Here is a 243,793-nt window from a genome sequence, read left to right as displayed (position 1 = left end):
TTTCTTCCTAGTTTTCACTGGTTAATTTGTAAGTAATGTAGCTTTTTTTGTTATTCTCTAACTAACCTGATTTGTTGTTAAATTTTAGATATTGTATATATATATAATATATTTACATTATATACAGGGTGTTTCCTAGCTACGTGTAAAAAATTTAAAGGCGTAACCCTTGACTGATTTTGAGACAAAAATGTCTAATAAACATATGTCCGCAAATGCCTTGTTTCCAAGATACAGGGTGTTGACTGAAATACGTTGAAAAAGGTTTTAAAGGTTTCTAAAGGTTTGGTGGTATTTACTAACTTGTTTATTATTAGTTTTTTTGCTACTTCCACTACTATAAACAAGATAGTCAGTGTTATTTTGGTGTTTTACTCTCTAAAGTGAAAGAATTTAGTTCTGTGTCCCAAAAATCTGTTTATACCTCAGTTTTGAAAATTTTTCAAATGCCTAATTACACTAATCAAGAAATGGCCAATATGGTTTTTGTTTACGGCCTTGCTGATGGTAAGTGTTTGGCAGCGAGGCGCATTTACATGGAAAGGTTTCCAAACCACCAAGCTTCCAACCACTAAACCTTAATGATGAGTAATTATTATGAGTAATGGTGGACATTTTCAGCAATTCTTATAATTAATCATTAAAGCATTTCCCCAAAAAATTGTCTTTTCTAAAATTCAAACACCCAAATTGAGTCATTTTGGAAATAAAATCTCTTTTTCTTGTCACATTTCAACACCCTGTATCTTGGAAACAAGGCATTTGCGGACATGTGTTTATTAGACATTTTTGATTCAAAATTAGTCGAGGATTACGTCTTTAAATTTTTTACATGTAGTTAGGAAACACCCTGTATATGTCGGAGATTTATTAGTTCTTAAGTTTAGAAATGTAAAATTCGAGTTAGCAATAAGGTTAAGGAGCAAGTTGACAGATCACTATTAGCGACGCAATTAAAGGCCATGTGTGGAATTTTGGTCCGTGGGAAAGCCAGGACGAGCAGGTACCATTCCCTTGAGCCGAGAGGACCACGGGAAATGGGAAAAGTGACGAAACCAGTAAATAGAAAGAAGAGCAAAATAGCGGTTGGGTAGTAGTGAATTCGTTAGCTTTACCTTATTATTATTTAATATAATAAAATATCAAAATTATTAATCATGGAGAAAATTCCTAACGTTACTCCGATATACAGGGTGTCCCACAAGTGTTTCATTATATTTCAGTGGGTAATAGTACATTGAAAAATAATATGACTCCCTATATAACCCATATTCCAATAATGCTTCATTAAGAAGATACAGGGTGTTAAACTTAAAACACACCTGGAATATTTCAACGTATCAGAGTATCAATGAACAAGCGAGCTCAATTATGTATTGAACAAAATGGCCACCAATTTGAACAATTTCTATAATGTTATAGCAAATTAATAATATTTAAAACAAACTTAATATTATTAAAACCATTTAGAGAATATCGTGCATATAGACGGTATTCAATTTTTTACTGGCAAACGATACGTCGGACGAAAAAGAGTCAAGTGAGCATTTCTCTTCTAAATGAAATTAAACTTCTAAAAATAATTTTTATTTTGATAAAAAGCAGTGGTGCACCATGTTTTTCTTTAAAAATGTGCTGAGAGGTGTCCGTACGCACGTCACTGGTGAAACGAAAAATAGCCCTTTTGCATAAATAAATGCGTCTACATTAACTCTCAAAACATGCCAAATTTCACTTACATATCTCAAACGGTTTTGAATATATCAATAAAAGTTAGATTTTTTAAGTAAAGTTTAACACCCTGTATATATATAAATATATAATTATATATTAAATATAAATATATATATACAAATACATTAAATTATATTATAATATAATATATTTGTATAATGCGATAAAATACTGGAAGAAGTTTACAAGTCTTAAAATTCTGCAATTTTTTGCTTCGCTCCTATATCCGGGCTTTCATATTAGATGGAGACTTATCTGTTGCCTTACTCAAATTTATAGTTTTTTAGGTAAAAAAATTGCTTGAATATGTTAGAAAAAATATTTTCAGAACTACCGTTTTTTATATTGATGCAAAGTTCTCGCAAATTAAAATTATTATTACCAAATTGTATTCCTGGAAATATTATATATGAAAAAAAATAGTCGCTATTGATTTTTCCTTATAAAACTACAATAGTTTTCGAGGTTTTACAGTACGTTATTAGAAGTGGAACATAATTGATGTTATCAAGTATTTGAAAACTTTGCCATATTTCGAGCCCCATATTAGTCAGCACCAAGTCCAAGAAAAATGAGACAATTAGGTACCTGAGTCGCTGCTTTTCAGGAGATAAGATATAGTTTTAATTACTAAATTTTATGAAACTCATATGACGATTTCTGAAAAGCCGATGTTTTTTTTTAAATAAGTGACTTCTTGAGTACTACTGACGGTTTGTAAAGTACAAATGGCTGATTCTGAAATCCCAATAATATCTTGTAAAATTCAAATAATTATTCTGGAATTCAAGGTTTTTGACCTTTTTTAAAATAAGTTTAGGTGATATTACTTAAATTCAAGTGATTGGATTTAAAGTTTAATTATATTAATTAACGACACCTGTATATGATTTAGTTCAATTTTAGTCAGTCGACGGCGAAATGCCATCTGAGCTTCTTTTTTAAATTTCTTCGTTTTTTAAATATGTCATCCTGATTAATAACTTTCCCAATTTTCAGCGTAGAATGATTTAGGAAACAGGACACTGGAGTCCAATTTTTTATTCATCTAGTTCATGAAAGTATCGTGTTGTTGCCGAGAAATGATTATTCTCTTGAGCAAATAATTATTTATATAATTATTTAAAAAAATGGTTTTCGGTAACGAGTGGTATTCTCTGAGAAAAACGGAATAAAGTCTCTGAATATTGCATGAATTGCACAAAATAATGTTGTGTAATGTGTTTCATCTAATGTTTTTCTTTATTTTTATTTCGATGTACGATAGAGAAGTCAAAAGAAAAAAAATAGGAATTTGAACTTATTCAAGTTGTGTCCTCAATCTGTAGAACTGAAACAGAAATTAATCTTGTTATTAGTCTGTTTGGTAAACTTAGTTATCGACTGAACTCATTGATATTATTAGTTTTATTTGGTAAGTTAGTTATAACTTTAACTTAGAAGGTACATACTTCAGTTACATAAATAGTTACTTAATGAGTCTTGTATTGATAAATAAAAGAAACTATTGTGCCATTGATATTTGAAATCCAATTTAAAGAAGTCATTTCTAAAAACCTGTATATAAGCTTTATTAAATCTTAGTATCTTTCTTCTAGTATTGATGGTAGGGTCGTTTTTTGATATACTATTTGTATTTTTTTGATATACTCTTTGATTTTGTTTAAATGAGGACCATATTAAAGTTCAAACCTAGGGAGCAACCCATCGCATGGTTCTGAATGAAAACCATAATACTGAAAGCAAAGGTTTCATATGATGCATTCGTTATTCAAATCTGCTGTCATTATTGCTTCTGATAAAGCATAATTTAATTGCAAAATAATATGATATGGGAAGATAGTCCCAGAAGTACCTGATCCAATATTTGAAGAAAAAAATTTCAAACATTTTACATTATTTATCAACGCAGTGTCCTTTGAGATTGCCACATTTTTCCCAGCGATGTTTTATGGCTTCTATACCCTGTTTATAGTAAGAAGCTTCGAATGATTAACCTTCGGACTTCTACTTCGGACACCACCTCTTTATTATTCGCAAATCGTTTTCAAGTTTGGAAATAGAAAATAATCTGAGGGGGCTAAATCTCCCGAATAGGATGATGAGGAAAAAGTTCGAAATGAAATTGATTGATTTTATGTATCGCGATGACAGAAGTCTAGACTGGTGCGTTGTCCTGATGAAACAAGACTTTCGTTTCCGCAAAATGCCGTAGCCTTTTCCTAATTTCTTCGCTCAAACGTTGCAATAAATGTATATAACATTCTCTGTTCACTATTTTCCTTTAGAGAGATAGTGAATAAAAATTATTCCACGTGCATCTCAAAAAATTTATGCCAGCACCGCGTGGGATCGACCAATCCGGAGTTCGTCTTAGCTGGTGGTACGACCGCGTCTAAAATCTGCCGCCCAACATTGTACAGTTGTTAACGAAGATCCAGATTCCTCCCGAGTAGAACCTAACTTTGCTTTAATGTTACATGGACTGTCACTTTTCAACATAAATCGACGTAGCACCCTGAAACTTTATACATAAGCTTTTTAAGGTTGTGTTTTTGTAACATACAGTAATTTTCAACAAAAAACCGTCGTATTTATATCAGGTCGGGTACTTCTCGGAATATCCTCGTATGTGAAGTAAGTGATAAAATTATGAAATGTAAATTTACAAGCAAAATAAATCTTCTATTCAATTACGGTTTACAATATCGCTAATTCTTTAAGAAATTTTAAATGACCACACTCACCCGAACTCTCAGATTAACTTTCAGTTGCGTTTGTGGTTTTGCAGATATGGAAAGTAAAAAAGACACAAAACCGTAACAGAAGCAGTATACAATATATTTTCCTATTTACACAACATGTATATATTATCTCGCCTAGGGGCTCGACATGGAGTCGGACAAGACGTCGGAGGGGGTGCCGTCGCTGGAGTTTATTGAAAATGTCCGGTTCGGCGCCCGTCGTTGCCTCAGAACCGAAGCGTCGAAGTCTGGATGCCTCCGGGCGTGTTTGCTGGAATTAAAACAAACTCTTTCAGGAAAGTTCCGATTTGGAACAGATGTGCATTTTAAGGAAATTTGCAGAAAATTTGAACAATCTATGGACTAAACTCGCAAAAAACTTGAAGTTACATAATGTAATGCAAGCCCAAAAGTCTTATTTGAAATTTATTCCGAAACATTTCTTCACCATATGGAGCGTATATCATATAATATAAAAGGAGCAAAATCGATGTTCTTCAAGTTAAAAGTCTGAAAGGCATAAGTGTGGGTCGCACATAAAATAGGTGCACTCGCTTTGATCTCGTATAGCTCGCCTTTGGAGGGTGAATTGGGGCACATACGTTTATTGAATTACCAGGGCCGTAATCGGGGAAGTGCTTGCTTTGAAGCGATTAGAACCTCAAGTGTTGTAACAGTGTACGAAGTTAAGTATCCGTTTTGGATGATGAGTCTGAAATTTGCTTAACAAATATCTGGTGTTACCAGGCGTTTCTCGAGATTCACACTGCTATTGTATAAAGTAGTAATGGAAAGATAAAGTCATTTTTGGTTCATGAAAAGTGATAGGAAAGCTCAGAAGGTATTTGAATATTTTTATACGGAAAATAAGGATATTCCTGTATAATTAGTTATGTGTTTTTGGCTTATTTGTGCAAAGCTCTCCAGAGGGGACACGCATTTGCCCACAGTATTGTTCTCCGAAATGTTAATTAATATTATATGATTTTATTATATATTATATGTATATGTATCATATAATTTTAATGATCAAAACTACAAAATTATAGCTGTACAAAGTGTGTGACTTCATTCTCATCATTTATTATTTAGATTTTTCACTGCTCTTATGTTGTGTGCCTGTACCACTGCCTTTTTCCTGTCTTTATTTTTTATTCTTTTATACGATAACTTCACCAGGTAAATGTTGATTTTTTTTGTTAACCTCTTTGATTCAATAATCTATATAATTTCCGCCAACTTAAGATTTATAATTTTCTCGTTTTCACTTTTTCTACTTCATTTTTTTAACCTTACTTTCTCATTCTCATCTTCAACTCACTTAAATATTTTTGTTCAGTATTTTTTTGATGTAGGCTCATTTGTATGACTTTTACGATCATGTTTATATTGCTTATATAATGCACTTGTAGCTGCCTTTTTTCACTTTTTAATCAATGCTATTCTTTTTCTTGATTTTGTTTTTCTCTCAAATTAGTCTCCAAATATACTTTAAGCTTTTTTAATTTCTTTGAATAGTAATAATTTCCTGTCTGTCATTAGTGAAATCGCATTCTCAATACTCCAAAATTTTTAGATTTAGTTAAATCATTCTAACTTTGAGAGTTTCTTGATATTAATTTTTCATCTCATTTTCATGCTGCATTATTACCTAATATGTCTTAATTTAGTCGTTTACCTAATTTTACCATTCTTTCTTTTTTCTTTTTTTAGCTTCTTGTTTTTCAGTTCTGCTTCTTGAAATCTTCTTGTTGTCTCATCATTCTTTCAAAGTCAATTTTAGTAATATTTTTTATTCAGTTTTTCGATTCAATTGAATAATCATCATTACTATTTTATTCGCATAATTTTTTTTTGGAATCTATTATCTAATATTTTCCATTTGCTTCTATTTCGATTCGATACAAATTTCATTCATAGAAGCTTTGTTTTTTTATTAATTTAAACTTCACATTCCTCACACTGTTATGCTTTTTATGTTATATTTGATCTTGTTCTCTATGTTTCTTTTAATTTTAATTTTATAATTATTTTCAAGTTCTACCGTATTTGCACATTTTGTTTCCTTTGAAAACAACATCATTTTCATAGTTCAATAATGCATATAGTTTTCTTCAGGTTTATCACTTTCTTAGAATACGTTGTGAGCCTTATTTCGACCAGTTTTTTTTTAAATTTTTTAATTAAAATTTCATTACGCTAGTCCTGTACTTTTATACTTTTTAAAATTTATTAAACTAGACTATCGTCAGTCCAAAATTGACCTTTTTTCTATTTTTTCTTTGCTTGTACGATTATTATCTGGTTGTCTCAATTATTTTCCTTTTATTTATTCTTCTCTAGATTTTTACCTTGCAATGAGATATGTTTTATTTTTTCCTATTATGTTTTTAAGATTTTTCTTTCATGTTCAATTTTATTATTTAAGCAAGTTTATTAAGTAAAAGATTGGTATTATATTTTTAATCATAGACGACGATATAAAGGTGATTTTATTGTACCTTGTCATATATTATATAAGCTTTAGGGGAAGTACGGATGGAAGGATTCAGGAAAATTGATTAAGGCGAATAAGAGTTTTGATTGCAATGTTAAGTAATATTAAAAGCCACAAGCATGTAATGTGATTTAAAGCTTCATAGCAAATATTTTGTGAATTAGTCGAAATAGGCAAAAATGCCGCTACTGCAAGATGGATTTACATATTATAGTGCTAAGTCTGGATAAGTGATTTGAAACATACTTAGGTACTGGTATTACAAAGAATACTGTAGAGGCAGGACTTCCAAAAAATTGAAGCCACAGAATTTCAAAGTAGAAATATTTCTTCAGAGTTCTCTAGGTTTTGGATATTAAACAATATATTGTTATTAACATATACCTATTAAACTATTTTTAGCAAAAGTTACCAGTTATTATTGATGTAATTGAGCCAAACCATCAAGGACTTGTGGCTTCATCGCTCGAAGTCAATTTCCATAATTGGTGTGCACACCGTAATGATTCCAAGATCCAAACTCTGTTTAACACCATAATTGTCACATTTCATATTAGTTTAACTGACTGTAGCCTTAGAACAATTCCATAGAATAATAAAGTTATTGTTGCCTCCTCCCTGAGCCGTGTATGAATTCCACTTTGTTAGTTGAATAATCCGCGCAAAGCAATCAATTGGATCAGCATTTGGATTGTAATATTAGATTTTCCACTTTAACGGTCTAGGTACCACGTGTAAGTCGAGATATTTATAATGAGTGCCGATTAAATCATTCCTGGATATTAAAATGTAAATAGAGGAAGAGCGAAAGTATTTTTAGGGATTTTCCGTTAAATAACGGTAAAAAGTAGAGAAGTTTTGGTATGTTTACAGCACAAAACGGATATATAATGAAAGGCTACTCACGTCAAATGGTCACTCCTCATAAACTTTTTATTACAAACGGGACACGCGAAGTTTTTCTCCCCTGTATGCGTACGCGTGTGTCTGGCCAGCTCATCGGAACGGGCAAACTTTTTTCCGCATCCCTTCCATTCGCAAGGAAATGGCTTTTCTCCTGAAAAAAAGGGAAATATTGAATTTAACTAAATGTAGATATGTTGAGCAGAAAAGTTTTAAATTCAAATTGTCGTGCCTTATTTTTTCTTCGAGCCTGCAGGCACACCCGATTTATCTTCTAGTAACTTATTGGAGAAAATTTACATTTTGATCTCGTCCATCTAATCTGAACAAATCTGTTCAAAGAGAACGGTGTTAGAAATTATTCGTATCAGATATTCAGTGCAGATGTAGATATTTGTAATTTATTCTTAGAAGATCTAGTATTATCAGGACTCTTGAACATTTCTCTCTATCCAAGGTATGAAGCAAACCTATTTAAACAATGAAGAATTCTTAGAACTCTTGCCTTAAAAAACTCCATTTCTTCTCTAAACCGTTTAGACACCGAATGGACATTATCGAATTTTCCAAAATTCTTCGAAATTTCGGACATTTACCTCTCGAGTTTGTCTTATTCGGAGCTTCAGAGTTTCAGAGAGATTGCAAATTCCTTGAAAATTTCGTAGGATAACAGTCCTAAAATAGAAAAATAAACGTGCTTCTTACTGTGTGTTTTCAAAATTTTTGGCTGACATGGTACCAACTAAAAAAATAGGAAGGGTGAAGAAATAGTAAAACCATAAATTCTCACACAATACTCGTATCTTCCAATAAAAGGGCACATTGGTATATCAGCTTGTATGGAAACATTCAGCTGTTAAAATTAAATAGAATAAAGTTATACATAACATAATTTATAATGTAATATTTCAAATACCAATGATAAATGTTTGTTTATGCAGGGGTTTTCAACGAAAAGTAGCCACCCTCAGTATCTTTCAAAACTATCTTATATTTGAAAATTACCTAGATATGTAAATAAAGATGGCGAACGAGACATCTTTTTATATAAAATCCGAATTTCTTTGATCGACTCGTTAGCCGTCAAAGCCATCCCCTCTAAATTTTCAAATGACACCATACCATGTGTCGCACATTGTTGCAAAGGTCATTTCATAAGGAATGAATTCTACTAATCATTTTGTGTATTTGCTTGGAAGTGAGACATAAAAAACTTAAAAACTAGTTGTGTTTATTTTGGTTAAACTGCCGATAGTAGTAACAACACTTTTCTTTCATCTTATGTTTTTCCTTCATTCAGTTCACTTTTACTTCATTTTTAATTAAAAGCGTCAACATGTTTTACACGGCTGCTAAAACAATCGAGATTGCACGTTTTTATTTAAAAAATAATGATTGAGCACAATTCAACTCGATATATCGTAGTCGTCAATATGTTTTAAAGATTATGCAAAAATTCACGGAAATTGGATCAGTAGCAAACAAAAAATTTCAACCAGGAATACAAATTATTAATGCACCTGTTGAAATTGCTATTTTGGGATACGTTGCAATTGATAACAATCAGTCTTTCAATTAACTTTCCAACGCATCAGAGGTTTCAACAAGCAGTATATGGAAAATTTTAAAAAAGCACGAATTTCACCTATAGAAGATAATACTTGTTCAAGAACTAAACGAAGACGATAATGATCGAAAACTAGAATTTTGCGAAATTATGTCTAATAATCTATGGAATAACGTAAACTTGTTGTACAATAGTTGTTTCAGCGATGAGTGTATGTTTTTTTTTTTTTTGAACGGAGAAGTCAACAGGCATAATTATAGATATTGGTCAGACGAGAATCCGCATTTGCTTAGGGACACCCATACTGAATATCCACAGAATCTTAATGTTTGAGCAGGTAGTCTAGAAGATTTCATCGTTGACCCGTTTTTTATTGACGGTAATTTAAATGGTGTTACTTACCTTGACCTTCTTGACACCGCTGTTGATCGGCATATAACAGAAATACATGGAAAATTACCAAAATTTGCTTGGAAATGAACTAATTTTCTAGAGAGATGTTGCACCTTCTCAGCATGCGGTTCCCATTCGAGAATTTTTGAATAATTGGTTTCCTGGACGATAGATTGGAAAACATGGTCTCATCGAATAGCCAGTTAGATCACCCGACCTGTCTGCGTTCAGTTATTTTTTATGGGGGCATTTGATATCCAAAGTGTATGCCACACAGACAGCCAACATTGAAGATCGTAGACAGAGAATAAAAGAAGAATATCGATAATTTACACAGCAAGTTTTCGAAAATATTCGTGCTCTCTTTGAAAGTCGTCTGTATTATTGTATGGAAGTTAACAGAAGTAACTTTCAACACTTACTTTAACGGTAATGGCTATTATTCAGTAGGTTAATCAAAATAAACACAAATAGTTTTGAATTTTTTATGCCTCAATTTCATGCGAATACACAAAATGAATAGTAGAATTCATTCCTTATGAAATGACCTTTGCAACAATGTACCACACATGATATGGTATCATTTGAAAATTTAGAGGGAGTGGCTTTGACGGCTAACGGGTCGATCACAGAAATTCGGATTTTACGTAAAAAGATGTCCGCTTTGCAATCTTTGTTGCCATTTCTTGGCAATTTTCAACCAAAAAATTGTTTTGAAAGATACTGTGAGAGGCTAATTTTCGTTGAAAAAACCTTTACATATATAATTTTGCCTATACCCATTATTTGATCTCATGGTCAGACTGATGTAGGGTGCGAGTTTTCAAATTATTATTAACATTCAAACAAATTATATTAACGTCCTAACTTTCATTATGTTGTGTTTTATTGATGATTTTAAAATGGCTTTTATGTGGAGGTTTTATAACTGTAAAAGCTGTATTTCTTAGGATCTAACAATATCTCTTAAAGATAATAAAATCAGTCGTATTTTCTGCTAGTATTAATTTTGGTCCCTATTCAAACCCTAAAACTTCAATATAGCCACTGGAAAGGCTTGCTCCCTGTGCCTTATTTGCAACACAAATAAATCGCACTTTTTCATTCTCCAAAGAAAAGAGGAGAAAATCGACCCTTCGCATTTCCTATGCACACAAATACAAAAAGCGAGACGATCTGCAAAAACAACACGTCTCATCCAGTAAACATGTAAAGATTTTTTGCGGAAAACATTGTTTGCCTTAACAAAACATCTCAGTGGACACTTGGCCACTAATTGCTGCACTAGCAATAAATTTATTTTAAGTAATTGGCATTGACAGGTACCTATAAAATTTCATTATATACAAACTTATCCATTTGTGTCAATTTTTAGTATAATTTGAGCCGATGAGTTTTAATAGAACTTTTTGTAGGAATTTTTTGAATCTAAGTTATTGATTCTAAATACTAAACACTTGGAGAACATAAGAAAACTAAATTCTCAATTCACTGTTCCGAGTGTCTCCTCTTCGAAATATGCAAAATCACATTTCTATGTCTTCTTGAAATAGTTAATAACAATTTAGCCGGAGGTGGGGAAACATTTTCTAAAACTGGGGTATTTCGCTTTGGGGTAAAAGACATTTTAGACAGTTCATCAACTTTTAACTTTGCATAGGATAAAAAGAATCCCCTCGTCCTGTTGCCTGGCAGTTTTGTTGGAAGATCGGTTTTAAATTTTGAGTGTTAAGTACTTTTAGTTGTTTAAAGATATACCTCTCGGGGTCCTAAGTTTAAGTGGTTAAGAAGAATCCTTTCGAAGGATTTTGTACACAAACAAGTTCAGAAATGTTACAGAACCATTCATGCCACCGTTTTATTATCTTATTATTAAACCTTAAATGAAAAGAAATAACAAAAATTTGCTCGAGTCTTGTAACATGCTAGTCGTGGGTCGAATTCATTTTATTATAAGTTATTTGCGTGCTGGCAAAAGTAACCTTATAAAAAGGGTCTAGGGAGGGTTTGAATTTCCCAAAACACTTTTATATTATTTTAGGCAAAGGGTCGATTTTCATACAAATGTTTCGACCCATATACGTTACTGGTTTTTTCACAATCGGGGGTGATTTTTGCTCAATCTGATTGAGGTCAACTTTCACTCTTGACTTATTTCAAGAACAATCAAAAGTTTTCATTCCGATAAATCCAACTCGCTCAATTGCAAGTAGTACAAGTTGATTCGGTACAGTTATAAATTTTAGTCTATTAATTAAATTACCCGGGACTTGTTACAGGGGTAAAACTTAGCGGGAGTTAGGCAAATTTCTCCCAGATTTCGGCCATTAAGTGACTTTAAGTGGACTCTTAGCACCGTGGAATAGTGCCTTTGTTACACAAGGCTTCGCAAGGCTTTTACGATTGCCAACTACAATAAGATTATTATAATTTCATGCGCATGGAGAACACTTATGACTTGAATGGGTGCATTAGTCTACTGGTAATACTTGAGGTGGCTCAATAAACATTTTATTTACGAAATAATTGAGAAAGTTTTTTGATATTTTGAAAATCTATTCTATAAGGTGCTTCTTTAAGTTTTCATTATTCACAGTTGAGGCTCACTAAGAATTTCTGCTTCGGCTGATAAATAGGGAATATACTGGGCTGAACGACAGTTCGAAATCAAATTAATATTACATCAACAAAAGACCTAAAAAAATTCTGAAATAAGTGAACTGAATTTGAATTGTATGCATTTTTTGGAAATAAAATAAAATATTTTAGTTCGCTGTAACTCTACTCACTTTTTTTTATTAATGAAAACATATATCGTTCCGTGGAAAAGCTCAGAAAAATGGACTCATACCATACTCGTTTCTTTCTTTTAATTGTGAAGTTATTATATAAAAAATAGAAGAAAACTCTTTTAAAGACAAAAAATGACGGGCACCTTTTTAGTTTTAGCTACAGCTTATTTAATGTAGCAAACGCTGAAAATGTACTACACCCTCTACTTGGCATGCATTTAGACGATGGTAAATCCCAATAAAAATTAATACCGATTTGCTTATATTTTAAAAATGAATAAAAAAATATATCTTTTATCGAAGCTATAATTTTGTGGCCAAAATAAACTTGACACAAAAAATGCAGCAATTTTTTTCGCTTTTTGAAATACATCTTGATATGGTGAATGCCACTTTGATTATTTAATTAGTTTATCCATTTAAAACAAAAACTTATTCAGAATTAAATACAGCATATCGATGTTAATATTTATTAAAGTTTACCATTGCCTGGGAGTATGGCAATTAGAGTATGGAGGAATTTTTTAGCACCTGCTGCGCTAAATAACCTGTAAATCGGACTAAGAAGGTATTCGTAATTTTTTTGTTTTAAAAGAGCTGTTTTCCTTTCCTAACAACCACATAACCATAAGAAAGAACGGCGTGGAACGATTCAATTTTTTTCACAAGCTTTTAAAAGATCCAACTCACGAGATATGTTTTCTTTATTAAAAAAATGTGGGTAGAGTTGGAGCCAAGAGGTTGAAAGGAAATTTAAGATTTTATTGCCAAAAAATGTATACACCTCAAAATCAATTCACGTGTTTCAGTGTTTTTTTAAGTTCCTCGTTGATAAAACATTAATTTTGTTCTGGACTTTCACTCAACCCTGTATTGATGCTCCTAGCGTAAAAACACGAAATATTGGATAACTCGCATATTGAATGGAGGATCTACGTCAGCAGCAAGAAGAAAGGAAAAAGAAAAAATAAAGTAGTAAAATAGCTACTTATGGTAATTTGTAAGGACCTGAGGAATTAATCACTGTTGATTTTTTTTGTGGATGTTAAAAAAAAAGATATATATTGTTTTTTTAGTTATTGAATTAATTTTTTTTAGTACTGACGGATGGGTCATCATGGATCCAAAAGAACTATTTACATCGTAATACATGAAAAAAGAGGCTTTCCATTCCGGTCTGATTACTAAGATGGCTATTACAGCACTTGTAATCGATAAAAGTATAATTGTACTGGTAATATAAATCCAGCAATTCGGCTTATCTGAAGATGAAAAAAATAGTTGTAAGAATTTCCCAAGACTATTAAATTTTTACGGAAATGTCGTCAGTTCTTGTGTGGATATATATGTGAAGTCGCTTTTTCATAAAATTCAAAATTAAATATGTTTGGGGTGTAACAATCGAAAAAACACTAAAATTCACTAATCACGTTTGAAATATGAGAACGTAAATAACTAAATGAACAAGATATTTTTGATATATACAGGTAAACAAAAATATATAAATACATATACATATAATAGTATACACGTATCAGTAGTTTAGGTTAATTCTGATTGCATATAGAATGGCATCAAGCGCGGCGGTGCTAGCGTTGGCCAAGGTACCACCGGTTAGCATGCGTATTGAGGAGTGAGGAATGGTGTGGGAGCACAGGAAATAGTTTAGGCGTGAAGTGAGAGAGAGAAAGAGAAAGAGAGAGAGAGAGAGAAAGAGAAAGAGAAAGAGAAAGAGAGAGAGATAGAGAGTGGGAGAGGTATAATGGGTGGATCAAGATGTTCGTTCACAGTGTAAGGCAGTGGTTCGAGTACAAGTGGACGAGGTTGGGGTACGTGTTGACGCAGGTATTTACAGGGCAGGGCATGTTCGGTAAATACCTGCGAAAACTTATAGTGGAAGGCACTGACCACTGCTGGTTCTGCGGGGAGGAGGCACTGGTGATGGACACTCTGGAGCACAATGTGTGGGAGTATTCGGAATGGGAAGACATTTGTGCGGAGACCAAGGGGGGAGAACTCAACCTGAATCGAAGGACGATCGGAAGTGAATTGATGGTGTGTATTGTGAAATGGAAGGTATTCGAGGACATGGTAGAGAGAGTGATAGAAGGAAAGATAATGAGAGAGAATGAAAATTGCAAGGAGGGTAGCCAGGTCGGCGTGTTGAACATTCGACGTGGGCGAAGATAACCACTTCTCCCCTAAAGTAATGTCTTGCGATGGTACCAGGAGGGATTAGGTGTGAAGAGGGGAGGTTGTTGGTAGGTGAGCGCTGCCATCAGGGACAATTCCGGTAGCGGGACAAACAGGTTAGGTACCTACGAGGGTTTTCCTCCACTACAAAAATAAAAGTTAGTTTAGGTTAGTTTATGTATACCAGGTCAAGTGGAAACAGAATTGTGCAAGTGGGAAAAGATCATATAAGATTTAAATGTCTCCGAGGAAGACAGACAACGAAATGGGTGGAGTAAGTTCGGCTGATATCTCCACTTCGATATTTAGACTAGCATCGATTTCGCTGTTTTCGTAGTGATTAATTTTTTTTTTTGTACCAGAACTAAGTTATACTAGTAAAAGTTCTGAAACGGCGAGAGATCTGGGTAAGAGCGAGAACTGAACTGACTCTGCCTACGTCGGCCGGTAGTCTTGGAACCCACTTCATTCGTCTTTGTCAGAGGCATATTAAACCTTATGCGATCTTTCTCCTACTTCCATAATCTATGTTTTCGCTTGAACTGCTGATATCGGTATAGACTATTTTGTGGAAGTTCAAATATTGATTTTTTTCTTATTCTGACAGTTTATCTTCTAGAAAAAATGAAAATGCGAAATAGATATTCCGCATAACTTTAGAAATTAGAATAATTTCCAACAACAGACATCAGATACAATATCTGTAAATTCAGAATATGTTGAAAGCAAATTTAGATTTCATGAAATGAATGATAATAGTTCGTGCAAATAATTTGCAAGATTTTTACTTTAACATTATAGACCGTAAATTTTTGCAAAAACTGTTAGTAGTAAAGATTGTTAGCAGTTCTTGCGTTTTATATGATATACTTTACTTACTTATACCGTTGTCCAAGAATTTCTTTGCTCTAAAAAAAATCTTCTGGCACAGCCTAGAAAATAAACAAAAACGTACTAATATATAATCTGAAAATTATAGAGATTACACTTAGATTGAAAATTGTCAGCAACAACAAATCAGGTACGCATGCATGAGCTTGACATATCTATATGAGTGTATAAAAGGTACTTTTCACACGTTAATCAAAGAATGATAATACTGTTTCTTTACAAGAGAATTTCAAAGGATTTAACAACTGATGCAACTTTTAAAAAGTCAAGTTGAATGAGTCACAAAAAATATATTTCTCTTTGAAATTAAACCCAGCGCAAAACATGCTAAAATCATCTAACTGCAATGTAGAATTTTCGGCAGCTTGTACAATGTACTATTTTTGCACAACGTTTCAACATTGAGAAATTTTCAAATATTCTATGGTCACCTTATATTCTACGCCAGAGTTTATATCCCTATTTGGCAGCAACCTAAACCAAGAACTAAGACCGATTTATTCACGGATGTAGTTGGGTCTAATGGCCATCGTTTAGCAAAACTGGGACATAACGGCTTACATTGGAGTAACGAAACTGAATCGGACAAAGTAATTTAATTCAGGCTCGTTATTTATGTCTCAATATCGCAGGTTTTGTGTCCAATTTAGCGCCGGTGACAACTGCTTTGCCAGAGCCGAGTTTGCACATTTAGAATTTACGGATCGTTGCGGCACATAAACGCTATTTTGATGAGTTACTATTATGGGCCCCATTTTAGATTACGACGAGCGACGCCGCTGTTTACGCCAAAGTACGTTTTATTGATGAGATACATTGTATGGCGCCATTTGATTTTTCTTATCGTTCTCCGTTACGATGTCTAAATGGCTGTATGAAAGCGGAGGAAAACTCTCTTTGATGCACATTGTTATCTCTGGAATTACTGGAAGTTTGCACTTCTCGCCTCTCAAAGGCTAAGTAGGGGAAATAAAAAAAGCTCTCAGCTCTACACGATTATACATATCGTCTTAAGGCTACGAAGAATTATTATCCCAGCGTATCGTATAACGTAGGTAGCGGCTTCATTGAGGGTCTTATGGTCTCTAGTAATTTAAAATTTTACGTTTTTTTTTCTTTAAGGATCTACTAAGAATTCATTACATGCACACCTTCGTGTGGTGCCGACCGACTTTCAAAATCTTATGGCGTTTCGACATTCGATTGCGATATTTGCCTCTACAACAATAATTTCTAAGAATTTAATTAATTTAACTTTCAAGTCAAGATTTTACGGCCCTAAAAGCTAAATTGAAAAATGTCCACATATCTTTGAGAGCTAAAAATTATGCGCCTCATTTACATGAGTTGTAAAAAAATAATGACAACACATTATGTTACGTTAAAATCGTAGGAAAACTAATTAGCTCTTTACTCAAATGCGACATTGGGTAATTAGGAGCAGCCACCATATTTAATTTCCATTACTCTGCGCATATTTATTAAGAGATATTACAGTATCTGTAGCGTTAAAAGGGAAACGCCATCTATTATGGGGAATAGGATATTATTGCCAGAAAATTTGAATTAAAATTGTAATTTTTACGCTCGGGAATTCTACTAGCGAATTAAATTGAATTGTTCATTGAAAACGCGCATAAATCAACAATGTTTCCAATTGTCTTTTGCGGTCTCTGAAATGAAAGATTTAATGGGAGCGATTTAACTTACTACAACAATGCACTATATTCCTCAATGTAATTCAATTTTCTAATACCAAATAAGCGCAATTTATTTTATGAAAGAAAACCGCAATAACATACCTAATGCATAAAATTAATACTGCGTGACATAGAAAAGAGAACACCCTGTAAAAATGATTTTATTTAAACAATTCTTGGTATGCATGTTTGTATATGGGAACAAAAAACGATTAAATGTTTTGCCGTATTTATCAATATATTTACGAGTTATCAGGAATTTTAGGTTTTTTTACTATACAAATTGCAATAAAATATCAACAATATGACGGCAAAATATCATTTATTGGTGTGTACTGTGCTTGAAAGTGCTTTTAGATTAACCAAATATGCCTAGACGCAGAACGCCGCAAAATTTTCATCAATTGAGCGAGTTTGAGAGAGGTCGAATAGTGGGTCTGCGAGAGGCTGGTTGGTCATTTAGGGAAGTCGCCATTAGATTAAACCGTAGTGTAAATATTAAAGAGATATGTTGTCAGACGTAGTCCCAAGAAGGGCAACAGCTAGAAAAAGAGAGATGATTCCGAAGAACTATACAAGGTAAAGATCGTTCCCTTCGAATTATGGCCCTAAGAGATAGGTTCGTCTCGTTGAGGACGCTGATGAATCAGTGGTCGGCTGACTATGGAAGGTCCATTGGGATTCGAACCATTTATCGTTGGATAAGAAGTCTTGGTATGATTTCCTACCGTCCTCATCTTGCGTTACTGCTCACCTTAAATCATTATCAAAATCGACTGCACTAGTACATAGAACGAATATATTGGAATCTGTAATGAGATAGTATCATGTTTAACGACAAATCCATATTTTATTTAAGTATACATGATGGTCGGTCAAGAGTAAGAAGAAAACGGGGGTGAAAAACGGATCCTCACTTTACAATATAGATATGTCCATTTCTCCTGTTGAGTCTCATCCTGTTGAGGTAATGATTTTGGGTTCTACTGCAGATGGTAGTAGATCACCTTTACTTTTCATTAGAGGCAGCATGACATCCAAGAAGTCTTGGAACCTTACTTCGTGCCTTATCCAGAAACTCTTGTTAATCCAGTTTTCTAACAAGACAATGCACGATCACAGGTGGGTAGAGTGACTACGGACTTCTTTTTACCAAATGCATTCAATTTCCTACCTAGGTCACCTTGATCTCCAGACCTCTTCCTCATTAAACATGTATAGAATATTGTAGGTAGGAGGTTGCATAATTTACCGCACCCCATACAAAGCCTAGCGGCGCTATGTCATGCTGTCCAGTTATTCTGGAATGAGATCTCCCAAGAGGACATCAATCGCCTCATTAGGTTCGTGCCTAGACGTTCACAGGAATGTATAAGTCACTGCGACAAATTATAAATTTTTTTTGGTTTTTAACAATTGAGTTTGTTCGATTTTTTATTTGTTTTAGCGTAAGAAACGTGCATACCAAAAGTTATTTAAATTAAGTCATTTTTACGGAGTGTTCTCTTTTCTATGTCACGTAGTATATTTGATTTTTTTTAATACAAAATAACTTAATCTATGCATACAGATATCACCAGTTCAATTCAGATCGTAGGAATCGTGCAAGTGGGAAAAGGACCGTATAAGTTTTAACATGTCTCCGACAAAGACCAACAACTAACCGGGCGAAGTCAGTCGGGCCGGCGTCTCCACTTCGATACTTAGATTAATATCGATATCGCTGCCTTTGCGGCGATGGACATTTTAAAAAATATCAGAGCAAACACTGTAATGTAAATAAATAAAAAAACAAACGAAAATATAATAACTCTGGTCATTGAAATCGAAATTTCTTACATGTTTTATCTGCACTGGTCAACTTATATATTTTCCGATATCGTTTTAAACGACAAACGAATCGTTCGAATAAATTCTGAAACCATGAGGGATCTGGCAACTGAATTTGAATTGACTTCGTCCACTTCAACCGCTAGCCTCTGGATGCACTTCGTTGGGCTTTGTCGGCGACATGGAAAACTGATGCGGTCCTCCTTCCACTTGCACAATTCCTAAGTTTCGACTGGATCTGGTGATTCCTGTATATGAGTTGCAGAGGACAGAAACAAAGACCGATTCGGAACTCAACAATTGCATTTCTCATTTAGGTACTTAAATTAAAATGTATATCTACATGTATATTCTTGTTGCCAACCACAGAGAGATTTATAACCGTAATTGTAAGATGTAGCTTTTTAAATGTTAAAATTTTGCAAATATATAGTTTATTAGCAAAACGTTTTTATTTTGAACCTAATATCTACCGTAAAATTCTCCACCGCAACTAAATAAGTCTGTATAGAATGTTCTAGTCTAGTCTGAACTAGTAAGGAGTCGAATCATCTAGTACTACTATTAACTACATAAAATGTAGAAATTAGAATACTCTAAAATAACCAACTCGGCTGGACTAATAAATAATTAACACCCCGAAATACAAGTAGACAGGGTGTTCTGGTAATTCCACTTGTAACAATTTAATCGTAGGCAATAAGATTGGTTTACTATTTAAAATATATTCGAAAAATGTTTGGTTTAGGCAATACAGTAGGACATTAAATCACCACAACAGGTGGGTACATAAGCCAGACTTAAATGTTCGTCATAAAAGGATTTTATTTTTCTCTCGAAAATGGTGCGTTGCACAGAAAAATTCAAAAAGACCTTTTAATTCTTTCTTATACCCAACCAACTCAAACTAATAGTTTACCTATGGCTAAAATGCAGCAGGAGGAACATCAATTTGTCCCAACTGATGCAGTGCACCCTGGCAATGAAAATGTCTGGCTTTTGGCTGAAACAACTTTATAAACGAGAACACGTAGTCCCGAATTAAAACATTTTCCCGGACATGGCAAATTGGACAGGCGACTTTATTAAAGCGCGAACTTTCCATATCGTAACTGGGACATAACTCCCTCTGACAGGGTTTATTGCTTATCCATAAATCTGGCATCCAAGCACCCTGTCTGAAAGCTCGGCGATATTACGATCTGGACCTATAGTAGTGTCACCCGGAGGTTACGACCAATCAAATATACGATATCGGGGTAATATATTGTCATTCTTTTTTTACAACCCATGTAAATGAGACGCATAATTTTTAGCTCTCAAAGACATGTAGATATTTTCAAATTTGGCTTTTAACGCTCTAAAATCTTGACGTAAAAGTTGAATTTATTAAATATCGAGAAGTTATTGGTGCAAAGGAAAATATCGTAACCGGACATCGAAATTTCAAAAGTGTGATTGAAATTTTTACTTGGGGGAGTTCTTTTTTGGACGATTGTAATGTTAAGGCAAAATCCGAGATGTCAATAAGCTTTGCCTAAATTGGAATCTACCTTAGCATTATACAATTATTCTCAACCACGCGTCGAAAAAGATTAGGATGAGTATCGTTTACCTCTAATTAGTACGATTGATTTATTTCGGAGAAGAGCCTTTTAGAGCTAATTATTATTACCTATCCTTTCAGTTAAGGAATCCGAAGATTGGGAAAATATAACAGATAGCATACTATGGACAAATGTACAGTGCAACTTTTTCACTTAGTACAAATTCCGTATGTAAGACATCGGGCTCTTCTTTTAAGTATATTCTACTACAGCAAAAGTTTCATTATTACACACTAAGAATTGATTTGAGTTAAGTGACTGGTCATTGATTATTATACTTAATTTACCCTATTGCACTTAGAACTTTATTATCTGTGCTCGTAATTATTCTAACTACTATTTGTTAATGTTTAGTTACTTTTTTCTTTTCAAAGTTAACCCCCTGGTTCACCATCGGTAACAAATGCTATTTACGCTTATTGAACGAGAGACCACAAGTCGGATTCTATTACGTAAAAAATAATATATATACTTTCTTTTTCTCATTGGCAAGAAGTTTAATATACAAGGCGTTTAAAAAAAAGCGGTAATATTTACAGGGGTGACTCTGAGGTTATTTTATGCAAAAAGTACGTTCATACATAGGTCCGGAAATGTATTGTTTCCAAGATACAGGGTGTTAGATTTTTTAATAACGGTTTTTGAAAAAAAAATCAAATATATTTTGATAGTGTCTGAAAACAATCAGACTTTCTCGGGAATACCAAATGTCGGCAATAAACTATAACGAAGGGGTATTGTTAGGGACTCTAAGTTATTGGTTTTTTGTTTTCTATTTATTTTTTATTGTTGTTAATGTTAGGTTTATTGTATACTGTCATTTACTCCCTTAAGTTACGCCTATGTACTGCGATACTTTTCGGAGAATACCATCTGGGTGCCAGACCACATGGCCCATCAGGCCAAAGCTAAGGATACGCTTTGGTTGGGGAATGTGCTACTAGTCGAAGAATCTTTCTCTATAGGGACTATTGCTTTGATGGTCAATTTGTTGGACCCGCAATATTCCCAGAAAAGCGATTAGTATAGATATTCCCCAGATGGCCACGAGTTATGGGATTCGTTGTAGCCATAGCTTATAATGGTTCTTGGTGGTGGTGCGCCCCTGGTTGGAATTCTTCGGGGTTAGTACTTAAGGGATAATCGGAGCAATTTTCTCTCTCTTTTTTTTTCTGCTCTTCCTGTGGTCTCGTCGGGTGAAAGCTACGTCGGTGACGGGATGTGATCCGCATCATATCGTGTACCCGCCCAATAAGCATTCTCCCTATTCTTCGTTACTTAGACCAAGATTCTTACATTCTTTTGAGATAAGTGCATAGTTAATACAGTCCATTTTTACATAAAACAAATTGTCTTTGTCGTGTTTCATTTATCGAAGGAACACCCTTAACATTTTGGTCCTTCGAGCCGGATTCGGGCTTGTGGAAAATCATTCGGTCGGTGTTTGTGTCGCGATAGAAGTTGTTCGCGTGCAAAACCGAGAAGTTGCTCTGTAGGCGTGATAGAAGTTGCTTCACGTGCCAGAACAACAAACAAAATCGCTGTTCGTCTGGGGCTAAGTAAGAAGAAATCTTGGTGATTCCGGATCATCGTGGAAGCCAGGGAGCTTTGTTTGGGAAGTGGGTAAGTCCTTGTCCTATTGCCTTTGAACCGTATTGCTTTCGTTTGTGCTATTTGCTGGTGATTAGATCATTCGTATCGTAAAGTTGGCGTTTTGTAACCGCATATTCTATATAGACTTGGCGTGGTTACAAATTGTGTGCCGTACTGCTTAACCTTTACCTTTGCGCACACGGTGACTTGTAGCCGCATATTACAAAGCTTGGCGTGGCTACAAATTGCGTGCCGTTGTTGTGAGCTCCTGCATTAGAGCAGATCGTACCTGGTAGACGCGTGTATCGAGATTTTGTGATCATGGCATCTGCTGGGGAGCTAAAAGGGTTAAACGTGGCTAGGAGAACGTGCAAAGCCCAACTCACTATGTTCAGCAAATTTCTCGAAAGGTTAGATGTAAGTAGCGGTCTAGGTGCCGAAAAAATAGGGCAGATAATTGAGAGACTCGACAAATTGGAAGGTACTTTCGAGAGGTTTGGAACTATCCAAAGTGAGTTGGAGCTGCATGCTGACGATTACGACGACGAATTAGCTGAGCGGGACGACTTTGAGAATAGATACTTTGAACTTAAGGCCAAAGGAAAGGGTTTACTGCAAAAATTCAGTAGGGTTGATGCGTCCACTGCAGGCGGCACCTCGCAGGGGGCGGAATCTCCCAGCCCTTTAGATAATATCAAATTGCCGGTTATCTCATTGCCAACTTTCTCTGGCGATTTCAAAGATTGGCTTGGGTTCAGAGATCTATACCTTAGTCTAATACATAACAACGATAGGCTGAGTCGCATTCAAAAGTTTCATTACTTGCGGGCGTCGCTGCGTGACGCAGCGTCTCGGGTTTTGGGAACTCTTGAATTATCAGAGGGCAACTATGATATCGCCTGGACAACCTTGAGTGAGCGATATGATAATAAGCGGGTGCTCGTGCACATCCATTTGAAAACTCTAGTTGAAGTGGAATCGATGCATAGAGAATCGGCTCCTAAATTGAGGAGTTTAATTGACAGCGTGAGTAAGAGCTTAATTGCGCTGACCGCTCTGGGTCAAAAACCCGAAAATTGGGGTGTTCTGGTAGCCTACCTCATAAGCACAAAGCTGGACCCCGTGACGGAAAGGCAATGGGAGGAGGCGAAGAGCACCCACAAAGAGGTCCCCTCATGGGACTCTTTGAGAGAGTTTTTGAGCGCCAGGGCGGACATGCTCGAAGCTATCGATCGTCAGAGGGGCAATAATAGTAAACCAGAACGAAATGTAGGACTCAAACCTAATAAGACGAGCGCCAAAACCTTCGTTGGGAGCGATATTTCTTGTGGAGTGTGTAAAGCCAAACACTCATTAGTTAAGTGCCCAAGTTTTTTGGCTATGTCCCCCAACGAACGATTCGGCAAGGTCAAGCAACTCAAGGTGTGTTTCAATTGCTTGAAGCCGGGTCACTCTGTAAAGGATTGTCGCTTGAGAAATTGCAGCAAGTGCCCGGCTAAACACCACACCTTGTTGCACTTTGAACCCGTCAGGGTGCAAGACGATGCCCCCAAACCAGTGGAGAGTTTGGAGCATCAGGTTTCGTTGTCTTCACTTAGTTCGGATAATCATGTCTTCCTATCCACCGTTCTAGTTGACGTTGTCAGTGCCGAGGGTAAGCGCTTAAAGGTGCGCGCACTTTTAGATTCGGGAAGTCAGTCAAACTTCATTACCTCTTCATTATGCAAGAGGCTGAAGACAAAATTGGGCGATTTCGAAGTAATAGTCGGGGGATTGGGATCTAAGGCGTCAGAGGTGAAACACTGTTGCCACATCGAGGTGTGTGCGCGACACAGTGGCTATAAGTCTTCCTTAAAGTGTTTAGTTTTGCCCAGGATCACCGGCTTCATTCCTGGTGCTCCTGTGAATATTAGTCGGCTAAATATTCCATCCAACATCACGTTGGCAGATCCGGAATTTAGCAAACCTGGCCCTATAGATCTTCTGATTGGCAGCGAATTGTTTTATGGGTTGTTGTGTGTCGGTCAAATTAGTCTTGGACCGCACAATCCCATCTTGCAGAAAACCAGATTCGGATGGATTGTCTCCGGATCAATGGCGAATCCCGGTAGCATCAACTCCATTTGCAATTTGAGTACAAATTCGCGGCCAAGTGGCTCAAACATTGAGTTTGATTTGAAAAAATTTTGGGAGGTCGAAGATAATTTCTCTGAGACCAAGGCCTGGTCGGCTGAGGAGCTCGAATGTGAGGAGCATTTTCAAAGAACGCATAGGCGTTCGGTCGACGGCCGTTTCATGGTTGCCATCCCTTTTAAGCATCCCGTCGCTGACTTGGGGAATTCAAAGACGAAAGCTCTCCATAGGTTCCTTTCGCTAGAACGTAAGCTCAGCCGGGATTCAGCTTTGAGGGAAGAATATTGCAGTTTCATGCGGGAATATTCGAGTCTTGGGCACATGACTAGGGTGCTTGATGAGGATGATCGTGTCTCCTACTATATGCCTCATCACCCTGTTATTAAAACAGAAAGTTGCACCACTAAATTGAGGGTCGTATTTGATTGTAGTATGCCATCTTCAACAGGGAAATCCCTGAACGATTTGCAAATGGTCGGTCCCGTGATCCAATCGGACTTATTTGATATTTTGATTCGTTTTCGCGAGTTCCGATTTGTGGTTTCGGCGGATATCGCCAAGATGTATAGGCAAGTATTTGTGGAGCCTAAACAACGGTCTTTGCAACGGATATTTTGGAGGGAATCGCCCTCAGATCCTATCGAGGTTTTTGAATTGAACACCGTCACATACGGGCAAGCTAGTGCCAGCTTTTTAGCCGTAAGGTGTCTACATCAAGTAGCACAGGAGAGTGAACTTGATGTAGCCTCGGTGATAAAATCGTCATTCTATGTTGACGACTTCCTTCACTCAATAAATTCGGTTGAGGAAGGAATTAGAACGTGTCATAGAGTTTCCGCTGCATTGGCAGGGGGTGGTTTCAAATTGCGGAAATGGCTTTCCAACGAACCCGCTATATTGCGTGCGGTGAGTCAAGGAAACGAGGATTTTCAGGTGCTAGATTTTCACGGGGACGAAAGGGCTAAGATTTTGGGTTTAACCTGGCATTGTTCGTCAGACGTTTTGTCGTACAAAATTCAGGCCTTTGACACGAACGTGAAAGTGGCAAAGCGCACCATCTTGTCAGGTATATCGCAAGTCTTCGACCCCTTGGGTCTTCTATGTCCGGCTGTAATCATCGCAAAAATCCTGATTCAAAGGCTTTGGCAAGAAGGGTTGTCGTGGGATGAGTCAGTCCCTGCCCATTTGCATACAGCCTGGACAAAATTCCGAAGTGAGTTGCCGAATCTCAATGGAACTCACATTGATCGCCACATTGCATGCTTGGATGCTTTGTGCCATGAGTTGCACGGTTTTTCTGACGCTAGTGAGGACGCTTATGGTGGAGCCGTCTACGTCAGATCGATCGATCGAAACGGCGATATAACCGTGAGGTTATTATGCGCCAAAAGCAGGGTGAGTCCTTTGAAATCCCTGACTATCCCTCGTTTGGAGCTATGCGGTGCATTGGTCATGGCCAAACTTATAAGCAAGGTAAGGGCGGCCTCTAGATTGCAATTTGTTAGGCAGGTGTGCTGGTCAGACTCAACCATCGTCTTGAGTTGGCTAAAAATGTCTCCCAGCAACCTAAAGGTCTTCGTAAGCGCGCGGATAGCACAAATCCAAACGCTTACAATGGATTGTGAGTGGCGTCACGTCCCCACTAGGGAAAACCCGGCCGACTTGGTATCGAGGGGGGTCTTTCCCAGTGAACTCATGGAATCTAGTCTTTGGTGGTATGGCCCTTCCTTTCTTCAGTCCAGGGAAAGTCATTGGCCTAGTGTGTCTGAAGGACCTAAGGAGGTGCCCGAGGTCCGCGTTCCAAAGAGAGTTGTTGTTTTTGTCGCCATAGGGGACTACTTCTTCGAGCGCTACTCTGACTTCAATCGATTGAGTCGCATCGTAGCATACGTCCTTCGATTCGTTGGCAATTGTCGATTAAGGTTATCGAAAGGGGTCATCGTCAGCACCCCATTATCTAGTTCGGAATTAAATGAGGCAATCAAAATGTTGGTCAAGACTGCGCAAAGAAGTAGCTTTCCAGTCGAGCTCGATCGCCTCAGCAGGGGTGTCGCCTTGCACCCTAAGGATAAGTTGTTAAGTTTGAGTCCCTTTCTAGATGGTGAGGGCATAATGAGGGTAGGGGGAAGGTTGCGAAACTCGGCTTATCAATTCAATAAGAAACATCCTATGCTTTTGTCTCCAAAACATCGTTTGACGCGGATGTTGTGCGAACATGAGCATAGGAGATTGATGCATGCCGGCCCTCAGCTATTGCTCGCATCCCTAAGAGAAAAATACTGGGTTGTCGCGGCGCGCAATTTGATTAGGGCCGTTGTAAGGAATTGCGTTACCTGCTCGCGATTCAACCCTCAGTATTTGGCGCCTCTTATGGGTGACCTCCCGCCAAGTCGCTTAACTGGTGGGAGCGTATTTGCATTTGTGGGAGTGGACTACATGGGTCCACTCAATATACGGGACAAAAGGGGTCGCGGCTCAAGGTTGTCTAAGTGCTATGTAAGCGTATTTATATGCTTTGCGACGAAGGCTTTACACTTGGAATTGGTGTCCGATCTAAGCAGCGAGTCGTTCCTGCTTGCTTTTCGTCGGTTTGTTGCTCGGCGTGGTCGACCTAGCCACGTTTACTCGGATAACGGCACGAATTTCGTCGGCGCCAATCGAGAATTGGCAGAACTCGGCCATTTCTTGATTAAAGAATCGAGTAAACTGGCCAATTCATATGCCCAGGAGGGGGTGCAATGGCACTTTATACCCCCCCAATCGCCTCATTTTGGAGGTCTTTGGGAGGCGGGTGTCAAGTCGGTAAAGCACCACCTAAAACGAGTAGCGGGAAATGCCAACTTGACCTTCGAACATCTCATTACGCTACTAGCACAAATTGAGTCAATACTTAATTCCCGTCCTTTATCTCCCTTGTCACAAGATCCCAATGATTTAACTCCCTTGTCACCCGCTCACTTCCTGATTGGAAGAAGTCTCACGGAGTTGCCCGACCCAGACCTACAGCATATTCCTGCAAATCGGTTGTCGGTATTCCAAAGGATCCAACAAATCAAGCAGCACTTTTGGACGCGTTGGAGCAAGGAATATGTCAGCGAACTGCAGCAGAGGGTCAAGTGGAAGGCACGTCAGCAGGACGTCCAGGAAGGGGTACTTGTGCTTGTCAAGGAGGACAACCTTCCTCCCTCCAAATGGCGCATGGGACGAGTAGTTGCAGTACACCCTGGCCAGGATGGAGTGAATCGTGTGGCTACTTTGAGAACTTCTAGTGGTTTGGTGAAGCGCTCTTTTAGCAAGATATGTCCCCTGCCGACGAACACTGTCATTGAAGACGCTGCAAGCGCTTCAAGGCCGGGGGCATGTTAGGGACTCTAAGTTATTGGTTTTTTGTTTTCTATTTATTTTTTATTGTTGTTAATGTTAGGTTTATTGTATACTGTCATTTACTCCCTTAAGTTACGCCTATGTACTGCGATACTTTTCGGAGAATACCATCTGGGTGCCAGACCACATGGCCCATCAGGCCAAAGCTAAGGATACGCTTTGGTTGGGGAATGTGCTACTAGTCGAAGAATCTTTCTCTATAGGGACTATTGCTTTGATGGTCAATTTGTTGGACCCGCAATATTCCCAGAAAAGCGATTAGTATAGATATTCCCCAGATGGCCACGAGTTATGGGATTCGTTGTAGCCATAGCTTATAATGGTTCTTGGTGGTGGTGCGCCCCTGGTTGGAATTCTTCGGGGTTAGTACTTAAGGGATAATCGGAGCAATTTTCTCTCTCTTTTTTTTTCTGCTCTTCCTGTGGTCTCGTCGGGTGAAAGCTACGTCGGTGACGGGATGTGATCCGCATCATATCGTGTACCCGCCCAATAAGCATTCTCCCTATTCTTCGTTACTTAGACCAAGATTCTTACATTCTTTTGAGATAAGTGCATAGTTAATACAGTCCATTTTTACATAAAACAAATTGTCTTTGTCGTGTTTCATTTATCGAAGGAACACCCTTAACAGGTATCATAACCTTGGAAAATTTTCTCATAATTGTGTCCCTTGAAGTAGTTTATTGCCAATAGAAAAGGGATTTGCACCGTAAGGATTTTCCAAGAATCCTACTGCAGTACATCTGTAATGTTGGTTGCAATTAGCCATAGTCGTAGAAAAGGTTGTAAACCCTGGTGATTTAAAAAAAACCCAACTAGCGGCAAACAAAGGACCAATCCCTGGTACCGCGGAGGACGTCCAATTCCAGTAATTCAATAAAGGGTCGTTTCCGTGGGACCAGGGAAGGGTGGTGGGAACTGACTGTCGAGGCTTCCACCCACTTTTTAGTTCAGTTCACACTAGACTTCATGACAGATTAAAAAGTCGAAAAATATCAAATCTTGCCCTTGAAATCATCAGGCACCAATCACTTGTCAACACCTTTAAGCTAAGAACTTTGTTAATATACAAATTCAAAAAGTCAATCAAGCAATTCAGTTCAACTCAGTTTCTTTCGGTCTGACAAAAACGAGAGTGGTCCTTCGAAAACAAAAGGTTTAGAACCAGTCACGGAAGCAGAACCCACTAACAACTATATTGTCCAGGGGAATTACATAATTCCCCCCGAGACAGATAGACTTTTTCAAATTTGGCAGCATTTTTTGTGGAAATAAGAGGCTGATTTGGCTTTAGCTAGATTAAAATTATTAAGTCCAGTTGCGTGTGAGGAGTACGCCTTAACCAAATTTATAGACAAAAAAAAATGTAGCCTAGTGACTTTAATTAAACCTGGATATTTTTTTAAGATGAAGCAACTAAAAATACAACTTTTTCGTCTATTAAATTTTCGTCGTGTCTTACTTTATTCACGAGATAAAAAATTAAAATCAATTTAATTCCTGTCCTTTTATCATACAAAAATATTTTCAAAAAATTCAAGGGTTTAACGTCTTATTCCCTAAGAATATTTTATGCTTTGATTATTTTTTAGAAGTTTTAAAAAGTCGATGAAAAGATATTTGAATTGTTTTTCAAAAACATTTATTTAAAACAGAAATTTAACACTTTTTATCTTGGAAACAATACATTTAGGGATCTGTATTTATAAGAACTTTTTTCATGACATGATCTGAGCAATCACCTTCTTAAATATTGTTATCTCTTTAAAACACCCTGTATATGGTACATCTCCCGGAAGGAGCTGCCAAGCGAAGAAAATCTTTTATTTCTCATTTTAGGGAAAAAAATGTATTCTTCGTGAAAGTTTTTACTTGTTACGAAACGGTTGAATTAATCGCACCGTTTAAATTTTTTTTTTCTTTACAGAGAAATATCGAAAAATGGGGTCGTTTAGTCGAAAATTTTTATAAGTTTGTAAAATTAATTTTTGTTCTTGTAGTAATCCTAAATGAAACTTAAATTAAATGACAATAGAGTCGCAAGATAGTCGAATTTACCTGGTACAATGTACTATGTTACGGTAAAGTGACGAAGTAAAATGTTTGGATTTGTACTTGTCGATACGTTAAATTATGGATAACCACTACTTTCATCGAGACATTGTATTCTCTGCTGAAACCTCCTCCTCCTCCACGAGTGGTACTGTTTCTTCTTAGCATGTAAGGTATTGGAGTCACCATAATCCCTATTTCCAAATAGCTCGTAATCGTTAAATTAGGCTACAGTGAACGAATGGTGTGCAACCTCTTATAATACTACAATTGTACCATTTTTTTTTGTGTATAAAGTTTTTCTTTATAGTTTTCTATTTTTGTTGAATTATTGTAATAAAAGCTTAATAATTAAAAAGTTTATTACGGTTATCAGGAAAGCGAGAATTAATTTTTGGGACTTTGAAAAATTTTAAATTAATTGGATTTATTTTTCGATATTTTTCTGTGACGAAAAGCAAAACTGAAACGGTGAGAACTGATTAGACAATTTTGGAACAAATAAAAACATTCATAAATAATGCATTTAAGTCGTAAAATGAAAAACAGAAACTTTCTCCTCTTGGAAACTCCGCCCGGGAACATACTGTATAAGTAATATTCCTTGTGTATTAATTTTTGTTTTGTGAGGTTCTCTTTGTTAGTTTTGGACAATCATGAATTTACTTTTTATTCGTATGAGTCCAGCTGATATACCTATTATGGATGGTACCAAAAGCTTCGTAATAGCTATATTTTGATTTAATTTTATTACAGACCTGTCCAACTAAGGTGTCCAGTTCTGAATCCACGGGATTTTTTTGTGAACTTGCTGGCAAAGCAAAGCTTTTAAACCAATACCTTCAAAGTTGAGCTGAAAGAACGAATGAAGCAGTAATGCAGGTTAATTTTCTCTGAAGTAATTTCAGAGGTCTAAAACAAGTTTCAGGTACATTTAGGGCATTTCCCAATAATAAATGAACTAAATTTAAGCATGTATCACAAAATGACTAAAACTGAAAAGATTTTAGAAATAGCATAACTGTTGTTAGTTATCTTGCAATATGCAGTAGCGCAAAGTGTTAAACTTGACATTTACCTAGAACTTGATTATCACTCTAAAAATAATGAATAAAAACAGGAGTTGTCGTTAAAAACATTATGTATGATGTGATGTCTCAAATTTGAAACAATCAGTATAAATTTTTATTGTATAATAAATAGAGCAATCTAAAATACTAACCGGCGTGTCGGAATATTTTTCGTATAAACCATCCATTGTAATATTTACTGCATTTGTTTCAATTTATAAACTCACACTGTATATAAATATTTCTATATATTTTCTACACGAAAAAGAAGTATACAAAGTGCTTTAAGTTTTGAAACACCAACTGTAACAATATTGTTTACTTAATTTCTTATATAGAGTATTGTATTATATAATAATATATAAGTACATATGTTATTAGTTAGCTACAGGGTGTTTAAATTTCAATATTTTTTCTGATTTTAGTTCAATTAATTTACACGAAGGCAGACGAAAATTAAAGTATGAATACCGAAGTGCCCAAAAGCGATAGTAAAATCAAACTATTTAAATTATGTATCAGAGCATACTTATCCATTTGAGAATCCTGCTTTTAAATTTAGATGATTTCAGAATATTTTTTAAAGTTGCAGATATGAAAAATTGTAAAATAAGAAATTCTCTTTTACTTCTAAACACAAACAGTGGCGGGAAAGATAAAAGGTGAGACAGAGGCGAAAGGTGACTTCTAACCCATTACACAGAAACGAGTCTCTATTTTAATAAATGCATAAGGATATTTTACATCTAGTTCTAGTATGGCCTTCATAATCTTTAGAATGCAACGAAAATCTAGTGACTTATAAGGAAAGTGAATGGTGTCAATGAAAAAGACGAATTTTAAGCAGTTTGCTGCTGGAAAATTAAAAATCTCATTAATTTCGAAGATCGTTTTACTTGCATGTACATAAAAACTTTAGACCCAGCAGTAGAGTTCTGTTAATTACTAGATCAAATCTAATATTAAAGAAAACTCAAATATATCGATTAATACCTAGGAGAAAAATGAAATTTTTATGATTTATAATCCGCAGTGGGTCGCCGGACACGTGAAAAAACTTTTGTAAAAGATGAAAAAAATATTAATTTAAATTTACATTTTTGGGGAGCTCATCTTTGTTTGGTTAAATTAATAGTTTGTAATAACTTTTCTGTTTTGCGAAATCAACTATTTGTGATAAATTTTAAAAAAATTGAATTTTCTGTAAACTTAAGGTGCTTTTAAAAGGCAAATACGAGCAAGTATTAGTGAAGAATACAAAAAAGTGAGAAAAGTAGTTTACAGTTAGCATGCATGTTATAACTTGAAGTTTCGAAATCCAACTGTGCTATTCTTTAGCCATATTCATTAATAATAAAATACTTTTATTTCGAAATGAACACGAAGAAAATATGAATGATTAAGTTGGCTGAGAAATTTTTACCCAATTTGCCTCATAAAAGACACTCCACCATACAAAATAACACTTTTTGTGCAATTTTTTGAAAATTCACCGCACATAATTAATAATTCAAAACTGAAATTATGTTAGAAATCAATCCTTTCCCACGCAGAACTGAACCCAAAAAAAAATGTAAATTCAAAATAAATAGTTTTTTTTTTTTTAAAGATTTCACTTAGTTGAGGTTATACCGTATAAATCTATATAAACTATATAAATCATCTCAATTGGTTGGTGAAATTATAACAAAGGCTAGAGTTGAGGATAAAACTCATATTCGTCACTAAAACCGAATTTAGGAAAGAACTTTTCACCCCAAGTCCTTTTTCTTCTCCTAATCTGAATTATTAATCAAGTAATGAGGAAAATTTTAATACAAGATTTCAATCAATCATAAACATCAAGGGCCATCGTCGTCTTAACAATCCTTATTTATCAGAGAGTTTATTTACTTCCACGGAGTTACCTTCTATTTATTCATCAGATTCTATCTACTCTACGCTCTTTAAGTGTGATTTACGATATGGTCTAGGATCTCAGGAATCGACGGATCATCGTCATTGTTTAAAAGTTTAATAAGTTTATTTTTTAAACAAGGAACTGTTGTTGGGTGTTTTGTACGACTTCTTATAAGAATAGGCACTTTTACTTCATAAACTTGTTTCATGACTTCATCAAGAAAGGTATGAAATTTCAATTAAAAGATAAAGCCATCACGCTTAGAAGCCTTTTTTTGTATTTTAACATGCCGTCTGTTAAAAACCCAAATGGAAATATAACAATGAAATAATGGATTCCAAATGTAGCAATATTTAAATCCATACGTCAATATGTGCCAACGTCCCTTATAACTTAATCAAGCTCTGTTGGACGTGAATATTCAATTACAAGTAATTAGTGGACAGCGCTTGTGCACTGAATAATTTCAACCCAAATATCTCGGTTAGTGTTGAAAATTACCATAATCGATGGCACTCGTTGCTGATCAAATCTGATTGGATCCACTGACTCAAAAGTACTAATTCGGTCCCCTACTCGCAAAGAGCAAAGATATTTCAACAGTCTGAGCAAATTTAAAAGCATTCAGCAGAAATCCGGCAAGAAAGCAGGCATGAATGGAGAATTTTGGTCCCTTTTTATCCTTCATTACGACACAATTTAACACTAACAGTTCAGGGAAATGGAAGCTCGAACTAACACTGGTTTTCAGATTGTGGTAATTTCAATTTGGATTATGCAGCAGATGCGACAGCGTTCCCCCCTTGAGACTATGGCTAGCGGTTCCTGTTAAAGTAGGAATCGATCTTTAGTGGAGATTATGGTCTGTTTCCTTTCTTCGTCAATAAATAAATCAGCATAAATTTGCCTCGAGCAATGTCGGGTTTATTACAGAAATTGAAATAGTTGGCTTCGCCACTGGCGACCATGGATATGCTCATTTCGCTGTTTGAACAAATGGCACTAATGCAGTCTGGAAATTCAGGCTTTCTATCAAAAATTTCGAAGTGCGCCACATAAAACTTTTCCCATTTAAATAAAAAAGTTCTCAAAAAGTAATGTAAAAGTTACATGCCATCGCTAAGATTGTTTTAATGGCTCCTTGAGCGTCTTCAGTATGGAGTGTTTGAAGCTTTATTTTTCAAGCCATAGTGGCCATGATCACCATCCATCATCTGATGCCTTAATTATACTGAAACATTCTTTTTTTCTTGGAAATTAGAAAAGTTTAATCCAGTAGAACCTTGTTTTTGTCGGCACGAAAGAAACTCTTTTATCAACATCTGCACGCCGATGACGCCGAAAACGAGCAAAAAGTGTCCCTCCCTGCAGATGAAATGAATTGAGAAATATCTTTGGGGGCACAAAAGGAACGCAGGACTGCAAACTTATTGATCGGTGACGTGTCACTCAAGTTGTCGTCCCCGGGTAAGATAAATCTGTCGATTTGTTTGATGAATTATGGCTGGTTAGCTGAGCGGGTTATCAATTTCGACATTATGGGTCCCGATGACTTAAACACATGAAATAAGTAGGATAACTGAATTGCTCAAGCACAGATCGATACAGTAAAATTTTTCGCTTTTTTTTAAAGCCTCTAGATTGGGAGTATCTTCGCAGAAATTCACAATCTAAAGATATTTCGAAAGGTCCTTTCTACAACGCTTCAACTCAACAATTGGATAAACCGTTTGGTACCTAGAGTAATTTCAGAATTATCCTTTTAATGACATTAAATTGTTGTTTTATATCTCGCGACATGTTCGGTGGTTCCCGTTTTTATCGGTCTACAAAAAATTGCAAACTTTTTTTTAATTCGCAGTTTCTTATGCTTTGCCTTGCATCGCTGAAATACTGTGAACATGTCCCTATCCCTAGCCGAAAAAATTAAAAAATGGTTATTTCCCTTGGTGCGAATTGCTGACTTCAATAATGCGAAAAAAATAGTACCTACGGTACTAATTTTCTATAAAATAAATTCATCACAGGACATTTAAAATTTCTAAAATTCCTGTTCGATTGGATAAAATCTAAACGGTTAGCAGCACAGGAAGAACTAAATTTCAGTATGAAAAGATTATTCATTTTATTTTATTAGATACCACCCATCTTAATGATATCCGACAAAATTCTCAATAAAATAAACTCTCCAGGTAATGTCTAAAATTGAGAAAGTAGAAACTTGAACAGCCATGGAGATGCAAATAAAGAAAATACATATAGAAGGTGTCCCTTAATGTCATGTTAATATTTCAGGGTGTGATTCTTGTGGTAATTTTATGAAGAAAACTTCACATGAACATATGTCCACAACAGTCCAAATTTTTAGATACGTGTTGTTGAAGTTTTTCTTTTCAAGTTCTTATTTTTAAATTTCTCAGAAAGCACCTTAGATATTGCTTTAAATTTTAATTCATGTTAATGGGACATAAAGCCTCATATTTTAATGAGAGAAGTAAATTTATTACCCAATCAGTAGCGTCCCTACATATATACATTTCATCCGATATAATTTATGAAAAAAAGTGTTACGCCACTAATATTTTTGCGGGAATATTTTTCTTGATTACGTTGGTTAATTCTACTTGAAAATGTCTCTTATAATAATTTATAAAATATGTAATATTTAATATATAATAATAATAACTTTCAATAAACTCTTAAAATATACAAACTATTTAAGACGGCTTTTTTTATTTGAATCAAGAACTTGTGGTCTAACCAAAAAAGCACAAGAGACCTTTTCAATGTAGAAACCCCTCTAATGAGAAAAAATATTCCCGCGAAAGAATGTTAGTGAAGTACCATGTTTCTCGTAAATAATATCGGAAAGTAAGTAGGCAGAGACACCACTGGTTACCACAAACCAAAATTAGGAGTAATATCTAAAATATGTTCTGAGAAATTTAACGCTAACGACTTGAAGAGAAAATTTTCAACACTCCGAAGCTACAAATTTAAGCCATTTGCCGACATACAGGGTGCTCCTTCAACAGCCCCTTGGAATCCTTTGAGGTTATTTGTGATTTTATAAAAATCAATTATGGAAATGTATGTGGGAATAATGAAGATAACTTTTAAAATTAGCGACAACCCTACAGGGTGTCCTAAAAAAGCGGGGTATCATAAAGTGTACATTTTTTAATTTATCTACATTTTTTCATGTGATAAAATCTTCTCTTGATCTTGCGTAGTTCCTAGGCTTTCTTGCCCTGCCATGCAGTGATACAAAACCATAACGTTTTAATAGAAATATTAGGCATATGCAGGCCGTCACAAAAAAAAATGAAAATTACTGTTAGCTTAAACTGAATTTTTTTTCGTCTTATGTCATATAAAAACACACTATCCTATTTGAAAAAGTCTATAAAATTAAAGTTGCTTTTGTGGATAGCTTATATGTATTTTTGGCTAAATGAGTATTCGTGGCTGTTAAGATAATCTTACATGAGACTCCATTCTAAAATGATCAAAATCTGACTTACGATAACTATGGTATTAATTTTTTTTTGAGGTGCTGCAAATGTCTAAAATTTGTTTTAAAACATTAAGTTACTACATTTCAGAATTAAATAAGATCTAGGAACTAATACAAGATCGAGAGAAGATTCTATCATGTAAAAAAATGCAGGCGATCCCATTTGAAAAAATGACACTCTATGACACTCCACTTTCTTAGGATACGTTCTAGGGTTGTCACTAATTTTAAAATTTACCTTCATTAGTCCCCATAAGTAATTTTTTCATGAAATTGCAAATAAACTCATAGGAGTGTGAGGGGTTGTTAACGTTTGTTGCTACATTCTCTCTGTATATCCTTTATATTCATATGAACTTTTCTTCACAAAATGACCTGAAAAATCACATGTTGAGATATTACTACGACATTAAGGAACACCCTGTACAGTTTAGAATTGTGTTCTTCAAAGTGATCAGTGTGTTCTAACCAGAATGTTCACAGAAAAAAAGCAGATTTAGCGATATTGTAAGGTATTCCGAATCAGTTTAGAAATTCTTAGAATGGGGTTTGAAACTCCTGTTGGACAATACAAATTTTTCAATTGCATGCGACTTTGACGGGTATTTTTTGGGAACATAAACCAGAACTTTCACAATAATCACAAAGAAACCAGATTGCGTTATAATTTTTGTAGGAAAAGTACTGTAGTTGAAAAACGAATTTTATAAGCTCATCGATATCCCTAAATTTTAAATTTGTTACGGACTAGGAGTAGATTTGAGAGTATTTATTTCACGCAATTTTTCCAAATATCCATCAGATTCATCTCTAATTGTGACGGTTCATAGAGATTACCTTTCAATTTAGAGAACCGTAAAATCAGCGTCTTGGGCTTCGCCATTTCGTAGTTGGAATTCTAAAATTTTATTGAAGCTTCGAATAGACTCCTTGTCCTTCAGTTCCTGAATTTTCAGGAAGAATTAATATATTGCGTTCTAATTTTGTGCAATGTAAAAATGCAGGAAATATACTGCAACATATAGAAAAGAGAACACTCCGTAAAAATGGTTTTATTTAAATAATTTTTAATATGCACGTTTGTATATGACAACATAAAAAACGATTAAATTTTCAGGCATATATCAATGTATTTATTTAAGAGTTATCAGGACTTTTAAGTTTTTTTTTACTATAAAAATTGCAATAAAATATTAAAAATATGGCGGCAAAATATCATTAACTGGCATGTAGTGTGCTTAAAAAGTACTTTTAGATTAATCAAATATGTATAGATGCAAAATGCAGTGAAGTTTTCATCAATTAAGCGAGTTTGAGAGAGGTTTACGAAAGACTGGTCGGTCATTTAGGGACATTGCCACTGGATTGAACAGTAGTGCAAATACCATAGTGAAATGTTGTCAGACATAGTGCCAAAGAGAGCAAACAGGTAGAAGAAGAGGTACCAAAAAATTACAGAATGTCAAGATCACCACTTTCAAATTCGAAAACGTCGGCGGATCAATGGTTTCGTGAGTATGGAAGGCCTATTGGGATTCGAACCATTTATCATTGGATAAGAAGTTTTGGACTGATTTCCTACCGTCCCAATCTTGTATTACCCCTCATGTTAAATTATCGTCAAAAACGACTGCAATTCTGCAGAAAACGGATATATTGGAATCTGGAATGGGATAATATCGCGTTTTGTGACGAATCCAGATTCTGTTTGGGTGTGTATGATGGTCAGACAAGGTAAAAACAAGACGGAGTAAAAGACGGGTCCCTCAGTTTACGATACAGAGGCATATTCTTCAGACTATTCGGTTAATGGTTTGGAGTGCTATTGCATATGGTAGCAGGTCACTTTTACATTCCATTAGAGGGAGTATGACAGCCCAATTACACATCCAAGAAGTCTTGGAGCTTCATCCTGCGCATTACCTGGAAATACTTGTTAATTCAGCTTTTTACCAAGACAAAGTGACTATGAACTTGTTTCAACAAAGTATAGTCAATTTGCTACCTTGGCCACCGCAATCTTCAGACCTCTCACCCATTGAACATTTATGGGATATTTTAGGTGGAAGGTTATATAATTTAGCTACCCCATCCCCTACAAACCTTAGCGGTTCTATGTTATGTTATCCAGTTAGTATGGTATTAGATGCCCCAAAATTACATCAATCACCTCATTAAATTCATACATAGACGTGTACAAGAATGTATAAGATACCGTGGAAGACCGAAAATTTTTTTTTGGTTTTTGTCAATTAAAGTTGTTGATTTTTTTAATTAAGACACATACATACTAAAAATTATTTAAATAAAACCATTTTTACGGGGTGTTCTCTATTTTATGTCATGCAATATATATTGGTTACTTTTAAATGCAATTCTTAGGTTTTTGTTTTTTTGAAAAAAAAAATTTTACTTTTGATTTTATAGAAATCACACATTGAGCGATAATTTAAGCGTCTAGGGTATAAATTAGGTTTATTCCATTGTTCTGTCTTTTGACCCCAGCAATCTTTCTTCGCAACCAGGCAGTCACATTTGGTGCAACTGCGATCTGGCCAGCCTCATTTGAACTGTAATAATTTTTCTCATAATATAAGATCTGCATATTTTCGTTTTTAGATTACAAAGAGAACGTTAGTTTGAGCTATATTGTCTCCAATGTATTCAATTTTTCCCGCAAGATCTTCGATATCCAAACTTACACTCCCTAAACGCAATCTATCGCTATATCTATTTGCAATCAAAGGGTGCGTATTAGAGCGGAATAGATTATGTTGTGACCACAATTTCCCTTTGCAGGCAGTTTGAATAGCTGCCTAATAACTTTCGAATTTCGGCATAAAGCGGAATTTTGGTCGTCGCTGCATCCGCTCGAATTTCAAATTATCAAAATGTTGAATACAGTTGTTCCGTTAAATACTTGCGGGGATACTTCATCCAATTAGAGCGGAAAACATTCTCATAGGTCACAGTTTGATCTGGAAAATTAATTATTAAAGAGCCAATATTAGCTCAGAACATTTGCTCTATAAAATTGCTTAATTGAAGCCAGTAATTTGTGCCAGGGTGAGGAGCGGGAGACCTTGCTAAATGAGTAAGGACCGATTTCATTATTAATTAATCACGTCTAGCTTTTGTTGTTTAATTAAAGTCTCGGTTTTAATAAGAATTCGAGGAAATATTGACTAAAGTTAATTGGGTGTACATAGGGTGACAGCAGAGACTGGAAACCGTCAAGAAAAAAGTTCTAAAGAAATTAGATTCTCTGAAGGAGTAAAAGCCAGGAGGGAATTTGAAACTCTGTGAGCAATAGAATATTTACTCTGGTGGTAAGTTAAGCAGTTTTTCTTCTGCAATATCAATTTGACGGTGAACCTGTGGAGAGAAAAAAATGCAATAATATTGAAAAAAAAAAACAGCTTATTCACAAATTTTCATCGTCCGTCTTTTTTTTATCTCCCGAAATAGACCTTGCAGAGTGCTGCATACTCCCTCAGTCCCTGTTCAATCGTTTCATTTCAAACGATTCGAACGAGAGTATAACCTAATAAACAAGCTCTTCGGGTAATGAAAACATAATTCAAAAAGGTAAGATATGGCGACGGATAAATCTCGAGACTCATTTACATAAGCTCGAAACAGTACTTAACACCTGACCGTCCACCATAAATCATCCGATAAGCGAAGCTGCGTGCTCAAGAACCGCCCGTTGTAAACTTCATCCTATTAATTAAATTACAACAAGCCGCAGTCATTAAGGTGAAAGTTCTTCGTAGAAACTGTTCCTGAGAAATCTCTATTAATAAATTTGCACCACAGTCTTTGACACGTGGACTTGGTCGAGGCAATTAGGGAAGGAGTTCCAAGAGAGGCGCTTACTGTTATTGGGAATTTCAGTGGTAATGGAATGAGTTGTTTAATGAACCAGAACAATTATTATTATAATTATCGAGGAGAAAGGGGAGGAAATAGGTTCGTTTGATGTTTTTTGTTAATGGAGCGGGGTGATATGAAATTGGAGAGAAAGTAAGGGCCGAGAAAGGAATGATGATCGTCCGATAGATCTATGTGAATCACTTGCTTTATGGAGTGTTAAATTGTAGAACATCTAATATTGAATCGTATATTCGCTGGTCAACATTAACAGCTACAATTTTTTCGATTTTATATCAGGTTTTGGTGTCTATGAAGGAAAGTATTTCTTTGAAACCTTGGTACCGTCTTAAATTCGGAAAACCAATTTGACTACCAAATACTGAATGTGACATCATTATTGATGTTCAAATTCCGACCAGAATTTTAGTTTCCTCCCTTGCCACACTAAATTATTAAACAATTAAGAAATAGACGTAGGAAAAATTTCCAGATTTTGAGATTTAATGAATCAACATTCGAGAAAAAAATACGGTACAAATCGTGAGTGCCAAATATAAAATGGTTGAGTTGCGGCATCAAATCTTGATTCATGACCTCAAGGCAAAATGAAAGAAATAGGTAATCGCCATTTGTATATGTATTTCACCATCTACATTGCAAATGGGCGAATTAATCCTCTGAACCTGGACGTCTTTGATCAATCGCCGCTTTGTACAGATTGACAATAACGGAGAAGAAAATATTTTAGACTCAAAAATAGACTTTTATTTTAAAAAATATTGAGGCATTCCATTCAATTTAGCCATTTGGTGATAATCACCTCGCTTGCCATTAATATTTTCCTTGGACCTAAATGCCTCCTACAATATATTAACCCAATTGCTAACACGTGACACTCTAGAGCTGTTTCGTTTAAAGACAATAAATACAATAAACCGTTCAACGGGAGATTAGAGCCAGATGTTACTTTGGTAGAACATTCTATGAGGTTATGCTAAGTCTTATTTGATTTTCAGTTTCCAGCGTGTCTGTTGTCTCTTTTATGTTTTATTAAGTTTAACAAGGAATTTCAGTTTGGAGCTACTTAAATCTTTAACGATTATCAAGAAGGTGAATTTTGCAATCTCCTAAATACAAACTCTACCACTTTACAAAATTAATGTCGAATGTGTTGATTTCTATTAAAGCTCTGAATAAAAGGGGCTGGTCACCTATAAATGGCAATAAATCCACTTTAAATATAAATCAAATGGAAAAATTTGCATTTGCCATATGAAGAAACTTCAAAAAGATTCTTTTGGAAATTTTAGGTATTTTTAAAGCATTACTACCGTTATAAAGCAAAGTTGAAACTGCTAATTTCTGTGAAAGTTCCGACCAGCTGTTTCCATGAAAGTTCTAAATAAAACTCTTTAGAAGTTTCGCACAAATTTAAAAACTTGTATCTATGAACTGGATGGCTACCGAATGTTCAACGTAGGTTCTTGTAAATACAAATGGTACATTCCCTACAATCCCACGGCATTGAAACTCAATCATTGTTTCTATTTAAGTCTTAAAAAAAAAAAAATTCGTCGGGTTTAAATGCCCAGAAATCCGCTGTAAGTCAGAGATAAATTAAAAAGTTCGTATATATGGAAGAACCTAAAAAGATAATTCGGGACATGAAGAACTTTAAAATTATCCCTATAACTTTCTAAAAAAAAGCTTTAGCTGTTTAATGTTTTTTAGAGATCTGACCTCAAACCGTTCATCATCACAAATTTGCACAAAAAGCATTACGTGTCTAAACACAATTTAAAAATATGTATCTCCAAAATAGAACGACCTAAAGTACCTTGTGTGAAGCTTTTAAAACTTAAATATATTTCCTAAACTCCTCCTCTATTTGTAACATATAAGGTGTTTCTGAACGTAGTGCCCTAAACGTAACCAAGTATTTTAGGTTCTAACTATGACGAGAACTTCATATGCACATATACCTAAAGACCCTTGCTTTTTGATGTACATAGTGTGAAATGTTGGTTCGACATAAGGTAATGAAATTATATAAGTTTTTATAATTTTTTGTGATTTTTAATATAGGCGGGTAATATAAGAGGTCACCTTAAAAAGTACCTAAACTTTTTTGTACTTACCTTTATTGACGATTTTATAGGAAAAATATCAAATTTATCAAAGGTACTCTTGCTTAAAATAGAAATCTCCAAGAATGTTCGAGAAAACTAAGATTTAACAAATTGGTGGATACTATGTTATATTAAATAAACATTAAATTAAAACCTTTTTTATTCATTTTCTTTCACAATCATTGTATTCAAACACTGTTTCGTTGACAATGAAAAACCAGCAGACTAATGCTAAATGCGATCATACAGGGAAAAGTAAAAAATATTTTTTCTTTCATTTCCATGTCAGCTAGGTTTTAAATTTGATTTTTATTTAGTAAACCATAGTATCCACCAAACTTGTTAATAAATTTCCATTTTCTCGAAAATCACTAGAAACTTTGACTTTCAGCTGTGCCTTTTTTTATGTATAAATTTACAAGTTTAAAATTTTCCCTATAAAATCGCCAATCACGTTAAGTACAAAAAAGTTTAGGTACTTTTTAGGCACTAACCATGTATTATCTACTTCTGGATATATATGGCAATTTCCTTATAGTGACCCAAAAAGAGCACAGAAAGTTATGATGAAGTACAAAATTTCATTAAATAATCTTGAAACGTTTCGAAAATATTAATAAAAAAGAAATTTCAAGAACTAACGTTTCACATCTTGCATATAGAAACCAAAGCGTTTTTCAACATATGTATGTTATACAGGGTGTCCCAGATTAAAGTGCATATATTTTAACTATGGTTTCTACTAATGAAATTAACAAACACGTATTTTTTCTTTTTGTCTAAAAGTTGGTCGTTTAAGTTCTAAAAATCCTTGAATGTGGGGCCCCATTTGGATAAAATAATTTGTGTTGGAAGAGTCCTTCAAAGGATTTTCGTTAAATTTGGTGTACAAATATTTTTCAATCGCAGCAATTGACAAATAAAAAAATGAAATATACAGCTTTGCCATAGCATAGATATAAGTGCTAGACTATGAATATAGAGGTCCGTATTTATTTAACCGTTAAATATTTCGATTAAGTGATTACACTACTTGATTATACCTTTCATTGAGAAACTTTTTTGTCTCTTGGAGATTTTTCACAGAAGGCGTCGCTTTCTCATAGTAGTTATTTTAAGACAATTCTTATCTTCCTCGGATTAGACCGTGCCTGCTTAAAGTTATTTATTGAATTATTTGAAATAAAGTAACAAAGAAGAATGAAAGTGCACACTAAAAATTGTTCAAAGTGACTACGAGTTCCTGGACTTTTTTTTAAATGATAAGGTCTTGATGTAACACTATTTGAATACTACTTTTTGGGATCATTAAGTCATGCTCGGCATTTTTTAAACTACCAATTTTATTATCCTTAAAGTAATTGATCATTTCTTGCTCATCATCTACCCCATGATGCTTAATATTATGATTTTCTCATCGTTGAGGAGCGAAACTACCAAATTCCCTCAACCTGATATGAACATTTGTAAGCGTTCTTGCATTTGGAGGTCGTCGATTAGGAAATCGCTGATGGTAGAGAACTCTAACTCTATGAGCATTTTGTTTGCACTCACCATAAATCAAGTGAATATCAACATATTCGGGATCGCTAAATGGAAGAGCCATTATAAAACAAATAAAAATTAATTTTTATGTTATTGTATAATTAAATATAGCAATAATAGCATTAACGAGCAATGCCTACAGGTAGTTGACCACAATATGCCAGAAAATGACAATCAGAATGATTTTTTGACGGGGAAAGTGATGTGGCTATTCGAGCCATGGTCTACTTAATATCAACAAATGCCTGCAATAAAAGGGCGTAAAATTTGGAATCGCTACTACGAGAAAACGACGCATTCTTCGAAAAATCTCCAAGAGACAAAAAAGTTTCTAAATGAAAGGCACAATCGAGTAATGTAATCACTTGATCGAAATATTGAACGGTTAAATAAATATGGGCCCTTATATTTATAGTCCGGCCCTTATATCTATGTTATGGCGAAGCAGTATATTTTATTTTTTTATTTGTGAACTGCTGCGATCGAAAAATGTTTGCACACCAAATTTCATGACAATCCGTCGAAGGGCTCTTTCAACATAAATTAGTTTATCCAAATGGGGCCCCATATTCAAAGAGCCCTAGAACTCAAACGAAAAGCTTTTGGATAAAAAGAAAAAATACGTGTTTGTTAATTTCATTAGTAGAAACCGTGGTTAAAATATTTTGGACTTTGATATGGGACACCCTGTATAATGATCCGAAGGGGACTAGTCCAGTCATAGCTATTAAGCTCTTTTAGATTTCCTTGGAATTTCATGAGATTAGTGTCTTTGTGGCAGTACTTCCTTTTCCATATATGTAATACAGATTTTTTAAGAATTGAAATATTTATTTTAAGTATGCTTTACATGTGAGATGTGTCGCTTCATTCAATTAACACTCAGCCCTTGAAACGTCGATATAAAAAGGGTTATAAAAGAAATACACGCGGGCTATATTTATGTCATTTTCTATACTGCTTCTTTCCTTTACGAGGAGGTAAAATAAATTATATGCCCCGTTTGACTCTAGGGACCAAATAAACTTTTACTACTCTAAACCACTGTATTTTATACTTTCAATGCTCAGAAACGCGCCGACAAATATCGCTTTCGATCTGATACATAGCCAATAGCGATTTTGAGGGTATAAAACAAAAATCTGAACAATTCTCCAATGTTAAATTTAATAACGGGAAACCCAATGCATGTAATAAAAAGCTCGCGCGAATAATGTCCGAATGTTGTTGGATTTTAATTAAAAATTCCATTTTACAACAAATTTTTCATGTGGCGAATATCAAAATCATGCACGCCAGCTTTTTCCCGAGCCCATTAATGCAAAAGCGCTATGCAGTGTTCATGAAATAATGAACAAAATTTGCAACTGAAATTATTTTGCATACAATTTAATTTGTTTGACCAGGAAGCCGTATGTAGTTTTACTACATGCCAAATGGATTTGACCTTTCAGTTCAACCGCAAAGCCGAAAAATCAATTTCAACACACCCATATATCTGTTTTAAGCACCATAAAAATATAAATGTTTGATAAAAATTATCAGGTACGAACTAACCATCCAAACAAAACCAGCGAAACCTCGGGGAAATAAGTTTACCGCTTTTATATTTTCGTGCAATTTGCAGCTCGTTGTGTCATAAAAAGCTTTGCCTTAGGTAAAAATGTCCTTTAAAAAGGCTTTTTCGTTTTTATCTTGGCTAATCATGATTATTTTTTCATTCCCTCAGCACCAGGTTTTTGTAGAGCATTTGCAAGCCGAAACGCGTATACTCTTTTATGATTGTTCTTTTATCGAATTGACTCCCGCAGGGAAGTATTGTAATGAAATTATGGTTGCGTCGAGGTTTAGCAATATCCTTAAAGCTTTTCATCAGCTCGTTTGACTGAACATACTATCGCACACAAAGAAAGGTGGTGTTAATTGATGGATCAATATAGATGTAGCTGAGAAAATCACTTTTCGAGGAGTCTTCGGTCTTGACTTCAAGATGACGTCGTTATGATTTGACAATAACAAGTCTGATACCCTTAGCGATTCGGCTGCTACCAAACTGTTCTATAGTAATTAGTACGAGAAGCTATGTTGCAGGGAATAAAAGAATTTCAAGAAATGTCGAGTCTATTCTATTGAAATAATAATTTCCTCACTGTAGATGCTGCCTAAAATGTAAGTATTATTGCTTTGTAATAATTTAAATAATTGGATACAACGCGAGCTTTTTTACCTTAAGGCCTTTTAGACAATGTGTTGCACAGTTAACGACTTTACCGATGATTTCCGTCGTTTCCGACTTGGAAAATTTGTCATAAACTGAAACTAAAAATTCGGCACGCGCAGTGGCGTGCCCCTATTACTGAGGGTTGGTCTTGTTTCTACGGGTGCTCCCAAATACTTAATTTTAGCCCCTCCCGATAAAAGCCCTAAAAGTCAAGTTCCTTACACAATTATTATTTCCACTCCGTCTATTTTTCCTTGTTGATACTTGCTCGTACCTGCTTTTACGTTTGTCGTTTTATTAATTAGTGCATATAAGATATTTATAAATCAGAGATTTTACGAAACTATTAGAGGGCTAAGAACTTTTCATCGTAAAAACTTTATTTTACAGATAAATGCGACAAGAAAAATTCAATTCTATGATTCTTTACGTCCACATAGAACACAGCAGGGGAGTAAAGCATTCAGTGCAAGCCTAAATTCAATTGGACTCACCCCAGTAAAAATGTCATTTTTTTAATGGTCTTGGATAAAGCGAAACATCTCACAACTGCCACCGGATACAGTGGTGGTATACTTATATCTCTTAGGGTCAGTAAAAATAATTACTTCGACATTCGTGCGAGATATACAGGGTAATGCATCGGTATTTGATGACAAAGCCAAGAGATTTTTCGACTGTTTCGTTTTTGGGATATATACAGACGAACTAGAGCTACATTTTAAAATTATTTTTAAAGTATACAGAGTGTCTCGAATACATGTAATTGATCGAAATTGCATTTTTCTCAATGGAACCCCCTGTATATTACATATTTTTTTATTTCAACCATTAAAATAAAATTAAGTCTGAATAAGGTTTATGGTATGTAACTCTAGCTGTTTTTAAAATAATTTAGTTTTTATCAAAATGCTAGATAATTTTCAACATGCAATGTCTCATCTCATATTTAAGTTTTTCAAACAAAAATATTAATAGGAAGCCAATAATGGACCAAATTTTTGTACTGTAGTTTTCAAAAAGCCAGCAAATTGTACAGGGTGTTCTAAAAGTTGCTCCAAATTCGTACAACTTTTATGTGAAACGGATTGTGAACGTAGACTTGACATTTGCTATTGAGTACTCGAACCATTCAGAGAGAACTTTCATTTTTTCGATTTTGTTTTATTTACAAACGAAGCAACTTTTTATAATAATGATTTGATAAATTGTCATAATTTTCATTAATATGACACGGAAAACAGACATTTATTCAGAACAGTTGATCAGTCAGAATAGGTAGATTTGGAGGAAATGTCTTTGGAGGAATTCTTAACATCGATGTAACTGATTCATATTTTTCGATGGACACTTGAATGAAAAAAAAATTCTAGCATTTCTGAAAAGGGATTTCCGATCTCTTTTTGAGAATATTCTATTACATGTGAGATCTCAAATGTGGTTTCAACTCGATGGCTCGATGGTCTCGGCTAATTTTCAGCACTTGGCCAGAAGATAGCTGGACAGAAAATTTCCGAGCAACTAGATAAGCAGGAATGGTCAATGTAATTGGCCAGCTAGATCACCTGACCTTATCCCTATGGATTATTTTTTATGGGAACATGTAAAAAATGAAGTTTATAACATTCCTCCTGCTACGGCTAACAATATGAGGATAAGAATTAGAGATGCTTTTACCTCCATTACGCCGCAGATGCTAGAAAATATCATAAGACCTTTTGAAAAGTGAATCAGAATATGCACAGAAGAAAATAATCACCATGTAAAACACCTGATATAAAATTTTAATCATAATTAGTTTTGTAGCTTTTGTTAATATTGGCAAAATTATAATATACAAATCTATGCAAATAAACAATTAAATTTCATGGGCATTTTGGCAATTACATATGGCATAATGTAGAGACAGAGGTATTTAGATATTTTTATAAAAAGAATAGTTTTGGGAAAATGAGTAGAGCTAGGTAGAGGGAACACTAATGATATTTAGTAAAAGAGTAAATTTGGCACTGCTTTTAGAACAACCTGTATAATTTGCTAATTTTTTGAAAATTGTGGTACAAAATTTTGACCATTGCTGGCTGCCTATTAAAATATTATTTCAAAACCTTAAATATTGTACCAGAGATTGGATGTTGAAGGTTATCTTGCATTTCGATAAAAACTGAATTATTTCAAAAACCGCTAGAGTTAGATACCACACACCTTAATCAAAATTAATTTAATTTTAATGATTGAATGCAAAGATCATATAAAACACAGGGATTCCCCTTAAAACAAATGCAAACTTTGTTAATTACATGTGTTCGGGACGCTACATACTTTGAAAACAAATTTAAAATGTAGCCCTAATTTATCCGTATATACTCAAAAAAAAAACTGCTACAAAATCTCTTCGCTTTGTCATGAAATTCCGAGGTATTACTTGTGGTCCAACCTGTATGACAAACCATGAATTTCCCACGTTCAGAAACGCGTGGAAATGCGACTTATCCATACGAACGTGGAAATGATGCCTAGATTATTCTCGAGAGAGTCTCTAGATTTTTAGAGCTGAAGTAGGAATGCATTTAGTTCAAATTGGTTTAAATTAAAAACTCAACCTTCCTATTTGATATATTTAATTTAAGTAAAAAAAATTGGTTAGAAAACAGTTCTCCTACACATTTCATACCTATATTAATACACTACTGGGAATTTTTTTTACTTAGTTTAGCACACATTTTTATGCTTTGTTAAGAGCACATTGCCGAAATGTTTATTAAAGAAAATCAGAAATCTGCTTATAAAATTTACGTATTTGAACCCTAACTTGCTACACCGCCCAGGAACCATTTTTATACAGTCAGGACTTCAAGTCCTCTCCCTCTTTGAACTTTTTATTTTAAATGTTATACAAATATATAAAATACTAAAGGTGTAAAGTGTTTGATTAGATATATTTTCTGGGGTGTATTTGTACAGACCGATGCAAAATTTAGGAATTTTAAGAAAACAAGAAATTCTTCATTTTCAAGCCGCTGTGATATCTAAACTATTTGATGTGAAATTTATGTTTGCTTAAAACTACATAATTGATTTTGAATTTACAACAACACAAATCCTATCAATTAAGCCACAATTTTTCACAATTAATATGCATAAAAAGAGCCTCTGTATAATTCAGTGGCACGAACTAATGTAATTCTATCACTATCTAGAAAACGGTAAGATCTTGTATTTCTATATTTTCGTAGATTTTTTTTGGGTCACCTTATGGGGGATGTCTTATCGACATTAATAAATTTTGTGTGGTATCCCGTGGAAAAACATAAGATAATCTTTCAGACTATCAAAGACATATGACCATTATATCATTCTCCAAAAGTTGATAAACGTTTAAACTTGGATGCGGATCTTCAGTATCCTTAAGTTTTTTTCTTTTTGTGTACATACATCATTGGAAAGTTATAAGAGTTTGGGATTCAGCAAATTTCAGAAATAATTTCATTAACGTGTACTTTTTTGATACTCGATTTTCACGTAAATGACAAATAATTTTGAACTGGGAATGTCGATGAACAAGTGAAAATTTATACCACGTAATTAGTACACAGTGTGACACAATAATAGTAAATAAATTATAATTTAAAAGATAAAGAACACTAATTGAATACGTTGATAATGTTACATCTAGGATGTTACGCAAAAAATATTCCCTGTCGATCATAAGCATCAATTTAAGCATTGAACTTATTACTGAGGCTTTTTCCTCGCTTAGTACATTAATATTTCGAATAGGTCGAGAAGTTTTCACTTTTGTTTCAAGTGGTTCCCTGGTGGCATTGTAATTTCGCACCGAAGCAGTTATCCAAGAGCAATTCTGTTTGTGAGATTTTTTATATTTAATATAAAAATTGTTTTCTAATGAAAATCTTTGAACATGGACTTTCGCAAAACGTACAGTATTACAATCGTAAAAAGTTGTACAGGGCTTCAAATAAAAAAGAAATGGCGATAATTATTGTTGCAATTGTGTAAGGTTGTGCTGTGAAAACCTTCTTCAAAAGTGTCTTTAGCGATACTGGAGAATAATATTATGTCTTCGATAAAACTTTTTCGATGCAACCATGAAAATGATCTATTTGCTGAAAACAGGAATTACCCGGAGTAGAAAATTTTATAGTTAATATTGAAAGTGAAAGACTATATGAAAAGAAACTACTAACGTATGCCATTATACAGGGTGTCCCAAATAAAGTGAGTTCCATGGGGATTATGGAAGCGGTAAGAGATACAAGGTGACTCAAATTGGAAAAGAGAAGCGCATTTTCGTGCCCATTCAGAAAATGTCCTAAATTCAAAAATATGCACAGGGGTTGTCAAAATATGAGCAAAAAACTAAAAAACTGCGATTTTCAAAAATCACAAATTATGAGTACTCTGTTTGAGTAAATTGTACCAAATGTGGCAGTTCTTTATTATCAACAACTGCCAATTGAATGGCGCTTTCAGAATTTTTCCAGGCCTTCTAGATTTCGAGAAATTATATTCAACTTTGTTATTTCTTATGGCCGCCATATTGGATTTTGGTGCCATGGAATAGACAATAAAAAAAAGTTTTTTAACCATGTATCACAAAGGTGCCCTTGGACCTGTCAAAGTAAGAAAAATAAATAAAAACATTTTTCACCTTAGTAGGCTTAGAAACAAGTACTTTAATGTTGCTATGGATACTTTCGTTACATGCAACGAATGTCAACAAAAAGTCTTCACTATCGTTGTACTTGAGGTCAATTTTATTAAAATTTATTTTTCTTTAGGACCCCATATGCAGTTGATCTAGGTATACCAATATTATATTCTATTTGACGTAGTGAGATGCGAGGGTTTTCAACAAAACTTCCAACAACACTTCTAACAACATAATTTTCAACATCTTCATTAATACTGCGTGTTCTGGTTTTCTTTTCAAATGATCCATACTTAAGTAGTTTCACTCTAAGCCTATTAAATATTGTGTGCCCAGGTTGACGTCTCTCTGGATACCTCTGGAGATACATATTTTGAGCTCTACTTACATTTCTTCCACTTAAAATGTAGCAGTCATTAATCTCCAGCTTTTCTGGACTTGAAAACCGTTCCACAATTTTATTATTTGAAAATTTCTTCTGAATGAAAGCGTAAAACTGATAAAAATGAAATAGAAAAAATAAAAATTGACCTCAAATACAACAATAGTGAAGACTTTTTGTTGACATTCGTTGCATGTAACGAAAGTATCCATAGCAACATTAAAGTACTTGTTTCTAAGCCTACTAAGGTGAAAAATGTTTTTATTTATTTTTCTTACTTTGACAGGTCCAAGGGCACCTTTGTGATACATGGTTAAAAAACTTTTTTTTATTGTCTATTCCATGGCACCAAAATCCAATATGGCGGCCATAAGAAATAACAAAGTTGAATATAATTTCTCGAAATCTAGAAGGCCTGGAAAAATTCTGAAAACGCCATGCAATTGGTAGTTGTCGATAATAAAAAACTGCCAAATTTGGTACAATTTACTCAGAGTACTCATAATTTGTGATTTTCTAAAATCGCAGTTTTCTGTTTTTTGCTCATATTTTGACAACCCCTGTGCATATTTTAAAATTTAGAACATTTTCTGAATGGGCACGAAAATGCGCTTCTTTTTTCCAATTTGAGTCACCTTGTATCTCTTACCGCTTCAATAATCCCCATGGAACTCACTTTATTTGGGACACCCTGTATAACAGAATATTTTGCTTTGTGAGATACAGATGTCACTCCATAACAATAGATTTTTTTTTAATTTGGACGATACATGTAAAAATTTGTCAAAATTTTTAATAAGGCACTGGCAATATCATCACCACTCCTTACTGACAAACGTTCACCCCATATTGCACAATAAGTCTGCTGCGTTTTTGAAAGTTGCACTCTTTAATTATACACAGAAATACTTAGACTTGAAATGGAAATTGCTGATTTCAGTTCTAGGACAACTTAAAACATTTTAAGGTCAAAATTCTAAACGTATTTATCATTATCTTCTCTGTCGCGATTCTTATCTTCACACGCATATAATTTTTTTCCCTGTGCTTTTAATGTTTATCCTGTAAGAATTGATTAATTTGATAATTTTGTCGTAAAATTTCTAATTCCCCGCATAACTCACAACCCTCTTTTTGTCTCAAATTGATCGATATATTAAAATATTTACAAAATACATTGACTTCCAATAAAAGGTTCTCGTACGTTTTTTTTTTTATCAAATTCGATGCTTTATAACTTTTATACCAATTATTTGAACTAAATTTGTTTCCAAAACTTTAGAGTCTAACCCGTTGGCTTTTAATGGAAATGGTAGAAACGGATTTTGATTCTTTCTTTATGAAAGTTATTGAAATAATTCAGATTCATGTTTTTTATGATTTTTTTATATCACTCTGTGCATGAATACAGTACTTGTGTTGAAAATCTTTAAACGTTGTAAAAATGTGCCCTTTTTAGCAAATATTTTATTTTTCAATTCATCGTTTTACCTTTAAACTCGTCGAAATTACAGTATTTTTGCCGGAATCTGGCATTTAGAAAAGAGTTCAATACAAATGAATGTATTGTGAATACAAAAGGCACTAGTTTAACATGTTTACTGAAAAATTGTGTTTTGAACAAGGCAAAATCACCAAATTAAATAAACCCAGTAGCGGATATTGCCACCTCTAGCAAATCTTAGAGATTCTAATTTTCTTGGCATACCGGAAATTAAATTTAGTAGGACTTGTCTGTTATGATATTCGATTTTTCAACTAATGTATCACGCATTCCTTCAGAGTTGCTGGAGGCCTACCGCGGGAACGCACCCCGTGCTCTAATCCATCCCAGATATGTTCAATTGAGTTCGTTTCTGGACTGTGTGCAGGCCATTGCAATATGTTGACACCAGCAGTTCCTATGAAGTTCCAAACGATTCCTGTCACATGTTATCTAGCATTATTATGTATTAGGAAAAAAATTAGAACAAACTAACTCAGCATACAGATGCACATACTTCTCTAAGATATCGTCAATGTACATTTGCTCCGTCTTTGATTGCCTAAGAAAGAAAACATTAAGCGGTGTGTGTCTTGTTATTGAATATCCAATCTAGACCATGATTGAACCTCCTTTAAAATGCTGGCGCTCTATAAACAACTCTTGATTGAATCTTTCACCCAAACTTCGCCATACTTGCTTTCATCCATCTACCATATTGAGGCAAAACCTTAATTCATCCATCAATAAGACACGGGACAATTTTTGAATTTTCCATTGTCCATAAGTTACAACGAATTTTCTTTGCGCTATACAGCGCTTCGAAGATAATTTAGGATCTTTTGCAGGTCTTGCTTTAAGATTTATTCCTTGCAGTAGTCTACAAACAGTTAATTTGCTAACTGTAGCATCTCGAATTTGTAGGTTTTCTTGCGCCTCCACTGCAGTACTAAATCGATAATGTAAAATCTGTAGCCTCACAAAGCGATGGTCTCTGGGGCTTGTTTTTTGGCGGTAGTTAGAGCGTACCCTTTCAGCTGCGGTTTCAGTTTTTTAGCGGTTTTCAGGAGCTCTATGCTCTGTGGTAACAGGAATTCTTGCTGCACAATGTCAAACGTCAAGTATGGATGCAATTGTTTTTTCATAGTATGTTTCAATTGAGCACTGCATCAATAGGAGTGGACTCTTTGTTAAATGCAGGCTTCCAGTAAAAATGCTGAAATTTCGACAATTTTAAAGATAAAACAATGAATTGAAAAACAAAATTGTTGCTAAAAAAGATATTTTCTACCAACATTTAAAGATTTTTAACACTTGTACAGAGTGGTTTAAAAAAATTGTAAAGAACGTGAATCTAAATTTTTCCATAAACTTTCATGAAGAAAGAAAAAAATGATTTTTTTTCTTTGCATTAATAGCCAACGGGGGAGGCTATAAAGCGTTGAAAAAACGATCGAATTCGGAGGCCTGGTATAAAAGTTATAAAGCTTCCAATTTGACAAAAAATCGGGTGAGTCACTTTTTTGGGAACTAAACATAATTTATACATTTTCACGTTTACCAAAAAATGTTAAAAGTTTTTTGAACGTATTGTAGTGGAGTAATGTGACTCAACACAAGGAAATGAGTTGATATATACTTTTACATAAACAACGTCAATTTCAGAAATAAATATTTTTCAATGCTTTCCTTGTAGTGAATCTATGGGAACATTGGAAATAACTTGTTTCTTAATATGAGCTTTAAAAACTGTTTTTCCGCTGTTAAATAAGTTTTCATTATAAAATTGTTTGTAGATTTATAACTTATAATTACTGATTTTGAAAATATAACTATACGCCCCATTTTTAGGCCAAGTTTCCTCTGATATCCTGCGTTTCCTCACTAATAATTTTTCGGATGTGGAAATTTTGTAAATCTTTTTTTCACTTTCTGTCAGACTGTAAAAAAGTTTAAAAACCGTCTTGCGCTCTTTCTCACAAACAAATTTTTTGCATTCGTATTTAAACTGGGAACAATCTTTCAACGTTCCAACTTTTCCGGCGGATACAATTTTCTTTCTTATTGATAAATATTCAATTCCGTAGTCATGCGCACGATTACGGATGACAGACTTCGAGTTGTGCGGGTTGCGTTTTCCTTTTCGGGACGGTTTAATTTCATTTTCAATTTCTTCTTCAATCATTTTGACAGGTCTTTCTGTATTATCTCTGTAATTCTATTATGTATTTGTGACGTATCAGGAATGTTCAAAATAGGATGGATTATACCGTTTTCTGCCAAACAGATTTGCAAGAGAAATCTCATCTTTAACATCATTCTCAGAATGTAAATAAGATATTAAAGACGTTATTTTTCGTTCTTTTTGTTATTAATTAATTAAAGACCTTATTTTTTATTCTTCGAGTTTTTTCAAAAACTAGAACTGAATCTCGTAATCTTGATTGATGCGTTATTGACGTGAATTCTAATTAAAAGTCAGTCGCTTGACAGCAACCGATTAGATTTTGTTTGCCGTGACGCATTTGCGGCATACAATGGGGCGTCTTGATTGATAATTCTTAATTTTTCAAAAATTATCAAAAAATCTGTAGTTTTTAACACATGCGACTTTGTAATTAATAGTTTTTGACTATATTTACGATAATTATGAAGACATGCCATTTAAGCACAAATAAAACTCTCGTGTTAATTCCCTAAAAGCAATTATAATTTACTTTTTAATTGTGACACTTACGATTATATAATTCAAAATTAAAGTTTGTTTGGAAGACATTTTGCCGCATATCAGAATATTTGCATTCTAAAACAACTCTTGACGGTGTTTTATCTTCTGGTCTACTGGTTGTTAGAGTTTGTGACCGTCCGATGTAATATCTAACATGCCGCAAGTGATGGATGATAGGTGATGGCTAGATCTCGTATTAGAATAATTGGGAAATTATTTCCGGTTTTTACTGTTTAATAACTAACTAGCCGCGAGAAAATAAAATCTGAATTGTTTCTTTCGTCGATTTAGGAATTTTCCACGTTTAAGAAATCCTCGAATTTCCAATATCGCCCATATCAAAATCCTGTTCACCGGACCTCTAAAGATGTTTTATGTACCCCATCGCACCATCCGTTGCACATACAATATAAAAGTTTAGTATAACAACCCCACTCGGCTGTGGAAAAATAAGAAACGGAGCGTCATAAATAAAGTAGTAACATATCGTATTTCATCCACCCACTTTAACCTCTAACGGGCATTTTTCCATTTGTCAACTAAATGCGAAGGAAAGAGGAACTGCGGCAGAAGTAATACGTGGAGTTTTCCGGGAGACAAAAGTTTTCAATTCGAGACGATTTTTCTACTTCCCATACCGAGTTGAATTTTAAGTTTTAAGTAAACCTGACTTTGGATCTTCCAAAAATTATTGTTTTCGACTTCAACTCCAAAGTTTAGTTAACACTAGATAAAACGGGTGGGGTTAAGGTTTTCAGGGTATCAGAACATCAATAAATCTCTTTGATAAAATATGACTGATGATCTAGAACCTCAATGGACGAGACTTGTTAGCCCAGCTGACCGGAGTGTAAGTTGCCGGTTTGCTGACTCCTCTGAAACAATTTCTTAAGGTATTGAGGTAACACCGGCTTCTAATGGCCAAACTTAAGGCAATCTCCTGTTGAATCAATCAACGTCAACCAGAGGAAAACTTCGGGACATTCGGGACCTGCTTAATTGCCATGTGTTGCCGGGTTTCCACATAATTTCGCTCTACAAGCATTTGGCCACAAGCAGCTCAAAATTTGTCTTAATTTTAGGCCACAATGAAAACTTTTTATTCTTAAGTCGAATTGAAAGATTACGGTGCCTAAAAAGTACACCACTTTATAAACCGACACATTTCTCTTATGTTCTTAAACTTGTTTCCATTTGCACAGTTGCGAAGTTTTAATGAGAAAGCCCAAACAGAAATGTATTTTCCTAAGGCCAACCAAACAAAAAGTAACTTTTTAATTTATTACGGAGAGGAAAATTAGTAGTCTTATGTTTTCGCAACTATTCAGGGAAAGTTTTAATGGCAATGGTTAATTCAAATTAAGGAGATAAAAGTATGGAAAATGGATAGATCTTCAACTTAGCAAAGCGTTAAAAAAATTCTATTAGGTAAATTGACTTGAAATCATTGGTTTCATTTACTAATTTCTTCATTTAGTAACGGCTCAATCATGAATCATACAAGTGTGATACAAATTTTCGAACATTATTTCTACTTTTTAATTGTCCTAAAATATTAAATCCGATGAGAGATCAAGGCAGTACATTTATCAAAAAAGGGTTGACGGAATAATTTGCCACGGAAAGTGAAAGTTTGCAGAGGAACATTTTTCGAATGCTGATGGAGGAATTTTGTAATGCCTCTGCCAGGGACTTTCCATAAAAACCGGTTAATTAGGGAAAAATTCAGACTCGCAGAATTAATTTAAACATGTTGAAAGAGATTTTGCTTTGAGTACCGCGGACGATATAAAAGGATTTAAAATTGTATTTCCCTTTTTTGAATTTTTTCCATGACAGCCGCCATCCAAGGGGAGATGCATATTTATGACTTGTGCGCTCATCTCCAGCCCTAGTACATATTTAAACAAAGGTACGAAGGGTCCAACATTAATTGGGGAAAAATTGCTGTTGGTGATGTTTAAGCATCGTGTTGTTTCATGTTAATCCGGTTATTTTTAGTAGGACGTTGTAATTAATGTAAACTTCCATTAATCTCTGGAATTAGAGGAGTAATTCGTCTTTCCACTTCTTCCAAACTTCTCATAAAAATAACATTTCTGCTTGCACATTTGCAAGTTTCAGTATCAAATATCCCTTTGTATTCCTCTATCCTATCTATAAGTACCAATTTCGGTCATATATTGAAGACAAACAGTGACTTTAGATGCGTATGTAACAGATGTCCAGGTCATTACTTCGAAGTCTTGTTAATATCATGCTCTATATTATAGCTTTTCAAATTTTACAGTTGGTTTTACCCAGTTTTCTTGTAATTTCAGAAATATTTTGTATGCCCAGCTAAAAAACCTTTGATAAGTATTCATGAAAAGCAGATTGGTCATTTTTTTATTGCATCGGAATTCGGGGGACACGATTATATATTGAAGATATAATCGATGATATGGTTAGGCACGGTGTTGCTTTCCAAACGGACCACTCCAAAATATTTTTTGATTGGGAGAAAAATTGCAAGAAAATAATTAAAAAACGTCTATCGAGATATCTAGTGGAAAGTTTAATTTTACATTAGAGACAATCGTTTCGGTTACCCTCTCCCACCCAAGTATCCTCATTTTGATATTTCAAGTGGCACCCCCCATCGAGTGGCACATCATTGCAAGGGAAATTCAATTTGTTATATAACTGCACCAAAAAAACTGAAATTGGTTAAAGCAGTCGGGAGTTAGAGGGAAAAATGTGCATTAATGTAAATGGCTTATTGAGAATCTCATTATCTAGACTGAACATCGAAAGTCTTACTTTATGGAAAAGAAGTTACAAAACAGATAAAAAATGTCGGCTTTATCACTGATTTTGTATCCTACTAGAATACCTACAAACGCTAATTATGCCTCTTGTAAAACACAATGTTGAAAACTTTGACTTAGGAAAATTCCACACAGACAGAGTCGGAAGATACATGCATGTATATTTAAACATAGACTTCGCCCATCTCTATACATAGAAAACATATAATAACAACTATCATCGGCAATAGAAAACTTCTCCCTTTAGATAATGAATGTCTTTTATCAACATTCCTTGCTCCATTTTATACTGCGATTTCTCAAGCGTAAAAGAGAATTGTATGGGCACTAGAGACACACTGATACACAAAAAAAGCTGACGCACTTACCAGACATTTTCAGAGGGCTTTCAGCACTTTGACAAACCCTTACTTCGATGAACACAATGCGAATTTCGTAAGCGACTATTATTACAACTATTTTGCCAACCCATTTGATCACACATTCAATGTATCATAATTTTCCATAAAATACGATGAAGCATTAGATCATATCAAAAACGTGGCACCGGGAAAAGATAAAATAACAGACCAGCGACATTACTCCCAGTGTTATATAAAGCTTTTGGACACATAATAAGAAATAAACATCAAGAAATAATCCAAAAACATGTACCAATGTATAAACTTGGCTTTAAATCAAAATTCTCTATTATTGCTTTGCCAACAACCTACAAACAACACATTTAAACAGAAAAAGATTGAAAAACCTTCATTTTTATATATTATTTATGGACGTTAATACTTGAAATAGTTTTTATTAGTCGAATTCGGCGACACGGAAATCTACTAGCAACGTCCATCAATTTTTTATAAAAAATGACCAAGCAAACAATTTTCTTTTTAATCTTCAAATAAGCTCAATTATTCACTATCGTGGAAATTTAGAAGGTTGCATTATCTTAACCGCAGATGAAAGATTGTTTTTAATTTCGGTGTGTAGCTTTTTTGAAATCAATTTCATAATGTTCCTCATTTTCAAATTAAAATTTAAGGAATCAAATGTATGGAGAAAACATTCAAGTTGCTTAAGTATTTCCAGCACAGTGGCGTGGCATCAACGTCATACATACACAAACATGAAGGGTTTTCACTTCAATTTAAAAGTTTTGAAATGCTGTTGATTGCGATCCTGATTTATTATATGCAGACTTGTTGCAGTCAAATTATTTAGATAAACTTTTAAAACTTTAGATTTGAAGAAAAGGATTCACCACGTTCCTAATATCCATAGACAAATTTGTAACTTAAAAATTTATATACAGGGTGTTTCCGAACTACGTGTAAAAAATTTAAAGGCGTAATCCTCGACTGATTTTGAGTCAAAAATGTCTAATAAACATATGTCCGCAATTGCCTTGATTACAAGATACAGGGTGTTGACTGAAAGACGTTGAAAGAGGTTTTTAAAGGTTTGGTGGTTGGGAGCTTGGTGGTTTGGAAACCTTTCCATGTAAATGCGCCTCGCTGCCAAACACTTACCATCAGCAAGGCCATAAACAAAAACCATATTGGCCATTCCTTGATTAGTGTAATTAGGCATTTGAAAAATTTTCAAAACTGAGGTATAATCTGATTTTTGGGACACAGAACTAAATTCTTTCACTTTAGAGAGTAAAACATCAAAATAACACTGACTATCTTGTTTATAGTAGTGGAAGTAGCAAAAAAAACTAACAATAAACAAGTTAGTAAATACCACCAAACCTTTAGAAATCTTTAAAACCTTTTTCAACGTGCTTCAGTCAACACCCTGTATCTTGGAAACAAGGCATTTGCGGACATATGTTTATTAGACATTTTTGACTCAAAATTAGTCGAGGATTACGCCTTTAAATTTTTTACACGTAGTTAGAAAACACCTTGTATATCACAAAATTTAAAGTAAGGGTTGGCACTTCAGTCCTGAAACGCCATTATTTAAGTTCGTTATTATTTTATAAGCAAGTTTGTAAAAAAAACTCAGAATGCCCAATTACTTGCAGCATTTGCAATGGAGTGTCTTACCTATTTTAATAGGATAAACTTTGTTAAAATATTATTAGGTTTGAAAGAGAGCATTTGATTCTGTAGTTTCTTTACATTTCCATTAACTACGATGCCAACTTTTGTTAAACAAAGGTAAAAATGTCTTGATTTATAAAGAGCAGTGAACTCTTCAGTTTTTTAGAACATATATAGAAGGCGAATTTGAAATACGTCACTAGGACAAAGTTTTCAAAACGTTGAGAAGCGACAAATCTGTTGTTTCAGATGATACTGCATTTACTACAGCCATGAGTTTTTATATATCGATTTCCAAAAATTTATCTGAATTTAGAAAAGATCCCAGAAATTGCCCAATTACGTACAACACGTTGATGAACCTTAAATATATTAAGAGTTGTAAAACTGTAAAAACAGTTTACAAAATGTAGTTTTCTTTAGTATGTCTTCCTTCAATTCCCGCTCATTATAATCTTGATTTTAATGCGTAAATTTGGAAATATACTCATTTTCATATGAAATGCATCATAATAGAGTATAAAATAATCAGAGTCTCAGTACAAAAAAAAAGAAACACCACTGGTTTTTTTATGATCGAATTTCTAGATTTTTTATTCAATATACATATATATATATATATATATATATATATATATATATATATATATATATATATATATATATATATATATGCTAAATTAACGATGTCATGAGGCCAATATTAGCAGCCTTCAAATACATATTACCAAATGTCATTTTCCAACCGGATAATGCAAAGCCGCATGCTACTGCAAATATTACTCGAAGATACCTGGAACAAGCACAATTGGAAATGCTGCCTTAGCCTGCATGGTCACCGGACCTATCACCTATTGAACATATTTGGGACATGATGAGTTACCATTTTTAAAATTTACTCTAAACAGTTTGGATAAACGACACTACCTAGAGGTAGCATGGAATTAAATACCCGCGAGCTCCGTACATAAATGCAAGCATGGCGGGAAGAGTACATGCTTGCATTGTTGTACGAAGCGATGTCACTGGTTACTACCTTTTTAATTACTAAATGTTTTTTTACTGAAACTCTGATAATTTTCTACTCTGTTATGAAGCTTTATTTTATAAAAAATGCAAGACTTAATTATTATTATTACCGAGTGGCGCATTTCGTATGAAAGTGAGTGTATGTACGTGAACTCTTGGGTTTTTGATGAACCACAAATTTTTGCTCTCTTACAGCTGAGGTGCCATTTAACATCTGGACTTATAAAGCGAATTGGAGTCCAAGCAGACACATCTCATTCGCTCTGACGTCAACGTTTCTTTTGCGTCAAACCAATCAGAATATTAAAACTCTGTGACGTGCTAACTCAACTTTCCACTAAACAACATTGTTTCACTAGGATTAAAATGAATATTCTGCAATAAGATCTTGAAATTTGTTTATGTTGAATACAAAATGACCATGTTTTGTCTTAATTCTTCCCAAAAAATTATCACCTCAAAAAGTCTTTAGAAGACTCTTCGAAACTTCTCCATTAAAGGCGTCATATTCAGGTTTAATTAAAACAGAATATTGACGTCGAGCATTAAGTAAATATAGTACGAAAGTTGCGGTAAGCAGATTAAAACTTAGACGAAAATTCTATGAAAAGTTTTAATTACCTTAACAAGAGATTATAAAAGCTGCTTCGTTCGAGTGCGCTTGTTCCCCTAAAGTACACAAAGCCCGAAATTAAGTTTAAATTTTTCAGCTGATTAAGGAAGTGCTTAATAAGGCTTTTTGCACAGTGTATGATGCAGAATACTTTACCTTTTGTTGTTACTTTTATCTAAGTAAACTCCCCGTCAGATTTCCTTTATACCTCCTTGTATAAATTGTGAGGTTTCGGAAAGGTCTTTCACGCATCCAATCCATCAAATTCGGAATGGATAAGGATATAGATCTCTAGGTTGGCAAATAGACTTATCAGCCCCCATACAATTTATTATAACAAATGATCTTCTGGAATATATGAATCGAAGGAAGGATATTATTTATGAGATGCAAGATAAATATTAGAACCAAAAATACTGAAGATTCAGCTCGGTTGTTATTTTTATGACGATAACATAAATAACGACTAACTCTCTGTTTTATGTATATTGTATACTTCCAACAATTAATTGTTTGTGCAAGGTACATATGGAGTGCGGTTTGGGAATGTGTAAAAGTTTTAACTCTGGAAAAGGGCACAATGCAGATTTATCTTAATTAAAAGCCATCATTCTAAGTAGAAGTTTTAATCTTCTTACCTCAAATTTAGCCGGCATTTGTATATTTACTTAAGGCAAACTCGGTTGCGGTCTGGATTATCTTGCATTTCCCAAAAGCACAGGCGAAACTCGTCTAGGAAATTTGGTGTTTTCTCGCCGCAAAGTTATTTTCGTTTCTCTGCCGTTATTCAGCGGAAAATTGCTTCTTGTTTAGTGGGGATATACAAACATTTTGATAAGTTCCCATGCGATACAATATTTCGCAACTAAATAATACGTCAATACATTTTAATGCATCCACCCTGGATTTTCAGTTTAATAACGTATTTCCGTGTCAAACCAAATGTTAATTCAACATTCCTATGAACAAAGTTTTATGGAGAGTAGAAATTGGAGTTTACTCAATTAGGAATTCCGTTTACATCAAAGTAATAACTTTTAACGTAAAGCGATTAACTAACGTGAGGGAACACACGAACGATTTGCCTTTAAGCCATAGTAACTTGACGCATATTTATCTAATTAGAGGAAATACACGCAAGGTGAAGAATACAATGTTGTTATTATACAGGGTGATTTTTTTAAAGTGCTATGGAAGGGTTCTCTCGAGAACCGTTTAATGAATTTAAAATGAAATTTTAGGATCTTAATTTGCTACAAGAGGGACCCATTTTGACGTCTTAATTAAAATTTTGTAGCAGACAGATTTCTAAAGGGTTGTGGTGACGTATATGGTGAAAGAAATGATATAATTTCTACCAAAAAAAGTGGCTATGAGTGTCTCCTGATGATCATGGGAAGGCAATGGTAAGGTTTCATTAGTTAGGTTTAACTTTTCTTAGAGCTTCGTATTTTCTGAAGATAATGGTTTAACCTCTAAGCACTAACACAGTGAATTAGCAACTTGTATACTCACACACCATCTCAGAGACAGGATATAAAAATAAACGTACTCTATTGATAAAAATTAGGTTTTCCAAAAATACAAAAAAATTAGACAAAAACGAATTGCAACTCTAGTTTGGCATGATCGTTTCCTATACCTAAAGTCTCACTCCTTTACGATTAGTATAGTCTTGTCATCCTCCATTTGACCCTGTGAGTCGTATACTTCAGTGAAGAAAATATTCTCGAAAACTATGCATTTTCAAAAAGCGTTTTACCTATATCTAATATATATAAAATTACCTACCAAGCTGCCATCTGCTAACACGCCTTGTGATGCCGTGTGCGACAAAGTGTGTTAGTACTCACAAGTTCAAAGCTTATTTAAAACATTAGTTCTAGAAACATTATTCTCACCAATCCATTATCCAGGACGAAATACGTACACCTTACCAATAATTGTATCTGCAGCTATCACTACTCGCTGCAGACAATCCAATGTAATGTTTAGTGCAGGGGAAACTTAAGGGTTTACTAACATAGAAAAAGGGACTATAGAGAAGAAGATAGTTTCGAATTGTAAAATCCATTTTCTAATGGAGGATTTCATAACATTTAATGATTCAAAAAGAATGGTTGTAGGAATTTAAACAAAAAGGGTTATATTCTCATGGTAGGGGCTAATAATAAATAAAAATAGCGTTGTCAGGAATCTATTAAAATAAAAATGTTTTTTAAAAATCCGAAGCATACATGTAAAATCTATCGAAGTGGTTTTAAATAATGACCATTGACGACACTAATACAGAAATTTTGATTCTCTACTTGGAGTGATGTAACAGTGATAGTACGAAATATCAAGTGATGTTAGTTTTTGTCAATTTTGAAAAAAAAAAATCTCGAAATCTATATTTTCAATTAGGCTATTTTTTCATTTTCTGATTTCTCAAGGATGGGCTTTCCATCTGGCGAAGTATTGTCTAAGGTTTACGGGACGCCCTGTATACAGGGTGTTTGTTTTACCGATACACATCCAAAAGAGGATGGTAGGTAAAACGATTGTGAACGTATTTGACCATATATACCATTATACAAAGTGTCACGCATTTCCAGTTATCGCTATTTTTCCGAATTTTACCAAATTCCCTGTTTATTCCGTGTAAGTTACAATTAAAATTTAATAAATTATTTGTTGTGACTCTGTGTTCACATAAACTTGAATATGTATTTTATCGATATGCATATGAAAAAAGAAAATTGTGATGCTTTAAAATTCCAAAAATGAATTTTTCCAATATCAAATTTTGACTTTGTAAGTAAATAAAGAGAAAGATGCAAATGGAAGAGTCGTTCAAATATCTTTAAAAACTTCTTTGACCATTGCTTTTTCGAATGATTTATTGAAAGACGCAGTCTTAATGCTCCATGAGGTATTTAATTTAAAAAAAAATCTGAAAAAATGCATAGGGCAATTTAACAACTTGAATAAAAACTTAATAAGTAATTATTATTTATGTAAATTATACTATTACTTATAACTAATTATTATTCTCAAAATTGGAACCACCGTTTCTGATACAACATTGACAACTTCGTTTTACTTTTGTGGTGGTTACTGCTAGCCTCATCTCAGCCTTCATTAATTTTGCTGCCCTATTAATTCTTTGAATGAGATGGTCTCGATCATGAATTTCCTCATTGTATACCAGTTCTTTCATTCGTCCCCAGATATGATAGTCAACTGGGGTGAGATCTGTAGATTTGGCAGGCCATAATATCGGTCCATTTTGTTCTGTCCATCTTTCAGGAAATTGATTATTTAAAAACTCTTTTATTGTTCTCTGATTATAAGCCGGATATCCATCGTTTTGAAATATGATTTTCAATGGTCAAAGAAGGTTTTATTGATATTTCAACGACTCTTCCATTTGCATAGTTCTCTTTATTTACTTACAAAGTCAAGGTTTGATATTAGAGAAATTTATTTTTGGAATTTTAAAGCATCACAATTTTCTTTTTTTCATATGCAGATATTACTACATGTTTGATATCGATAAAATACATATTCAAGTTTATGCGAACACAGCTAGAGTCACAACAAATGTTTTATTAAATTTTAATTGTAACTTACACGGAAGTAAGCTGCGAATTTGGTAAAATTCGGAAAAATGGCGATATCTGGAAACGCGTGACACTTTGTATAATGGTATATATGGTCAAATACGTTCATAATCATCTTACCTACCATCCTCTTTCGCATGTGTATCGGTAAACCAAACACGCTGTATATCTCATGATATGAAAATAGACCTATAAAATAAAAACGATAATAGACAAAACAAAGAATGTAGGGGCTTGACGTCGAAGTCGAAGAAGAAAATAATCGATTCGAGCTCTTGTTGAATATTAAACGAGACTTGCAATTCCAAATATTGAACTAAGGTGTTAAAAATTTATTTTTTATTCCTAGAATTCATATTTTTACCCCACGGATTGACGGCACTAAAAAAAAATTTTCGACTCCGAGATTACATTCCCCAATCACTTCTAGGCCTTGATTATCAAATCATTGTAGACAGGAACGCACTGCATTTCCACACCCCTTAATATTGCGTCATATTTTTGTGTTTATCCAGATCTTAATGAGTATTTATATCCATTTTTGCCTTTCAACGTACCTCTAAACTAATTCTCCCATGCACTTTTAGGCTTCTGGCTGCTGGAAATTCTTTGTCGATAACTTCGACCACCATGGTTAGGAACCAATACGTTTTAAAACACAGTTTAATGCTGAGTAAATTAGAAAGCAATGATCTAAATCAGCAGTTCCCAAATGAGGGGCACGTTTCCAGGACAGAAAGTGGGCGCCTTTATGTAATTAAGAGGCGCAATAGATAGAAAAAACTCTATTTAAACGTCATCTTAACACATAAAAGACTTGTTCTCAGGCTCTAAGGACTAATGGCTACCATGAGTTTGTTTTAAATCGCATAACCTCTATAAATTTGAAGTTATATTAGAAATGATCACTCTGAGTTCATTTTCTACTTGAAATTTATTTCGGCATTTAAATTTCAAGGCAGCAAGTGCAGAAAATCAAGTTTCACAAAGATAAGACGTTGGAAAATGCAATAGAATCCTAAACACTTTAGCTTTTTTAAAGAAGTAGGCACTCGGAAGTTCAGTCTAGAAATTAGGTAAAAATTTATTAACACGATTTGATTCTTGTGAGGTGCTTCTTCAAATATCTATCAGTTGTTCTTCTTCTTGTAGTGATAACCCGATAGATGTATTGTCGAATGGATTTAAACTTCAGCTTTTGTTGTATAACTTGACATCATGTTGTGGAAAAAAGTATCGCCTGAAATTCGCGCTCAGGTTTTCTAAATGGCCTCCCAGAGTTCTCAGTATCACTGCTTTGAGATTCTCTTCCAATGTGGAATCCTGCATAAATCCACACTACATGGAAAACATTCCACATCAGTTTTCTTTTAATTTGTTATTCCATAATAGCATTTGCTTACAAAAAAAAGTTCATCTTTTGACCCATATCAAATATACATACTGGCGAGCATAAAATTCGGGTCACTTTAGTATTTTCGAAATTTTTGCCTTCCTAACTTCCAAAAAAATAAAAAAGGATAGCCTTTATCGATTCTGAGGTTCTTTAACCTTGTTAAGGGTAATTTGAAAAAAAAACACCATCCTGTACCCAAATAACCGATGTATTGTACAGGTGTCCATTACCCAAGCACTGTAACATTTTGATATTGAAGGTATTTTATCAATCTTTTTTTTTCATAATAGAACCATGCAGAACCGTAAACATTTTCCCAATGATCCGAAATTTCATGAAGCAGTGCCGGTATGCCAGCGAAAAATATCACTTCTCTTTCAATACATTTATATTTGAAAATTTCGAAGTGACCCGAATTTTATGCTCGCCAGTGTATATACGTCCTTTCTCTGAAATCGAAAACTCGGTTTATTAAGTTTTTCAAAATTATTGACTAAATAAGAAATTATGGGCAGAAAGACCAAATGGTCGATAGCCTGTTCCTTTGGGAATAAAAATGAGTGATGTATATATAAGAAATTATGCTGAATAGTTGTAACCGGCCTCGTTTGAAAATGTCGCCATCTCTCTTCTTAGTTTCAAAGACACGCTTGACCATCTTACTGCGTGGCAACCATCTGGATGAGGAATAAATTAACAAAGATTTATGCTCAGCTTCCATATCTTCACATAGAACACAGAACATCCTCGATTTCAGTGGTCTTCAATAACTACTGTCAAAACCATATTTAGTCCAGAACTTTTACACATAGGAACGATTTATATGGTAATGTTTCCCGATGAATCACGCACTTCGTCCAGATAATTTCTGACGATTCATTTTTTACCACTACTTGTGAACTGTTGCATTAATTATATATGGCCTGGGCCCCATCGGTCTAAATTGCTACACAATTTTTCCAATGCAAATTCTCCTTGGCAATGACATCATTTATAGTCTTGAATAATTCGGTGGCAGTAGTTCTTTCTTTTATTAGTTTGCAAAAGAATAAACCTTTACATATTTTCCAACCTTGACAGAATCTGATATCAAAAATCAAATGGGGAATCATTACTGAAGTCAGTTGCTTGGTCAAGTAGCATGGATAGTATGGAAATTTCACATCTCTTTGTGAACAATCTAAAATTCCCCTCAAAAAAATTGCACAGTTTGTTGACATATTCTTTGTACAGCGTTTCTAGATGTCTTTTCAATTTATTAGGTTTCATACTATGTGCAGACAATAGTTTTAAACGAATAACGCATTTAGATTTTTCTTCGCCACTTTCTTTAAGCCTAATATGCTTGTTCATATCTTCGTGTTTTTGGTTTTAGATCTGAGATGATCTCTACTTGGATCTGTCGATGTACAAGATTCTTCATGCTGAAGTTTTGGTCTAAAAAATTTATCTGTACATACCATCTACGTATAACTGACAATAATGCTTTTCGTTGGAACATCAGACTTAAAAATTTCTTGTATAACGAAATTATGCACGTTGAAATAACTAATAACAACCGCAAATGCACTACTTTATAGTAGCGTCGCTTCAATTTAGAAATTTTGGAAAGTTTTGATACCTCACGCGAACTTTCCGAGAACATCTCCGGCGCCTTAGACTAGGCATTGTTGCCTAATGTAATTTAAATTCCCACGGAATAGGGGGCACGAAATTGCTTAAATTAAAACAATGAGGCGCTAAGAACAAAAGTTTGAGAACCGCTGATATAAATGATACCACCACATAAATATAACTCGTATCTCTTTAAAACAATATAACGTCGACGAATCTAAATTGCAGATTATGGCATAAAACAGCTATGCAGATTTTAGAAAGAACTGAACTCCGCGCAGAAAGAACTAGAAAAGATCTCCATAACGTTCTTATATAACGTTTCCCTCCAAATTACTCTGTTAATAGTGCAAAGAAATACATTGAGACCGGAAAATACAAGGAACTGCGAGTCTTGATTCAGGCCACACCTTAAACAATAACAAGATCGCAATTTCGAAATGGGGTAACAAAAAAATACAAAGGAGAGGATTCAACACCACATATGGAAAAGTGAAGAACTTTGTATATCAGAGAACACCATTTGGCGTCCTTAAGTAAATTATCTTTTTCTGTACGATTTAGATTATGTTAAAGTCCTATATGTCCTGTGGTCAGGCATTTTGGCTTATCTATCAAGCCATTGAATCAAATAAAATTATTTGGATAATACTTTTCTCCTTTGCTTTGAAGGACTTTAGGTTCCACATAATATTATTCTAAACGATTCGAACTGAAGTATGGGAAAAGCTAAAAGCTTTTCAAAGCATATAAAAAGTATACACATGCAAAAGAAAAGCTCTCATGATACAAAATCCTTCTTTTTTGCAAAAGCAAAATTCCTTAGGAAAAATATCGTCATTTATGGAACAATATGATTTTTGGCCAAAGGCTCGAAAGAACTGTTACTGAGATAAATGAAATTTCTGAATCAGTATGCATAGAGATTATTGGAAACAAATAACCATAAAGGAAAACTAGAAGTCCGTAACTCCCTTGCAGAGGTATTTCGTAAGAAATCGATAAAAGTATGTAAAGCCTTGATAATGCAGAAGCACCAGGGAAAGAAAAAGTAAATTTCAACGAGTTTTCAGCATTGTTTGCAATGAAAACAACTAATGCCCAGGAAGGCAGCCAAATAATACCCATTTAACCTAGTTAAAGAGCTCCAGCGAATTTAAGTGAGCCTAACTTTTAATTTGCTTACCTCTAATTTGGTTGGCTTTTGTATATTTACTTACGAAACTTTGGCCCTTCTGGAATTATTTGAGTGGATCGGCTCAACAAAGTGAAGGAACTTTATACTTTTTTAAGTTTATTTCATTTATCTTCACGTATAAAAAGTGATTATACCAAAAGGCCTGAAATAACAAGAAGCAAAAACGAGAGGGTAGAAGCTAATGGGCCCTTTATTGTCTGGAATATAAATACGAAAATCGATTCAGCCATTAAGCAAAGGAACGATTTAGACCTTTTGAAGGCAACAACGTTTGTCGATTGGCGCAAACATAACTAAGACGACATTAATCATCAAAGAATTCTCGGGGGAAAATGCTTCAGAACAATAAAGGCTTATAAATCATACATCGCAGGCTCTTGAATAATCCGCCACAAAGCTTTGTTTGATAAATATCTGGTACACTTTACTGCCTTCAACTTGCCCGTTTCAACATTAGCAGAATTAAGAAAATTTAGATCGGCGTTAAACCTACCTAAAATCCGAAAAGTGATTTTATGATTAATTATATGTTTGTTTTAAATTTATATAAAACACTCTACTTTACTCCAACATATTGCATGCATTCTTAAAAAGTGGCTTCTCCCTTTATCGTTGCCATTTGAATCCTTAAAATTACCCCGTTTTGTGTGCTCTCCCTCCGAATGTTTTATGAATTCAGGGCGTTGGCACGTGTTTCACTACCCGAGTGAGAAATATCATCGGGTATATGCCGAAACACATTTATATTTAAAAGAATCAGCTGCCACTGATGTTTTGCATATGCGGCTTTTGGCATTGTTTGTTCTTTTACAGGTGTTCATAATGTATTCAAAATCCGGATTCAGCGTGTTTTGTATTACAATTTTTAAGCACGAAATGAGGTTAAAGCGAAGTTATAAGATCATTACGCCTTAACGTTGAGAAATATATAACTTCACAGTATTCGTATAGGGCAGGGGTGACGCCATGAAGCGCTGAGCGACCCCGTTCGTTCCCCAAGGCATCACTTTCATTCCTTATGTGCCGCTACCCCTCTGCAAAAAATGGTCCCTCCTCTTTATGAAAGAGAGTATTCTATTGTATTCAAGAGTTGGAAGTTTCTCATGGACGAGAAGGGCCGTGCTGAAACTCTGTGTCTGGCTAACTGGGACACTGCTAGGAAGTGGCAAAGCGGGCTGTCTTCTATTTCAAGGAGATACATATATCTCTTCAGCGTACAATGAACTGCAACGACTTCCACTAGGTCCTCCATGTATCACCGACTCCCACTTAGTAATCAGGATCCGTTGGATCTATCTAATTCAGGCAAAGATATCTTTAGCTTGTCCACGCGGCACTGATGGTATGTAGCTTGCCTTCCTTCTGAATATGTGTTTAGTGAGTGGAAACCGGGGTATTTTCTCGTCCAGGTATTGATTTTATTCCGATACCTTTAATTATTCTTCCTGCTGCGAGAGTGGGAGATGAAATATTTTCCTCAAACATGGTTAAAGTGTCCTAAAGACTGAGAAACCTGTAGAGTCACTCCATAGAAATCGCGAGACATTGAGTTTGCCCGAAAAAGACGAGATATCTTTGAATTGTTTACACATCCCTAACTAATACACTTTGATTTCGTCATTTACCATGCCTGCTTTTGCTAACCCCCAGATATCGTTGGGGTCCGTTGAAAAATGATGGTTACTGCGTCTGGTCAAGTCATCGACCTTTTTAATGCCCCTGTGACTTGATACCCAATCTAAGGTGATTCTTCTTGAGTCAGATTCCGAAGAGAGCCTTTGAAAGCCTGGAGGACCAATCAATTTGCCTTGCTTTTGATAGCAACATGTAGAATCTCTTGACTGTAGAAGTAGTATGTCGATATTCTCCATGTTTTGTCCGACTTCATCTGGTGTTGCCACCTCAAGTTTAATGGAAACTTTCCTCTTCAAAATCATTGTATAGTCTTCTATGGAGAAGAGTTCGCTCATCTCCTTGCCACTCGTATATATGCAGGCTTTTGATCGATATACGACGATGGCCCCAGAAGTACCTGACCAAACACTTAAAAAAATGACAAAATATTACATTATTTCATGGCATAATCTCTGTAAAAAGACTGTGGTAATTTTTTGGAATTAATTGAATGCTCTTCATACTTTTCGGTAAGAACTTATTATGTTTTAGACTAGCTTACAAATTCACAAACGCGGACACAGCTTCTATGTTGCGAGATAAGATAAAAGAAAAAGAGCCAGTGTGTTTTGCCAACCTTTAATATTAAAATCCCTTGATGATAACCTTGAACGTAACCTAGTTGGAGTGCCATTAATCGCGTCTAAATTGCCCTCAGCCTTAAACCGTGGGGAAAATCCTTTTTTTGAAGATGCCGCCAATCGGCATTGATACTGTAAATTTTGAACTGACGCAGCGTATTCCCGGGGATTCCCACTCTGAGAAAGCATTGGGCCACCAAAGAGTATTGCAGGGAATTCTAATGTACACGAGAATGCTGGCGATGAGCGTAACATAAAGATACGTCGCACCCTTCACCCTTTTGTAACATACACTTAAAACGGACTATCTATAGATTACATTAAATACAAAACATGCCGTCCGCTTTGAAAGACTATGACTTTTAACCAACTAAAAGTAAACTAATACAAACCATTCATCTATGAGCAACGGACATATGTATTTAAGAAAAACATAGCTTTAAGAGTCCAGATTGAGTTTTTATAAGTGTTACATGCGTCACTTTATCTTTTTCCACTCAACACTTCTACGACTTTCCCCATTTTCCATTTCGTAGGGTCTGCATTGTCATCTTTCACTAACACTAATGCACCAATGATCAAACTGCCGTAGTTCTGTTTCCATTTAGTTCGTTGTTGAAGCTCCACAACATACTCCTTGCTCCATCTGGTCTAAAGGTACTCCTTCAACTGTTGTAAGTGCTAATACAGGGACAATCGATTGCTGGGTAAACTCCTTAGATCTCCATTCAGCAAGCAGTTTAACTGACAACCGATAAGTAAATGTTCAGGTGTTAGCAGAGTGAGATCCTCAGGATCAGAGGTTAAAGGTGAAAGAGACCGTGAATTCATTATTGCCTCTGTCTCGGACAGCAATGTATAAAAATGCTCGAAAGTTAATGAGGTATTACTAACGATTAGTTTTAAATGAGCCTTCATACTCTTAACGCCTGCCTCCCAAAGGCCACCAAGGTGAAGTTATGGAGGTGGTATAAAATGCCATTTTATCTCTATACATATTTTTGAAGTTAATTCCGTTTTATTTTGTTTAATGAACTGACCTAACTCTATTAAATTTGAATATGCCGACACGAAATTGCTGCCATTATCTGAATAGATGACGGAAGATTTACCTCATCGCGCAGTAAATCTGCGTAATTATAATATAAAGGCTTCTCTATTGCGATCAGTTGCTAACTCTAAATGAACTGCCTTTGTTAAAACCCAGACAAAAAGGCAAATATAAGATTTGGAAATTTTTATACCACGCCCAGCCTGACTTTTTAACAAAAAAAGACCTACAAAATCAACGCCTACAACATCAAAGGAGTGGTTAGGTGTTAACCGTTGTTTCGGTTGCTCATAATAAGTTTTAGCATTGTGGAATTATGTTTAAAACATTTTAAACATTTATACATAATTTATTTGGATAAAGACCAACCTGCCAATGGCCAATATATCTCTCGTATTGAGGTCAATAAATATTAGAGTCCACAGTGATACAATTTTAAATGCTCGCGGACAAAAATTAGTTTAGTGAGATGGTGATGTCCAGGCAGGATCAAAGGATGTTTTTTTTTTCCAAGCTCAATTTTGCATTTGTCAATTTTCCACCAAGCTTTAAGAGCCCAAAATCATCAATAAAGGGCTTTAATCTAAGACAATTTAATGAAGGCTTTATTTTTTAGTCTTTATTTGTGCAAATTCTTCAGAAAAACATTCTTCTTGCACATGCCTAAGCAGTATTTTAATAGACTGATCAATTTCACTTTTCTTTAACGGACCATAATTGCTCTCATTTGGCCGTTTGTGATTACCAATTGTGTGTAAATCTGTGCAATAAGGCGACTATTCTTTTTAATTTTACCAATTCAAAAAACCTTTCCATGACATAGTTATTTTCCTTTAGGAGAAAATTAGTTGCGCAATAAGTTCTATTTTTACATAAATCAAATAAATTATCCCTTCGACCAGGGTGTTTTGGCAATTCGTTTTCAGGCAAAGTTAAAAATTGCGGTTCATGCCACCACGTGTTTAAGTTGTTAATATCAGAACACTTTACTCCACGACATAAATAATGGGCTGTGTTAAATCCACTTGGAATATGCCTCTAAGCATTATGCCTAGTAATTTCTTGAATTCCGGAAACTCTGTTACTCACAAAATGTTTTAATTTATTTGAAGCAGTCTTTACCCATTCTAAAACAATTGTTGAATATATTCAAAAATATGTTCTTTCTAAATTTAACTTTAGCGCACGAGAAACATTTCTTGCAAGTCTAACAGCTGTCAAGGTTCCAGAGAGTGCTAACGGTGGCAGTCACCGTTTATAGGGGTGCAACCTTTGCCTTGAATGTCAAAAGATATACGCTTATTTCACCATTTTCACTTAAAGATTTTAAATAAACACAGGTCCAATAGGGCTTTTTGGAATTGTCGAAAAACAACGCACTTTAATAGATCTTGCCCATTAACAAATTACGTGATGTAGAATCCTAAGTTCACTCAAAAACTTCAACTTTGATGTAAAGGCAGATCAACCCACAGGAACATCGTGAAGCACTAGATCATTTTATGATAATTTTTATAACCAAAGACCTTGAAGAAGAATCTTACCAACATTTATGCATGGGCTTGTAAGTCCCAAAGGATAAAAAATTTTAGAACTTTCGGATAATATTGACGGTTTTGTAATTTTCTTGCCATGAATTGTGTCATTTATCTTATACATTAATTTATCATTAATAGAGCTCCAAATCAGACTAAGTGTTTTTTATATCATTTTCTCCGAATTTAACAATTTTGGTATGTTTATTGTTAAAGCAGTCTATAAACGCGTGCTGTCGATAATAAAACATCATTTATGTCACAATTAGTCGAATTATTGATTACTTCTTTTACATTTACAATTGAGGAAGATGAACTTTCTATGCCGGCATGAGACTCATAGTTTTCATCGTAAGGTTCTCGTAAATTAAGTTTATCAACATGTAATAGGACATTATGCTTCTTGTGATTTTTTACATACTAAAATGACCAGACTTTAAATAATTTGAACATAATTTTTAGAGAAATAATTTTCTCACCCCGTATTTCTACAAGAACTTCTTAAAGAGAATTATATGACTGAATATAATGTGCATCCTTGCAAAACACACACGTTTACAAGTTTACATCAATCATTTTTACACTTCGTGTATTATCATCTATCGCAATTAATCCTCTGAAATTCCCCATTTGTTTTCACATACGAGTTTGTTCCAAATTATCGATAAGCTCTGCCTTGGAAGTTAAGAATATTTTTAAATCTTTTCAAGAAGGATTTAATTGTATCTTTGATTTAAATGATTCCGAATCCCTAGCGATGATCTTATCCAATTTTATGCCTATCAAATATACAATTGGTACCTTCCAAGATGTCGTGGACAACCCTATCGGACTTAATGCACACATATTCTTTGTTACATCATTTGAAATCGCACACATACCGTTGGCGGACCCTTTAATCAAAGCTTCTATATTGTAAATGCTTTTGATATGATTACATATTAATAATTTATCATTATTGTAGTGGTTTCCCGATAATTTCCATGCAATATGAGAATTATTAGAAGAGTACTCTATAGTTGATATTAACTGGATTGCCTCATTACATACCGAGACTCTCAAATAATGAAAGCGCTATATGATATAATGATGATTAATTTTTGTGGATAAGAGACTCAAAGATATCCCCGAATTCAAGCCAATTTTGCAAAGGTTCGTCAAATGTGGGCAAATTTACCAGGTCTACCAGTATGAAATGAGCGCTACTTTGTGAAAATAAAACACCAATTTTAACAAAGAAAGAAAAAAAAATTATACAAAATATTGACCATTACTTTCTACACATTTTGACCACCTTTCTGGAAATTTATGGATACCACGCCAATAGAAATGTGTCTCTTTGGTATCAAACCAATTAGACACCCAATTTTCCACTTCTTCGTAGGAATCGAAGTGCTGCTCAGCCAATGCGTGTTCTATCGATGAAAACAAATGGTAGTCCGAAGGAGCCAAGTCTGGTGAATACGGCGGATGGGGTAGCAACTCCCAGCTAAGTGGTTTGATGGTATCCTGAACCGTTGTGTGCAGGTGCGTTGTCATGGAGCAAAATTACCTTCCCGTGTCTTCTGGCCCATTCTGATCGTTTTTCGATCAATTCATTGTTTAAATTAATCAATTGTTGTCGGTAGCGAACAGTATTAACGGTTTCACCAGGTTTTAAAAGCTCGTGGTGCACCACACCTTTCTGATGCCACCAAACACACAGCATTGCTTTCTTGCCGAATCGATCAGGTTTTGCAGTCGATGTTGATGGTTATCCCGAATCAACCCATAATTTTTTCCGTTTAGGATTTTGAAAATAAATCCATTTTTCATCTCCTGTAACAATTCGATGCAAAACTGATTGACTTTCGTGCCTTTGAAGCAAAATTTCACAGGTGTTTTTTCGATTCTCCATCTGTCTTTCATTCAATTCACGCGGCACCCATTTTCCACACTTTTGGATCTTTCCCACAGCTTTTAAACGATCAGAAATTCTTTGTTGTGCAACATTTAACATTTATGCCATTTGCTTTTGACTTAAAGTGTCATCTTCATCGAATATTGATTGCAGTTCGGCGTCTTCAAACTTTTTTGATCGTGTGCCACGTTCTTCATTTGGCACATCAAAATCGTTATTTCTGACTCGTTGAAGCCATCTTTTGCATGTTGCTTCTGATAAAGCATAATCACCATATGCCTCGACAAGCATTCGATGCGACTCTGCAGCACTTTTCTTCAAATGAAAGCAAAAAATTAATGCTTTCCGCAAATCATCATTTTGTGGTACAAAATTCGACATTTTTGGCACGATGAAATAATATATTGTTATTTGTTCAAGGACTTGATTTGTACTAAATATGTTTGTCAGTCTGCATATCATCCTAGCAAACAAAAAAAAGGTTTGTTTACAACAAATGCCCTATATCGAGACATTTATATCCTGACGCTTACTTCATACCGGTATACCTGGTATATCTGGAAATTTTACAGACTGTGTAGGATTAATAATAACGGAATTCTGATAGCCCTCCACAGATCTTTTACTGCTATCATTATTATTACTTTGGTTGTTATTCAAGTATCTTTTTGCTAAAGAGATCTCGGCGTAACAATTTACAATTTACAACAAAACAATGTTATCTTGGATTTCGACAAATTTTTGTAACAAATTTACCTCGATATTAATAACATAAGTTTTTAATTCTAAAATTGATCGATGATATGTACTAGTGTTATCTTTAAAATTGTCCTCAATATATTATATAAAATCAGTTAAGCTCGCCTTAACAGAACCTCTTTTTCTTTTACGTGTGTTGATTTTTAGCAATATTCCAAAACTTTTTTAAAATGACGTTGTGCTACAAACAATATCTATCAAAGCGCAATGAGGCAAGGACGAAGTACTCAAATAGAAAAAAAACCAAATATTTGGATACAAATAAAAGCAGGGAGAGAGTTACTCACTCGACAACTTTAGACTTGTGCTCTCACTTAAACTTGAGTGCTAGATAAGTCGGTGCTAAACCAAACAACTGGAACTTGTGTGCTTCTATTTGCAACACCCGTACTTTTGATTCTGGCCGCTGTGGCTCACTACACGTGCACACTATTTCAAACTTCCTCTTTAATTACTCAAACTGGTAACCAAATCCCTAAAATCCAGCCCGAAGGTCCGTGTAGAAAACTACAACTGTGGTATTAAGTGCTCTTTTTACTTTTAGGTTCGAATTTATTATATATTAGACTAGCTTACAAGTTCACAAACGCTGACACAGCTTCTGTGTTCCTAAATAAAAAAAAGAAAAAGGCCAGTATATGTTCTGCCAACCTTAAATACTAAATTCCCTTGATGATAACCATGGGCGTACCCTGGCTGGAGTACCATTAACCGCATCTAAATTGCCCTCAGCCTTAGACCGTGGAAAAAATCCTTTTTTCAGAGATCCCGAAAACCGGAATTGGTACTCTAAATTTTGAACTGACGCAACATATTGCTGGGGATTCCCATACCGACAAAGCATTGCGCTGATGGTTCTAATGTCGTCATAGAGTATTGCAGGGAATCCTAATATACACGATAAGGCTGGTCATGAGCGTGTCATAATGATACGTCACATCCTTGACCTTCTTGTAAAATACAATTAAACAAACTATCTATAGATTAAATTAAATACAAAACAGTCTCCTATGAGATTGACACACGTTTCCCAGCGATGTTGTATGGTTTCTATGTCCTGTTAATAGTAAGAAATTTCGAATGTTTAAAAATAGGCATCAACCTCAAATACCACTTCTTCGCTATTGGAAAATCTCTTTGCACCGAGCCATTTTTTCAAGTTTTGAAATAGAAAATAATCAGATAGGGCTAAATCTGGAATAGGGTGAGTGAGGAATAAGTTCGACGTCAAATTGATTGATTTTGGCTATCGCAAGACTGAAATGTGTGACTAAGACATTTCGAATAAAAGTATTGATTGATGTATCGATGACAAATTTATTCCATATTCACAAAATTTCTTAAAACGTTCACTAAAAATTACTACAAAATAAACACAAATCAACGTGGCACCCTCAAACTTTAGGCCTAAGCTTCTTAAGGTTAGGTCTTTGTAATACAGGCGAGTTCGGAACAAAATTTCGCCATCTATGTCTGATCAGGTACTTCTGGGACTATCCTCGTATCAGTCATTCATCATCTATCAGTATGCCCATTCTGATTTTGGTCCCGTGGTAACTGAACAAATTCCATCGTAAGTTCCTTACTTATTGCAGTGTTCTCCCCAAGTGACTGTGCAGGATTAAAATGTTTAATCAAACAAGTCAAGTTTCCTGTTAGTTCGTTCGAGTAGATTATTGGACACTACGGGCAACTCATAGCTTCCTTCTCGAACCAGAATGAACCATCCAGCAACCCCAGCGAGGTGTTGAGCGCTGCTCTTAGTGTTGTTTTAAATCCATCGGTGATGGCCAAGGGTCTACTTGGCCAAAGGTCTACTGGGCTATCACCACTACATTTCAATCCTCCACAGTTACCTGGAGAGAACGGTCCAATAAGTAAGTGAGCAACTTACGATGGAATATAAATACCATTCTCTTCAAATTTGCCTTTGCATTACAGATCTTATCCATTATTGGCTACTAAACGAGGGATCCATGGATCCCTTCGATTTGATTACCGCAGTGAGAAATCAGTGTAGGACATGAGATTAAGGAACATCTATTTCCCACTGCCATTTACCTTTAGACATGGCGAATTAACGATCATATTGAAAGTTCAAAAGGGTCCAAATTTACTCAAATTGTTTTCATTTTTTATTTGAAGTTCCTGAATTTATTTCAAGAATTTTCTTAAAATAAATGCATACTACGTAATATATGTAGTGTACTACTTCTTAAATGCTAGAAGTATTTATTCAAAATATCCAATGTGTGCGGGGAAAACTTATGTGATATCTTCTTGAAGTCTCCTGTGGTTTTCAAGTCTAGAGTGGTGTATGGCGGGTCTAAAAGTCCACATAGATCAGTCATCATCATTAATGATAGTCATAGGGCCGGAACTAAGAGAACCCTAGCCTCTCCTTGAAATTCACTTATTATTTCCCTAACTGAAAAATACCAAAAGCTTTAACTAAACGTTCTTCCCTTTTTATGACTCCATTTCTATGTTTCCCTTTATATGGACTTTTCAATAAATGAAATAGGGATGACTATAACCATGAAGAGAAAATTTCAATCAACTGGAAAGATATTGATTTTTTTTTTTTAGCACTTTGCTCGAACATCAATGAAACTCGACAGCGACGAAGGTTACGAATTCGAATAAACCATTCAAGGGCATATCTTTAAGTACCTGCTTCATAAGGGGAAATTTGAATTTGAAAGCGGAATTTAAACGTGCGAAACAGACTTAACGTCGCCTTCCAGCATTGAGAAATTTCCCGTACTTCGGCAAGTTGAGTGCGCCATTAACTACGAAACATCGCTTAGCGCCTGCAATTCTAATAATCCAACTTTAAAGCGTTTGTCGCTTAAGTTGGCTCGATTTTAACACTCCCACAAGTTAAAGAGGTGTGGGAATTAAATATTTCATTTCGGGAAGTTTCCCAGAGTGAAATTATATGTTCCATTGAAACGCCTTCACTGGTCTCGTTAAAGTCGAGCTCGGCTTTCTCCCTTGGAAATGTCAATATCGAGGTCATAAAAACAACTAAGTAAAATTAAATTTGACCCGAGCCTAATTTATTGACTTTGAGTTTCATCGCTTTGATCGTAATGAGCAATTCGGCTTCTTTCGGGCGCACCTAGTAACGGCCACTCAATCAATTCTTCTTCGACGAAAAGGCTCAGGTCGATTTAAAAGCTTTCGCTAATTAAGCAAAGGATACAGAAAAGAAACAGTATTATCGCAAAATCGGACAACTTTCCTCATTGCCATAAATTCATACACGTTTTGTATTCCTGCACACTTAAAGGCAATAAATCTCCCGGTATGCTTTGTGATACTTTTACATAAGTTCGCTTATCTCGAAGTAAACTTTATCTCCTACCTATTGTAGTGCTCTAAAAGTTTCATCTCGTGTTACGAACATTTCTAATCCATTGTCCCTATCTTAGCGTTCGCCTGGAAGAATGGCTCAACATTCATTTGCTAGATTAAAGTAGTTCTTTGAAGAAGTCACAACAGCGGACGGATTCTGTTTATTTGGGGTGTATAGAGTTACACATGTACAACTCCGATAACAATGCAAGAAAACGTTAGAGGCATAGGGGTTTTTATTAAAAAACACAAATAAAATTTCTGGTAAAATCGAGTTCAGTATTTGGATAGTAGTCAGACCTCAAATGTGAATTTTCCAACTCTATTCAGTAATATGACGTAGAGAACTTAAGATATTTTTTGAAAAAATAAAGTATGCACAGGGGATAAAGATACCAGTATGTCTATGAAACAGTATTCGATATATCAATTAGAGAGCAGGGAAAACTAGAAATACTAGAGCGATACAGAGTACGTCAAAATAAAAAAAAAACTCTAACGAACCAACTAAAGGAAAATTATCTACAGCTGCTGAACTGCTCAACTGCTTTGTTGCAAAATGAGTTTTCTGTGGCAGTGGTGGTGGATGTAATAGCTACTTGTGTAACCAGTTGGGAAAAGTATTATTTTGTACAACGAGCAGATATCTCGTAAAATGATGCGAGTTGCACAAGGAAAAGATTTTTCAACTATTTGTAAACATTTTTACTTACAAGTTGAATGATTTTACATAGAATAAATAGAATAATTCACTATAAAAATATGTTCTTTACGTTTCACTATTTCCCAACGTGTTTCATATAAGAACACTTAAATATTTTAGTTTGACGAGAGTATAACATGATTATACAGCTTGAAAATAAGTTCTTTTCCTTTTCAGAACTAGTTACGTAAAACAAAATATTTCGCAACAAACGATGCATTTGTTCATCACCGGTTGCATAAAGTGACACTTTTCGTAACTGGTTGCAAAAAAAATTGTCTTAAATATGCACTTTATAAATGTGAGATGTATGAGTACTATGAGCTTTTTGGTGAAAAATTCTACTTTTCTAAAGCTTGCTCCAGTTGTTACTCAATGATAGATTTTCAGAGGGCTCTATGTCTTGCCAAATCAGGTTGATCACTTCTAGACATTTATAGAAGGCATTATACTAAAATTATGTAAAAAGAGATCGATATAGAGTATTTTTGCTTGGAGCAAAAATGTTTTGAACATTTTTGAAAATTACTTTCTTTCTTGTTGTTTATCTGAAAAGTTTATAGGAGACAGATGTAGATCTAAAATTTCACCAAATCACATTTCGCGCGTACAATCTTTTTCATAAGAATTAGCATTTTTGTGTCGTATCCTTTTTTTTATTTGGTTCTTCTAGTTCAAGTGAAACCAAGTCCCATTACGCCATTTTTTTTAATGGAGACACCGACCTCTAACTGTTTATGGAATAAGTGGGACGAACATTTCTCAAAAGCATATTCGTCTAGAAGATTTTCTCTCTCGTTAGAAATAGTTTTAAATAGATTTTTTAATTTTCGACCACGTAATGTTTTATAGTCGCTCATTTTGAATCAGAGTATTGTACTCCTCTGGTTATTATCAAACCAAACTGTTAAGTTTTGAATTAATTATTTATACAAGGAATAAGATTGAAATGTCTGGTTTTTTTTTTAAATTTAAATACGTATTTAGAAATCCTATAAACTTTTAAATATGCTCCATACATCACTAATTAATGTCAATTCATGATATAAATTTTAAATTCTTTAGAGTGGAAAAAAACCTATGGCATGTGAAAACCAATTCTCTAATCGCATCGATTACATAAAGTTAGAAAATAAATATAATATTTCACGTTTTTAAATGAGTATGTATTCAATATGTAATATATATCTGTAGGATCCGTTCGTCAGATCGTTGCGATATTTTGTATATAGAAATTAATAGAAATAATTGTTGCTGTCTGACCAAATCGAGCTGCAAACAGGACATAAATTGTAAAGTAGCTATAATTTGGGCTAGGTTAGAGGAATGACGGGCAATAAAGAGCGAGGTACTCTGATGGTACGCCCATGTGTATGATCACTGAGTTGATGTGGTCGCAGCATTACTGGAATTTTTCCAGTAATTATTCTTGGTTGAGTGCCGCATGAAGTAAAAGAAAGTCGAGTCTCTCATTGTTAGAACCAAGAAAGAGGGTCGAAAAACAATCGATTCGGTTCTGGCAAAGGTTGGTTTATGATGTCCAGAAGTAGCTGGCCACATGGCGGATCGGTAATTGGTCTTTGGTCAGGGTACGCCGCTGTTTTATTACCCCAGAAATTGGCACTTAAGGTATTCTAGAAACTGGGATCACTCTCTTTTTGGGATCCGAGGTGACGAAGCTGCGAAGTGTCGGGAGTGTCGTCAAGGAGCACGAGTATCCTCTTAGTTAAGTTATTAAGTAAGCTCCTAATTGTAACCATTCAGAAATAAAACCCTAGACAATAGAAGGAAAAGGCCTACATATCTATGATTATTGTCATATCAAACTAAAAATTTGTAGTTATTTACGTAGACGCCAATTTATGTAAATATGGAACATGGCTAAATACATTGGTATAGAGCATCCTTCCTCAGAGTAAAAATATTATTAATACGCTCTAAATGTTGCAACATAATTGCTTTACCACATTTGATTTTAAATAAGGACTTACGAGACGACCAATCAATAACCAATCGACCTGATGGGTTCATTAATTATTACACAGGTCGTAGTTATACTTGGCAAAATCATGCTTGTATGGAATCTTTTTTCTTGAAAAGCAGAATTCGCCCATGTTGCAGTTACTGCAATTCACATTTCAGTTAGCAAACCGTTGGTTAATCTCAAATTGCACGGATATTGTATAATTCCTTATAAAACAAGTAGAGCTGAAAGCAAGGCCAAAAACACACGTGTATAAAATATCAATTTTCAATACCTTTTATATTTTTGAAATAACTATTATCTGAGGTTGTCCATTTTAAAGCAGTTCATTGATACACGATAAATCAAGGATATAATTTTTAGTCATTTGTAGAAAAAATCCAGCTACAATTTGTCGAAACGCATTCGGATAAAGCTGAAGAGGAATTTCCAGCGTATAGTATGCCCTTGGAATTAATCGGGAAAATTTAGTTAAAAATATTCACAAAATTAAAATGATATTACAATACACGTGCAGGGCGTGAAAAGTTCATATTTTTATTATTCACGCACAAAAAGCATGGAATTTCTTTATGATTTTGATATGATTGACATTTAATTAAAAACGTAACGTTAGCGTTGAAACATTATTTACTTCTCGAGTTCATGAAAGTTAAATGAACCGTTTTAAAACCTTGAGTTATACCCTCGTTATCGACCCTTAAATACTGCGGTCCCTGAATCCCATTCAAGAGAAAAGTTTAACTCCTACTTTAAGCACTAAACGATGTCAACAAGTCCTGGCATCGACGCTCCTTCCCCAGACTTTCTCCAACTCCGGATTTTGCATAACAAATACTTGTATGAGATACACTTTTTCTAGCCCAAATACTATTTAGTTTACTAAATGACTTTCAATAGTTCTTCTGACATCTGCGAACGTCTAAACACGGCATCTATTACATAGATAGCATTATGATTTATGATGTTCTATTGTTCTAGCTTGGGCCTTTCATGAATTTCAAAGTGATTAATGATGGCCAAGACTCGTCTTTTCCTTGAATCGACAGGCTGTGTCCTGAATTGGATAAAGTTTGAGTTCCAGTTTCAATGATGGTCCGGCATTTCCATCATTTTCTTCAAGAAATTTTAATTATTGTTAATCAGAAAAAGTATAGTTTCGGGAGATTAAAATTGCGATAATTTCGCTGTATGTATCACGCGGATCAGAGAATATTCTCGTATAAAATTTAGTTCGAAACTCTCGTTCTAGGCCCTCATAATTTCAAGGAGGAACGTATGAAACTGCGATGCTTGAAAACGGGAGAGGATGAAGCCGAGCTTTGATTATTTTAATTGGATGGCCTCTTTCCGTTCTTCTATGTTCATTAATTTGATTGTAAACTTGGTTTCAAAGCCTTTATAGAAGTTTCATGCTACTGTTTAATATTTAAAACCCAAGATAATTCTTCTGAATCTAACGATTTCTGCTGCGGCCCCTTTATTATGAATAGATCCAACTTGTTTTGGACATTGCGCATTTCGATGCGCTAAGAGAACTTTTGCCGGAACATAATATTATACAGTAATTTATTATTTGTGGGCAAAACTTATCCAGGCTGTTAGAGTCACAGGTTATTGCTTGATGGCAGACCCTTTATAAGATTTATTGACGGTCATGAATATTTTCCAAACTTCGCCACTTTCCTTTAGGCTATTACATTTTTTATTCAAGTAACGTAACCTTTGAGAAATATTGTTGGTAGTTTACGTGAAAAACGACCTGTCAATATTTAATCAGTTTCCCTCATTTCCATAATATATTGTTAATAAACCCATGTCGGACCCTTTCAATGAACATTGATTATTTTTCCATTCAAGCCTTTCTGCTTTTGTATATTTTACCTGCAAATTCAAGAAATTTCTCCATACCGAATTTCGATAGGAACTCTCTCGTTTTTTGAAATTCAGTTAATGTTACGATCGTACTTGTTAAACTCAATTTTCATGCAACTAACTCTTTTTTCCTCTCTTACTATTATCAAGGGATTGGTGTTCGTTTTGTTTGGCTGGGTACCGTAACTTGGTATTTTTCAGAAAATACACACAACCATATACACTGACTTTCAAAAAAACCGCAACACCAAGAAGAACGCTTCGTATGTATTTGAAATTTTGGTATGATTTTAGACTTGCAAAGAAAAAAATGATAAAAATTTCAAGTTCGATTTTAATGCGATATGAAGTTTTTCTTTACTTTTTTATCTGTGACGATCGTTCTTTCTGCAAATTTTTTTACAGGCGGATAGCGATAAAGGTATTATTGTTAGTACCATATTCAATGTGTGGTAGTGCAAAATGCAGTTTATCGGCAGTTAACTCCTTTTGAAAGGGGAAGAATTGTTGGTATGCATGAGGCAGGTTTACCTTTCCGCGAAATTGCACGTAGATTGGATCGAAACGCATCAACAGTGCTAAGAGCGTGGAGAGATTGGTCTAACGAAGGGTCAGTAAATCGTCATCGTGGTAGTGGCCGTCCAAGAATGACGAACCACCGCGAAGACCGGCAACTTCGTCGTTCAGCGACAGGCGCCCCTTTTGAAACAATTCCATCTCTTGGTGCTAACTGGGTAGTCACCCTAAATCGAAGGGTCTCCCTTGGTACAATGTATCGCAGAATTCGAAGTTTTGGACTAAATTCATATCGTCCTATGCGTCGGCTTCCATTATCACGAAACCACAGGGTGGCCCGACTGGAGTGGTGTCGTCTGAGAGTGCAATGGGTGGATGAGTGGAGAAGAATCGTGTTCAGTGATGAGAACCGATTTTGTTTATGGCGATCTGATGGACGGTTACGTGTTAGAAGGCGCAGAGGAGAGCGATTAAATTTGGACATTTTGGAATGGCGTCATTCTGGTTTAACACCAGGTGTCATGGTTTGGTGTGCCATCCAGTATGGTAGTCGGTCTCCTCTTGTTTTCATTTATGATAGATTAAACGCTCAGAGGTACATTAATAGTGTCTTAGAACCGATTCTTGTACCATACATGCACTACCATCCTGGAAGCACATTACAACAGTATAATGCTCGACCACATGTAGTCAACGATACTTTTAGGTATTTGAAAGCTGAAAATTTTGATACTTTGCCTTGGCCAGCTCGGTCTCCAGATTTGTCCCCAATAGAGCATGTATGGGATATAATGGGTCGGAGACTTCAACGTTTAGCTCCCCCTCTAGAGACCATAGATGAACTCCGCAAGCAAGTACAGATTGCCTGGGATACAATACCACAGGAAAATATTGACAATTTAATTTTAAGCATGCCACGTCGCTTACAGGAATGTATTAATTTAAGAGGAGATACCACCCATTATTAAATTATTATTAAATTTTTTCACTTATTCACCATAATTTTCTTTTGATATTTTGATCGTTTTTATCTGTTACTCGACCCAACGTAATGGCAGAATTTCAGACGTGTACGATGTATTCTTCTTGGTGTTCGGGTTTTTTTTAAAGTCAGTGTATATATATGAAATCACCCAGTGGTTTAGAGAAAGGTTTTTTTACTCATTTCTTTTTGCATTCAAATGAAGAAAAAACTTATTTTTATTGCTAAGCAACGTTTGGTTCGACAACATAATAATGAAAGTATGTTGGTAGTGTTGATTTGATTCATTTAGAAGTCACGTCTCAGATTGTCTCATTTGTTTTCTTTGTTTTAAATTGCCTTAAAAAGCCTTGTTGTGGAATTATCAAATGTAAACAAAATTAAGAACAATTGCACCAGTGGAACAGAGTATGCCTCAAAGAATTATTGGCCGCACTGTTAATGTTTCGCAAGGGATGATTTTAAAAGCCTATTCAAGGTCCTTAAAATTGGGAAGGCTGCAAAACAGGCCAAGAAGAAGTGGCCAAGACGTTACTACAGATCAACAAAACCGATTTTTAACTCAAATAGCTAGACGAAATCCGATGGTAACAAATCCAAAGCTTCGAAAGCAACTTCTACAAAAGACAGGGGCGCACGTATCCACGGAAACAATTAGAAAATGACTTCGGGGTAGAGAATTATTTAGTCAAAGGTCTTTGACTTGACAAGACAACATAGACGCTACAGATTAAATTGGTGTTTACAGCACCAAAACTGGACATTGGACAAATGACAGAACGTCCGGTTTTCGCAAGAAACTTGGATTTGTTTCAAATCTGACGACCGGCGGTTACATGTTTTAAGAAGCTGTGGAAGGCAGGCCAAGGTTGAAGCTGCCTGGTCTGTCCTGAATTATAAAAGGAGAACAGTAATGTTTTAGGGCGGCGTAACGACAGGGGAAAAATGCCTTTAATTCCCCTTCGACCCATTTTAACTGAAAAGATGTACGTAGATTTGATGGCCAAATGAATAATAATAACTTGGAGAGGTGCTGTTAGAGATTTTTTTAAATTTATACACGACATGCCCCATTGCATTCTAGCAGTCGCGAAAACTACCTTGAAAACGGAAGGTTTCAGAGTTTTAACTTGGCATGCTTGTTCTCCGGGTCTGATTTCTTCTTTAAGAAGATATTGGCAATCTTGTAGAAAGCATGTCCCGTTGAATTCGTTCTTGTAATCAAGCTAAGAGTGGAAATACAGATTACTAAAACACCCCAGAAGTCCATAACTTCATTTATAATTTAAATTTCTTATAAATCTTGCTTTTACAAAATGAAAGACTTGAGTCAATTTCTGCTATTATATACAAAATTGGTTTTCTTTCTTTGAATTCTTGCAATACAAATCTTTTTTTAACCTGAATTTTTAATTTCCACCAAATTTCACAAAAAAATAACTTCTTTGGAAAATATTGGGGTGTTCCATACGAGTTTGGTTGTACGTATTTCCATGAAATGATAGAAACTTATTTATACGTTTATCTATCCCCGATGTCACTTCAAAGCCTCAATTTTTCTGGTAAAAGTGCTCCATCTGCTCATAATCAAAACACTCTCGGGCAAATCGGTCGTTTCCCAAATCAAATACATTCCCAGGCCTACGCTTTCAATACATGTGCCGCGAACACGAGCGATTTATTTAGGGAAAAATGTGGCACAAAGAGGGCTGATTTTGTGGAATTATTAATACGGAAAGAGAATTTCATTCAGATAGCATATAGGACAAAAACTTACACTCGGTATTTTACTTCAGATCCAAAATCTGAGTGGAATATGCTGCTCTTCAAATTAGATTACAAATTCTTGTTAAGCGTACGGATTGAACTACATAGAAATTTATCAATAGAACATCGAAATATGGATCCACTTATTTACCAAAAAAAGAAACAAGGCAAAAAGTGAGTATGAAAGCAGAATTATTATGCAAGTCGATATTATATAGATCTAGATTCAGAAATTCAATTCTCAGTTGTGCATAATACTATGTATTTCTTTGAAGTTCTGCAGTAACACGAGAATATAGTTTCCGCTTCAATAGTATCGTTTAGTAATACAAAAGAATATTATATGCCTAAATGTCGGCAGTAAATCGAAAAGAATTAATGGTGTAACATTCTACACTAAGAAACATTTTTAGCATTATATGGGCAGCATTTGATTGGAAGGGCAACTTTTGAAAATTTTTCGTGTTAAAGACTGATGCCAAAACTGGTAAATGTAAGATTTTTCGAACCGCTGCTTTTACAGGATAAGTAAGAGACTAAATTTCTACACTATCAGAGTGGTATAACCTCATGAACTTCAGCAAAGAAATATGTTTTTTGAAATGTTAAAATAGTTCTCAGTTTGCGCGAAAACAACCTACGAATTTAATTTAATATATTTGAAAAAATATAAAGAGATGTGCTTCAGCATGAGAGAAATTAGGGATGTACTATAGGATTTCCAGAAGCACCAAAAAAGCTGCTGCAATTCTTGAATAAATTAAAATTTTTGAAACTAAAACTAAATCATTAAAAATCGAACGACAATAAACATTGCTTTATTTATACACTGAAAATCCACTATTGAAATCTTCTTTTATAAAAAGCGTTTTATTTTAATATGATAAAAATCAAAAACGTTCTACAAGAGTGAAAACTCATTTGAAGTCGAATAGATACTAGTGAACGGGGCAAGTTTTTATGGTATTTTTGCTTTCTCACCCCAGGCACAAGGGGGGCACAGTTGGTTGACAGTGCCGAGGGGACTGTATTTCTTTTGGTTAGCTTTTTAATTTTGTGCGAAGGACCACACACTTGTATTTGTCTCACTAGATTTTCAATGTTACTTTACAAGTGACAAAAGTCATCACAATTGTAAAATGTGAGAAAACTAGAAAAACACAAGCGATCACTGAATGTTAATAACTTTTCACGATTGGGAGTTTTTACTTCAACAGGGCAACTAATATGTGAATTGAGCGCAGTAAAGGGATCCTACTAAGACTGTAGGAGTTAAAAAGAGAATAGGGGAGATGTTGAAGAGACGTTGCGTTTTGTGTGATAGATTCTATGAGACTGTTTTGTAATCTCAATTTTTCCCACCGAATGTGAACCTCAAGTTGTCCATTTATATTTTTACCACCTCATAGTCATACCAATTAATGTGAATTATAGTGCCGAGGACTAGGAATTGCTTATCAATACGGTGCCATGAAGGTGTGAGAAAAATGATGGGTGAAAAGAGTTATGAGCATGGAAAGAGTGTGGAATGTGTATGCAGTTGTGTAATGTAAACACTGCCCTTAAGGGTGATTAATGAGGTTTACGTTGGCAATATAAAAGAAATTTATTAGTGGGTGAAGATGTTGGGTAGTTTTCCAACAACTAGCAATACATTTTGGTAACTTTCTAGTAATTTCTTACGGACTGTAAAAACAACATACAACAATGAATTATACTGTCTAAAAATAAAAAATTTAAATATAAAATTTATGTTTTGATATAATATAAATCAGGTACCTGCCACAGTGAGGAGAAATCTGTTGAATTAAATAATAGTTTCGTGCGGCCAACAAACCTACCACACCATGTTTTCGTTTTACTCCCTGAAACCCAGAAATTAAAATTCTACATTTCTGTACAAATTACAAATCAAGTCCTGTCTGAACATCTGCGGTAGGATATACTCACAGATATTTTTATAATCGATTTCAAAAATTAATCAAACTTCATAGAAAAAGAAATTCCAGTTAATCGTGCGTTGTAAATGATGGAGACATTTTTTTGAACGTACTGCTTTTTAAAGATTTTTGAGATCGTATTTATTGTAAACCCGTCTTCAGAAGACGCTAGAAACCCTCAAAACTTATTGAAAAATTGGGAATGTATGAGAAATATTTTCCACGCTTTCCAAAATCTCTTCAATACAAATCTGTCTAGTTCTGACTTTGAAGGGGTTTCTAAATAATTTTCTATGTAATTTCAGTTATTTCGATTTTATATTTTGGAATATGGAAATTCCTTTTTGTATTAAGTTTCCAACGAAAATTGACTTACAAACGTAAGAATAAATCTCCTTTACTCGCCAAAGATTTCTGCTTTGGAACAGATTTTTGGGATAATATTTGGACGACGATGAAAATTCCAAATGTAGTCCCTAAGAATCCTCAAGGTTTTTTCAAAACTTTCTTTCATCTTCAAACGTAGTTTTTGTTGAAATTTTTAAAATATTTATCCGAGAATTTTAATGCTTGTAATCCGTGAGAGGTTATTTGAGTTTTTGCTTTGGAAGGATCTTTTGGGATCAAATTTGGAGAAATATAAGAACATAAAAAAAGAGACGTCGAAAAATTCTTTAAAGATTTTCCCAAAATATATACTTTTATAAACTTTCTGAGGTATTTTAGAGGAAATTTCAGGGATTGAACAATGTCAGAAGGTGTGGGGGGAGGTTTAATTTGGAAGAAATATTTTATATAAAGATAAGAGCTAACTAAAAAGGGAACCTAAAAATCCCCAATGTGGTGAAACGTTAAGCAAATATACGGGGTTGTCCACTAAGCGTGCGTAGGACGATTGCGGCCTTATTTATAGTTTTTGACGAAAATTCTTTTTACAATTATATGTACGATCTCATAAGGTATGTTATAAAAATATTTTCATTTATACAGGGTCTGTCAAAAAAACAACAGAAAATGCTGTTTTTTTTAATGAAACACCCTATATACTATTGCTTTTTTGGAACCTACGTTCAATTTTAATACAAGTTTATTAACACGTTGGCAACATTATAATTAAAAGGTTTCAAGATATGCGCAATTGAATGTTAAAAGTGACAGTTACATATGCAAATGGAACGGTAATTAGGAACTATATTTTGTCACAATACAATAGAAGGTCTGTATTTTAGTATTGTATCAAACTTCGCTTAATACTTTCTACAGGGTGTCCACAAAAATAGAGCCAACTTGAACATCAAAGAATGGTCAAAATTTAAAAATTTCAATTGGAACTCTACCATTATTTTTATATATTATAAAACTAAACTGAAGAAGAACTATTGACACTGAATTGCTTCTACTAAAGTTGCATGGTTTTTGTGTAATTTTATTTTACAAGTTTATGCATGCGCAGTACATCCTTAATTTTAATTTATAACGTGAATATGATGGGCGTATTTGTTGAAACAGAAAAGTACAGATAATAATATGTTTTTTTGGTAGTAAGAAAGTAACTGAATTTCAATGAATGCCGGATTAGCCATTGTTTCTTGTGGTCATATCAGTGTTATTATTTATTTGCGTATCCTGTGACATTCAACGATATTTTGTTCATATTCTCTTTTTTTTTAAATTAGTTTTTCTATATTAAAAATGAATTATACAACTCAAGAATTAACCAATATGATTTATATCGTTGGAGAATGCTCTAAGAATTTTCTTCTGGCATCCAGAGTGCATGGCGAGAAGTTTCCTGATAGGAGTCATCCAGATGCATTATCATTTCAAGGATTGATGGACAGATTTGACAGGACTGGATCAGTTAAGTATGAAAAACGTAATGGAATAAAACCAGTAGTAAACGAAGAAAATGAATTTAACGTTCTTGCGACTGTTGTGGAATATCACCATAGAAGTACAGTAGATATAAGTACTGTGTTGGAGAAACTCAAACATAAAGATCGCTCTCACGCAATGCCCCAACACCTGAGCAATAAATTTGGTAAAGAGAGAAAGCAGAACCCAAAACTCGACATGCCATTAGGTGCCAAACCATGGGTACCGCGTTAATCACCTTTCATCTGATTTACTTCTACCCTGATTTATGAAGTGCAAATCGTACAATAGATTAAGGGCTGCAGTAAATTAGGACGGAATGTCGCAACAAACTTGCAAGTGGACATGAACCAGAGGATGTTAGCGATAAGGCAAAGGTGTGAAAGCATCAAGGTGGTGATTTTCCCACGAAATTGTGGGAAACCAAACTCAGAAACCTGCATTTTTTGGGAAGGAGCACCACCCCTCTTGGAACAAGAGACAAAACCGTTTCTCACTTCGTCACGTTAACAGCAACTTCTCTCCTCTTTGAAAATTTCATAAGTTAGACCTCAGAAATTTACAAACTTCTCACGCTCTCGTCGCAATAGAACTCTATATACGGGCATTGGTGTTAATCACCACGCATCTCTGTAATTCAACTAATTTGTGATTAAATTTAGTGTAATTCGTGTAATAGAGTTTCTATAGCCTCTCGAACCTTTGGAAGCCCATTATTTTATGATGATAGCTAGTCTGGTCCTTCAACTCAATTACGAAACCCTGCCAGCGCATTTGGATTCCTCTGAGGGTTTCTAGTGAGGCAGTCAGTACTGTTGGGCAGGAACTCAGGAAGCCCCTGGTCTATACATAGTTTGTCAAGAATAAGTCAAACTTCTGGGAAGCGAAATTTGAAAAAGCATGAGGGAAATCCGTCTCATTTTCAATTGAATCAAGCACTTACAAGACTAGATTTTGAAAATAGAATAAATTTCTGCAAATGGGGCTTTGCTCAAATTCAAAAAGATGTACAATTCTTCAATTTGATTTTGTTTACCGACAAAGTGACATTTCATAATAATAATGGTTATGTAAACAACATAATTCACATTTCTATGCTGATACGAATCCAAAGTTTGTGACAACTATTGATCAGCAATATAAATGGAGTGTAAACGTCTGGCGTGGAATAATCGGAGAGCGGATAATAGGACCCAATTTTTTTTATGGACACCTCAATGGAAAATTTTTTCAAAATTTTTTAAATGAAGATCTTGATAATTTGCTTGAAGATATACCAATTAATTTATTAAGAATGTGGTTCCAATTAAATGGAGCTCCTGTTCATTTAAGCATTGAAGTCCGAGCTACTTAAAATCATAAATCTCCAGGCCGTTGGATTGGAAAACGGATACCCGTTTCGTGGTCTCCCCGTTCACCAGATTTGACGACACTTGATTCTTTTTATGGAGATACATTAAAAATCTGGTCTACAGTACATTTCCAACTTCAGTAGCAAACATAAAAGAAAGAAAAGAGTAGCATTTAATTCAGTTAATAAGTTAACGCTACAAAATGGAAATAGATCCTTAACAGATAAAATGAAGACGTGTCTGCAACAAAATTGTAGACAGTTTGAACATATTATACATTAATTATATGCTAATAAATAGCGACCAACGTAAGAAAACATTTTTTTATACACAGTTAAGTAAAAAAAGTTATTTTTCAAAATAAAGCATTTATTGCGCCTTATTTATTTTTTTATGATTTTTCTGGCTTATGTCACATACTGGTAGCAATGGAGATTAGTTGGTACTATCTCTATACGTCTGTTTCCATAAATATGTCAATCATAATCACATTATAAATTAGAGTTAGGGATGTATCGCTCATGCATAAACTTGTAAAACAAAATTACACGAAAAGTATGCAACTTTAGTATAGGTAATTCCATGTGAATATAAATTCTTTTTCGATATAGTTTTATAATACATAAAAATAATAGTAGGGTTAAAATTGAAATTTTTTGACTATTTTTTAATGTTCAAGTTTCCGTATTTTTGTGAACACCCTGTAGAAAGTGTTAGGCGAAGCTTGATATCACGCTAAAATATAGACCTTCTATTCTAATTTGACAAAAAATAGTCCCTTAATACCTTTTTTTTTGTTAACAATTTGCAATTTAGCAAACATCTGTAACTGTCACTTTCAACATTTAAATGCACATGTTTGCAAAACTACTAATTCTAAGATTACCAAAGTGTTACTAAAACTGTATAAAATTCAACTTAGAATCCAAAAACACAATAGTATATAGTGTGTTCCATTAAGAAAAAAACAACATTTTTTGTTGTTTTTTTTTATAGACCCTGTATAAATGAAAATATTTTTATAATATACCTTACGAGGTGGTAGATATAACTAAAAAAATAATTTTCGACAAAAGCTATGAACACAGCCGTAATCGGCCGATGCACTCTTAGTCAACAACCCTGTATATATTGTTTGAAAGTTTTTTTGACTTATTCATGAAATTTTCGGGATTGTATTAATAGTAATTAAAATCCGTGATTTTTAATTTTAAATCTGGACAAACCTAATTACTCCCAAGATAACGTTTCATGAACCATGCATTTTCCTTGAAAAGCATAAAAATATACTGGATCAATGCTTGGAAAAGAATATTTTGAAACATATGTATATTCGTATTAGCGACTAAACCAATGATAGCAGGATAATCGTCCTATAATAAAAAATTGCTACAAGCGAATTTTCCCTGGAGTAAAGCAAAGAGAGGGAAATTGACCAACTTTAAACTATTCTAACACCTTTGCAAAAACGAAAATTGGGCACTAGATAACCCTATGTAATTAAGCCAACCAATTTTTTGCGCGCAACTGCCGACCACAGATCTCTAATCCAGTACATATCGAACTTTTTTCCAGGGCCGAATTTAAATTGAACGTAATTTTTCAAAATCGTTTACACGAAAAGCAAGAATAGAGTGCGAATTTCGAGCCATTTCTTTTTCATCGTGTTCCTGATTGAAAGCGTATCGATTATGTTTCCCTTTTAGGGGCGGGTTGAGTTTACCGTTTACGAAAAATGGTTGACAATATTTTAGGTTCTTGTCGAGTTTTCAAGAATGTTGTCGCGAATTGATTTAAAATTGAGGAGATTGGATTTGCGAGGGGCGAGTTGCAGCTTTAGTTTATTTCAAAGAAATCAACTTTTACAGGAATTGTTGATTAGATCACGTCCCAGTTTTACACCTTAGCCGATAGACATTTCGGGATATTATCGATTAGGTATTGGTTGATAGTCTAAGGATTTCTAGCAAAGCCGCACTCTCCAGCAACATCCGTATCATTATCTAATATCCGTAACGTGAGATCTGCGATATGGCAAATTTAAGCCAGTTAGTCGTTACTAAAGTTCAAAGATGTTGCAGCCAAATGCTCCTTTTGTAGGCACCGCAAAGTGGCTTGAATTCCGGTACGAAGCTATTGTGTTCTAAACCCACAGGAGTCCAAAGCGAGGGGGAAGAAAATTACTTAAAGTGTATTTTGATTAAACGTAATTTCTGATGCGACGAAGAGTTTAGCGAAACAATATTTCCCTCCATAAATTGTTTAGAATAAATTAATGCGAAGAGGATAAATCATGATAAAAGACTCCAAAAAAGAAAAAGTCCAGGATAAGATATTATTTTGATTTCAAACTCGTGCAATGAAAATCGCAAAACAACCAAGTTTGACGAGAACGTGGTGTGAAACATTTTGAATGAAAATGAGAATTACCGACCTCGGTGAGCATAGAAAGAGACGAACGTAAAGGGACTAATCTAAACGAACTAGACTAGCCAAAAGTCACACTAGTTCACACTATACAGGGTGTTTCCTAACTAGGTGTAAAAAATTTAAAGGCGTAATCCTCGACTGATTTTGAGTCAAAAATGTCTAATAAACATATGTCCGCAAATGCCTTGTTTCCAAGATACAGGGTGTTGACTGAAAGACGTTGAAAAAGGTTTTAAAGGTTTCTATAGGTTTGGTGGTATTTACTAACTTGTTTATTGTTAGTTTTTTTTGCTACTTCCACTACTATAAACAAGATAGTCAGAGTTATTTTGGTGTTTTACTCTCTAAAGTGAAAGAATTTAGTTCTGTGTCCCAAAAATCTGTTTATACCTCAGTTTTGAAAATTTTTCAAGTGCCTAATTACACTAATCAAGAAATGGCCAATATGGTTTTTGTTTACGGCCTTGCTGATGGTAAGTGTTTGGCAGCGAGGCGCATTTACATGGAAAGGTTTCCAAACCACCAAGCTCCCAACCACTAAACCTTAATGATGAGTAATTATTATTAGTAATGATGGTCATTTTCAGCAATTCTTATAGTTAATCATTAAAGCATTCCCCCAAAAAGTTGTCTTTTCTAAAATTCAAACACCCAAATTGAGTCATTTTGGAAATAAAATCTCTTTTTCTTGTCACATTTCAACACCCTGTATCTTGGAAACAAGGCATTTGCGGACATATGTTTATTAGACATTTTTGACTCAAAATCAGTCGAGAATTATGCCTTTAAATTTTTTACACGTTGTTAGGAAACACCCTGTATACCATACTTCAGTACTTGTGGTAACCTGTTGATCTATATGTCCGGAGAAGAGAAAATTCTCAAAAGAATTTTGAAGCTTTGAAAACAGCCCTGCAATTTCGACCACTCTTAACATATGCTAGAACTCGGAAAAGAACATAGCAGTAATTAAAAAGTGAAAAAGTGAGGAGTTAAAAGCATGAAAACCAATTCGATTAGAAACTTAAACTGCACATAGAGGTCGAAGGACTAAATTTAGGTGTTATATGACAAAGAAGAATACATTCAATTGTGAAAGTGTTAGTGTGCGAAAAGAGAGAATCCGAATCATTAATGGCAGCTATACACCTAACACAATATAATACAACATAAAGAATATATATAAATATGGGATTCGTAAGAATCTACAACACTTAGTTTTCATATTAATTGCAAGATTGCGAATTCTGTAGATCATCAGAATCTCGTAGGAACAGCGATGTGCCTGTTCTTCACGATCTAACGAATATTCATCCTCCATTACTGTATAATTTTGTATTCTCAAGATTTTCCACTGCAGTTTCATAGTTGTCACGTCCATGAAATTTGTGTACATTTTTCGCCCATGCCTCAGGTTCATTATGATCACAATACTAAAACAATTTTTAGAGTATCGGAATGAGGCTCCTTCGGTAGTAAAGACAGGAAGGCACCACACTAGATTTGTGGTAAACTGACCACAGTCGGCATTTAAGTTTTTGTGTTAAACGTATGAATTTTTATCACAATATACGTGGAAATCTGGAAGTTACTTTCCATACTGAAAAATAACTTCTAGATTCTACAAGAGACAGTAGAGACTTTGATTAGGTTAAATTGTTTTTATTTTTTCAGTACTGGACGGTGATCATGGTCTTTGAGTATGTATGTGTAACATGAATTTTCTGTGATCCTAAAAATGTATCTATGATGATATTAGAGAGAGTCTAGATATGAGATTGTATTTGAATTATTTAATTTTGAAGTTATGAGTTTCGGCAAAGCGTCATATGAGAACTAGTATAATCTTTAAATTTCTATCTACATAAGCAAGTTTTTTTATTATTATTTTTTTATATTCAGATAGCCTAATTAAATATTTAAATATTTAACAATATATCCTCACTTTTTAAAGAGTTCAATCAATTATACGAGATATCTTAAGTCGATTTTATAAGTATTTCAAAAAGGCTTTCGAAATTCGTTGCTTAAGTTTATATTATAGGGAATATAAAGAATTTCAAACCCCACGTAAGCTGAGATATGATGGCCATTCTTTCTCTTTAATTACAACAAGTGACAGAAAATAAATTAATATTGTATCAACACTTATGACATTATAAATAATCCGTTTCAAGGAATGTCTACTGGAATTGAACCACTTTTCATTCCCCAATTTATCTTCTCAATATAAAACTTTGCTTTATTATAATATTATCTGTTCGAGTTGAAACTTTAAATGCAGAAACATAGAAAGTCGCTCATACCCAATATCATTTCAATTTAAATCACTTATAAAGTTTATGAATATATTTTTTGATGTGGCGCTATTAACTCGGTTTTATAGTCACCTGGAAAAATAAATGATACAGAGTGTTAATTAAGTACATGTACTTATTTCAAGGAATCAATCTAACCGATTTTATCATAAAAAGTTTCTACGAATGTAGGTCCGCAACGTCTTTGTTTTAGAACTAGAGGGTTTTGACATTTCATTTTTAATTTGTATTTTTTTTTGGACAGAGATGTAATAATTGGACAAAATTTGGTATACGGTTTTTTTATTATGTAAAATCCATATACAGGGTGGGCCACGCGTAACACCTCGGAATTTCATGACAAAGCCAAGAGATTTTTTAACTGTTTCTTTTTTGAGGTGTATACAGACTAACTAGAGCTACATTTTAAAATTATTTTAAAAGTATACAGAGTGTCCCAAACACATGTAATTGATCAAAGTTTCATTTTTTAAAATAAGATCCCCTCTATATTATAAAATTTTTGAACTCAACCATTAAAATAAAATTAAGTTGTATTAAGGTTTATGGTATCTAACTTTAGCAGTTTTTGAAATAATTCAGTTTTTGTCAAGATGCAAGATAATTTTCAACACCCAATCTCTCATCCCATATTTAAGTTTTTAAAACAAAATTTTAATAGGAAGCCATCAAGGGACCAAATTTTGTACTGTAAGTTTCAAAAAGTCGACGAATTGTACAGGGTGTTCTAAAATAGCGCCAAACTCGTTCAACTTTTAACTGGTAATAACTTTTTTAATTTAAATGGGACACTCGGTATGTTGTGTTACTGTTAGATGCCAAATTTAGTTATCTATCGAATATCATGAGGGTTCCTTATATCTAGCTTTACTCATTTTCGCAAAAAACATACATTTTTATAAAAATATCTAAATCCCCAATTTTAACATTATGCCATATGAAATTGCTAAGATATCCGTGCAATTTTGACATTAAGTTACATTGCCATCTTGTTTAAGTCTGTCATATTTAGTTAAAAGTGATTTGTTTATTTGAAGTGTTAAAAAAATTTAATTCGAAAGATGTTTTCCTATTCGATACCAGAACGAATAGACATGATTATGGTAATAGGAGAATGCGAGCAAAATTGCCTTTTCGCATCAAGAGTTTAGACCCAAAAGTATCCGGATCGAAGACATCCAAATAGACCGGTATTTGGTATTTTTACCTCTATTACGCCACAAATACTGGAAAATGTCAGAAAATCTTTTGAAGAAAGAATAAAAATATGCATAGAAGAAAATGGTCATCATGTAGAACACTTGATATAATTTTTTTTAATTCTACTTAGTTTTCTGCTTTTTATTAATATTATTAAAATTGTAATATACAAATATACGCAAGTAAATAATGAAATTGCATGGATATCTTAGCAATTTCATATGGCATAATGTTAAAATTGGGGATTTAGATATCTTTATAAAAATGTATGTTTTTTGTGAAAATGAGTAGAGCTAGGCATAGGGAACCCTAATGATATTCGATAGATAACTAAATTTGGCATCTAACAGTAACACAACATACCGAGTGTCCCATTTAAATTAAAAAAGTTATTACCAGTTAAAAGTTGAAGGAGTTTGGCGCTATTTTTAGAACACCCTGTACAATTCGGCGACTTTTTGAAACTTACAGTACAAAATTTGGTCCCTTGATGGCTTCCTATCAAAATTTTGTTTTAACAACTTAAATATGGGATGAGAGATTGGTTGTTGAAAATTATCTTGCATCTTGACAAAAACTGAATTATTTCAAAAACTGCTAGAGTTAGATACCATATACCTTAATACAACTTAATTTTATTTTAATGGTAGAGTTCAAAAATTATATAATATACAGGGGATCCCATTCAAAAAAATTCAACTTTGATCAATTACATGTGCTTGGGACACTCTGTATACTTTTAAAATAATTTTAAAATGTAGCTCTAGTTAGTCTGTAACCACATCAAAAAAGAAACAGTTAAAAAATCTCTTGGCTTTGTCATGGAATTCCGAGGCGTTACTCGTGGCCCACCCTGTATTGTCTTAAGACTTTTATTATTGAGTGAAAACGCTACATACAGGGTTCCCTTACATTTTAATTGCCCCTAACTTTTTTGCGTTACATTGCATACCACCATGGTATTAATACGCTTATTGTACATTTACGGCTATTGAAAAAAGGCACTCTTGGAAAATATTTGTAGAAGCAACCGTTTTGGAGATAAGATAAACGGATTAGCAATTAACATGACTTGAGCAAAATTGATTTAACAACAATTATCAAAATTAATTTAATATTATATTAAATGTTGAAAATTTCCACCTCCGACTTCTATATCTTTATTATGAATTATTTTTTATTAATTTACAATCTAGTCTGATTATTACATTTCTGTCCGAAAACATAAAAAAAACAACGTAAAATTAAAATTATGACACCTCTAGTGCTTAACCGAAGACGTTACGGAATTGTTATAGGAACTTTTTATGATGAAATCAGTTAAGGATTTGCCCCTTGAAATAAGTACATGTACTTAATTAACACCCTGTATAAGCGATGCCAAATAACTTAAAAATGTCGTTTTTAGGATGAAATAGTAATTACTTTGTCAGATGGCGGGACGACTCGGAATAAAACTAAGTCGAGGATAATCTTAGAAAATAAATCTGTGACGAATAATATTTTACTATAACTGAAACTCGTCAAAACAAATATTCACTATAAAGCTTTAATGACCGACATAGCACAAATATTTGGCTGACGAAAATGAAAGTACCAAAATGTCATTCATACTAGTATTGTAGTAGTTATCTAGAAATGCCCACATCTCTACTTCTTTTTGTCCATAAAGCGACTGAAATAAAGTATTTCTTAAATTAAGCTAATGTAATTCGTTATTTAGAATTAAACATTTTTAGCAGAGGAAACCGGACAGGTCTTTAACTTTGTACATACTCTACAACAATTTCTCGCATTGCGTATTGCGAAATTTATTGTCCTAACTAAAACGTCAACAATTTATCTTCCCTTCAACCATTCCGTTTCACATGTGTAAGCATCTTACATAATGACATGCTACCACAAGCATCCATTTTGTTCGTGGACACTTTGGACAGACTGCAGCTGTTTCGAGCGGGCAGAAAAACATCGTTTAGGTCCGACGGTTTTGTCCGAATTTATAGTCATTATAGGTTCACCGAATAAAACAAAAGGGGCCATCTGTTCAACAACTCCCACCCCATTTATATGTACATATATTCAGGAGAGGTTTTATATTTCGAAACAGGCCTTATTTCTTCAAATCATGTTTTTGTGCACGTTAGCGTGAGATAGCAAAATATTGTTGAGGCAAAACAACTTTCCAGCAGGCATGGGGTTTTAAGAAAATTGCAATAAGTAATCTGAAATGATTGGAAAATAAGAAAAACCTCTTTAAATACTCCCGTGCTGCTGAATAGAGGCTGCTCTTTGGAATTGAAAAATAAAACTTCTGAACTTAGTTCGTTTAAAGGAACAGCATTTCCTTTCATCGACAGTATCGCCCTGATGGAATTCAAGAAAAACCCTGCCAGATTTTATAGCTCGTGTAGATTGGTAATTAGTCCCGGGAAGTTATTTGAACTCGAGCCAAAGGGAATTGGATATTACATTCGAAGCTTTGACTAATATATTTCTTTTTGGTACTTAAAAAACTGTTCCCCGAAGAAAAGAAATGGGCTATTCTTGGGGAAATTCGCTCAAGTTTAATCCTAAATATTTGCCTCCGCGAAATTAAACTTCCGGCATTGCCGCCCTATCTACAACCTTTTATCACCTCGAAGGGACAATCAAATATGCAGCTGCACCCTCAGTAATTTCAAGCAATTCCGCTGGAACGCAATCTGCTTATAAGCCGAATATTTTCTGCAGCCCAGACTGATGGAAGGTTGAGGCTTCAGGAATGAGAGAGTACGGTTTATTGCTTTGTGGGATTTGTTCCGAAATTAATTAATGTCAGGGACATACCTAAATCTTCCTTAAGGTCTGACGTTTTTAGGGCTACAAGAGCTGTAAACCTCTTCTCATTCTCTCTTTACATTGCTAACAGCTTTGATGAATCTGGATAAACCGTCTTGTTTCATCATCTAAAAATTTGCGTTTATTCGTTTTAGAACTCTCTATAATAATGTTCTAAATTCCGTAAAAAAAAATAGCAATATTCCCTGTGCAAAAGCTCAAAAGTCGATTGAGATGAAACGAACTATATTTGCAATTTTTAACTTAACTGGGCGATAGTTTTCCTTGAGAAGCTGAATGTATCTTTCAATTAAACTACGATACCGTAGTCAACATGGAGAAATATTGTGTTCCATGAATATCATATTCATGAACTTTATATGAGCGATTTAAAGTGAAATTATTTTGATTATCTATGACTTCCTAGGCTTCCGCCTTTAAAGTTTCCACTGAGGCAGACAATATATTAAGGCAAAGTTTCATATTATGACGTTGAAGTGGAAGATAACTACTAGGAAAATTAAAAATAATTGAATGAGATGTTCAAGAATTTCGAAGACAGGAATTCTGAGAATACCTGCGAGATTTTGGAAAGCATTGTAATATAGCACTTTTAATAAAAATTTTATATAAAGAAGATAATATGTTTCTTTTTATTGCCGACCTAAATTTCTAGTTTCCTGCCCGCGTTCATAGAGTAAAACTTCTTTCTCTTTTCTAACAATTAGTGCCCTCTTGGAATGAGAAATAAGGAAATTTCAAGCAGTACACAGGTATCATAGCGATTCGTCCAGTATATGTTTTGCAATGCAGTATCAAATATTAAGTTTTAAGTTCATGTAAATTTTAGCCATTAAAATGTAGATAAAATTAATAAATTAACGTCATGTATCAGCGGGCAAATCTCAAAATTTACGGCAACAATTTCATTACACTACTGCGCTAAATTCGAACGCTCTGTCTAAAAAATGATTTAGTGCAGCAAATGCAAGATAGTAGAAATAATTGAACGAAAAAAAAAGAACTTATCAAATTTTGAATTTTACAGATGTGGCAAGTCACAACGTAAACGTAGATGCAACTATTATAGTTAACTTTCCACCACCAGTTTCTCATGAAATAAGAAAAAAAATTGGAAAATATTTTAAAAGTTCTAAAACAAATTCTTTAATGTCGTTGTCTGGAGTAAAAAAATCCAGAAAATTTCACATTTAAGCAAAAATCGAATTAATCACATCTTATTTTAAGTGATTGTCAATGCTCTGGACCAAACTACAGGGGAGTTTCAAAACCATAGTGCCAAACTTTAGGAGGTTATAAAGTTAAGTCATTTTGCTTTATAAACATATTTCCGGAAAAGAGTCGTTAAGGCACTAGACAAAAAAAATGTTAAAAACGTTAAAGAATACACATCTTTTTGTATTTCATTTATTTTCATTTTCTGCTAGTTGTTATTGTAAAGTGATACTTAAAGTTAATAATTCTTTTGCTATGGAATATTTTAGTTTTGGGAAGATGGCTGATATGCATCTGATTTATGGAGAAGCAAGATGCGATAGTAAGGAAACTGTTCGACTCTATGCTCAACGCTTTCTTAATCGTCGACATCCATCTCGTAGATTATTTGTCTTAATATACCTTCATTTAAGAGAAAAAGGAAATTTAAAAAGAAATAGCAGTGTCTAGGTCAGGAGCTTCCCGAGTTCCTGCCTAATAGTAGTGACTGCCTCACTAGGCACCCACAGAGGAATCCAAATACGCTGGCGGGATTTCGTAATTGAGTCGAAGGACCAGACGGCATACCCTCATAAAATAATGGGGTTCCAAAGGTTCGAACTAAATTTAATTACAGACTAGTTGAAATAAAGGGCTGAGTGGTGATTAAACTATTAACAATAATGCCCGTGTATATATTTCTATTGCAACGAAAGCGTGAGAAGTTCGTAAAGTTCTGCGGTCTAACTTATGAAATTGAGAGAGGAGAGAAGTTGCTGTTAACGTGACGAGGTGAGAAACGGTTCTGTTCTTTGCTCCAAGAAAAGTGGTGCTCCTTCCCGAAAAAAAAGCAAGTCCCCGATTCTGGTTCTTTCCCACGATTTCGTGGGAAAATCACCACTTTGATGCTCTCACACCATTGCCTTATTCCTAACACCCTCTGGTACCTCCGTCCTAATTTACTGCAGCCCTTAATCTATTGTACGATTTGCACTTCATAAATCAGGGTAGAAGTAAATCAGATGAAAGGTGATTAACGCGGTACCCATGGTTTGGCACCTAATGGCATGTCGAGTTTTGGGTTCTGCTTTCTCTCTTTACCAAATTTATTGCCCAGACGTTGGGGCATTGTGTGAGAGCAATCTTTATGTCGGAGTTTCTCCAACAAGCAGTATGGGTCAACTTAGGACGGCTCGTTCAGTGGAGATGGAAGAAGAAGTATTATACCAAGTGGAAGTAAGATCATTCGCTAGCATGCGAACAATAGCAAATCATATAGGAAATTCAGCAACATCAGTATGGCGTGTATTTCATGAACAATTACTTCACCCTTATTATTTTCAAAAAGTTTACAATTTGACACAACAAGATTACGATTCAAGAATAAATTTTTGTCGCTGGTTTTTGGGAAGATGCGCTCAACAATTCGACTTTAGTTCAGTTATTCTGTTTACCTATGAAGCTTGCTTTTTCGAGAAGGTTATTTCAATAGCAGTAATAGTCATATTTGGAGCGACTAAAATTCTCATAGAACATTTAAGAAGTCTAATCAATATCAATTCTCTATTAATGTGTGGGCTGGCATAATAGAAGATCAAGTTATTGGACCGTACCTGTTACCACCACGCTTAAATGGTCGAATCTATTTAATATTTCCTCAAGAAATTCTCCCTGAGTTACTTGAAAACGTTCTGTTGAACATCCGCCAAAGGATGCGGTGTCAGCATGTCGGAGCTCCGGCACATTTTACTTGCAATGTTCGGGAACTTTTAAACTTACAATTTCCCGAGAGGTGGATTGGACGAGGTGGACCTGTTAACTGGCCGGCCCGGAGTCCAAATCTAAACCTCTCGATTTTTTTTTTTTTTTAGGATTACCTCAAATTCCTAGTTTATGAAACACCTGTAATAACAAAAGAAGAATTGATTGGAGGAGTGATGGCTGCAAGTCACTTTGTTCACGAAGATCCACACGTTGTTTTTCGAGTTCGTCAGTCAATGGTCCAGCGTACGACCGCATGTCAGCAAGTCGGTGACCGCAATTTTGAACAACTGTTGTAATTATTTATTGCTTTTCTTTTTTAATAAACACCTTAGAAGAAAAATATACAAAAAGTCGTTAATACGAAAACATGTGCGTTCTTTAACGTTTTTAATATTTTTTTTAGTACCTTAACGACTCTTTTCCGGATATATGTTTACAAGGCAAAATGACTTAACTTGTCAACCTTTATAATCTCCTAAAGTTTAGCAACATGTTTCTGACACACCATGTATATTGTCCAAATTCATATTCAATTCTTTTATCCTTTTCTTTTGACTGTAAAATTTGAACTGAGGGTCATTTAGATTTTCATTAATAAACTGCTCTCTACGCAATTCTGAAATTGAAGCATGCTTGTAAACACTTTGAATATTATAATAATTTTCCAAATAGGATTCAATATCAATTTCCCCGAGAAAAGCTCTTAAGGGAATATTACAAATACATCTCTGCTTTCCAGGTTTATATAGCATTCAACCTCTAATTAATCATTTTAAGTCTCGTTCTTGGGATTCTTCGAATAATACTGCGCAAATATTTTAAAATAATTGTTTCTTGTGACTTATGATTTAAAAAAATTTGATATTTAATTTATGTATAGACAAATGAAATTTCTGGCCTGCATAATGCCCCCTGATGCGAAAGCTATAGCATGATTTTCCTATACTATCCTTCGATCCATCCCTTGATGTAACCATTCTAAAATTGTTTCCTTTCTTAAACAAAATGCAAGTACCTGTAAGTTTATAAGAAATCTCTTTAGTTTTTCTTAGCCTCACCTCAGTCTCTCAACAGCGGAAATATGATCATGATTCCAATTCCAGCTTGTGAATTCCCTACCTAAATATTGCGATCAAAGAATAATTCTACACAAATTGGAAGCAAATTTTTTAACAAATTTTATCACACCTATAAAACGTAACGAACGTTATAACGTATATCATTGCAACCCGTACGTCCACTTTAAATCTAGAAGCGAGCAGCGCTTACGGACTTAAAACATGAGGATCATAAGTTGGTACTTTCCAATCGCAGTGCACATACGATTTTTCTCCGACTAGATTTGATAAAATTGCAATAAACTTACTTAATTTAAGCTTAAATCAAATCCGAAAGATAAAAAGACAATGCATCGTGAATCATACAAAGGGCGAGCTTTCATGTGATGTTCATTTCCATGGAAACGATAAATAAAACAACAATGGGGATGAGGGCGACAACATTGAGGCTGACAAATATTTAGCAGTTCGAAGTGCTTTGAAGAAATTCGGAATGAATGTGGCCCATTTAATTTACTTCACCCGTTCAAAAATTTAGGGAACGCTTACTCTATCATGTGAGTAACATTTCAAATGCAGAATAAATTTGGGAACAGCTTACGGAAACGACACTATGTGGAAGATTTGAATTAATTGAAGATTTTTGCCTGAGTAGCATTTATTATACTTAAAAAGTCATGTCAGGATCTCCTGGAAAATATAGGAGTGATATCCAACAAGTTCAGAGATTCCAACTTTAATATGGATTCACAGAAGTGCTAGGTTTTTAACAAGGTTTAGAACGGTGTTAACAAAATGAAAGTAATGAAGGATTTTTCAGTATCGAAAATCCAATATCAATTGCAAAGCCTCTTTGTTTTATTATACACACATCAGAAAAGTCTGATGATATTTTGTTAAATAGATTGAAGTTCTTCTGAAATTTACTAAAAAATGCCGTTTGACATTTATAGCGTTGAAAAGAGTTTTATATACAATAAAACTAAACCTTTGTTGATAAATTTCTAAATTACATTGATTTATTCACTAACTATAAACACAACTAAACACTCTTCTTTTAACTTAACCAAACATTGTCAGCCACCAAAAAGATGAAATCTAACACAAAGTATGGCCTTCTCAGTTATTAATTACAGCCCTAGCTCTATGGTCTATACTCAAAATGATATTGTTGACTTCCGCTCATGGTATCGTTTCCTATTTTTCTGATAGTAGCTCCCGCTATCGACAGACACCGGGAATATTGACAATATATGGTGAAACTCTTCTTTGACGCATGTCCCTGGCCTGTTCAATTAGATTCAGATCTGGCGATTGTGTCGGCCATGGCAATGTCAGCACAATCGCCTCGTTCAATGGGTCGATTCCTTCGTCGGTTAATCAGTTTATTACAATATCGGCGATATGTGAGGGAACATTATCGTGCATAGGGCGAAAATTTTGGTCAACAGTGCCAGGAAATGGTCAAACTCTACGATTGAGAATGGTATCGATCTACTATCCAGCTGTCGGGAATTAATGTGGAAATGACACCTCCGCTGCGAATCAGAACCGTCATGGCACCACCTCTGTATGAATGGACTTTTTGGACATGTCATAAACCTTCAACACTTTTAGATCGTCTTCCCACTCTCAATCGATAAGAATCCGGGCGGAATCCAAATCTGAATTAATCAATGAATAAAACTGTAGTCCAGTCAATTCCATTCCCATGTCGGTGTTCTTGACGTTACTCTAATTTTGCAGTGCGATGGCCTCTGCAAAAAGGTGGACATCTCAGTGGTCTTTGATTATGAAGATTAACTTTATATAGGCGATTTCTAACAATATTTCGGCCTATAGTCATGTACTACGCCCATTGTAAACTTGGAACCAATTCAGCTGCAGTAACTGTAGGTTGCTTTCTAACTATTAAAACTAAAAATTGATGTTAAGCTGCGGTTGCAATGCGTTCACGTCCTTGGTACTGTTCGGTCGGTGTTCCATAATGAACAGAGAATATTTTGGAAAAATACCCTCTGCGCTCAGTTACTTCAATTTGCCTCGAACCAGCTGGAGGAAGGACTACCGCTCCATTCATCTTGTGCGGACTTAAATGTTGTCTCTCCATGGTAAAACCCAGTATTGTTAGACCACCTGCTAAACGCCAGGTAGTATCGAAAGAATGACATTGAGTCGACCCGTTAATTTAACAGAGTATAAAATTCTAAGTTTTAAGATCCGCAAGAAAATTATTTATTTACTTTAAGATTTTTTTAACCAATTGAAATATACAGAGTCAGAACTTGCACTACTGTAGTACGGAATAAAATAAAATGTGATTTTGCAATAGTCAAGAGAAATTATCCGTAGTTTTCCAAACATACATTTGACTTTTTGTTCCAATCAATTTTCCTTGAATTTCCTCGTATACTGACACGCTGTCTATTTCCTCTGTTTTTCTTTCCAATTAACCATCAGCTATTCAATTAGACATTTTCGAAAATGTAGAATAAACCTGGGAGAAATTCTCGGAAATGTTAATCAATGCTATATCAAACAGATATTAGCGAAAATGCTCGGATACTAGAAACTTTGTTCGAACTTCGGTGTTCATTGCCAATTTCGGCATATGCACGGACGCCAAAAACATTATTGATACGGACGTTAAAAACTCAAGAGAAATCAATAAATATACATCGTTTAACAAACTTTTATCCTGAAAAGAACTACCGTGTGACCGGCACATTGATGGAAATAGTAAAGTTTAGAGGGCATTTCCGTTGAACCATCTCCATGGGCAACAATACAGGCTGAAGACTGAATATGTCTCTTGTAAACGACTGTTCAAGTTCTAGAAAACGGAAATCGCCGGATGAAAGGTGCCTGGAATAGCAATTCGTGAATTAACATAGCGAGGAACAACCACATACTAATTTTGTTTCTAGAATTTATGATGACTTATATTCACAATGCTGAGTCAAACTGCACAGCAATAATATCTGGCAAACATGTTTGTGCAGTTTGCTGAGATGAGAGAGAAATAAATTAATTGAAAATTAGCGAAAACTTCCAATTTTAAAAATCCAATTACTTGTATAAAATATAGAAAGCGAAGTGAGATCGGACTGGAAATATCTTGAAAATAGTTAAATTTTGAAGGGATACTACACAATATAACATTCCACGATATCCGAGGAATATCTACTGAAAAGGACGTTCGCAAGTTTCGATGGAAGAGAAGCAACTTTGACTGATAGTAAAAAATACTTCGCTAAAAGTTTTGAAGTATACGTCATTTCTAGTTCAGTTGATTCACATTTTTGTTTCAGAAGTAATCCTGAAAGGTATACATGATAGGAAAAATTACTGATAGAAAATAGCTAAAAGGCTGAAAACCCATTTCTGTAAAATTTGTGTAACAGCATTCTGGTTCTGGATCCATCAAATTCTTACCTTTGTACTGCCCCCGTTTTTGTATTTTCTGTTCTAGAAAAGAGACTATGAATAATTTACTTGCCTCCAGTGGCATCGAAAAGCAGCTTTCCTTGAATATGATATATAATATCCACAATACAGTTATCGTGCTACTAAAGACAGGAAATAAACTTTCTAACGAAACTGCAAGTTGCTCTACGAATAGAGAAACCGATTAATACTAAATCCCAAATGTGTTTATGTATTTTCTCGGGGAAATGGAATAAACCTGAGGCGTTTAGCTGGATGACTTCCTTCAAATCGTTCCACATAAATTTACCCTAATTGACTTATTATACAATTGTTATTTCATTAAATTCGAGACGTATAAAACCACCAAATTACGAGTAAAAAAACGTTTCTAAGCCCATAGGTCGTTCGTTTCATATCCCGCCTGTGCTTGTCGTCTAAATGGCGAGGGTGTGGCCCCAGCAATTTAAAGTAATGCGTCCAGAATGCCGTTTGCTTATAAAGCAAATGTTCTTCTAGACGTGTCGGAGGCAGAAGAGGAATTAGGTCAGATAGTTGCCTGAGTTCCTTCCCGAGCTGTGAAGCCATCATCGTTCCGTGAGTGAGACATTTCATTTTTTTTTTTTTTGGATTAGACCTAGAGACAGTTATTAAAATTAATTGTCCAAATAAGCTCTAATCATTTTACTTTGGGGACAAAACAATATTTTTTTGATAAATTCGATTCGTCAACCAACTTGTCGAAAGAGAAAATAATAATAATTATCATCCTCCGAATAAACACAATAAATTTTCAATTAGCTGGGAAACCATAACTTTCAAATAAACATCGAACATTTCTAACTAGCTCGCTGTTTATTAAACTCACAAAGCAAATGGTTTTTGACTTAGGTTGGTTTTTCCCTTTCACGGAATCTTTTCGCTGTTTTTGCGCCCCCTTTGACGTTTCCAGGAGATCTCATAAAAACTTTTTTTTGTGAATAATATCTTAAATAATTGAAATCAAATCAAATTCGTTGCGAGTAAAACAGCAAATTAGCTACGAGAAGCTCTACGTTTAATAGAGATTTGTATAAAACATTCATCAGCAAATATAAACGAATAAAAAACGGACCCGAAATATACGCCCCAATTCGAATCAGTCAATTTTAATATAATTACCACCCGCGTCGATATTTTATTATACTCCAAGGACCCATAATTCATACATTTTTTTGTTCCTAAATGGCTATAGGCCGATGGGCAATAATTTAAATATTATATTAAGCTTTTTTCACGCACTGATTACATGAAAAACCTTTTCCAATGTTTGAAAATGCGCCAGTGGCGGACATGAAGGTAAGTGAACCTATTTATAAGGCGAATTGAAGTGGGTATTGGCTATATGTCCACCACCGGTTACAGTGCCTGATATGTAGGAAGGCGTTGAGGCATCAAAATGTTTTGCGGACAACTTTCTAAAATTAGCTTATAGAAAACCTTTACAGCACTTAGTATACTCGAAATGAGTGGCATACCATAGGCTTTTAAGATTACAATATACAGTGTCTCACATTTAACCTGGAATATCAAAATATCCTGAATACTAGGCGTCCTATAAAGAAATGTTTAGCATCAAACTTTAATAACTCTGAAGGGGAAATGTATGTGAAAGTTGATTTTTCTCCGCCCCCCCTCGTATGGGCGGGGTGGATTTATCTTTTTAATTTCAAAATGGCAACCCCCATTGTATTATCAGAAATTCAAATAATACCGCAAAAAAAAATAGATATATGTTAAAAAAAAGATACATTTTTCCGACACTTTTTTTTATTCATGCTAAAAAAACACTGTAATTAACGAAGTTTAATTCATATATTAAATGGAAAGTTTTACTTAAAAAAAAAATCATGGGGCAAAAAAATTCTATGATAATAAAATGTGAGAAATAAGCAATAACGTAAACAAATAAAACATATACTTTTAAACAATACTTTGTTAATACTGCTCCACGATGGAGTATGTGACTGTAGAAGAGAAAATCTAAATGACTTTGGTGACTGATAGGCATTTACATATCACTACTGTAATCTCTACGTCACGCGTTTGCCTGAAAGACCACGATCCCGGATTTCTTTCTATGGTGTAATTAAAAGAAGTATTACTGAAGAGACTGTAAATCAGAAGAAAAGAAGTCGCCCAGCTACTGTAAGTGAAAAAAAAACAATCAAATTGCATTCTTAGGTGCTGCGGCTTTTAATCCTCAAGTGAGCACACGAGAAAAATCAGGATTATCAGGAATTTCTCATATGAATGTGTGGAGAATGCTGTAGATGCACAAGTTACACTCTTATCACATCTCTTTGCACTAACAACTCCATGAGGAAGATGTTCAAAATCGTTTAGACTTTTTTAAATGGGCATCTGAACAGATAGAACGAAATTCCAAATGTTTTCTTTGTGTCTTAGGCTCTAACGAGTCATCGTTTGCAAATCATGGTAGAGTGAATAGACATATATTACTACATATATAACATGTACTACTGAAGTGTTGAAAATTCGCATTAACTTCGACAAGTTGAGCACCAGCATCCTTGGATTGTTAACGCATGGTGTGGAATCATTAACAGTAAACCTATCTGGCCCCACATAATTGAAGACTAACTAAATGGTGAAATGTATTGGAATATTTTAAGACATGAACTGCTCATATTATTCAACGACTTAAATTTCCAAGTGCGTCAGAACACGTGGTTTCAACATTATTGTTGGTCAGCTCACTATTCTGCGGTGGCGGGGGAAGTTCTTGAACGTAATTTTAACGATTGATGGATCGGCAGATCTGGTTCGGTGGATTGGCCTGCTAGATCTCCAGATCTTACATCGCCGGATTTCTTTTTGCAGAAATATCTCAAAGATCAGATTTGTAAATAAATACTAACGACTCGTGATGTTATGATTCTGCGAATTATAAACGCTTGTGTCAGAATTCGAGAAGACACACTTCGTAGATGTGAAGAATCCTTGAAAATACTGATAAATAAGTGCACTGAAGTTCGGGAACATCATTTAGAATTTTTAGTTAAAATGAAAGTTATACAAAAACTCAGATTTTCATTAATTCTAAAGCAGATATCATCAAACCTTTCGGTAAGTCATAAGTGGAAGATAAATTAAATTTCGTTAATTATAGTGTTTTCTAGCATGACTCGGAAAAAATGTCTCGAGCATATTTTTATTATTTTTAGCTGTATTATCCGAATTTGTAAAAAAAACGGACGCTGCCTTTTGAAATTAAAAAGTTAGCCCCACCCCACACACGAGGACGGTGGAGGAAAATCAACTTTAGCCCCAACACATTTGCCCTTTAGAGTAATTAAAGTTTGATACTAAATGTTTCTTTATAGGATGCCTAGTATTCGAGATATTTCGATATTCCAAGTTAAATGTTATTCCCTGCATTTCGAGATTTTTCTTTTTATTTAGTTTGTTGGTACCTCCTGTTTTTATTGGACTAAACTACGTGTTTTTTAATTTACATAAAACCAGTATAAGGCTTAATGCATAACTAGTGTATGTATCATAATTTTTATACACTCAGCAATTTCATAATAGAATTCACAAAAAGAGTGATATCTGGATGAAGTCAAGTGGAGGACTGGGTGTAGTTCTAATTTCCGGGAGACTTCCGAAAGTACGAGAGATTGCGGTTTGATCATTAAGTAGCAAGGGTCATTGCTTTTTGACTGAAACCAAAGACCCTTGATTATAATTTTGTCGGAGTAAAAGATATTAGTTGGGACGTGCCTTTTACTTTTGCCTGGAATGTTCAACCGCCCGTGGCAATAAATAGAATAAGCCTGGAATTTTGGGTATTGGACAAAATTTAATTTGCGCTCAGGCCGAGAGGAGAATATGGGCAAAGTGTAAACTACCTGAAACATCAATGAATTCATCGTGCAGTGTTTCGATAATTAACATGCGTTAGAGCATCACATCGATAGGGGATCATAACCACTAATACCGCAAAAAAACTATGTTGTATGCGGGCGTATAACTCAAAACTAGAAACCTTATTAATGATTTTTCGCCACCATAAACGACATAAAAATCTAGATTTTTGCCAACAAGCCAAATTACAATGTTTGTCCAGTCCTGCGGCATTTCAGGGGTGTATTGCCTTTATCCGAAATCGGAGCGGGGGTCAGTTCAACGCTGAGTGTTTAAATAAATAAGCGAATGCACGAACTACTTCGCATAGCTCTGGATGACTATTTGCTTTGAAGTCTTGTTTTAACGTTGCTTTGCTCAGTTTACCGTCATAAAACATTCCGCCTTCGATACTACGTCGATTGGCAATATTGAAGTTTCGAATTGATCTGTTTGGACAACCTGCATCGGTTGTTTAGTAGGAATATGGAACAACTATGGATTAAAATTCAGTTTAGGGTCACATAATATCAACAGCAATTAGTGGTCGTAGCTTTACTAATTCAAATAGTAGTGATCAAACATCATATCTCTATCATACCGTCATCCTGTGTCTTGCCTTTAGGCATACACATGCAGAGGGCAGATTTGTAAATACCAACGTGGCATGTTCAAAAATTAATTTCCGATTCGTTAAAATGACTGCAAGACATGTTTCGTTTAAATTTTTTCATTAAAACTTAAATGAATCTACCACTACTCTTGTAAATGCAAGCAGTGGCGCCCCCAAAGCTATGACCCTGATTATTTTTTGTGAAAAATATGTTACGCCGCTGCTTTTTCGAAAAATAAAAGTCGTTTTCTCATCGGAGGACACTTTCAGCAACTTATTTAATTTTTGTTTGTCTAAATAGTCGTTGTAAATTGCTGCATATTAAGTATTATTATAACTAATTTGGTCGTTATTATAACATACAATGTTAACTAATCCGTTTGTTGTTTGAAAACGCTTGATGTTACGAAAAAAATTTAAGAGATCATTTTTTTAACAAAAATAACTAGAATTAAGAATACAATGTTTATTTTTCGAAAAAGCAGCGGTGTAACATATTTTTCACAAAAAAATAATCAGGGTTATAGCCTTGGGGGCGCCATGCTTGCATTTACAAATCCGTTTTTCTCTTAAAAGATGTGTTTCTACACCTAACTTACGCCGACCAAATTTGATAAAAATATTTATTGCAGGTCCGAAATTATTTAAAAAAAAAAATAAAAAAATATATAGCAAATCTTAACACCCTGTATTTCAAAGAGAACGCGAAAACAGACCTAGGTTCATATAAACTTTTTTTCTCAAAATCACTCATAGAATCACTCCTTAAATTTATGACATACAGTTCTGAAACACCCTATATAATCCCCATTTAGTTTCAGACTATGGTCGTGACGTGTAACGAGCTTTTGTATACCACTGTCTAGAAAGTTGGCGTGAAACGTAATCATTTAGTTTGTAACCATTGATTTTGCTTCATCATCGGTGTTGGCATGGGTGGCCTGCTTGTTTTAGGTAGAGAAAAAACGGTATGAAAAAAAAATCCCATTTAGATTTCTTCGAAAGTTATTGTGTGGTACCGGTAGTGTGCGATTATACCTTATCATGCAACAAAATAATTCCAGAAATAAGAAAACCTGACGGCTTATTTTTTTATTGCCCTTTGTAACCCTTGTATTGTAGCACAATAAGCAGCTGCGTTTATTGTTTTTCCTTGCTCCATGAAATCCACGAGCAAAGTGCCGTTCCTACCTCAAAACATTCTATTGGTTTCATCACTAGTGACAATATGGTTCAAAAATGCGTCACCAGCATCTTTATATGATTCAAAAATTTCATTGCGACTGACGGTCGCCTTAACTTGTGTTCGTTAGTAAGCATTTTCGTTACCCATCTTGTGTACAATTTCTGATAATGCAGTTTTTCTCTCAGAATTTCATGCAAGACAAGTTATGAAATTTGTGGAAAATGAATGGCCAATTCCGAAATTGTAGACTTTTCGACCTCATTAATTTTTTATTCACTTGTTGAACCGTATTCTTAGTAACTAAGCATGATTTTTCACTTCATTCTTCACCATGCACGTTTATCCTATCTTGGTTCAACTCTTGACACTATTCACTTATTGCATTTCGCCATGAATATCACAAATTTGACGAAATATCACTATCGGTTAAACACTTTTTAGCGTTTAAGACCTTAATGATCTACCCTATTTCCCAACTAGATGGATTATCTATAACTTTGTTAATGCTGACAACACATAACAAAATTACTATCAAAGTCATAAAAGTTATTTGTTTTAAACGCCATCTTAGTTCGTAAAGAAAGCTTTTGTAGCCAAATTTGCTTCAATCGCTCTATCTGCTCAAAACATATTTTCTATCGGAGCTTAGTTTGTGGATATCCTCGTATATGCAGTAATATAAACAAATAAAAGTCTTATGCAAAGTGAAGTTATCATAGTTCGTATTGACTCAGAACACTCCTAAATGACCCCATAAAGGACTGAATACGTTAGCGGAATGTGCTAATTTTATTGGAAGTTTCGGGAAAACGTAATGGGGCAACACCGAGAGTCGAGAAAAGAATTTAGAACATTGAAATAATAGAATCTGAAGGGGCATAAACAGTAATAATTAGCACCCGTAAGATTGCTAAAAATATTATTGTAAATTATGAATTAATTTAGTTAGACAAAATAAACTTCCAATAAGTCCACTCAAAAGTTCAGTGAGGAGTAAAAATTGATAGTTTCGGGGAGAGAGTATGTAGAAGGTTCATATTTGGTCGTTGTGGGGGTATATGAAATTCTTAAGAGACTGAAAATGTCAATCGAATTTGCCATTTCAGCATGAAATTATAAGTAGAAGTAACGAGACAAGACCCAATATCTCTACTCGAGGTTTCAATTAATTTGAAAAATTCCTCAAAAGAATACATTCGAAAAATTTTATGTTGGGTCTCACTAAGCGTCCTCTTAAAATGGAAAGAATGTTAGCAAATTAGACTTCTTTGGTTGTAAGTCATCCACAAGAACGGCGAAACGTCACGGGGATACTAATAAATCTACTGGAAAATTCAACAAAGATTCAAAATCCATCATTTAGATTCAGAATGGGTTTTAGAACATTCATATTTGAGCGCGGCAAGTGCCAATAAGCGTTCTCAATATGGGCCAAACGCAGTTCTACATTTAAATGTTTTGAGGTAACAGTGATGGGGCATCTGTAAGGCAGAATAAATCTGCTCGATTAATTTAAAAAATCTCTAGAAGGTTTATTCTAAGTCTCGATGCACGTCTACAAGAAATCTTACAACGTAGAGAATATTAACAAAGTTGGCTTCCTTAGTTGCAAGTTTTGGACCAATTTAGTGAAATATCCCGGGGAGACCATAAGTCTACTGGAGAATTCAACAAAGTTTAAATATATATCACTCAAAAACTAAACACTTTAGAGGGTTTATATTTGCCATGAAGGGTGCCAATAACAACTCTTAAAATATTTAAAATGTGATTAAAATTCACTACTCTATTAGATGTTTCGAGGCTATTCGAATCCACAATCAATTGAAAAAAGTGTAAGCTCGCAATTCAAGAAGATTTACAGTGGCGGACCAAAGTTCAGAAACTTTTTAATTTTTCAATTAGTTGAAACAAGTGGCAAGTTATTGTGATACCTTTGATATACAATGGTAACCTTTCAGAAGGTTGATTGTTTGATATACTTAGTTATTAAATTTAATATATAAAAAAGTAGTTAGAATAATATTTTATTTTTGGAACGGACAATAGTTTAGAAACTACTATTTACGAAAGAATTCTGTTACGAGAAAAGTAAAAATTAATATTTGGTTCCATATTCTTTTGCATTAATTACTGCTTGACATCTTTGGGCATTGAGTCTACAAGCTTGGAACACAGTTCTTCAGGAATGTTTTTCCACTCGTCCATTATGGTATCAAGAAGTTCAGCTTTAATTCGAATATTTTTCAATCGAATGCGACGATTCAGTATTTCCCACAAGTGCTCAATAGGGTTTAAATATGGTGATTATGATGACCAGTTAAATCCACCTTCTTTGTTGATAACCAATTTTTGACAAGCTTCGAAGTATGCTTGGGGTCATTATATTGTGGAGTCTCCAACGAAGTGGCATTTCATATTCCGCAAAAGGCAACATTTGATTCTTCAACACGTCTCGATATTGGAATTTGTCCGTTTTTCCTTTGACCTCAGCAATTGATCCAGTGCTGGAACGACTAAAGAACCCCTAAACCGTAACACTGCCACCTCCATGTTTCACCGTCAGTACTTGGTACTTTACGGTGTAATCGGTGTATCTTTTGCCTTTTGGTCGCCTTACATAGTGTCTTCCATATGACTCAAATATTTGAAATTTGCTTTCATCAGTCCAAAGAACAGTGCGCCATTATTCAGGAGTCCATTCCACATGGTCCCGAGCAAAACGAAGACGAGCCTTGATATTCTTCTTTGATGGAAGGGGTCTCTTAACAGCAACCCTTCCGAATATACCAACAACACTTAGTCGACGTCTTACCTGGATCTTTTTCTGAGATTTTTTTAACGACTTTATCAACTACAGCGAAAGTTTTTCGTGGTCATCTTGTATTTTTTGCTGTTTTAAAACTTTTATTACCACTACGATAAGCAGATATAATCTTTGAGATGACAATTTTGCACATTTTGATATTTTTTAAAATATGAACTTGTTTTTCACCACTTTCACATAATTGGACAATTTTTTGTTTCAAATCCCGAGATATACATTTAACCTTACCCATATTTATAATATAATAATAATTTGCTCACAAGTTGTGCAAAACTTGGCAATAATTGAAGATAAACAAAAAGTTTCTAAACTTTTGTCCAAGCAAAAAATTGTTTTTGCCTATTAAACAAATTAAGGAATGTATGTACAATAAACAAATAAATTGAAGATTTGTGTTTGGCATAAATAAAAATTTGATGCATACGAGGGATCTCTGAAAAGACATATTCGAATAAACTACAAAAAAAGTTTCTAAACTTTTGTCCGCTACTGTACATTAGATTTCAGTGACCAACTATAAGAACTTAAAAAAAAAATTAAAAAATTGACAGCTTTAATTCGAAATTATGATCAATAGTAGCGAGACATTATGAGGACACAATAGGTCATCTTGGGGATTTAAGTTAGGAGATTCTTCATAGCGAATTACACAATCGAGGCAAAAACACTCGACGATTCAATTAACTTTTCATTCAGTAACCCTTCAGTTCTATAGCTAAGAGAACGTTCATACGTGGTCGTCGTTAGTATCAATAAAATATTTAAAATGTTGAAAATATAAGCCCAATGGGCTGCTATATTTCAAGTGTTACCGGCAAAAATAATGAGACATCACAAATGCACCTTAGGAAATTCTATTCAAGGAGCCAAGCAAGTTGTCAATATTTGTAACAAAAAAATCAAGATTTCAAAAAATCAGTAACGTTGAGAATCAATAATGAACACTAAAAATATATGCCCAATTTACAACTAAAGTTTAAAGTTATGGGTAGGAATAACAAGACGTCACTAAGATTGAATAAGTCTCCTCAATTGCTTAATTACATTTGAAAATTCATAGCTTCTAAACTAGAAGCTCTGGAAAATTATATTTGATAATTATTAGACTGAAAACAGCTTCTATGTACTAACAAATGCAAACTCAATTGGCTGTTTAATTGGAGGTTGCGGATAAGAAAATAAGTTATTACAGAGACACAATAGAGCCATTCAATAATGCAAAAGAAATAGAAATGTTTAACTCCAAAACCTAGGACCTAGAAGGTAGATATACATATTTAGTCGCGTTGTATGCCCGTAATAATCCTTAAGACACTGAGAGTACGGATCCTATTGACTGCTTTAATTGGAACTATGCAAATTCAGCGGGCCATCACCAGTGTCAATCAAAGCCTGCACAAGAATTTAATTAAATTTTAAAACTCATAACTCTGAAACGACTCTCTTTTGAAAGTTGATATTTAGTCGTGGTAAGTAGCTATTAAAACCATTAACACACGAACAAAAACTAGGCCAATTGATTATTTTAATTGGGATACACGAACAAGACTACCGAGTCGTCACGAGGACCTATTCCAGGATTTAACAACGTTTAATAACTCAAAATTTAGAAACGCAATCATTTATAAGGTTCCTATTTAAGCTTGATAAACACCTAGAAGAGCCTTTAAAACACTGAAAAGATTAGTCAGCCAGCCACTTTATTTTCGTCAGTTATAACAGGTTGTCACCAAGAGACAATAAATCTACTCGAAGATTCAATTAAATTTTAAAATTACTAACTTCCAAACAATGGTCTCGAGAAAGTCGATAGTTAATCTTGGGGAGCATCTGTATAAATCTTTGAATACGTAGGAAAATTTAGGCGAATTGGCCACTTCTATTGAATCTTAAGAACGAAAATAACAGGACATCGCAAAGCCTCAAAAGATCTTCATGGGGGTCACTTAAGCTTAAAAGTAGAAAAGAAGAGGTTTTTGAAGGTTCATATTTGGTCGTGGCATGCAACTCCAACATCTCTTATTACCCACCAAATATTTACCCAATTCAACATATGGGTTGAAAGTTGTGGTATTAGAGACTATTAAAGTAGTCGCACGTCACAAAGACCAATATTCCATTCTAGGTTTCATTTAGGTTTAAATTTGAAGCTGCGCAAACAAAAAGTGGTAAAACGCTTATAATTGGAAACTGGAAGCTTATATTAGAGCTCATAAATTACTGGAAATATCAGTCTAATCCAACATTTCAGTTAGAAGTTATGAGCAAGAATACCGGGGCATTACCAAAGCTACATAAAATCTACTGAGTGGAAAATTAAGGGTAAAAACTGGAACTACAAAAGTTCTGGAAAGTTAATATTTGGTCATGGTTGGTATTCGCTAGAATACTGGAAATACTAAAAATTTTAGCAGAATGTTTGGTTTTCATTGGTCGCTAAGAAGGATAATAGCTCTGCATCATCAAAACTTGATAAGTCTTTTGGATAGGCTTCGATTAAGTTCTGCAAATTTGCAATTTCGAAACGAAGACCGGTTGCAGGTTAGCATTTGATAGATGTAACTATATTAACCTTAAAACCCAATCTCAGTCCAATTCGGTATTTTAGTTCAACGGTATGCACAAGGGAGTTCACAAATTGATGTATTGGTGGTGCGGTGAACTTAATCTAAAAAAGCAAATTATTTTATGTTCTGCCTCGATCAGCAATTTCTAAAGTCCATTTTCTATAGCGTTTTCATACCGGTTTCTTTATAATTTTTTGTTTTATTATTAACTTTTGCCGCAATACATAGCTTTCTGTCAGTTTTCTCACGTATTATGCAATTTTAACGATAAACATTTGCCCATTAAATTTTCGGTTTTAGCAACCATTACACTGGAATTAAGTTTTTAATTTGCAATTATTTAACGAAATTTAACCGTACGTTTGTATCAATTTATTGGAAACCAGAATATTCAATTATGAATTTAATGAGATAGATACTATAATTGTCTGTAAATCTGCTTCTAATAATTATTATTGCCACAGAATTGATTCAGCTGTGCAATATAGTGTATTTTTACTGGACTTTCGATCAAATATATTATGGTTATAATTATAAAATAGACTTTTAGTAGCTCGAATGTTTAAATAAATGAAATCTCTCAAGCTCATTCCAAAATCAAACGTCTATCTACTCATTAAAACTTCTCAGCGGAACAGAAAGGAGTCATTTTAGTATGGCGCGGAAAACCTTCTTTTGTATTCTAAAGGCTCCTTAATGCCCTAGAAAGTGCATAATTTCCGTAGTAGCTACGCTTGTTGACCACATTTTCGTTTCTAATATAATTTTTTAAAGATCGCAAGTTCGACCTCAGATCTGAACATTTCAGCCCCGAAATTTTCATTAGCTGGAAGTATCCGACTGACCTTTTCATAACAAGAATTCCTCGCTTATCAGTATGTAAACAAGTGCACACGTCGACATGATCTAGAAATGACTCTCCACAGTGACTGAGTGTTGGGGTACGAGAGGAAATCTGAATAACGTCATTATTTCCAATCAATGGGCCGAAACCCAGCTCTACGCTCCACTTCATTTTGGGGGTATTAATTTCCGAAAGCATCGTCGAAATGCTTTTTTGCATTATGCTTCGGTGCTGCGGGGAGATTTCCCAGAACAAAACGATGGTAATTTGAGGAGAAATTTTCTGAATTACCTATAGTATTACGTGCGACACACATAATAGTTGCAAAATTCTAGTTTATTAATCACTTTTTTTATTAAATTAATTTTAAATCCACACCCTGCGATCGATATTGTAGCCTCAGCGAGCTTATAAAAATTTTAAGGAGACTCAATTGTTCGCAACCGGCTTAGGAGCCAAACAAAATTAGAAGTTCCGTCATTCTTAAGATTGGATTATCGAGGGAGGAAATTGCAAAATACGCCTTAGATTTCAGACAAATTCTGCGGCATTTTTAACAGAGCCAAGAATTTTTATTTTATCTTAGGTAGAGAAGAAATTTTACAATTCGCAGTAAATTGCCTAATTCAATATTTCATTTAAAGGTTCTGGGCAAGACTAGAGAGAAAGAGACATCACGAGGAAAAGATAAGTATGTTCGAGAAGCCAGTCAAGTTTAAAAATATCTAACTCCGGAATGAAAGGAAATTTGATCATAGTGAACACCCGTGAGACTTCTAATACGTTCAAAACATTAGCTTAATTCGCTACTTTATTTGCAAGTTATGGACCAGAGAAATGGATCATAACCATTGTTTTATGATAATATTTAAAAGATTCAATTTAATAATATATGGCTCTGAAACGAAAGCTTCTAAAAATTTGATATTCAGTCATGTTGTGTCTTCATGATGAAGATCTTCAAAACTTTGAAAATATTATCATACCATGCCATACCATTTGGAACTTACGAGCATGCCGAGGAACTCATCACCAAAACTTAATAAGCAATTCTACAAGAGTTACATTAGGTTTTGAAAATTGTAACTCCAAAACGAAGGATTTTAGAGGAAGAATATTTAATTATGATGAGAATATAAGTCAAATTCGTTTCTTTATTTGGAAGTTATGTGCTGAAGTACTTTTGACTTCATCTAGGCTTGATAAGTCCGCTGGCATATTTAACCAAGTATAACAATTTGTAACTTCGCAACATGAGATTTTATCAGGTTGATGTTTGGCTACAATAACCATATACGAGAGCTCCTGGGCCCCTGAAAGTAATTGTTCAGAGCGTTATTTTATTTCATATATCATTTATCTATGTTCATTCTAAATCTGAAATGAATATAATATAGTAATATGATATGCACAAACACATATGTACATACAAATATACAGGATGACATTTTAAAAACTTGCAGTGGCTACATGACAGGAATGAAAAAATATTTTCCTCTACACCGTTTCTATAATAAGTAGAGGAAACCAAAATTATGTACTTTCTAACCTACCCGGGTCCACCCTCTAACCCTTGCCACCCCAACTTTGTAATTTAAATGGCAATCCTTCACTTGTAATACCTTATTTTAAAGGGCTTTAAAAATACTTTACTGTCGTATTAACTAACATCACATTTGCGCAAGCAGTTACTGAATTATTAAATTTATAAAATTAAAAACAAAATAGAATGTAACTTTTCTTAATCGTATTGAAGCAGCGCCTAATATTTAAAATAATACTTTTATCGTTTATTTATGAGTTTTGAAGAAGTTAGAACTGTTTACATTTTTAATATTATAATTTTTGTATCCAGCAAAATTATTTAACTTTTTTTATCCAGAATTCTGCTTTTAAACTTTTATTATTTCACTTCGTTTTCCTACTGAGATCAATGAAAAAAGTTTCGACTAATATTATTTAATAATATTTGAAACTTTGAGCATCAGTGTCATTAAGGTGTTCAATTTATTTTATTTTATCCACAATAGTGCACAATATTAAAAATATCATTGAACCTTTGATTATTCACTAATTAGATAACTAGGCTGACATACAAAGAATGTGTCTTTAAGTGGATTTCTTATGTTTTTAACACGATGGTGCACCTCGTCACTATGTAGTTCCGGTTAGGCAATGGTTGTATGACCATTACTCAAATAAATGGATTGGCAGACGAAGCGCTATAGAATGGCCACCAAGGTCTCCAAATCTAAATCCACTTGATTTTTTTTGAATATCCTTAAAATATTTTCTTTTTATAACGCGGCCTGATTCATGTGAGAAACTACAATAAAAAATTATTCATGCATGCCAGGCTACATTAAGGGAAACTTAGGTTAATATTCGTTAGGATTTTGAAAACAGGCTCTATAATCGTCTAGAAAATAACGGAAGCCTCTTTAAACACTTAATTAAATAAAAGGTAATTGTATTTTTTTTTTGTAATTTAATAATTTGATAACTGCTTGAACAAATGGGATGTTAGTTAATACGATCGTAAAGCATTTTTAAAGAGCTTTAAAATAAGGTATTACAAGTTGGGGTAGTCATTTAAAATTTAAAAATTGGGGTGATTGAAAGTTAGAGGGTAGACGGGAACATATTAGTAAATACATGATTTTAGTTCCCCCTACTTATTATAAAAATGGTTTTGCGGCGTTTTTCCAATCTTCTTTTATTCCTGAAATACAGCCAATGCAAGTTTTAAAAATTTTAACTTGTAGGTGTATATGTACGCGTGTGGTAACTTTGACTGAAACAAATTGGGTACCTACGTGGTATTTGATTTTTGCCAAAATTGTTAAACACTTCAATTTGTATTTTACTTGATACACTTTTTGTTAGCGTTTCGATGCTACAAATGTCAACCACTTAGCTAAGACAGCAGTTCCTTTAAAAGTTTAAATGGAAAGGAGATTTAAGTATTACATAATTTTAAAGTATTTTTCAACTTGTCTTTATCTGACACATTACTTTTCCCAGAGATGCCTATTTGTTTGCTCAAATTTACTATCAGTACTGTTTTAAGAAAAATCATCCTTCCTAATATCACTAACGCTCTACTCAAGAATTCGATTAAGTTTAAAAATTGCTAACGCCCAACCGGGAAATGCGGGTAAACTCATAAGCGATCACTATTCGCATTTACTTGAACTTGTAACAAATTGCAAATGTAGACCCATTTCGCTATTTTATTTGGGAGTTTTTGACAACAATAACGGTGAATCGCCTAAACTCAATAGTCAGTCTTTGCGAAAGGTGAATCAAATATGAAAATATGTAACTTCGCAACCCTGGGGCATAAAATATTTATAATCTATCATTTATCATCATTTATCACGACTCTTCAAATACAGAAAATATTTGAGTTTGACACTTTAAGTTGCTTGCTATTAAATAACCATCGGTGCTATTTCTTAAATTTTAGTTTATATTGGGTCATTCGATAATTAATGTCGTTTTAGTCTCATAGATGACTTAATTTATACATATCGAGTAATAGTGATCTCGTCGCTTATATTTTTATATGCCATTTTAAAGGTTATGTTTTAGACTTTTTTCGGTCGAAAATTGAACGTGATTAGTAAATAAGAAGTTGTTTAAAATTTAAGTTGAAGATGGACAATCAAAGTGAGCAATTTCGACACATTTTATTATTTTACTTTCGAAAGGGCAAAAGTGCAGTACAAGTTCAGAAGAAATTGTGTGAAGTTTATGGTGAGAACTGCCTTACCGAACGCCAGTGCCAGCCTTGGTTTTCTCGCTTTCGTTCCGGAAATTTTAATGTCCAAAATGCACCACACACTGGACGCCCAATCACCATTGATAACGATAAAATAATGACCTTAATCGAAGCTAATCGGCGTATGACAACTCGAAAGATAGCAGAGAAGTTGAACATATCGAATTCAACTGTTTCTCTGCATTTAAAAAAGTTACGTTAGCAAATTGGATGTGTGAATTCCTCACGAATTGAAGGAAATTCACTTCACTCAACGCATTAACATATGCGATTCTTTGCTGAATCGTAACCAAAACGACCAACTTCTAAAAAGAATCATAACGGGTGATGAAAAATGGATTGTCTACGATAACGTAGTCGGAAAACGATCATGGACCAAACAAGATAAACCTGCGCAATCGACGTCCAAAGCCAATATTCACCAAAAGAAGATATTGCTATCTATGTGGTGGGACTACAAGGGTATTCTTTATTTTGAACTGCTTCCGAGAAACCAAACTATTGATTTGAATGTTTACTGTCGTCAGCTATCGAAATTGAACGAAGAAATCAAAAGAAAACGTCCTGAACTCGCCAATCGCAAAGGGGTACTGTTCCATCATGATAAAGCTAGACCCCATACGTCTTTAATAACGCGTCAAAAATTATTGGAACTAAATTGGGAACTGATACCTCATCCACCATATAGTCCTGACTTGGCGCCATCAGATTATTATTTGTTTCGTTCTCTTTAAAATCATTTGAATGGTAAAAATTTCGATTCTGATCAAGCCGTTAAAAATGAGTTAAATCAATTTTTTACTTCTAAAAATCAAGGCTTTTTCGAACGCGGAATTTTCCAACTTGCCGAAAGATGGCAAAAGGTCATCCGCAAAGATGGCCACTACATAATTGATTAATATTTATTATTAATATAAGTATATTCGCTTTGAAAAAACATAAAAAAATACGACATTAATTATCGAACAACCCAATACTTAATGTGACTTGCATTTATACTTATTTAATAGTTACATAAGCGGATTTCCATAGAATGTTATAGTGAAATGCGAGGAGATTCTAGCTCCGACACGATAAAAATTCCTTCCGAACGAACAGAAAATGAGACGAAATTGTTACGGCTTTTCGACATTCCATGCACGAAATTAACCGAACACTGCACTTTTTCTGTGAAATACCATTTTTAAATTTATACTGAAATTTCGGATATTTGAAGTTGTTTATTTTATTGAAAAAAATTGCACAATCCCATAATTAAACAACCCAAAAAAAAGTTACTATTTCCTTGATTTGATTTGACAACATCAATATAAAATGAAAAAATAACCCCTAAAACTCGAATTTACGCCATATAGGTTCAAAGATAACGAACATCGACATTCAGCTAAAAAATTCAAAAAGTTATTGCCCAATTATCACTTACAAGTAGCAAATACTCCACTGAAATCACTGTGGATATTAATTTCAATGGCCTCCTTATAGGGCAATTTCATGTTGCTCTCTAATAGCCATTAAGGGCTACTAGTACTGCGCATTGGACTGTACTTGCAAATTTACGGGATTATCAAGCAGAAACAGTCGAAACAAACTTTGAAGTAATGTTACTGGCATTAGTTGGGAACATTCCCATAGCGGTAAAATAATTAGAAACACACAAAGCCCCTTAACTATTACAAACACTCACACCACTTGTATGTTGCATTTAATTTATATTTATAATCTTAATGCGCGTGGCAGCTTGAGGCCATTTTCAAATTTAAGGCTAATAATAGTTGAAATTAAATTTGGAAATTTAGAATGTTTTAATGTGATATGGAACAGGCTTCAAGTAAATTAAAGAGAAAATTGGTGTTAGGTTAGTTAATTGGATGAAACGGAGTTGAATGCAGGAGAAGTTTCCAGATTGGAAAAATTCATTTTGGGCTTTCGTATTAATTTGAAATTTTCTTATTGCATGCCATCTAATATTAGAGATTAAATTATGGTAATAGATATCCATATCCAACAAGTACATCTCAAAATCCATTTAAAGTGTATCGAAATTTATTCGCTATAGTCTATTTAGATACTTGAAGAATATTCCTTTATACCTGGATACTTAAGAAATGGGTCAGTGATGCTTAATTTTTAGAAACAACCAATCTATTACTATATTACCAAAGCTGCAGGGACACTTAGCTTATCTATCCCGCAACTTTTGATAATGAGCATTGTTCGTTTGATGATAGATAATAGAAACATAATGAAATATCGTTAATCTTTAAATATTCATGGTGGTTACAAAATATGAGTATAAATACAGAACAGGTTTAAAAAGATATTCATAAGGACAAAATAAGAAAAATTATTTTCATAAGCATTTGTCCGAACTCGCTTCTTTTCCGAGATACAAGGTATCCACATTAAAAAAATCGTTTATTTGTTATAAAAAAAACAAATAAGGCAATTTAAATAATTTTTTATTGTTTAATACCACTGTTATTATGGTGTATCTTTTATACATATCAAAGTGTCAAAAATTTCGGGGGACTTTACTCAAAAGTATTAGTGCCAGGTAGATTTTTGCATTTTTCAAAACTATTTCGATTAGAGCAACTAAAATTACGACTTTTCTCTCCGTTGATTTTTTTGCATCTTGCTTGGTTTTCGAGATAAAAATTTAATTCCAATTTGTTACAGATACCTAAACGACTCAAAATATAAAAATAAATGGAATTAACGTTTCAATATCTACAAAAATTGTTTAAAGTGACTATCACCACCGAAAATACGTGAACCCAATCTATTTGTAAAGGTTATTTTTTCGACACCTTCTCTTTCTCGAAATTAAGCAATTCCGAAAATATTTCAATAGAACATTTTTTCATTATTTTGACTCAAGAAATATCCGCCTAAAGTCGTGCTGAACGCTTAGGAAATACTCTGTATATTTGTCTTCGAAAATCATTAACTGGAAAACAAATTATGAAATAGCATTACGACCTATGTTCTACTACTTACATATATCCTCAAGTTCTAAACCTTACTCACACAAACAAGAAATTGTAGTTTTCTCGCATCCACATCACTAATAAAATTATATTTCTTTTATATCTTCTTGCAGTTACACCTAACATTCTATAAACTATTTATGGGGCGCATGACTTTGCTTAAATGACAATAATACGGAATTTTCTTTCTTTAGAGTCGAGGTCGTAACGTTTTATAACACCAGAAGTCTCATAAGCTTTATTGGAGTCATAACAAGAATTGCCATTTATACCAACTGGCTGCAAAACAACTGCAGTATAACGTAACAGAACTAACAGATATTGGAAGCTTTCGGCTTCGTATTATTTGGAAAATACAGAGTTGCAGAAGATGCATAACGACGCAAATTGCTGAGAAGCCAAGGTATGTATAAAATTAAATCTAGAGATGAATTGATGAATGAAATAAGCAGGAAAGAAGATTCAAGAGACTAAAAGTACTGAACAAACATGTGAACTATGTCTAACGATGAATATCTTTTGAGTTCTTCCTAGATATCTAAAGTGCAGTATTAGTCCTTTTAATTTCGAAAAAATAATAATGTGAAAAGTGTGTTCGACCAGGTGATTCATCTATAATAATGACAGTTTGCGATGTATAATACATAGATAAGTACTCAAAGTACGACAAATAGTACTTTAACCAAGATTCGAAGGAATCTTCACGAAAAAAACTCCTTTTTTGTTAATCACGATTTACATTACAAAAGAAATAAAAAGAGCAATTTACGTTCTATACCAAGGAAGACTGAGACATATTTTTTGCCAATACCAAGTAAGAAAACTGGCATCTTTATTCCCGTTAAACATGCAATGCACGCCGCTTAACTAAAGCAATTTCAATTTCCCTAGGGAAAATAGTTTTTTCGCCGTAAATATTGCAGAAAAAGTTATATATTACATGTTTATTAAGAAGCTTCAAAGTAACAGTTTCCAGAACAAGTGAGGCAAGGAATACTTTTAATTAAGTAATTTATAGCCAAGTGCAAAGAAAACAACATTCATTCCTAGGGGGAAAATTCAATGTTCTTCCCGAAAATAAGGGAGAAACACCATTTTTGGCAAATGACAAAGAAGTAATTTGCAAACTACAAGAGGAAAGTTCAATATTTACTATATTACCGTTTTTCGTGATTTGATACCCAATACGATATTAAAATAATTTATATGCTGGTGTGGTCTCTTCCCTTAAAAAAAACACGAAATTATTAAATTTTTCATCAATAATTCTTTGTACTGAGGTTACTTAAAAATCTGAAAATGTTATTTTTAAACAACCCCGAATTCACAAATTCAAAAATCTTCATTTATATGTTTTCAATTGCAAAATTTTCGTTCAGTGATGGCACTTCCAGTTGTTCTTCAAGTTTTATTCGTGTCTATTATATCAATATTAAAAATATTAGGGGTACAAATAAGTTTCCGCCGTTTTCTATAAAAAAATTGGAATTAATTGTGAAAGAACGGGATATTACGTTTTATTCAAAGTATTGCCCATCAACGGCCACTACTTTTTCCCATCTTTCTGGCAGCATTCGGATACCACGGCGAAAAAACTCTTCATCTTTTGAAGCTATCCATGAATCGACCCAATTTTTGGTATCTTCATATGATGTAAAGCGCTGCTCAGACAGACCGTGTGCCATTGATCGAAACAAGTGGTAGTCGGATGGGGCAAGGTCTGGTGAATATGGCGGGTGGGGTAGGACTTCCCAATTAAGTGTTTCCAAATAGGTTTTAACCGGTGCCGCAACATGCGGACGAGCATTATCATGTAGGAGAATAATCTTGTCATGTCTAGAGTAGTAATGAGCGCGTTTTTCCTTGAGTGCTCGGCTCAATCTCATTAATTGTGTTCGGTAGAGAGTTCCAGTAATAGTTTCGTTCGATTTGAGCAACTCATAATATACAACACCAAGTTGATCCCACCAAATACACAACATGAGTTTTTTGCCATGAATATTTGATTTGGCTACTGATGTTGAAACATGGCCAGGTGGACCCCATGATTTCTTCTTCTTTGGGTTATCATAATGGATCCATTTTTCATCCCCAATGACTACACGATGCAAAAAACCCTTTGTTTTATGCCTGGCAAGCAGCATTTCACTCATGCAAAATCGGCGTTCGACGTCTCTGGGTTTCAGTTCATAAGGAACCCAATTCCCTTGTTTTTGAATCATTCCCAACATTTTTAAACGATGTGAAATTGCTTGTTGCGTCACTTCTAATGTAAGTGCAAGTTCTTTTTGTGTTTGAGACGAATCTTCCTCCAATAACACTTCCAATTCCGTATCTTCGTACGTTTTCGGCCTTCCACTGCGTCCTTTGTCTTCCACGTTAAACTCACCGTTTTTAAACTTGTGAAACCACTCACGACAACTTCTCTCACTCAAAGCAGCCTCACCATATGCTTCTACAAGCAATCGATGCGCCTCAGCTGCAGATTTCTTCAAATTAAAGAAGTAAATCAAAAGTTCCCGCAAATGACGCTTATTCGGCACAAAACTTGACATTTTTGCAAGAAAAAAAAATGTGATGCTGATACGAAACCACTAATACTTCTAGGTTATGTTGTTACTAGTTGATCAAACTTGCGATAGTAAGATTTACATCTAGCAATTTCAGCATAACCTTCTGGTGGGACCATGCTTTGTTAAACGGCGGAAACTTATTTGTACCCCTAATAGTATTTAATTCAAATATCCCAATAAGGAGGACAATCCGCTAAGACAGTAAAGTCTCTGAACATAAAAAAAATCTAAGTGCAACATAATTTAGGAGGTACAGGGTGTCAAAGTTAATTGAAAATATCTTTTTCTGAATCATAGTGTTTGCATTTTTTCAGATTTTCTGTTAAAATTTGGAAAATATGACTTTAGTCGAATTCTTCACAAAGACACTTCTCAATTTGTGACCTAAAATTACACATTTTTTTATGGAGTCAGGCTCCATTTTCCCTTTATTTTACTTTTTTCGTGACTTACCAATATACATCTCTATATGTAGATAGGAAATTATGATAAACAAAAACTAGTTTCTCTAATTCCGTTAGATCATTAACTTCATTTTTAGCATAATTCGGTACATACATATCTAGAAACGCATGTGGAATCATTTTCAAATATCTGCAAATATCTGAATAGTGGTGGAGGATGTGAAAAAACGCAAGGGATTAAAGAATTTCTACTACGCTGCAGCGTTCATAAAACGCCTTTTATGCATAGGCAATAAAAATATTTTTATTACGCATGCATTCCAAATTACACGTCATTCAAAAAATATTTTGTCAGTATCTACATTTTTATGTGAGTACTGACATAAACTGATCCATTATGACTATAGTATAATAAAGCAGGTGAATTTATAATCCTAAATCATGTATCATATGTGTTTATTGCGGAACTGATGATTCAATATTGACAGACGGATATAATATTTTTTAACAGATCATTAAGGTATTGTCAAGGTATTTTACACGTACGTGTACACATATTGTATAATAAAATCTGACATTTCATATTTATTCGATGAATAACTAATTATGGATATATTTTAGACATAAAATCGATACTTTAACTTTCCTACAGCCAAGTTATCACAGCTTAAAATCTAGAAATAATAAAGTTAAGTCTCTGGATTTAAAACATTATAGGGAAAGGCCACAGAGACGAAAAATATACAAAATGATATAGTTTACTCATATTCTAGCTCGAAAATAAATTTAGAGTTAACATTATTTATTAAGTGCTATTATTAATTCGTATACGTGAATACTTGAAATGGCAAATGAAATAGCACTTTATTTTGATGCACTTTACATAAATGACTCATTTTCGTCAAAGAGGGGCTTAACGTTGTTAAAGTTTAAGCTACAGATATATTTAATAGCAGCGGTCATCATTAGCTCTTTTATTAGAAAAAAAATGCAGAATACTACATTTCACTTATATACTTGAGGAATTCACTGTTCAACGAGAAAACATAGAATAAATTCCTTACAAAAATAGCGCGATTTTTCCTCAGATAGATTTGGATATTACCAATAACCATGACATAAAAGGAAAAATCAGCGTTTACTTTCGCCAATAACTTGGTTCTATATACGACGGAAACTTATTAAAGAAAAAGTATCTAGAAATTAGACTGAAATATTTTATTGAGTTTTGACACCGATGAAAAATTCATCATTTAGCCTTAAAGAATGAAAAAAGAGAAAAAGGAGAAAAGCGTATGGCTTAAATAAATCAATGCCCAATATCAATAATAGTACATTATTGGGTATATCAAGGGACTAATGTAATTCTTTTAATCCCTCAGCGAAGTTTAGCAAATTGTTAAGGGATTAAAACACATTTTGATCTAGAGGTATACATATTTCCTACACTTCAAAATGTAGGTTTCTTATTATGTTCATGTGAGATATTGTTTTAGATAACTACGCGAAAATTACATAGAAAATGTATTTCCAACATATTCCTTTAAACAATGGAAGCAACTACAGACATCAACTATTCAGATAAAGTACTCTGTGCTGAGGCTCTATGCCTTTTTCACAATGGACAAATGATACATCAATATCAAAATGGTGACATTTTCCAAATTAGGGAAAATAGTGGTCGCCACCGAAACAAGCCTAATAAATAGTGTTAAATTCAGATTAAATAACTAAATTCCTACTGGATGATCCTGATGATTCCTATTCATTAATGAAAGTTAATGGTAATAATGTGGGGAATTCGTTCTTTTGAAGGATGCTCCGATCATGAAAATGAAAAGTGCGCGCTGGGGCTGTGAACAGTGTCAATAATCCAAACATAATATCGCTGTTCACAGCTTTATTATTATTAATAAAAAAAATACGAATAAATATAGTATGTGGATCAATCATTTGTAATTAAAAGTGTCAGTGTAGAGAATGATACCTTCTGAGCTACATTGAATTGAAAAACTAGGTAAATTAATGTCACGAGCAATTTTTCTGGCAGAAAATAATAGTAGACATCTTAGTTAACACTTTCTTGATGAATTTCCGTAAAAAATACCTTTTTTCTTAAATTATCATGTGTCCATCTCCATACGGAGTTTTGATTCACATATACGGCTAAACAAATTTTTCAGACAACTACAGAAAACTACTTTGGTTTTCGAAGTTTCAGGTTAGTTCAGGTTAGGGTTCAGGTTTGCTTCTCTTATGACATGTAAATCAAGTGTTAAAACTGTAGGAAATATAATGGAATATTTTTTTAATGGTTCAAACAACAACAATGATATTAACAATGTTATTAACAGTATTGTAATTCGTCCGAATGAATTGAGGAACAATTTAAAATATTATTCAGAAATATTCGAAAGTGTTTTCATTCTTTCATCTGTTTATATCAATGAATGATTAAATCAAAGATATTGAAACGTTTTTTGATTCCTAGGAGTAAATATTCCATTTCAGTTTCTCCTGAAAAGAAAACGTTGTGAAAGTGTAAAAAAATAAATGCCCCTCTAAGGGGAATGTTCAGGCCAGGGGCTTTTAGTCACTGCCTAACAGAATCGACTGCCTCACAAGGCACCCGAAGAAGGATCTCCTATTTTGCTGGTGTGAGTTGTTGCAATTCGAAGGACCAGACGCTGATGCGTCAATTGATGTAAATGGGGTTCAAGGGTTCGGGGAAGACAAACTCCGTAGCACGAATTAAGGAATTTACTTTACAGATATCACTCTAATTTACACTACGGATCTACAACTTTATATACACTTCAATTTTACAGAGTCGGCACTGGGTTGCCCGAGATCTGAGAAAGTTCACGTATAAAGCTTGAGGGGTGACTTACAAAAGAGTTACTGAGCAGAGATTTGAGCTAATGTTGTGAGAGAGGTTTGAGATAGAGTTCCGCGTTCAGGGATCGGGAAGTATCCGAGATACGGGAGAGAGAGAGAGTTCGCGAGCACTGTTTTAGAGTTAAGTTATGTGAGAGAGTTGAGAATAGAGTTCCGCGTTCAGGGCTAGAGAGGTATCCGAGAAACGGGAAGGAGAGCGTTCGCGAAAACTGTCTTGGAGTTAATGTCCTGAAGGAGTCTTATATTTTTTGCGTCCCAGGGATTGTGGGGCTGGAGGGAGATCACCATGATAAGATCTTGACCAATCCCAACCGACTCCGCCCCCTAGTTTGTGGAAAGTTTTTTCCCAAGAATCTCCACGGTCAAAGCCCAGATGTGGCTCTCTGGTTCCCTTGACAGATTTATCTGGTGCCCCCCATAAATTGGGACAGCGATAAATCAAGGAACCAGTGCCATTACCGTGGTCGGGTTTAAGCACATGAAGGTAAGTGCTGCATCGCGGGGTGCGATGCAGCAGATGTGTATTGGGATTGTTCCAACGTCTTTAGGGCCTAATTGGAGCCCAGCGATACCGCTGATTTATGTTAGGTTTTTTCCCAGCAGGAAAAGTTAGTCATTTCTTCTTTTTAATTATTAAGAGAGGACTTCGTCTCTCCAGCATTTGCTCTCACCAACGAGTCAATATTACAAATAGGGAGGAACTATTTCTCTTCTTATATAGTGATCAGATAAGACATTGGTCAAGGGAAAATTACATCTTATCTAGGTATCTTAGATGATAACAATTAACGCTACAAGGGAAGGGAGTGCTATTATTTCCCTTTCTAATAATTGAGTGTCCAGTGTACAATAAGTTTTTTCGCTTCAAAGGGCGAAAACAGCGTTTTCCTCGCGACTAACAGTACAAAATATTCTAGGCACATACAGTAATAATTGTACTATTAACGAAATAGATGGTTCATTTTGAAATTTTTCTGGGTCAACTGATTCCTAGCTAAACTTACCACCTAAAACTCGTTCCTTTGTTCCTTTAACCCACTGAAAGTGATCTGGATACTATATTTAATTCCACCGTTGCCCATTCAATGGACGGTTACAATGGAAAACGATCCTGTTAAATATTTAAGGGCGTACATTTCCAACAACAGTTTGGCTCGTTTTATCGCATATTTGGCCGAAAGTGCGAAAATAAAAAGTTGTCGTAAAAATGGTAATGTGATATTTTTAGTTGCCAGACCACATCCAGAGGTCGCATTTTATTCGACTGAGTCGAAGTGGATGTTGGCCATTTTTATTATCTGCATTACGTTAATGGTGGCCTCACTGAATGTATTTCCTGAGCGATAACGGAAACGGAGGTAGAAAGTTTAAAAAGCATTGCCCAATTAATTGCTCTGAAATGCCTGAAGTATCAGCACTTAGAAACACTCGCCTTAATTAACGTTGTGAAGTGAAGTATACCGCTGTCATTAGTTCACTCTTAAGTAGGATCCATTGACTATATACATCTATTTACCTCATATTCATTTTGGTATTTGATTGGTAATTAACCATTATTATACAAAACCTCTAATTATTGATGTTAATTGCACAAAAATAATCACACCAAATTAACTAATTGTAATATGCAATTAATTTCGATTGTCACTGGCATCAGAGGAAAATTTATAATTCTGACTGCTGCACTCGTTTTAATTACTTAGTCCTTGTAATGCATTTAATGCTGCAACGTATTGATGAATTACAGGACATTGTTACGATATGGAATCAGTGGTCCAATTGAATACTGTTTTATGCTTTTAACAGTAATTTTGTCCATTGCATGCCTCTGCCATTCATCTATTATGTGTGTACATTTTCCATAATTGAACTGTGAGAACGTTGTGCAGGATTTATATTTGATGCAGGGAGGAGCGTTTAATTTAAAAAAAAACGGATAATTTATGGATAAAATACAGTTTTAATGAATATATAATCAGAAAATAGGTTTAATTTAAATTTCATTGGTAAATTCGTGACAAAAGTCATTGGACAACTAATATGTTAATATGAAGCAATTTATCGAAATAATATTTAATAAAATATTTTGGTCTTCCGCACACCAAATCCTCGAAGAAGTAAACCTAACCTGAACAGACATGAGCAAAGTAAAGCGACAACTACATAAACATCCCAGCTCATACTTAATCAATTTCGATAGAAGATGTGCAGAAACATCTGATTTCAGAAATAAAAAAATCTTCACCTCAGGGCAAAAATATATTTTATCAACATACTTTGTACTAGGTATAATCATCGAAGACGGAACAGCACATTACACAAAGGCAAAGCGGATGCGTTCGCCGGAGACTTTCAAATTGCTTTCAGCATGTCGATAAATCCAAAATTTGACAAATTTCATTGAAATCTAGTCAACAATTGGTATGATTACTGTTTTGATAATTTATCGCACAACACATGAAAACTAATTACAGAGACAGAATGACGACACTGCACTTACTGTGTGTGACAAAATGACGGAGAAAACCATGGAGAAACTTCAGACACTCACGGACAAAACAATAACATGATTCTATAAATGAAAGTTTACACTATACACCACTAAAACCAAGTCCTATTTTCAAACCATCAAATTAAAGCCGCTTCACCAGCAATAATAACAGATAGATTCACAGGAACCAAAGAATGACAGAGTACCTGGGAATAACAATCGAAAAAAATTAATGTTTACAAAACATATACGAAACAACATTAACATACCTAAACAAAGAAATCAGCAATAAATCTGCAACAAAAATATAGGGTGCCCTTAATTAGGTGCCAACCCTTAAACAGCGTAATCGACATATAAAAGTAACACCAAATTGGTAAATAAACATACATGTATCTTGAAGTGCCCCCTAACGGAGCTGCGTTCCCTTGAAGGAGGTTTTACTGAGATTATTTTTGTTAAATAATTCCTAAGTTATTTAATCTAAATGTACGAAATTTTGATATTCTTACAATTTTTACGTACTCAATCCAAAATATCTTATTAAAGTAGTTCATCGTAAGGTTCTGTTATTAACAAGATTTTTGTTACAAAACAGCCATATTTTTTTAATGGATATGAATTTTATATTTTTTTGCTTAAACTATGTAAAACTAGAGTTTTTTACTGATGAAAGGTACTCTTGAATAAAATCTCTAACCGTCAACGTTTTTGAGAAAAATGCACTTTAATGTTCTGCATATATTTTAAATTACTTTCAGTTAAACACTGAACTAGGCTGCGGAATAACAGCTAGTTGTTTAATATTTGACAGTTTGTTATTTTTATATACTAATTAGTTATTTTTATCAAACTACAGTTACGGAACACAAAATGAAACTAAACCGATTAATAACTAAACCATTTATGTAAGTAAACGTTCAAGTAAAATTCACCCGAAAATAAATTTAGATAACTAGAGGTTACTTAACTAATTACTAGAAATATCAAACTGTCAAATATTAAGCAACTAGCTTTCATTTTAAGACCTACGTCAGTGTTTACCTGAATATAATAACAAATCTATGCGTAACATAAAATTGCATTTTTGTCAAAAACAGTAACGGTTAGAGATATTATTTAAAACTAGCTTTTTTTAAGTAAAAAACTCTAGGTTTGCGTATTTTTAGCAAGGAAATATAAAATTTGCATAGACTAAAAAATATAGCTGCTTTTGTAACCCAAAGCTTCTCAATGGCAAGTCTATGATTGACAGTTCATCATATACTTGTCACTGAGAGTACTTGTCATTGATATACTTGTCACAGTATATTTTCATCAAATATTTGGATGGAGCACGTCAAAATTGTGAGTATACGAAAAATTCGTACATTTATGATAAGTAGTTTAGGTGTTATTTAGCAAAAATAATTTAATAGGGGCCCCCTTCAAGGGGTAGTATGTCTATTACGGAACTCTTCAGAACATATGTTTATTTACCATTTTGGTATTATTCTTGCAAGTAGATTATGCTGTAAAGGGTTGGCACCTACATTTGGGATACCCTGTATACAAATTAACTTGCTAAACAGGTCATAACACACACACGTAAAGACAACACAAAAATTAAATGATATATCTAACCAACATAACCGATTGCATTAAGACTAATTACAAAATTAAAATACCCCAAAAATCCGTTACGCAACCCACCCAACCAATTAATATACTGACGCACATACATAAAAAAAATAACTGAAAGACTTGTATAACTGCAGAAGAAATAGAAAAATTATCCCGCACAACTCGACAATACTAAAACCACTTTGCTTAACAAGAGAGACAAGACAATCCCACTTTCTCTTTTCGTCAACCACCCTGTTGGGACATTTCTAGATCGAGATCATAAATTTAGTTTCTAATAATATTTGGTCTAAGTTAAGAATATGTACCACGGACAGAAAGGCCAGTATGGTCGATAGTCATTTTCCGATGAAGTAAAGACTGTTTATTTATATACAGGATGTCTGAGTTACATGCATTAAGAGACAATATCTCCGTTATGGTTAAAGATACTCGAAAATGTTTTAAGGACAAATTGTTTGGTTTGATGGATGTTTTTACCACTTGCTGTGATACCCAAAGTCAATGTCAATTTTTTTTTGTCAAATGGAACACCCTGTATATTTTTGCATTTCGAAATTTCACACATAAAAATGATTAAATAATGATTAGATCTCTCTATAGCTAGATCTCAAGTTTAAATGCTGCACGCCAGTTTGCCTGCATAGTTGCATGCCTGTAATTTCGTTTCCTTTTTTTTTGACATTTTGTTAAAACATAATTTTCGCAAAATTTCAAATTTTCTACTACTTCAAATTCAAATTTTGTTTACATGCTAATTATACGTGGTATATTAAGCTGACTGATTAAAAAAATATATATATTACACAGAATGTTCAAAAAACAATATCAAATTTAAACAATTTCAATTTGGTAATGAAATGTTTATTGCTACAAATATTCAAAATGATTTTAATTAACTTCTAAATATTTGTTTCTTATGTTATGTTATGGAAAGTGCGTTGCATATTTGCGAGCATTTTAGATATAACGGTAGCACAAGCTTGACGGATCCTTTGTTGCATGTCGGCATGTGTTGTAGGTTTCCTCGAATAAATAATTTTTCTAATAAACTCCCTAAAAAAACAAGTGGAATAATGTTAGGTGAACCTGATGGCCAGGGAGTCGAACGTCCCCTTCCTATCAATTTGTTAGCATATTAAATATCTAACGCATTACAAGAACGAACGTAATGTATTAATGCACCATCTTGTTGCTCTTACATAACTTAACGTACTATCGCATGAATATTTTCCGATTTGCAGGAAGAGCATTAATTATGAAATGTGTATATACTGCTATCAAGTGTTACATCAAAAGAGTGTAGTTCAATTAAATAATAACCAATTATACCACATCACATATTTAATGACCAACGATGCTGAAATCATACACTTTATATTTATCTAGGATGTTATGCCCACCAGTAATGCATATTGTGATGATTCATATGTTATACATAAATCAATACTGATTTCGAAGCTAGCAAAGACATTTTTAATTATTATTACTGAATATTAAAATTTGCAGATTTGATTAAGAATGGTTAATCATTCCGTAGACATATCAGCAGTATTAAGAGAGTGTGCACGAAATTACAGGCATGTTTATGAGCTCTATGCAGCCAAAAATCCTATACGGCATTTATACGTAAGGTCAAGGAATAGGGAAACCTGAACATTATTTAATCATTTTAATAGGTGGAATCTAAAAATGCAAAAATATATAGGATGTTCCATTTGAAATAAGAAAGTTGACATTGACTTCCGATATAACCAGAAGTAGTAAAAATAGTAAAATGTGACCACATAATGTATTTCATCACACCAAACAATTTGTCCCCAAAACATTTTCAGGTGTATCTAATCATCACAGAGATATTGCTTCGTAACCCAGTTAATGAAACACCCTGTACATAAAATTTTTGGGACTGTCATTTAAAAAAACTGAATTTTTGTGAACTGAAAGTAGAAAAGGCTTTCGAAATGATTAAATGACTCAAAATTCAGAGTTTCACGTTTATCTGAATATTTCAGAAACTCTCCGAGATAACATAAAAGGTAATTATTGAAAACACGTCGTAGGCGTTGAAATATCAAGTGCATGTTTGGAATAATTTCATCTGTTCGTCAGATATATGATGGTAAATAATAAATATCTTAATCAATAACTTAGTTGATAGTTCACCGACTACCGAGGGCCTTTTACCAATGATCACCATTTATAACAAATTTATGAGTGCATGGTGTACTCCTCAAAACCCTTATAATGAAGCTAGCATCGAAGAAATATCACAGCCAAAATACACAATTCAATTTGAAAGTTTCTTACAACTTTCTATTTTCTGTACCTAAGGAAATGACAAAAATTCGAGCCGTGCTAAGAAATGAACATTTTCCTTTCATAAAATCAAGGGATAAAAATAAAAAAAAATTAAATTCTCTCTGCTTTATCTCAATTTATCAAATCGCACATCACATCTAACACAAAACGTGTGCCATAAGTCAAATACTTCATTAGTTAAAGTATGGAACCCCTTGAAACATAAGTTACTCAATCTGGAAATATCAAATTCCCATTTTCAACAGTACTCGCAACTTGGATTTGTAAAAGGGTCTGGAAACATTCCAGAATTGGCAACTCGTAACGGTAGCAATGTGCTTTCTGTATCGAAGTTCATGTCGCTATTAATCAAAGCAAACTTGAATTACGTTTTCAGTTCAACTTTCCTAAGAATATCGTATACTGCCCAACCGTGGAAAAGTTATAATATCGATGTCATTGAAGTTGATTTTAGTTTCCAGGAATTAAAGACTCATTTATACAGGGGCATATTTTTTCCGAATTACAATAGCTTTTGGTCAGGTATTTTACACCATAAAGCAATAATTCTAGTTGGCTATATAGACTAAATTCGAAAAACGCTTTGTTAAATTAATGTCTATGATTACTGCAGTGGAGCATATATGTATATCTGCATACAAATCTTCTACATGCAAATCTAAAAAATTATAAGAAATTATTTCACTAATTTCCCAGTGCTACTCCTTCAAATTGCTTTTGGCAACAGTAAATATTTTTTATAGAACAATGGAGTTATAAACTATAACTTTCCAAATACTGCAGGAACTATGGTGAATCCTTTGTATGACTTTAACGTACTTAATTCCAAATTTCATAAGATGGCTTGTTCCTTTTTTTTCAATGGTATACACTAAAAAACTTGGACGTCTGTGCGTACAGTTTAGTTCTCCACTTGTATAATTTTGTTGAATCTAAACTCAAAATATCGGAAAAAACGATTAACTAAATTTCCAAAAGAAAATTTTCAAAATAAATTGCAAAAAATTGGTAATTTTTTAAATAGAAAAATATGTTTTTAACAAAAATCATAATGCGCACAAAAATAGAATGAGCCCTAGTGGTCTATTTATATAAGTTTACGTTAAATAACCTTAACATTTATCAAAACAGCATTCACTAGTTTTCCATTGGTAAATTATCAAAATGAACCTGCAGAATGAGTTACGTGTATAAAGCTGAAATAAATAGAGAGGAAGAAATGGCTGAAGGTCGAGGACCGGCAAGAAACTGGAGCCTTTATGTAATATTTTATGAATCAGTAGAATTTTTCTAATCTTCTACGTGGAAAGAGAATGATATTATAATTGAAAAATGAACAGACGTTATTTTTACTTTTTAGTTTGTTGCCACGAGCGACGGGCGTTATTGTAACTTTACGGCCCGTTTCCAGTGAGTGAAGGGCTGCGAAAATAAAACCATGCCCGCTGGTTGTAAACAGTTTCGACCCATTCGAATGTCAGATATATACTTTTAGGAAAATCAGTTTGAAATTTTCATTTTAAAAATAATGCCTGAGGGGCTATGGCTGGTAGGGTTCCATTTATATTATTTTGGCATACAAAACTCTAAAATTATCAATTCAAAGAAATTATTTGCCAATTTTCCAATACAATGTTTCTAGAACAATTCTGTTCTGTAAATATGGAAATTAAATCAATTAAGGCTCTTAGACTTGTAGAAAACATTTTTGGTCCACCGAGATCCCTCAGAAATTGAATCAAAATGAGGAACTGCACTGACCATTTGTGACTAAATTATAAAAAAGATTGCATGTTTTCAACAAGATTCTAAAATAATTTTACTCGAGATTATGAATAAATTCAAATGTGTTCAAAACTGTGAAAACATTTTTTTAACTTTGTGTACAAGTTTCTACAACATTTCTGGAAATTTATGAAAAAATTCAAACTATTTCATGTTACTACAAATCTCGCTTTCAAGATTGTTGGTGTTTAAACGTAAATTCGTCAGGAGCATCAACTATCAGTAAAAGTAGAAGTATTTGTTTTAGTCAGATTTTACTAAAAGTTTAATTCAAGTGTCAACAATTAGTTTTTTACTTTACTGAAAGTGTTATGCCCTTACAACCGTACAATCCGTAGATTTCTTCGCACCGTAGCAAAGATTATGAAAATCTCAATCTACGTTATTTGCTCCAATTTTGTCGCAATTGCTGAAATAGTCTGTTTGCAGGAACTTTGTTGACTGCTTCAGCATATTATAATCAAAAGAAATATTTTTAGTTGAATCTAATGGACAAGTACTTTCAATAAATTAACAAATATTTAAAATTTTATAAAAAAGAAAAAAATGACCTTGGTAAAGGGCAATTTGAAATTATGTAATTTTGACTAGTTTTTGCGGGCTTTATGCTTTTTGGGCGTATTTTTGTAGCCAAATAAATCTCTGCATCGAACAATAGAATTTTAACAAACGTTAATGCATAAAAAAAGCAATTAAATGTGCCCTATTTTGGTAGACAGTATCTATAAAATAGCATTAATCATCTTCAACCCTTTTAGAGCAATCATTGGGGTAGTTTTTATTAAATCAAATTTCAACACTTTAACGATAAAATAATTTAGATATTATAGGAATCTAGTACCTATTATTTTCTGAGATTTAAGGTTTTATGTTAAAGTTAAAGTTTCTCAACTGCAATTCTTGGCACTCACTATATGGAAGGAGTAATATAAAGCTTACCTGTATGGGTCCTTAGGTGCGCTTTCAAATGACTGCTTTTCCCATAAGACTTATAGCAGCCTTCATAGGAGCACTTGTGCACTTTCCTGGATAGCTGTCCACTGTGTCTTTTATTTGACTCACTGCGTCCCACGGAAATCTTTTTCGACCCAAAAATTTTGTCCCTTGAGTTCAGCTTTTTCTCCATTTTACTCCTGTTTATATGCAAAGCCATTACCGACACTTTCTTTCGCTCTCTTTCCAACTTCTCCTTTTTAACTTTATCAATACTGGAAGACCTCTTTTTCTCTTTGGCAACATCTCTCTTCTTGCTTTTTTTTGGATAGTCGGATGGTACTTCAGGCACGGGTTCTTGCTTGATTTGCTTCAAATCCGTCAGAATCCTACTGACCATATACGAAGACGATTTGGTCGTGGAAAGACGATTTTTGATGTTATTGTCTGTAGAGTCATCTAGTGATGGAAACTGGTTTTCTGTAGGTGTGTCAAGTGGAGAGGTGTATTTTAAGTCTTGTTTCTCGGTGGGATCGAGGGATTTTTCTTTGTAGGAGAGGTCTAAAGGAGCGCTGAATTGAAATCTGCTGTTGGAGAGTTGAACGAGGCATTGTGCTGCGAAGTTTATATCGTCCATGCTGTCTGATTTGTTAATCCATGAGTCTAGAAAATGGAAATGAAAAATGTGAATTTTTTGCGTTTTTTTCACTACATCCCATTTACTTAAAAATATATTAATCACAAAAATTACAGTAACCGCAGTGATTATTACTAAGGTAAAAGTTATTTTTTGTTTTTGTTCTTTCTCAACAAAGCGATAAAGCCCCATCCCAAGTTTTTTACCTATGACCATCTGATGAGTCCTAACAAGTACGAAATCGGTAACAGTGTAGCATGGTGTTTACATCCACCGATACAATGGTGGAACGTCACTCGATAACGGAATGTATTATTGTATAATAGTAATTCTATACGCGTTAGTTTTCTTAGTTTATATTTTTTATAATATTTTTTCTAGGTTCTAAAAATGATTGTCATCGAAACGTGTAACAGAGCTTTCAACTGAACTCTTAAAATGTGGTGAGTGTTATTCTCATCTCTTCGTTACTTGTGCGTGAGGCGTTATTCTGACGCAAAATAAAAAATTAAATTAACAATTCGCCTCAAATGGATCCAATATATGTGTAAGTTAATTTTATTTATTTCAAATTTTTGCACATTTTTCGAGATTAGGTTGTGTTCCATAAACTTTGTAGGATTGTTCTAAGTCTCTAGGTGAAACTATTCATAATCTAAAATCCCACACAACCAGGTCTGTCCAATAGTTCGTTTATAAGGTTTATGGGGGCTTTATCGCTGAAGCTTTCGAGAATAAGGGTTGTTTTTTATGGAGGAACATTCGAAGGTAAGTTTATGATATATACTACAAGCAACTTCAATTTTTCTATCGGGGAACGATATAAGCAAAATTTCTGGGGATAAAATATTTGCATTTTTTGCAATATAGTAAACCATGTTTTTTTTTCTGCTAAAACAGTGAATTCGGAATGAAGCCCGATGCACACAAGGCGAAACCGCACAACCCCACTAATTACGTTCTTCTTGTGCCTATTTACCTAATCACTCAACGCACTGTGCAGAATTCTTGCCGTGCCACACCCAAAAGAACGCCCTTTAAAAAAATGAGTCTCGTAAGAGGTTCATTGTGATGGAACTTTCTCTATTATATGGAACTTTTGCCCGTGGAAATTCCGGCATGAGAAATCGTTTATGAAAAAGAAGTCTTTGAAAACACAGCCGGAACGGCGTCAACGCCTGCAAGACCCGTCTTTGTGATAAACTTGGCAGTGAACAGAATTGAATGGCGTTTTTGCACTATTATTTTAAGGTATGAATATTGCATCAGAAGGAATAATGGAAATTTTGTCGTATGGGAAAATTCAAATTGAGTTCTTGGTAACGTACGTTAGAAGTGCTTTTGATAGTTAGGTCATTCATTTCTGAAGAAACTTTTACGCAGCGAGAATTGTTTGATTCAGAGCTTACGATGTGTTCTTGTGATTTGTTGCCATCGGTAATATAATTTACAGAAAGTTCCTTTCTGCGAACGGTGGATACACGGACAGGTGTAAAAAATTGTCCCCTCTGAACAGGCTTTTGCCCGTTGTTTCCCAAAAGTTTACGTTATGTGGTATCACCGACAAACACAAAGAAAACTAAGGCAATATCAAGGAAAATATACGAGTAGATATCATCCTGAAATGCCTATTTTCGAGTATACTACACTCGCACAAAATATATCATTTTGTCCGTCGCTACAAAGGCTTCTCTTTTATATCTTCCTCCTCCTTTTTGATAAAAATCTTCGTGCTTGCCTTTTGTAGACGGTTTACATACGTACAATGCCCACGGCCAGATGTCGGCAATGATACATAAACCCTCGTTACTTTATTGTCGTCACATTTTTAACGCGAAATCTTTTAAGGCTTTGTGTTCGCTGAGATAGTGGACGTATTGCAGTAGAGTATATCTCTTTGTGGGTATTTCGTTCATCCAGGAAAAGTACATCAAACATGGCTGTTATAGTTTACGATCCGATTAAAGCACACCTCTTTCATTGTTATCCATTGTCGGTGTGCATATGGCTAAGGTACGAATGTTAGGATATTTTTTCACAGTTGTTTGTCTCATCACATTTTATTTTATACACTGACTCTCAAAAAAACTACAACACCAAAAATAACACATCGTACACGTTTGAAATTCTGGCATTACGTTGGGTCGGGTAACAGATAAAAACAATCAAAATATCAAAAGAAAATTATTGTGAATAAGTGAAAAAATTTTAATAATAATTTAATAATGGGTGGTATCTCCTCTTAAATTAATATGTACATTCCTGTAAGCGACGTGGCGTGCTTAAAATTAAATTGTCAATATCTTCCTGTGGTATTGTATCCCAGGCAACCTGTACCTGCTCGCGGAGTTCATCTATGGTCTCTGAAGGGCGATATAAACGTTGAAGTCTCCGACCCATTATATCCCATACATGCTCTAATGGGGACAAATCTGGAGAACGAGCTGGCCAAGGCAAAGTATCCAAATTTTCAGCTTCCAAGTACCTCAAAGTATCGTTGGCTACATGTGGTCGCGCATTACCCTGTTGAAATGTGCTTCCAGGATGGTCGTGCATGTATGTTACAAGAACCTGTTCTAAGACACTATTAATGTACCTCTGGGCGTTTAATTCATCATAAATGAAAATAAGAGAAGACCGACTACCATACTGGATGGCACCCCAAACCATGACACCTGGTGTTAAACCAGAATGACGCCATTCCAAAAAGTCAAAATTTAATCGCTCTCCTCTGCGCCTTCCAACACGTAACCGTCCATCAGATCGCCATAAACAAAATCGGCTCTCATCACTGAACACGATTCTTCTCCACTCATCCACCCATTGCTCTCTCAGACGACACCACTCCAGTCGGGCCAACCTGTGGTTTCGTGATAATGGAAGCCGACGCATAGGACGATATGAATTTAGTCCAAAACTTCGAATTCTGCGATACATTGTACCAAGGGAGACCCTTCGATTTAGGGTGACTACCCAGTTAGCACCAAGAGATGGAATTGTTTCAAACGGGGCGCCTGTCGCTGAACGACGAAGTCGCCGGTCTTCGCGTTGGTTCGTCATTCTTGGACGGCCACTACCACGATGACGATTTACTGACCCTTCGTTAGACCAATCTCTCCAAGCTCTTAGCACTGTTGATGCGTTTCGATCCAATCTACGTGCAATTTCGCGGAAAGGTAAACCTGCCTCATGCATACCAACAATTCTTCCCCTTTCAAAGGGAGTTAACTGCCGATAAACTGCATTTTGCACTACCACACATTTAATATGGTACTAACAATAATACCTTTATCGCTATCCGCCTGTAAAAAAACTTGCAAAAAGAACGATCGTCACAGATAAAGAAGTAAAGAAAAACTTCATATCGTATTAAAATACGAACTTGAAATTTTTATCATTTTTTTCTCTTTACAAGTCTAAAATCATACCAAAATTTCAAATACATACAATGCGTTCTTCTTAGTGTTGCGGTTTTTTTGAAAGTCAGTGTATTTCTATAGAGGAATAATGAGCTTACTAAGAAGGTTCGGTAATGGAGGCATTTTTTTAGAGAATGTTCGCTTGAGTGTCGCTAGGCGAGAATTCATGCATATAGTGTTTGACGATCGCATAAAGTACTACGTAATTATTTTGGCGGTTCTGCATTTTTTTTTGTTTTATTAGGATTTCATTCCTTTAGTTGAAATGAAAATATGTACTAAATACAGGGTGTCCGAAAATAACGTTGAAATATTTTAGGAGGTGATTCTAGAGGTTAAAATAAAAAAAAAAGTTCTTATAAACATACCCCAAAAAATGCTTCTTAAAAGGGCTAGAACCTCTTAAAGGAGGACCTCTGAAGATGTTTTTTTCGCAATATTTTCGAAAAGGCTTGTGTTAAAATTAAAAAATTCGGTATATGTTAATAAGTTTGGATGGAAAAACTCTCTTTGTGTTAATAATTGCTAATTTTAGTCAGGGTCATCACATACAGGGGGTCTCCTACGTAAATCTTGCATTAAATTTTTTTGTTTATGACAATTCTGTATTTTTTATATAAAATTACTGATTCGCAAATAATTTTCAGTAAAAAGGGTCCTCTCATTACATCTCGTTAGGATAGACCGTTTTGCAGAAAAATGGATTTTTATAAATCGATGCGTGATTACAGGGATCGATTAGGGTACAATTTTCTGTGAAGAAAAGAATAAGAAGATGTATTGAAATAAACAGAGGCCATTTTCGACATTTGTTATGAGTAATAATTACTAATATTTGTCTTCTAATTTCTGGTTAATAAAAAATATTTCTATTACAAGGATGCCTGCTATGTTTATTAAGATACATTTCTATGTCCCTGTAATCGCGAATCGATTTATAATAATCCATTTTTCTGAAAAACGGTCTATCCTAACGAGACGAAATAAGAGGACCTTTTTTACTAGAAAATATTTGCGAGTCAGTAATTTGATTTCAAAAATAAAAAATTGTCGCAAACAAAAAGTTAAGGCAAGATTTACGTAGAAAACCCCCAATATGTGACGCCCCTGACTAAAATTTGTAATTATTAAAACAAAGAAAGTTTTCTCATTCCATTTTATCAAAGTATACCGAATTTCATAATTTTAACACAAACTGTTTTGAAAATATTTGAAAAATTCTTCAGAAGTTTTCATTCAAAGGGGTTTAACCCTTTTAAGAAAAATTTTTGAGGGCATGTTTATAATAACTTTTTTTATTATTTTAACCTCTAAAATCACCTCCTAAAATATTTCAATGTTATTTCTGGACACCCTGTATATTGTATATTGTATAGGTTTGAGTTGCGCGGCACATTTTTTCTTTCATTTTATTTGGGAAAAACGTATCAGGTACAATTATGAATTGTTGGAAAGATGAAATTACTTTCTAATTTTAAACTAACTGAAAATAATATTCGTCCTTTACGAGAAGCTCGAATGAAAACCCTTTTTAACGTATCAATGACAAATTTGTTATACCTTTCAGAACCCAGGATAAAATTGTTACAATAATGAAAATGTAAAATTAATAGAACTGAAGTATACAGAAGTATATGTTTCCTTCCAACGGCTCAATTTTTGGTTGTTTTGAAAAAAGCAATTGGTGTTTAATCTAACCTATCTTATTTAATGCTTCATTATCTGCGTTGGTCTTTATTCTAAGTGGTATTAATTAGTGTATATTTCTCTTTTGTGTGTTTGCTTATCAAACAAGCGCCCGCACATCGGTTTTTGTTAATTAGAATATGTGGACCTTCTTTGATTTCACGCTTCTTTGATAATCGTTGCGAAGTAATGATACTCTCATTGTGCCATTTAGTACTGTGACTATCATCAAAAGTGTGCCGACATCACACATTCCCAAAGAATTTTACATACAGTGCTTTCGTAAAGTATGGAATAAATTCATCAATATTGAAAATAACATGTTTTCGAAAAAATCCTTGAACGCGTTGATTTAATTTTCAAAAAATTATTTTATTAAATATTAGTCGTATTGATGACGACGAGATATGACATCACCAGCCATTTTTTCAAATGACAATCCTCGTTTTTTTATTCAAAATATTAAAGGGCATATTTTTTTAAGTATCAACCGTAGAAAAATTAACGGTTACATAAGATATTTAAAAAAAACATTAATTTAATTTTAGAAAATTTATTAAAAAAATAAACAAATTATCAAATACAATATTTAAAACGAGGTATATTCGCTACCTGACAATAATCAACACGGTAAATAAATCCCTTTTGAACACTGTCAATGACGTGTAGAGTTCTAGGCCGTATTTCTTCACGAATTCGTCTTTTTAAGTCGTCAAAATTTAAGTGCTTAGTGGAATACACTTTGCTACTTAAATATCCCTACAAAAAAATAATCGAAGGGCGTCAGGTCAGGTAAACGAACCGGTCACTCTATAGCTCCTCTTTACCCTATCCAACGATTTGGGAAATATTTGTTTAAGTATGCTAGCACAAGTGCTGTATAATGGGGAGGCGCTCCATCTTGTTGAAATAGTAAATTTGTATTTGGCAAATTGAGTTCCTCTGGACCGGAATATAAAGTAACTTGGACTAGTACTAAGTCCAGTCGAAGAACACTTAAATATCGTTCTCCAGTTAAAGCACCGTTAAAAAAATAAGAACACTGAATTCTATCGCCTCTTATGACACACCAAACTTTCACTTTTTGAGGGTGTTGGCTGTGAAAATCCACCACCAATGGGGATTATTAAAAGCCTAATAACAACAGTTTTGCCTGTTGACATGCCCATTTAAAGTATGTAATGTAGCTTCATCAGAAACAAATATTCTTGTTGCAAAGGCTTCATCATTATTGCAGTGTTCTTGCATTTATTCGTAAAATTGATTTCAACGATGGAAATCTTTTTGAGAGAGCTCATGAATTAATTGCACTTTATACAGATGGTACTTATTCGTTTTTAATATTTTGTACACAGTGGAAGCGATCCTATTAGAGATGAAACGTTGTTTACTGTGAAATGTGGACCCACTTGCACTGCCATCAAAAACAAATTTTTTTTCGTCTTCCGATATCAATGATCGACCAGTTTTAGATAGATCTCGAACATACTCAAAGTCTCTAAGCTTTTTTGAATTTTTAAAATTGTGCTTTGGCCGATAGTTTGCTAGTGAGGATGAATTGTATTAAATAATTCTGCTGCTTGTGTTTGAGTACGCACTTTATTTCCAAATCCGATCATGCAGAGGATTTTAATTCCTTCTCATTCGGTTAGCTCGGTCATTTTTAAACAATTTTAAGTGGTAAGTATTATACAAACAATTATGCACACAAAATGCAAAATGATTTTGACTTAACAACAAACACTCTGTTGTCGTGAATATTTGTTTGTTATTTTGGCCTTTTTTCTGTACGTTGCCGCAGATATTAATCACAAAGATTGGTTTGCACATTTCCATGATATTTTTTGAGAAAAATATCTTATATAATCCCTTAATTTTTTTACTGTTTATACTTTAAACCATGTGCTCTTTACAATTTTGAATTAAAAAAAAGGGTTGTTACTTTAAAAAAAATTTCCGATGACGTCATCTATAAGAATAATATTTAAACAAATTTGCTTTTTAAAAACTAACTGAAGTGTCCAAAGATTTTTTTCCAAAATACGTTAGTTTTAATAATAATGATTTTATTCGATCCTTTCCGAAAGATTTCTATTTTCGTTTTGTGGTTTTATCATGGTGTGTTTTTTGTTTTAAGATAATATTTATTAGACTTTATTCCCTAATCGTCCGATTATACCTATTGTGTATGAAATAAATAATTTTATAATAAGTTTATTTCGATTTTACAGTTTTACAGTTTGTTTAAAATTGTTTTTACGCAACACATTTTTAATGTATTATAACTTTTCGCAATTTGAATTTTGCCAATTACATATTGGTCTTTTCATATTATTTAGACATTGTTCATTTTCATTTTTCCCATGACTAGATGGTTGGTGCAACTCAAATAACGGTTTGTGTGAGTTGATGTCAAGTAAGTAATTGTTTCGAACCGATGTTTTTTTGTTTAAGTGATTCTCAATTATAAATTATATATTATAATCTTCCGAATTTATATGATTAAGAAACATATCTAAATGATTGATGTGATGTTCGCATATTAAAAAATCATGGTCTATAAAGTCCTTATGAAAAACATTGCAACACGTTTATCATATTCATAAATCCGATATTTAAAAAATATCCTTAAATACGTTCATTTTTATTTGCAAAAAGTCATTTGATGTATTATTTTCGACGTTTAATTTTTTCAACCCTTTCCAGCTGCCTTTGCTAATTTTTTATTTTGAAATGAAAAGAAATCCATTGTAGTATATAAAAGGTAAGATAATTCAATAAAAAATACGGCGGTATACTTAGAATTAAAATTTAATCTGTAGTTACCTTTAAATAAAAAATAACACAAAGTCTTTATCTTAAAACGATTAATAGTTTTAATCTTTGATTCCTAGATAGATAATCCATATTTATTTCAATTTGAAAGAGAGTGACAAATAATAACAAGACGTAGAAATTCTAAGTCATCTCCAATGTAAAAAATTTTTGAGCTACGAAGTATTTTGGTTTTCGTAAAATTCATTAATAGTTGAATTTAATTGTTAGGCATCTACCTGAATTACAATATCAAAAAATGGATCGCTTATCTAAGAAGCAAAGAGTTCAAATTTCAATCTTTTTCGAATGCGTAGGTCGCAAAAGACCTTACGAAGAGGTATGTCTCCTATATAATGAGAAATATTCAGATCGACCTATTGATAGAAGTGTAGTTCGGCGGATTAACAAAAACTTTCAACAAACTGAAAATGTGAAAGCTACTCCAAAATGTGAAAAACGTCGAATAGCAATTATTGGCGATAAAACACTAGACATTACTTTATCCATTGATGAAAACTTCATATAGTCTACCAGCAAACTTGCCGAAGAATTTAATGTATATGCAAATGCAGTGGGCAATTTTTTAAAACTAGGAACGTTTCATCAACTCAAAATTTCCTTTTCCCAAGATTTGACGCTTGGAGATTTTGATTAAACAATGAAATTTTGTAAATTGATGCAAGAAAAGAGCATTCAACATAATAGGTTAGATAATAGAACAGAATAAATGGATCTATTAATCGACATAATTATCGGTACTAATTTACAGACAATCCTCAGTAGATGCACACTTTGCCTAAACAACATAAACAAAAACTCCATACCTTACGGGTGGATATAATCTACCACAAGTCCATCGGTCCATTTCTCATAGAGGGAAACTTAAACAATGCAGCATGTGCACTTATTATAAAACGAAATGGTCCCATCGATCGTCGTAATTTTTTCTTGAGAAAATGAGCAATAAGTAACCAATAATATTTGGTTCTAACAAGATGGCGTATCACCCCATTATGTTATGGTTGTGAGAGAAGATCTTGTTGGGATTTTTCTTAGGCGATGGATCGGCAGAAGAGACGCAATAGAATGGCCGCTACGATCTCCAGATCTTTAGTTAAATTATTAAATTATTAAATTTAGATGGGTTACGTCTAAGTATTTAAACATATTTAGAATCAATTACAGAAACGACACTGGTAAATTACATAAACGATTAAGTGATATCAAATTTCTTATTGGATTCTAATTTCCACATTTATTCTAAGAATTTCAATTCTGTTCGGTGTAATAATAAGTTACTTTATTTTATATTTAGGAATTTTATTTTTTAGGAAACATTAAGTCCTATTTATCTCTGAGTACACCATTGTATGTTTTATTTAAAACTTTCATTTGACATTCTACTATGAGTAGCTTTCCATTTGAAAATTAAAAATTAGTAGGGTTAGCTGGATAAGGGTGAAAAAATTTAGCATCGAAAATAATGCATTAAATGTCCTCTTAAAATAAAATTGTGCGTTTGATCATCAGGTTTATGAAAGTTATAAATATGTTGTAATAATTTTTAAAAGCTCTGCGCATTTCTATTAGTCTAAAGACTGATGATAATATATTATTAGAAAATATGATTTTTACAAATTTGAAAGCTAGAATTAAGTGATATGTATCATATTAATGAAATTCTCTCTCCAATGATTATTTGGTTTAAACCTGCTAAAAATAAAATATTTCTACTTCTCGTTTATCCTGGATGTCCAAATATTATTTTTAAGCCTTTATTTTTTTAGATTGCTTTCGCACCAAAGCTCATAGATACTTTCATTTCCACACTAATAGAAATAAAAATGGTTTTAACTAGATGTCTTAATACTGAAAGCTTAGAAATCAAAATTCATATTAGTTGATTGCATTAAATGCAGTTTAGCGCACCCACCTGGGTGTAGGAAGGAGGACTTTACCATAACTAGTTACGTTGCCGCATTGAATATGATAAAGCTTCTTTACGTCACCCGTCGAGGGTGTCTTATTGCACCAGAATAAGCAAAGCCTCTTTCAGCATTCATTAAATTAAGTATAATAAAGCCATTTACGCCGCAATATGATATTTTTCCTGATTTATTTTCCTGACTTAAGGCATTTTAAATTGAATTACTAAAAGGAAATCTTTTTTGAAAACTTTTTCAGTTCAACGTATACTGTACTCGATCATCTAGGAAAATAATCGTTTACTTATAAGGTGTGAAAACCGATTCAGTAAGGTTGTTCGGCGAATTGCCTCTGAAATGCGAAGCTAATAAGTAAAGAGACTTTCCCACTATAACTCATGAGGCTTTCTTCTCTTAAAGACTTTTCAGTTGTCTGATCAGTCCAGGTTTATTTGTTCAAATCGGCAGTGCGTATTATCAAAAGCGATGAGGCAACAGGTTATATGTTGTGCTGTGTTCCACTACTATCATTGATGAACTGATTTCCGTTAGAAAGGTAATAGTTCGTTAGAGTTCAATAGAGCAATAGTAGAAATAATAAAGGCTTCATATAAATTAGAAGGGTGTCCTACTTAATAGGAAAGCACTTCACCCCTTACCACATCGTCTTTGATCATGTCCACCTGCTGTGAAGGCGGCCATAGCCCATTAGGGTAATTATTAATTAGCACGTTATTAATATTTGAGTGTTCTACGTACCATATTAATATACCTTAATGTTTAATATTCTAGGAACTTGGAATGCGTTAAGTATTTGAAGACAAAAATGTGATTTGCCTCTATGCAAACCTCATTATTTCCCCCGTAAATCTCAATTATGTAGATGTATAAGATAAAAATTGGAGTCTGCACAGGAAGAGGTAGCCAGCACGTTCAAAAATAAGTTTTTTTATCAGTTCCAACAGCAAAATTGGCCTGTCAAATTCAGCCAAGCGCAAAATTACGTGCCTAGAAAACCTATTACCGTAAATTTAAATTATAATCCGCCTTCATATTTATTCTAAATTCTCCTAACAAGGCCGAATTAAATTTTCATCTCGTGTGTTAAATGAGAAGGGGCTGGGGTAGCACTTGGACGAATGTGTTCCCGTTAACCTCCGGAGCATTTAACTAAATAGGTCGGTGTCGATCTAATAAGTTTGAGAAAATTGAATTTGTGTCGCTGCTGTCGGTCTTGATTTTAATGAGATTCTGGAAACGTAAGAGAAATTTCGACCCCTCAATAAGGTTATCAAATTTCCCCGTGGGTGGTTATGCGGGATAACACTTAAAAGCAAACTTGAATGCGACGACAATGTAATATCGCTCGGCAGTCGAAATCTTATTTGAAAAATGCATTGTTCATTATAGAGAAACCCCAACAACAATAGCACAATTTTACGGAAATCAGGAACTCGCTGATATAAATTTTCCGCTATATTTATATAAAAATTTGTGGCGAAATACGAACGGACGAGAACGAGTATTGTGGCAAACGAAAATAAAAGGCGGCCTTATCAGTATTCAGGTCGATCTCCATCATTCTCTACGTGCTGGTAAAACCACAAATCACAGGCAAAAACTATCAGACCGAAAAACAAGCTACCTATCAGCCGATTGCGAATAAAATAATTTATGAACCTCGAGAATTTTCGACCTGATCTTGAAGAAGATTAATGAAAAGAATCTTTACAGGACGTCCACAATGTTTGTCCATGTTTGCTCGAACGAAAGTAAACCTAAAACTTTCACAAAGCTGTCAATATTCCCACTGAACCGAGTAGTCTACACATACACTACATATTGAAAGCAAAAAAATCGTACCCTCTTCTATGAATATTTTATAACTTATATGTCATGTTTACGTATATAAAGCATGTCTCGATATATCTACAGAAATTTGATTTGAACTCCCCCAGGAAAAACCCGACGAGATTCAATCAAAATATAATATTACTCTCGAAAAGCGACAAAGATATAAACGGAGGTTCCATTATAAAATAAAGTAATAACAAAATAACAGCATTAAATGGAATATAGCAATAAGTTGTTTATACATGACGATAACATACATTTGGTACATGCTTCATCTACCACATATATTAAGCATTATGCAACGATAAAAGTATCAAACGTGCGCACACAATAAACATTAAAATTGAAAAAATCATTCACATTGTTGAACGAATTCTAAAATCTTGAGAAAGAATAGTTTCCTGCCACACCTTCCTCTCATTCTGCCTAGAGACCTGGATAAGCCTTCTTTTAGATGACTGAGCATGAAGAAATGTTGGCCTAGCACAACTTGTGGCTGAAAGCGTTTCAATCCGTCACGAGGCGAAGAAACATCGAACAAGATTGTTTAATCTTCTACGAATTTATTCTTATTTTACACGTCGAGTATTATTTTTTTTACATCAACTAAAAAACGAGGAGAAAAAATCAAAGATCCTGTTTGTTTGAATCAACTCTTTTATTTCAAATGTTCATACTCCATTCTCTCATTCACCTAATTTGATAAATATTGAATGCGTCTGAAGCCGAGTTTTGTACGGGGCGAATATTGACCCATTCGAGCTTACTTCAAAATATTTAGATGTAATAATCTTTTATAAAATATTCTAGATTTTCAATTTTTTTTTGTCAAAACGGTACACTTCTCCAAAATTGGAATATTTGGAATTAATCCAGAATTTTAAATATCAGAGTGGTTGTAAATTATGGTCACAGTTAATACGTATTTATGGCACGCACATCGCTTGAACAGCTATCTACTCTTAAATTAATCTCTACGTGAAATATTCTATATATCCACTTTTAGTTGTTCCTAGAATTTCGAAACAAATTACTAAGCTATTCTCGATATAAATGATTTTCCAGGAATAGTTCTTAAAAGAAATGTTTGAATTAGATCAAATTACTATAGCTTTACTGTGCGATGTTTTTTATTTTATTTCCTTCTTAAATTATTCAAGATAGTTCAGTTCTCGATAGGTCCATATATTAGGTACCTGAAGTTCTATTAAACTGAACTGTTGTTGACATAATAGGTACTTTATAGGATTTATGGTCTGGGTTTTGTACATAACAGTTCTAGCTTCATCAGATTTTTATGGAAAAACTGAAAACTTTAACCTCGTGCTTAATTTTTTTTATATATTGTCTTTATAGGTCTTCCGCGATTTTTCCATAAACTTATTACTTATTTTCATGAAGTTATGAATATGTCTCCGATACAGTTGCACCTCAACGCTGAACTTTTTAATTGTCTTATTTCAATACACGATTTTACTATAAGCAGTCAAATACACATAATATCAACAAACACTGTATTCTTGTTTCACTTAACTAGTACTTAACAAACAGAGGCAGACTATAAATCGTTGAGTTTTTTCTGTCTGTTTTCCACTTTTTTTAAAGACTATGATCAATACCTGAAGTCAGCGTGAAAACTATTGAGAACTAATTCATAAATTAGTAAAGGGTTAATATTCTCAACTGCATTAATTAGCAGTTTCTAATATTAAACGCGATCGTTCAAACATATTTCTTAAATAACTATTATACAATATAGCAAACGAGTCCAAGATTTACTCGTACAGTATCTTTTTCGCTACTATGCACATGGAGTTTTAGTGAGGACAAGAAAAAGGGAATTAGGAGATTGATAAGTGCAAGAGAGACAGACTGCGTATTGCCCGTGTCATTTCACTCGCAAGCAATACACCTTAATCCAAGAATAGATGATGTTACAAAAAGGGTTTGTTTTTTAATTGATACGTTTTAAAAATACGATTTCTATCGCAGTATTGGTTGAGGTAAGCCTACATTCAAACTTATCATAGAATTTATTCTTAAAGAACGCATTACAATTTGTGTATATGCGCGTAATTTGCGTCCTCCAAAATTACATAGAACTACATCGGCACCTGGATTAAGGCGTACTGCTTGCGAGTCAACGACGCGAGTGGTACGCCATCTATCTCCTTCACACTCATCAATTGCCTAATTGCCTTTTGCTTGCACTACTAAAACTATGTGCATAATAGCGAAAAATACACTATTTTCTTATAATCAGTCAGAAGATGCCATCAGATTTTAGATTACTGTGATTTTAGGAACTCTTTTCTTCAAGAAACTTAATAGTGCGAACAGAAATATTCTTATTATTATTTTTTTAATGCACTCATGTGATACATAAATATTGACATATGAAGTTTCATTTATTAGCAGAATATGTATGTTTGGATAAAGCTTATTCACGCTGCTATGTGGTCTAGACATAAGGAAATTGGAAATATTAAAGTTATCGAAAATCAATAATTGTCATATGTGCGACCTTTTCAAAATTGCAGTTGTAGTTACGTAAATTTTTATTTTATTCTTCTTGCGGTTGGTAATGTGCACTTTACCATACTCGTGGGAGTATTGAAGGCGCCAATTTACCGCACACATTATAAAGTAACCACGTCAGTCAGCGGGGTAAGTTTGATACCGTTTGGTTCATACTACTCCCTGCTCTTACTGCTCAAACAGCCCAACAACAAAAACGGGAGAACGAAGAGGAAACGACGGTCTCGCTTAGTATATTATAATTATTTTCTTAAGAAGTGGGGAAAAGTGTCACTTTCCGCATTGTTTTTAGATTTTTCACACATTTTTGAGTACGTAAAGATATTACCTATGTATTTTCCTACAGCCTTTAGAATTTGTCTATGTTGGAGATTGCAATAATAATAATAATTCTCCTAGATTAATCACATCAATTCCCTTATTACCCCTTTTCGAGTATGTTTAAGAAAAATTCTTTAGTATTTTTGACTCTTTTGAAATGAACAGCAAATTTATTCAGCACTTATTTTTATATACTTTTGAACCTATTCCTAAACTGAAGTTTAACCAGAATTGTGTCAGGTGGATAATAGTTTATTCTATTAAAATTTATTCAACTTATTGTTGTGTTAGTTTATCAAATAATTGAACATTTACCGACGGAACAAAATATGTGACTGCAGCTTACTCTCTGTCTTCTTTCTCGAACAAAATGAAAATTCTCTTTATAAATTTCCCACATTTCGATGGTTTTCTTTAGAAAATAATTAATCTCTTAATTGCCAATAATTGCATTTTCTCAAAAAGTTCTCAACAAATTTCTAACCTTTTTTAATATTATATTACATATATTCCCACCGTGGGTAGTTGAGCTTCCATGAAATTGAGATATTAGTTGTCATAGTATTTTGAAGTTTCGGAGTTAGTCCAGTATTGTATCAATTTGACCATACGTACTAGACAGCTTAATCGTAGTAACATAATTTCAAACATTTTCCAGACATTTTTCTACAGTATTTTGCTTGTTCGCTTCTTAAAATATTATGGATATTCCTCTCGCAAGTATACGAATTGGCGAAAAAACATCTAGGAGCAACTTGGTTCTTTTAGTTACCAGAGTAAAAAATTTACAAAAAACTAAAAAACAACATTAAGTGTGTTTAATTTTTATAAACCTTCTCAATGTTGTATTTACAAAAATTTTATTATAAATTAAGATTTGAAAATCGAATTGTCAAATTTTATTATTAGATTTTAAAATACATATTTGTAAAAATCAAAATTCGTCAAAACCATCGAACCATCCGAATAATTATAAGATTATGAGTTTGTCATCTTGGCTTAAAATATGCTGAATTCTTGCTTTTCTATGCCATCCTCGAAGGTTGGAAATTATTATTGCAAATCTAAATTTAGAACTTGATTGATGAGAATTCCCTCAGTTAATCTTCTTCCTCTCATGCATATTAATCCCTAGATATATCCTGGAATAACCAAGCGTAACATGGTAACCCTATTTTGTGTTATTATAGCTCACGTGTCAAAGGTACTACAAGTTTCTATTTTTGCTATTTTCGATTATTTCCTCTTCTTCCCCCACTTTTCTGTAAATTTATATATATCGTATTTATGATGTTTTTCAAAACACTAGTAGCATAAAAATCCTTACATATACGTACGTATTTTCCTTCGTAATATTGACTAGAATAATAAATTTTGTTTGACCACCTATTAAAGATTTTTGATGATTTAATGGAATATAGTAGATTTTAGTACAGGGATCATCTCTTAAGCATGTCTTATAGCATTTGTCATCATTAAAAACTTCACAAAGTTAAATATCTTGCATCTTTGATAGCTTTAAAAACACTGGATTCTAAAATGTCTCATTTTTTCTATTTTAACGATTTATATCTCCTCCAGAATGAATTAGGGCCAGGACGTTTTTAAATCGTCAACTACAGGACATCAACAAAGGCGAAATCCATCTCCTTTATCTAAAGTATTGCGATATTTCATAAAAAGACGCGGAAATGGATCAAAATAAGAGAGTTTTCTCTAATTTCTGTTTTCGTATTTGCTTCTTTCATCGCTAGTAATTTTGCCTATTATATGAAAAGAATACATTTATCAAGGAACCATTGTTTCAATGACTATAAATAATAGAAGATTTATTGCAAGAATTTCTGGTTCAAACAGCCAATCATTCAAGTGCTTACATCCGCCCCTGGGGAAATTGAGCGAATACCGAACTTAATGGAACATATTGCTGAAGGTCTCGATTACAAATGACAAACATTCACATCGGACAACTGCTAATTTTGCTAGCAACGTAATAACCTAATGCACCTAATGGATTGTACTAACGTTAAAATTTCACATTCTGTAATAGCAGTACAGGAAGTTATCAGTTTTCGAAAAGACCTGGATATTTTAACAAATGCCCACATTTTTTTTTAATCTTTATGACTTTGCGACAAGTTAAATGGATTAGTTAATTTAAAAAATTTAATTTCGGGAAAGAATAACGCGAAATACGCAAAGGCAATGATTGACCTCAGTTAGGTGTGTGAGATAATTAAATGCGTTTGTTTAAATTGTAATTTAAAGGAAAATATTAAATTGAGCTTTTAATAATTTAGCCGAGAGAGTAATTGATTCAGAGAATAATGAAATGCCAAAACAAACTGTTCCCTTTTCATGAAATGTGAATTATATTCCACTAGATTATAACATGCAAAAATTAGGGACATTAAAGTGGCTTATTAACATGCCCAGTTTCCTTCTGCTTGCCTGCAATGTGGCACATAAACACTATCAGAGTAGAACAATACACCTACCCGAAGAACTATATCTGTAATCACCCACACAACTATCCACAAGCACTAAAACCCGATTTCGCCCTTGGTTATATTCAACATGTAAAAGGGAGGCGTAACTAGCTGCGTTCGGTAACCGCTACAGCGAAAGAGTGCGATCCAGAGTGGCAACAAGTTATCCAGAGTGATCGCGCCGGCACACTGCTCCACCGAGAGAGAACTGGACGAGGGGAATCTACCCCTCCTATTTGTATTCCCACCTATTCCCGTATTGCTCTCCGAGCTTTCTGCTTATTCTGGATTAGCTTTGCCAAAAAGTTTATTATATTACGGCCGCACCTGCGGCACTCGGTGCACCAGTTTTAAGATTCTTAAGAAGCAGTTCTTCCGTTTTAATTAATTTCCGAGGAACCTCTTTTATTCTTATTGCGGTTATAAATTTCAGGCAATTTGCACAATGGGGAAAGTGTTGCTTGTTGTGGGAGAAGAGCTGCAACGGAGGATTTTTCAGTTTTTCGGGTGATGAAGCTGCCGGCTTTACTGCCAAGAAGAGTTATTTTTCAGGGATTCTAGCGGCTCGTTTAAACAGTTTTTTGATTGTGTATTAAATAAATTTTTAATTCAAGAATTTTTTTGTCAGCATTAGGGAAAACATGCGGTTTTTTAACAGTTTCCGAAAGGAACAAATTCTTCTAATATTTCTATATAAGGTGTCTAGCATTAGCAGGCCACTCCGCTGAGCAGAGATTCCTTAGAAACAAACAATTAGACTTTCTTTATGGCACTTTTTTCTTAGACACTTTACACTCATTACACAAGGTATAGGAATGAATATAAAACACATACTTTTGTTAATTACTTGGGCGTTTTTTTTAAATACAGTAGAGACTCGATAATCCGGAGAACGTTAATCTGGATTTTTTGTTAGTCCGGATTGATAGTAAGTTCAAATTATGTATCTTGTAATTCGGATCGTATGATTTAGTAATCCGAATTTGCTATCGTTACATACGTGGTCATCAGTTCTATCTTAACGCATTATTTCAAAGCGCCAATTAATTTATACATAAGTATGAGGCTATCTGCTCCAGCACTATTGCTTACTATTATTGCCGCTGATGCTGTCTAGGAACTTTTTGGTTTCCTTAATGCCAGGGGTAGAAGTAAGAAGTCAATCAGAGCTTTATATCTGAACCAATAACTTACCTGTATAGTATACCAACAGTATTACTAATAGTATTACCAATAGTATTAAAGAGTTTTCTTGCTCGCGATATCTTAAGTTATATTACATATTTGGTGGCTGGGTGTGTTTCAACGTAGTGTAGAATGGAGAAACGTAAATATATTACTTTGTCTATAAAACAAAAAGGTGAAATATTAGACAAATTAAAAAATGGTGTTAGTGGTAAATCACTTGCGCTACTGTACGGTGTCGGAACGTCTACTAAACGTCTACTATTTCCGATATTAAAAAGAACGAGAATAAAATAAAAAGGTAAGATTAGTTTATTTTGGAATATCTTTTGATGATGACTTACTCATTAATATTTTAGATTTATTGGAATTTGTCATTCTGAGCCGGGTTCTCATAAAACCTTGCGGCAAGCAGAATAACCGGAGATAGAAGAAAAATTGTATACCTGGTTCATTAAACAACGAAGCAAACATATTCCTCTTTCGTATGAAATACTAGGGGCCAAAGCTCGGCAGCTCTTCCAGAATATTTATGGAAAAGATACATTTGTTGTAAGCAGAGGCTGGCTACTTAATTAAAAAAAAAGACATGGGTTGAGAGATCTTAAAATCTGCGGAGAGAAATTATCGAATGATGAACCTGCTGTAACTCCCTTTATTGCGAAACTTAGGCAGGTAATAGAAGCTCACGATCTTCTTCTTCAGCAAATTTATAATGCTGACGAGTCGGGTCTCTTTTAGAAGTTGCTGCTCGATAAAACCTTCGTTCACAGCAATGAAGCAACGGCGCCCGGAAGAAAATCCAGCAAAGAACAAATCACGTTTCTAGCTTGCACAAACAGTGATGGTACCCAAAAACTTCGACATCTTGTTATTGGAGAAGCTAAGAATCCAAAGCCATTCAAGAACAAAACTTTACCTGTGGAATATGTCTCTAGTGGTAATGCATGGATGACTTGTACAATTTTTAAGGACTGGTTTCACTATTCATTTTGCAAACAAGGGAAGTCACTTTTAAAAAACTAACGAATTCCTGAAAAAGCCTTATTATTGATTGACAATGCACCAAGTCACTGTTCTGAAGAGGAATTGATTAGTGAAGATGGAAAGATTTTCACTATGTTTCTGCCTTCAAATTGCACAGCTTTAATTCAACCCATGGATCAAAATGCTATCAGATTAACGAAGCTAAATTACCGAAAAGGCCTTTTAGCACATATTCTCTCAGTATTTGAATAAGGATGATATTGTTAAGTGCCTTAAAAGTGTCTTATGGATGCAGTTTGTTTACTCCATAATTCATGATAAAAAGTGGCCACGAACTCTTTAGAAAAGTGTGAGCAGAAACTTTTATCAGGCAATTTACCTGATATGACCCAGATGATCTGATTCCCTTAAGCTCATTAGAAAAGAAATGTCAACAAATAAGCCATAGCTACCAAGACATGTCAAACATGCTGACAGAAATTGATGGTGAGACTCATTCAAATATTGAAATGAATTAGTGGGTTGATAATGCAGAAAATGTTATAGAAGATGGCGATCTTGAGCATGAGGTTATAGACGATGAGACCAGTGATAAAAAAGTCGATATCCAGCTAAAAAAAATTAAGCATGTGGATGCAATAAAATATTTGACATATGGATTGCAATGGGCTGAAGAAAATAATCTTAGAGTCACAGATTTTCTTATACTAAAATAATTACAACGGAAAGCTATAATTAAGAATTCTTTAATTATTGCGCTTAAGAAACAAAGTAAAATCTCCGATTATTTTAAATAATGTAGTATATACCTAGTATTCGGTATGTAGATACATACTAATAGGTACATATATAATAATTAGATTGATCTAAAACGTTTTAATCTTTTTGCATTATATTTGTTTCGATATTTTGAGAATAAAGTGTATTATACATATACATATTTAAATGTTTTTATAATGTACATATACATACATGTGTATCAAAATGCAAGATGGAATAATCTGGATTTTCTATTAATCCGGATTAGTCTTAACTTTAATTGATCCGGATTATCGAGTCTCTACTGTATTTTAATTACATGTTGCAGTGAAGTATAGTTCGATTAGGCACATATTTTTTATGATTTAGTTTCAAAAAATTAGCAGAAACAATAAGAAAAATGGAGGGTCGTGTACACGTTTTTCCCCCAATTTTTTTCGCGCGTCAATGGTGCATTTGTTTATTTATTCAAATCAATTGTTCCTTTAACCAGATTTCTTTATTCTAGTAAAATTTTGATTTATAGTTTACTCTAGAAGATATTCCAGCTTATTGGTATCCAATGCGCGTGACCCAATTTTTATCTATTTAATTGATCACACCAAAAAAAGAAATTTTACAATTTGTCCATAACCATCCGAGATTTAATACGGGAATGGTTGCTTTTCATATGGAAAATCAAGACATTAATAGATGCATACTTTCATCAAGTACTAAAACAAACAGACATGTGTGTTTTGGAACCAAGTTCTCGACATAAATAAAAAATGGGGGCAATGTGTTAGCGGGCAATACACTGAAATATCTTCAAGAGTAAGGTGTAAATCCAAATTTTATAAGAATGAAGAAACTCAGTTAAAGAAACAACTGATATGAATAGCTATAGAAATGCATCATTGGCGTGCGCCAAAAAGTTGGGGAAAACGACTCCCATTTTCTCCGTTGTTTTTTTTTCACTCAAATCATAGAAAATGGGCGCCTAATGGGCAAAGTTAATAAAAATATGTCGAGAAATACTCAAGTTATTAATAAAACTTTTAACTGAACACCCTATGCAATGAATATAAAGCGTGAAAGAAAAAAGTTCCACAAAGAAAGTTTAATTATTTTCGCATAAGAAATCTCAAGTTAACGGATTGACGTACTAATGCGAGATACCCTGTACTATAAGGGTATTCTTTTGGACGCGATAACAAAGGTCTAAAACTATGTTACTTTGCCAAAAGGCATATTCAGTAGTCATATTTTCAGCACCCTGTCATTATTGTTAGTTTTTAACTGATAAAACGACCTGCAAGTGTATTTAAATGAAGATTATAAATCTGATGTAGCTCGTGAGAAACATGCGCCGCGATTAGCTAGACACAAACAGTAAAGACTTACTAATCAAATTTGAAAAAATCGTATATGCACTAAACAGAAATCATGCATTAATGAAGGTATTAATCAATAATTTTGCATGCATTAAACATGTTCTGGAGTAACAAAACATACACATAGCGGACACTGGCGTCCGTTTCGGCAAAAATATATTAAAAAACCATAAATAAAAGTTTTTTTTAAGAATTATTCTCGTAATATGTGTTACATTTCAACAAATCCAATCAGTCAATTGCAAAAGTTCTTTTGGCTCAAGCAAAGATCTTTGTTTTTATTGAATCCAATAGCAAGTCATCTTCATTATGCTACTAGGGGGTTCTAATGACTTCGCTTCATTATTTTTTCTATAACAAAGATGAACCGAGTTCTTGGTAAGAAAACTGTTTTTATATAGTTTTTTGACAATATTTCGTAGGTTTAAATATTTTTTTCCTTACAGTTTCCGTGATGTGGAATATTATGCTATTAATAAATAAAGGGACAACTTTTTGTCACAAACCTTCTTTCGTCACTTTTTACATGAGATGTCAACCCCAACTAAGACATACTCTCAAGATGTTCTAGAAACTTAATTTCGAAAGTTTCCTGTTAAACCGAAGTCATTTGATCATACTCGTTATCTTTTAACAATAACCAATAATATACTTTCGATTCTAAGTTGCAAAAAAATTATTTCTTTATGTATAATTTCATGTTTCCGTGTAGATTTTGAATTTAATTTCACAACCTTAAAAATTATTGCTAACGAATTCTTGATCCTGTTTTAGACAGGTTTTACTGATAAAAAGAAATAAATAATATACAGGGTAATTCATTGAGAATGGGAAGTGGCAAAATCCGAGATAGGGGACACCAAAATATGACGAGTGGATCCAATATGCCTTATACCAATGTCGCGTATTTCAAAACTGCATGGTGTTAAACAATGAAATTTTATTTTAAAATTCCTGATTAAGTCTTGGGGTTTTCATAGCAACAACACCAAAATTGGTATATTTAGGTTCTATAAGATGCCAAATATGAAGTTTGGTTTGATGTTTGCGTAGCTTCTAGAAGGTGCTGGTTACAACCCACCACTTCGGTATATATGGTCATATTTTTTTATGAGTGGAGTTAAGGTCAAATTCTATTTGATATAATGAAAAAGTGTCTAAATTTATTTAAAAAAGGTATTCTCGTTTAATCCTGATATCATTCATCATAAGATTTTTACCCTCAAGTTGAGACGCGTAGTACCATTTCAAATTTTTAATTTATTAAAAAAAAATTAATGAAAAATTGAATTTTTCAGTAATAAAAAAAATGAAAAGCCATTAACAAATGAAAAATAAGTTTTATTATAAAATCCGCTTAAGTAAAAATACAAATTATAGCGCGGATCTCACAAAGGATTCGTTAATATGCCTTGGTTTTGTTACTTTTAAATTACCATTTTTTACTTAAAAAGAGCAATTGACAAGAAAATAGTCTAATTACTTTGAGAAGCTAAAGTAATACAATCATTGTTAAACAATGTGTTGCAATGCGAGTGAATCACAACCACCACCGTTTTTGAGGATTTCAAAGGTACAACCGGCAAACAAAGGGATATGGCATTAAACGAAAATATATTTTTTGACTAATATTAAGCGCTCTTTCATTATATTGAATAGAATTTAAGCGTAGTTGCACTCATAAAGAAATGTGACCAAATATACCGAAAATAGGTTCTAACAGCGCCCTCTAGGAACTATGAAAAAAAAACAGATCCAAATCTTTACTTAGCATCCAAAAAAACGAAGTATACCGGTTTTGAAGTTGATGTTATCAAAACACGAAACGTTAAGGAATTTTAAAATAAAATTTCAACCTTTAACACCCTGTAATTCTGGTACACCCAACGTCCCTATATAGTATGTTGAGCCTTCATATTTTGGTATTCCCTATATCGGGTTTTGTTATGCCCTATTACCAATAAATCACCCTGTATAATAACCAATATACAGAGTTACTGGTAATTTTCTGTCTTCCTATGGGGAGGTGATAAGGCATAAGGTAAAGAATAAATTGAACCCATATTTTTTTTCCATTTGGAGTCTTAATGATTTGCGAGGAATTATTCAAGAAATCATTTTTGGATTTTTTTCATTACCCCATAACATAGTGATCTTTCGTTTGGAATGAAGTATGTCTGCACACATTTGCATTCTATGAGGATTTAATTATTACTTCAATTTATGTTAAATTTTTCATCTAGATCAGTCCGAATATTATTATTTTGTTTATGGAACCGCAAATGATTTGTTAAATATATAACACCTCATTGAATAGCTATTGAAATCACGAAGTTCTTAGAGAAATTTGTACACATGTGGCCTTGAACATTTTTTAAAAACTGCTCAGAAGTTAGGGTAGCTGATGTTCATAAATTATTATTTGAAAGTTTTTACTTAAAATCTTCACATAATGAAAATAATTCCGGATATGTTTAATTTCAGATGAAAGATCTTAATGTTAAATAAGTGACCGAGTAGTGAAAGTCAAAAATCCAAAAATAACACATTGAAATATCACTGTGAAGTCGTTACGTTTACGAATTAAGAAAAAAAGTTGAAATAACGCAAAATCTATTAAGTTTTTGAATATGAATTTGGGATCCGCTTGTCAGATTGTTTAGTTGTACATAGCTTGTAAATATTCTATAAGTTAGGTTTAGGGAATGAGGCGCGAGAGCGATTTGCCCTCAGGTTACGCCCATGATTCACGTTAACCGTTATCCTGGGTTTTTTCCACGATGCTTTGTTGGCATGGAAAGTGAAACGGTGGTTCCCTTTGGCAAAGTCCTCTCCAAGGGCTGGGTGTCAGATGCGGACGTAACGGTTCCATGCGGATAGCAGCCCCGATACCATCAAGTATTGTCTAGTCATGGTACGTCCATAGTTTACGACCGTAGATGTCAATAGCTAAGACTTGAGAGAACGGGGATGGTCTCTTTTTTGGTCGATCTTTCCTGTTGGTGACTCGAGACTCAAGGGTCGTGCCCGCGCTTTGTAAATTTGAATAATACATCCGTATCGTTAAGTTCACGCGACTATTATTTCAAAGTCCCTAAAGATCCCTAACTCAACATAGGAACTTTTTTAATCATCAACCCCTAGACAATGAGAGAAAAATCTACTTGAATATATGGGTTCAATTGCCTTATTATCTTATGCCCTATCACCGCCACAAAGGAATACGTCAACTCATCAGTGACCCTGTATATAATAAATATAATTTAAAAAACTCTTTTAGGTGGTTGATTTTATTTAATACTGTTTGGTTTTAGATGGCATATCACGGCCATAAACCATATTTTTAACCAGTTCTGAAAACTTAACTTGAAAACTTTTATAACCGTCGAAGTCACTTTGTCATCCTCGTTATCTTTTAGCGGTTTCAGTGACGCCTTTTCGTCTTTGAATTAATAAACATCTCGACTTTAACTATAAAATCTTATATTTTCATAGTTTTTAGTTCTGATTTCGCTACCTTCAAGTTATCTAATCAGTAAACGAATACGAAAATTCTTTTTAAGAAATAATCTTAGGTTTGACTTTTTCTGATGTTTTTCTCGTAACTTTTAACTTGGAGATTTTTAATAACTTTTAACTTTCTAGGAAGCTTCTACTAATTTTTTTTCTAAACTTTAACCCTATTGGGATTTTATTGGAACTTGGTAAATGTAGTGTTTTCATTAAAAAATATCTTTGCCACTAAAAGTTACTGCGTTTAAACTTGTATTTCCCTAGAATATTGCCGAATAACTATCATTTGGATCGATATCTAATACATAATAAATTTTCTTTAGTATTTTCTTGTATGATTTCTATACTATACATCTATATTTTTCGAAAAAGGAATAAAATACCTAGTACGTTAAGTTCACTTACGCCTCCTTCAGCTGTTACAGTACGTGTTTTCGAACTAAATATCCCCCAAAGGGTCCATGTTCACGCAATTTTTTTTCTAATCGAGAAAAAAATCTTAGGATGGGGTTCTTTTCTATACGGATATACAATTTGATAAACTTGTAAGGCATTTTTAGCATTTCGAAATTCTTTAATGTAAACAATCAGAATATCTATTTATTCTTCATTTGAAAACTGCATTGTGATTTGTTTAAAATTGGAATGCAAATGGAATTTAAAAAATATATTGCAGTATTATTTTGGAAAACCACTTAACGCCATAACAACATTAATAACATTTCACTGATTGCTAAGCCTAGTACTACTAAAGAAAAGTAAAGTTAATGAATTTTTTACTTAAAACTCCAGGACCGGCCTAGCTTTTTGGAGATAAAAATACAATTTTTTTTTTTGAACTAAAACAAAAAAATTCTATCTTGTGATACATCATTATAAAGGGGTTACTAAGAACTTTTAAAATGGCCAAAAAATGTACAGGTCTGTATTTAAAAAACTCAAGTTGTTGTTATTATCTCAAAAACTAAGCAATATTTAAAATTTTGAAATTTACTGGTTTGTAAACATAAGAAAACTATGAGATTTTACTATCAAATGTTTTGATGAAAAACCTTTAGTTCAGGTTAGTTTATTAAGAGATTAAATTAGAAAATTAAAATTTGTCCGAATTTTAATTTTTCCATAATAACTCACAAACTAAAAATCATTTGGCAACATTGTTTACAGTTCTTAGAAGAGTATGAAATTTGGTACATTTTTTCTAATTTGTCGACCCTGTAACGCTTACCGTTTAAGAAATGGCTATGATGGCACATCGGATTTGGAACACCCTGTATACATTTTTTGTAACAATAGATATTTTTCATTTTGAAGTCTTCCTTTGGATAAAAGAGATGCATCAATAAGTTAATGGCTACAGAATTGAAATTGTACTGCAATAACATATTATTTGCTGCATCTGCATTTTGTAATTTTAGACGGTTTTAAAACTAAATTGCAAAATACTCACTAGATGTATCTTTGCAGTTCCGGCGACCCTGCGGCGATATTTCCTCGTTTTAAACGGTTTTTGAAAAACAAAAGGCAACGACTTCTTGGCGATATTGATCTAAAACTCTCATAGTCAAAATATATTTATATACTAAATTACACATTCTGACCTGTTATCGGGTAAGTTTTAACGGAATTTCACATCTCTAAACGTTCCTTTTTGATGGTGTTTGCGCCGCTTGCAATGAAAGAAAATTGAAGCGGAGGTTTCTCCACGTTTATTCGAGTTAAAGCGAGATTTTACAAGGCATTCTTTCAAACTTTCCAATCGTTGCAGTGGCCTTTTTGTATGGTTTTTAAAAGTTAAGAACTTAATGTCACAGTCCAAAGTGATATTTTCAAATACTCGGCGTAAAATCCTCAGTCTCGAAATGCCTTTTGTACCATACTCACCGCCTCAACCCTATTGGTCATAGAGTTTTCCATGGGTTGTGTTGAAGGCTTCACTTGACAGAAACTAAAACAATCACTTTTTGGTGTGATTTTCTATGTTTTATAGGGCTATTTACAACTTTTCTTTTTAGAAATCCATTGCCAAATAATTTATGAATACCCATATAGGAATTGATTTATGGGTTAAAGTATTCTAGTGCTAGGTGATTTAGTGACTCATTGATAAAAGCTTTTTAGGTCGAAATAATGAAAAACGATTACTGGGCGGAGGTTTTTATTTTTATGGATACCACTCGAATATTTCATATTTCTTGAATTAGTAATAAATATTCAACTTTTTTTATCAGAGGATTTGCGTTTTTCTGACATTCTATGTTTTAAGACAATTACTGGAGCAAATCACGAAGTTATACTAATTACGTTTTTTGCCCAACGAGAGATTTTTAATTCTTTTTACATGCCATAAAGAAATTAATTACTGGCAAAATTCTTTGCTGCTAACTTTTTTCACGGAAATTTTCCAATCAATACAAAATTTTTAAAACTTTACCGTATTTTTGTATCATCAACTCCGCATAATTCTAATCTCAATTTACTTGAAAAATGAGCTCCTCAACTAAATTCGTTTTAAAAGATTTCTTTATGTTTATAACAAAGACATATCGCAATCTAAAACGTCTTCGGTAAATTTCCTTGATTTAAATGCTGGCGAAATAAATTCCCAAAAGGAGTATGTTCGGTTTAAATTTATGGTTTAGGAGTAAAAAGAACACTTCGATTTTATGCAGCACAAGAAGTTGCAAACAACCCGAAACGAATGCTGCAGTTCTGCATACCATACATGTATTTGGAAATGAAATGCAGAAATATTCCACAATGTGAATGGCTAAAATTTTTGTGAACTAATAGTTAACAGAAATGGCTTTCAAGAATTGATGAAAAATTTTCTTTATTCATTCTAATAAAGGCACTTTACTGAACGTCATTTGTAGATGTACGTAATCTTTAAATTTGAAACATATAAAAACATTTTAGCATTTCGTACTAATTATGTATTTAGAGGTCCATAACTATTCATTAGGAAAATCTTAAACAGGATATACATATACCGGAAGTACCAAACCTCAAAATCTATTTGTTCATCGATTTCTGTCTAAGATCCCATGATGTTTTTCCAATTTGAACACAATGTTTACATTCCTCAATACGCAGTATCATATACCAATTTCCCAGCTAGACCATATAAATTTGTGTTATTTTATTAGCTTTTGAATTAAGCCTTACTTCGCAAGCTCAACAACATATTGTTGGTTTCCTGCAGTTCCTATAGCTTTGTGTTATTGCCTCCACAGCAGAGATTAATTCGACTAATTAATTCCATGCAGGCAATATTCCTGAAGTGTAGAACTATATAGCGGTTTCAAATATAATTGCCTATTCGGATGCACGATTATCGCCTTTGTTGTAAACCTGATAAACCAACAAAGCAGGCTTATGGATTTTTCAATGAGATTAAGTCCCAATTTAGGCAAAATAAATCAAATCATGTAAACGGTAACAGTTGGTATTCTGATGATGTTATAAATGCCTGAGGGACTTTAATTAAGTCAGACATTAATCAAATCACAATTCTCTATGAGCGGCAGGCAATGAATTGTTAAATTCCAAATATTGTTGGAGGTTATTAGCGGATTAGTAATTGCCATTTTATTATAGTATCCAATAACTAGGACTATATAGATATTGATACTTAATGATTAATAAAAGGGATTTTGCGTATTTTAATTCAGCCAGGGTAGGGGAGTTTATTCAATTTTGGCGGGTAAAACTCTAACGTAGGTGTTAAATACTTGGGGTATTTAGTAATTGAAATAAAATAGCTGGCTTCAGTACCAGCTACAACTTATCGGTTCAAAAAATCAAAGTATATTCAATCTCCTATATATTTTACGTGGCTTAAAAATAATAAACTGTGGATACGCGGTTAATAAGCGTACCCTTGATAAGCATGACAATCATGGCTATTCAGCCATGAGTCGCCTTAGCACCTAACAGTTTGGATTGCTGGACAATGGTTCCTTTTAGTTATTGCCGGCGACGCGACCAGCAATTAAAATCGGATATTCAATAAATAAAATTAATGTCTTCTTAACATAAACTGTTGATGCAGTATCGGGATACACTAACATATTTAATATTAACAAAAAAAAAGGAAAACTACTAAACAGTAGGTGAAAAAAAAATAAGATGAGAAGTATATCAGAAAGTTTGGATAAGATTCAAAACTTAAACACCTGGTGAGAAGATTACGGATACGTACCCGAAAACTAAGAGGACGCAGAATATAAATTACGGGGACTTAAAATTTATAATATGGTTAAAAGAAAGAAATTAATTACCTTTCAGAGAACAAAAAAACAAAAACAAAAAAAAATTGCCAAAGGCGAATCCTAAATTCATTTGGTTTTCACGAAGCACCAACGTTTAAAAACGAACAAGGAGTTTGAAGTAGTCTTTGGGATGGATCAGGGGCTTACGCACAATTTTCCACAAAAAAAAAACTAGCCCGAGAAGTTAAATCCATGTTGCGCTACTAAACTCATTCTGAAAGAAAACTGATAAGTAATTTTAAAACTCTTCAGCCGAAAACGCAGGAAAGTTAAAATCTAGAAAGAGTTTCAAACTTTATCGCACCTCTATTGTCTTAAAAAGGATAAAAGTTTAACAGAACAATATTAAATGCCAAATAGTAATCTAGCTAGTGGGTATCCATGATGTACACCCTAAATTAAAGGTAAAGAAAAAAATACGTGATAAGACCCAAAAAATTAGAAAGCCGCAACTGCGAATTCATTCACTTAAAAGTTTTAAATAGAAAACATTAAAAGTTCCAACAGAGTGAAAGGTCACACAATTATAGATACAAAGTGCTAACACTGGAAAGACCAATCAGCATCGCTAACGAATCTTTGTGAATAGAGGCGATCGGAAGATACCACAGGAAACACTCCAAAAAGGCCAATAAAACTTTTATCAAATGCCTAAATTTTCAAAGTTGAAAGAAAATCCCAATTTCATAACGATATAAGAAATAAGCAAAACAGGAGGTTCTGAAAAAATTTATGGTGGCCCTGAACGACCCAACCAAATTCAAGACAGGAAAAAGGTTTGTGGTAAAAGTAAAAAAAACAACAAAAGTCTATGATGTTTAAGAAGCATTCAAGCAGGAGCAATGCAGGTCTTCAGCAATACAAGCATTTTTTGACAAACTTCCACGACTGGAGAGATAAATGGAAATGCAAAACTAACGTTCAGATTTTGGAAAATGTCGATATATATCTACTTAAAAGGCGTAAAGCATAACTGGAGGGGTTACTTGAACGCATAATCTACCATCCAGAAAAACAGGCTTTGTCTGGGAATAGATTCATGTTCCCAGGGTGTTCCAGGTATATTAGATACAAAAGAATTATATGATAACGAGCAATAAGGGTTTTGTCAAAAGAAACATGTAGCACGTAAATTTCCTACCAAATCAAATGGGAAATATAAACGTCATACTGGTAGCATATACAAATCCTCACCACCAGAAAAAATGGATGATAACCTTCTGCTACCATCCTCTGCTACTCAAGTTCCTTTAAAACAACCTGTAAAAAGTACTTTTTCTTGGAAAGTTTCTTTGAAAAGCAGCAAAACAGCTCTGACATGACATCAAAAAACCTACATATTTGAAAATATGTGGTTAAAAGAACGTTTGGACATTATGCTCAATAAGGGTTTCAATAAGTAAACTGAAAATAATTCCATCCAATAGCTAGAAAATTCAGTCGAAATTGAAGAAAAGGCTTTGGCACTAACGACAGATCGCGAAACAGCTCTAGAAACCAACACAGAAACAATAAGAAAGCTAACAAAGGATCATTTAGAACAAATTGCTCTAGCAGGGAAAAACGTCCTGAACCTGTTGAACACAAAACTTGAAAAAAGTCGTTAAATAACTTTTAAGTGTCCACAGGTATTTCAAGTATGTGGAGTTTTTGAAATACTTTTGAATTTTCGGCTTTTTCAAGGACTAGAAATGATTTTTTGAAGTTCTTAAAATGTCTGAATGTGAATTTAATTTTGGTAGTGTTGGGGAAGCAATTTTAGTGCTTTCCTGTTTGTGCTCCAAACTGTAACTTTTAGTTTAGTGAAACAGCGTAAACTACATATTGTACATATTCAGTTTAAGCTAATTTAAAGTAATAGTGATTTTTTTTTATAAGGCAAAAGATGTGAAATGTGGATTGAAATATTACCAATTCTTTTCACTTCTTGTAATCTAGACTATTTGAATTGTAATTTCACCAATGGTGATTTCTTTCAAACTTGAGTCTTTTGAAGCAGAATGTGGTTTAGTTCAAGTCCAACCTGAACTCTTTTAGTTAGTCATATGCAGAATCTAAATTGTGCTATATTCTATTTTCTTCTTTGAAGATTTTTACTGATTTTTTGTTCCTTATTGATGGAACTTTTTGAAAGCTCGCCGAATACGCGAGTGAAGATAATACTTCTAGTCTACCGTAAAACTGAAATTTGTTTATCAATGGGATTTCGAAGATTAGTATTAATAAAATATAAATAAATTAATTAATTAAATCCTTATACTAGTTGTCAAAACTTTTATTTTTAAGTCAACCATGCCATTTTTAAAGTTCTCTTAATCCAATTTATACGACTTTATCCTTTTTTTACAAATCCATATTGAAAACAGTGATTTCTTTATCTTTGTTCATTTTTAACTTTCACAAATAGCCCTAATTTAATTTCCACGTGGACGTTGTGCCGAATTGTATTGTCACCAGTGGTGATCCACCTACTTTCTATACATGGACACGTTCCCATTGTACTTCGTATTAAACTTTTTTTATTTTTTCAGTTTGTTATTTGCATCACTATCGTATTACTCTAGATGTTTTTGTTTTTGTTTTTTGAGTTTTTTTTGCAATGTCTTAAAGCCCTAAATCGGAATATAGTTTAACATATTCAGTATTATTTAAAATTTTAAATCATTTGAATCCACACGATATTTTTATAAAGAAATCAAATTTCGTGACATCCCTGGATTTTGTCACTTATTTCTAAGCCCCATTCATGTCAATCTTCACTTCATTTCATCTTACCTTATTTACTTTCACATTACCTTATTCATTCAATCTTACCTTATGTATAAATTCGTTGTTACCAATACTGACCAGCTTACACAGTCTTTTTCATTCCATTTCTTTGATATTTTTTACGAGTTTCGGATTTTGTGTGGTATTGAAACTTTATGGCATTCCTGTCATTTTACGATATCTTTCATTACCCCATCGGAGCCGACCTAGAAATTTACTGTAAATTTCTTACCACATCTTTATTTTATTTTCAATGATGGTTACCGATCTACACATTTAGTTCTTTGCGAAGCCTTTATGAGAGAATTAACGACAATAACACACATTCAATCAAACATTTCACGAACAAATCTGGTTTTAATAATACTTTCCTGGTTAAATGAAAACCTTTATATCCTTCATTTAAATTCATATTAATTTCCTCTAAATAGGAATATGTGGAACTAAACTTCCAACAATAGATTTACATTCCAATAGGTCTGAACGCGAAGCTCTATTGTTGCACTCATATAAAGTTAAATTTCCAATATCAGTGTTCATGATTGCAAAAGCCAAAAAATGATTATCTGAAATTTCGGTTTTGATTTCAAGAGACTGATAATTTACAGTTGACGATTTTATTAGTCGAAAAGGCATTTGATTGCCACTTTGATTATTCATGTCAGAAACCGAATAACAGAAGTTTTAAAATAATCTGCAAATTTTAATTTCCATCTAGTAATTTGCTTTTACAAAAGTTTAATTTAGAAATCGGTAAAAGTTTAATTTAAAAGCCGTTGATGAGATCAGTCGAATTTTAAAAATAACCGAATCGAATTTAGTTAGTGGAATCTGATATTATCAAATCAGGATCAAATCAAAAGAATGTTAATTGGAGAGTATTGTCAGAAGTACACTGGTATCTAAGACTTAAAGGGTAGGAAATGGAATATATTACATTATTTCTCAACATGGTCTCTTTTGAGATCAATACATACCTTGTTTGCAATAAGAAACTTTGGATGTTTCAAAATAAGCATCAACATTGGCTTCACCTCTTCATTATTGCCAAATCTCTTTCCACAGAGCCTTTTTGAAGTTTGGAAATAGAAGATAATCTGAGAAGACTAAGTGTGGCGAGTAGGGTGGATGAGAAAAAAGTTCGATACAAAGTTAATTGGTTTTGGCCATCGCGATGATGGACGTGCGAACTGGTGTGTTTCTTGGTGAAATAAAACTTTTTTCGCCAAATGCAGTCATTTTGTCCAAATTTCTTCACTTCAACGCTGAAATAAAATTACATAACATTCTTCGTTTATTGTTTTACTTTTAGGAAGAGAGTCAATAAAAATTATCCCAAAAAACTGATACCATCACCTCATTAGGACAATCACTGCGGAGTTCGTCTTGGCAGCTCGTACAACCGTCTGCCACTCCATATTTTACAATTGTTAACTAAGGAGCAAATTCGCTCAGAGTAAAAATTAACTCCTCTTTGATGTTAGACAAACTAAGACCTCTTAAATAAAAGTATTGAATCACGAATCGATGACTAATTTTTTCCATGTTCACAGAATCTCTAAAAGCGTTCACTAAAAAGGGCTCTAAAACAAACATAAATCAACGTGGTACCATCAAACTTTACAAATGAGCTTCTTAAGGCAAAGTCTTGATAATATTTGTACATTTTTAACAAAAAGAATGCTATCGCTATGTCTGACCGGATACTTCTGGGACTATCGTCGTAAAAGTATTTCTGAGATATCTTACAATAATTAGATATCATTTGGAAAGTTCATTTCTAATGGACCTTATTTTACTGGATTCAGACAAGTAACCGTAATCAAGAATAGAGTATTAAGCCTGTTTATTGGACCGACATCACTTCAAATGCATAAACCAGGAACGTCGCCATAAATTTTCCAGTTTCAGGTCACGTCGCTGACAGAGCAACATGTCGCCATTGTTCGTCTGGAATGGTTGAATTGCAATTTGTGACACCGCCCGATTGAAGTGAGAATGTTTATTAGGGAAACTATGGTTATTATAGTTTGCACTTTGTATCTATAGAACAAAGGAATGTTGTTGAGAGAACGAACGATTTAGGCGTTTCAATGGGGGAGCAAATGAAGCGCTAGAAGCCGAATCCAATTCAAATTCTGTTAGGAAAATAATTAATGTAGTTAATTAATGGTTGTATGACTCAAGAAGTCTGCTGAGGAGTGAGGTTTATGAAAGCGAAACCAGAAGCAGGAGTATATTATATGATCCCAGAAGCTCATTGCTCACCATACGCATAATTTAAAAATCTTCATCTTCATTTCAGGTAATATGACTTTTTTTTGTACTGTTTTTGTGGAAGTAACGCCTCACCCAAGTAAAAGTGATTTCATACACCAAAGTTACTTAGGGCTCAGATGAATAGCGATTGAACGCTCTAAATTTTAACTTTATGGTTTTGTTTTTTCCATCAGTCTAACAAGCCCTACTTGTACATTTGTAAAGCGGTATTCTCAAAAGGTTAATAGAAAAAATTGCAAATCTGCCAATTTTAATTCGAAGCAGTATCGTGCCCCTCCTGACTTTGGACCTTCAAAAAGCAGCAGCTTTTTTTCAAAAAATAATTGCAAAAAAATAATCTTTTGCAAACTCGATTCACCCTCTGAGAAAGTTCGTCTTCAAGTTCATTAAAAATCTCTAAACCCTTTTGAAAATGTTAAAAAAATTCACGATTTTAAAGTTTTTCTTCAATCCAAGAACTCAAAAAAATCGAAACACCTCCCTGAGGAAACACTTGCCAAACTTTCGCGCACTTGAACGAATCTCCCAAGAAGCTCTAAATGGTTCAAAAACTTGACAAATATCCTGGAAAAAGACGAATATTCTCAAAAACAAAACTAACACCTCAAAAATTGACAGTAACTTTTAGGAAATTACTTAAAACCCAATAATTTTTGAAAATTTTTCAAATTTATGCGTATCCGCAAAGCTCTTACAAGGTTTCAAAAGTTTCAATATGAACGTGGGATTTATTTTATACCAGTTTTTAAATAATATATGAATATTGGTAATTTAATTCTTTACTGGTCCAAAAGATGCATAAACCTCAAAAGAACTAACTGAATTTGGGATTAAAAGTTAAATGCAAAGAAATTGCACTATACGAAGACTTTATGTTAGCACATTTGCAACCTCTTCTTGCCAACAATTTCTTCTTTCCATTACTTTCCTTCTCATATCTCTTAGTTTTTACTGTTCTTCATAATCTTAGTTTGAAATGCATGTATGAAATAATACTATTGCCACAGTTAGTACCTATCTCATTCCTAAGTGAATATCTATTAAAGCGAATTCTCAAAGATAAATAGTAAACCCTCAAAATCTTGATTGCAATTTGGAACGTATTTTTAAAAAAACCGTCAAATCTCCAAAACTGCAATTCCAAATATTTTAAGAGAGGTTAAAAAATATCAGTTATAATCCAGGAGTAAAAAAATTAAACTATTTAAAAAAGTGAGGCAAAATGCCAGGCATGATACTTGGGAAAACTAAACAAACTTTAAAAATCTCAAAAATTTTGCGTGCATAATGAGGTTAAATTTCTAAACATGACCAAAATTATCTGAGGTAGGAAATTTTCCATTTAGTAGAAATAATAAATCTTTCTGGAAATCCCGAAGATTGAATAAATTTGAATTTATTATAATAATGTTCAAAAGATCTCCAATAATTAGTGCGAAATTTTATTGTAATTTGGGGATTATCAAAAATCCAATCAAATCATTGAGAACATTCAAACAATTAACAGAAAAGCTTCAAAAAAACTTTTAGAAGCTCCAATGCCGTAATTTTAAATATTTTAGAGACGATGAAAACAAATATAAAAGGCTGACAAGTGTTTTGGAATTATATTTGTCTTTGAATCTTAAGAAGATATGTGATAATTGCAATCTAAAACTATCAAAAACCCATTTGTAAGCTTATATAATACGTATAACACATCAATCACCAATGGTGGAAATGCTAGGAATTTGGTAGGATGCACGGTTATTTAGACCCAGCTGAAGATGAAAAAGTGGCTCGATCACGATTACCACATTAAAAAACTTTACAATAGTTTAATTACATAGAATTTTTGCTAATTCAAATGGAAAAATTAGTGGTCAATGAAAATTCCATGGAAAATCTATTGAATGAAAATAAATTAATACTGAATGAATTAAAAAAACTGAACCGTCATTGTTCCGTTAAATTTGTTTTTTGCTGAAAATGAATTATTGATTTTTATGCATCAACAATTGATTGCTGTATGCTCAATTATTGATTTTCAGCCGAAGCTACATAATTTCAGGAATTGAGGGGTCCTCCTGGTGGACTTTTACAGTTACAAATTACAAAAGAATGTTTTTACATAGAATTTCCACCAAAGCAAGGGCTCAAATTACACTTACTGTTACCTAATATACTCAGAACTTCTGACTCTGACTCTCATTAAAACTTTTGATGAAAAAGAGGAATATTTTCCTTAATTTTTTGATGAAGAAAATTATTGCCAGCCTGAAATGTTTACAGTTAATTTGATACTGCTCATAAATAATAATTGGTAAGATTCGTTATTATAGATGGAATGGAATTAAAATTAACATTTTTTGGATTTCATACCAAAACATCTAGAACGGTATTTTCAAATCTTTCTTTTCCTGGTAATTATCGAACAACTTTTTAAACGGCTTAAAAATTTTATCGATTTCATGAAATAAATGACAACCAGAGAAGAAGGAATTTAGAGTAATAGCAAATCACACGGCACCTCTTTATTCTAAGGTAATGCTATTCTATTCTAAATCAATTAATATGTTTAGCAGAAATAGATGTTTCACTACAATTTAGGTCAGTGGTTCTCAAACTGCGTGGCGCACCTCTAAGGCGGGGAACCTCTACATAATTAAGGGGCGCTGCAAATTGAAAAAAAAATCCTTATTGAAATTTTATTTAACAGACCATGAAACTTATTCGTAGCTTCCAAGGACAACGGCTAACATACACTTGTTTCAAGGCTCACAACCTCTCTAAATTAAGGTTTATATTAGGGATGGCCACTCTGAGTTCATATTCTTTAGTTTATTTCGGTATTTAGATTTCAAAGCAGCAAGTGCAATAAATCCAATTTCCTAAAAGATAAGACATTGGAAAAGGCAACAGAATCCTAAACGCTTTAGCTTTTATAAAAGAGTAGTCACTCGGAAGTTCAGTCCAGAAATCTGTTATAGATTTGTAAACAAAATTAGATTTTTGTGAGGTACTTGTTCAAATATCTATCAGTTGTTCTTCTTCTTTTAGTAATAACCCGATAGATGTATTGTCGAATGGATTTAAAATCCAGCTCCAGTCGTAAAATTTGGCTTAATTTTTTGCCAGGGGTTGTGGTCCAAAATTCGCAGTCATGATTTCTAAATGACCTCCCTCGGTTTTTAGCATCACAACTTTATTATTCTCTTCCAATGGGAAATCCTGCATAAATTTATAAAACGCAGGAAACATTCCTAAACAGTTTCCTTTTAATTTGTCATTTAAAAGCTGCATTTTCTCACAAAAAGAGCCATTTTTCTGACCCAAATCAAATACACTTCCCCAAAAAGTTAACACTCCACGGAAAAATAACCAAAGGTTTCCAGTGTTTTTCTTTTAAAGCTACTTGTCCCATTTGGACGATTTTTTTAATGGCAGGTGGTCTCTTCTAAAAGATTGGTGTATTAACTATATTCGCATAAAATTCTTTTTTTTATAAATACCGGGTGTCACAATTATATCGTGTTTATTTCATAAAATTTGTAACATCTTATAGAGTTCAGCAATTACATCATCCATTTACAATTAAAATTACACTTTAGCTTCACTTTTTTGAATATTTTCTTTTTGATTTATTTTATTATGTTTCGTATTACACAAGAAACTCCATTGTATAGCATAACATAATTTTATTGAAAATTAATATCTAAAAACAACAAAAAGAAGGGAAACAAAGCGCAAAAAAACAAGTTGAACAAATATGTCAGTAGCGAGTATTTCCAAATCTGGCAAGAATAACTTCCTCGCAACGAGAGGCCATACTTGCTAATAAGAGACTTTATGTCGTTTTGGTCCAGTTCTTTTCATATTTGAATAAGTCTCTGTCGTACATCTTTCAAAGTATTTAATTTACGTTCCTCTTGTAATTTTCTCCCAAGGACCCCAGAGATTCTCTATGACTTACATTAATCGTCCACAAATTATTCGGTAAGTTGAACCTCCCTCAAACAACATTAGTGTTTGGGTACATTCTTCGAGAGTAAGATTTCCTGTTTCCCGTTGCATAATGATCAACAAAATAAATTGTAAAAAAAGACATGGCTAACACTAAATCTGTATTTAACAATTGCTCTAGTTCTTTGGTTACTTTGCTGTTTATGATGCTATTTAAAATCGATAAGATCATATTATGCTATAAAATAGCATCATTCCTATAATAGGAAAGATAATGAAGTAAGTCGAAAAAGAAAATGTTAAAAAAAGATAAGGCTGAAGTTTTATTTCAATTGTCCCTGGAAGATATAACTGTTGAACATCATAGGTTAATTACAAATTTTATGAAAAAAATACGCTATAATTGTTATACTCGGTATTTATAAAAAAATAAGTCTCTACGCAAATATAGTGAAAGGATCAAAATTCTGGAAATGATCACCTGTTATTAAAAAAAATCATCCAAATTCGGCAAGTAGTTTCGCAAGAAAAATATACTTGAAAACTTTTTGTTTCTTTTTCATGGTGCGTTAACTTTTTGGGGAAATGTATTTTATTTTAGTTCAAAAATTGGTTCTTTTTGTAAAAAAATTCAGTTTTGGAATAATAAATTAAAATAAAACTGTTTTGGAATGTTTTCCGCGTTTTATAAACTTCTGCAGGATTTTCCATTGGAACATAATCACAAAGTGGTGATGCTAGAAACCGATGTAGGTCATTTAGAAATCATGAGTGCGAATTTCAGACCATACTTCCTTGCAAAAAAAATTAAGCCAAATTGTCCGACTGGAGCTGGGTTTTAAATCCATTCGACAATGTATTATTTTAATGAGGCAGTGCGTTAATTTTTTGGAGAACTGTATATTTACCTCTTTCCTCTGAAGTTGGAGATTGAGTGCATTAAGTTTTTCAAAAATATTTACTAATTAAGAAATTATGCTGAATATTTGTAACCCTTCAGGTTAAAAATATCGCTATTTCCCTTCATAGCTTCAAAGGCACGCTTGACCACCTTACCGCGTGGCAACCATCTAGATAAGAAATAAAAAGCAAAGATTTGTGCTTAGCTCATATCTTTACATAGAAAAGAGCACTCCCCGTAAAAATGGTTTTATTTAAATAATTTTTTATATATATATTTCTTACGCTAAAACAAATACTTCGTTAAAAAATTGAATAAATATAATTGTTAACATGACAAAACAACGAAAAAAGCCGTGGAGAGACTACAGATTCTAATGGACAACACAATGACATGGTTCTACAAATGGAGACTGACACCTAACGCTGCGAAGAACCAACTGCTACTCTCTTACCATAAAATTAAACTCAACTCCCCAACATTACAGGCAGATAGACACACAATAGAACCAACTGACAAAATTAAATACTTAGGGGTTACAATAGACAAAAAACTGAAATTCACCAAACACCTACAAAACATGAGGACAGAAATCACTCGACGAACAAAACATTTTCGAACACTGATATACAAAGACAGAGCCATAAGTACCAAAACGGCAACAAAAATATACAAAGCGATATGCAGACCTCTATTAGACTACGGCCACGTACTGATGGCGAATGCAACAGACAAAACAAAAAAATACATACAAACAACTGAACAAATTGCCTTAAGACTGATCACAAAAATAAGACATCCCGACAACCCCTTACATAACCCACCCACCCAAATGCTATACGAACGCACAAATATGACGAAAATAACGGAAAGACTACTGCAACTTCGGAAAAAATGGAAGGACAAACCTCATAACTGGACAATACTCAACCCCCTCTGCTTGACACGGCAAACTAGACATTCCCGATTCCTTTATCCCTCCGAAACCCTCCTCGAACACTACCAACAACCATGAACGGACTGCGGACGGACGACATTAGCGAACAGTCATTCCTTCCTCATCCTTATCACACTTATGGTTGCCTCGTGGCTTTTTTTTTCTCATTCTGTAGATTATACATGTCAATTGGGCAGAAAGGCCAAGGGGCCGATAGCCCATTCACCGGGTGAATGAAGATGGTTATTATTATTATTATAATTGTTAAAAAAATAATAATAATAAGCATTTGTCAGTCCTCCGCGTTCTCTTATACATTCCTGTACACGTCTAGGCGTGGTTCTAATAAGGTGACTGATGTTCTAGGAGATGGGATAAATATGCAACCTTCTACCTACAATATCCCATTTATGTTAAATCGGTGAGAGGTCTGGAGATCGAAGTGGCCAAGGTAGTAAATTGAATGCATTTTCTTGAAAAAAGTCTATAGTCGCTCTAACCACATGTAGTCGTGCATTGTCTTGCTGAAAAACTAGATTAACAAGAGTGTCCAGATAACGCACAAAATGAGGTTCGGAGACTTGTTGGATGTATGATTGGGTTGTCATAGTGTCTCTAATGAAAAGTAAAAGTGATCTGCTACAATATTCAATAGTACCCCAAACCATTTTCCCAACAGTCTGATACACATGTTTCTATATTGTAAATTGAGGATCCCTTCTTTCACCTCGTCTTCTTACTCTTGCCCGATCATCGTGTGTACCCAAAAAGTACATGGATTTGTCACTAAACATAATTTATCCCATTTCAGATTCCAATGTATCCTCTTTCTGCACCACTGCAGTCGATTTTGCGATGATTAAGATGAGAGGTAACACAAGATGGAAACGGTAGGAAATCAGTCCAAACTTCTTATCTGGCGATATATAGTTCCATAAATCCCAAAGGATCTTTCATACTCAGCAAACCACTGATTCGCCAACGTCCTGGATAAGACAAACCTATCTCTTAGGGCTATAGTTTGAAAGCGGCGATCTTGGTGTTTTATAGTTCTTCGGGATCGTTCAGTATCCCTTCTTCTGCTTATTTGCCCTTCTCGGAACCATTCCTGACAACATCTCACAATTATATTTACACTACGGTTCAATCTAGCGATGATTTCCCTAAATAACCAACCAGCCTTTCGTAGACCAGCTGTGCGACCTCTCTCAAACTCGCTCAATTAATGAAAGTTTCGCTACATTTGCAAATATTTGAGTAATCTAAATGGACTTTTTAAGCATACTACATATCAATAAATGATATTTTTCAGGGATATTGTTTATATTTTATTGCAATTTATATAGTAAAAAAAACTAAACTTTCTAATAACTTGTAAATATATTGATAAATATGACTGAAATTTTAATCGTTTTTTGTAATATAAATATACGTAAAAAATGATTTAAATAAAACTGGAATATTCTCTTTTTTGTGTCACACAGTATACTTTCAAAATCATATTTAGTCTAGGACTAAATGACCTAGATGTTAACGCGCCCCGATATATCATACAGTGCGTCCAGACATTTTCTGACGATTCCTTTTTTTACCAGGATATGAAAACTATTATATTTACTAGACATGGTTTGGGCTTCATCGGTGCAAATTGCAATACAACTTTTTCAATGCAAATTCACCTTAGCAATGGCATCATTTGTAGCCTTCAACAATTCGATGGTTCTAGTTCTTCCTTCTATTAGTTTACAAAATAATAAATCGTATTAACGTATTTTAGAACCTTAAGAGAGTCTGATATATCAGATCAAATAGGAATCATCACTGGGGTCAGTTGCATCATCAAGTGGCATAGTAAATAATTCTGCAGTAAGCTCAGATTCAAGATGTTGTTGAACATCAACAAATGCTTCGGTAATTCGTCAACAGATTATACCATTTGCTGGAGGAATATTGTCAAGATATTTAGAAAAGTTTCCATCAAACATTGTTTCTAGAATGTCCTGACAAGCGAATAGAATAAGTTGTTCTGCAATAATATAGAACTTTTACATTTAACTACTTTATAAGGTACATTGGGCAATACTGAGAGAGTCTTGTCAATTACTGCCAGCACTTTCCTATATTTAATTTCTGTATGTGAACAATCTTAGTTTTCTCTTAAGAAAATCACGTCGTTTACTGACAGATTCTTTGTACAGCATTTCTAGAGGCCTTTTCAATTCATTAGGTTTCATATCATCTGTAGTAAATAATTTTAGACAAATGATGCATTGAGGTTTCTCTTTGTCGCTTTCTTCAAGGTTAGTATGCTTGATCGTATTTTGGTGTTTTAGATCTGGAATGATCTCCATTAGATCTCTCGAGATATAAGCATTTTCAACGTCAAGTTTTAGTTTTAAAAAATTACCTATATGTATATACCACCTACTTATAACCTACAACAATGCTTAGCGTTGGAACATCAGAGTTTACAATTTCTTGTTTAACGGGATTATGCACATTGACATAATTACGGCTCATGACAATCATACAGGGCACAACATTTAATTTGATATATCGCAATACCTCGAATAATATCTCGCTCTATGGAAAAAAATGGGTATTATAAAAGTTTAACAATTACATTGATGCTAAAATTAATGCCCCTCTACCCCTACTTATCGGGGATAGGGGGTAACCTTTAATTGTTAAATAGCATTCCCCACTTCTCATTACAGATTCAAATTTTACGACAAAAAATACGTAGAATTTCTATGAATTTTTTTTTTCGATTCATGATAGATGACGCTGTAATAAACGAAATTTAAATTTCCTTTCACCAATCGACCTCAACAAAATGTTGATGAAAACTGCTTTTAAAAAATTTTTGCTCACGTGTTGGTGGGGATAAATAAAACTAACATATTTTTATTTCTTTACGTTTTTGGTTTAAACGGATAAAAAAATCAATAACTTAAAAAAAAACGACTAATTTTACTCAGTTCGATTTATTTTGGTATTAATACTACATTAGAATGGAGTATTGGTACAAAAGAAAATTGAAATGGTTTTTGCCTATAGCGAAGATGACAAGCGTTTTCGCTCAACGTTTTCCGGATAAAAGGCAATCACGAGCTTCTTTCGCTCGAAATATCAATTTTCTACTGAAGGGGGTATGAAACAGAAGAAAAGAACATGTGTAGAACTGTTGGTGGTGCAGATAATCAACTGGCAGTTCTAGGTGCTGTGGCTCATAATCCCCATGCATGCACATGAGAAATATCAATGGAATTAGGTATTTCTCATATGAGTGCGTGGAGGATGTTAAGAATGCAAAAGTTTCATCCTCATCATATCTATTATACCAAGAGGTCCACGGAGAAGATTTTCAACATCGGGTAACATTTTGTCAATGGGCACGTGAACAAATACAATACCCTAATTTTTTTTTTGTTACAAGTTGTTCGCTCACGAATTGGTTTTTACCAATCAGGGAATCGTTAATAGGTACAACTTCCACTACTGAAATGTAGAAAATCCGTATTGTCTTCGAGAAGTTGAACATCAGTATCCCTGGACTGTAAACACATGGTGTGGAATAATTGGCAACAAACTTACGGATCCCCTCATTACTGAAGGCAATTTAAATGGTAAAATGTACCGAGATATTTTGGAAAACAAACTGCTAACAATACTTGAAGACTTGAGCTTAAAATTCCGACAAAACAAGTAGTTCCAGCATAATGATTGTCCAGCATAATATTCGGTGATAGCACGAGAAGTCCTTAATCATGAATTCAACGATCGTTAGTAGTAGAGCTGGGCCATCGAACTGGCCAGTTAAATCACCAGATCTCACTTCGCCAGATTTCTTTTTATGGGGCTATCTCAAAGACAAAGTTTATAAACAAGTACCAACGACACGTGAAAACATGATTGTGTGTAGCAGAAGTGCTTGTGCCGAAATTCCTGTAGATACACTTCTCAATTGTATTCGGTCGTCCTAAATGAGGATTAATAAGTGCATTGAAGTTGAAGAACATCATTTTGAAGTCTTCCTTTAAAAACTAACTGCAAAAAATTTTTATTTGCATTGATTTTAAAGTAAATTTCATCGAACATTCCAATAACTCATAAGCGAAAGGAAAATTAAATTTCGTTGATGACAGCACCATCTATCATGAATTAAAAAAAAAACATCCAGACAAATTCTACGTATATTTTTGCCGTGAAATTCGAATCTGTCATAAAAAGTGGGTGATGCCATTTAAGAATATTAATTACCGCCATCTCTCCCACAAGGAGGGGCAGAAGGGCACTAATTTTAACAACACGTGTTTCCCCCGCGGAATAATTAACTTTCGTAATAGGGACCTTTTTCGTAGAGCGTTTATTCGAGATATTGCGATGTCTCAAGTTAAATATTACACTCTGTATATTGAGACGTATCATAATCTTGAGATTTACAAAAAATTTAAAGTAAATGACTGTCAATATGTCTCAACGAATTATATTTTCAAAATGCTTATACAGTGCATAAAAAACTAGTAAAAACTAATTTAACGAAATTTTTGTTAAAAATAAAATATGACAACCTTTAAGGACTATTGCAAGATTATGCTTGACAATTATAACAAATCCGGAAAAATTAGTTCAAAAGATCATCTGGTATGAATTAATGGTGTGATGAAATTGCTAAGGACTGTGGTAACAATAACATTGAGACATTTAGTAATTTTTGTTTTTCTTCGTATTAGTTAATTAAGTGTTTGAAATAACGACCACCAGTTTCTAGACAGTAATACAGGTTTTGCTTAAATCGCTGTCACACATTTTGGAGCATTTGAAGTGTTATTTGACGGCATTCATTTATTATCTTTTGGCGAAAATCATCTAAAGAGTCCGGTTGTGTTGTATAAATCTTACCTTTTAAGTGATCCCAAAAGAAAAAATCCTAAGATGATAAATCTGGTGACCGTGGGGGCCATTCAATAGCGTTTCTCCTTCCAATTCAACGATCTGGAAACTGTTAATTTAAATACTCTTTGACATGTAATGCATAATGGGGAGGGGCACCACCCTGCTGGAATATCAACTGGTCCTCAATGTAATTTTCATAATTTTCTAATAATTCTGTTAATGCGGGATCAATTGCTTCTTATAACAATTGTAAATATATGTCACTAGTAAGATTTCCAGGTAAAAAAAAGGACCAAAAAGATAATCGCCAAAGATGTCAACCCAAACATTAAATTTTTGTGGATATTGGGTATGGACCCCATCAAAAATCTTGGAATTTTTATTTGACCAATATCGACAATTATGACGATTCACTGTACCGTTTACAAAAAAATAACATTCATTAGAAAAACAGATATTGAATAGATAATTGATATTTCCCATTGTTCGTTCCCTTATAGTTTTGTAAAATTTCAAACGATGATCAAAATCATCTACATTCAATTCTTGTAATAAGTGAATCTTATACGGATGAAAATGATGAGCCTGTAATGTTCTTTGAATAGTGCGTTGACCGACTCCAGTTACAGTATCCAATTGACGAGTGCTTAGTGTAGGATCAAGATGAACCTGTCCTAAAACCGCAACACCGATTGCTTCATTTCTAGAAGAATTTCCATCATTTCTTTTTTTATTAGCTGCAGAGCCGGTCTGACAAAATTTACGAACTAATTCCAAAATGTACTTTCTTTGCATTTGATTGTCTTCCTGATTCTAATTAAATAGTTGGGAGGTCCGATTAGCACACTGATGATTTTCATAAAAAAATTGAATTATTTCTACTCTTTCTGCAATCGAATGTACCATTTTTGATTTGCATAACCTAAACGGAATTAAAATAAATTTATCCTAAAATAAATTTTCGGCACGAGAATGTTCAAAACTGCTCACGAATTACTGGTTACCACTAACAATCAGGGCCAAATAAGTTTTTATTTTAATTTTCTGCGAAATATTCGAAACACAATAACAGTGCATTGTCTTTATTATGTGTCTCTCCAACCAAGTCAAAAAAGAAGGGCCGCTACGCTTCTGGCAAATGGTTGAAATTATCAGAATTCATGAACCTTAAAAAAATTCCTCAATGTTATTTTTACTCCAGTCCGTAACAATTTCATTACATCATTAATTCATACCAGATGATCTTTTGAGCTAATCCTTCCAAATTTCTTGAAAATTGCTAAATCAAAGTTGGCCAAATTGGGTACCATTTTAACGAGAATTTTAAGACCTTTCAAATAAGATACTACTCGACCTTATTTTCCATTTTAAGTTTTAGGGGTTTAATTCTCCCCTGGTAGGGGGTTAATGTGAAAGGAGCAAGTATACGTTTATAATGTGTCCCCCTCGGATATAAAGTTGACGTGTCCGAGCTTTTTTTAGATTTAAATTTCTAAATAAGCGAAAATACCTCTATTTCGTTTTCGATGCGCCTCCCTGTCTAATGTTTAACAAATAAGCTAAATAGGCTGTAACGACTTGACGTTGATGTGTCCCATTGTTTTAAGTATACACTTTGTGCCTAGTAAAGCTATAGTTTTGAGAAATTTCTCAAAATGTGGTCCAAGGAGTGCCTATTTCCTTGAACTAAAAAAAATAATTATTTCTCACCATATTAAAAGAAAATCAATAATGACATTAGCAGAAGACTTAAAATTGTCAGTCATCTATTGGGAATATTGTAGAATACCACAATGACAGAGGTATAATTAAAATGAAAGGTGAGAGTACTGGTCGTAGTCGAATTATGAACGAAAACAAAAAAACGAAAGTAATCTAAATATATAGACGAGCATTAATAAAAATATGCAAAGAGCAGAGAAGGAGCACTTTGTGCAAAATCAGCGTAGATGGAACGATGAATGTGATTTAAATTTATCTAGAGAGTGCAGTCGAAAATGGATACATAAGTCCGGACTTAACTTATGCAAGGTAGTCTTTCTACAAGGAATGTTACTTTTTAATTGATTTATATAATTTTCATTTTGCCAAAGAAAAGCCTCTATTGACAGCTACTTGGAAAGGAAATCGATTAACTTGAACGAAATTAAAAGTTTCGTGGGCTTATGAGGATTAGAAGGAAGTTGCCTTTAGTGATGAGTCTAAATTTGATGTTTATGTTGGAGATATGCGGAAAAGAGTCATACGAACAAAACAAGAGACCTTTCACAAAATTTATTTAAAGCGAACCGTGATGTTTGTTAAAGTTCAAATGGCACGGGGTTGCATGACTGCTAAGGGATTGGGTCAGAAGAAGTTTATAGACGGTACAATAACTGCTGAGAAGTATAGACAAATTTATAAAATAAATTATGTACTTATGAGCATTCGTCTGTTATACAATAACTTAAATTTCATTTTCCACCAAAAAGGATCTTCTTGTCATATTGCCGATTTAACCAAATAATAGTTTGATGAAAATAATATTAATGTAATCTCTTGGCTCTCAAGCAGCCCCGATTTGAACGCAATTGAATGTGCTTAGCATGAAATGAAGACGTATCTAAGAAATAATCCTCAAAGGAGTCTTGGTGCTCGAAGATCAGCCATTGAAGAGATTTGGAACATACAGTAGTGGCCATAAGTATGGAATATTTTTTGAAACTTTATTTAGCTAAAGGGTCTTTACTTTTTTTCTTCCATTCTGGTATATTTAAATTGGGATAGGTCAATTCTACATTTTAAACCATACAGTATTTATAGAATGTTGCTATCAAAAATTTCACCGATAAACAAATTTTTTTAGATGGACAAAAGTATGGAATATCATAAATTTAAATTTATTTTTCATTTAGTATTCAGTATTGAGTGTTACAGTTCGATAAAACTTGAAGCCGAAATGGTTAAAAAAATATATCTTTCGGAAGATCTTCGATCACGAATAGTGGAGATGTCAAATAACGGAGCCAATCAGGACATCGTAAAGATATTTAATGTGAACCAGGGGTGTGTATCGAAAATTTTGAGGAAGTTTAGGGTATTCAAAGCCGTAAAAAACCATCCGAAAACAGGACGTCGCAGAACAACAGCCCATATAGACCAACGTATTAAAATTATATCCTCCAAAGATCCCGAAAAATCATCTCGCTTAATAAAGGAAGAAATTACAACTAATAGTGGTATTGAAATTAGTGATCGTATTGTGAGGCGTCGTCTATGGGATACTGGATTGTTTGGACGATTGAAGAAACCATTAATTTCCAAAAAAAAACCGGAAAGTCAGAATTAAGTTTGCACGCTCACATCTGTTTTGGACACCCGAAAAATGGGATACCGTCAGTGACGAAACCAAAATCAAACTGTTTGATTCGGATGGAAACACTTATGTTCGGCGACCAATAGGGAAGAGATTTGATTCCAAGTACCAAAAGCCCACTGTTAAACATAGCGGTCAGAGTTTAATGGTATGGGGATCTTTTTCGAGATCTGGAGTTGGCCTATTAGTCAAAATTGATGGAATAATCGATCAGTTTTTATACAAAAATATCCTAGAGCAGCATATGCTTCCATTTGCCGAGGAAAAAATGCCACTGGTATGGCGGTTCCAACAGGATAATGATCCTAAACATTCTTCGCGGTTGATTAAAAATTTATTTATTGAAAAGCAGATAGATGCTATAGAATGGCCATCACAATCTCCTGATTTAAATCGCATCGAACATCTGTGGGACCATTTGAAACGAAAAATTAGACAAAGACACGTGTTAAATACTGAAGAATTGTGGAGGATCATACAAGAAGAATGGAAAAACATTTCTTCCTCAACGTGTCAGAATCTAATTGATTCAGCGCACCGTCGATGTCAGGCTCTCCTAGATGCTAAGGGGTATGCCACAAAATATTGAGTTTACTTAAGATGGCAGGCTCCATACCAGATATAAAAAATATTCCATACTTTTGTCCAAGTGTAATTTTTCATTTATATTTTTCTAAAAAGTTTTTCAATCAGAAATCTTAATTTTATGTTACAATTATAGGAAATTAAATAAAGTCCTTCAAGCATTTGTGTAATTTTTGTTTAATACTTTTTAATAAATATTTTATCAAATTAAAATAAATATTCCATACTAATGGCCACCACTGTACTTAGACCTGAACTTTGGGATAAATTGGTGAGAAGTATGCATGCAAGAATTCAAGCAGTCATCAAAGCGAAGGGCGACGTTACCAACTGTTAATTGGAGTTAAAATGTACTGCGTCCCAATATTTAGTTGTCAAGCATAATATGCAGTAATTCTCAGTTTGTCAAATTTGATATTTGACAATAATTTTGTTAAATGCTCTTTTACTAGTTGTTTATGCACTGAATAAGCATTTTGAAAATATAATTTGTTTCATGATATTAATTATCATTTACTTTAAAATAGTTATAACTTTGAAAGTTGTAATCCGTCCAAATATTTAGTTGTTAAAACTCGTAATAAGAACCACAAATACACCTTTTCATTTATAATTGCGTCGTTTTAATTTAGAAATTTCAGAGTTTTGATACCTGTCGCGAACTTCCGATCGCATTTTCGATGCCCTGGACTAGACAGTGTTGCCTAGTTTAATTTGAATTCCTACGGTTTGGGGGGCGCGAAATTGCTTGAGGTAAAACAAGGAAACGCTAAGAACAAGAGTTGGAGCATCGCTGATTTAAGTTATGTTGCAGGCAAAATATTGTAGATTTTAAGTAACGCATAAGAAAAACAGTACTTTAATAAATATATAAGGCACCCAAATTGTTTCTTTCTTCTATGTGTTTTTCGTTTCTCATTGATTCGTTATGTGAAAAAAATTGAAAACAAGCTCTAATGTTAAAAGATATATTAGACCAACTGCTGTGTGTGTCGCAGAGATTATGGAAAGACGCTCACATGTCTGTTTGAACACAAAAACTCATGAATCTCTGTAGAACAACCTGGCGCATTCCATTCTTAACAAAAATTCTCCTCGCAAAGACAGAGAAGCCACATTTTTATTATTTATGGTGCCATTGCGGATCTAAAGCACGGCCATTACTCTTTACGTCTGAGATACGACTTTTAAAGTAATGACCTGTTTTGATTATTTATTTTGCTTCCACCTAACTCCTGATTTATACGTCTAATTTCTGGTTCCAGGGTGGAGATAAATAAGTTTACGAAACCTTTTGACGTGACAAACTTCAATTCATTGGCCTCCCTCCAAGTTACTCTTGAGCCAAGCACGAAGTAAAACATTTTTAAGGAGATTTTTTACGGTCATCGTAAGTTTTCTCACCATTTTTGTTTAATAGAAAAAGCTGTATGAGGAAAGAAACTGCCATTTTCCGCGCTGTGTGCGCCTGGACTAACAATTATTATCCGCTAGAGTGCCTTCGAAAGGAGAACGGCACAAAATGAGCGCATAAAAAGATCATAAAAATTTAACGTAATTATTTGTAACTTGGGGAATATTTTCCCTAATTTAGTTGAAACTACATTTCAGTGACGGCTAATGGAAATGAAAAGGAGCATTTTGTTTCAAGTCCCGGAGATAGTGAAGTGCCTAACTTGAATAATAAAAATTTCATTATAAGATAATATATTTTCTGTTTTCCTTTATTCATATTATTTTAAAATTTTCATTTAGATTTTGTCTAAGGGGCAAGAGTGAAGTAAGCTGAAAAAATTTAATAAATTAATTAAAAATGTAAAATATTTTTAACAAAACACCCGCAATATTTTTCTAAACAACCATTTTTGAAACTAATGTATGGTAATCTGAGTTATGATAACTTTGCAATATATTTTTTTTAATGGATGCACCTTCTTTTTATGATTTAGAAGCAATTTTTTAAATAATATAATCATATTTCATGAGTGGAAAATGTATTTCTATGAATGTAAATTACATACATTAAGAGCACAAAATATCTAATTTCGCTGCTGAAAATATAGCCTGGTAATTCATTGTTGATCCAGGGACACTACCTCTCGATCCATCGCTAACTGTAATATGTATAATGTTATTTTTAATTCTGTGGAAAACATTCGTTTTAATTCAGTAACATAACGACGTACAAATTATAATTTCAAGTCAAAACCAGTCGACAACACAATTTTGAAAATTACTGTGTTACTTGTCCCAGAGTTTTGCAACAGCAACTATTTCAAAACCTCGCAGAGAGAGACGAACAGTTTAAATAGAAAAGTTATAAGGTGCCGACAGAGGTATAGGCTGGACACAATTTCGAGGACACGGAATTTCTCGGAAAAAGTACATTACGATCAATCTTTTTTGTTTTAAATCGGACCTCCGTTGCATTTTCACCTTTTTGGATTCTAACAACATTTCATCCATCACACTCTATTTCGAACTTTAACTGTGTTTCACGTTTTGAACAGTCACAAACTTTAGACGGTTTTAAGTCTACAAAGTGATTTTTACATACTCATAATAAATTTTAAAGACACATCAAATTACAAACTTGCTTTCTGTCGAATTCTTGGTTACTCTTAGACAGTTGTCAAATCTGGTGTTCAGATTTGTCTTGAAAAATTGAGATTAGCGTGTAAAAGCTAATCATAATAACTTAGACCGTTCAGAAACTACGATGGTCAAAGTTTTGAAAAGCGTATTTTTTCAACCGACAATATCTCGAAAACGCTTGAAATTTAGTGTAAAATGTGGTACATCAGTATTATTAGAAGTTAAAAGCAAATACAAGAATATACACTGGTTCCATTTAAAATAAGAGAGTGGAATCCTCATGCAGTTTGCTCAGCGACCCCGTATGCTTAAAATTGTCTCTATTCTATTCCTCTGAGATAATCTTATAAATGTTGTATTGATATTGTCTTTCTATATTTACTAGGTTTTAAGATCATTTGGCCCCGCATAAAATATGGAACGCCCAGTATAGATGTTAGAAGGCTGTTATATTTTAATAATTTTTAGAATATACTTGTAGTGTGCTTTAGAAAATGCTAAAATATTGCTGAGTGCAATATGAATATTTTGCGTGTAAATACAGTACACGCAGGTATGGATTGAATACAGTTTGAAATGAGAATTTAAGAAATATAGAAGCGTGAGAAATACTTCTAGAAAATTGTTGAGTCTAAAAAACTTATAGTACATAAATCACTATAGAATAATCAGTTATTTTCTTTGCAATTTTATCTGTATAATTTAAGACACGTACGGTGGAAGTTCCTTAAAGTCGGAGCACTTACTTACAAAAAAAGATTAAAATACAATATTAAAGTAAGAAGTTTCCACATAAAAAAACACATCTATTGGAAGTGGTAAGAAATGTCAAAAAGCCAAGAAGCCAGTGGTCTTTCACCACCAAACCGAGTAGAAATTCATAAACGTACGTGATATTCGTATCATAATTTTAAGATTTAAAAAAAGTGTCACACTGACAGAGACCAAACATTCAAATGGACAATAACAGTAATTTATCCTACAATATTTTAGAAATTCGTAGAAACTCGGAGAAAAAAAAGCGTCTTAACGAAGCCTGATAAGTTTTTTTCTTAACATCGGATTGGTATCAAAAGATGTTACGTAAGTAAGAACATTGAGGAAAAAATCATAATTTTTCCTACTATAGAAATTCTGTACACCATAGATTTTACTTATATTGATAGCCCATAATTAGGGATTTGGTAGCACTACTATAAGATAAACAAGATGGTATTACGAAGACTGATTTCTAATCAATGTTAGACGTTTACCCGAACATCTGTAATATAATAAACATGCATTTGAATTCTCATAGGCGTGGATAACACAATTTTCAAATAGGAAACTACAGTAAAAAAAACAAAATGAAGATATAAATATGCAAAACTGTTGAATTTTAAACCTTTTGCGTGATAATTCACTTAAAACACACGAGACTAAATATAAAAATTTACGAGTACAAACAAAAAAAAATTTGAGCTTTAGTTGAGTTTATTTCAACTTTTTGAGCTCCCTATGTAGCAATTTCACGCCTTTCATGTCCAAGCAATAAACAAACATTAATAGCATTATGTGATTAAGCCAAATCTCATTACATTATTATATGAAACACTATATGCTGGAAATATTAGATTGCAGCACCTATTATAAAATGAATAATGAAAACATATAGAATTATGCAAACGTACTCTTGTAATGAGGCCAACTAAAAGCAAAACGAGCAGGTACGTTTAAAACGAATTTGAAAATGTAATTTCCATTTCCATAATAGTCGCATATGTGAAGATAATAGCATTATTCTCGGGCGTACCTTCTGCTTTTAAATAAGCCAGACGGGCCTATATGGAAAAACGGGGAATGAAAGCAAATAATATCACAAGGTTTATTAAGCCTAAAAATTGAACAATTCTTGTGTTAACTCCTCACCACAAAAATGGCTTATCAACTAGGCAGCTGGCAGCAAAAAGCAATTTCGTCTCCCTTGATATAAAAATTAATAACTGACTCCAGGCTGTATTGACAAAAATAAAATGGCAACCCCAGCGTTTTATTAATTTCCTCAAGACTTTATTGCATTTCTGGAAATGGCATTATAATATTTTTAATAAAAATTGTTTACTGTCGTCGAGAATTTAGGCAATTTCGTAAATCGCAATAAAGGGAAAAGAGCTTTATAAAGCTTAGCTTTACCAAGCTCTAGAAACTATTCTTTATCCTCAAATTGAAAGCTGTTTATTAGTGTTAACCTCTCGAAGTGTAGACCCTAATAAAATCCATTAATATCACTTTGAAATTTACTTCAAAATACCTTTCAGTACAGTTTAACAGAAGACTTGTTCTGCAGTTGACGGAAGTTTTCTCATTTAAATATGAACTTTTGAGATGGCAACGAGAAAGTAACATGACAATGTCACGAATTTTTAGCCGCTAAAGGAAAAGTAACTCTCATGAGGCATTCTTACGTCTTCCTTTTGGAGTGATTTTCTTGTAAGAATTTTAGCAATTATAAGGGGACTTATTAAATATAAAATTCTTTTCTCCTAAACTACACAAATGTTTAAAATTCTTCTTTAACAAATTTCGTTTGGAGGGGAAAATCTGCTTTATATTGGAATCTAAAGGTACAATAAGTGGTACTACTGTTACAGAACAATCACCAGATGCAGAATCAAAACTCGTCCATAAAGGACAACTCTATTTTTTTCTTGAAGAACCCATATTTTCTCAAACATTTTTGAAACCTGCATATGCTTCCGGGATTTATTTTTAAGTCCCCCTCCTACTCTTCAGTATTTTAATATTTATTTTATTTAAAGGTTTTCAATTTTTTTTTAATTGATTCGAGGCTGTAGTTTTTCGAAATTAGGTTTAGCGCCCACTAACGACTTTACCTACTCTTTTCAAAAACGCTACCGATAATTTTATTTCATTTTCCTAAAAAGCTTTCGCGAACTTTTAGAACATTAATTTCTATTATGAGTAATTTTGATATTCAATCATTTTTTTGCAGCTTTTTAGTTCCTGTTGAGTCAGTTGACGGAAAACTCTGTGATTATGCGTTTGATAGAGTTGTGCAAGGTGTCCCATAATTGATGATATACAGATTGTCCTTGAAATAACTGTACGACACTCGAACAAAAATTCCTGAATCAAAAATAAAGTATTCTAGGCAAATCTACCTTTGTGGTTTGTTGGTGGTCAAAATAATAAGAGTGTAAAGAGTTGCAGGAAAATGATGATGATTTAATTTGGCATAATTGAGTTAATTCATATACAGTAGCGACCAAAAGTTTGGAAACTTTTTTAATTTTGAATTATTTCAAAATTTTTAAGGGCAATTTTATTTTTTTTAGAATATTGATAAGTATAAATTCACGTTCTTAAATACCAGTAAGACAAAAATTGTTTATGGTTCTAAAGAATGATGTTATTAAATATTTGCAGTTTGTCGACGGACAAAAGTTTAGAAACTGTATTCAAAAACAGAGTATTACTCGATTATATTGGGTTAATATCGCAAATTATTTTCGATCAGTTTAGCAATATGCCTAAAACTAAATGTTTTTCGAGTGATTTAAAAAATAAAATAGTGGAGTTATATTTAAATGGTCAGCGACTAAGTAAAATTTCAAGAAAGTTATAAGTACCAAAAGACAGTGTTTTCAAGATTTTGAAGAGGTATCGTAATGGTAATACCACTGCTAATAGGGGTAGAAGTGGAAGACCTAAATAGCTAACAACAAAAGCAGAAGCAATCATCAAAAAGTTATCAAATGGAAATCCTAGATTGACCGCTGTTGATATTAATAAAGAATTATCCACAAAATATAACATCGCAGTGTCAGTAATAACTGTAAAAAGAACACTAAATAATCTAGGATTATTTGGACGAAGACCTGCAAAGAAACCACTTATATCCAACAAAAATCGTAAAGCCCGTTTACAGTTTGCAAAAGACCATTTGGATTGGACAGTCGCAAAATGGGGTAATGCCTTGTTCAGTGAAGAAAGTAAATTCCAACTCTTCGGAAGTGATGGAATACAGTACGTTCGATGACCAGCAAGGAAGAGATTTGAAAAAAAATCAAATACCTACTGTTAAATCTGGTGGCGGAAAGTCCTAGTTTGGGGTTGCTGTTCTTCATCTGCTGTGGGCCTTCTGGTGACTATTGATACCATTATGGACCGGTTTAAATATAAAGAAATATTGGAAAATCATATGCTTCCATTTGCAGAATAGGAAATGTCCCTACAATGGATCTCTCAACACGACAGTGATCCAAAACATGCTTCGCGTTTGGTGAAAAATTGGTTAGAAGAAAAATTTGTGTATGTTTTAAAATGGCCTTCTCAATCACCTGACCTTAACCCAATTGAAAACCTTTAACATGAATTGGGGAAGAGAATTCGTAATTCTGACATATTTAATAGTGCAGAATTATTTGCAATTCTTCAAAGGGAATGGAAGGCAATTCCTGTAAGTGTTTGTCAAAAACTTGTGGAATCAATGCATAACGATGCTTAGCTGTGATTAAAGCCAAGGGATATGCTACAAAATATTGATATTTTTTATTTTTAAAATGATTATTACTTGGTATTTTAGTTTTTAGAAAATGGTTTCCAAACTTTTGTCATCCAAGAATAATACTTTTCTTTGTAATTATATTTAGACTGAAACATTTGTTTACTTTTGTATAAATACTTGATCTTTATTTAAAAATATTACATTTTTAAAATATTTAAAAAAAGAAGCGATGGCGTTTTTATTAGATACTTGATTTTTTTTTAAGTTTCCAAACTTTTGGTCGCTACTGTATATGATATTTCCACTAATATCATATATTGTCCTTTACAAGTTGAATATAATGCCAGAGAACTATTTGTTTATTTTATCTTATTTGTTTAATATTTCTTGCTAATGGTGAACATTTTACTTGTCAAAAAAATGAGAGTGATTTTTTATTCTTTTTACTGCATGTTCAATTCTTTTGGTTAATCTTTGTACGTTCACTCTTTAAACTGTTCAAGCTTCAGTATAGTTTAGAACGTTAAAATTGGCCGCACAACACATTGCACTCCAGAAGAAACACGTTTAATACTGTAATTACGACGTCAAAACAAAACTTATAAGTTAATTTCTCAAGCACTTTAGCGATCGGAATGTGTTATAGCTAGGGTTTTGAAGAAATAAAACTTGAAGGGTCTCAGCAGAAACTAGAGGTCGTCCAAGAAAAACAAGCAAAATTCTTGATAGACTTATTGTAAAAGAGGCGATAAAAGACCCATTCACAATGTCGTTTCGCATGAAACGAGAACTGGGCCTAGAAATCAGCACACGAACAATAAGGAAACGATTGGGAAAGATCAATTTTCATGGAAGAGTTGCAAGAAAAATCATACATTTGAGTAAAAAAAACAAACAGCAAAAATTAGACTTTGTTCTATCTAACGTAATTGAAAATCAGAATCGTAACTGGAAAAATATTCCATTTACTGGTGAAACAAAAATAAATTTGTTTGGATCAGATGGAAAAAGGTATGTTAGACGATATAAGAAGGAAGAACTGAATCCTCGATATACACTGAAAATAGTAAAATATATGGCAGAAATATTAAAATGTAGGGTTGTTTTTCCTATAATGGAGTGAGTCCATTATATTGGATTAAAGACACCATGACCAATGAAATTTACTTAGAAATATTAGAAAAGATTATGCTTCCATATGCAGAAATGAAAATGCCTTTGAAATGGATCTATTAGCAAGATAACGACCCGGAATATACTGCTAAAGTAGTGAAACAGTGGTTTCTGAGAAACAAAATTAAAGTGTTGACATGACCATCGTAATCTCCGAATTTAAATCCAAAAGAAAACCTTTGGACGTATTTAAAAGACAGGCTTGCTAACAAAGAAACGTCAAACAAAAAGACCTTGTGGGAAGAAGCTAAGAAAATTTGGTATTCTATACTCGTTGAAATTCGTCAAAAATTAATAGACTCTATGTCAATGACATGCACAACTGTCATAAAGCAAACGGGATATTCTACTGGATATACTAAGTACCACTGTTTTACGTTTCTTAAGTTGTTTTAAGGAATCATAGTTTTCAGTAATTACAGTGATAGAAAAGATACTCTTATTTTTTTTACGAGAAAAAATGCACATAGTTTTTTAATAATTGTAGTATACAAGGTGTCCCAGAATGACGAAGTCAAGGCTTAACCACATATTCCTTCATCAAAAATATATCGATTCATGGTGATATATTTATATACGAAATTATCTCTTGGAGATAAAGCCCATCAAAGTTTCACTTTTTTTTAACTTTTACAAATAAGTCGATAACGGCTATATAGATTGAAACGAAATTTGGTGCATAATCTTTCTGCATCTCGGGGCACATTAGACGGGGGTTATTATTCCAAAACCATTAGGGGTAGTGGCCAATTCCTGGAAGGTCGAATGTTAAATACGCCAGAACTTTTTTATTCCCTCATGAGAATGGTTGGTTTTTTATGTGAAATTCCTGGTCTATTATGCAACTTTTTTGTCTCTTATAAAATTTTGATTTGGAGTCGCAATTAGACGGCAAAAATGTGATTCTTCATTTGGATTTCTCGAACTACTGGATAATTGACAAGAACGTGGTCAACAGCTCAGCTCATCCTCGACAATGTCAGTGAACGCAGAGTCTTCAGATTTGGTTACATTTCATAAATTTTTAGTAAGTTTTGAAGGATATATACACCTGGAGAAAAAACAGATATGTTGCTCACATTAGGATTTGACCAGGAAAATTATCGCAAGAGTGCAAGAGTTTATGCGGAAAGATTTCCAAACTGGCAATCTCCAAATTGGAAAATTTGGAAAATTCAAAATGAAGACCACCTAAAAAATCGAACCTTGCAAGCAGCTAATGGAATGCGCAATGACCCAATGATGTTGCAAAGAGTGACTTTTAAGTTTCTTCGACGTGTGAATTTCTGTAGTCAAAAAGTGGGTGGTCATGCTAAGCATTTATTAAATTAATTGTTTAGTGAAATTTACGCTTTTATTTCCTTGTGAAGGCTCTGCATTTAATGACATTGTCGAGGATGAGCTAAGCTGGTGTCCGCGTTCTTGTCAATTACCCAGCAGTTTCAGAAATCCAAATGAAGAATCACATTTTTCCCGTCTAATTGAGGTTCCAAATCGAAATTTCATAAGAGATAAAAAAAAGTTGCATAATAGACCGGAAATTTCACATAAAAAAAACAACCATTTTCATGAGCGAATAAAATAGTTCTGGTGTATTTAACATTCGACCTTCTAGGAATTGACCACTACCCCTAATAGTTTTGGAATAATAACTCCCGTCTAATGTGCCCCGAGAAGCAGATAGATTATGCACCAAATTTCGTTACAATCTATATAGACGTTGTCGACTTATTTGCAAAAGTAAAAAAAAAGTGAAATTTTGACGTACTGTATCTCCAGAAGAAAATAATTTCGCATACAAATATATCACCATGAATTGATATGATTTTTGACCAACGAATATGTGGTTAAGCCTTGACCCCCTCATTCTGGGACACACTGTATTTTGGAACACTAAGTTAATGGGTTGTTTTGTAATAGTTCTTGTTTCAAGAGATATTGTACAATGTTAACCATATTAAATTTGGTTTTGTTATTAATTTATTAAAATACTAGGAGAAAAAATTTAAATCCGACATTTGCACTCTTATTAATTTGACCACCACTCTATATCCAACGTGGCTTCGTTTTACCTCTACGGCATGCCAAAGTTTTCAAACTAATATCGTTTTTGCAAAATAATTATTAAACGCTTTTATCAATTTTCGCTAATTTTGGAACTAAAAGTTCTTATATAAATCAGTGTGTTTTGACGTGAACGAGATCTTTTTTCATACGAGAAAATATTAAAATGGCGCCTGGTTCGTAAATAAAAATTTGTTTCTGTGTTACCCCGTGTACGAATGACTTTGAATTTTTCTTTACCACAAACTGACTTTATTTTGATACTTTTTTACCTCGTGTAAAATTGTCGCCAGCGATACAGTTTCTCTAAAAAAAATTATTTACGATATATTGTAATTTATCATTACTGTTTAGTCGTAACGAAAACATGAAAAAAGTTTTAATTCTAAATAACGACCAACTTAATTTCATTCTTATAACAAATGTTCAAAATGTTGACCGTTTTCCTGAATACACAAATAAATTTGTTTCAAAAAACTAATCTGTACTTTGGATATCGTGTCGGGTTTATTTTTAAAATAATCTGCAGCGTTGAAAATTCTTTGCAATAACTCAGCTTTCGTAGCGATGGGGGAAGCATACACTTTTGATTTAAGAACTCCCTACAGGAAAATGTCGAGACGTTAAATCAGGTGATCTCGCCGGCCAATTTACAGCTGCACTGTTGTCTCTCACGATTCACCTCATAAAATATATTTAATTTAAAAATCTAGCAATATTAATTTAACAATTATGTCGAAAAAACGATATTAATTTGAAAGCTTTGGCGCCCCGAAGCGGCAAAACAAAACTGCATTGGATATAAATAAGTTTGCCTGGAACGTCTTGATTTTGAGTCAGCCAAATTTGGTCAAGCGTTATACAGTCATTTCAGGAACACCCGGTATAATCACAGGTTTGCCTGTAAAAATATTAAGACTTATTTAATTTTGCAATATCCAAACGTTAATAATAAGTGAAATATAAAGGCAAACTTTGAAATTATTGTCATATTGTAAAGGCTTTCAAAACTCGTTAAATTTTATTCGACCCAATCCGAAGGAAAATGAATACTCTCGGTAAAACGGTACTGAAGCTCGTACTGTCAGTCTGTGTGAGATTTTTACCGATTAAAGAAACCAGTGTTTTAGGGGATTTAGGAGCCTGATGCCCATAAATTCTGAGCCTAGCGTTAATGGGTCGTTTAACCATCGTAGATTGAGGCAATGAAAGGCCAGGTACCAACGATAAATCAAACACTCAAGAATTCAAATTATCATATTTAATACATAAGATGAAGCTTCGTTCTGTCACTCTACAACAATTTTTTTCGTTCCAAGAAAAAGTCGAATTGTTAATAGTACATGATATGGGAATTTCTGTTTTACCCAATTTTGGTAGATTCGTTCGAAAAAGGATTCACTCTAAAGTGTCGCATAAAATGCATCTATTTTTCTCTTTCTACAGAAATTCTACAATCGTCTACTTTATTTTGTATCTATTTATGATCAAATCCATAGTGTATCTGCTGTAGTAATCACTTGTAACTAGTGAAATAGCACAAAGTACACATATGTATATGTACATGCAAATTGCCACGTTATAGTTTTCTTACTTATTTCTTGTTCAGGTTAGTTCATTTTACCTACATTGCGTAAACACCGAAAAGTCCAAAATTAAACCTATTCATCTGTCATGAATACTACCATGATTATGCTAGACAAGTTAGTACACAACAGAGTATAGCACTATATTACCTTTTTCGCTATTGTGCACGTGGAGTTTTACTCAGTGCAAGCAAAAGGCAACTAGACGAGTGATGAGTGCGAGGGAGACAGGCTACTGTTTACCCTTCCATTGTAAACGTTTTGATAACGTCGTTAACTTGTAAAAAGTACGCGTTACTCCGAGGATAGATGTGGTTCTACTTTGGTTCTCTTTTGGAAGATGCAAATTTGAATTCGTTTTTTGAAAAAAAATTCTATCATAAATTTGAACGTACCCAACACCTACAAACGTCACGGTAGAAATGGTATTTTAAAACATATTAATTGAAAAACAAGCTTTTTTTGTGACATGATTTGTCCTCGGGTTAACGCGTACTGTTTACGAGTTACCGACCGTCGCCTCTCTCCTTCGCACTTATTAATCGCTTAATTGTCTTTTGCTTGCACTCAACAAAACACTATGTGAATAGCAACGAAACAGGTACTACATAAATCACTATATAGGGTTTCCCACAAATACGGGCCTCTAACCGTATCTTGAAAATTTGGACTAGGAAAAAGTTGAAATTTAGGCATCATTCTAAAGTAACGATAATCTATCGATTAAAAATATTTTCGTGAAATTACCACCTCCGGTTATACCAGAAATTAATGTCAACTCCGTTATTGTAAATGAAACACCCTGTATATTATATAAAATTTCGATTTTGCGAAACATCAATATTTTTCGTGAATGATGCTCTATTTTTATTTTTTCTGAACACTCGGCTAAAGTAATGGTTTATTAGCAATACTTCAAAGATTTGTAGCGATACAACTTTCCTTTTTCATAACATTATCAAATGAATCACTGACTGCAACTGTCAAATTTCATCTTTAAGCGTAAATATCTTTAGAACAGTTAAAGTTAACTGTAAAATATTTCATATAAAAAGTGATCAGAATTCATCGTAGAATCTAAAAATGTAATAAAATATAGGTCATTCCATTTAACATAAGCCAGTCGACGTCTACTTCCAGTATAATCACAAGTGCCGTCATCTTGAAAATATTTTTATTGTGTCTCCTTCAAAGACTCACATATATTTCCCGATTTTTAGATTTTTCCAAATTATTGTTTTCCTGCAATCGATCGAAGGATTTTCTAGAGCAGCACCATGTGTATTAATGGCTACAACTATTATAATTTTTTTGAAAATTCGAAATATCTCGAAAACCCTAAAATTTAGATGAACATTATTAATAAAAAAAATGTTTATAGTGTTCAGCAAATTCGAAATTGGATATAATATGCAGAACGTTACATTTAAAATCAGCGAGTTGGCATGTATTTTTAGTATAACTGGAAGTAGTATTTTCATGAAATTATTTTTTACCTCCACTTTACCACGATACTGCAATTTCAACTTGTTTCTAGTCATAGATTTCAAAATAACGATAGAGGCCCATATTTGTGAGACACCCCTACTCTAGTTTAAGATCTTAGCACACAAGTTTTTTCTCTTAATGATCGTATAGGAAATTATAAGATTTTTTATACCTCTAGAGTAAGCGACGAAGATAGATTCCACAATCAATTAAAAATTTTGCAAAAATTAGCTCGTTAAAGATTTAATTTTACTGTAAATAATACAAATTCCATTGTAGAACGCCATTGATTTTGTTATGTTCTTTTTCAGTCACCGCCTATAAAACCAATTTTTGGGACTTTTTAAATCATCAATCACTGGTTCAACTGAATATAACACGCAATAATGAATTTTAAAAAACAGGATTTGTCAATTAAAGTTTATTTCTGCACTAAATCTTTCAAAATGTTACCTGACTCTCCTCTGGATCTTGCTACTAGTTGTCTTTTATTTTAACTACTGAAGTTTCAGTTTGAAAATTTTTAAAGCGAGTTTGGTTTCAAAAAGCTACGTAGATTCTATAAGTACTTGCATCCGATGTTAACGATGTGTAGATATAAATTAGACATAAAATCATCAAAGTTACAGATATACAGGGTGAGTCGGGAGGATCGTGCCAAACTTCAGGAGCGTGCTGTACATGAAAAATAAATGTAAAAAAACTCAAATGTTGTTATCCGATTTTCGTTTGTTTACAAATTATAGCGTAAATAAAATTAAAACATAAAATTTAAAAAATTTATAAATTTCATAAGAAATTCCATAAATTAACTTTTGGATATCATAGTAAATATTCAAAAATATTGCCATTAACTTCTAAACATTTTCAGCTTCGTCTATGAAGAGCATTCGTTGCGCTCCTGATTGTTTCATGTCTTTCTTTAATAGCAGCTGCAGCATTTCTAATGCGTTGAATTAGTGCATCTTGAGTGTCCACTTTTACTTTGTACACTTCAGTTTTAAACCAACCACACAAACAATAGTCTAGTGGTGTGAGGTCTGGAGACCTTGGAGGCCAACTAATAGGGCCACCACGACCAATCCAACGTCCAGGAAAGGTACGTTTATGGTAAATAGAATCCTAGTTAAAAAATTTTATTTACGCTGTAACTTGTAAACAAACGAAAATCGGATAACAACATTTGAGTTTGTTTACATTTATTTTTCATGTACAACACGCTCCTGAGGTTTGGCACGATCCTCCCGACTCACCCTGTATACTGTTCTAAAGATACATTGGACCTTGCACAATCATAGATCTTAAAACTAAATTCTTGAAATATGATTTCTTCCTGCACTTAAACTGTTATACTTGTCGTTGATGCGCTACTGAATATTGCTTCTAAGTACTTAATTTTTACACAGCAACTACTGAATTGAAGTGTCGAAAATTTCTGAAACACATGAAATCAGTGGTGTATGATAATGGTTTCCACTCACATTTAAATATGTATTTATTTTGGGAAATTAGGTTTCTTATATAAATTTTCGCTTACATTGCAAAACTTATTATCTCTCTGAGGCGGCATACGATTTTGCTCTAGTTTTTTTTTCTCAATTTTGTAAGGTAATAAAATTGTAAAATTAGAACCAAACCCACAACAAAGGTTGTCTTGATTTTCCTAAACATCTACTCAAAATGGATTTTCCAGACAATATATCTCAAATAACTACACATTGGAGGATTTAAATTATTATTGTTGGAGAAGGTATAGCAATGCGGCAGGATATTAAGCCTAATTACGGTTTTAAATGCCTGAACACATTTCAGGACGAGTTTTGCGGTTGACATCCAACGCGGTTGCCTGGTTGTGTGTTTCTAATTATTATGGAAAGCTGTCGGCCATCGTTTAATGTGGCGAAATGGGAAGGGTGGTTTGCAAATCATTCCTTTTCAAAAGCTAGCCCCGGATAAAGGGGTAGGGGGAGGGGGAGGGGGGGTGTTGGTGCACAGAACTTCGTTCATTGTGACACATGTTCCCCGGTAAATAACTGCCTAGAATCCATCTCAACCAATATAATGTATTTCTCGTTGTGTGCAAGGTATTGTCGGTGTCATTCAACATCCCTGAATTAGACCTAGAGTCGAGATATAATCCACTTTGTTGAATTCACATAACTTGGCTTAGATGCAGCAAATACGATTACTCTAGGTGCTAATTAGAGTTATAAACGCCCTGTATAATGCAGCGTGAAAAAGTAAATACTGTCCCGGCTCCTGTCCATTATTTTCACTTTATATTCCATTACTTTTAGTAAAAACTGAAATAAACATTATGCACAGATTTATATTGCTGCACGGCGTAAAACCGGACGTGAAAAATGATTATTTGAATTGTGCTTTTTGTTCCAGTTTTAATCGAGCAAACTAAACTGAATATTTTATTGTTTTTATTATTTAAATCTGGTTTTGTTTTCTGTGCATCCCATATATCCGCTACAATAATAAAATAAATTACCCGTATTCAGGACGCAGATAAATATATTAGGCGCATTATTTATTTAAGTGCAATTTCACATATTTATTATCAGATAACAAAAACAATAATAATTGTTCGGGCATGACGGGAAAAGGTCTACCCGTGACTGAAAATCAAGAAACTAAACGAATGTTTTATTGCCTAGAACTAATTCAAAAATCCTGTATTTTCGGGGCAGCAATAAATACAGGACAAATAGCCCATAAAACATATTTTATTTTATGGTGGAGAGGAAACTTATTCAATAACAACGGGCAAAGTTTGCACGAAGCTTCGGGCAAGGTAATACATGCTCGAGTTAAAGTTGGTTGCTATTGGAAAAGTTATCGGAAAAGTTGAATTTTTTCCACAGGGATGACTTTCGAAATTGTCTATGAGAACGAGATTTAAAAAAGTTTCATGCAATTAAGTGCTGTGTGTGTACAGCATGCCCCATTAACCTAAAGGGAGTCATCAATCACGAAGCTGCCCAAAGGTCAAAAATGCCTAAACAGGGTAAATCTCATAAAAGTCGAAAAACGATTAATGCTGATAGATTTTTGTTTAAAACGATACGTTTGGAATGATCACACAAGATAAAACATTGAAATTGACAACATAAAAATATGTATCAATGATAATTATTCTTCAAAAGATAGTTGGAAGACTTAGTTAAATAAAACATGAAACACGACTAACAATGACCCATGGTAATAAAGAATAAATTCATTATTAGAAAAAAGGACTAATGCAAATAAAATTGTATCAAATAGATAAAGTAAATAATGAGGCAACCAAAGCAATGATACTAACTAAAAGTGGGAAAAATTGAACAAAGCTAAAAATTCGAATTTTGTGTTAGTGAAAATTCAATTAAATCACAGTCATAACAAAAAGAATATAATGTAGCAAAAATGAAATTATACTAAAACAAGGCGGAGAATGAAATAAGTTAAAACAAAGACATTTAAAAAGTCAATTCAGAAAATTCATAAAAACAACAACAACATACAATTCATAAAAAGAGTAACTGTACTGATTAAAGTAAGAAATATAAAAATACAGAAACAGGAAGTGAAGAAAAAATAAATGCAAAAACAGAACTGATAAGGATCAAATTGAATTAATCTTATATAGGAGAGACTGAGACAAATCAGGTAACACTTTAAATTCAATGTAAGAAAAATGGAAAATATCGAATTGAGAAACGCAGGAAATGACAACTATGTGTAAGAAAATGTAAGAAAATGAGAGATAAAAAATAAGACAGAAACATATTACAAAGATGGGAAAAAATCGAATCAATACTACAAAATGAGCTTGGGACTGATAAAAAACAAACCTCACCCATGAAAGATGGAGAATAACTAGACAACAGAAACCGTAAGGTAATTAAGAAATTTAAAATCTTTATTTTGTGTCAAAGAATAATGAAATAAAAACGATGATATATCAAAAAAAAAAAATAAAGAGTGGAAAGAAATCTTGATCAGGACTCTGAACTGAGAAAACGGGGCACTCAAAACTGGAGGAACGCAAGAACCACTAAGCGCTGTTGGAGGGATCTTGAAGGTCCAAAACTGGTAATCGGAATGCTGTGACAACAGAACAGATGTGAAGAGTTAAAAAGTTCCAAAGGCACGTATTCCTTCTCCGGCAAATAAAGCAGCGTTTTCTCATATTTTCGGCAAAAGATTTTTGTAGTAAAGACGTATTTGAAATCCGATTTTTTTTTAAATTTTAATTCTCATTTACTATATATAAATTCGGGAAAAATAATTTTGTCCCCAAATATCTATACCTCGTCTCCGTAAAAATAATTTGGACTGCTCTCTTTCGGTCAGAAATGAATAGGTACTATAAGATTTCTTTTTAAATTACCAGTCTATTTTTCTATCATCTCAACTCGATTGCGCTCTAAAGAATTATCCTCAAAGCCATTATTACTGTTAATGTAAACTGGCAATTTCAAATAGTCTTGATTACGCTCTATAGTTAATTTACAAATAACGAGCAAAAGATTTTAATAAAGCTGGAACGGCACAAAACTGCATTACGCCGGAGAAACTATTAATTTACTAGAGTGGTATTGCGAATTTTGGAGAGCTGCAATATATTACAACAAGAAAACGTGCCAAAGTTATGCTGAATACAAATTTGACTTCATTTATTTCAGCCGGCATTAGTAGTAAGGTATTGTTGCGATAATGTCTAAACTGGATTTAGAACAAGCTGTGAAACTTGTTCTCCTGTTATGAACCTCCTAGGGATTTCTGCACAAGTACTGGAAATGAAAACGAATGGCGGCATACTTTATTTTCTGCTTAAGAACGTTTAAATAATGTTTCTCTGTCCTCAAGTATGAGAGAAGGATTGCTGTACTTTGCACTGTACACAAAAATAATGAACACTAGAAATTTATGAATGATCAGTGCCTTATTGCAAGAGAACTGAGCTTTAATTACACTTTGTCGTATCATACAAATGAAAGTTATGCGTCGAGAATGTGCGGTTACTAGTTTTTGCAGCACTCATTGATCTTGAATAAAATACGATCAGCAGCAGTAGATAGAACCTACGCCACAGGCAAAAAATTATAACCGAAATAGTTTGATGAGGTTATGATTTTAACCTTAATCCCTTTCGAGTAATAAACGATTAAATTTCTGAGCAAATCTTTCACCTGTCCATCCCCTTTACCACATTTTCCAATGCTGCATTGTTGAAAGGAAACTTTAATTCCATTTCCAAAACCTCACTCTTGTTTAGCGAGTGAACCAAATTGCATGATGAAGCAATACATAGTCTCCGGTTTGACATGTGATATCTTCAGCAATTACGACATCCGGGTATTAATTTAACATGCACATTATAATATGATGTAATACAGCTCCGTTGAAACCGTCTCAATGTTGCATGATGCTAATGGAAATATCTGAAATTAATGTGCTTTTAATGTAATAGCTCTGGAGCTGACGGCAATATTTTCAGACATTTATTTCCGAATGGGGGAGTTTGATAGAAGAAGTTATATCGTTTTGGGTTTGCTCGAGATAATGAGATATCTGTAATTACGTAAGTTGCATCGGAGTTGGATATCGCTGTGATGACTCTTGATGAAATGTTTGAATTTGTTCAGGCAAAGATCATGGTAGTAACTGAAGTCCAAAATTGAGTTAATATAGGACATGTCATGAAAAGTGTGAGAATGGAGAATGCTCTATGAAAAAATCGGAGTTCCCGCACGTGATTAAGATTGTAGATTTGTAATATAGAGGCAGTGTAATAGGGGATAGAATCAAATTAAAACTGTAAAAGCACCCAATACAAAATTACGCGGGGAATTACATGATATAAACTCGTAAAAATATTATTTTTGAGGCGTAAAAGGCTTGGCAAGACCAAGGAACAGATGAACATGTTTACAAAGTGACATGTCCAAATGATTCACTAGAGCGTTGCGCTAGAAAGGGACAACATTCTCTTATTCATTTTTTACGAAGTGAAGGGGTGGAACCTATTGACAATCACCATAGAATGAAATCAAAGTATGGAAATTCATGTCTATCATCCCAGTAACAAATTTAAGAAAGAGGTGTCCTCAATAGATGATTCTCTCTGACTTGGTCAAGCAAATGATGTTGTCGCGCTTGACAGCACATCCGCAGTTGAAGTATTAGTGAAAGGAAATCTTCGTGTCATTTTTCACGAAATCGTTGAAATTTTAAACGTGAGCCATGGTTCCCTACACCACATTATGCATAACATTCTTCAGTTCCATAAGGTGGCTGCCGCAGCAATTGACCCCAGAATTGAAACAACGACGTATTGACACTTGTTAGGAATTCTTGCCTCAGTATGAAATGGATCGAGATGCCTTTCCGACAAGGATTATCACTGGAAATGGGTCCTGGGTTCACTATCGTTAACCTGAAATCAAACGAAAAAGCAATGAATGGTGTCACACTTCTTCACCAAAGCCGAAAAACCTTTGCACCGAGCTCTCGGTAGGCAATATTATATTAACCCTGTTTTCAGATGTTAAAGAGTTAGTTTTAGAAGACTGCATGCCTTATGGAGATACAGATAATAGTACTACATACTTAGAACTTTTGTAGAACCGCCTCAAGCCTGCAACGGTAGCAGTCGTCCAAAATTTGAAATTTGGATGTCGACCATATCCTCCATATTCGCCTGACTTCGCCTCCCGCGATTATCATGTATTTGGTCGCATTATAGAGGCTTTAGGTAGGAAGAAATTTTAAACTAATGATAAAGTGACTCAGGTAGCGCATAAACGGCTACACACCCTACCAAAAGATTTTTTTCTTCAGGTATTCAAGCACTTCCAAAACGACCGAGAAGGTGTACTGAACGTAATGGGGTCTAGATTGAAAAATTACACATTCGTTTTTGACATTGTTAGAATAAATTAAGTTTAATATCGTCTTCAAAGTTTCAATTTGACTCTTCCTCCCATATTATTGAAATTGGTATTATAGATATGCAAAAAAAAAATTAAGTAATGTTAATAGTTAATGCGAAATCTGTCCCAAATTCTTTACAATTTGTGAGATCAAGTCAAATTTTTAATCTTCCATCACAGCAATTTTCACTTCCACTATCGTTTTCATTATAAGAATAACTACAATGATTTCCTCAGAAAACTGTTTCTTACTTGATGAGATTTGATAGTACCGTCGACTTCTTCAGGTCGTTTTTCACCGTATTGATTAGGTTTGTTAGTTTGGTAGATTATTTCCCTTTTCATAAGTTCCTTTGGACGTTCAGTCTTAACGGACATCTCTTCAAAAAGACGAGGTGGTGTAACTTTCTCCGAGGCTTCTACAGATTTGCAAACTTCAAGCAGAACTTTCTCATATTCTCTTCCTTTATTTAAAAACACTACTAATACTTCATCAACTAATTTATCTAGAGATTGTGAAGGTTTTCGTAAGAATACTGGATTCTTCAACACATTGCTGATAGTATTTCCTGATCTCCAAGAATTTTTGTTTACTAATTACTTTTTCAGATTGATTTGTGGTTATTACGATGTGTCAACTTCAGTTACTTCGTCGTTCTTGAGTTTACCTTACCGGAGGGTTTTGTATAAATATTATACAGATAAATTTATTTACCCTGAAGATTCCACATATTTTATTTATATTTATACCTTTTATAATTAATTGAACTACATGGTTCTATAAATAACTTAACACTGTTGCACGCAACATGTCAATATTGCAATTTTCTTGTCCTCTTTATTTGGCAACATGTTTTATGAGGACACAATTTTCTTTTTGAACATTATAGGTGTATTTGTACAAATAATAAAACACTTAGGATTAATACAAGTTCAGTTTCATTTAATCAATAGTTATTTGATACTAATCAGGTTCCAATTGCAAAGTTAGGCGTCTTAAATCCCCCTAATTCCGACTTTTTTTCAGAAAGGAATTTTAATAACTCCATAAAATCAATATTTCTTGACGACCCCAAGCCCCTTGTATAACTCATTCATCTTTTCCTTTTACTTTTGCACTTTTTACATTCCGCGCGGCTCTTTAATTACATATTTAATTAAGGAACTTTTTCACAGAATGGCTTACAACATCATTAATTTTTCTGAAAAATGGTAGTTAGCAAGGAGAATTTCCAGTGATTTTTTAGTCCATTGTATCGCCTTTAGGGGGATTTTCGCCCGAGTTTGAGCACAAAAAGAAAATTAGGGTGACGGAGCATAAATGTTTTTCAACCGTGAAATATTTCACACTTTTTTTTTTTTCAAATAAAAGCTTTGACCCGCGCCAGTTTAAAAGAGACTGGCTTTATGGATTATTTTGTTTGGGTTGTCCGGCAGCTTTTGCCAGGCATTTTGCCAACAATTCGTAAAAGCTTCCCGACTCATGCTGGTCGAGCTTAGTTCCACGATTTTTTAAGCCTTTACCCCTTACCATTTAAGGGTTTTGACAGAGATGAAAGGAACTTTTTGTGGCTTCAAATAAGAACCTCCGCGGAATATGAATATGAGAAAAAAGCGGGCGAAAGAAGTAAGTACTCGACTCGAAATTTGTCAGGGTTCATTTTAAATGGCATCCAATTTTTCAAAGTCGAGAGCAGAAAAGAGAAGAATGGCGTGCAAATATATCCACAATCCCTTTCCAGGGGGATGTTGATTGAAAACGGTCGATTAAATTCATTCGGGAACGCGGCCTGAATTCCGGATTGGGCGGAAAGCCCCGGCATATGTCGCCTGACAATTTCGTTGACGTATTTAAGAGTTTGGTAAATTGACGAAATTATTTCCAGTACGGGTTTTTAAAAAAATATATATTTGGAACTGTTTTTTTAAAAAGTACTAGAGATATTTTTATTTACGTAGCGTCGTTCTTAAATCAAAATTTTCAAGCCTCAAAATTTCAATCAGATAAACGCGATATTATGACGCGATTTAATAAATAAGATATGTACTATTAACTTTGTATAGTTAATTTGACACCAATCACAGAATAAATTATAGGATTTTGATAGTGATCAGTAATCATCTACAAATCGCTCCACCACGTCATCTTCCACATACAAAATTATTTATACGTTATCTCCTTCAAAAATCTGACATGCCAAATTAATGGCATCATAATCGCATGAATTTGCACTTCCCATTCAATATTCATTTAAAAACGTCCATTTTTAAAATCAACTAAAACACGGTTTTCCACATGCTGTTTTCTCTAAGAAAATTAAATTTCCTCTTCATAACCTCTTTTCACAACAACTCTTTGTCTTTAAAGACATTATCTAACCAGCAATTACAAAATCCATTTGTGCAATATTTACATCCGTATGGCAGGAAATAAAATCAGAAATTTTGTGTGTTCTCTATTCGTGGATACAGCTAATAGTAAGCAGGAATTTCTGCCTTTAACAACCGACCATTTACGACCTCAGTGAGTCCGAAAATGGACACTAGGATTTTCTCCTGATATATGTTCAATGCTTTCGTCTAGGGGTTTCTCCCCCAGTAGTAAAATTTCTCTTTTCGAAATAGACTGATAATTTTCAGATGATTTTCAATTGAATCTTCCCTTATAGTAAAACGATAAGTACGAGAAAATTTCGTGATCAAATTTTTCTTAGCAGGCAAATTACGAAAGTTACAACACAAAAGCTTCTTCTTGTGAGTTTTATTTTAGTTCAGGTTAGTTTAAGTTAATGGGTCCCTAAAATAGGTTTTTTTCTAAGAAATATAGAAAACGCGTAAATTTCTTCTTTTGGAGAGATGACAGGAGGAAGAAAATGCGAAAACTGTACATAAATTGATATGTATCGTCGATATAGTTGGAAAGTTGCTAAAGATTTTTCTAAAGGAAAGACTACGGGAGGAAACTAGTCAAAAACATTCCCCGAAGGTAAAGCAATTATAAATCCCATATACACTGACTTTTAAAAAAACCGCAACACCAAGAAGAACGCATCGTATGTATTTGAAATTTTTGTATGATTTTAGACTTGCAAAGAGAAAAAAATGATAAAAATTTCAAGTTCGTATTTTAATGCGATATGAAGTTTTTCTTTACTTTTTTATCTGTGACGATCGTTCTTTTTGCAAATTTTTTTACAGGCGGAAAGCGATAAAGGTATTATTGTTAGTACCATATTGAATGTGTGGTAGTGCAAAATGCCTCGTGTACGCCAAAATGCAGTTTATCGGCAGTTAACTCCCTTTGAAAGGGGAAGAATTGTTGGTATGCATGAGGCAGGTTTACTTTTGCGCGAAATTGCACGCAGATTTTATCGACACGTATCAACAGTGCTAAGAGCTTGGAGAGATTGGTCGAACGAAGGGTCAGTAAATCGTCATCGTGGTAGTGGCCGTCCAAGAATGACGAACCACCGCGAAGACCGGCGACATCGTCGTTTAGCGACAGGCGCCCCGTTTGAAACAATTCCGTCTCTTGGTACTAACTGGGTAGTCACCCTAAATCGAAGGGTCTCCCTTGGTACGATGTATCGCAGAATTCAAAGTTTTGGACTAAATTCATATCGTCCTATGCGTCGGCTTCCATTATCACGAAACCACAGGGTGGCCCGACTGGAGTGGTGTCGTCTGAAAGTGCAATGGGTGAATGAGTGGAAAAGAATCGTGTTCAGTGATGAGAACCGATTTTGTTTATGGCGATCTGATGGACGGTTACGTGTTAGAAGGCGCAAAGGAGAGCGATTAAATTTGGACTTTTTGGAAAACCGTCATTCTGGTTTAACACCAGGTGTCATGGTTTGGGGTGCCATCCAGTATGGTAGTCCGTCTCCTCTTGTTTTCATTTATGATAGATTAACTGCTCAGAGGTACATTAATAGTGTCTTAGAACCGATTTTTGTACCATACATGCACGACCATCCTGGAAGCACATTTCAACAGGATAATGCGCGACCACATGTAGCCAACGATACTTTAAGGTATTTGGAAGCTGAGAATTTAGATACTTTGCCTTGGCCAGCTCGGTCTCCAGATTTGTCCCCAATAGAGCATATATGGGATATAATGGGTCGGAGACTTCAACGTGTAGCTCGCCCTCCAGAGACCATAGATGAACTCTGCGAGCAGGTGCAGATTGCCTGGAATACAATACCACAGGAAGATATTGACAATTTAATTTTAAGCATGCCACGTCGCTTACAGGAATGTATTAATTTACGAGGAGATACCACCCATTATTAAATTATTATTAAAATTTTTTCACTTATTCACAATAATTTTCTTTTGATATTTTGATCGTTTTTATCTGTTACACGACCCAACGTAATGGCAGAATTTCAAACGTGTACGATGTGTTCTTCTTGGTGTTCGGGTTTTTTTGAAAGTCAGTATATAATATACCGTCCATCGGATTTAAATACAAAGTATGTGGAATGTATAATTACTGCATACTGATTCTACTACACACTGAAAATATGTTTCATAAGACTTCAATACACAGAATGTCCTTAAAAAGTCCGTAGAAAATTCTTTCACAAGTTATTGAGAAGAAAACATGACGATTTAATTCAATTTAACTTGATTAAAAAGTGGAGGGTTTTAGAAATGCAGGACGACGAAGTGAAAAGTAAAAAAAGGGAAAAAATTAATTACTCCGTTTGTAATCCTACTATCTAAACAAAATAGCTCATCGAGGGGTTTATAGGGGCGAGAAATCAGAATTCATTTACATTTTTAACGCACATTTTAAAGGGCGCCGTCAACGCTAGGTGAATTCTGTTTAAAAGGGCATAACTTTTTTAACACTCGGTATAAAATTTATTTATGGCTAAAATGTGTATTTTCCCACATGTTTTATGAAAAAAAAAGTGGTTTGGTACAAGTCCCTACGGACATTCATCTTGAGATATTTAAGACTTAAAGTTTTAATATTTGATTATATTGATATTTTAAATTTAAATTCATTAAAAATAATTTTAATGTTTAATACATTGGTACGGTACAGCAAAATAAATAATAACAAATTTGTATAATCAAATGAAAACATGAATATTTACAAAAATAATAATAATTGAAAATTAATTGAATATTTTGATTTTTTTTCCGTTTCAGTTGTAGGAATAAATATGCACTCTGAAGTTATTTTTCAAAATATGCAGCAAACTTTAAACTTCAAATATCTCAAAAAGGAATGCCCATGGGGATTTCTACCAAGATATCTTTTTTTTAGACACACGTAAGAAAACACAAATTTAGACGTAAATAAATTATATACTGGGTGATAAAAAAGTTATGTCCCTTTAAAGATAGTTCACCTAGCGCCGACAGTGCTCTCTACAATGTACATCGAAAATGTAAATGGTTTCTAATTTCTTTTCCCTAAAAACTCCGTGTTGTTACATTTTCTTCAGATAGTGCCATTACAAACGACGTAATTAATCTTTTTCTTTTCATTTAATTTCCTTTTTAAGGCGCTGTATTTTAAAAACCATCCATTTTTGGACTAAGGTAAATTGAATTAAATCATCATGAAACATTCCAAAGACATTCAACCTGGTATTCTGTCTGTTAGATAACATGGGATTCTCTGAAGCATCTACCCACTACAAATCTCGAAATTTCCGTGATCTAATCCTCTTTCGATTCGGCACTACCCCTATGGGATATATCAACGGGATTGAAAGGTGTTTATCGTTTGTCCTGCTAGTTTTGCATTCCTCTATCCAACAGGTGTTTCTTTATCTTGCTGTTAATGTTGTGCTCTATGTTATGGAGCCTTGCTTGGTGAATAATTTTCTATTCCTTCTTTGTTTTTTTTAAATCGCACCTTTATGAAAATTGGTTATTCATCTTGTACAGCACGAGAAATGGTGTTGCTGCAGCAGTCCCACTTTATCTTACTATCCAGCATCCTATTGATCAAGGACTCTGGATTGAAGATTTCCACGCAAACGAATAGATTTTTCCTTTGTTCTTGAAAAATTCAGCACTGGAATATGCAATATTCTCTTATGTCGGTGACCACGCAGTCTCTCTAATCTAGTCCCGTTTATCCTAAGCAGTGTATGAAATACCTAAACCTACCATGATCGCTGAGTGAAGGCATTATGTAATAACTTAAGCTTTTGTGGCAGTACGCAGTCCAGAATTCCAAATCAGGGAATAATCGCTTAGTCTACTGATCCTTATCTTCCAGACTTGTCTAGCATTCTTGCCTTTTCCAAATAGTCGTTTTTCTTGCTTCTCTCATGATTTGATCTGTTATCTGCGGAAGTCGACTTAATTCATTTCTTTACCCAATCGGTAAATCAATGAGTGGAATGCCCGCCAGCACTTGCACTGGCTCGAGTCATACTTTACGGTAGGGATATATTACCCTTATCAAGGTATTATATCTTTGCGCTCTTGCCATCATCTGGCTGTATTTCTTTATTTCCCCAATCCATCCCCATATAGAAGAGACATACATCGGCGCTGATTGTACCACTTCTTAGAGTAAAAGCTTTTCTTGCGTGAATGGTTCCTGAATCGCAGACATGATCCTCTACAATTGTCCTAATCTTTTGATAGCTTTGCTGCATATGTCCGTTACATATTGTTCGTAGTACAAGTTCGAGCAAAATTGGACGCATAAGTATCTAATGTATATCTTGGGTTCAATTTTTAAACCGCCGACTGGCAAGTGACCTTTTTTCCTTTTCCCATTTAAAATGGCTGCCTTCGTTTTTTTCGGGACTAGTCTAAGCGCCTATTAGGTTAGCCATCACTCGCACCGGCTCGTGGCCACATTTGCTTCTTCCATTAGCTCCGTTCTACTTTTGTTACTGAGGGGGACAGTTCCCCTCGATAACAAAATCACCGCCCTCCGGCGATTAAAAAAAAATCTATCCTGTTGTGAGATAATAGCGGTGAAAAGTTTTCAAATTGACACCCTGTATATTTGTCAGGTAATTCGATCTCCGGTTGTTTTCTAATTCTTTTATGAAACGCAACCAGGACGCGCTGTTGAATGTGTTTTGCACGTCTGACATGATTAGGTGCACCCTTTCCTCTCATTATTCTGGTCGAAGCGCAATATGTAAACACGCATTATGAGCCAGAAATGAAAATTTTGGAAAATCACAAAAAAATATAACTCGTTACTCCTTTCTTTTTTGAATGAAAGATTTTGACGATCGATAATTTTCTGAGTCTACATTAATGTCATGTAGTTCGATAAAATAAGGCAATGAAAGATTCAAAAATATTTTGCGAAATTTTGCTAATGAAATCCATCTTGATCGGGAAAAGGCATAAGATGCGTTTTCATCTCGATATCAATGAAGATAATGCAGTTTGAAGCGTCATAAAATTAAAATAACAAATAACTCACAACATATATTTCATTAAGAAGTTAATTAATTACTTAAAATTAAAAATTAAAATATATTTTATTCCACCTTCTTCCTCGAGGCAATCATAGTTTTTGCTGTTTTCACTTACTTCACTATTTAAATAATCTTAAAAAAATTACTGATTCAGTAAATATTAGCACGAAAAAATAAAGCTTTATAGGAAGGCTAATTGGCTAAAGGAAAAGTATCCTCCCAACGAGAACCAAATCTAGCTACTAACCACTTTTTCACATCTGCAATCTTTTCTTCATTAATCGCATTATCCATAGAAATATCGCGAAGAATACGTAAATCACGTAATGTCTTTCCGCGCTTCGTTAGAGAATTGCATTACTTAGTTACATCATCGTATATACAGGGTTCGCCATTACTCCGGCCTGGGTTCCTGGTGTCTTTGTATAAATATCAATATGAAATGTTTAGTACAGTAGTCATTTATATTGCAAAGCTGCATGATTTAATAATATTTTTGTTTATACAGAGTGTTTCGTTTTCGCTGGGCAGCATAAAGTTATAATTTTTTAAATAGAAATCCGTAATTTTTTTTATGCCATTTGATGAAACATTAATTTAGAAGGAAAATACATTAAACATTTTTTAAATTGGTTGCGGCGTTGCCATATTAGAAGGTAGTGACAGGTAATATGACAACTAAATGAAATAAGTAATTTATGCTTTTGTTAAATAGAAACAAAGCCTACTAGAATAAATCTCCTGGATTATAATAATGTCTGTTGCAATTTGATTGAAATTTTGCAAATATCTCCATAACTGTAAATGTTAGATGAAAAGATGTTATTGCAAATTAATAGAGAATTAAAAACTACACTAGGACTTGAAAAAAATCATGGGTACCATTTAAAAAAAAACGAGTTTCAGCAATTTGTAAAATTTGCAAATTAGCGCTCTTATACAAAAAAAGTGTTGGAAAAATACCCAACATCTTCACCCACTAATAAATTTCTTTTATGTTGCCAACGTAAACCTTATTAATCATCCTTAAGGGCAGTGTTTACATTACACAACTGCATACACATTCCACACTCTTCCCATGCTCATAACTCTTTTCAACCATCATTTTTCTCACACCTTCATGGCACCGTATTGATAAGCAATCCCTAGTCCTCGGCACTATAATTCACATTAATTGGTATGACTATGAGGTGGTAAAAATATAAATGGACAACTTGAGGTTCACATTCGGTGGGAAAAATTGAGATTACAAAACAGTCTCATAGAATCTCTCACACAAAACGCAACGTCTCTTCAACATCTCCCCTATTCTCTTTTTAACTCCTACAGTCTTAGTAGGATCCCTTTACTGCGCTCAATTCACATATTAGTTGCCCTGTTGAAGTAAAAACTCCCAATCGTGAAAAGTTATTAACATTCAGTGATCGCTTGTGTTTTTCTAGTTTTCTCACATTTTACAATTGTTATGACTTTTGTCACTTGTAAAGTAACATTGAAAATCTAGTGAGACAAATACAAGTGTGTTGTTACCAAGTGTGTTTGTTTTTTCTGTTCTGCATTGGTTCAGCGCCAAATAAGCTGTGGTCCTTCGCACAAAATTAAAAAGCTACGCAAAATAGATACAGTCCTCTCGGCACTGCCAACCAACTGTGCCCCCCTTGTGTCTGGGGTGAGACAGCAAAAATACCATAAAAACTTGCCCCGTTCAAAAAGTATGGTGCATTAAAAAATGTTTTAAAGTTTTTAAGTACTTCTGACTTTCATTTACTATTTTACAAAAACAAATTTCAAAAAACACCAGTTTTGTGACAATTTTCTTCTGATGCTGCATTTTTAAAGAAATTTCTCTAATATGGCAACGCCGCAACCAATTTAAAAAATGTTTAATGTATTTTCCTTCTAAATTAATGTTTCATCAAATGGCATAAAAAAAATTACGGGTTTCTATTTAAAAAATTATAACTTTATGCTGCCCAGCGAAAACGGAACACTCTGTATAAACAAAAATATTATTAAATCATGCAGCTTTGCAATATAAATGACTACTGTACTAAACATTTCATATTGATATTTATACAAAGACACCAGGAACCCAGGCCAGAGTAATGGCGAACCCTGTATATGTGGGTTCCATTTTAATTTTAACAGCTGGGTCATTGTCCTTCCGGCACTTTCTAAAGAAAATTGTCTTGGCTTCACTTGTCCATCTATTTTCCTTAATACGGTCATTAGACTCTTATAATCTTTCAGAAACTATTCCTTTCCCAACCTTCTTACTTCACCAACTTCTTGATAGATATTAATATCACCAGTGAGATGAAGTTTCCTCAAATTTTCTAAGTTTTTTTTTCAACTCTTCCAAACACTCGGTCTACCGGTAAATATGAATTGCCCCGAGCTGGGAAAACTAAAATTATTTCTTTAATAAGCTGAGAGAGGTTCTTTTTGGAACCAATAGGTTACGGAATTAATAACATGAATTAAGTTTCACGACAAAGAAACTGTGTTTTGAAAAACTATTTATTATAATAAACTTAAAAATACAGATGATCAAGTTGACAGCATAACTGATTACACGAAAATTATGAGCAACAGAATGATGCTTAAGTTGTTTTAAAGGTAGTTTCTATGTGGTTGTTTATAGCTGGATCCTTAATGAGGGTTAATAGAAAGTCCAAAAGTGTAAATTATTAAGTTTGTCAAATAGTGCAATATAGTTTATATGACTCATGTTAATTTTTATTGTGGCCGCCACAACTATCCGCGAACAGCCGAATTATGGTTGTGTCATATAAGTTGCAGTTTTCCAAATAATTAACCAGAACTGAAGAGATTTCCTAATACTCCATGGCCTCCGTCATTCTCAGTCAACATACAAAATTTTGAATGTAATGTTCGTATATCGGTAGAGCAGAAGCAATAAAATGCAACCTACGGTAAATAAAATGTTTTGCACAGGGTCATTTTTTGCACAGTTTGAACCTGTTGAACATCAAACAAAAAAGTAAAACTTTGATCTCTATTAGTTCTCGTCGACGAATGAAAAGCCTCGGCTTTCATTTTGTGAATCTCAGACCATTATTGTTTGTTTTCTTGCAGCATCATCACAAGGTTTTATTTCACTTCTAGAACGAGAACAAAAACCATATGTATCTGAAGCAGGTGATCCGAATCCCAAATTAAATTTAGACTCAAAATTTTTAGTAAAAAAATTCTCGTCACTTTTAATTCCTGACTGACATCCTTATGAACACGCCATAATTTAGTAAAATTTGCTTAAGAGGGAAGGTAAATCCTTTTACTTTTATTTCGGCTATAATTACTCACTTGCCTTTAGATTAGATAAGAATGCATAAACCTTTTTTCTTTTATTTTCAATTTTTTTCGATTTATGAACTTTTTTACCTATAACTCCTTTCCTCGACAAAATTTCAATCGATATAGTGTATAGATTCCTTTCACCAATATTCTATTCTAGTTATAAATAATAATTTAAATAATTCTTGAAAAAATTTTGAGCATACAAGAGCTTTGGATTTATTCGGTTCTAGCAACAAGTACTTCATAAAAAATGTTCGTAAATCCTTTTTTGGAAATTCTGGGCGAATACCATAACGTATTGCCAACGTTACTTTCATTAAGTATGATAATTCTTTATCCTGTTCCATTCTCTCTAATTTGAAAAATACGTCTCTTTTTGATTTAGCGAATATTTTTTTTTTCAAGGGCTCTACTTGTAAAACAACAATCCGTATTATTGCAGGGACTTCGAAAGTTAATAAAATCGATATCTTTACGTCCAAGTATAAAACGAAAAATAACAATAATTTCGTTTTTAATTTTTTTCACAACTTACGTTCGATTATATTGAATTACTCGTTTTGTCTTTCTTCGTAATTTTTTCTTATTTCCTTTATTTACATGCCCTATCAGTACGCAATGGTGATCTTCCATAGTTTTTTGTTTTTATCATATACAATTAATAATATTTAACTACTTAACAAATAAACTCCGACAATTTAATAAATCGTTTACGATTTATTTTTGGTTACATCAAAATATGGGAGTCTCCTATTGATCTTCGGGGAATTCCCATGTCAACGTTCATTATACCGTAACCTCTATACCGAAAATTAGAAAATAATGCTTTTTGATGTGGGCATGTTGTGACACATAATTCGGTTGATGTGGAGGCAAATTTTTTCTATATAATTTAAGCATATTAAAATATGTTTTGGTACATCGAATGCTGAGTACATTGGTACACTCATAAAGTTATAAAATCCGAATCGAACTCAACTTCGGCTCGGGTGGCCAAAAATATGTTTTGATAAGTTGCTCCTCATATCTTCTTGTCTCAAAAACGATATTTATGACTCACGTCATTGCTTGTAACGTCGACCTGTCTTTTATGAAGCCAAACTGTCCGTCCGAAAGTGGTTCCTTTGTCCTGAGATCATCGTCTAGTCGAGTTTTGATGAGGTGTTCTTACAGATTGGCGTTGATCTTACAAATTAGCCTGTACGACCCTGGTTGTTCAATGTCCTTTTGTTTCAATGGCAATGTTCTTTTTGCTGCTTTCCAAATATTGGGGAATTCCTAATTTTACAGTACCTGATTTAGCAGCCTTAGCCAAATCTCCGGATGAACTTTCGGATGTACTAGAAAGGGTGAACAGCCAATTATTAATGGTACTGTTGATGCACTTATTGAATTAACAGAAACGGAAAGAGTAAGAATATATATCGCGAAACAAAGTGCTAAAACAACGGCATGAGAGGATTTTCTGTAGGAATGAAAAAGATGATGGGAGGAAGAGTTAAGTGTAGGAAAAGTTTTATGTTTGCAATGCCTGAAAAATCACACTTTTCGCCACAAGTTGCCCACACATCATCAACTATTAAGAGGTCAAAAATAGTTCAGGAGATAGTCGAAACTACAAAGAAGACTTCGTATACCCATAGGAATTTCATCCTAATGGTGCTGATGGATGGACATCAAAAACACTTTCAACTTTACCTCATGAAACGGTTTGTCAGCAGGTACGTACTAAGATCTTATTTGCCGAATCGAAATGAGATACATGTAAATGGAAATGTAGTCATGTAGAGCACCTCTGGGCTCTATTTTCGAACGAATTCTATATGTATTTTAGCAAAGAAATGGCTGAAAACTAGAAGCAACTAATGGAAAAGTGGAAAGCCAAATGAGAGTTATACTATTTGGAAGTCAAGGACTTCATGGAATGTGGAGTTGAATGTTTGATGTCTATGTGCACCGAATAAAAAAACTAAATTCTACGGATATTACAGGGAAGCTAATCGTACTGTTCATAATATCTTATAAGGTGGAAAAAATTTGAAAGCGAAAGAATAGGGATCCAAAATCTCGATGGTTTTTTCAAGTAATCTTTTCAGTTCGTAGAATGAAGGAAAATTTGCTCAAAACATTCAAAGTGCTCCGAACCTCAGCTCAGATTTGAATTTTTTTTGCCTTATCCATTACAGTTCGATTAATTTTCTTTGCTACTCAATTTGGAATAAGTCTGAATAATATCCAGATAAATTTTCTTGCAATTGAAGAAACAGATAATCCATTTTTAGACCTTTTCAAATCTATAGTAGATTTAAATATCCGAACCCAGCTAAATTTCATTGAATCCTAAGTTGGGCCTGAGCGGGACACATAAATTTTCAAAGAAGGACTAATCCGTAGTCTCACCGGACAACAGCCAAATTCCTCCCCATTGGAATATAGGGCTTTAGCAACCTATTTGCAGAGGAAAAATAAAGTAGTTGATTTATGGCCAAGGTATTCATATAAGAAGGCTTAACCTTTTTCCGAAATGCCTGAGAGACAGTGGGCGATGTATTAAAATTATCCCGATTCGATGGTATTTTTAGACTTAAGTTTTGATTAATGCGCAGCTAAAACTTGATTTAAATATATAACAAACCAATATTTCGTGGGGAAATGGGTTTAAAGATAGATTGACCATTTAATGTTACGAAAAGGATTCTAAGAATATTTGAATTGCCGAAAAAGTCCTTTTAAGCATATATCTCAGAAGGTAATGGGCAATAAAACTCCAACACATTTTGGAATTTATATTCCTTTATAAAAACTTATTTTCCGTTACTATTTTGGGGCCGTAAAAATTTAATAATAGATTATTTCCGAAACACAATGCAAAATACGAACTACTGAATTTCTAGTGATGAAAATCTATATTATGCATCATGTATTTACTGATGCATGATGTAACAATAATAGAGTTTCCTTAACGTAGGCTATTTTAACAAAATGCCTAAGGATATTAGCCATAATTTTGCCAACAAGTCTTGTTTCAGCTCCACACATTATTGTAGTTTTGCTTCGTATTATGTGAATTTAAGTGTTTGCCAACTCTAAATCGCAACACCGGTACACCAAGTATATAAATCACAGTTTCAGTTTACCTAAATTAATATTTTCCTAACAAGTGCGAAAAGATACTTTCCGCAAATGTTAAGAACAATAATTTTTACACGTGTTTGTTGCGATCTCGGATACTCTGTGTGTCGAATAAATTTTTGATATTCAGGTGGCTAGTGCGGAAAAGTAATTCTCAATGTCACTTTTACGGGAAAATAGCACCTGAACAAAAGCAGGAAATTACAACTTTCCACACTCGGGAGTTTGTGGGACAATCCATTGCTTTTCCGCACGCGAATAGGTCAATGTGACTCTAATACAATGCGAATACATTTAGAAACTCCAAAATACATTCGAATCTCATAACCTCCATGAGTGTCTTCACATCGCTAAAAAATTGAATTTTAAGATAAATACAATACGTAAAGTAAGTGAGTTTAGTGTTATTATGACATAACATTAGTTAACAACAGTTAAAGTTGTATAACGGAAGAATAACTATTGTTAAGGCTGATAACGAGTGGAATAATGGTTTGAGTTGGTCGCTGTGACGTTTATCGGGGCAATCAAAGGCTTTTACTATCTAACTGCCCTTTGATTGGGTACAACACTGAGCTTCAATATCTTCCCCTTGTTTTGATTATTTAATTCTCTTGTGTGGATTAATATGAGAAAAATTAGCCTGAAGAGCGCTTACTGTTCCATAGGGAAGAAAGAGATCTCCAGCCTTGTCTTCAGGTTCATCATTACACATATTAACTCTATCACATTTTTTATTTCATGTCCCCGGATTTACTTTTCAGGATCAGAACATGGTTTTTAACCGACTATATCAGTGATCCAGCAAATTTGGACGTAACACTGCGTATCAAGTTACGCACTTATACATGTGGAAAAGATCATTGGAAGAAATGTCACCATGATATTTTGGCTCATATGGATCTCCGGCAATAAAATAATGTCACAAGTATACGCAGTTCTTCTGGATCGCCGACGTTAGAAGTACAGCCAGTCAGTCACACATCCAGTTCTTCTACATAGAGCATTGGACCAAACAGTAATTACATTTAAACGGTATGAATACGACATTCTCATCAATAGATTGGATCATAAGATCAACTTTCAGATGATGTTGAATAGAATGAATAGAACATCTATAATACTCACTGCATCAATCCACGTGGCTGATCGTGTCAGACAATTGTCTAACAGTTACAAACAATATTGAAACATCGATTTATATAGTAAATATATAAAGTCTGCCTTAGGGACCTGATACAATCTGTATATCGAAAATTCCAAGCTTAATGTGCTTTTGAAGTTTGTATTTTCGTTTTGTGGGAAAAACCTGACATTGTAAAAATATTTTAAACCTAATATGACCTCCGGTTACACCGGAAAATGACTCTTATTTTATTTTTATTTTTTTTTTGATGGAACATGGCAGTTTTTTTTAATGCAAAAATTTTTTTTATTGAAAATAAACACATACGTACAAACATCTTTATTTCATCAGAAACAGGCTATCGACCAGTTGGTCTTTCTACCTATGTTACAGTTAATTGTGTATAAATAAATAATAAAAAAAAAACACAAAAGCGAAAATAAAAACGGTGACTATATTTGCAATCCGAATAATCCTTCAATAGGGCCATGGGAGGGGAGATATATCGGGATTATCTCATGTGTCCTACTATGCAAAGGTGGTCGAGTATAGTCCAGTTGTGAAGGGTTGTTTTTTCATTTCGTTTGCAGTTGTGATAGCTTTTTCGTTATTTTAGTCACTTTTGTCCGTTCATATAGGAATTCGTTCGATCTGTTGTGAAAAAATTTTCCGTAGTGTCTTATCTTTGTTATTAGTCTGAGCATCATTTGTTCCGTGGTTTGTATGGGTTTTCTTATTTGTCCGTAGCATTTGCTCTTAGTATATGTCCGTAGTCTAGAAGGGATCTACAGATGAAGTTGCAGATTTTAATGGCTGTTTTCGTCTTAATTCCCTTCTCTTTATGAAGGGTTGCAAAACCAGGCCATAATTTAGTTGACCATCGACGTTTTCTTGACTTGATGTATCAGTTCTTTCCATTTTACAACGCCGCGTCCCCATCCTTGAAGACATTATGATAAGAAAATTAGAGAGACGATCTTCTGGGCACCTGGTGCCCAGATATGACCAAGCGGGGGAGAGAAACCCAGAAACCTAGGTAGTAGTTAAGTGAGTTAGTAAAAGGAAGAGGCTGACCCAGGAAGTCCCAAAAACACGAACTGAGATGAGACAGGTCTTGATCCGCTTGCTCTTTCTTCTTTTTTTTCTATGCTAGTTAATAAACGCAAACTTATAGCTTCTATTTCTTGAACTATGATTCCTTTCGTAGATATAACCACCACCACACATCTATTCTAGTACTGGAATTTGATATACCATTGAATTCCAATTCTACATTTATATGTCAGTGCTCTGAAGTGTTTCGTCCTTTTATTGATTTCTGATCATGTTTTTGTACCTTTTTTGGGAATTTCGACTTACTATCTATTATGATCCCCAAGTGTTTTACATCTTGGCGTGGTATAGTTTGGTGACCATCTGATGCCATTGGAGGGGAGTAGCTTTTAACATGGTGGTTTGGTAGTGACAGTTGATCTTTTGAGACGTTCGGCGTTTGCCTCCATCTGTAGCACCAATTCATTGTCTTGTCCGCTAATATTTGAAGTTTGTGTGACGCCTTCGCGGTAGTTTTGACATCTACGGCAAGTGCCGTGTCGTCAGCGAATTGCAGTATATATGCTGTTTTGTCAAAGTATTTTTTGTCTTGTGCAATATGGTTGTACATGTCATGCGAGTATATGTTGTAAAGTAATGGCGAGAGCGGGGATTTCTGTGGAAACCCTTGTTCGGAGGAGAAGGTAAAGGATAGGGTATTGTCTATGTGTACTTTTACTTTCCTGTTTTCAATTAATTTTTTTACTGTGTGTAATAAGTATTTTCATGTATCGAATTTGTGTAGTTTATATAGCAGTCCCTTGTGCCAGACGCTGCCGAAATCTGTATCTATGTCCGTGAAAAGACATGCTGTGTTATTGTTATTGAGATGTGTCGTTTGTATGTTATTGGTCTGCACAAAAAGAGGATGTACGGTCGAGTGCTTGGGTTTAAAGCCGAATTGGTATGGTGGAATGTGTTTTCCGACTATTTGTTGAAGTTAGTTTTTATAATATTTTCAAACACTTTACTCGACATCGGAAGTAATGTGATTGGTCTGTAGTTTTGTGTTTGTGTGTTGTCCAGTCCGCCTTTAGGAATAGGTACTATAATTCTCGTTTTCCAAGTTTCTGGTATCGTGTTCGTTTTAATAAATTTGTTAAGTGAGTTCAGTACGAGTTCGTGTGTTTCTTTAATTAGGTTTCTCAACACGTTGCTTTTTACGTTATCTTTTCCCGGCGTTGTATTTTTAATACATACGAATGATTCGTCGTATTTTCTTTCGGTAATTAGTTGATATGGGTAGTTGGTTTGGTTTATGAAGTAATTGTCGTAGCATTCATTTTATTAAAGTCCAGTGCTGGTCATCAAAGTTGGGACTGGTGGACATTGTAAACGCTCTTCAGAAGTATCTAGCAAACTCATCTGTTTTATTCTCGTCTGTGTAGTTCTCTTCCGTTTCCGTTGATTGTGCCGATGATGCTGTTTTCTTTGTATCACGCAAGTTTATTTATTTCCAACCAGTACGTCTTTCCATTATCTTGTTCAACTTCATAGCATGCTTCCAGCCATTTATCTTGTTTGTACTGGTCCATCAGTGTATTGACGTACCTGTTGAGTTCGTTGAGTTTTCTTTTTAGTTCATCATCCTGCATACTCATGTATAATCTGTATAGTTCCTTGTCCGTTTGATCAGTCTTAGTATGAATTTAGGTAAAGTATTTTTTTTAAGTTATTTTTTATGCGAGGTAAAAATTTTCGTAGTGCCAGGGTCAATTGTTGTATTTTTTCTATAGTACATGTCCCTGCCTGTGTTTCCGTGTATTTTTGTATGTGTCGCTTTAATTTTCCGATGTGTGTTTTTTTTAATTTAGTTTTTGAGTAATTTTAACTGCACCTGTATGTTATATTCGTTCGAGGTTTATGTTAAATGTTATTACTAAATGATCCGACTCGAGTACATTTGTTAGATTGACGTTGTTTATAGCGTTAGTAAAATTGGCTGTGTGAAGTAGTCAGGTGTTGAGTCCTGATTTCTCTGCATTAAAAATGTCGGAGGTGTTTGTTATTTTATGAAGTCTGAATAATCCAAGAATATGTTCAGTTGCATAATCTTATTTCTTTTAAAGTTGAATTATCCATTAATGATAGTACATTTGTAGAGGCAGACGTTAATCATTATATTTTGTTCTAAGTTGGCATGAAGATGTATGTACAGGGTGACTATTTAACAAGCTCTCGGACTATTATGAGTTAATTTGTGATTCCAAAAAAAATCAATTATGGGGATGTATATGAGGCTAATAAAGGTACGTTTTAAAATTGGCGACGACCCCACAAGGTGTTCCAAAAAATCGGGGTGATATAAAGTGTATTTTTTTAAATGGGACCACCCGCATTTTTTTCAAGTGATAGAACTCTCTCTAAGACCTGTGGTAGCTCCTACGTTTTCTTTACCCTCGGATGAAGTGACTCGGAGCTATGACGTTTTAAAAGAAATTTTAGACATTTGCAGTACCTCATAAAAAATTAACATCGTAGTTACCTCAAGTTAGATTTTGCTATAATAATTTCAGGATGGATTCTGACGTAAAGTCTCAAGGAAACAGGTACTAAAGCTCATTTAGCCAATAATCCTTACCGGGTGTTCTCTAAAATAACTTTAATTTTCATCTTTTCAACTTCCATTTTCTTGATATTTTTAAATGGGATGGTGTATTATTAATGGCGTAGAACGAAAGAACATTCGATTTTCTTAATTTTAGTATGAAATAATATCATATTTATCTTAAGTGTTAATGAAATTATTAATTATTGTAGAAAAAGCTGCACTTATGGCTAAGTGTTTGAGTGTTTAGCAGCTAATTTACAGTTTTTTGTTTCTTCCAAATTTGTGTATTTTGAAACTGACCACTTAGATGAAGTGTACTCACCAAGAACTTATTAATACGTGTTATGTAATTGGTTCAAGCGATGGAAATTGTTTATTATCATTTCGGATTTATGCGCACCGACCTCCCTATAGTGAACATCCTGAGGTAAGGAGGCTAGAAAGGCGAAAGGAACGTTTTTAACAGACAGGAAATATTAATTATGAAAAGAAAAGTTGAAATAAGAGGATCCTACTAGAAGAAAATAAACTGAACATCATTTTACCAGTAGTAGAAAACCCAAGCATTAGCGTAAAATATTTTATGAACAATTAGGGCAACAGTTGTCCAAAATGTTTTCCGTCGTTTTCCAAACACGTTGCAACTGTTAGGAAAGAAAATCTTCTGATATTGGAAAGCATTTCCGCAGTAATGCTTTGAAATTACTCTCAAAACCTCAATTTCACATCTTCACGCGTTCGTAGTGCTATTTTATAAAGATCTGACTTCACTTTGTCCCAGAAGAAATAGTCCAAAGGAATTAAGTCGGTATTCCTTGGTGGCCACGTAACTAGGCCTAATAGAATTTAATAACGCAAATGTTATATATAAACCACATTTCATCTGTTATGTGTTTTGGGATGTGATCTAATAAAGGAAGATCTCGATTTAAAAAATTTAGAAAAATATCTCCAGTCAATTGTCCTTCAGAAACATAATTTATGATCATTCCTGTCTAAACATTTAATCTGCAATTCTGTTGAAAATGGTTGATTTGAAAAACACGATGGTTTTCTGTTTCATAATACTGAAAGTTGCACTTATTAACTAATCAATTCCGATAAAAGATGCACTCATCAATAAACAGAATTAATTTTAAGAAATCGTCCTTGTTACTTTGTTGCAGCATCCACTAGCAAACATGAGTACTAATACTAATAAAGTCAGCATCAAGTAATTCTTGATGTAATGCAAATGATATGGGTGGAGCTTATTAGCCTTCAAACATTTTGGAATTGATGATTTTTCTATTTGCAGGTCCTGGCTAACTTTTCTTACCCTTCTACTTGGGTTTTCCACTACTGATAAAATGATGTCAATTTAATTTTTTTTCTAATAAAACCCTCTTGTTTCGACTTTTCTTCTCATAATTAACAGTTTGTGTCCATTTGAAACGCACCTTTAGAGTTTCTAGGATCCTTATATCAGAATGTCCTCTATTAGGAAATTTTTGCGCGTATCCCGAGATGCTAAAAAAATTTCCATTACACGAACCAATTACATAAATCATACTAATAAGTGCTTACTGAGTATATTTCATCTCGATAGTCAGCTTTAAAATACACAAATTTCGAAGAAACAAAAAACCGTAAATTAGCTGCTAAACACTCAAACACTTAGCCATAAGTGCAGCTTTTCCTACAATAATTAATAATTCCATTAACACTTAAGATAAATATGACTTTATTTCATACTAAATTGAAGGAAATTGAATGTTCTTTCGTTCTACGCTATTAAAAATAGACCATCCCGTTTGAAAATATTAAGGAAATGGAAGTTGAAAAGGTGAAAATTAAAGTTGTTATTGTGAACACCCGGTAAGGATTTTTGGCTAAATGAGCTTTAGTACCTTTTACGGAGACTTTACGTCAGAATCCATCCTGAAATTATTATAGCAAAATCTAGCTTGAGGTAACTACTTTATTAATTTTTTTTTGAGGCACTGCAAATGTCTAAAATTTCTTTTAAAACGTCATAGCTCCGAGTCACTTCATCCGAGGGTAAAGAAAACGTAGGAGCTACCACAGGTCTTAGAGAGAGTTCTATCACTTGAAAAAAATGCGGGTGGTCCCATTTAAAAAAATACACTTTATATCACCCCGATTTTTTGGAACATCTTGTGGGGTTGTCGCCAATTTTAAAACGTACCTTTATTAGCCTCATATACATCCCCATAATTGAATTTTTTATGGAATCACAAATTTACTAATATGAATCCGAGGTGCTTTTAAATGAACACCCTGTATATGTAGATGTGTATAAGGTTATTTCAGTATGATATAGTGAAGTGAATGCACTCATTTAGAGGATTGTTCAAAGCCGGGGGATTTGCTTTTCCTAATTTAGCGCTTGGTTTGAGTAATATCTTTGCTATCCCTCTTGCATTGTTAATTGCATTGCAATGTCTACAGACATACTGCCAGTCTCTGTAAGTCGGAGTCTGTCCTGGTTTAGTTTTGGACACCACAAATATGCAACAGTCAGTGTCGTTCCGTTTTATGTAATTGTAAATGAGGTGTTTTTTCCGGTTTAATCCATTGATGTTACCGTATATTATTTTTAGGTAGGACGTTCTCTATTTGTGATTGTTTGTTTAAGTTGGTCAAGCGGTCTCGTCGGACAGCTATTGTTGTATCGGAGCACATCAAACATTAATATATAAATGTGATTTCCAAAGAAAACAACCGACGTGTCAATGCTGAAACCTTCGATAAATTGTTTCCGTAATTTTTTGAGCAATTCCTCTCTGGTGGTGCTGTTTGTCTTGTTGATTTGATGCTTGTCTTTTTCTGTAATATAATCATGGGTAGTTATAAGTGTGTGAAATCTGCTTTCTATTATAACCGTCTGTGATACCTCTCCAGTCTTCTTGTTGAGGCATTTCACCCTGGCGTGAAGTATCCTCTCGAACAGTATTTTTGGCCGTTTGGAGCACTTCATGCTCCAGGCAGCATGATCTTCTGATTTGAAGTTAGGATACTTAGTTGAGGAAGAGGTCAGGTACATTTAATTGTGAGGTGATTTGCCTAGCATTTGTTGCATTTTAGTGGTTTTTTGCAATCGTCTAATCGTTGGTCAAATGCGTTCAATTTGCTGCAGGGTACTGAGACTGGTGCTGAAGGTTTACTTTCAACAATTCTGGACACGTGACCCAGGAAGTGCACCGTCCTGTAATTCATGAGTTTTTCGTAAGTGCTATGGTGTCCAGTTATCACTGGATGCACTGAGTTATCACGGAGTGCCCACACTAATGATGCGTCTTTTCGGTCTTATCATTAGTGTGGACACTTCACGTTATAGGAATATAATTCTTTTTCAGAATCTTATTTTCGGTTTGATATTCTTTCGATGTTCCAGGAACGTTTCGTTTGTAATATCGAGGTCGACACTTATGGCCACCACTGAATATTACAGGGTCGTGCTGAGGTTGTTATTTGTTGAGAGTGTTGGTGCTCGCTTTCTGCACTTTATATTTTGTGATTACGCTCTGTTATTGGAGAATATTTAGTGTGTTTGTTACGTCGTCCTCGTCATTCGTTTCCATTAGGAAGTTTATGTCTTGTTTTACAATAATATATTTCTTGTTTTTACTTATTTCTTCCCATTTGATTGCAAGTTAGACCCCTGTTAATGTTGGTAATGAGAATGTTCCGAATGTCTATGCATACGCTGGGTGTCTGGATTGGTGGTTTGTAATTGTGGTTGGTGTTGTGTTGATTTTGTGTGCGTGTTGTTGGGGTTTCCAACGTTGGAATTTTCGTGTTTTGAGTTGATGTTTTTGAGGTGGATGTTGTGGGAGTGGAGTTTGGTTGGCTACTTCTTTTCTTCATCCTTGACTTGGTGAACGCGGCGTCTTGAGAGGCTAAGTGCGACTCGGACTGCGAACTATAGGAAGCATTCCACTTTTAAATAGAACCTTGTATTCCCAGCCCACAGATCGTTTGAACTACTTGGAATTCTATTTGGTTTAAATATACGGTTTAAACAAAAAAATGCTTTATATTCTAGCTTGGTACTTCCGACCACTATCGTGGAAGGATCGAGATTCGAAGATAAGTTTTATAATACGATATAGTACTGATTCTCAAATGTTCTTGATTCATTTTGACTTTTTCCGCCATTGTACAGTATGATTGAATCTCATTTATTTACAAAACTATTTGACATAAATTGTTTAAATAAATTTAAAATTATTGGAAAATTAATACAATTCTATAGATAATTAAAAAATTAAGAAAATATTTGAAAGTTTTTGAAAAGATTTATTGAAATTTAGAACAGTTAGATTCAAAAAAGTATTTTTTTTTAACTTCCTACAATTATTTTTACACCATTCGATTGATAGAAAAAAAATTTCAAATATGATTTACATTATAAGTTTCCAAAATTAATAGTTTTTGAGTAAATAAAAAAACTGTAAACCAGTTTATACTGCGTAGATATAAATAAATCGACGAAAATTTACCCGATCAACTGGCTTAATGTTTATTAGATGCAAGCCATTGTTGAACACCTCTTATATAGCTCTATTTACAGCTTTTTGAATTTCTTGAGGAGGAAGAGAATTGAAGGCTATGTAATCTTTCTTGATGGTTAATGGTGTAACATAAGCAATATTTTATAGAAAAGAGGTAGTTTATATAAATATTAAACTTGATCGTCTAAAAGTGTGGTGATGTACTTATTACTTACGCAGTATAAAGTAGTGTAGCGTTTTTTTGTTCAATCTACTCAAAAAATATTAATTTTTGATACTTGTGGTGTAAATCGTACATGTTCAGTTTTTCCTACCAATCAAATGGTGTAAAAATAATTATACGGAGTTATTTGAATAAACTTACTTTTTTTAATTTACTATAAAAGTTCTAAATTTCAATAATTTTTTTCAAAAACTTTTTCTTAATTTTTTAATTACCTATAAAAAAGTATAAATTTTTCAATAATTTAAAATTGACTCAAACAATGTATATTAAACAGTTTTGTAAATAATTCGGTTTTAGTGAAGCTCTACAAATGCTGAAAAGGTCGTAAAAATCAAACTAAATAAATATTAAATAGTTGAAAATAGGTACTATGAGGTATCATATGAAACTTATATTTATTTTCACCAAAAAACCATTTTCACTAAAAAACTGCTATGTTCTATTTAAAAAAATAAAGTAAGGATCGGTTTCCGATGTAACCGGAAATCATATAAGGTTGAAAATATTTTTTAAATGTCGGGTTTTTTTCACAAAACGAAAATACGAATACATTAAATTTGTAATTTTCCATATACAGGTTGTCAGCTCCCAAAGGCAGACCCTGTGTAAGGTCGCTTTGACAAGATAATGTGGCTGGACTGGAGTTTTATTGATTCGTGCGACCTGTTCACCTCATTTGTTAACTTCCAATATGTTCTCTCTCTGGTCTTCACGACTACCAGTAAGTCTCTTCCTTTATTTGAAAAATTGTAGTTAGTCACATTTTATTTACAGCGATTTTTATTGACAAAACTAGTTTTGCAGGACTTTTGCACTCAACACTAGAAGAGAGTATATTTAATGCGACCTAGTGACATTAAAGAAGCACGAAATATATAAATTTGTTTAATTACAGCCTTTTAAAAGTTAGAAACAGTGTAATTATTAATCTAAACAGGAATTTTCAGAGTTAAAAATTATTAATCAAATAGAAATAAAACCAAAGACAATGTTACGAAAGGAATATATAAATTCATATATATATATATATATATATATGTCGGAGATTTATTAGTCCTTAAGTGATAAAGTGTAACATTACGAGCTGATAATAAGACGAAGAGCAGGCTAACAGGGCCACCTTAAGGAAAAGCACTGTCGAACGAGGTCGCTACCACCAAGGGCGAAATCGAGGGGCCATGTGTGCGAGCCTTCGTGGAAAACAGGGACTAGCAGGTACCTTATCCCTCGGATTTGAAGGACTCGCCAGATCTGGAAAACTAGAAACCAAAAAAGGACAGGCAGATTAGATTGGGAAGTGACGAGAAGCGCTCGTATGGTAGTGAATTCGTTGGTTTTGCCCTTTTTCTATTCTTGCTATTAAAAGTGAACTAAATATTTTATATCATAATGGGAAATCACCCTATTGATGATCCGACATATACATACATTAAACAAAGTATTATGAGACCAAACACTGCAATTCGATGGCCACTACTGACTAAATAATGTTATTTTTGGTAAATGACGTCCAACCTCATGAATTTGGGGATATATTTGTGGCTTTGTCCAATCGTTGTTTGTTATTGATGAGTCATAAGCGGCGGCGGCGGGGAGTAATTACCTATCACGTATTGGATATAATATTTTTATCACGGTAAAATAAAAAAGTATAAATAAAAAAAAATGTTAATAAGCTAGTGAGAATTGAATGCGACACCAAAGTCCTTAAGACGCTGTCGCCTATCATTTGTTTATTTTCCAAAGTAATTTATGCTGTTTAATTATTTTTAAATTTAAGCTTAGTTACTGGCTGGAATATATTTTATATAATTTTGCATATAAAAATAAAATATCTTATTTACTTTTAAAGATTGCATATTATGGAATATTATCCCTTATTGGGCATTGATCGATCAAAACCGAAACCTAGCACGTTGTGATTCTTTACTTTACAGTTGAATGACATTGCCAATTTTCTAGCTCTCCTTCTGTATAATATACATATATATATATATTATATAATGTAAAATGCTCCATAAAAGTTAAGAATATTAGGGTATTTAGATAGCGGTTAGAACTATTAACAGAAATAATTCATTTAAGAAAAAAAAAATTAAGAATTTTTACAAAATCGGAAATGACATAAAGACTTTGTCTTTAAAATTTAATATATCGTAAGGCTTCTTCTAACGTGTACAGCTAGTCAATATTTCTTTGGCCCACTTTCAATGTGATGGTTTATTTTGTCTCATGGAAAAATTGTCCATAACTATGGAAGAATTTCTCGAAGCTGTAGCACTGTTTGAGAGACTAGTCGATGTCTCTCCACACTTCTTTGCAATATATTCCAGACATGTTCAATAAAATTAAGATACCTACATTTTCAGTGGCATCTATAACGGTTGCTACACGATATAGTCGGCTATTATAGTTCAAAAATTGTTCATTTTCTCCTATAGCAACTTGAAAATTTGGCGGAACGTTGTTGATGATATTCGTTTCATAAATTTGTATGTACACGTTTCTTTCACATACATACAACTCACCTTTCCAACCATAACAAATTTCGCCCCCTTTAAAAGGGTGCACCTTTTATACAGTTCTGAAGTTTCTGTGTGCTCCGAGGTTTGTCTGGACAGAAAGACGCCGATTATCAGAGCAACGGCGAAATCTGGTGTCGTCCATGAAAACTACAAAACGTCACTCTTCACCCCATTTGATGAGCTTTCTTGTCCACTCTCGTCTTGCCAGTTTTTTCTTCGGTAAGGAGAACTCTTCTTGAAAGGCGTTTCGACACCATATTTACTGCTTTACGTCTCTTATGAATTGTTTCAAAGGAAGCTTGGATTACCGACCAAAGGCCTACATGTCAACACGGGTTCTGTACGCGCAGAAACTTTAATAAGTCTATCTTGAGGAGCTGTGGTTTTCTTCAGTCGCTTTGTATGCCGTCTTTCTGCGACGTTTCAAGTTTGTTGAAACCCTGTTAACAGTCTGGATACCACAATTTGAGAGCCGTGTAATATTTAGCCAATGTCCCGTTGTTTTGATCCAACCTGTAGTGTACCTATAGCCCTGTTTTGTTATCCTATAGTTAACTTTCTCCAAGCTATCATAAAAATATTCGAACACGTTTGTACATCCAAGTAAAGTAACAACAACGCAAATGATTTGGCAAGTCATATCAATGTTTTGATTAAATTTAAAGGAAAATGTGTAATAAATTAAATTTAATTTTTTATCTACATTAATTGTTATCGCTTTAAGGGTGGTACTAAAAAATTATGTTTACTAGCATGCTATTTGTTATTTATTAAAATTCGACCCTATACCCAACTTTTGTGAAGCAGTTTAATTTCGTATACATCCATTGAAAAAACTGTTTATTGCACGCTTGCGAGTAAAGCATTATAACGCACGAAAATATGCATGGTGGTTCTCAACGTAGTCGACACAGAACAGGTGCATGTAGGGGACCTTAAAATATATCGATTTTTTACACGAAGATTTCCCTGGTGCCTACGGTTGCTAATATACAGGGTGTAACATAAGTGATGACTTTAATTTTAAGGAGTGATTCCTTGTCATATTTTAAGCAAAAATATTCATATAAACATATGTCCTAACTTGCATCACTTTCGAGATACAGGGTTCGGGGGGGACCCTCCGAAAATGTGCATGCATCATCAACTTTAAATGCATTTTTCTCATAAATCGTTGCTCGTAGCGACTTCAATAAAGTATACCTTTTTTAAGCAGAAAAGATGAGAGAATCGATTTTTCTATTCCAAAATGGCACACAGGGTAGCACAAAAAAGTTGCAACGGTTTCAGGGGGTCGAAATCGTTGCTGGTGGCGCCCTCTAGAAAATACAGCTAAATCGACTATAAATTTGAATTTTTTATCCCAATAATCCCCTGTATACGAAATTTCACGAAATTATTTCGAAGCAGTCGAAAACTATTAAAGAAAACGCAATTTATTTTTTCAACTTTAACACCCTGTATCTCGAAAGTGATGCAAGTTAGAACATATGTTTATATGAACATTTTTGCTTAAAATATGACAAGGAAACACTCCTTAAAATTAAAGTCATCACTTATGTTACACCCTGTATCGATTTCTGAAGATGAAAAAAAAAATTAATTCGTTATTTCAAGAAAGGCTTAATCTAAAATCACCATATTTGGGAAATATTTTTGCTTTATTGACGTCTTTATTTGCTGAAAATTTGAAGTGGCTGAAAACTTAGTAAGGAGTGGTTTAGCAGTGGGTCATCCTTAAAATTATATGAATTTTTTTAACTCTAACCAAATTAAAAGCTAAGGTTTATCAATATGATAGTATATTTAATTTCATATCTGTTTTTAGTCTTGTGCATTTTGCGAGAAGTCATTGGTTATTGAAAATTTTTTTTTTACCAAATTACAATCCTTAAAGACTATAAAGCCGTGCTCCAACTACTCTTCAACTAGTTCTTTGCTCGGATATGGCTGTTATTAAATCTAATGTTATTCAAATTTCTTCAGATTACAAGTTTTTCACGTATCTTCATTTTGCTTGTAGTAATTTATAGTCAAAATGGCTGGAAACTTTATATTTAATGAACAAGTTGATATGCTTTTAGTATTGTGGTACTGCCAAGATAATTGCCGAAGAAGGGTAGAAGAATATCGTAGAAGATTTCCTATTATCCCGCAAAGAAATAGTTGAAGAGTAGTTGGAACACGGTTTTATAGTTTTTAAGGATTGTAATTTTGTAAAAAAAAAATTTTCTCAATAACGAATAACTTCTCGAAAAATGTACAAGAGTACAAAAAGATATGAAATTAAATTTACTATCATATTGATAAACCTTAGCTTTTAATTTAGTTAGGGTTAAAAAAATTCATATAATTTTAAGGGTGACCCACTCCTAAGCCACCCCTTACTAAGTTGTCAGCCACTTCAAATTTTCAGCAAATTAAGACATCAATAAAGCAAAAATATTTCCCAAATATAGTGATTCTTGGTTAAGCTTTACATGAAATAGAGAATTTTTTCAATTTTTTTCCATCTTCGGAAACCGATATCTCAGCAATTGTAAGCATTGGAAAAAAAATTTCGTAAAAAAATCTATATGTTTTAAGGTTCCCTACACGCACCTGTTCTGTATCGGTTGCGTTGTGAATCACCGTGTATAGTTTAACTTAGAAACATAACTCAACGTCAAGTTAATACCAGGTATACCGGTATAAAGTGAGCGTCAGGATATAAATGTCTCGATATAGGGCATTTATTGTAAACAAACCTTTTTTTTTGTTTGCTTGGTTGGTATGCAAACTGACAAACATATTTAGTACAAATCAAATCCTTGAACAAATAACAATATATTACTTCATTGTGCCAAAAATGTCGAATTTTGTACCACAAAATAATGATTTGCGGAAAGCATTCATTTTTTGCTTCCATTTAAAGAAAAGTGCTACAGAGTCGCATCGAATGCTTGTCGAGGCATATGGTGATCATGCTTTATCAGAAGCAACATGCAACAGATGGCTTCAACGAATCAGAAATAACAATTTTGACGTGCAAAATGAAGAACGTGGCACACCACCAAAAAAGTTTGAAGACGTCGAACTGCAATCAATATTGGATGAAGATGACACTTCAAGTCAAAAGCAAATGGCATAAATGTTAAATGTTGCACAACAAAGAATTTCTGATCGTTTAAAAGCTGTGGGAAAGATCCAAAAGTGTGGAAAATGGGTGCCGCGTGAATTGAATGAAAGACAGTTGGAGAACCGAAAAACACCTGTGAAATTTTGATTCAAAGGCACGAAGGAAAATCAGTTTTGCATCGAATTGTTACTGGAGATGAAAAATGGATTTATTATCATAATCTTAAACAGAAAAAATCATGGGTTGATTTGGGACAACCATCAACATCGACTGCAAAACCTGATCGATTCGGCAAGTAGGCAATGCTGTGTGTTTGGTGGGATCAGAAAGATGTGGTGCACCACGAGCTTTTAAAACCTGGTGAAACCGTTAATACTGTTCGCTACCAACAACAATTGATTAATTTAAACAATGCATTGATCGAAAAACGATCAAAATGGGCCAGAAGAAACGGAAAGGTAATTTTGCTCCATGACAACGCACCTGCACACAAAACAACACCGGTTCAGGATATCATCAAAACACTTGGCTGGGAGTTGCTACCCCATCCGCCGTATTCACCAGACTTGGCTCCTTCGGACTACCATTTGTTTTCATCGATAGAACACGCATTGGCTGAGCAGCACGTCGATTCCTACGAAGAAGTGGAAAATTAGGTGTCTAATTGGTTTGATACCAAAGAGGCACATTTTTATTGGCGTGGTATCCATAAATTTCCAGAAAGGTGGTCAAAATGTGTAGAAAGTAATGGTCAATATTTTGTATAATTTTTTTTTCCTTTCCTTGTTAAAATTGGTGTTTTATTTTGACAAAATAGCGTTCATTTCATACTGGTAGACCTGGTATATACAGGGTGAGTCGGGAGGATCATGCCAAACTTCAGGAGCGTGTTGTACATGAAAAATAAATGTAAAAAAATTCAAATGTTGTTATCCGATTTTCATTTGTTTACAAGTTATAGCGTAAATAATTTTTTTTAACTAGGATTCTATTTACAATAAACGTACCTTTCCTGGACGTTGGATTGGTCATGGTGGCCCTATTAGTTGGCCTCCAAGATTTCCAGAGCTCACACCACTAGACTATTGTTTATGGGGTTGGTTTAAAACTGAAGTGTACAGAATAAAAGTGGACACTCAAGATGCACTAATTCAACGCATTAGAAATGCTGCAGCTGCTATTAAAGAAAGACATGAAACAATCAGGAGCGCAACGAATGCTCTTCATAGACGAAGCCGAAAATGTTTAGAAGTTAATGGCAATATTTTTGAACATTTACTATGATATCCAAACGTTAATTTATGGA

General features: G+C 33.9%; 1 protein-coding gene and 1 long non-coding RNA gene across 2 annotated transcripts; one reads left to right on the top strand and one right to left on the bottom strand.

Annotated features, from left to right (window-relative positions):
* Positions 1–4,568: 4,568 nt before the first annotated feature.
* Positions 4,569–161,584, bottom strand: LOC136339623 (Krueppel-like factor 13). The gene is made up of 4 exons (XM_066283036.1): positions 161,370–161,584; positions 143,681–144,337; positions 7,882–8,032; positions 4,569–4,749 (listed from the first exon to the last, which is right to left on the bottom strand). Exons 2-4 carry the CDS (start codon positions 144,309–144,311, stop codon positions 4,614–4,616), a joined length of 918 nt encoding a protein of 305 aa, XP_066139133.1. The 5' UTR covers positions 144,312–144,337; positions 161,370–161,584; the 3' UTR covers positions 4,569–4,613.
* Positions 161,585–212,702: 51,118 nt separating this feature from the next.
* Positions 212,703–213,437, top strand: LOC136339639 (uncharacterized). The gene is made up of 3 exons (XR_010732175.1): positions 212,703–213,039; positions 213,151–213,280; positions 213,367–213,437. It is a non-coding gene; the product is annotated as an uncharacterized lncRNA (long non-coding RNA).
* The last annotated feature ends 30,356 nt before the right edge of the window (positions 213,438–243,793 follow it).

Source organism: Euwallacea fornicatus, chromosome 6 (assembly GCF_040115645.1).
Source record: "Euwallacea fornicatus isolate EFF26 chromosome 6, ASM4011564v1, whole genome shotgun sequence".
Taxonomy (NCBI): Eukaryota; Metazoa; Arthropoda; class Insecta; order Coleoptera; family Curculionidae; genus Euwallacea; species Euwallacea fornicatus.
The sequence above is the reverse complement of the archived record's forward strand: the minus strand, read 5'-3'. Positions and strand labels throughout refer to the sequence as shown.

What these genes read in the sequence shown, in the direction of transcription:
- LOC136339623 (XM_066283036.1), bottom strand. Translation starts at nt 144,311, where the DNA reads ATGGACGATATAAACTTCGCAGCACAATGCCTCGTTCAACTCTCCAAC. An exon ending in GCACCTAAGGACCCATACAG is followed by an intron (nt 8,033 to 143,680) that starts GTAAGCTTTATA and finishes CCTTTTTTTCAG; the next exon opens with GAGAAAAGCCATTTCCTTGC. An exon ending in ATGAGGAGTGACCATTTGAC is followed by an intron (nt 4,750 to 7,881) that starts GTGAGTAGCCTT and finishes TTTTAATTCCAG; the next exon opens with CAAACACGCCCGGAGGCATC.